General features: G+C 42.8%; 3 protein-coding genes across 9 annotated transcripts; 1 reads left to right on the top strand and 2 right to left on the bottom strand.

The window, feature by feature from the left end:
• Positions 1 to 4,657: 4,657 nt before the first annotated feature.
• On the bottom strand, positions 4,658 to 8,112 carry UBE2T (ubiquitin conjugating enzyme E2 T; the record flags this gene model as incomplete). The annotated part of the gene is made up of 6 exons (XM_084245694.1): positions 4,658 to 4,783; positions 5,505 to 5,588; positions 5,720 to 5,818; positions 5,935 to 6,040; positions 7,389 to 7,458; positions 8,004 to 8,112. The coding sequence occupies 6 exons, from the start codon at positions 8,110 to 8,112 to the stop codon at positions 4,658 to 4,660; spliced, it is 594 nt and encodes a 197-aa protein (XP_084101820.1).
• Positions 8,113 to 22,401: 14,289 nt separating this feature from the next.
• Positions 22,402 to 195,597, top strand: PPP1R12B (protein phosphatase 1 regulatory subunit 12B; the record flags this gene model as incomplete). 7 transcript variants are annotated; one of them, XM_084246409.1, is made up of 25 exons in its annotated part: positions 22,402 to 22,692; positions 62,919 to 63,049; positions 68,061 to 68,179; positions 77,592 to 77,751; positions 79,070 to 79,214; positions 81,865 to 81,939; positions 83,468 to 83,547; positions 84,200 to 84,339; positions 89,111 to 89,223; positions 89,385 to 89,585; positions 90,605 to 90,687; positions 92,053 to 92,178; positions 94,878 to 95,060; positions 98,496 to 98,678; positions 121,251 to 121,341; positions 125,564 to 125,761; positions 127,584 to 127,773; positions 127,877 to 127,980; positions 129,006 to 129,047; positions 175,973 to 175,989; positions 179,157 to 179,301; positions 180,250 to 180,354; positions 183,764 to 183,817; positions 185,059 to 185,109; positions 195,511 to 195,597. In XM_084246409.1, 25 exons carry the CDS (start codon positions 22,402 to 22,404, stop codon positions 195,595 to 195,597), a joined length of 3,114 nt encoding a protein of 1,037 aa, XP_084102535.1. The 7 variants fall into 7 exon arrangements, with proteins under 7 accessions (XP_084102535.1, XP_084102534.1, XP_084102539.1 ...); XM_084246408.1 differs by lacking the exon at positions 195,511 to 195,597 and adding an exon at positions 189,962 to 190,096; XM_084246413.1 differs by lacking the exon at positions 94,878 to 95,060.
• Positions 195,598 to 210,009: 14,412 nt separating this feature from the next.
• SYT2 (synaptotagmin 2) lies at positions 210,010 to 218,746 on the bottom strand. Its single transcript, XM_084245035.1, has 8 exons — positions 218,454 to 218,746; positions 217,103 to 217,269; positions 215,723 to 215,842; positions 215,084 to 215,251; positions 214,545 to 214,712; positions 213,148 to 213,265; positions 212,167 to 212,300; positions 210,010 to 210,300 (listed from the first exon to the last, which is right to left on the bottom strand). Exons 1-8 carry the CDS (start codon positions 218,629 to 218,631, stop codon positions 210,094 to 210,096), a joined length of 1,260 nt encoding a protein of 419 aa, XP_084101161.1. The 5' UTR covers positions 218,632 to 218,746; the 3' UTR covers positions 210,010 to 210,093.
• Positions 218,747 to 245,482: the final 26,736 nt, after the last annotated feature.

The raw sequence follows: 245,482 nt of genomic DNA, 5'->3' as shown, positions 1-245,482 counted from the left end.
GTGCTCTGCTCCCGCTGAAGACGGGACCGCAAACCCAGCCCCCTCCTGGCCAAGCGCAGGAAAGGCCTGTAGCTGCTCGTGCTAGATAAGTCCATGTTTCTTAGAGGATGTGTGTGAAGCAACAAGGAGGCAGAATCTCAGCAAGTCCATGACCAGAAAGAGGAGGGAGGCTGGGTCTCATGGAGTCTGAAACTCGGTGGGGGCTGATCTGGATTTGAAGCCGCTGGGGTTCTAGCCAATGGGAGTCTGTGATTAGTCTCCTGGAGTCCTGTTGTAGGCTCAGTTGCGCCTGAAGGAAGCTCTGCTCCCTACCTGATTCTCAACTACATGCAAGTGCTGCCTCCTGATCCCTTGCATTTAAAAAGACTTGTATAAATTTAATTTTTTTTCTGGGGGCTAATAATATTTTTTAATGAATCCTTTTTTACAAATACACTTAAGAATCATGCAATGCCACCTGCATTGGATGCAATCCTGGGCCATACATCTATATGTTCTTTTGCAACTGATCCAGTGATGGCCGGACCTTCCCTCTCACCTGTATTGTTCACTATGACCCCACCACATCTTCAAAGTAAAGACATGCACCGGGCCTCCCTGGTCGGCCTAGGGGTTGTCTCAGTGCTATCACTGCTACTGCCTGACTTCAATCCCCGGCCAGGGAGCTGATCCACATGGCACAGCAGACTCACCTGCTGCTCCCCTCAGTAGTGGATTTCAGTGGATCTGTCTGTTCTGATCCCCACTGTCTCTCGTGAATCCTCTCATGCCCCCACGCCCCACCCCCCCTACATCTCTGGCCCACACTCCAGTTCTTCTGCATCAAAATAAATAAATAAAATCTTAAAAAAAAAAAGACAAGACATATACCATCTTTTCTGTGATACAGTTTTTATTGTCAAACCACCACTGGGATGTCCCTCTTCTCTGAGCTCTGGTTTGCCCTTCTTGACTGTGGCCATCACCAGGCCATCCACACCAGTGGCGGGGAGTCAGTCATCCCTTTATCCCCTTCACAGCTACTTGACTCTTGTGCTGTCAGCCTAGACAATCACGGCTTCTACAGGAGCCAAGGAAATCCGGAGCTTCCCACCAGAGGACCCACCACGCCCTCTCTTCGACATCTTGAACACTGGAAAAGGGCCAGATAAATTTAATTTTTGAATAAGTAATACAATCACATGGTTCAAATAACAGATGTTTTAAATAGTATCTTCTCCCTGTCCCTATTTGCCCACTTCCCAAACTCTCACTGGCTACTGCTGCTGACTTCTTATGTATGTCCAACTTGGTTTCTGCTTTCTTTTGAATATTCTCTCTAGCCAACCCGAGCCAAGCACACAGAGAACTAAATATCCTTGAATAGTTTCTCTTTGCCTATAAAAACAAAATGCATGTATATTCCTATCTTTCCTTTCTACCCAAAAGAGACACACCACAATTCTGCTTTGACTTTTTCACCTACTTGATAGGCTTTATCATGTAAATTGCTTAGCCTAGAGCCTGGCACATAGTAAGTGCTTGAGAAATGTTAGCTGCAATTATTATTACAAACTCAATACAAGGAAATGAAGGAGCTGATTAGGGGTTGTTAATTGTCTTACTGCTTAGCTTTGAGAACACTGACAAGGAAAAGGAAGGGCACTCAGTGGGGCAACTCCTAAGAGGGGGCTGGAAACCTGGGGCATGAAGGCTGCCTAACAGGCTGTGGCTCACAGAGGAATCTGCCGGTGCTGGACCGAGGATGCCCAGTCCATGAGGGAGGGGCCTCCCTGGTCACTTTCAGGGGTCAGAGTTGAGCCCTGAATTTGTCCATGTTGTTCCTCAAACATAACTCCCAGGTCTAGAGAAAACAGAGACAAAAACGCATCCTCCAGAAAGTTACCTCTGATGAGGTTTGCTGGAAAGATCCCTCAAGGCCAGCTTTTGAAGCACAGAGTTGCAAGGTCCTGCTTAATGGTGCAGGCAACAGAAGGAAGGCGACACACATGGTCTAGCGGGATGAAGGGTCGGGGGAGAGGCAAAGCAGGGGGCATGCTTGTGAAGAGACGAAGCCCTGGAGCAGGGGTGGGGTGGAGTGGGGGTGGGGTGCAAGGAGACGCTGGATTGCCTACCATCCCTGGTAGACACAGAGATTTGGAGACAGGGATGGGCACACTCTGGGGGCCATGGCAGGAGCCAGGGGCAACTTGCCAAGCAAGGAGAAAGAGGAATGTGCTGTTTCTGTGCAGAGCACGAGTGTCCACCGCCCAGCCTCTCCCAGACTCCGCTGTGTAGGACTCCAGGCTGCCCCGCAGTCGTCCACCCTGAGCGGCAGGTTCTGAGACCCAGCCCCGCACCCCCTCTCAGTCCCTTCCTCCCTCAGGCTGCCCCAACCTAAACAAGACAACCTGGGCAGGGGGGCCACACGCCGATGGAAAAATACACACTTGGCTGGAAAAGGAGCTTTATTTGTATGTGTTGAATTCCCGCAGCAGCCAAAGGATAAATAGCTAGTCCCCAGCTTTAGCTCAGAGGCTGCCCACAAGGTGGGTGGTAAAATCTGTTCTTATTTAGATAGCTTTTGGGGAGAGGTGGGGAGAGGGATTGGGGGCAGCAGGAGAGGGGAGCTTGGAATCTGCAATGTTTATATGATCAGTCATGGATGTCATCTCTCCTCTTTAATTAGGGGTTTGGAGTTGAGAAATTTGCTCAGCTTGCTTGCCCGAGGAACAGAGCAGACTGGCGAGTAGGCCTGGGCCAGAGCAGCTCCTTGGGGCCCACCTGTGGTTGGACTGCTCCCATCCTGAGTCTCCTGCTAAGCACCAAAAAAATGTCAGTAACACACCGGGCCCCGCACCAGGTATCATGTCTTTTAGCTCTCACAATAGTTGGGCGCTGTTGTTATGTAACAGAGACTGAACGGTGGCCTAAGGACACACAGTTGGTAAGCAGCACTACCTGGACTGGGGCAGGCTCTCCTTGAGCTAAGTCTGTTTTTAACCTTTTCCTATTCTTCCTTGGGCTGGGAATGGGCAACCTAATTCTAATTCTCAGGCACATCACTTCTGTTCTCTCACCCAAGTCCTTGCTCTTGCTATGTCAGACACGGAGAGATGACTTCTAATAATTTGGGGTTCTGTTGTTTTTTGCAACTAGACAACATGCACACAAATGAACTCGTCTTCAGGTAGGCACACTGTGATGAACAAAATAGTCAGGGTAACGGGCTACGGGCCAGAGTGGGAAGCGTTTCAAGAAGTCTGCAGGAGTTGGAAATTTATGAATTTGGGATACAAAGGAAATTTGTATGTTGCCATCATCTGTCATTACTAGATCACATAACTTCATGCTTCTTGTCTCCTTTGCCACGAGTCCAACAGCACGCATGCGCGGTAGGCTGCTGCTGAGGGACGTGCGCAGGGTGATTCCTAGAGAGCGGAGTGGGAAGTACCCATTTGTGTGCAGGGTGCCCCGCCTGGGCGTAAGTCATTGCTACATGGCACATGAACAGGGACGTCATTGGCTTTGTTCTTTGCCTAGGCAGTTCTAGTATCTACAAAGTATTTCACTCAGCAAAGCCTTTCACTTTAACTGATTTCTGTTCAAAGAATGAAAAAGTGTATTAAAAATCATGAGTATGGGCCTCCCCTGGTGGTGCAGGTGGTTGAGCCCAGCGCTGTGAAGCTGTCCACAGCCTCTGAAGCGCCGGTTTGATCCCGTCTGGCCAGCAAGGGTCCCACATGGCGCGGCAGACCTCTCCTGTCTCGCCCGCTGCTCCCCTCAGCAGTGTATTTTGTCAGTCTGCCTGTTCTGCTCCCTGCTCTGTCTCTGGTGAATCCTCTCACTCTCCCGCGTATCTGCCCTGTACCCCGGTTCTTGTATAAATAAATAAATAAATCTTTAAAATAAATTAATTAAATAAAATAAAAATCACAAGTAGAGGATTCAAATCATGAGTAGAGCTTCAAATGGAGCTATGGACAGAAAGGGATTATAAAAATTCCTATTAACATATGTATGATTAATCCCATGTCTGATTTTTCTCACCATTATATTCTAAAATACTAAGTACAAAACTTGGCACATAGTAGGTGTTCGATATTTACTGACCAAGTGAAAGTTATACCATAGTAATTCTGACCAGCTATCTAAATCACATAAAATGAACTTGCAAAAAATTAACAAAGGGTCTATTATTTTATGCCCGTCATACCGAATTCAAACTTCTGAAAACCTTGAGTCACTGAAAGCCTTCTGGTAACTGAACTGTTTCTAACAGTTACTTTGTATCTCTGTCAAATATCCAGTGTCCCTAGTGATGTTGATAAGTTGGCAAAATTAAGGACAACAATTCCAAATATTTTTACATTCTTATTATATAGCTCTCTGGCCAGTTTGTTCCCAGACACACATTCAGGATAAACACATACTCAACATTAAATGATTATTTATTTTTCAGGTTTAAAAGGTTTCAAAATACGTATGTACAAGTTAAATAAAACAAACTATACTCAGAGAATCAATGTAGAGCAGATTATATAAATATACAAGATCTGTTTTATAGGACATAAAAATTATAATGTCATCAAATGCAAAGAAAAACATTCAAGAAAGGTAGGCAAATTAGACCATCTTGGCAAAGAATATATTAACTAAGATGAGCCAGAACAAACCCCTAAACATCAGGGCAAAATTTCTTTTCTATGCCTCCGAGCTGCCTGGCTTTCCTCTTCAGTGCCGCGCCGTGTACTTCTGAGTCACTGGCCTCTGGCAGGTCACCAGGCATCTCCTCCTCATCAGTCTGAGCAGGGGCAAGAGGGTAAAAGGTGAAATACAAAAAGAGGCACACAAATGCCAGGATGGAGACACTGAGGTGCTGCAACGATGTTTCCAAGTACTTGTCACCTCTTAGGATATTTCATTCAAAAGCATAAGCATCTTCCTCACTTTTTTTTTTCTTCTTTTCACAGGTGACATGTAGCTGCTACTTAACTCAGTCTGAAGGCTTCTGGTTCAGTAAGAACCAGAAGATGCTAATCTCCACGTTCCTGTAATTTGTATTTCATTAAATGAGAAAAATTCTATCAACTTAAACCGGGCAGGTTTCCCCCATAGGAAGTGTCAAATTTTACCATCCCTGCTGTGCCTCTCTACCCTTTACAGATTCCTGTAAACAGTCTCTGTAATATTGTTCCTTAACAAACTTAGAAAAAAGAATCCGAGTCATCTCTCATCTCTCCAAGCTACTCCCAAGAATATAACAAAAATCAACTAGCTGCAGCCTGCCCTCTAGTGTTTTCAACAGATGACAACAGCTCAGAAAACCTATTGCCTGAGCTACTAGGGTTTTTTTTTACTGTAAAATTATTCACAAGGTTGCAATAGAGAGAAAAAAATCAACTAGTCATTGCAGGGTACAGTACAAATTTGGCAATTCTAATAAACATGTGTACACACACAGATATAGACACATTGAGTAGGATAACAACAGTAGCAAAATCAGAGCTGTATAAACATCATACCTTCTGTTTCTGTCTTGCATATTTCTCTGTCCACTGCCTGGCATTCTTGAGGAAGGTTGGCTTATTATATTTAAATTCTGAGGACTGAGATGAAATAAAAAAGTCAATGGAAAGAAAAATGATTTGCAAAGGTAAGCTCCAGTTTACTCTCATAAATGAAGAGTCAGAGGTATAGAGAAAGAGGACTACGTGTACAGAGGAGTGAAGACACTTACTATGTCAGCCATGAGTGGGTCGTCGGGGTTAGGTTCTGACATGAGCAGCTGAACAGAGGTCAACACAGTTGCAATGTTGAGAGATGGTCTCCAGGCTCCCTGCATACACACAGACAGGAGGGTGCTTTCATATTACTAAGAATGTGACATGCTAATTCCAGTTTTAGAAATGAGAGTCACAGAACGCAGTATTTACTCCTTAACCCACCACTCACTTTTGGCGGCAATTTTAGGACATCTAGACAAATCCTTCCAGCAGAGTCAATGTTTGGATGATAAATTGGAGTCAGAAATCGGATCTGAGGAGGTTCAAATGGGTACCTTTGAAAGTACAGGACAACAGAGAATTTTCATTATAACATTGCTGCTTGATATAAGCAATTTCCTAGTGACTAATCCAGAAGACAGCCTTTGGGAGGCAAACTTTTTATTGTCCCGAAGTTTTATTATGAAAATTTCAAACAACAGGTAAAAACAGTCACATATATGCATTTACCTATCACCTGGAGGGTGAAGCCACCTTACCTCCTAAGAATGCATGTATCTCCTCAGAATAAGGTCATTCTCCACTAACTACAATACTACCAGTATACCAATATTATCTACTATTTTGATTTTATCAATCGCCCCACCCCTAATTTTTTTATAGCTTTTTCAAAACTGGATCTCATTAAGATTTATACATTGCATTTGATTATGTCTCTTTAGTGAGACACAAACCTTGGAGAATTCCCAGTCTATTTTCAGAATTGATGTAACACATGATCATTAAGCTACTTCTCTCAGGAATTTAACAAGTTTGGTCAGGAGCCAACCTGGGGAAGAGATGTCTACATATCAATGGTTAGATATTCATTCCCCACCTACCCCGCCCCACCTTCCTATTCTGCACAAAACTACAAAAACTGTAATTCACTTGATGAGAGCCTTAAAGGAAATGTGAATTACAAGGGACATTAATGTAGAGATAGAAAGGAGAATGGTGGTTTCTAGGTCCCAGGGGGAGGGAGGACTGTGGAGTTATTGTTTAATGGGTATGGAGTTTCAGCTTGAGAAGATGAAAATACTCTGCAGGTGGATAACTGTGATGACTCACAGAAACGTGAATGTATTTAATGCCAATGAACCATACACTTAAAAACGTTCAATTCTGTTATATATATTTTGCCACAGACGAAAACAGGAGGAGCCTTAGTTGTGATCTAGCCCATGTTTTAGAGAAGGAAATTAAACTCCAGAGAGATAAAATAACTTGCCCAAGTAACACTAAGTCATGATAAGACTAGGATTTAAATGATGGCTCATTAACTGCTATTTTTAATACTCTACTACTTTGCTCTTCCAACAACTGCTTTCCCTTGTTAAGTTTAAAATTGATTTCAGGGCCTCCATTGGTGGTGCAGGCAGTTGAGCGCAGCACTGTGAAGCTGTCTGCAGTCTCTGCAGTGTGGGTTCGATCCCAGCCAGCCGGTGAGATACCCACATGGTGCGGCAGACCTGTCTCCTGTCTCACCTACTGCTCCCCTCAGCAGTGTATTTCAGTCAGTCTGCCTGTTCTGTTCCCGCTCTGTCTCTGGTAAATCCTCTTACCCTCCGGCACATCTGGCCTGTACCCCGGTTCTTGTAAGCATGAATAAATAAATTAAAAAAAAATTGACTTCATACTAACCTCTCAGGAATGATAACTTCTAGCTTGAAAACACCTTTTTCATAAGGTGTGTTGGCGCCACCCAATATTTCTTAAAAGAAAAGTTAAAAAGAAACTGGATTATTTGAATTGCTATACCATACTATGGTTCCAATGAAATCTATGGCCCTAACAGAAGCTGGGTCTAGGACAATAAATCTATCTCAGAGCTTTAAGAAGTCCTCATGCAATGTACCCTTAAAAGTTAACAGTGTTAAAAGGACAACTGAAGTTGGAAAATGCTGGCCACAAACCAAATGCAATTTGCAGATCGTTTTGTCTGGACCCCGGTATTCTAATCATTTATGTTTCCTGTCTGCCCAACAGATATTTGAGATGGTGATCTTTGGTCTAAAGACTGCTTAAGAGCTGATGTCAAAATCTTGACTATTCAAGTCAGCAAAAGGTGTAATAAAAGACCAAAGAAGAAATGTCAAGCAAATCTTTTATAAATGTAAACGAATCAGGGTAGAAAGAAGGTAGGGCACATTGACCTTCAAACTGCTCCCTACTTTAGAAGAATATACAAATGTTTGAATTTCAGCACAATCTTTAATAATAGGGCCACGACTCTCATCTTAGGTATGTGATACCCACGGGCTCGCAGATCATCCATCTGGTCCTCATGCTGCCAGCACGTGATGCCCGGGGGAGGCTCTGTGGCTAACAGGCTCAGCTCCCTCTTCAGACGCGAAGCTCTCTGCATGATGCACCAGCGAAAGGAATCAAGCAGTTTAGGACACCACAGTAAGAGCTGCTGGGGCTCACTAGGGAGGAAAGGGACAAGCATAAAATAACCAACAATATGACTACAGAGTTTTAGCACACGGTTTCAATTTAGTAAAGGACAAATGGATTACTTATATTAATCCCCAGTTTAAGTCTGAAGTTTTTCTACTTCCTTCTTATTATCTATTCAAGCAAATACATTTTAAAAATAGTGTAGAAGTGCAAAAAAATTCTACAAACAACAAAAACACTGCATGTTTTAAATTAATGTCTGTTTCCACTAATAAATTATAAACTCATGAGGCAGCGTCTGTGTCTAATTTTGCTCACACTACATCTTCAGCATGCCTGGCACAGAAAAAGGGGCTTGACAAATATTAGCTATGGAAGGAAGTCTACATGTGCTTTGTGAGGAGAGCAAAAAGAAAGACACAGAAATAGTCAACACTCTTGAGATATTTATAAGCTAATGCTTAAATGTCTGAGATTTTCTTCATGTATTTTAGATTCCATATGCTCGCAAATCTTCAGAGATCCCACTCCATCAATTATTCCATCTTTCTCTAGTATTTCCAATTTTTTCTTCTTCCCATCAACATTAAAATATACTTAAATTCTCTCTCATTTCAAACACCCACACACATATCCACTCACAACCCTCCTCACCTCTAGCTCTCCCTCTAGCTATTACTCAAAGTATACCAACCTTTTGGTATATGAGCTACAAATACCATCTCCAGTGTATGGCTTTTCTTTCCTCTTGATTCATAGTGTCTTTGGATGAACACACACTCTTAATTTTAATAAAATCAATTTAAAAAATTGTTTCCTTTACATTCATATTTTTTTTTAAAGATTTGTTTATTTATTCATTTATTTATGCAAGCACTGGGTACAGTCAGAAGCGCGGGAGGGTGAGAGAATTCACCAGAGCCAGAGCGGGGAGCAGAGCAGGCAGAAGGACCGAAGCACACTGCTGAGGGGAGCAGCGGGCGGCAGGAGAGGTCTGCGCGCCATGTGGGACCCTCCTCCAGTGGCCGGGGAGCAGCCGGGGATCGAACCGGCGCCGCAGAGGCCGCGGGCAGCTTCGCAACCCAGCGCTCAACCGCTGCGCCACCGGGGAGGCCCTACATTCATATTTTTGTGAATTAAATTTTTCTTTACCTTTTCTGGTTGCTTAGCAAAAATGAAAAATAATGTAAAAATATATAAAATTAAAAAATGAAAAAATTTTTTTCTTTACACTCAAACTTAAGATATTTATTAACATATGCTTTTCACATTTATTATTTTAATCCACTAGGAGCTGATTTTTTATATATAGGGTGAAAAAGGGGTCCAATTTTTTATTTTTTCCCACCATATGAACAACCAATTGTCCTAGAACCTTTTGTTGAAAAGTCCATCCTTTCCCTGCTATCATCATAAATTAAATTTTTGTGTGTGTAGATCTGTTTTGAGATGATCAAATCTGTCCCACTGGCCAGCTGAATTATTGTGAAGTCAATACTCCAGTGTCTTAAATGTTAAGTTCTTTCACTCTGTCCTTTTTCTTCAATAATGTCTCATTAAAGTCCACAGGTATATACATGTAATCTCATTGACTCTACAGATTTGGGAAGAATTCACATCTTTATGATACTGGCTTCTATGATCAATAAACCAATGTTTAGGTCTTTTTTGATGCTTTTCAATAGTTTTAAAGTTTTCTCTACAAAGATCTTACCTGACTTTGGTTGGGTTTATTCCTAATCAAAGTATATTTTTGTTATTTTAATAACTCCTTTTAATCCATCTCTTACTGGCACATGTAGTATAATTTATTTCTAACCAAAACCTTAATAATGCTAATGATGTAAACCATTCACAAATAATCAGTTTCATTCTTTCCTTCTAATCCCTTTTCTGTCTTCTGTTCTGGCTATAATTTCAAGTACACTGTTGAATAGTGCTATTCTTGCACTATTTCTAACCTTAAAGGGAAAACTTTCAACACTATGCATATGGGTAATATCAGCCTATAACTCTTCTTTTAAATTTTGTCCTTATCAGGTATCAAGGTTATGCTAACTCCTAAAATGAACTAGGAAAAGTCTTTTTAACATATTATGGAATAGTCTAGAAGATTGTTCTTTGGATTTTTGGCAGAACTCCATATGGTGCTGGTGTTTTCAAAGTGAGAAGATTTATAACTACAAACCCAAGTTCTTTAAATATTAGAAAATTATTCAAGTTTTTTTATTTTCCTTGAGTCAATTTTGGCAAGTTAAATTTTTCAAAAATTTATCTATTTCATCCAGTTTTTCATTTATTTGTTATCTTTTTAATCCCTGTAGTATTTATACTTCTACTTTCATTTTCATTTCTGACATTGCTTAATTGTATCAGCTTTCTTTTTTTTCATCAATCTTGCCAAACGTGTATCCATTTTAATAGTCTATGCAAAGAACATTTTATGATTCCCTCTGTTGGAAATTTGTTCTCTATCTAAATTATTTTTATGACTTTTTAATTCTTTCCTTTCTTTTACTTTCTCAGCAAACTTATACAACTTCATACTTAGGTTGTATGCTTACATAATTCTTTATTTTTCTTCTTTTTTTTTGAAGATTTATTTATTTTATACAAAAACTGGGGTACAAGCCAGATGCACGGGGGGGGGGGGAGGTGAGAAGATTCCCCAAAGACAGAGCGGGGAACAGAACAGGCAGACTGATGAAATACACTGCTAAGGGGAGCAGCAGGCGAGACAGGAGAGGTCTGCCATGCCATGTGGGACCCTCGCTGGCCGGCTGGGATCGAACCTGCGCTGCAGAGGCTGCGGACAGCTTTACAGCACAGTGCTCAACTGCCTGTACCACCAAGGGAGGCCCCATTTTTCTTCTTTACAATTGTGAACACATCTTCTCAATATCGCTATATACCAAGAATTTGATATGTAGAATATCTCAATATTTTCTAATTTCCATTGTGATTTCTTCTTTGATTTATTTAGAAACAGGCTTCCTATTTTCAAACATGTGGGAGTTCCCTAATTATATGTTACTGATTTCTGTAGATTTTGACATCCTTTGAAATTGGTAGTTTTGCTTTATTGAAAAATATGTAGCCCATTTTCATAATTGTCCCATATGCACTTAAGAGACTATGTCTAACCCAAGGCTACCAGGGGCAGTGTTCTAGATATGCCCACCGCAGAATTTGCTAATTGTGCTGTTCAAATCTTCTAAATCTTCACTGATTTTTTTCCTCCTTTTTAAATCAATTATTTAGAGTGATGTTTAACTGACAGGGTTCATATTGATACTAAATCTCTAATTTGCCCTTTAGTATTGTCAGTTTGCCTAATATCTTTTAGAACTTCTATCCTGTAACTTTCTTTTTTTTTTTTTAATAGAGGCATGTTTTATTTATTTATGTATTTGTTTGTTTGTTTATACATGCACTGGGTACAGTCAGAAGCACGGGAGGGTGAGAGAATTCACCACGCCAGAGCGGGCAGCAGAGCAGGCAGAAGGAGAGGTCTGCGCGCCATGTGGGACCCTCCTCCGGTGGCCGGGGAGCAGCCAGGGATCGAACCGGCGCCGCAGAGGCCGCGGGCAGCTTCGCAACCCAGCGCTCAACCGCTGCGCCACCGGAGAGGCCCTATCCTGTAACTTTCAAGTTCTCTGTTTCTTTAGACTTTAGAAATGCCTATTAAGTGCCTATTAAATAAGTTTGGATTTTTAAAACCCAGTCTTCAAATCTTTATCTTTTGACTGGTACACTTCATACGTCTAAATGTATCAATATGTCAGCTGCCTTTGCTTTAATACCACTCAAAACGTAGTGAACAAAAAACTGTTTTAATTGCTCATAATTCTGTAGGTCAGCAACTTCAGCTGAGTTGAGTTAAATAGTACTTCTTGACTGAGATTATTTATGTGGCTTCTCCACTAGAGCATTTGGAACCTTTATTTGAAGTTTATTTGGAAGCCGTACTGGCAGCAGATCAGACAAGGATGTCTAAGCTCTTCTACCTTTGATGGGAGAACTGGTAAAATCATATGCAAAGAGGTCAGAGGAAGCAGTTGGGAGGGATTACAGCCATCTTTGCAAACAATCTATCATAATCATAATTACTGACATATTTAGACTTGTTCCTACATTCCATTTTATATTTTTCATTTTCCCCTTTCCCCCCTCATAATTTATTTATTATTGTAATTGAGGTAACATTAGGATCCTCCCTATTAGGTATGGCCACTGTAGCACACCCACCACCAAGTCACTTTCCACAGTCCACACCACTGTCCATCAGACTTCCTTCCCTCTTTGCTCTTACTCCTGCATCCTCTCCCCACTCCCCAAAATATTTAAGCTCTATAGTCAGCTTTCAAGGTTTCTAAGTTTGTCTTTATCTGATCCTTAAATTTGGTTTCTCTATATTCCATTAGTGACACCATCTGTTTACTCTCTTTTTTGAAGTTTTTTTCTTTTGTACTGATTTATTTCTCATTGCATTTCCCCTCTCTACTAGCTTGAAAAGTATAAACCATGCTTGTATTACTTTAAGAAATTACCAAATAGGTTTTAAGATCATGTTTAATCTATCAATGTTTAAATTTACCAGTACCTTTACCCTCCTCCCAAATAATACAAGGATAGAATGATTTAACTCTGACTATTACCTCCATATTTGACTTACACTGTTTTATATTTTAATACTATCATTTTTAAAACCTAATGAAGCAGGGCCTCCCCAGTGGCACAGCAGTTGAGCGCTGGGCTGTGAAGCTGCCCGCGGCCTCTGCAGCACCAGTTCGATCCCCGGCCACCGGTGAGTGTCCCACATGGCGCACAGATCTCTCCTGCCACGCCCGCTACTCCCCTCAGCAGTGTACATCATCAGTCTGCCTGTTCTGCTCCCGGCTCTGGCTCTGGTGAATTCTCTCACCCTCCTGTGCTTCTGACTGTACCCAGTGCTTGTATAAATAAATAAATAACTCTTTAAAAAAAAAAAAAACCTAATGAAGCATTTTTATTATTTTATATAGTTAAATTTTAAGAAACATTGGGTGAAATTTTTCCAAATACAATTTTAAAAATAGCAACCTATACTGAAGACCAGCAATATCCAAACAGCACATAAAGAAAACCACACCTAAGTATGTCATAGTTAAACTTTTTAGAAACCAAAGATAAAGAAGAAAATCTTAAAACAGTCAGAGGGAAAAAGACTTACACATATAAGTGAACAATGATGAAGAATGACAAGGATGTTAAAACAGCTATGTAAATTTTTTCTGTATACTTCAAGAAGTAGAGCATGAGCACGTTAAGAAGAAACATGAATAAAAAAATTAAACTTCTAGGGCCTCCCCAGTGGCGCAGTGGTTGAGTGCTGGGTTGCGAAGTTGCCCGCAGTCTCTGCAGCGCCGGTTTGATCCCCGGCCTCCAGGCGAGGGTCCCACATGGCACGCAGACCTCCCCTGCCACCCGCTGCTCCCCTCAGCAGTGTAACATCAGTCTGCCTATTCTGTTCCCCTCTCTGGTGAATTCTCTCACTCTCCCATGCTTCTGACTGTACCCAGTGCTTGTATAAATAAATAAATAAATCTTAAAAAAAAAAAAAAAAAAAACAAACCTCTAGGGCCTCCCTGGTAGAGCAAGGGTTAACCGCACCATGAAGCAATCCACAGCCTCTGCAGCACAAACGACTTCAATCCCCTGCCAGCCCTTCAATCCCCTGCCAGCCCGGGAGTAACCCACATGGCAAGGCAGATCTCTCCTGTCTCGCCCACTGCTCTCCTCAGCAGTGTATTTCAGTCAATATGCCTGTTCTGCTCCCCACTCTGTCTCTGGTGAAGCCTCTCACCCACTGCCTCTCAGGCCTGTACACCAGCTCTTGTATGCATAAATCAATCTTAAAAATAAAAAATTAAACTTTTAGATATGAAAAACAACATGGCTGAGTTTAAAAGTATATTGGATAGAATAACAGCAGATCAGCCACTAAAAGAAACTAATGAACTTTAAGACACAGAAATAGACACACCTCAAAATGAAATAGGAAAAAAAAAAACTGTCAAAAAATGAAGACCCTCATCAAAGGTGGGGACATGGAAATCTCTGGCTTCAGAGTATTTAAGCTAAGATAGTCCAGCAATCACCAAGGAGCTTCAGTGTTCTAGCAGGGTCTAAGGACAACATTCAGTTGTAGCTCAGGAGAACTGCAGGCAACAGGGATAGGTCAAGAGGGTGTTCCAGAGGCTGAGTCTCAAAGAGAATATTCCTCATCTCTTTGGCCATCCTGGGCAAGGCGAAAGGGATTTAAAATAACCAAAATTTAATTATATGGATATGGGGGAGTCTGCTAGTTCCTTCTACAGTCATTGACTAAAACTATTTAACTTTTGTTATAGATCTATACGATGTGTGGTAAGAAAACAAGTCTGGTTGAACAGGGCAACAGGCATTCTAAGTATTTCACATAAGAGAAATCAGATAAAATTGTCTATTTATAAAATTCTTAATCAAGGGTGTTCACGGCAGTGATAGACATCACAGCACAAAACATACATCAAAGAGTATGTTTTATCCACCAGATATATTTAGGGCTGACACAACTTTAGATATCACCTAGTTCAACTTTATTTATATTCACATAATTTAAAAAGACTCAAAAAAGTGAGACAGTTTGATTTTTCTATTTAAAATTAGTGGTTAATCTGGATGTTTGACTATGAATCACTGTACTTTTAAAAGAATGATCAGTCCATAGTGCAAAGAGTGAGATTTTTATAGAAAAAAAATCATATCCCCTCTTCCCTTAAAAACAGTTTCCAGATCTCCTATACTTGTTTGCAGTCTGTGCCCGATTTCCAGCTACTAATCTTCAGTTCCCCTCAAGATTTCTTAACTACCAAGCACAATCCCAATCTCTCGCAAACCAATTTTCTTTTTAAACCAATTTTCTAAGACCAACCGTAAGGGCTGTAGCATAGCAATTCAAAGGTGTAACATTAGTTCATCCTTGCTAATTGTATAGTTCCCTAATTCTGATAATTAAATCTATCTTGATAACTTGTCTAATAGTACAACGCCTATAAGTATGAGAGCCATACTGCTCTTATACATTCTGTGTCCCAACAGAGACTAGACAAGAGTCGTAAAATATAGGACACACAGTTAAATTTGAACTTCATATAGATAATAAATGTTCATAATTCTGTAGGTCAGCCTTCCCCAAAAAGGGAAAAAACAAACATCAGTGAGCTTTGGGGCATCATACATTATTCATGAAACTGGAGTCTCAGAACAGGGAGGGGCAGAGAAACAATTTGAAGAAATAAAAGCTAAGAAGTCTTCAAATGTGGTGAGAGCTACAAACTCAGAGTGCAGAACACCAGTAATAAACAGAAAAGTTAAAAAACAGCTAAAGGAAAAACACCTTTACATACATACACAGGAACATGAAAATGAAAAGAGAAAACTTCACTTAGAATTCTTTATCTGGCAAAAATTAAGGCAGTAAAACAAACAATGGGGAAACATAAAAGGAAATCTTTGTGACTTTGGGCTTACATATGTCACCAAGAGCACAAAAGACAAAAGCAAAAATAAATTAGTCTTTATCAAAATTAAAAGTTTCTGTGCTCCAAAGGATATCACGAAGAAGTGGTAATAAACAAAAGGGGAGAACATATTCACAAATTTACAAACATATCATATACCTGATAAGGGACTTGTCTGTATCCAGGATATAGAAATTATTCAATAATAAAAGATGAATAACTCAATTAAGGACCTGAATTTCTCCAAAGAAGTTATACAAATGACCAACAAGCACATGAAAAGATGCTCAACATCACTAGTCACTACGGCAATGTAACTCAAAACCACACTGAACACTTCACGAACACTAGGAGAGCTACAAGCTCTAGGACAGTATCTAAGTGTTGGTGAGGAGGTGGAGAAACTAGAACCTCACATGTTGCTGGTAGGAAAGCAAAATGGTGCAACTGCTTCGGAAAATAGTCTGGCAGATCCTTAAAATGCTTGAAATCAGAGTTACCTTATGACCACCCTGAAATTCTTTCCCTAGGTATAGACACAAGCACATTGAGAACATAAACCCACCAAAAATCTGCACACAAATGCTCACATTAGCATTATTCCTAATAGTCCCCAAATGAAAAGAACCCAAACACCTATCAACACAATGGACTATCGTACAGTAATAAGAAGAAATGAGTACTGATGCATGCTAATACTACTACATGGATGAACCCTAAGTGAAAGAAGTCAGGCACAACAGGCCATAGATTGCACGATTCCATTTATACACACTGTCTAGAAAAGGCATATCTGTAGACAGAAAACAGGAGATTAGTGATTGTCAAGGGCTACAAGCAAATGAGATGGGGAAAAGCTGCTAATGGTTATGGTGTTTCTTTTGGGGGTTATGAAAATGGATTGTAGTCTGAATAGGGTAAAACCCACTGACCTGTCCTTTAAATAAATGAATTGCATGGTATGTGAATTATATCTCAATATAGTTGATATTAATAATAACAGTAGTAAAACTGGAGAGAGGCTTACTAAATACCTTTGAATAAATGGTGACATCATAGGGGATGTTATGAAAAAAGGTGAGGTAAGAAACATGGCCTTACTTACACAGATGCATAGTCACCATATATATGTAGGACCAGGTTCTCAGTTTTGTAGTCTAAAAACCCAATTTGGCAGGAAACCTAGATTCACCAGGGCTTAGATACAAGAATTCATGCCACGCTCACTCACAAAGGTTTAAATGTTAACTTATTAATTTGTAAAACGACAACGAAAATTTTAATTTCACATATTCTGGTATTCCTACTTGGGAGATGAATTATAACCAGATTACAGATGAGCACAGATTGTAGTTAATTAGTAGGATGATTATAATTTATGCTTAAGTGTCCCACTTAGATTAACCATGGGGATGTGTTCAAAAAAAGCTACATTTGTGTATTGATTGGGTGACAGTCTACTGAATTCCGTTGCAAAAGCTAACTTTGGTCCTTTGGTTTTACCTTTTCTAATCTCCAGGCATGGAGCGCCTCCACAACACACTTTCAGAAATATTTAAGCAGAATAATACTATAGATGAATTAATATATTAAACAGAATTAATTACACTACAGCAGTCTTTCATATATATTATTCTTTAAACTACTTCCAAATTTCCTTAGCCACACCTTTAAGACCATAATCTCTTAGAGTAAATTACTTCACTAGATAATTAACTTCACCTTTTATATACAGATCCTTACTAGTTTCTCAGTAAGCAGATACTGGGAATCAATGACAATAAAACAAGTATCCACAAGTAATAAACTGTACCTTTATATAAAATGAGAACACAGAGGAAAGGTATGGTAAAGGGATTAGAATAATAAAGTGAAAACCAGCAAGACAACTTCTGTACCCAGCCTCACTATATTAACACACATTGGTATACATACTTGGCTCAAAGCCACCACATTACTGTCTATTTTCTAGCTACAAAGGTTCTTTACAAACTAGCCCCAATTCATGTTTCCAGCCTCATATCCAGAAAAGACACCCACATATTTAGGCTTCAGCTACATTTCTGTGGCCCAGGAAAGTCTCACTCTTTCACACCTGCAGACAGGAACACATTAAAAGACGTCTTCCCCTTTTCTCGGGATGCATCCCAACCCTTCACACCCTGTCTGTGCGTCCACACCAGGATAAATCGTGGGTTTTGAGTCATCTCTGGCTTTTCCTCATTAGGGCGAAGTTAGAGGCAAGTCCTTTGTTACGTTTTTTAAAACTGTAATCAACAATATGCAGCCGCATAGTCTGGATAATTCATGAACGAAATGTGGGTTCGGGACCAGGTGAAGGGGAAAGCCTGGGCGCACCGCCGCGGCGCGCACAGGGCGTTGAGTCTTTACCCGGCGGCAAATTTCTCCCAGCGGTGGCAGGAGTCCGGCTCGGGGGAGGACGGCTGGGGAAGGACGCTGGGGGGGGGGGGGGGGACGGCTGGGGAAGGGCGCTCGGGGGAGGACGGCAGGGGGAAGGTGGCTCGGGGGAGGACGGCTGGGGAGGACGGCTGTGGGGGGGGGGAGGACGGCTGGGGAAGGGCGCTCGGGGGAGGACGGCTGGGGGAGACCGACCTCCAAACCACCTCGCAGATACCTCAAGCTCTCCGCTCAACAGCTGCCTTCCTAGAAAATCCTTCCCGGGGAGGAAACCCCCAGATTAGGCCGAGACAGGTCCCCTTCGCCTCCCCAAGACCCAGAATGACTTCCGCCAGGACCGGCCTCTCCGGTGGGGCAACCGAAAACTCCCTTCACCTCAGCGAACTCACCTCCCGACACCGCGGCGCCCGAGCCCGCGGGTTCCCGCGCCGGCGCTTCCGGGCGTTGGCGTCGCCCCGCCCCCCGGCCCGCGAGGATTTCGATTGGCTCGCAGCAGAGCCCCGGAGAGGAAGGCAGCGCCTATTGGCCAGCGCCCTGCCCCGGCTTCCGCTCGCGCCGCTTTCAAATCGGAGCGTGCGCCGGGTGCGCCCCGCCTCTTGCGGCTGGTGTCTGGGCGCGGTACAGGGGCTGCCTGGACCCGACCGCCCCGCGCGGGGGCCGGTGCCTCTCCGAAGAGCTCATGCACCAGAGTATGTTGTGTTTATGCGGCGGGTGGCAGAACCCATTAAGAGCAGGCAGGTTTGGGGGTCCCGGGATGCCCCTCACTCTGCCCCGTAACAGTTACAGGAATAAACCAACTAATTTATGAAATACAAACATGAGGAGTCCTACTGTTTAGTCTACTTTCCAGTTAACTGCCTTTTATTGTTAGCATTTAAAGTGTTTTCTGTTATAATTTTGTATTTGCCTGCTTGCTGGATTACTGGTATTTTCTGTTTTAATCCCTTTTGTATCGCCTCATTTTTTTCCTACCGCAAATATAATTGCCTCTCAATTACAGATCTCTCTCCAGAACTGGAACTGATTTCTTACTTCCTGGGGTGGTTCTTTGAGAAATGAGTCACAACTCTTAGAAAATGCAGGAATTGTACTGACTCTAGAAACGAGAGACGATATAATAAAACAAGCAAATAATAACGTTTTGGCAATCCAAGTGAAAGGATTAGATAAAAGAAAAAGAAAAAAAGAACCACTTGTGATAAATGTGCAATTTCCATTTGTCCACTAGAGGGAGGTATGTTCACTGATGGGAATAGATGCCTGGCTGATTTTCCTTAAATGTACAGGTGTCATTGGTTTAAAAAAATGGAATCTTCTAATATTGTAATTTTTTAATGTGGAAGATTAATATTTAATAATTTTAATTTAAAACTATTATTTAATTTGAATATGGTTTCTTCAGTTTATACCAGAACACATCATAGCTGGCTCACTTAGCATATTTACATATACAAAAATTGTATCTTATTTATACAAAGAATTATTTGTCAGTATTCACGTATATAAAAATATTTTCTTTAGCATGGGGTATTGATTTAGGAATGCTAAACTATCATAGTTACTTCTTGAGTTGATTGTTAAATTTTACTTAGAGCTCTGGCAGGGGGAAGATGTTTCATATCGTAAGCTTAATGATTTTAATTTTGAAAAATTTTTCAAGTCATTGTACATAGATCAATTTGATTTATTTTTTGTGGCATACGTTTTTTTTTTTTTGCTGTGCCAGTTAAATCTATTACATTATAATAATTTTAACTGCTTTCCATATCACATAGCTGGAAGACACATTCCTTTTTTTTTTCAGGTAGGTATACACTTAAGTTATCCAAGGAACTTATGTAATTTTCCTTTAAAAACTCTAAAAAGGATATTATACTCTTACTACCTCAAGGTGGGGGAAGCAAATAAAATAGACATAAGGAAATACTTTCTGGAACTTCCTAGAATTGAGACTGAATTCTTCCTATTGATATTTAAGTTCATACTTCCTGGGAAAGTGAGGATTTGATTCTGCCAATTTTATCTTATTTATACAACTGATAGTTCTTTTTTCCTGATTCCGAATGGGGAAAGAATATAATTAAAAGAAATGTAACATTACTGATCCCTGAAAATTTTACAATTAAAAAATCCTTATTAGAAAACCACTATATTAATAAAATAAATACTTCAATTATACATACATTTTCTATAGCATTATCATGTATCAGAACGTAATATTAAAGTGGTACATATGGGGCCTCCCTGGTGGTACAGGGGTTAAAAACATAGCACTATCAAGCTATCACCACTGCAATTTATGTTCGATCCCTGGCCAAGGAGATAACCCACATGATGCTGCAGACCTCTCCTGTCTCACCCACTGCTCCCCTCAGCAGTGTATTTCAGTAGATCCACCTGTTCTGCTCCCCAGTCTGTCTCTGGAGAATCCTCTCACCCCCCCCCCCACCTCTGACCTACACTCCAGTTCTTGTATGCATAAATAAATAAATCTTTTAAAAAAGTTAACTAAAGTGGTATATGTGGATTGCTGTCAGAGATGTGTTTCCTAAGATTCCATAAATTGTGTTATGCCAGACCTTGCCCCTTCCTTGGCTTCTTGACAGATGGGCAGAGTTTAGCTAATAGCTACTTCTTGAAGAGAGTTAGACTTCTAGTTGGTTATGTTTTCCTATCTGATTTAATATCAGTGTTTCTTTTATAGGGTTAGTTGTTTAAGAGTTTGTGGGCAATTTTAAATATCAGCAAGAGGCTGAGTTCCATGTTGACAAAATGCAAAGTAAATCTCAAAGAGTTTTTGACTATAACATACGATGAATGTGGCAAGATTTATGGTGACTCTAATTGAATACATACAGTGAGGAAAATGAGGCTATGTGAAGAACATGTGATTATACCCTCATTATTTTAATGCACATTGTTATTCACAGTTCACAAAGATTCTGTAAGACTGAATTAGTATTTACAAGGTATTTAGGGGATACACCATTAAAGTCTATTATGAATATATTGTTACGCATGATGATAGTGTGGAATAATAATAAAGTTCTGTTTTACAATGCCCTAGTCAGTTTTGCAATATTTTTAAATGAAAAATTTCAAACATACAGAGAAATTAAAGGACCTAGTAATTGCATATATTCTCTTTCACTGTGTTATCACACATTATATTTTGTCCAGGGCAAAGGCATCAGGGGGTATAGTTATTAAATCAGACAGCTTTTAAATATGAAAATATCCTACTTACCTACTTACTGTGTTCCATAGTATCTTTCTATAACTGGGAGGGAAGGGGGGCACGGAAGACAAGACATCCATTTTTTTCTCCTAAGAATTTAAAATCCATGAAAAGGGTAGAGGAGGGAGAAAGGAGAGAAATTAATGTTTATTGTGAACTGATAGCCACCAGGAGAGTACTAGGCATCCTTGCATACATTATCTTATTTAATCCACACGACTACCCTTTGAGGTATTATTCCATTATACACGTAAGGAAACAGGCTCTGCGAAGTCAAATACTTTGTCTAAGGATGTGAATTCAAAGCTTATGCTTTTTACACTATACTTGGATACATCCTTTCCAGGATATTTTCAAGACGTAGAGTAAAAGTCATGATGACAGTGTTTGTGTATAACACGTAACTTTATGTGTGTGCGTGCTCCCCTCCCCTTAGACGTTTAGGTTCACTTGATGAATACGTTAATATATTATGTTATAATATTAACAAACTTTAGATGTAGAACCAGGACATGTACTTGAGTTTTTGGGGTACTTTATTAGACATCATAGAAAAAAGGGATAATTACTGCCTCTTTTCCACTTCAAAGGACTGATCTGATGACCAGGCAGCCAAGACTAGTTGGTAGTCATAACAAGAATAAACTACGACTCCCAACATACCCAAAGAAGCTGACCCCAGTCCGGGAAACAGTTCCAGCTTTAGGGCAAAGGTGACCCCGCCGAGTCCTGCGGCGAAGTCGGGGAGCAGCCTGTCCACGCCTCGTTTCTGATGCATCCAGGGATTTGTAGTTCCCTGAAGGCCAGGGTTTGGCCTCAGGGCAGGCTAGTTACTACAAGTCCCGTGATGACCCGAGGCGCGGGCAGCGCCTGCGCGTGGAAGCCGGGTGAGCGTGCGGGCGGTGCTAGTGGCGGGAGGAATAAAGATGGCGGTGCGGGGGTCTCCGCCTTCTGCTCCCGGGTGAACCGCTCTGAGGGAGGCGGCAGTGGCAACCCGAGCAGCAACGGCAATCTAGTGGTGGTAGTTTCAGCGGCGACTACTGAGGCCGGAGCAATGGCGGAACTGGAGCACTTGGGCGGGAAGCGCGCGGAGTCGGCGCGAATGCGGCGGGCTGAGCAGCTTCGGCGCTGGCGGGGCTCGCTGACAGAACAGGAGCCCGCGGAGCGACGAGGCGCGGGGCGGCAATCGCAGACGCGTCGCGGGAGCCCTAGGGTCCGCTTTGAAGACGGGGCTGTCTTCTTGGCCGCTTGCTCTAGCGGGGACACTGACGAGGTGAAAAAGCTTCTGTCAAGAGGTGCCGACATCGACACGGTCAACGTGGACGGATTGACAGCCCTGCACCAGGTAACTCCTTTCTCTGTCTTAGGCGTCCAGTTTCTATAGATCAGCCTGTGACCCTTGCGAACCGCCCCACGGAGAGTGTTAGTGTCAGTGCCAACCCTCCTGCATGGAGCCGGGTTCCTTGGGGCTAGTCGGTTTCACTCTCGGCCAGCTTCCTCGGCTCATCAAGTGTTTTTCCAACCCCAGGGTCTCTACCTGAAGCAATAGTGTCACCCCGCTGCCTGGTCAGTGTTTGTATTTCCCTCCACCTACTTGGGTTGTCATGGTTACCAGTGATTTGGTCCCTGATGTTGTTTCTATAGATTAGTCATCTTCACTTCTGTCTGGTTGGTGTGCCTATACATCGTGTCACTCATAAGCATAGTCAATGTCATTTGTCTGATCCCTTTCAGAAAATTCAGTTTTCTATTTGTATGACCCTGTTAGAGAATGTCTTAGATCTCTGAAAGAATATATCCCTATGTTGGGTTAGGTCAAGCAAATCTTCTGAAACCACACCTCTTGCTTTGCTGATTTGTAATGATTCCAAAAGAGTTTGTGTCTCCAACAGACTATAGCTCCTAGAACACCCCTGACCTCATTGCTATGGGTGTCTTACATACTTCTCAGCAGTATTACCTCCTTAAGTGCTTCCTATGGAGACCCAACCTACTGAATTACTTATGCTTGTTTGATACTTATGGAATAGCTTTTCTCCCCACTGTTGCCTAAAGCCCTCTTATAGAAACCACATGTCCTATATATAGTATATTACCCAGCTCGTGAATAACCTGCAGTTCTGTGCTCTGTAATAACGCTTTTACTTCTCTCACCTTATGCAACCATATTCTGAATATACCGACTGTCATAGCTATCTGCATCCTCCCTCCCCAAATGGAACTTCATCAGTTATTTTGGTAAGCCAAGAACTGGACACCCACTCTTAATTTTTCTGATTTTTCTTCTTCTGCCGTCTGTGCAAAGTGAGTGTGTTGGCATGAGAATCCATTTCTAAATAATAATTGAATTTTATGTCAAACCACTTTCCAGAATATATTAGCCAGTAGCTTAAAATGATTCCTCACCATGATTGCAACCCTTCTCTTTAAGATGGAAGAAATTTCTCCTTTTCATTTTGTTTGTATCCATTTTTTTTTCTGTTTATAACACTGTCCCTCGTAAGGTAGCAGTCTACATTTTTAAAGTGCTTTGCAGTTTAAAATTTATATTTTTAACTGATGTGTTTTAACCTTGTGTGAATCTCAGCAGAGATCTTCTGAAGTAGTTGTGGCAGGTAGTAGGATATTGTTGTTTCCATTTTACAGGTGAGGAATCTGAAGCTCAGAAAATTACTTGTTCAATATTAAAAAGGAGAGAAGTTGCCCTAGGCCTGGCCTTTTCATATTTCGATTCCAGAGCTTTATATCCCACCTAATAAGGCATTGAATATAAAAACAAGATAGTGCTAAGAGGATCACTCATTCATTCTTTTTATTATTTCATTTTTTTTCATTCATTATTTTAAATTTTTGAACTCTTTCAGAAGTCGAGTTCTTATTTTAAACAAATGTATTTGGGCTGGGAAGGAGATTGGGGCAGATCGTAGAAGAAACCATTCATGGGTCATAGAGGCTAGAGACATAGAATCCAGCTTTCTTGGCCATGTGTTCTTTATTGAATCTTTATTCTATTAAATGAGAGTTTTCTTAGTGTAACTCAATAGTCCTGTTTCTTTTCAAGTGACTCTGCTGGCTGAGTGTGGTCTTGACAATATGAATTTTAATAGTAGCTTGAGAATAAATTTACTTTGAGGTTACTCATGGTACACATCTCCTTCCCAAACCTGCTAATAACCACTTTTCTGATCTCTTCTCCTGAGATTGACCTCCCTGGTACTTTTTCGTCTCTCTTTACCACCACCCCAAATTATAAAGTGCAGCTTCCCTCAGTTAATATGCTCAGTAATTTCTTGAAATAGCAGAGGAAGGAAATGACAACTATGGATTTAAAAAAAAAAAAAAACAAACATGCAAATGCAATGTAGGTATTCCTCCCTATTCACAGGGCTAACAATGAGTTGGATTGAATAGGTGTACTCAGTCTTGGACAAATTCAGCTAAAGATTAAGCTGCTTAAAGGTATGAAGTCAAAACAGCCTTCTGTTGAGAAACCATCTCTTTGTTTGAATCAAGACAAGAGGCCTTTATTGGCTCAGGAACTCTTTTACAAGTCATCTAACTTTTGCAGAGTTAACAGTATGTTTCTCCAGGGTCTGAAGAACTCTTAAGGTACATAGAATATTATTTTTGAAATGTGGAACTGAGTAGCCAGTCTACTTTATGACTGATTCTTTTTCTGTGAAATGGAGACTGGTACAAATATCTGTGTTATTTAGTTCAACTGTCCATCTGTTATACAAGCATCTTATGAATTGTCAGGATCATTGTCCTTTCTTTTGTTTTGGCCATTGCCTCATGGCCAACTAAAGATATCATTTCGGCATGTTGGAAGAAACCCCCAGATGATATGGGGGACAATTCTTCTCTTCCCACAAGGTCATAGATGATTTGCACTTCAGGTTGTGGTGCCTTGATGCCACTTTTGACTTAGAGACCTTTCTTTCTTGGCAGCCTTTGCTTAGACCACGAGGTGCTTGAGTCAAAGATAACAAACTCAGGGGGCCTATTAATAATTCTTGAAATAGACTGGGATAAGAAGGATCTCAAAGGTTAGACCCGCACTGATAAAAGCCTTGGAGACTGATGCACACTAAATTTGAGTGAATAAGATTTGTTGTGTATGCCCTTAATATTCTAGAATCTTCAGTAAAAAGATGTTAATCTGATTATGTAACCCCTGAAATCACTTGTTTGCTCACAAAGTATCTCCCATTTCATTTATGTACACACTGTATGGCATGCTGGGTAGGTTAATAATTCTGTATGGTTTGGTACTTTACATTTCTTTATTTACTTGTTTTGCAAGTTTGATTATTAGTACCTATCTTGGTATTCTTACATTTTGATCATGAGTGCTTTAGGTCTAAATGTAGGCTCTTAAAACTGAACTGAACTTTTCTAAGAGGCAAGAGCTTGCATTGGGAAAGGAAATTTTCTGGGACTCAGTGTGACTGTCCACTTATTCCTTCAAAATATATTGTATCTGTGCTGGGTGTGGTGGAGGACTATCAGTCTGCATAGATCTTGTCTCTCATGAAGTCTAATAAGTCCTCATTTGGACAATTCATAGGAGCCTAGAGTGATTCTCTACTACTTGACTGAAGCCCATGCTAGTTTTGTAATAGTCTCAGTATTCGAGTTTTGACTGTCACAGTTATTCCCAGACCGGAATTCAACTCAGTATATCCTCTGTCATTCTAGATATGCTTCAATCTATAGCCTCAGGGAGATTAAGACTATTTCCCTGGAAGAAAGGTAGAAATAGGAAGTCATGAGGGAAAGTGGAAAGGTGGAGCAATTTATATTTAGGGTGGACAGACGACTAAGACAATAATATGTTCATTTCAAAGATGTACTTAGAAGTCCTTGTAAGTGGAGGGACAAAAGAAGGCAGTCGAGGATGGCAGAGCACTGTGGGCAGAGAAATTGGAATGAGTGTGATGTGTAGGCAGAGACACTGGGGAGTCCTAGCAGATATGTTTGGAGGATTAGGAATGGGGATGACATCCTAGAGGGCTTTGAATATCAAACGTCAGACCAAGAAGACTTGATGATGTCCTTCGGTAGAGGACCTTTGTGGGTTTGGGCAGGGGAATTAACCCAACCAAAACAGTATTTTAGAATACTTCTTTTGAATACTGAATTTGAATTTGGAATGCAGAATTTGATTGGATTTTAGAATGAATGGAAGGACAGAGAGGAAAGAACTAGCCTAGAAACTGGAAATAAGGGGAGGGGTGGAAGGATACTATGTTTCATGCCTGTGAGTCTGAAAGATTTGTGTTACTCAGATAGAAGTAGGATTCAGTCCAATATTAGGCTGAGGTGCTCTGAAGCTATCCCAGTAGCAATATCCTCTAGGCTTCTATGTGATTTAGGGTTAGTCACCTCCCTTTCTAGGCTCCAGTTTTCTCATTTAAAATGAGAGACTTCAACACTAGTACAAAGATGAGAGTTGAAGCAATGAGTGTGGAAGAGGAGGGGGGAAATATAAAAGAGAAGAGGAAAAAACACAGTTTGGTGGTAGGCAGAGAATGCAGAAATTCAAGTTAGAATATGGGAGTATACGGGCCTCCCCGGTGGCGCAGCGGTAGAGCGCTGGGTTGCGAAGCTGCCCGCGGCCTCTGTGGCGCCGGTTCGATCCCCGGCTGCTCCCCCGCCACCAGAGGAGGGTCCCACATGGCGCGCAGACCTCTCCTGCCGCCCGCTGCTCCCCTCAGCAGTGTACTTCAGTCCTTCTGCCTTCTCTGCTCCCTACTCTGGCTCTGGTGAATTCTTTCACCCTCCCGCGCTTCTGACTGTACCCAGTGCATGTATAAACAAAACAAACAAATAAATAAATAATAAAACATGCCTCTATTAAAAAAAAAAAAAGAATATGGGAGTATGTGGTAGCCTGAATGCCCCCTCACAGATGTATGTCCACTTCCTATCAATAATTTCCAGAACCTGTGAATATGTTACCTTACATGGTAAAAGGGACCTTGCAGGTGTGATTAATATAGGATTTTGAGGTGGAAAAAGTAATCCCACATTGTATGAGGAAGGCAGTAGATGTGATGACAGAAGCAAGAGATTGGGGTGCTCCTAGGAAGAGGCCAGACCCAAGGAATATCAGCAACCCTAGAAGCTGAAAAAGTCTCCTTTCAGACCCTTTAGAAGGAACCAGCCCTGCTGACAACTTGATTTTAGCTCAGTGAGACTGATTTCATACTTCTGACCTCCAGATTTGGGAGATAATAAATGTATTATTTTCAGTCATTGAGTTTGTGGGCATTTATTACAGCAGCAATAAGAAACTAAATATAGAGGAGAACCAAGAAACACAATGTAAAGAGTTTCAAGGAATATTTGATCAATAGTGCAAAATAAAATTGAGGACAAGGCTTTAAAATAACTGTTGGATTTGGTCAACCTTGGAAAAAGATATTTCGGAGAGAGCTATTTTTTGTTTGTTTTTAAAGATTTATTTATCCAAGAGCTGGGGTACAGGCCAGAGGCGCTGAGGGTGAGAGGATTCACCAGAGACAGAGCAGGGAACAGAACAGGCAGATGGACCAAAGCACCGCTGAGGGAAGCAGCAGACGAGACAGGAGAGATCTGCTGTGCCATGTGGGTATCTCCCTGGCTGGCCCGGAATCGAACAGGAGCTACAGGCTGCAGACAGCTTCACAGCACTGCACTCAACCTGCTGAGCCAACACGGAGGCCCAGTAGAGAGCTGTTTTTAAGGAATTTTGTGGAAACTACATAAAATTTGTTTGCCATTAAGGAGAACAAGTTAGTCTTTATGTTAACTTCTGGGAAAAAATAGATCTATATCAATATGATTATAACTATAAATTAGGGCCCAAAATATCATGAAGACTCCTAAAGTTCTGGTTTCTGGCCAGCTCAAATGGTTTCATTATTTATGAGTTAAGATATTAAAATCCTGACACTGGGCCTCCCTGGTGGCACGAGGGGTTAAGAGGCAACCTATGAAGCTATCCGCAGCCACTCCGGCACTAGTTTGAGCCCCAGCCAGCCAGGGAGCTACCCACGTGGCACAGCAGACCTCTCCTGTCTTGCCCACTGCTCCCCTTAGCAGTGTATTTCAGTCAATCTGCCTGTTCTGTTCCCCACTCTGTCTCTGGTGAATCCTCTTGCCCCCCGCCCCCACATCTCTGGCCTGTACCCCAGTTCTTGTATGCATAAATAAATAAATCTTTAAAAAAAAAATCCTGATACTAAGGACAGAATGCCATATGCTTATTATTGAAAGGCTAGTTAACAAGTTTAGATTATTTTATTTCTCAGTCTGTTTTGGCCCATTTCACAAACTTAGCACTATCATTGGAAGGCGGCTTTGGGAGAACACTGACAGTTTCCTCTGCCTTTTACTCTTTCACTTCATTTATTGACATTACTCTCTAGTTGAGTTTGTGCTGCTTGTGACTTGTTAGTTAGCAATTGATACATTTTAGAAACTAAATAGAACTTGAGAATGCTCTAGAATAGCTGCTTCCTGTTACCATTTATAATAGGAAACTGGCTACATAGTGATTTTCTGTTCTAGCTTCAGGCTCTTGGAGGTTAGACAGGATGGAGGGAGTATTGTATTAATCAGTAATTGTGACTTTCATCTATATTTATGGAGGGAAATGATCATATTTATACCTTTCTACCTACAGATGGTGAAAGATGGAAGTTTGGGACCTTTAATAAATCATAGTAATGATAAATCCAGATTAAAGATCTTGATGGGGAATTTTATATAGAGCAAGGGATTGAAAGCTCAGTTGGTTTGCTAATTGAAACTTGTTCAATTTGTAGGAATTTTCGCCCCTTTATTTGGCCTTGAATGTTTGAGGGTTGATTTTTTTTTTCTTTCTGTGTTTGTAGTATAATTTTAAAAATTACTTCTTAAATCTTAAAGTTTAGATTGCAAGCAATTTGAGTAAATTTGGGAGGCTTGAAGTTTTATCAGGCATAGAGAGTTTATATTTGTTCATGACGCAATTTCATTGAAAAACTTGTTAGAGGGAAAGGATGTCCTGAGCAATGGGTTGCCCTGTAACAAACTGAAGTCTTAATTCTCAATATTAAAAGTTGATCTGGGGGGCCTCCCCTGGTGGTGCAGCGGTTGAGCACTGGGCTGCAAGGCTACCCGCAGCCTCTGCAGCGCCGGTTTGTTCCCCGGCTGCTGGTGAGGGTCCCACCAAAAAAAAAAAAAAAATTGATCTGGGGCCTCCCCTGATGTGCAAAGGGTTGAGCACAGCTCTGTGAAGCTGTCCGCAGCCTCTGCAGTGCCAGTTCGGTTCCCAGCTGGCCAGAGAGAAACCCATATGGAGCAGCAGACCTCTCCTGCCTCACCCACTGCCTCGCCTGCTGCTCCCCTCAGCAGTGTGTTTCGTTAGTCTGTCTGTTCTGTTCCCCACTCTGTCTCTGGTGAATTCTCTTACCCTCTCGTGCCTCTGGCCTGTACCCCAGTTCTTGTATAAATAAATAAATCTTTTTTAAAAAGTTCATCTGTTGTTTCTAATGAATTAACTACATTGTAGTGATGGAATGGATTTATGTAAGAATTTAGAAATGGGGCCTCCCCGGTGGCGCAGCAGTTGAGCACTTGGTTGCGAAGCTGCCCGCAGCCTCTACAGCGCCGGTTCGATCCCCGGCCTCCAGGCGAGGGTCTCACATGGTGTGCAGACCTCTCCTGCCGCCCGCTGTTCCCCTCAGCAGTGTGCTTCAGTCCTTCTGCCTGCTCTGCTCCCCGCTCTTGCTCTGGTGAATTCTCTCACCCTCCCGCGCTTCTGACTGTACCCAATGCTTGTATAAATAAATAAAAAATAAATCTTTAAAAAAAAAAGAATTTAGAAATGATTCCATACTTAGTAACCTAACTATTATAATATTGTGACAATCTTTTGTAATCATATTCTAATATAATTTTTGGGAAATATTTTACACTGCCGTGCTCTGAATGCCCTTGATATATTTATCATAAAACCTGACTTTTGCATATAAATTAACATGCATTTCTAAAAGATAAGACTTAAAAATAATCACAATTTGAAAAATCACATCTAAAACTTGACTACTCATTCATAAAATATTCAACAGTGTTTAAATTTTCCTGATAGTTCATGGATTTTTTACACTTTTTTCAAAATTAGGGTTCAAATAAGCATGCATTGATTCACATGTATTTTAAGACACTATTGATATGTAGTTTCCTTCTCATTTTTTTCTGCTTCCTGTTGAAAAATTGAAATATTTATACTATAGAGTTTCCCACAATCAGGAGTTTGCCAACTGCATGCTTATAGTGTTAATATGTTCCTTTCTGTCCTGTATTTATTATAAACTAGAAATCAGATCTAGATTTTTGATCTGATTCAGATTTGAATTTTTTGGCAAGTGTACATCATAGATAGTTATGTACATTTCCATCAGGAGGCTCATAATATCTAATTTTCTCTCTCATTGTGGTTTAGTGGCCATTGATGATGGCCTATTGGAGTTTTGAAGTTTCAAGCTACTCTTGACTAATTTATTCTATTAGTAAGTTAACTCTTCTCATTGGGATGCCAGTGATCAGTTCTAAAAATGTAAATTGTGAACATTATGAATAAAATGGTTTAAATAAAGGTGTAGTATATTGACTACTGTAGGGCATGGTGCCCAGCACATTTAAATTAGAACCCAAGTGTGTAAGTATTTGTCAGTGATGATGACAATGGAGAAAACTTTCTTAATGAACTTTTCATCTTTCCCATTAACTGAAGCCTTAACTGAAGTTCCTTTATTGTGAAATATCATTCAAAGTTCCAGTTCAGTAATGTGATTCCAAGCCCTCCTCAAGACTACCGCTGGTCTTTGAGCTTCATTATAAAAGAGGGAGATACTCACACGGCTCAACAGACCTCTCCTGCCATGCCTGCTGCTCCCCTCAGCAGTGTATTTCGTCAGTCTGCCTGTTCTGTTCCCCACTCTGGCTCTGGTGAATTCTCTCACCCTCCTGCGCTTCTGACTGTACCCAGTGCTTATATAAATAAATAAATAAATCTTTAAAAAAATAAATAAAGTGCCCAGGCAGATTCTGTTTGGGTTCTTCAGCTGCAGCTTCAGTGCTTTATAATCCTGCCTCTTGTATTGATTTTCCTCTCCATGTTTAGATGTTCCCCTTTGACAGTAAATAGCATGAAAATTGAGGTCAGAAGAATGACTCATCTCATTATAAATCACTAGGGGTAATAGAAAATGGTTTTGAAACATGACCAAGCTGCACTTTATGGGTTCAGAATCATTTCACCTGTTGGCGAGCTCTCCCAGCACAAGGACCTACCCATTCATACCTCACCAACTGCCATACTGGAGGAGGAGAATTTGACCTCTAGAGCTCTAAGTGCTTAGGAGATATTTAAAACCAGCAGCATATTCATGATTGGTATCAGTTTTCAGGTGAGAGTGGAGGCTGCTTGGCTTTAGCTCTTTATGCCCTATAGCCAGTCCATGACAGGATCACCAAGGCTCAAGGGTTTTTAAGGGAAATAACTTTGAAATAAAATGAGTTTTATCCTTATATATAAATTATTGTTAAGAAGGCTATTCCATTTTTTTCTAGAATCTTCATTTTTTTTTTAATATCAAGAGAATATAAATTTCCTGTTCTATCCATATATACTTTTATGGCTTGAATTTTTATAAATTAGAATGATCCTTTATTAATTTCTTTTGGCCTTATATTTATGAGTACTTCCTAGATGCCAGATTGTGTAGTAGATGCTGATATACAGTGATGTCACAGTCCCTGCCCTTAGGAATTCTGCAGCTATTGGGAAACTCATAGTTTTAAAGCTATAATCTGGTCCATATTGCTCCATTTAATGTTGTACACATTTCCTATTATTTTATTCATAGTAGAAGTGGAAGAGGGACATTGATCATTATCTGCAGTTTGACCTCTGTATATTTTTAAGTAATGAAGTCTTTGTCATTAGCCTTCTTAATCCAGCCCTTAGCTGCCTTTAATCTAATAAGCATGCCCTCCCTTTAATTTCATTTAAAATCAATTTCCAAATCATCAATCATTTTGCTTTCTCTCCTGTGGATTTCTAAGCTCTCCAGCTCTCATTGGGCTCATTGGTGTAGTGATAAGAGTCAGTACATCTTCAGCTCTAGGGACTACCACCCTAGTAAAAGACTATTTCAGGGTGGCTTAAAAATAGAGCTGCAAGGCTGGTCATATATATTCAAGTTGTTATAGGATTATCAAGTTCCAGGAAGTTACAGCAAAAAGAATCTTGGGTGAGAACATCTGATCTACCTCTGTCATTTTGCAATTGAGAAATCTGAGATGTAGAGAGAAATTGAAAGCATACCATAGACATGAAACAGACATGAAATATTTAATTATTAAAAAAAGATCAAATTTCTGATTGATATTGTTTCCTATCTATGAAATGTGGTAATTTGCAAAATAACTGATAAAAGCAAAATATTTTGTGAATTCTTTTGAAGAAATTTTAAGTAACAATGTTACCTTGTTGCCATATTTCTCTTTCAAAAACTTCAATATAATAGAAACATCATGGGATAATTACTCACATTCCAAGAAAATTAAGAGTTCTTTCAAATTTTGGTTTTCATGTTTCATGTATTCAGTTCTATATTTACTGCAAAATAGCAAAATAACATTAAAGCAAATTTATATAAAAGAAAAAATAATGCATTCATACAAATATCATCCATTTTGACACATCACCCAAAATCACCCATCAGCTATTTTTATTTTTCTTTGTTCCTCCCCAGGTCATGTTAATTTTTTTTTTTTTTTTTTTTGTGGGACCCTTGTCTGCGGCTGGGGTATGAACCGGTGCTGCAGAGGCTGCGGGCAGCCTCGCAGCCCAGCGCTCAACCACTGCGCCACCAGGGGAGGCCCTACCATCTTAATTTTTTATGTTAATTTTCAAAAGTACTTTAACACAGTAGATATCACCATGTGCCATAATTATAATTAGTGCTGCTTGCTGAGTGCTACTATGTACCAAGTATTGTATTATGCCTTTTGTTTTTTTGAAATTATCTTTACAACTCCACCAAGTAGGTGATATTATTCCATTTAATAATGAGGAAGTAGAAATAGAGATGGCAATTTTCCATAACCTAGATTTCAGAGGTCATTCTGGTATTTGAACCCAAGTCTGTCTGACTCTAGCTTTCTGTCTCGGTTTTCTACCAAGGTTATGCTGCTTTTTTGAAATCCTTTCTCTCCTCTACATGTAGACCTGCAATTGACTTTTTTTTTTAAACATTTATTTATTTATACAAGAACCGGGGTACAGGCCAGATGTGCGGGAGGGTGAAAGGATTCACCAGAGACAGAGCAGGGAACAGAACAGGCAGACTGACAATATACACTGCTGAGGGGAGCAGCGGGCCAGACAGGAGAGGTCTGCTGCACCATGTGGGTTTCTCCCTGGCCAGTCAGGATCAAACCCGGCACTGTAGAGGCTGCGGACAGCTTCACAGAGCTGCGTTCAACCGCCTGTGCTACCAGGGAGGCCCCTGCAATAGACTTTTAAAAGAACTTTAGATACATACAGCTTTGTAGGGGAGGCTTATTATTTCTCTGATTTTTATATCATTTTGTGTCTAAGAGTTTTCTTAAGTTTTGGTTTCATATTTGATTTATTCCTCTCTATATTTACTGTGAACAGCATACTGTGTCTACTCAGTGTGGAATAATGCTGAGAGCATTGTTTTCCTCTCTCTTTCATATCATGGCATCTACAGAAAATGACATTATAGTCATGTGTCACTTAATGACATTTCCATCAACCAGGGATCACATATCCGACAGTGTTCCCCATGGGCCAGTGACATACAAACCAGGTGTGTAGGTAGGCTGTACTATCTAAGTTTGTGTGGCACAGTGACCAGATCACCTTAATGATGCATTTCTCAGAATGTATCTCCATCAGGTGACACACACCTATATTTGTATATATATAGCACTCTTGGTAAACTGAAGATTTGGGAGTTTGGTATAAAAATTCATAAAATTTTTGTAACATATCATAATAAGAAAATCTAGTAAAATCAGATTTGACTGTTACCTTTAAAATCTATTACTAAATAGACCAAGAAGTAACAATCAAGAAATTTGCAAAATATGTTTTTATTTAGGAAAGTCTAATAATGCCAGAGGTATCGATGATGATGATGTTGGTGACCATGACAGACTCACACGTCTTCTAGTTAGAAGTATTATGGGAAAATTAGAGCAAACTAGATGGAAACCCAATGTGTCTTATGTGTGTGTAAAACATAGAACTGATGTTAAGCAATGTAGATAGACTGAAATGAAATTGTAGATTAAAATAATTCATTAGAAAGATCAGAGAAAGAGCTGTCCTGTGGAGGCACTATAGCATGCTCTATAGCGTGGTGTTCTGTGTTCCAAAATTATAATACTAAATTTAGGAAATTAATAGACACAGCCACACTAATTAACCATGACTTTACTAGTTCTAAACTTCTGATGGGTTGGTAAACATTTTAATAGCAATATAAAATTTCATTTAAAAGATCTTAACCCATTTGTGACACAATCTATGATTGGGAAAGATCATAAAATACTTTAGTTCAAACATATTAATATTAAGTACTCAGTAAATACTGGCTATTGTTATGTTGAGGAGTTTACCAAATGTATAAGATCTTTAGCTATGAAATCAGACAAATCTGGGTTCTAATCCTGGCTTTGTTGCTTACATAGGATTTATGTAACCTACCTGAGTACAGTTCCTGATTCATAGTAGGCACTTAGGTGATTATCTGTTAGTCCTAAAATGAAGACCAAAGTCTTTAATGAGGCCTTATTGTGACTCACCAGGCATTGTATTATCTGACCCCTTCACTATAATCTTATTCCCCCTCTTACCTCTCTGAATTTGTTGTTCCTTGTTCTTTCCACTCTAGCCACATTGCCTTCCTCCTTTTTTCTCAAAAACTTCCATTAATTATGGAAAGCAGGGCCTCCCTGGTGGTGCAGGGGATTAAGACGCAGCACTGTGAAGCTGTCTGCAGCCACTGTAGCTTGAGTTCGATCTCCGGCCAGGGAGGTGACCCACATGATGCAGCAGACATCTCCTATCTCGCCCACTGTTCCCCTCAGCAGTGTATTTTGGTCAGTCTGCCTGTTGTGTTCCCCACCCTTGTCTCTGGTGAGTCCTCTCACCCCCGACACTTCTGGCCTGTACCCCACTTCTTTTATGCATAAATAAATAAATCTTTATAAAAATATGGAATGCAATCCAGATTTACCCTAAGAAATTAAAAATGGAAAAACAGTGTGACCCCTCAATCCCACTTTTAGGCATCTATCCAAAGAATATGAAACCATCAACTTATAAAGAAATGTTAATGGTGTGAGCAGCATTATTACAGTCACTAGGCCATGGAAGCAGCCTAAATGTCCATCAGCAGACAAGTGAATGGAGATGTGGTATGTGTACACTATGGTATAGTCTTCAGCCCTAAGGAAAGGTGAAGTGCAGCCAATTTGTAACAAATTGCAGAGAATTACATCCAGTAAAGCAAGTCAGAGTGATAAAAACAACTATTTCACATTTAAATAGCAGAGGATCCTATAAGGTAAAATACTTATTAGTGGAAATGAATAACTACCCTTAGGGCTCTGAGGTAAAGAGGCAGGGAATATAAAGGATGGTGTTGGGGAAAAAAAATAAAATTCCTTTTCCAAAGATATCTTAGCAATCTAAATAAAACTTGAATGATTATGGGGAAATTTTAAAAATAAATTTAGTATTTAATTTTTTTAATTAACTTATTTTCTTACATTATTATTTTTGTACAGTATTTGATTTTTCCACTCATTTATAGTCCCCATAAATCTCCCACCACCACATCCCCTATGAACTGCCACCATAGTCCCTTGTACCCTTCCCTCCCCTATTTTGACCCATCTCCCTTCTCCTCCCCTGCTGTGTGCATCAGATCTCTAGTTTGCCTGCAAAAACTCAATGTTTCGCTCTCATTTTTTTGACCCAAAAGATATAAAAACATTAATTCATGTGGGAAAATTAAAAAAAAATAAATTCATGGAGAGCAAGAAAGAAATCAGAAGGGGTAGTGTTAGAAACACTTTTGCTTCTCGTCATATGAAAGTGGAGAAAGTCTATAGATTTTTTCTAATTTGTTACTATAGAAATAAAAGCTTAAGAATGAGTTTTTAGAATGTAAGGCTAGTTTCAAAAAAAACATAAACATCTAAAATGTAATAGTAGGTCAAAGCTCTGTAATGATTATTTTGAAATAGACATATCACTATGAACCCAGGATTTTTATTTTAACATGTTCCCTGCCTTTTTCCATGGAATGGGCATAGAAGCAAACATACTCCTATAGCAAAGAGACAAACCTTCAGTTGTTCCTGCTGAAGAGCCTTGCCTAGAACGCTGTTCCATCTGATAGCCACATGGCTCACATTTTCACTTTCTACAGGTCTTTACTCAAAGGCACCATGCAGTGAAGCTCTCCCTGGCCATCATATCTAAAAATTTCAAAGGAACTTTCCTTACTTTCTCATTTTTACTTTGTTTTCAGTGACTTCTGTTGATTAATTTAAGGAATTTCTGTCTAGTTTGCTAAGGTTAAAAAAAAAAATCCTATTGCAAAATACAGAGAAAAGTGCATAAAACATAAATGTACAAATTAATGGCTTTTTATAAAGCAAAGACTTGAGTCAAGAAATAAAAAGATTATTTGCTAACAGTTTTAAGATCAGAATGGATAGTCACTTTGTTATATTTTTTATGTTAAAATCATCAATTTTAACATTAATTTAACATTATTAGTTAATAACCCTGGGAATTTTAAAAGCATTCTTGGAGTGACATCACACATATCATGCTTTAACAGTGCCAGTTATCAAATTATAGTCTTAACTGAGGTACTGAGAATGTTGTTTTTAACATGTCCAGGAAGATACGTTTTTCTGCTGAGTTTTAAAACTGAAAATTCATCTGCATTTTCTTTATCTGCCCTTGGATGACTCACAGGTACCTTACTCTCAACATATTTCATACAAACTGCTTTATTTCTTGTGTTTCCCATCTCAGTAAATGACACCTCCCTCTATCTAGTTATGCCAGAAACGTAGGTAACATCTGTGACTCCTTATTTTTCTTGATTCACTTATTCAACAGCATTTGTCTAGCCTTTATTAGCACTGAGGGAGCAAAACATGCATGAGACTCTCATGAGCTATTGTTACTGAATCCTGTGGGTTCCATCTCCTCAGTGTTTCTCAGATCTGTCTACTTTCGTATGTTCTCTCTGCTACCACTTTAGTCCAAGTCATTGTCGTTCACTTGGTTCACAGAAGTTGTCTGCTGAATGTTTTCCTTGCTCTGTTCTTGCCTCCTCCAGCCATTTTCTATACATCAGACAAGGAGATCTAGACATTTTATGCTTTCCATAAAATCCTCTGATAGTTGTCAATGCCTGTTCTCCTATCTCACCATTCCCAACTTTGAATCCTTTACTTCATTGAGTTTCTTTCATTTCTTCAATCATATGTTCTCTTGCCTCCAGGTTAGTACATTTCCTTCCCTGTCATCCCCAACTCTTATTGTTTATTTTCTTTGCCAACCCATCTTCCAGGTCTCATCCTGTAAGGAACCTCCCATTCTATGTTTTTTCCTTGTTAGATGCTTCTCCTGTTTTCTCTTGGTCTTTCATATTGTAGCTGTACATGGTACGTAGTCTTACAGTTTCTCATTTAAGTCTTTACTTTAACATTTAAGCCTTCTATCTAGACTTTAACCTCTGGGAGGGTAAGGATTGTGCCTAATTTATTCACCATTATGTTAACTACATTTACCACAATGTCTATTACATTTTAGACACTGGGAATATTTGTTCAATGAATGCACTAGTTAGTGGAAAGGGGTTCTGGCAAGGGAGTAGCACTGAGTTATCCCTGCCAATAATTCAGTGAGAATACTTAGAACTGTAATTTGGGTTCATATTTCAAACCTATTAATTTCTTTGTTTCAAAGTATATGATTTTTTCTTGTAATTCATTCTCATTTTATTTTATTTTTTTAATGATTTATTTATTTATACAAGGACTGGGGTACAGGTCAGAGGTGTGGGAGGGTGAGAGAATTCACCAGAGACAGAGCAGGGAGCAGAACAGGCAGACGGACCAAAGACACTGCTGAGGGGAGCAGTGGGCGAGGCAGGAGAGGTCTGGGCCATGTGGGTTTCTCCCTAGCCGGCCAGGAATCAAACCCGCACTGCAGAGGCTGCGGACAGCTTCACAGCACAGCGCTCAACCCACTGTACCAACCAATCAGACTTTGGTTGGTAAGAACTTACGGGGAATTGGGGTTGAACATTATGTTCTATGTGCTTTAAAGAGAACAAGAGAACAAGGAGAGCATAAACCAAGATTTTGGATGCTAAAAATATTGTAGAATTTAAAGCCTTGATGTTCAAACAGTGTGTTAATGTGAGGAGTGCAAGTGTTAGGATATATACCTATAATGTAGAGAGTTTTTGCAAAGTTCGGCAATTTGCCGTATCATAGGACCAGACCAGAGTACATCAGGGCTGTTTTCTTCAACCTGGTACTTTTTCTGCTTTTGAATGCTGGGAGACTGGGGTTCAGCAACAGTGAAGTGGTACTTTGTATGTGCACTGCACTGTGGTTACAATCTCTGTAGGATTAAAAATAAATGTAAACGATGCAGTCTTTTCCCTCAAGAACGTAAACACTATTTGGTAAGACCAGACATAGTACATGAAAAAAAAAAAAAGCTTGGTCTTTAAGGCAGGGTAATTTAATTGTGGAATGAATAGACTGAATAGTTGGTGTGGCTGTCTAGGAAGGTCACTACATATGGTTTCCAAGGTAACAAACTGTGCACCTGAAACCTATATAGTGTTGGAAACCAAAACTCAAAAGTAAAAAGTCACCATTCTCCCTAAGTGCCATGCCTTGTTGTTCTACTTGATTGTTTTCCTTTTGGACAATTTCAGAATATTTTGTGTACTTGATCTCTTTTATAATTAAAACTCGTGTCCCTTGGGCTTTGAAGTATTGCTTTTTTCCCAGATCCTCCTCTTACCTCCTGATTTCCTCTTCTGGACTTTCTTCACTTTCCCTATTGTACTGCCCACTTTCCTCCAGACTTCGAACCTTAGCTTTCTCTTCTCTATCATTTCCTTGCCCACTGCTGTGGCCTCACCTGTTGCTTATGTACCACTGATGTCCTGATCTGTCCACTGCTGACCTCTGCAGACTTGATCCTTTTTTCATCTTAGTCATAAATCTGTTGCTCTTCCTCCTGTCTTTTTTTTCTTGGAGAAAATCATCATTAGCTACTCAGTCATCTAAAACACTGGTTCCCAGTGTCACTCCATCTTGCCCAGCTTGATGAAAATGATCACTGAGCACATAATATAGAGACTGCTGAATCTCTGCTCCAAAGAACCTGATTCAGTAGCTGTGGGACAGGGCCTAGGAACCACTTACGCTGACGTTCACCTGTATTTGGGAATCACTGATGAAAACAGATTTGTTCCCTTCCTCCCTACAGTCTACTGACACTTCTTTTTCAAGTCTCTGGACTCTGTCTTCTTGTTTCTATCCATATTGTTAGGATCCTTGTTCAAACTGTCATCTTTCATGTGAACTATTAGGCACATATTTTTTAATGCTTGTTGGATAAATGAATGCATCATTGCCATAGTCTTCTGTAAGTCTTTCTTTTTCTAATTTTGCAGATTTACAGTTCATTTTTAATAGTCCCTTAAGAATTATTTTTAATGTCTCTGGTTTATAATTGTTTGTTTTTGTTTTGTTTTGTTGCATTTTGTATTGTTATTATTTTTTTCCCCTGATGTCTTATTTGGTTCCCCTATATTCCTTCTCTAAGTGAAACCATCTGATATTTTCCTTTTTCCTTCTGACTTATTTCATCGAGCATAATTCCTTCTAGCTCCATCCATGTTGCTGCAAATGGCATGAGTTTATCTTTTTTGATTATTGAATAGTATTCCATTGTGTATATATACCACATCTTCTTGATCCAGTCATCTATTTTATGTTAGAGAATTTTTTATTGTAAATATTTCTGGTTGTAAATATGATATAAAATAAAACCATCATTTTTAACAAAAAAAGAATTATTTTTAATATACCAATCTAATGTAATTTTTCTTAAAAAAATAACCTATCAATGGTTGCCAAATCTATTACACATCAGAATATTCATTAAAATATAGATGCTTGGACCCTACTTCTGAAAATTCCAACTTAGTACTGCTGGAGTAAAGTCCAGGAATCTCTGTTTTTACCATGAATGGGTTATTCTGATGCAGTTTTACATTTTGGAAGCTTTGACATACAGAGTGAGAGTGCTAATGCCTTACATGGTATCTAAAATGCTTTCAAACCACTCCTCAACTACATTTGTGTTCCTTGCGTTTCCTGAGTACTCTTCATGAGCTTTTGCTGTGCTCTTCTCTTCACCTGAACTGTCCCTTCAGCCCTTCTGTACGTGGTAAAATTGTCCTAAGCCCTCAAGGCTCAGTTCAGATGTCACTTCCTCTGTGAAGTCTACCCTGTCAGAATGCATTCATCCTTCCTTCTTGTTTTTCATAACATCTTGTTCTTGCTGCTAGTTTAACAGCTGTATGTGGTAGTGTCTTTACAAATTTATCTTTGACTATCTCATGCTGATGGCAGGAAGCATGAATCCACCATCGTTTTCTTCTTTGTGTTCAGCACAGTGCTTGAATGAATGAATCAATGTTCAGTAAAGGTCTAAAGAAAATAAACTCTGTGTGTCAGGAAAAGCAGAAGACCAAGGCCTGACCCTTGGGGAGTTTACATATATAGGTATGGGAATAGGAAGAGCGATCACAAGGGGAAAAACTAGTTAGTATATCATGGAAGCTAAGGAAGAAGAAACTTTGTTTAATTGTTCATGCATCCATATATCTACCTTAAAGAGTGTATGTTTGTTGAGCTTTTACTATGTATCAGGCATTGTTCTAGGTAACTGGGAATATCATGTTGCAGAGAACTTGGAAGTGTCTAAAATGGAAAAACAGAAAAATCATACTCTTAAAAGAGTTGATTTTATCTCTGATGAGGTTTAGAACTGAGGTTTTAGCCTACTCTGTACTAGTTAGTTATCTCCATCTCTTAGAGGAAAGAAGGCCCATACTTAACTGTCACCAACCTGTGAATATCTGGTTACTATAGGGACTCAGGTCTATTATTTTTCATCGTTCCTAAGAATGTGAAGTCCGGTTAGCTATAGGTTAGATTAAGTTAGACTCCAGTTTTCCAAACTGCATTTTTCAAAAAGAACATGATGAGTCGGACCTTCTCAACTATTTGGGATTACAATTTAACAATTATCTATTAACAACTTAATAGATTGCTGAGAAATTACATGAAGTCAGAGGGATAACTGCCAGGAAGCTTTAATCTGAGAAGTCGTATTTCTTTTTTCTAATTGGATAATTAGGAAAGAAAGGGAATCATGTAAGAAAAGTAAAACAGGCCTGAGATTAACATCGCATCTCAGTTCTCTGAATGCATTTGCCAGAAACTGTCCATTACCTCTCTGTGGGGCCTAACTTGTAAGAGCAACTTGATGAGATACCTTCTTCATTCCCAGAACCAGTAGTCATATGCTTTGAGAACTCTGACTACAGCGTGATTGGAAATGTTGACTGGCTGTTACACTTTCATGATTCATTGTTGGACAAAGGTGACAAGTTCTATGTTTGCCCTATGATGTCTGCTTGTGCTGGTAATACCTCCAGAAAATTCCTATTTTACATCTGTTTAGTCTCATCTTAAGACAATTTATCCCTGAAAGTGCCAGAAGTGATTTATCCCCTACATTATGGCTTTCTCAGATCTTATTTATTACTAATAAAATAAAAGATGTTACATTTTAAATACTGGTGGGGTGTAGTGGAGCAATTTATTCCTGGACTCCAAGTCAGCCTCCAAATGCACATTTTTAATTATTCTAAATTTGTTCAATTACCAAACATTCAAGATTTGCAAACCTTTCAAGGTTTGCAGAACTTTGCTCCACAGGCTTTCAATTCTTTTAATTTTTAAAATAAGATTTATTTATGCATACAGGCCAGAGGTGTGTGGGGGTGGATGTGAGAGGATTCACCAGAGATAGAGTGGAGAGCAGAACAGGTGGATTGACTGATATACACTGCTGAGGGGAGCAGCAGGCGAGACAGGAGATGCCTACTGCGCCACGTGGGTCAGCTCCCTGGCCAGGGATCGAACTCCTGCTCTGAAGCCCATAGCTTCATAGTGCTGAGACTTAACACCTTGCACCACCAGGGAGGCCCTCAATTCTTTTTAATCAAGTCATGCTGGAGCAGGTAGAAAACTTGGGAGATGAAGTCATGTCATTATTTACCTAGTGTTTTCAGTTGTCCCAGTGGAGAAACTTATCAAATGGTCTTGATAGAACTTGTGCATAAAGAAGAAAATGTGTTTCATATAATTCCTATGAGCATGATTTGAACTTTGCATTATTATGTTGTTTCTATGTTCTTGGGTGAGTGGATATTCAAGCCCTAAACCCACCTTCTCCCCTGACAGCTGAGTGCTGAAGCTTTATGCCCTCAACCTTTGCTATTCTTTGGTTCTGTCCTTTCTGGGCCTCTCTTCACAGTGTCAGTAGAGGCCCTGCCTCCCCTTTGGTCCCTGATTAATTCCAAGGCTTTCCCTGATTAATTCCAAACTTTTGCTTTGAAGTTAAGTGAATACCTTTGAAGACCTCTTCTCCAAAGAAATAATTATGATTTCAAGCTATACTACAAAGTTATGTTAGTCAAAACAGTATAGTATTGGTATAAAAACAGAAATATAGAAATAGCACAGAATAAAATCTTGTCATTTGTCACAACATGAATGTTCCTTGAGGGCATTATGCTAAGTGAAATAAATCATTTAGTCAGACAAAGACAAACACTATATTATTTCACTGGTAAGTGGAATCTAAAAAAATAAATAAGCAAGTAAAACAAAACCAAGCTCACAGATACTGAGAACATATTGGTGGTTACCAGAGTGGAACTTGGGGGTGTAGGGGAATAGATGAAATAGGTGAAGGTGATCAAAATTCCAGTTATAAATAAGTCATGGGGCTATTGTATATAGCATAGGGTTCAGATACAGTAATTTTGTATTACAAATTTGAAAAACTGTTAAGGCTGGATGAAAGTAGACCTTGTATTTCATAAACAAATGTGAAATCATTGATTTGTATAACTGAAACTAATATAATGTTATGTATCAGTTATACTTCAGTTAAAAAGGAAGACTATTAGCAATACATTTAAATATGTCTTTATAATTTTACTTCATATGAATATATCCCTAAATAATTTATAATGTTGTTTTTACATGTTTTTTAAAGTTAAATAATGACATCATCATCTACATACCTTTTTGCTATATGCTTCTTAAATTTTAATACTGTATTTGTAAGATCTACCTATGTTGATGCACGTAACACTGGTTCATTCTCACATTGATACATGTAATATTAATTTATTCATCTTCACATTGTCATGTGGTAGTCCAGTATATTTTATTGTAAAATTTATCTTTTCTTGTTGATGGGCAGTATAAATTGTTTTCAGATTGATGTTTGTTTTGTTATTAAAACATAATGTTGAAATGCAAGTCAAAACCACAGAGATGTTATTTCACATCCATTAGGAAGGCTTTAATAAAAGTGATGGACAATAACAAGTATTGATGAGGATATAGAGAACTTGGAGCCCTATAAATTGCTGGTGGGAATGTAAAATGTACAACCACTTTGGGAAATAGTCTGTTAGTTCCTTTATAGCAGTAGGATGACTAGAATAAAAAAGTCAGGTAATGACAAGTACTGGTGAGGTTATGGGGTTAATCCCTCAAACAATTAAGCATAGAATTACCATATGACCCAGGTACTTACTGGGTATATACTACTCCAAAATAAATGAAAATATATGTTCACATTAAAACTTGAACATGAATATTTATAGCAGCATTATTTCTAATGACCAAAAGGTGGAAACAACTAAAATGTCCATCACCTTATGAATAGGATATTATTTGACATTAAAAAGAAATGAAGTACTGATACTTGATATAACTTGGATGAACCTTGAAAACATCTGAGGTGAAAGAAGTCAGTTACAAAGTCACATAATATGTAATTCCATTCATATGAAAATCCAGAATAGAGACATCTACAGAGACAGAAAGTAGATTAGTAGTTATTTAGGGCTGGGGAGAGGGAAGGTAAGGAGGTAGGGGTGATAGCTAAAAGCCAGGTAATTTCTTTCTGAGGTGATGAAAATCTTCTAAAATTTTGGTGACAGTTTCACTTACCTGCGACTGTACAAACACACACACACGCATGCACACATACACACAGAAAAATAAGAGTAACATTGAATTATATACTTTAAATAGGTGAATTATAGGGGCCTCCCTGGTGGTGCAGGTGGTTGAACACAGTGCTGTGAAGCTGTCTGCAGCCTCTGCAGTGTGGGTTTGATCCCGACTGGCCAGGGAGCAACCCACATGGCGCGGCCGACCTCGCCTGTCTTGCCCACTGCTCCCCTTAGCAGTGTATTTCGTCAGTCTGCCTGCTCTGTTCCCCACTCTGTCTCTGGTGAATCCTCTCACCCTCCCGCACATCTGGCCTGTGTCTTGTGTAAATAAAATAAATCTTTAATCCAGTCATCTATTTTTGGGCATTTGGGCTGTTTCCAAAACTTAGCTATTATAAATAGTGCTGCTATAAACATAGGGGTGCAGGTGTTCTTTGGAATTGATGTTTCTGTGTCCTTTGGGTAAATACCTAGGAGTGGAATTGCTGGATCATATGGAAGCTCTATGTTTAGTAGGTCCAGAAATCTCCACACAGCTCTCCATAGTGGTTGGACCAGTTTGCACTCCCACCAACAGTGCAGAAGAGTTCCTTGTTCTCCACACCCTCGCCAACATTTGTTGTTGCTAGTTTTTTTAATATGTGCCATTCTCACTGGTGTAAGATGGTATCTCATGGTAGTTTTGATTTGCATTTCCCTGATTACAAGTGATGTTGAACATTTTTTCATATGCCTGTTGGCCATTTGCATTTCCTCTTCAGAGAAGTTTCTTTTTAGCTCTTCTGCCCATTTTTTGACTGGATTATTTTCTTTGTTGTTGTTGAGTCTCATCAGCTCTTTGCAGATTTTTGTGATCAGTCCTTTATCATTAGTGTTGTGTGCAAAAATGTTCTCCCAGTTGGTGGGGTTTCTCTTTGTTTTTGTTATTGTCTCTTTTGCTGTGCAGAAGCTCTTTAATTTGATGTAGTCCCAGCTGTTTATCTTTGCCTTCACTACCACTGCTTTGGGTGATGTGTCTGTAAAGATGTTTTTGATGTGAATGTCACGTAGTGTTTCCCCTATATTTCCTTCTATGTATTTTATGGTTTCAGGTCTTATGTCTAGTTCTTTAATCCATTTTGAGTTGATTTTTGTGTATGGTGTGAGGTAGTGGTCAAGCTTCATTCTTTTGCATGTAGCGACCCAGTTTTCCCAGCACCATTTATTGAACAAACTTTCTTTGCTCCAATGCATAGTCTTTGCTCCTTTGTCATAGATTAGTTGACCATAAAGATGTGATACATATATACCATGGAATATTACTCAGCATTCAAAAAAGATAAACACATGCAATTTGCAGCAACATGGATGGCGCTGGAAGGGATCATGCTCAGTGAAATAAGCCAGAAAGAAAAAGAAAAATACCGGATGGTCTCACTCATAGCAGGAATCTAGAAAACTTAAATAAGGGACCAGGAAAATGAATAACTATAAGAAAGTGAAAATCAAAATCAACAAAAAACTATGGACCAGAGACACTTTTTGGGGGGTGGAAGGTGGGAGGGTAGGGATTGGGGTCAGAATGGGGGGGTTGCAATTGTATGGGGAATATAAAAATAAAATTTATTATTTAAAAAAAATAAAATAAAATAAAAATACTGAAAAAAAAATAAAGTAATTCTGGGCATTTTTCATATATCTATTGTTCTTCTGGATATCATTTTTGGCAAATTGTTGATAATTTCTATCCATTTATTAATTAAGTTGCTTATTTTTCTAGTGTTGAATTGTGCACCCTTTTTTAAATATATTGGGTATCACCCTTTGTCAGTTGTATATTTTGTGACTATTTTCTCCCATTCAGTATGACATCTTTTTAATCTTTTGACTTTGTGTAAATAAATTGTATATTTTTGCATATAAATTGTATATTTATTTCTCTTGCCACAGAATTCCAGTCTTCAAATTAAATCTATGGTTAATGTTAAAAAAAACAAAAAATAAAAAATAAAATGAAAAAAAATCTTTAAAATAAATAAATAAGTGAATTATATTGTGTGTGAATTATATCTCAATAAAGCTATTTAAAATTTAAAATTATGGGCCTCCCCGGTGGCGCAGCGGTTGAGTGCTGGGTTGCGAAGCTGCACGCGGCCTCTGCGGCGCCGGTTCGATCCCCAGCCACCGGAGGAGGGTCCCACATGGCGCGCAGACCTCTCCTGCCGCCCGCTGCTCCCCTCAGCAGTGTACCTCGGTCCTTCTGCCTGCTCTGCTCCCCGCTCTGGCTCTGGTGAATTCTCTCACCCTCCCTCGCTTCTGACTGTACCCAGTGCATGTATAAACAAACAAACAAACAAACAAATAAATAAATAAAAAATAAAAAAAAAAACATGCCTCTATTAAAAAAAAATTTAAAAAAAATTAAAATTTAAAATTATATATTGAAGAAACTGCTCAGTTTCATTATTAATCAACAATATGCAAATTGAAACATACTCACAAACCTTCCCTCTTAGAGGACTTCTGGGAAGACACATGGGGATATATTTAAAGACTGAGTATACTGGAGGAAAGTATCACACATAATTTACTTATATTTTACTATTCCATGGAAATTATTCTGAAATGAATCTAAAATTTAGCAAAACCCAACCTATTGATCAAATTTATATCATTAGAATAACAAAAGTTATTGACATGTGTCTAGAATTACTACGCTATGAAGCAGCTGTCATGAAAGTCTCCAAATTCTGCAGTGTTCAAATACTACCCATGAAGTCCTTTTCAGGCACTGAAGAAAAGAATGATGATAGTAGTAACAATAATAAAAAGAATATAGAGTAGTCCTAACAAATGTGTTCTATTCCTTAAATTTGGCAGATTTTTATAGTGTATGAGCTCATGGCCTAAATGTGGGAAATCTATCTGGAGAAACTGCTAATTCTCAGTAAGTGTATTACACACTCAAACAAACTCACCAAAAAAAAAAGTGGGGGGGACAAAAAGAACCCAAGGACAAACTAATTATGATGTCATTTCCACAGCAACCGGCTGGGGTTTTACAAACATGTCATTAATATAGAAAATGGAATGTTCCTGCTTCACATTATGTCACATCAGTGTCACCTGGCAGACTGTGACCTGAATCTGAATTTTCAATGGCCTCTTTTCATAGCCTTTATAACATTTGACAGATTTTGATGATATTAAGTTGCCTTTTTTGAAATGCTCACTCCTTTGTTACTTTGAAGCCCCTTTCTCCTCTAACCTGTTCTTCCAAAACAGCCTTGAAATTTTTTTAGAGACTATGCCCATGCTGGTTAGCTCAGTATTATGGGACACAAGGAGCCTTCTGTCAGAGTGAATGTTGTGTCTTGGCACAGCATCAGTTGGGCCTGATATCGTAGTTTGCCTGGCAGAGGTCTAAACAGAGGGGCAGAACACCCCTGGCAGACTGAGAGTGGCAAGGGTGGTGCCTTGGGTTGCCCAAGTAACTCTTCTAGTTAAGATCCTAACTAGCTGACAAAACATACCTCTCAGTGACCTTAGTGAAACCTTTTGATCAATCATTATTTCCTTAAGAGTTTAAGAGCAGTCCAGCTTTCCCAACATCATTTATAGAAGAGGCTTTCCTGCCCCAGTGTCTATTCTTTGCTCCTCTGTTGTACAATAGCCAAGATATGGACACAACTCAAATGCCTCAAAATAGATGACTGGATCAAGAAGTTGTGGTATATCCACACAATGGAATATTATTCAGTGATCAAAAAATATAAACTCATGCCATTTGCGGCAACATAGATGGAGCTGGAAGGGATTATGCTAGCCGAAATAAGTCAGAAGGAAAAAGATCCAGTGGTCTCACTTATATGCGGAATATAAAAAAACCAAAACAAAGGTCAAAAAAAGGCAAAACTGGGCCTCCCCGGTGGCGCAGTGGTTGAGCGCTGGGCTGCGAAGCTGCAAGCGGCCTCTGCAGCACCGGTTCGATCCCCGGCTGCTCCCCAGCCACCGGGGGAGGGTCCCACATGGCGCGCAGACCTCTCCTGCCGCCCGCTGCTCCCCTCAGCAGTGTACTTCCGTCCTTCTGCTTGCTCTGCTGCCGGCTCTGGCTCTGGCGAATTCTCTCACCCTCCCGCGCTTCTGACTGTACCCAGTGCTTGTATAAATAAAAAAAAAAAAAAAAAAAGACAAAACTAGCAGCTGACCATAGACCTGAGGCAGGCAGAAGGGGTAGAGAGGGAGGTCAAAACACGGCAGGGAAGGACACAGAAAACATGGTGATAGTTCACCAGTGGTGTGGTGGTGGGAGAACTATGGGGCCTGAGGAGAGAAACCAGTTACTGTACAAAGATGAACAATGATGTAAGAAAATTAAAAAATAAATAGTTTAAGAGCAGGATCATAATATGTTCCTTGCAGCACTCTTCCCAATAGCCAAGATATGGGAACAGACCAGGCGTCCAATAGCAAGAGAGGATAAAGATGTGGGATATATACACACTGGAATGCTACCAGCCAGAAAGAAGATGAAATCTTGCCGCTAGTGACAATATGAATGGACCTTGAGGGGATTATGCTAAGTGAAATAAATCAGAAGGAGAAAGACAAATAATATATGATTTCACTCATTTGTGGAATATAAAAACAAAAGCCTTTAGACTGACAACAGAATGGTAGTTGCCAGAAGGAAACAAGGGGGAAGAAAATGTTCTCAACAGTGTTGAGAAAATGTAATCTTGGGACCTGTACAGAGCTGTAAACTAATGTTACCTCAACAGCAATGAAAAAAGCAAAAGAAACTTTTATGGAATTAAAATTTCAGGGGCCATGAAATTTCACTGGAACACAACTACACTCATTGGTTTAATTGTCTGTGACTGCTTTCAACTAAAGTGGCAGAGTTGAGTTTTTGTGAGAGAACTGAAAAACCTAAAATACTGTATTTGACCCTTTACAGGGAAAGTTTCTCAGCCCTTGCTCTAATTCAGTGCACTAAACTATCTCATAATATATTTTGTTTTATAAAATAACCCAAAGATGATCCCATGTTAATAGCAATACTTAATGTACTACTTACCTTTAAAAAAATCTGTTTTCATATTTGTTATCTCATATGTCCTCATATTAAGCCATATAAATAAAAGGAACGTTCAGTTTGATGTTTTCTATCTTACAACTGGGAAACTTGTAGAAAGATTAAGATGGGAAGTCATACTAGAGTTAGACTGTGCTGCTTGTACAGTATCTTGTAATGCTGTCCATTCTGTTCTAAAATTTGCCCTCTACCTCTGTCCTAGATATACAGTTGCTGAGAACTTGGGCTCCAGGCCACTCCATAAATGAGATAGTTGAAACAGACCGAAAGAAACACACACTCTTTCCTTAACCTTCAGCACCTCTGCAATAGTGTCTGAAATTTTCTTCTTGGCAGGGTTCACCTAATTCTGAGCATACTGCCAGCAAAGTGCTCCAGGAGGCTTGGATTTGATTGCAAATAAGGAAGCCCTTACAATCAAAGGAGACATGGGGCATTTCTCATTATCAGAAAGGGATGCCATTGTACTGTCAGGCCATGAGGAAAGTCTTTGACTTAACAGTACATTTTTCATCCTTTTTTCAGGTTTTTACTTGTTTGTTATTCTATCTTTTGAACATGAAATTTCTAGCTTTTGGCTATTCCTGACCTTTTTCCGGGCCCAGGGGTGCCTTCCCCTAACAAGTAAATCACAGAAGCTTTATTTTCCTGTCTGCAGTACCCCTAAGCTGTTTAGGGAATGTGGAATCTAACTCTTCTATATGTGACCTCAAGGGATGTTTGTATTATTTACTGCTTTATACTATTCATTCTACTTTCCTACCACTATGACATAGCAGTCTGAGAGTGGAACTATAGACCAGGTTTCCTATATTGTTAAGCCTGTTTTTTTTTTTTTTTTTTTTTTTTTTAGGGGAAAAACACCGTTTTTTTGATTTCTTGGCCTTAACCACTAGTGTCTTCTATTTCAGTCCCAGCGCTGATTTTATATTATTAGGTGGACGATTTTTCTCTACTCAGATTTGGTCTGTTAAGGTTTAGCAGAAATAAAATGCTACCTTAAGAGAGGTCAACTACCTTTCTTCTCAGAGTCAGCATTTCCTTGGCCACTGACATTGCTGATGTCAGAGCAGCATAGGAAAACATTTCTGTGTCCTAGGGGTCAGATGCCTGGGGGATGGAACTCAAATGCCTACAGTGACAGGTAACACAAGTGCATACACTTGTCCAAACTCAATGAATGTATACTTAATATTCAAGCTTTTCATTGAATACAAATTTTACTTCAAAAGAAAAAGAATATTGAAAACAAGTATTGGGCCTCCCTGGTGGCACAGGGGTTAGTCTCAGCACTATCATGCTATTGCCAGTCACTGTGGCATAAGTTTGATCCCTAGTCAGGTTGCTAACCCACATGGCCAGGAGACCTCTTCTGTCTCTTCCGCTGCTTCCCTCAGCAGTGTATTTCAGTAGATCTGCCTGCGCTGCTCCCCATTCTGTCTCTGGTAAAGCCTCATACCCCTGCACCTCTGGCTTATACCTCAGTTCTTGTATGCATAAATAAATAAGTAAGTAAATAAATAAATAAATAAATTAAAAAAAATAAAAACAAGTATTAAGTTGATGATAAACGTGAAGATTGGGTGGAAATTATTGTTTACATCTGAGCTGGGATGAACAGATGAAGAGATGGTTATGTCCTAAAGCAACTATTGTGTAATGCTTGCGGTAGACTACGGCCTTATGGCTGTATTGGTATTCACTGTGAAATTCTTCCAACTTTTCTGTTTGTTTGAACATTTCATAATGAAATACTTGGGGAAGTTCTAGGGGAGATGGGTGGGTAGGTAATGTAAATTAATAAAGCAGTCTGGGCATAACACAGTGGAGAGTGGTTGGGGCGTGAGAGCTGGGTACTCATGCTCTCTCTGAAGAGGCAACTTGAAGGTCAACACTAACCAATTGTTATTTTGAGGGAATCTTGCCCCAGTGTTAAAAAAGTCTTAAATATGGACTTCTTTTTTAAAAAAGATTTATTTATTTATGCATACAAGAACGGGGGTACAGGCCAGAGGTGCAGGGAGTGACAAGATTCACCAGAGACAGAGTGGGGAGCTGAACAGGTGGATTGACTGAAATGCGCTGCTGAGGGGAGCAGTGGGCAAGACAGGAGATGTCTGCTGGGTGGGTAGCTCCCAGGCCCTCTGGGGATCGAACTAGTGCTTTAGTGGCTCTGGATAGCTTCCCAGTGCTATGCTTAACCCGTTGCACCACCAGGGAGGCCCGATATGGACTTCTTAATGTGAAAATCTTTATTTTTAAAATACCACATGGGCCAAACAAAATACTTTTAATTTACCAACTATTTTTCTAGGCCCCAAATTTCAATTTTAGAAGAAAAGTTGGAGGTATCCTCTTGAGTTGTAAAGTCACTGTTATCACTAGGATAACTTTAAAGAGATTTTAGCTGTAGCTGAGACCTCGTACAGTCACCTCAGTTCCCCTTTTCTGTGGGCTGCTGCACAATACTGCCTTGCCAGGGCCATGCCACAGTATTCATGACACTGACCCAACCAGGGCTTTGCTTTGGGGACAGGGAACAGTTGTGAGGTTGGGCTGGTTGGCACTGATTTCTCTTGGCTCACATTAGGATTATTTAATATGGAAAGGGCAGCAGTACACGCTAGGTTACTATTCAGATGCAGTTCCTGCATGTAAGTCACTTTGGCTTTAAGAGAAATTAGCACTAGCTGGGAATCAGAAACAGAAAAGACTTATAAGACTTCCTTATAGGCCCTGTTTTGGCTAAGTGGTGTCAATTCATCCAAGGTCTAAGCTCTTAAAAATCCTTTTTCACTAAGGCATTCTGATCAGCCACCCTGTTCCATCTACCTCAGGAGCACTTCTCAAATCCATCTTCTCCTCGATGTTTCCATTACTAGTACCTTACTTCAAGACCTCATCCTCTCTAGCCTCAGCTATAATTTCCTAAGTGGTTTTTCCACCGTAAGTTTTCATACCAGCAGTGCAATCTTCAAATTGTCATTGCGGCTATCATTCAAAGGTAACAGTTCTGATAGTATTGCTCCCTGGTTTAAAAGCCTTGCTACTTCCCCGTTGCCTTTGGATAAAGGATAAACTCTTGATCATAGGATACAGAAACCTTCAGTGCTACCAACCTACCCTACCAGATTCTCTCCTTTTTATTTCCCATTAACCTGTAAGATAAAGTTCAAATTCTTTAGTATGGCAAATGAAACCCTGTTGAGATTTTCAGGTACCCCCACATCCACACCTGAGTGCAAGAATACAAAACTTCTCACCATTCTGTATCACTCCTCCCACCTTTTATTTCTCTCCTCCAGACCTTCGTATATGTATTCTCTTTTTCCCTGATTCTCTTCATGCCTGCTTTTTTCAAGTGGCTCTCTGCCATTTTTATAACTCAGATGAATAATATCCAATTTGGAAAGTGTTCCCTGTTTATACTAGTGACATTTACATGTTTCTTTCCATTACAAAATGGTAAAGTCACACTCATTTTTGATTCCTACGTCTCCCCCTAAGAACTATGTCTGAGTATAGGTTTCAGTAAATGGTTGTCACATGAATAAATGGAAACACATTTTATGGTTAAAGAACACATTACAAAGATAAATTCTTTTTTTTTAAGTGGGAGACAAAGTTTTATTTTTTTTATTTTTATTTTTTTAAAGATTTATCTTTATTTATTTAATTTATTTATACAAACACTGGGTATGGTCAGAAGCACGGGAGAGTGAGAGAATTCACCAGAGCCAGAGCGGGAAGCAGAGCAGGCAGAAGGACCGAAGTACACTGCTGAGGGGAGCAGCGGGCGGCAGGAGAGGTCTGCGCGCCATGTGGGACCCTCACCCGGTGACCGGGGAGCAGCTGGGGATCCAACCGGCACTGCAGAGGCTGCGGGCAGCTTCGCAACCCAGCGCTCAACTGCTGCGCCAGTGGGGAGGCCCTACAAAGATAAATTCTTAACCTGTGCTTTGGTAATGTGATTCATTGTCAGATCCGGAATTTAAATCTGTCTTCTCTGATTTTCTGCTTGACCTAACAATAGACTTGATGCACCCCTCTGTAGCTGGGGACTCTGTTAGGGTGAAACCCTTTATACCCTGACCTTCCTTTACTAGCTATAGGAGTCATTCTTCCATTTCTGGTTCTTGGTCTTCCCTTTTCTCTAATCCGACTTTCAATTTAATTCCTTGTCTTAGCCATAGAACTTGGCATCTATTGGAATTTACATAGAGTTTATACTATATTTATGTTTGAACATATAATTTTTGCCCTTTCTTGTGTGCAAAGGAAAGTTTCTGCTAACACTTAAAGACTAAACAAGGGTAATAATATTGGTAACAATAATAATAAAATTTAAAAAAAAATTTAAGATTTATTTATTTATACAAGAATGGGGGTACAGGCCAGAGACGCAGGAAGGTGAGAGAATTCACCAGAGACAGAATTCACTAGAGGCAGACAGGCCGAGAACACTGCTGAGGGGAGCAGCAGGCGAGACAGGAGAGGTCTGCCGCAACATGTAGATATCTCCTTGGCCAGCTGGGAATCGAACCTGCACTGCAGAGGCTGTGGACAGCTTCACAGCACTGCGCTCAACCCGCTGCGCCACTGGGGAGGCCCAATAATAAAATTTGATAGCAGCTAAATTAGCTATCTGCTAGTTACTGTTTTTATGTATATTAGCTCATTTAATCCTTATTGTCACTCCATGAAATAGATTCTGTGATTGGCATGATAATTTTACAGATGAGGAAACTGAAGCATACAAAGATAACTTATTTCAAAAACACAAAACTACTAATTTAGTAGACCTGGAATTTGAACCCAGGAAGTTTTATTCCATAGGCTGCACTTTTAACCAGTATACTGTACTGGGATTATATAACTGCTTTTTCTAATATCTTCTACCATATAGGACTCGACGTGTGGGAATACATGCCAGTAAGTGATATGTAATAATATATTTCTAGCTTTGTTTGTGCAAAAAACTCTTGATGAAAATATGCTGGAAAAATAATCACCTCTTATTTAATATCTCCTTTTAGGGATAAAATATTTACTGATTTATACTTTCTCAGAAGTTGATCTTCCTGTAATTTCTTTACGGCTTTTACTCCTTGCCTAACAGGTCGCAGAAGTGCCTGTCATCTTTTCATGAGGCTGACTTGATAGTTGTGGAGTATTGCCCAGGCCATGGCTTTCAGACCACACTCTTGTGGCTTATGAAACACTTGTTTATGGGCACAGAGTGATCTGCAGTTAAATAGAAAATCCCTCTCCATGGGACAGCAATTTATTTGACATGCCAAGTTGGCAACAGAATAGACCTTGGAGGGGGCCTGTGCTTAAGACAGGTAGCCAAGATATGAGGGAGGTTTCTAATCCAGGTTCATGCTAATAAACAGAGTGGTAACCAAAGCACTTTAATGGGATCTTTGTTTTGCATTTAGTCTAATCGGGAGTGATCAACTCAAATCAACTGGCCACATTCCTCATGTGAAGTTATTGGAGAGCTGGACTAATATTAGTGTACCCTATATATGCTAAAGCAGTTATATTTAGAAAGATAGTATCAGGTATTAAAAATATTCCATGAGCCAAGTGATATCTTGAGCCTGGTCTATGAACTCTATTTTGGATATCTCTAAATCAGTAGGTAGAAAACATTGAAGTGGCTCTTTAACTGAATATGTTACCTTAAATAAGTCATTTAACTTTTCTGATCCTAATTTCCTACATTTTACAAATGAAAAGTCCTGATGCTTATTGCTAAATCTATGGAATTCTTTGCTTTTTTCACAGCTTTTTTATAATGTACTTTTCCCAAGGAAGCTCTTTTGATCAGGTCTGTAAAAGTGAATTATTCTACTATTTAGTGTGCCTCAGTTCTTAGGTGCAGAATTTATAAGAAGATACCTTTAACAGAGGCTTTCCTATTTCTATTCAAGTGTTGCAGTGACTCAGCTATGTATACTCTTTTGACCTGAGAGAAACTCTAACTTGTGATTTTTACTAGGCTTCATATATTGTTTCTCAAAATTAGGATTATTAACAAGCAAGAGTAGAGGTTTATAGATCTGAACTGTAAAACGTCTGTTTGAAGAATAGCCATGGGCTTTGAGAAGATGCAGCTTCCATTTTGTGGCCCATTCTTCATCTTCTTTCTTCTTCTTGACATTGAAGAACCTGCCTTGATAACAAGTGTTAGATAAGTGTCCTCAGATGAGTATAACCTTGCATTGTGCAAAACCTGTGGTGCTGTACCTGTACCACGGCTGATGGACTTTTCTTCATCTAGATGATAAATGCATGGGGAAGGGAGAAGGTTGAGGGAAACATTATATGAAGGGTAGTTAGAGGAATTCTTATTACAATCCAGAAAGAATATATTTTTAAAATCTAAATATTGTCCACCCTTACTCTATATGATTCTTGCTCTTAACTCAAGAAAGATGTTCTCTGGTTCCAAATGGTAAGCATTTATAGTCTAAGGAGTAGTATGCCAGTTTACTGAGAGCAAAAATCTTTGTCAGTGAGGCTCTTCATGGAAAATTCTTTACTTCTGCCGTCTCTCTTGGCTATCTCTCCTGAAGGATCTATGTCCAGAGCCTGCCTGACCACTGAGTACATAATCAGATATAGTTGTCACCATCTGGGAGCCAAACTGTCTGTGCCAGTGGGGTTGAGTCTCTCACACAGGGCTGACAGTTGCTGGAGTCACCTGTCATGCTGGCGCAAACTGCTATTAGATTCTCACTTGAGTAGTAGTTAGACTATATCATGATTGGAATGGAGACAGGTAATTGACTCAAGATTTGGATCAGTAGATCTTAACTTCTCATATGTTAAGGCCTTTTCATAGTGATGATCTGCTGAGGGTTCAGATTTCCAAATTCACTGGCTCCTTTTCCACCAATAATTTATTTGTATAAATTCTTTTTTTCTTGTTATAACACTCCATCTTTTTAAAAATTTTTGTATTTTTCTACATTCTTGTTGATTTTTGGACAGTATTTGATTTCTCCCCTCAGGTGTAGTCCCTGTTGTTCTTCTACCACCATAGCACCCGTGATCCACCACTACAGTCCCGTGTGCTCTTCTGTCCCTTGTTTTTAACTCCTCTCCTTCCCACTCCCCTGCTATATGCTTCAGATCTATGGTGAGCTTGCAAGTTTTGTCTTTATCCTTTGGTTTCTAAATTCTTGTCATATGTGCCTACCTTTGTTGGTGCAAGGGGCCTTTGAACTTAGAACTGTTGGGTTTCATAACAAATGCATGAATTCAGTACTGCTACCCCAGTTTCTCTTTCAGTCCTTAGTCAGAATATTCTTAGCAAAATCTCTAATGTGAGAACCATGGTCAAGTTTTTCAGGGCATTTGCTCTTTGGGCACAAGATTAATAAAAGCTTTCTATCAAATGTAGCCGCCTTTTAAAAAGTGATTAATTACTTACCACTTTTCATTTGGCAAAGAGCAGACAAATCATTGTAGTGATTTTCAGTTAATACCAAGGAGAAAGGATATGGCAATCCCTCTAGGTTCTGACTTTCTATTCTATGCCAATTTGGGCAGCTTGGAAAGAAGTCTTTGGGTGATTCTAGATAGAAAATCAATTAACTGTATAGAACGAAAAAATTCATTTTTTTTTTACTCAGCAAATATTTATTGATGACCTATTATGTGCCAGGAGCTATTCTAGGTATTTGGGATTTATCTGTGAACAAATAGCCTAGGGTCTCTGCCCTGTGGAATTTATATTCTGTCTTTTCTAACAATGACTCGAGAAATTCATATAGTTGATTTAGGGAATTAGTATCCGGCTAATAAATATTGTGCAAAAGAAAACATGCTCTTTTCTGTTGTCTTCAGGTTTTGAAGGTTTTAGAATAAAGTTGAAAATCCATAACTTTGAGGATTATATGCATTGTAAATTGTATGTATTTTGAGTTATAGAGGTCATATTATAAATTGTTACATCAATTTTGTTGTATCAATTAAAGGACAGACTAGTAAAAAGTATACAGCAGGGATATATTACAAACCTCTTCATCTCCCAGTACTTTGGCCTGCATGATTTGTTGAAGTCCAGACAAGTGTGGACTAAACCATCCAAATGAGTGGGCATTGTGTTGCACGATGCCCAGCTTCCAGTGTGCCATCTACCTTGGCATCTAGAAGTGCATTTGTGGGAAAGAGAATTGTTCTGAGGCCAGTGCAGGTAGTTTGAACAGTTCTGAGACCAGCAGTAAGGTCAGCATTTGGAGCCAGCAGCACTTGGTGGCGGTGACAGTTGCAGACTATTTTGGGAGTGGAGGAGGCTTTGTTTTGTAAGGCCTTCTCTGTGCTCCCAGGGTTAACTCTGGTACTGCTCAACCATCAGCCACTTTTGCCTTTGATATAGAGAACAATGTTAGGTACAGTAGAGTGATCACAGTGCTCTTTTCCCATTTATTGATAAAATCAAGTAGTTTTCCTTGGAGATACCTTGTCACTGCCAGGAAAATGTGACGTGCTGATGTTAGGAAGCTTTAAATTATTACCTGCAATTTTTCTAAATAGCTCTTTGGACTAACAATTAAATAATATATCCTTTTCTTAAGGAGCTGAGAATAAGTTTTACCTTGGTAATATTCTATGTGTTGCAGGAATGCAAAAACAGAGGGAAATGGGCATAAGCCACAGCAGAAGGAATTTGGGTTAAATATAAGGAAGAATTTCCCACTGATATCATGGGTAACACCAGAAATTTGTTTAACAGCTTTGCCTGTTCAAGGAAAGGAAAGATGCATTTATCTGGAAGGTTCTATATAGCTCTGTGTAAAGGCATAGTGTTGGAGCCCATGGCCCTGGACAGGTTTATAAATGGGTGAATCTGCTCATCGACCATGCTTCAGTTGTGAATGAGTCAGCAGCACAGCTGCAGATGGAGTGGGCAGAAGGGCATCTAAATTTAGTCGCTATTACTTGAGAAGGTTTTCAGGGACTGTTCGTCTCTCCCCCATGACTTTAGTCCTATTCCTTCTGGAAGAAAAACAAGAAAAAAAGAAGGAAGAATTGTCACTCCAGGATATTTTTTGAGAGTGAGTGTCCTACAACTCTGTTGACTGTTTTCCCCAAGTCTGATTCTCATTCAGCTTCACTGTGTAAATACTGCTTTATTCTCATAGCTCCTGACCTTGGAAACCCACAGGATCATGGACATCAGAATTCAGACTTACTACACAAACTCCAAAATCTTGCTAGTTTAAAGACATTTTAACCAAACTGCCTTCCTCCTATCATTCTGCAGTTGGGGGCGGACAGTGATGGGTGAGGAGTAAGTACAGTTTGTGCTTTTTCTTGGGGAAGTTGCTATTTGTTAAATTATTGACTTAAAAACAACAATATCAGGCACTATTCCACTGGTTTATCTCCTTCCATCCTCACAAAACTGTACAGGATAGTTGGTATTCCCATGCTACAGACCATACACCAATACTAGATTAGAGACTTCTCTATAAATTACATGCATTGGCAGGTATGCAAGCCCAAGTCTGTCTGACTCCAAAACAGGTGCTTTTTAACAATACACTGTCCTTCACCTGGTAGAAAATGGGAAATAATTTAACTGTTGACCTATTTTATTTTCTCTGAGATGATTCTTTGGAGACTGAAGATCTGCCAAATTATATTGTACATTAGGCCAGCTTTTGTTGTTATTCTTACAATGTCATTCTCAGGGATATAAGTTGGGATAGGGTGAAGGACATTAAGAAAAGAAGGGGAGAGAAAGAACAGAGGAGGAAAGAGAAAAGATATTTTCTCCCATTTGATACCTGGACTAGCTGGACTTATTTTAGGCCCTCTGGAATTTGGCTGCTATCATCTTCAAAGGGCAAAGAATGATCTTGAAAACTTTGGCTTCCAAAAGTCTGCCTCATGGTGGTGTAGCTGTTGGAGCAAAGTTTTTAGACTCTTCTTTTAGAGCCAAAGAAATTTTGCAATAATGTAAGAAGTAGTTGACCAAGCTGTTCTGGTCAGCACAGTTAAGATGGCACATTTGACCTTCTTGATACAGTAGTTTAGTATTTATTATTAGTTAGTCAAAGGGTGTACCTAACCTCTAAAACACTTTCTTCTCCTTGGACTTGAGTACCATTTTGAAAAGTACCCCTTCCATCTTTCACTTAGAAGTTTTTATTAATACTTTTTAATAAGGTGTTAAGTTGACTAAACCTTGTCCTGTGGGATTGCAGACTGGTATATGATATCTGACAGATTTTGTGATAAACATAATTATGAATTATTTTAAAATATTATGAATATTACTGACATGCTTTATGGAGTGAAGAGTATATGGAGAATGCTTGTAGAAATTCACGAACCTAAGAAAACGTCATAGACCGTAATTTTAGGAACTGCTTGTTGAAGAAGAGACCAGTATGAATGCTAATGAATCTCAAGTCATCTGACTTGGAAAGGTCAGCTTGAAGGAATACATTATATGGCATCAAGTCAAATCTAGGCTGGTATGTTTAATCTTAGTAACTGTAAAAAGATTATGGGTGAGAAATGGATGAGGAAAAATTAGCAAAGATGCTTTTTGCAACCATGGATACCTAATTAAATTTTTATTTAAAATGGGTTAACATTTTTCCATCCATCCTCAGCTTCTAGGCAGGATTGGCATGAGGTTATCTTTGGAGGAAATTCCCATAATTTCTCTTGGTAAAATATGTACTAGTTAGGATCCAAAGTTCCTACTTGAAGTCTTTCCCCAAGAATCCTTTGCTGTTTAAATAGTTGCCCATTATGGCCATAAAATATTCCTTGGTATGTTTGATTGAAAATAGCAGTTCTCAGACTGTGATTTCATAATTCCCTTATGCTTTAAAAATTTATTCAGTTCTGCAAAGAGCTTTTATTCATATGGACTATTATAGTTGAGAACTTTTAAAAATGTGTTTATTAATTCATTTAGAGTAGCAAAGTCCATTTATATGTTAATATAAATCACATTTTAACAAAAAACAAAAAATAATGAGACGAGTGACTTTGTTTTATATTTTTACAAATCTCTTTTAATGTCTGTGTTTAATCTGTTGTGATATTGTTTCAGTAAATACATATAGGAAAATATGGTCTCAAATAGATAATGTACTTGGAAAAATGAGTATTTTAATTATCTGTTCAATTATGAATATTCTTGGCTACGATACTAAAACTCTAACACATAGTTTCTTAAATGTTAATTGCAATGGAGAATCTGAAAACATGTTAATGGACTGTTCATACTTTGTGAAATAAAATTCAAGGGTTTAACTTGTGCTTTGAATGAATTTTTTAGCCATATAGGATTTTCTGACACCACGCATTTCACTGTTTGGGAAATATATGTGTTCATTGAGTTATGCAGATCTTCCAAATGTTAACATGTTTCATTATACAATATCAACAAATCACATTTATTGATAGTCCACAGATCTATCTCCTCAGAAGAGTGAGTGTTGGGCCACTGTCAAGCAGTTGGTATGGTAGCATATGGTAGTGGACCTGTTCCCCAAAATTTTGATTAAACTTGAATGGTTAAGTTTTATTATTGGCTATAAATACTAGTTGGTTTGTCTGAATAGGCTTACTTTGTTTATTTTCAAGTCTTACTAATCATAACTTGTCAGTTCTTTTACATAAAAACAGCATTCCACAAGAAAAGCAGCTAGTTCATCTCAAAACTCAAACAGGTACAAGTGCTTTTCTTTTCTTTTCTCTTTATTTTTCGTGCTTTTTTTCCCCTTAGAGACAGCCTCATCCTTTGCTGTGCAACAGAAGTTAAGTGCTTTATGCATCCTTCCATTTTGTTGCACATAATATTAAAAACACTTGTAATTAAGAGTTGATATTTAATACAATTGATCATTTTTACTGCTTCATCAAACAATTCACTTCACAGTGAAACTGGCTTTTTGCTTGTTATTTAACTGCAAATGCATGGTTGGGACAAAACATTGAGCCCTAGAAGCTTTGATGCCATTCCCTTGATTCATGCTAAGGCACCAGCAGTTCTACCCATCACACATTTTGGATCATTAGTACAAATGTCACCACAGTGGAAAAGGCAAATAATCTTTTTAATATTGTTACAGAAATCATCTTGATCTGGCTAATTGTTTCTCAGCTTAAGTTTAACTTTTTATTGAAAAGGAGAGAATTAGAAAAGAAGTTTAAAAAGGAGAAGTCTCATTTGTTCCTGAGCCCTGAATTATCCTAACTATTTTGGAACCATCTGAGCCTTGATCATGATTACCTTTATTAACATGGGTTTTTTACCTTCTTCTTATCCAGTAAATATATTAAGACAGTCTTTGCAGATCTCATTGCTGTAGTGACTGTTTCTTTTAGGATTATGGTAGGCCTAAAGCCTTTCAAAAAGTTCATCTGTTTTCTCCTATTTATTGTTGTGATAGGGGCAGTTAAGGACCCCTAGCCACCCATTACTACAAACATTCTCTGCCATATTGTTTTAAGTTATTCAAAAACTCCATAAAAAAAATACATTTCTTTTTTTAGAAATGATCTCATCTTTTCTCACCAAAGCAGGGATTATTTAGCAACCCCAGAATTTTAAAATACAACCACATCCCACTGAAAAAATTAAATTTGACCCTATGTGACAATTTTCTTTTAAAATTCATGAGCCAAAAAAAAAAAATCACATGCAAATCAATGGTTTCTAACATGTCTCCTTTTTAATAATATGACAGTGAAACAGTTCACCCATTGTAGTACCTTACAAATCAGTTTCACAATTCTATGGTACTATAGATAAGATTAAGTATCATTATTCTGTTTTACAGTTGAGATATTGATGCATGGAGACATTCAGGGGCTTGCATAAGATCACAAAGCTTAGAATTCATACTTCAGACACTTTTATCAGTATGCAAAAATAGAAATTAATATATCATTAGAACTACTCTATTGTCAGTGTCCAGAGCGGTGTCTGGAACAGAGTGAAACTCAGTAAGTGCTTATTGAATGAATGAACGAATGGACTTTTCATTTCAGGCCTGTATTGATGAAAATTTGGACATGGTCAAGTTTCTGGTGGAGAACAAAGCCAATGTAAACCAGCAGGATAACGAGGGCTGGACACCCCTTCACGCAGCAGCTTCTTGTGGCTATCTCAACATAGCAGAGTAAGTCTCTGTGGCTTTGGCTTGTTTGTAGAAATAGCCATGTTTTTGCTTCTGCTCTTAAGAATTTGAATTCATAAATTAAAATCTCTCTTACAATTTATAGAGGTATGAGGTTGAATTAGTTTTAAGGAAAAATTTATACTATGTTTTACATATCTGCTAGAACCACAGTTATTTAGATGAAGCTTTTTGTTTGTTACTACTTTCAGGTCATTTGTTGTGATATGCAGAGGTGTCTTCTGTGTGTTGTACTGTCCTGGTTCACTTTTTGAGCAACCATCACTAGGCACATATGTGGGTGGGCCTGGAGATTTTTTTTACAGACTTCTTTATAAACTTGTTTTATTGTTTTTAAAATATCATGCTCAGGGGCCTCCCCTGGTGGCATGGGTGGTTGAGCGCAGTGCTGTGAAGCTGTCCGCAGCCTCTGCAGCGCTGTTTCGATCCCAGCCGGCCGGCAAGGATCCCACATGGTGAGGCAGACCTCTCCTGTCTCGCCCACTGCTCCCCCCAGCAGTGTATTTCGTCAGCCTGCCTGTTCTGTTCCCCACTCTGTCTCTGGTGAATCTTCTCACCCTCCCGCGAATCTGGCCTATACCCCGGTTCTTGTATAAATCAATCAATCAATCAATCTTTAAAAAAAAATAAATAAAATATCGTGCTTAGCACAGATAAAGTTGGAGAATGCCTGGTATTCTAACCATAATACTTACTAGTTAATAGAAGAATGAGCCAAACATATATGAAACAAAGGAAAGGTAGGAATTGGCATATGTTCTAGCAATTAGTTGACTCAGTGGCCACTAACTTCCATGACAACTACTTGTCCCTTCCTTGGACAGAGGAATCCTGACCACATGGTGCCCGGGATGTAGGAGGTACTAAATAAATGCCTATTGAATGAAGGAATCACCAGGGAGGTTATTTTTAAATAGGAAAGAGACTTTGACAGTTGAAATATCTTTAAGACAAAACAATTGAATGTGTTCTAATTAAGGTAAATTTAGATTGGAAAGGTAAATTCCCTAAATAAAATTATGATAGTCTGTGGTCTTTTGGAAATCAGATTGCTTGTTTTAAGATCTTTTTCAATATGGTTAGGGCTCTGTTATATTTCATTTATTTGAGCAAACAGCAGGGAGAATAATGTTGGCACTCCATAGAGGCCTGGGAATGGCTTCCCGCAGAAACTAATTTGTCCAAGTTTCCTGTGGGAGAGCCTGTGTCTCTGGCTTGGTGTTGAGGCAGGGATGTTCAGTGGAGAAGTTAAACAAAGGGACAGTCAGCGCCAGAGAAACATTAGACAGCAGCACTGGTGTTTGACTGGGCTGCTTGTTCTAGAAAGGGGATGGCTGGATTGGCCCCAAAGCCAACAGAAATGGAACAGTGTAGTTTTCTTCACTCTTGGTTCTTTACTCTGTTTTAATTTAGTAAAAGTCAGTCACTTCTTCATCTCCTAGACTGCCCCCTTTTCAGAGTCTCATAGGACAGCTGACTCCCAGCCATCCCCACACATGCCAACATTCTGATGCTCAAAGAGTTAAGATAACTTTCTTAGAGATTTTGATTTTTACTTTAAAAATTTATCTAAGAGACATTTCTAAGAGACATAGCCCCTCATTAAATTGATATTTAATTATTTGTGCAGGTGGCTTGTTTGTAACTTTTGAGCTGCCAAATCTTGCTACATTCAAGGATTTCACTTTTTCCTTTGGAAGGTAACAAGCCGAGCTCATGCTTAGAATTAGGATCACTTCTGTTGGCATTATCCACGAAGTCTCTTTTTTCTCCTTTTGTGAAGCTGGTACAGAGAATGATTGTAAATGTATTTTTATAGTGGTTTCTTTAATTCATCTTTATGGCAAATGCAGTTTCTTTGGAAATAAGTTCAAAATTTAGCAATTTCTTGACCAAATAATTATTCCTTGACTGAAATGAATCTGTGAGAGTTACTATTTCCTCATGCGAATTATAACTAATTTGACCTATGACAGTCAGACCAGGAGAGCCATGATGAGGCCAGAATTTATTGCACGGATGGGGTGGTAAGAGGGCTGGTCTTCGTCAATTCATTTTCATTATGCATATCGTTATTAGACAGACTTTTACTTTGCTGTTGTTTATTTGCAATGTGCAGTGTTGTTTTCTACACAAGGAAAAAGAGCTTATATTGTGTGTTTTGGTTGCTTTACCGTGGGGCCTATGAACTGTGTGTTAGATGATTTGCTCTTGATCATCTTGTCATTTTTCTCTTTATATCATAAAAGTCTTGAACTTTACAGTCTTATTCCCAGTATCATTAGGAACGCTAAATTTCAAGGACGTTGAAATGAGCAAAAGGCAAATTGACTTTCTAGGAAAAAGCCAAGTGTATTCTATTGTGTGTTCTATAATGACTTCTTTGTCTCACACTGGAACTCAGTATGACATATTTTTTAAAAGAGGTTTAGAGAGTATTTTCCCCTTATTTTAACTTGATTCAGGTTTAATCCTAGTTAGCTGAATGGTTTACAATTTTATTACCAATGAATGTTTACCTTTGAAGCAGCCAAAGGGCAGAGCATTTCATTTGGTCTGATAGTTTATTGGGATGCTAATTTATTCTGAGTTTTGGCACACATTTCATTTTCTTTCTTCCTCCCTTAGAACAGTAGCAAAAGACCTCATATCTATGGGTTAGGAAGGGTAGAAAGGCTTTATTTCTAAAGGGCATATTTATTGAGCTAATGAGTATTTCTGAACCTCTGGGCAACTAAAAAGATTCTCAGGAGTAAAGTAGATGTAATATCATAGGTTGACATGTATTCTTTTTCAGATAAAATTGTAAAACTAAAGTTTATGCTTTTTTCCTAAAATTGGTTTAGGTAGGTAGTTTTACTTAGCAATAATCTCTTTCTGATTCATGGCAAGCCAGATTACTTTCTAGAAATGAGTAGTCTTGATCATGAGCCTAAGAACATGTCAGAAAAAGGAAATGCAGGGACCTGTGTACCCAAGTGACATTGTACCTGATCCGTAAGGAATGGGATAGATGTCAGAGCAGAATGATTAAGATGTTTAAGTTATTTCAAGCAATATTTATGGAGTGCCAAGAGAAAAGAGAGTGTCAGATATCATCATAGATGTGATGGCAGTGACAATGGTGAGGAAGACTCAGCTGTCCTCAAGTAGCTCTCAGCTTGGTCAGGAGGTTGCATTATGATACAGTGTATGTCATGACAGAGATCCAGGATTGGAGCTGGGGAGGTGAGAAGGAGAAGGTGGAGTTTAAGGAAGGAGAGGGAAATTCAATTGATGAGAATTAGCAAAGTCTTCATGAGGGCAAAAACATTTTAAGTGAGGCTTAAAAGATATGAAAAGTTTTTAGAAGGGAATGGAGAAGGGAGGGTGTTTCATCCAGTTGGAGCTGCGGACGAGAGCTGGGTGAGAATGGGCTGTTTTGGTGAATAGTAAGTGTTCTTTGTTTGATTAGTGTACAGAGTATAGTTCAAGCCTACAAACTTTCATTGAGTGCTTATGATATATATTATTTGCATTTTGATTTTTCAGGGTGGGAGTGGTGTAGTTGAATGTTCCTTTGGCCTAAAGAAGAGGAAGCAGAAGAGAGGAGCTATTGAATATGTGGAAATGAAGGGGTAATTGATGGAAAACTGGTACTTGATAGAATTAATCAGATAAGTGGAGTTAGCCTTGAATTGAGAAAGTCTGTTTTCCTCTGAAACTATGAGGGAAGGAAGGAGACTACTGAAGATTAGATGAATTATGAATGCTTTTGCATTTTGTATCTGTGGAATTGATCTATAAATTAAAAACATTTATTGAGGCCTTATTATCCCAGGTACTGGCACTAAGAAAGCAAAAAATATGCTATTAATCTAATTTTTTGTTGATTCTATTCTACCAGTTTTTTTAATACAGTGCTCATATGTTGGTTATTTTTTAAAATCTCCTACAGTGTTTGAAATATGGTACCTTAAAAATAAGGGGACCAGCAAATGTTTACTGAATTGAGTGGTTGAAGTTTAATTTGAAGTTTTTCTTTCCCCTTTAAATACTTCTGAGTATTTTGTAGTGCTCCTAGCATTATTGGGATTCTCACTAGCCCAAAAGTAACTTGATCTAGTGAAATGATGAACTAGACTTGAAGTCAAAAGACTGGGGCCAGAACTTCTGCAGTTTGCCACCTGTATGATTTTAAGAAAATGACTCAACATTATGAGCCTCAATTTCTTAAAGTCGGGGTTAACTACTCATATTACCTACTACATAAAATTATCTAAGACCCATTATGTAAATTTATGTGAAAGCACCCTGAAAATAAAAAAAAAAAAAATCATGTAAGTTATTACAATTATCAGACCTTTCTTCTTCAGGACCAAATATTGTATGTGGATATAGAATTAATTTAGAATTTAACTGTTTCTTTAGTGATTTTGTTTTCTCCTAGTGTGTAGATTTCATGTATATGGCTAGTTGAAAAGAGAGTTTTGTGAAGACATAATTTAGGCAGATTTGTATAAATTTTAACTCAAGCTTTATTCTTTTGTTTTCATGTGCCAACACTACTTAAACTCTGATGTGGCACTGGGAAAAATTTCATGAAAATGACTTTTTACACATCTTTTAGGGATCCTCAATCTCAATATTATATGTATAATAAGTTCTTTTGGGAGGCTGTGTTTGAGCTCAGGGATGGTAGGTAAGTTTTAGGACTGAATGCATTCCTTATGGTTTTTAGAAAGTCTCTTGCTATCCCTGGGAGTGAAAGGGTGGCAATTTGAAATATGAGTATGAAAAACACCTTTGTTAGCATTGCTCTTGTCAGGAAATAGAGAAGCTTCCAGTCCTAATTACTAAAGGCTAATAGAGTTAGAAATTCATACACTTTATCTGGGACTATGTTTAAAACTCCCCAAAAGATGCCTTGCTCTACATTGAACCCTGGATGCATGAGTGTAAGTTGATATTAGGCTGGCAGAGATAATGTTGACCCTGGCTTTTGTCTTTACAGGTATTTCATTAACAACGGAGCCAGTGTGGGTATTGTGAATAGTGAAGGTGAAGTTCCTTCTGACCTTGCAGAAGAGCCTGCCATGAAGGACCTTCTTCTGGAGCAAGTGAAAAAGCAAGGTAAACTAAGGGATCGGAGGGGGCAACTCAACATTGCCACTTATGGAAAATAACCCATTGCTGTATAGAACTTTTCATTGCCATATGATAGAAAAGGGTTAGATCTGTGTGCATAGCATTAGCCATCAATTACCAGCTCATGAATCCTCTTGAAAATTCACACAAGAATAGACTAAATGCCAAAAAGAGAACCAGTTCTTTCTTGTATTTGCCGTTCTGAGGTTATATACCCATTGTATGGTTAGGATGTCCTGATTTTGTTTTTGGTGATACAAGTTAGACTGATGAGGAACATGAACATTTCTTACTGTGTGTACATAGTATTGGTTTTGGCTATACATCATAAAATTCGAAGAAGAGATACAGTGTATCTCATGTACACTCACAAATTTGAGTACTGGCCATATTTTGTTTATGATTTTGCATCTTTTCTTTTGATAAGAGCTGAAAGCAGTGCTGGTAAATATATTTATTGCTGGTGAATATATTTATTGTAACTTCTGAAATGATCTTCACCCATATAAACCATGAACATTATTCTGGTAATTTGTTAAGGTAAGAAAGCTAACTTAGAAAAATGAAATTTAAAAATATTTATTTTATATTTTTATTTTTTTATTTTTTAAAGATTTATTTATTTATACAAGAACCGGGGTACAGGCCAGATGTGTTGGAGGGTGAGAGGAGTCACCAGAGACAGAGCGGGGAACAGAACAGGCAGACTGATGAAATACACTGCTGAGGGGAGCAGCAGGTGAGACAGGAGAGATCTGCCTCGTCATGTGGGATTCTCTCTGGCCGACCGGGATCAAACCCATGCTGCAGAGGCTGCAGACTGCTTCACAGTGCGGTGCTCAACCGCCTGTACAATCAAGGAGGCCCTCTTTTGTATTTTTAAAAGAATCCATTTTTGAGAATAGGGCAAGAGTTTCCTCTTGGAGGTCTCTGTGTTCTTTTAATTAAAAAATGCAGATAACTGGATAGATGGTAAAGCTGGTCTTAGGAAATATGCTAGGATCATCACAAAATTTCATATACCTGATCTGTAGTGATTTTTAGTCTTTCTACTAAACTGTGTTGCTCATAATCTGTAGTATTCTAAAGGATTTAGCTCTGGTGGCCTTTCCTGATATGATACTTTAGAACAGTTGGGGCCACCTCTGGTCATGTACATTTGTTTACACATTATCCAAAGCTGTGTTTGTACTTCAATAGCAGAGTTGAGTTGTTGTGACAGATTGAGAGGCCCACAGAGCTGAAAATGTTTACTATCTGGTCTTTTAAAGAAGGTCTGCTCACCCCTACCATATACCTCAAGGAGCTGGAATCAAAAGCAGGGAGGGAAACTAAGTCTAAAGTTAGTGAAAGAAAGGAAACAGCAAAGATTAGAGCAGAAATAAATGAAACAGAGTCTAGAAAAACAATGGAAAATTCTTTTGAAACTAGGAGCTGTTTTTGAAAGATAAATAAAATTAACAAACCTCTAGTTAGACTAAGAAGACTCAAATAAATAAAATCAGTAATGAAGGAGAGATTACAGCTGATACCACAAAAATGCAAAGGGTCAATAGAAACTACTATGAATATTATATGTCAACAAATTGGCTAACATAGAAGAATGGATATGTTCCTGCAAACATATAACCTTTCAAGGCTGAATCAGGAAGAAATAGAAAATCTGAACAGATTAATAACAAGCAAGAAGATTAAATCAGTAAAACAATAAGAAAAATCCAGGATCACATTGTTTCATTGGTGAATTATACCAAATATTCAAAGAATAATTAACAACAATCCTTCTGAAACACTTCCGGAAAATTAAAGAGGAGGGAACATTCCTAAACACTTTGTGCAAGGTTAGAATTACCTGATAAGGACACTAAAAGGACAGATAAGGACACTACAAGAATTACCTTATAGAGCCAATTACTTTTATGAACATAAATAGAAATTTTAGCAAATTTCTATAGATAGAAATATTAGCAAACCCACCCAACAGTAAATTAAAAGGATCATTCACTATGATCAAATGGGATTTATTCTTGAGAAACGAGGGCTTAATATGTATAAATGTGTCATTGTGACACATCACGTTAGTAGAATAAAAGACATCATAGAATCATCTCAGTAAGTGAAGAAAAAGCATTTGACAAAACATAATATCCTCTCATGATAAAGATCCTCAACATATTCAATATAGAATTAATATCCCTCAACCTAATAAAGACTATATATGACAAACACATAGTTAATGTCATACTCGATGGAGGAAACTGAAAGCTTTCCTCTAAGATCAGAAGCAAGAGCAGGTTGCCCATCTCACTACTTTTCCTTCAACATATTAATGAAAGTCCAGCCAGAGCAGTCAGGCAAGAAAAATAAAAGCCATCAAATTTTGAAAGAAGTACAATTCATCTGTTCATAGATGATATGATCTTATATACAGAAAATCCTAAAGATTCTACCAAAAAACTTTTAGAACTAATCAATAGCTTCAATAAAATTGCAGGTGAACAAAAATCAGTACAGGAAGTACTTTGCTTTATTGCTCTTTACAGATGCTGTATTTTTTCTTCTTACAAATTGAAGGTTTGTGGCAACCCTGTGTTGAGCAAGTCTGTCAGTGCCATTTTTCCAACAGCATGTTGGAAACATCACTTTGTGTCTCGATGTCACAGTTTGGTAATTTTCATAGTATTTCATTACTTTTTCATTATTGTATCTATATGGTTTTCAGTAATCAGTGATCAATATAGTGTGTATTCTGACTGATCCACTCACTGGCCATTCCCTGGTCTCTCTCCCTTTCCTCAGGCCTCTCTGAGACACAATATTGAAATCAGGCCAATTAATAACCCTACAGTTGCCTCTAAGTATTCAAGTGAGAGGAAGAGTTGCATGACTCTCAGTTTAAATCAAAAGCTAGAAATGATTAAGCTTGTGAAGAAAGTATATCAAAAGTCAAGGCAGGCCCAAAATTAGGCCTCTTTTGTAGGCCAAGTTATGCAAAGGAAAAGTTATTGATGGAAATTAAGTGTTAATTCCTGTGAATATTTGAATGATAAGAAAGTGAAACAACCTTATTACTGACATGGAGAAAGTTTAAGTGGTCTAGATAGTAGATTAAACCAACCACAACATTCTCTTAAGCCAAAGTCTAATCCAGAAGAAGACCCTAACTCTTAAATTATCTTAAAGGCCGAGAGAGGTGAGGAAACTGCAAAAGAAAAAGTTTGAAACTGGCAGAGGTTGGTTTATAGGGTTTAAGGAAAAAGATCATCTTCATAACATCAAAGTGCAAGGTGAAGCATCAAATTTTAATGTAGAAGCTACAGTAAGTTATTCAGAAGATCTAGCTAACATAATGGGTGAAAGTGGCTACACCAAACAACAGATTTCAATGCAGATAAAACAACTTTATATTGGAAGAAAATGCCATATAGGACTTTCATAGCTAGAGAGGAGAAGTCAATGTCTGTCTTCTAAACTTCAAAGAACAGGCTGACTCTCTTATTAGGAATTAATGCAGCTGGTGACTTGAAGTGAAAGTCAATGCTTACTTACCATTCCTAATGTCCTAGGACCTTAAGAATAATGTTAAATCTACCCTTCCTATGCTCAACAAATGCAAATTACAAAACCTGCATGACAGCAGATCATTTACAACTTGGTTTACTTAACATTTTAACCCCACTCTGTATACTTACTGCTCAGGAAAAAAAGATTCCTTTTAAAATGTTGCTGCTAATTGACAGTGCACCCAGGCACCCAAGAGTTCTGATGGAACTGTACAAGGAGATTAATGTTCATACTTGCTAATCTAGTCTACAGTTCATGGATCAAGAAATCATTTCAACTTTCAATTCTTTAAGCAATACATTTAGTAAGACTACAGATGCATAGATAGTAATTCCTCTGATGGATCTGGGCAGAGTAAATAGAAAACCTTCTAAAAAGCACTCACCATTCTAGATGACATTAAGAAAACTTGTAACATTCACAAGAGTTTGGAGGAAAGTTTATTTCAACCCTCATGGATAACTTTGAGGGGTTCAAGTATCAGTGGAAGAAGTAACTGTAGATGTGGTGGAAATAGCAAGAAATGTAGAAGTAGAGCTAAAAGATGTGACTGAATTGCTGCAATCTCATGATAAAACCTCAGCAGGAATTGCTTTTTAATGGATTAGCAAAGAATGTGGTTTCTTGAGATGTACTCTACTCCTGGTGAAGATGCTATGAACACTGCAAAGGATTATAAAGGATTTAGAATGTCATATAAACTTAGTGGACAAAGCAATGGCAGGCTTTGGGAGGACTGATTCCATTTTTGAAAGAAATACTACTGTGGGTAAAATGCTATCAAACAGCATCACAAGCTACAGAGAAATCTTTTGTGAAAGGAAGAGTCAATCAATGCAGCAAACTTAATTGTTGTCTTATTTAAGAAATTGCCGCAAGCACTACAGCCTTCAGCAAATATCACCCTGATGAGTCAGCACCTATCAACATCGAAGCAAGACCCTTCACCAGCAAAAAGATTATGACTCACTGAAGGCTCAGGTAGTGGTTATGATTTTTTTTAGCAATAAAGCATTTGTAAATTAAGATATGTATGTTGTTTTTTAGACATAATACTACTGCATCTTCCTACTTAATAGACTACAGCTTGATGTAAAAATAATTTTTATATACACTGGGAAACCAAAAATTTCATGTAACTTGCCTTATTTCAATGTCACTTTATAGTGTTGATCTGGAACCAAAACTAGCAATATCTCCAAAGCCGTGCCTATATATGGATGTTTCTGTACACAACAAACTGTCTGAAAAAGAACACAATCTCATTCGTAATATCAAAAATAATAAAATACTTAGGAATAAAATTAACTAAGGAGGTAAAAAATCTACACAACAATAGCCATAACCATAATATTTTGATGAAATGAATTGAAAAAGACACAAATATGTGGAAAGATATCCCATGTTCATGCATCAGAATAATTAATATTGTTAAAATGTCTACATTACCCAGCAATCTATTGTCTCAATGTAATTCTATCAAAATTCTGATGACATTTTTCACAGAAATAGAAAACCAATGCTAAAATTTGTATTTAGGAACCACAAAAGACCACAAATAATCAAAGCAATCCTGAGAAAGAACAAAACCAGTGATATCACCCTTCTGATTATAAACTATACTATGAAATTATTGTAATTAAAACAGTATGGTACTAGCCTAAAAGTAGACACATAGGCCAACAAAAGAACAGAGTCCAGAAATAAACCTTCACATACACTGTCAACTAATATTTGAATAAGGAGACCACAAGTACTCAGTGGGGAAAGGTAGAGGAAACTGGATAAAAGCTTACAGTAAAGTGGAATTGGATCTCTATTTTATATCATTCATAAAAGTTCACTTGATAACGGAGTTAAGACTTAAACATAAAACCTAAAACTATAAAACTCCTAGGAGAAAATGTTGTAGAGCAACCCTGATACAAAACGGGGTGCCTGACTGTGGGTCCTCACGCACGCGCTTAAAAGGACTTATCAATGCTCTACTGCAGGCACACGTGAAAGGTTAATAAAAGGTTTATTTACAAGGGAAGGGGAAATGAGGAAATGTACAGCTCTGGGAGAAAAGTGGGAGACAAAGTTTTAAATGAGTCCTACCCAATCCGCTGATCAGGAATCCCAAAATGGCGCTCTCAGAGCTGGCCGCCAGCCAGGAGCGGTGAAGCCAGGAGGTGAGCGATCGCGAGCCAGAGAGAGCCCAAGGCCCACGTGTTTGGTTTTTATATCCAACCTGGCTACCCAACTCCACCCTCAGGTCCCAGCCACCCTCCCTTGGTGGTGATGGGATTTGTCTTTCCCAATATCTTGATGGCTTTAGTCTGGAGTGGGGGTGGGGTCCACAAAGCCTGTATGGGATTAACTCAGGACATCATTTCCCCCTAACAAAAACACTAGGGAAAAAAAGCTCCTTAACATTTTTCTTGATAATGATTTTCTTGGTAAGACACCAGAAGTACAAGCAACAAAAGCAAAACTAAATAAGTGGACTATATTAAATTTTAAAACTGCATGACAAGAGAAATAATAAACAAAATGAAAAGGCAATCTCCTAAATGGGAGAAAATATTTGCACATCATATATCTAATAAGGTGCCAATATTCAAAAAATATAAGAAACTCATATCTCAATAGTTAAGTAAGCAAGACAGTACCAAAAAATGGGCAAAGAAACTGAATATACATTTTACCAAAGAACGCATACAAATGACCAAGAGATACAGGAAAAGATGCTCAATATCACTGTCATCAGGGACATACAAATTAAAACACTATGAGCTATCACCTCATTTCTGTCAGAATAGCTATCATCACAAAGACAAGAAATAAAATGTATTGGTGAGGATGTGGAGAAAAGGAAATCTTTCTGTACTATTGGTGGGATTGCAAACTGGTACAGCCTCTATGAAAGACAGTATGGAGGTTCTTCAAAAAATTAAAATAGAACTATTATATGATCCAGTAACCCCACATCTGAGTATATATATCCAAAGGAAATGAAGTTAGGATTGCAGACTGCACTCCCTTTTTCAATGCAGCATTATTCACAAAAAACAAAATATAGAAACAACTTCAATGTCAGTCTGTGGATGAATGGATAAAGAAGGTACTTTTGTGTGTGTGTAATTTTATTATATGATCAGTTTATACAGAATATGTATAATGAAATATTGTTCAGCCATGAGAAAGAAGGAAATTGTGTTATATGCAGCAACATGGATGGACCTTGAGGGCATCTTCCTAAGTGAAATAAGGCAAACTGAGAAAGACACATGCTATGTGATCTTGTCTCGATGTGGAACCTACAAGAAGAACAAAAATAAAAAAACACACTAGGAGCCTCCCTAGTGATGCAGGGGTTTAAGTGCTATCAAGCTATTGCCAGCCACTGCAGCCTGAGTTCCATCCAGGCCAGGGAAGTGACCCAAATGGCACAGCAGACCTCTCCTGTCTCACCCGCTGCTCCCCTTAGCAGTGTATTTCAGTCAATCCGCCTGTTCTGCTCCCCACTCTGTTTCTGGTGAATCCTCTCACCCTCTGCCCCACCACTTCTGGCCTATACCCCAGTTCTTGTATGCATATATAAACAAAAATAAATCTTTAAAAAAAACACACCTGAAAACCAAGCTCATAGATACAAAAAACAGATTGATGGTTACTAGACAGATTTCAGGGGTGGACAAAATGAGTGAAGGAGGTCAAAGTCTCAAATTTCTACATAAAATAAGTCATGAGGATGTAATGTACAGCACAGTGACTATAGTTAATAATAGTATATTGCATATTTGAATGTTGCTAAGAGAGTAGATCATGATGATCGTTTTGCAGTGTATACAAATATCAATATGTTCTACTCCTATGTCAATTACACCTCAAAAAATGCTAATTATGTGAGGTGGTGGAGGTGTTAACTAAACCTGCTGTGGTAATCATTATATAAATGTATTTTTATAAAAGCATTATATAAATGTGTGAAATATAATTGTATACCTTTTGCATACACAATACTCTGTCAGTTATATCTCAATAAAACTGTGGGGGAAGGGCCTCCCCGGTGGCGCAGCAGTTGAGCACTGGGTTGCAAAGCTGTCCGCAGCCTCTGCAGTGCCGATTCGATCCCTGGCCGCCGGGAGAGGGTCCAATGGCGCGCAGACCTCTCCTGCTGGCCGCTGCTCCCCTCAGCAGTGTACTTCGTCACTCTGCCTGTCCTGCTCTCTGCTCTGGCTCTGGTGAATTCTCTCACCCTCCTGCGCCTCTGACTGTATCCAGTGCTTGTATAAATAAATAAATAAATCTTAAAAAAAAAATGTGGGGGAAAAGAAATGAAATGAATTGTTGACCTCTTTACCTTATCCATCTCCCCACATCAGACATAACCCTGGTAGTTCACCGGTTCTCATTTTTAACAACCTGGAAGGCAGCAGACAAGCTCTGATAAAGCCTGCTAATGAGTATAAAATTCTTTGATTGGGGGCCTCCTCGGTGATGCAGCGGTTGAGCGCTGGGTTGCAAAGCTGCCCGCAGCCTCCTCAGTGCCGATTCGATCCCTGGCCCCTGGGAGAGGGTCCCACATGGTGCGCAGACCTCCCCTGCCGCCCGCTGCTCCCCTCAGCAGTGTATTTCGTCAGTCTGCCTGTTCTGTTTCCTGCTCTGGCTCTGGTGAATTCTCTCACCCTCCCATACTTCTGACTGTACCCAGTGTTTGTATAAATAAATAAATAAATCTTTAAAAAAAAAAAAGACAACTCTTTGAATGGGTATGTTTATATTGGGGGTGCTTCATTATTTTCTATAATGGGGAATGCGCCACCCCAACTCCTTCTCATTTGCCCACATGCAGGAGTATTGTTGACACCTTGGACTTCCTCCACAGTTTTTTTGGTTTTTTTGGGGGGTTTTTTTTGTTGTTTTTTTGGAATTGGAATTTCAATTTTTTTAGTTATGTATTTTTTATTTTATACATTTTTTACATCATTTTTCATTTTTGCACAGTGTATGCGTTTTCATCTTGGTTGTAGTCCCCATACAATTCCCACCCCCCAAACCTAATTATAATAAAGTAAAATCAAAATCAACAAGCTACTATAAACCAGAGACACACAGGGTGGGGATCTGGGAGAGGGAGTAGGACTTTGTCCATACTGGTTTAAAGGGAAACAAAATCTGCATTCCCTTGGCAGTTTTAACTGCACATCATCCGCTCCTCTGCACTAGATTATATAGCTACAGGTCAGTGTATTTTCCTGCAAAATGAAGTGAACTTTAGAGGTAGTTAATTTTTTAAAGTATATCATGCCTGAAACCAAGTTTTTTGTTACTTACATTATGGTGTAGTGAGAGGAATAGAATGGTAGACAGGGACTGAGGATATCTGAGTGCTGGTGACACTTCTAGTGTGTTTTCTGGCCTTGAGCAAGTTACCTACTCTTTCTGTGTTTGTTTTCTTATCTGTTAAATGAAGATAAGAATGTTTATGGTATTTACCTCAAAAGGTTGTTGGGAAATTAAAATGTTACAACATATAAAGTACTTTGCAAATATATCAAAAGAATGCTCCTTTGGTTTTTCTCTTCTATTGAAAACAGTTTTATGCGGTTACCATAATGGGCCTGCATCATAGACATTTTACTTGGTAATTTAATGCTGATAAGAATGTTAATATGTGGAGAAATGCCACTGCTCTTCTAAATGAAGTCTGAATTTGATGACTACCCAGCTTGATGACTAAACTTTTTTGTGCTTATATTTCTGTTATGTTTTCAATCTCAGGAAAATATGTCAGATTTAAGTGGACCTTTATTAATGTTGGTTATCTTGAAACTGTTTTTTATAGGAGTGGACCTAGAGCAGTCAAGAAAAGAAGAAGAACAACAGATGTTGCAGGATGCTCGCCAGTGGCTCAACAGTGGGAAAATAGAAGATGTGAGGCAGGCCCGCTCTGGGGCCACGGCCCTCCATGTGGCTGCTGCCAAGGGCTACTCTGAGGTGCTCAGGTATTGTCCATTTTCCTTACCCAGGGGTTTGGCTGACCAGAGGAAGATGAGTTGGGTATTGGAAGCAGAGGGTGAAAGATTTTCAACTATGCTGTGCTTCTTTTTTTGCTTGTTTTCTCTCTGATCATTTAGTCTTCTCTCACATTTTGGTTTATTTGGGTATGTATGGGTCCTCTCCCTCCTACCATCATCTAGCTTCTTACTGACATGAATAATATGAAAAGGTCTGAGGCACACTGGTGTGCAAGGTGACCTCACGTACTGTCTTCCAGATCTATGATTCATCATTAATATCCCTGCAGTCTCCTCATCTTATGACATGTGATACTGGACAGACTTGGGATTATTTTGGTCTTCTTTAGGCACAATTTCCTCAGACTCATTAGATTAATTATAAAGACCTTCAATGTGCGACACTACTCTTTAGGTAGGATAATCACACTTGTGTGAGGGATGTGTATTCTGCTACTCTACCTGTTTCATTTTTTCCTCATTTTTTCCTTACATCTGTACATGCTTTATGTAGCTCTTGGTGCTTAAAGCTGACAGGCTTTCCCAAATACATGGATTGTTAAAAGCATTGTGCATGTAGTTGTTGCCAGGTTTTTTCAATGATTTATATTCCACCTAATTCGGGGTTTCTAGTCGGTGTAGCAGTATGTTGGCACCCCATTTCTGCCCGAGAGTGGCATTTATACTCTTGGAAGGTGTCTGGAGGTTCACGATAAAGGTAACCTCAATCAGCCCAGTGCAGTTGGGGCCCACCAGTCCTACCTTCCTCCTCCATGTACACATATTATAGCTTTATAGTGAGCCCCTAAAGATACTTTTAAAAGCTGGAGATATGAGAATCTACAATAAGCATGTGATGTCCTAGAAATACCATATAGAAAGCTAGTAAAGTACTCTAAAAATAATTGAGCTCTGCTTTACTTTCTCCCTGCATTGAAAAATGGAAAACCCACCTGGTGATATACTCCTATAATTTGGCTAATTGAATGCGGCTTTGGTTAATCTCAGGTACATGTCTTTCCATACACCCCTCTTGTGCAGTGTAACATTGATGTGCCTTAGAAATACCAAACAGTCTTCCTCAATACCAAATGGTTGATAAATGTTATCTGTGAATGGTTCTCTGTGTAATAACTGTGACACCTGAGCTGTGCATTAGAGGGCAGAAGCCATCAGTGGTCCCCTTTGGTTCAGGGCCAAAATCAATTAGGTGATATTAGGTGAATTATTAATTAGATGATAGTTTATTTGGCAGAAAATTGTTATATAGAGGAGATAAATATCTTGTTTGGGGTTTTCTTCTTAGGCTTTTAATTCAGGCTGGCTATGAGCTCAATGTGCAGGATCATGATGGCTGGACTCCCCTCCATGCTGCGGCACACTGGGGGGTAAAAGAGGCGTGCTCCATCCTTGCAGAAGCACTCTGTGACATGGACATCAGAAACAAGCTGGTTAGTAAGCTCGACTCTCTGGAAGGGCAGTAAGATCTGCTATGGGGTCTCTAGTGCAATAGGCTTAAAGTCTGTTGAATGGCCAGGTTTATTGTCCAGGGAAATATGCATCGCTGGTCACTGTGGTTCTTCTCACCCACCCCCATCATCAGCATCAAGATATTTGCTCTGTAACATAAAACTTTTACTCATCTAGCTTTTTGACTCAATTTATGTTGACGCCCCTAAAAAAAGGAAAAAGAGATATTTGCCCTTTTGAAATTGGGGAAGCCTAACGCCACTCTCTATGGTAAGATATGAAAGATTTTATTTTATTTTAATTTGAAAGTATATAGCCTGGTTCTAGCCACACCTAGTCATTTAGTTGAAAATAGTATTATTCATTCTTATTTCAAGCAACTTAACAGCCCTGGAATGCCTATCCCTACATTTATTTACTGATTTTCTAGGAATCCACAGGTACAGATTTTTAATTAGTAGATGTTCTTACCTGCTTCACATATCTCCTGAACTCAGGTTTCATTCTTAAATTGTGGGTTAGGTCCTGAGCTGTGCTGATGTTTCCTAAAAGAGATAACCCTTCTCGCTTAAAGAGAGATTTCCTGTAATTGAATCTTTAGTGCACATGTGCCCTGACCCTCCCGAAGCTTCTAAGAAACCCTAATTGAATTTATTATGCCAATTAAGATCATTTTAGCACAGGTACAAGTAGAGATTTCAATTGATTATTTGCTATGAGGCAATAGGCTTTAGAAATGATGTGATTTCAGGGTCTCCCTGGTGGCACAAGGGGTTAAGACACAACCTATGAAGCTGTCCGCAGCCTCTGTAGCACGAGTTCATGTACAAGTTCAATCCCCAGCCTGCCAAGGAGCAACCCACAAGGCGCAGCAGACCTCTCCTGACACGCCCACTGATCCCCTCAGCAGTGCACCCTGGTTAATCTGCCTGTTCTGTTCCCCACTCTGTCTCTGGTGAATACTCTCACCAACCATGCCTCTGGCCTGTACCCCAGCTCTTGTATGCATAAATAAATAAATCTTTAAAAAAATGATGTGATTTCATATGTGACCAACTAATCTATGACAAAAGGAATGAAGAATATACTCTGAAACAAGGATAGCCTCTTCAATAAATGATGCTGGGAAAATTTGAACACCATATGCAGAAGAATGAAACTAGACTACTATCTCACACTATACACTAAAATCAACTCAAAATGAATAAATGACTTGAATATAAGACCTGAAACCACAAAGTATATAGACGAAATATCAGCAAAACTCTCCATGACATAAACCTCAGAAACAATAGTCTGAAAGTCTGTTAAATGGACAGGTTTATTGTCTCATCTTTGAGGACAAATAATCAGAAGCAAGGAGAAGGAACTTATCTCTTTGAGAACTCATCTCCAGAAGCAAGTAAAGGGAAGGAGAAGAAAACAGCTAGGACTACATCAAACTAAAAGGCTTCTGTACAGCAAAAGAGATAGTAACCAAAATGAAGAGACATCCTAATGAATGGGAGAAAGTATTTGCACACCATGCAACTGATAAGGTACTGGTATCAAAGATCTACAAAGAGTTCACACAACTCAACAAAAACAAAACAAAAAACCCAGGCAAAAAGTGGGGAGAAGAGATAAAAAGACACTTCAAAGATAAAACTCAATGGCCAACAGGCATATGAAAAAATGTGCAACATCACTAATTATCACGGAAATGTAAGTCAAAATCACGATGAGATACCTCCTCATACCTGTGAGAATGGCCCATATTTAAAAAACGCAACAGCTAATGCTGGCGAAGATGTTGAGCAAAAGGAACCCTCTTACACTGCTGGTGAGATGCAAACTGGTCCAGCCACTATGGAAAATTGTGTGGAGTTTCCTCAAAACACTAAAAATGGATCTGCCAAGTGAACCTGTGATTCCATTCCTAGAAATCTACCCAAAGAAAACACTAATTTGAAAAGAAGCCTGCTCTCCTGTGTTTTTTGCAGCACTATTTACAATAGCCAAGATATAGAAGCAACCTAAAAACTGAAAACCGATGAGTGGATCAAGAAGGTGTGGTATATACACAGTTGAATACTATTCACAATCAAAAAAGATAAACTCATTGCCATTTACAGCAACATGGATGGAGCTGGAAGAGGATTATGCTAAGTGACATAAGTCAGAGGGAAAATACAAAACTAGCAAGCTGCCCATAGAACTGAAGCATACAATAGGGAAAGGGGAGGGATAGGAGACAAAACAGGAGGGAAGGGCACAAGGGACTATGGTGATGGTTTACCAGTGCTATGGTGGTGGGAGAACTACGGGCACTACACCTGAGGAAAGAAAGCAAATACTATATCAAAGTGAATAATGATATAAGAAAATAAATAAATAAATTTAATTATAAAAGAAAAAAAAGAAAATATGATTTCCTGATAATATTTAACAAAATATAAAACTATATTTAAAGGATGTTCTGTTTCTTATTATGTTTCCTCTATGATAGAAGAAGGCATTATCAAAATATAGATTCATTAGGGGAAGCAGCTATCATAGGAATCAATACATAAAATGAATATTGAATAAATATCAATTACATGAGCAGCACTTTTGCTTTCTGTTGATTGTGGTACAACTTGTCTTTGCCAGGGACAGACACCATTTGATGTGGCTGATGAGGGTCTTGTGGAGCACTTGGAGATGCTCCAGAAGAAGCAGAATGTGGTGAGTATCTAGTTGATGCTTTTAAAGCTTTTGTAAGAGTTTGCAATCCACAGCAGGTATCTTAATCCCTCATTTCAGTTATGTCTGCTGATAGCTGAAATAGACATATCTGCATTCCAGAGATGGTAATTGTTCCTTTCAGGGATTATCTACAGTCTGTTAGAAGAAAATACCCCAGAAACCACTGTTGTTAAAGTTTACTCATTCTAAGCTAGACTTCCTACATCTGAAACTCTTTAAAAACAGTAACAAACTAACAATTATACTTGAGTTCTAGAAAATGAATGTCATATGTTCAAATCAGAGTGTTTTGTTTTGTTTTTTTTTTTTTTCAGACATAGAGAGTACCAGGGTACTATCTATAAGGGGCCTAAGTAATTTGGCAATAAAGAATAAAGATCAGTCATATCAGGAGCTTGAGAATTTGAACAGGTGTGACAGAAAAAAATTACTAGTTTTCCTTTGTTTTTTCCTTTGTATGGACTGTGGCTGAGCTCATATGAATTTAAGTTTAGGGCAAATGTGAGTAACAGCCAAATAAAAGAACTGTATAGCTCAGGGATGGGAACAAAGCAACCATATCTACATCTACCCTTCTGCATGTTCTGCATCTTGTCTGGACTGGCAACATGAAGAGCCTCCTTACTCCAGACTCAGTGGGAAAGTCATACTGGTGAAGTTCAGACACCACTTTTAGTTGATTTTGTTTTCTTTGATGAGCATTGGAATCACTAAATGCTAGGACTCCAAGTACAATGTCAGTGCTGTTATTTAGCAGGGAGAGGCCTTCCTAATATGAGACATATGCTTTGCATTGGTGAGCTTTTGTGTTGTTTTTTTTTTCAGAGTTTACATTTTAAAATAATTTATAAACTCACATAAAGTTACAAGATAATATAGAGTTCTGTGTATCTTTTATGCAGCCTAGTCCTGTTTTTTTTCCCAACATAAACAATATTTTCACTAAATAACATTGCTCCACTACTGGAAATGGTGCTTCTCTTTGTTCCCTGAATAACTTCAGGATCCAGGGATATAAATATATTTTGTCTAGAACATGTATTCAAATACCAAGTAATATTTTCTTAGGTCTTATTTCTCATTTGGTAGTTTTTTTTCCTTCTTTCGAACTCTTTCCAACTTGATTCAATGTGTAGATCACAAAGTATTCTTTGAAAGTTCCTTCTGCTTTTTGTCTTTCACAGGTGAGGCTTTTTTGGAAGATTGGGTTTGGATATTTGATATAGGGGCAATTTTACTGAAGCTCTAACACCATGGTTTTTCTCTTCTACCTTGGGGGAGGATATTTTTCTGTCAATATCTTTGAAGGAGACCCCACTTATATGTCTCTTTTTTTTTTTCTCAGTCCTCATCTTCCCTTTTCTGTTGGTGCTGTCTTTTTCTTAATGACAGTATCATTTTTAATTCTCTCATTGCTGCTGGTTTTTTTTTCCAACAAATTCTTCCCTGTTTTTTTGTTTGTTTGTTTTTTTACCAACAAATTCTTCTCTGTTTCCTCAATTTCCAGCTTCGAAGTGAAAAAGAGACACGGAATAAACTCATTGAGTCAGACCTGAACAACAAGTTGCAGAGTGGCCTCTTTAAGAAGTAAGATACTTGGGGCTGGAGGACTGTGATAAGCTGTGCCACGTCTGGGTGTGCGATGTGTGACATATTTAGCTTGAGAATTTACATAGTAAAGAAACAATGTTTGATTTTAGCCAAATGATCTTTAAATATGTGGGAATGTTTGAGGGGAAAGCGGGTGGCATTGATATGTGGGAGAGACACTGAAGATGAGTGAACATGTTTTAAACTTAGAAATTTCTTAGTTAGGAGTACGCATGCCCAGATGCTTCCCTTCCTGTAAGTTCTGTGAGCTCAGGGACCATGTCTGTTTTGTTTACCACCATGCTAGTGCCTAGTGTGAGTCCTATTGTGTAATAAGCACTCAGCAAATATTTATTAAATGATTTTTATCATTTAATCATTTATTTAATGATTTTTTAAATCATTTATTTAGTGCTCCACCATTACAAGACTCATAAACCTTCCTTTTTGCTGTGTGTTGAATACGTTAGATTTTCTTAAATCACACTCTAAAGTCAGATATTGAAGCTAATCTTCAAAAACTGTGGACACAATGAAGAATACAATGTAAAGGTGGATTTGAATACATTTCTATTATTGCTACTACTGTCAATGAACTTATGAAATTGTCATTTCTGAAAAATTCTCAAATTTGTCACCTCTAATTTAGCAAAGAGAAGATGCTCTATGAAGAGGAGACACCGAAATCCCAAGAAATGGAGGAAGAAAACAAAGAATCCAGCAGCTCCAGCTCAGAGGAGGAGGAAGGTGAAGATGAAGCTTCTGAGTCAGAAACTGAGAAGGAGGCAGGTAATGTGAAGGTGTTGATAGCAGAGATCCTCTATTTCCGTAGTGTGAGGAGACCACTGCTCTCTGGAGAGCTAAGTAGGGCTCAGAGCACCCTACAAAAAGCTTTAAGTTTAGTTTTTAAAGAAAAGATATCAGCTTGCTCATGACAACCTGACTGTAAGAGCTGTGAGGAAGCCAGTTGTTCTGACCTTGGGTTGGTAGATGGTGTAGAAATCAGATTCCAAAAATTCAGTGTATCATGAGGGAAAGGAGCTGAGATCTTGCAGAGGCACTTTTGGCAAAGCAGCTAGTTAACCAACTAGTGAAAATTTGCATTTTGTTCTCAGGTTTATCTGAGTCCCCAAACAGAAGCCCCAAATCTTTTTTATTCCTTTTCATTATGTAAAGCTGCTATAATTCCTAAGTCAGAGATTGAAGAATGAACAAAATCATGTTAGCTTTTATGATTCATGTTGATAATATGCACATCCACGGAGCTTCTTAAATGTATTATATGGCAAGTGAGGAACCCCACCAGTGAGAGCAAGGTGCTTAACATTGATCAGGCCCATAAACCACAAAACTACCAGAGGTCTTGGTGTTTAATCAGGCAAACACTGAGAAGAGACAATGGGTTTTACTGAATAGAAGTTCAATTGCAACTAAATAGTTCTCATTGATAATTTGAAGTTAATGATAAATGAAGATTTTATGGTACATATGACCCATGTTCTCTGGCATATTGTAATCCAGATTTTAGTCCATTAGAGAATGAAATGTTTCCATCTAGAAAACCAAGTTAGAGGGGTAAGGGGAACACATGAAATTTATAAAGGAGTCTATGTTTTCTTCTAACAGTCTGCGATGGCTGGCTACCCATAATGAAGACATTTAGCTCATTCTGTTAATGCGGGCCCCAGCTCCCAATGAGGTTTTACTTTACTGACCTGGTTTTTCTTAGTTATGGGAGAATACTGCCTTTCTTCATTTCCCAGTCGCTGAGGCTTATGGAATGTACCAAAGGAAGTTAAGAGACTAGAATTCTGCAGAGAAGACAGGCACCAGCTAAGTTTGTAGTATAGGAGATGATCTTTTATTCATTAGGACTTGGATTTCTAATACTAAGCAGGTACAACTTGCTCTGGAAATGCTAGTGTAGTATATATCAAAAGTTATGTGTCCATCTTTTTAAAATTTTTATTGTTATTCAATACTTGCATGTCCTAGACTTCAAGTATTGTATGGAATTAATATCTGGGCTTGCTCTATGCTGGATCATTTTGCTAGCTACCAAGGCTTTAGAAGATTGGGAGGGAACTACCTGAACTACCATAATTGCTTCCTGCTATGTCCCATGGGCTTCCAGTCCTTTGTTCCCTCCAACCCATCTCCACATTACTGTTGGAGTAAAGTACTCACTGCTCCCTTTTTTGATCAGGCTATACCTCTTTTCAGAAACCTTTGATGACCAACTTCCCCATTCCATCTCTACCTGCAGAGTTAACTCCAAACCCTGTAGCCTGTCCTTCCAGACCTATTGTAATCTAGCTCCAGCTGACCTTTCCGGTGCACATATAGGTGAGGACATACACTTGCATGCCCTCAAACATGCCCTGAGCTTTCCTACCCCTGAATATGTATTTGTGCCTTAGAATTCATTTCTGGCCACCAAATACTTATTGAGAGGTTTCTACTAGCAGCTATAGAATCTACCAGACTGAAGAAGTCTTTCCTTAAGTTTTCCTATACAAGAGGCTAAAAAGTAGTGGACCACTTCACTGTTTTCCATCTCATGATAGTTCTTCCCCTATTTGTATCTCTCTGGTACTGCACAGTTGCCTCTGTTTTAGCACTCATCATTTTGTGGGGCACTCTAGGTTTATCATTATGCACCCAGGTCTCAGCACAGCGCTCAGCACCTGCAGGTGTACACGTTCAGTACATGTTTTTGATGAATGCATGTAGGGAACACAGGGGACTAGATAATCCACTAATAAAACACACGTTACATAAGCTATAAATGCAATCTTCCTCTAGGAAGAAAGTTTGGGGATTATAATTGCACTTTCCAATTACTTAGTGCTTTTTTCTTTGCTACACACTTAAACATTGTAATTAAATCCCTATAACTGCATTCTAAGGTATATATTATTACCACCACTTTTTCAAACAAGAAATTGGCACAGTGGGAAGTTAGGCAAATTAGGTTTCATATTATTGGCAAGTGGCGTGTCTGAGATCCTGACTTTGATCTGGGGCTCCTCAAAGTAGCAAGGGAAGAGCAAAATGTGAAAATTGCCTGCCTCTGAAGTAAAAGCTGTGGGTTAGAATAGCATTTCCTGAGGGAGAGATTATAGAGAAAAGAGGTATGAGAAAAGCAGGTTGTGGCAGCTGTGTTTAGGAAGTTAAGTGGAATCGGTGGAGGAGGCAAAGAAGGTATGGTCAGAAGGGTTGAGGAAAATCAGGACATGTGTTTTGGCATCAGAGACGCCAGTGCAGGAGTGAGAAGGGAGAGATTATAGAGGGTGTGTGAATTAGGCAACCACTGGTAATGTCAGAGAGCAGTTCCGGTGTCCTGATGCAGGCAGAAGCCAGATGGTTCCCTGCCAGTTGAAATTTTATTCATGTCCCAAAGCCCAGTTCCAATCAACTTCCTTTATGAAAGCTTATCATCAGAGATAAAAGTTTTGCTTCCCTTTTATTTGTTTGAACCTCTTTTATAGTATCTAACCTGCTTAGTATTAACATTTTTTTCCTTTTTTTCCCTCACATCTCCTCTCCTCTTCCCCCACCCATATGTTTTCAAGGCACTTTTACTGTATTACATGTCATGTTTCTCTCTGCCTTCCACACTGTCTAGCACATGGCCTGCTACATGCCGGTGCTCAGTACATATATATTGGTAGTATGTGGGGAAATGGATTATGTCTAAACTTTTGCAGTGATGCCTGACATACACATATGTACTGTTAAATGCATTTATCCTGTTTTTAAAGATCCATAGATATAACCTTATAAAATGGAAGCTATCATGTATCTTACATATAATATGTTGTGGTAAAGCATACCAATTATATTTGAAGGTGAATGTTATCATTTTGATTTTGAGTTCTGTTTTTTCCCTTTTATTTATTTGACTTAAACATTTGGTGTATTAGTTATATATTGCTGCATACAAGTCTCCCAAAACAGCTATTTATATGCACCCAATTGTATAGATTGGCAATCTTGGGAAGAGCTCAACCTAGAAGATATTTCTTTTACTCGTACTGTAATGTGCGTATGGTAACACTCATGTATTTGTGATCTGTTAGTAAGTCAGCTGGGAAATGACTGTTCCTGGGGGCCTTACTCACCCTTCTGCTGCTCGACCAGGATGTTTGGGTCAAGTGCTATGTGTCTTTTACCGTCACATGGCAACTAGATTACAAAAGTAAAGCTCAATGCACAAGTACTTTCCTTGCCTCTTCTTATGTCACTTTTGCTGATGTCCCAGTGGCCATAAAAGTCACATTGCCAAGTCCAGAGCCAATAGGAGAGGGTGCTACACAGGATATGGATTCCTTGGGAGTTACTGCTATCACATTTCACCACATTTGGATAGTGAGGTAGATTTCTTGGGGATAGAAAGATTCAGATAGTGTTTAAGAATGTCTTGAATATTCCCAATAACCACAAAATAAGAATATGAATAATAATAAAACACTTACTAGAGACTTACTGTGGCCAGTGAACTATAATTAAAAATAGTGACACAGTTTAAAAATATTACCTCTGATATTTATAGTAACTCATAAGGCAAGAATTAAAATCCCTGACTAGTCAATGAGAAAATAGAAGTTCAAATATATTAAGTAACTTGCCAGGGTCATACAGCTAGGATGTAGCTTAAAATTGGCACATAACTCATGGATGGGTTACTCTGGGGCTCTGTGCCCGAAGTATGTAGACCAGATGCCCTCTGCACCCACTGGTGTCTGTCTCATTCTCTGCTAGTTATCTGATATACACAGTGAATGAGCAGACAGGGTTTCTGCTTGGTGGCCCCATAAGATGGACCACTTCTATTTATGTTGTGAGGGTTCAAGTACTAAAATGCTATAGCTTAACTTGCAATATCCTCTGTAATCCTTTCCACCCCTATTTCTTATTGTGATCCCCAGAATACCCATCATTTAAGTTAGGTTTGCCTCTGCACTGAGCAGTAAATGTCTGTATTTTGGTCTCTGAGCCATTACTCATATCCTTTCTTCCTCCTGCCAACTGGCATTTGTCTTCCAACTTCCTCTATGGCATCTTTCCTTATCATTCCCTTCTCAGAGGATTTGCCTCTTCTCTGAACTCCTAAAGCACTTGCTCTGAATGAGCCAATTTAGCAACCTCATTACATATGAGCTTGGGTAGGCGCTTTTCTTAGTTGTAATTAACCTGGAAAGTCAGGGCGTATCTTACACTTTTTCTAATTTTGCCTGCCCAATCCCTCAAAACAGAATAGATTGTTAATATGCAGTTACTGCTGCACTTTACATGTGATATGTAATGTGAAGATAGTTTTCAGTTTTGTGTCTAGGAACTGGAGTTAGAGGGTGCTATGATAGGAATACCATGGATTTTATTTTCTTATGGCAGTGTTTGCTAGAGATTTCATCATAGTTTGAGTCCAAGCATCCCATGGTCCCAATAATCTGTTTTGATAATGGGTAAAGGTTTTTTATTAGTAGAAAAGTATATAAACACACAGATACAAACTTTCCCTACTTGTACCTGTTGCTTCTTTTGTCTCAAATAACAGATAAAAAGCCAGAGGCCATTGTCAACTACTCCAACTCTGAAAGCAAAAGTAGTGCCACAGAGCAGACACCAACACCAGCGCAAAATACCTTCTCTGCCTCTTCTGCTAGGAGAGTGAGTACTGTGAAATTAATTTGGATATTCTATTTCCCCATAGTGCAGTCAGTAACACACCTGGGAGCCACAAGAGGTTACTTAGTTGAGGTGAAAAAGACAAATAGGCAGAAAAGAATCATCAGGACCTTTTTTTTTTCTTTTCTTTACTTCCCTCATAGTTTTCCTCCAGTCTTTTTAACAAGCCAGACGAGCCTAAGGATGAATCTCCCTCCTCCTGGAGACTGGGACTCAGGAAAACTGGCAGCCACAACATGCTGAGTGAAGTGGCCAATTCCAGGGACACCCTAAGAGACCGAGGCTCCTCCATCTACCGCTCTTCATCAAGCCCCCGGATTTCTGCTCTGGACAATAAAGATAAGGTGCAGTTTGGATAGGGGAGAAGAGAGTCCCAAGGCACATTTCTCAGGAACAAAAGAAAGTATTTTCTAGTCCTTGATTTGATTCTGGTCCTTAAAGGGGCCAGGCACTTGATGGTTTCGTCAAGTAGTTCTTGGCTAAAAAAAGAGTAAAGGCCTTCCCTTTTGGCACACCTTACGTTCATTCTTCCTGACTCTCCTTACCTAGGGCATAAAAGTGAGCCAGAAACATGAAAATTTGGCTATGGCCTGAAAGATCCCTCTGCAAACAATACCAATAATTTTTTCTTTTGATGTTTAAAAGTTAAGTTTATTAGCTGGACTTTGACTCCTTATAGAAGCTCAGGCAAATTAGCACTTAGAAAAAAAATTCTTTAGCTGTCTCAATTTTTCATTAGATGTATGACCAGGCTCACTTCACAAACAGCTCATCTCTGTAGTCATCCAAGATGAGGATATTTTTATTTCTTTACTTTTGCTTCCAAATTTTATCGGGCTCCTTGGTGCCCATCTCTGGGGTCAGGTCTTCCTGGTTTTTACAGTCCCCTTGCTCTATCCTGCATTTCTGGTGACCGCTCAAGAAGAGGAGGCATGCCGCCTGGATTACCTCTGCAGCATTTGCTATTGTGCTCTTGAGACTCATTTCAAAGGAAAAGTGGGCTGTGGAAGAAATAGGCTTATTTCATCAAACGCTTAGGGTGGAGTTTGTGTTGGTAGCTTTTCAACGCCGCCTCCTTTCTAGGCAGAGCTGCTGCTTTGTGTAGTGCTGTTTTTTCCCTTATTTGATCATCCTGACTTTTTCTCTTGAGAATTATTTCCCTACACATTGGTCTTTAATGAAGGAACGTTAGGAATAAGCCTTTGAAAACTAACTTTTTGTAATGCCACTTAAGCTGGAATGGGTATTGGATTTAGAAATAAGAGTATCTGCATCTACTAAGTTATGCTTTTTTCAGCCCAAAATGTTTTACACTGTGTCATTATTGTACCTTCCCTGTGTTTTACTTGTTTTGATTTTACAGGAGAGAGAAAACAAAAGCTATTTTAGTTCACTAGCATCCCGGAGGCTCAACAACACAAGTGATATTGAAGAAAAGGAGAACAGGTAATCCTAACACTGGCCAGTTGATGGTCCTCTCTAACTGTGCTGGTTGTAGTGATCTCCTAGAGATTTCTCTGCTGTCTTTCTTCAGGTGTACTTAGTACATTATGTTGTTTATTCCTTGTGTTCTTAGGACTCCTCCCTGCCATTTCTCCCTTGCCTTGCCACTCTTTGCCCTTTGGGTTCTAACTCCAGCTTAGATAGTGCTGTCTTTAGGAAGTCTTCTCTGACCCTTCAAGAGTGGATTTGTTTTAGTCCACCAGCAGGCTCTGTATAGTAGGGTCTGTGTCTGTCTGGTTTGTCAAGAACCCCTAGTATTCAGCACAATGCCTAGCCCATGGTAAACACTGAAAGTGTTGTTGTTTGATTGAATTAATCAAGTTCTAATTTGTCAGCAGATAAAATTTCAAGAATTCCTCATCAGTTAAAATGAAGTATTGCATCTCAAAGCAGTACATGACCTAGAACCTTGCTTCTGGAAGCAAGTTAGAAAAACAGACCCTTAAGCACCACCCCCAACTTGCTTAATTAGAATCTTAGATTCACATGCACAATAAAGTTCAGGAAAGACTGCCTAGATGGGGCCTCCCTGGTGGCACAGGGGGTTAAGATGCAACCTATGAAGCAATCTGCAGCCACTGCAACATGAGTTCGATCCCCGGCCAGGGAGTACCCACATGGCACAGCAGACCTCTCCTGGCTCGCCTGCTGCTCCCCTCAGCAGTGTATTTCAGTCAGTCTGCCTGCTCTGTTCCCCTCTCTGTCTCTGGTGAATCCTCTCACCCCTTGAACCTTTGGCCTGTACCCCAGCTCTTGTATGCATAAATAAATAAATCTTTTTTTTGTTTGTTTTTAAAAAAAGACTGCTTAGAGAACTTTGTGAAACATGGAGACCCATGGCTTTTGTAACAAAGACCCTGAGTTCACAGTTGTGGATCAGAAATCCTACTGCAATCCTTTCCTGGGTGCCTTTTTCACTTATAATGCTAAAGAGGCTTCCAGAAACCCCCATCTCTGCTTATTTATGAGCAATCTACTTCTGGGACTGATCTGCAAAACATTTTGAAGAAGGACAATAGTGACTTTTCATTACAAAAGGGTTAGAGACAAGATTTGGAATTTATGTTGAAGGTAGTTGTCTTCGAAGTTAATAAAAGAAAGCAACAGTAATACTTTTCCTCCTTCTATACAGAAAATAGGTATAATAAACAGAGAATCAATTGAATTGAATCAATTGAAATCAATCTGTTTCATTAGCCATATTACAGTTTGCCTATTTGGCTCTTCTCTCTGTTTGCTTTGGAGTGTGGACAAACACTGGTGATAAGAATCAGTGTTTTGTTTTGGTTTTCTTTCATGCCTGTACAGAGAATCAGCTGTTCATCTGGTGAGGAGTGGCTCTTACAACAGGCAGCTGTGGCGGGATGAAGCAAAGGGAAATGAAACTCCACAGACAATTGCTCCTTCCACTTACGTTTCAACCTACTTGAAAAGGTACCAGGGTCAAAGGCATGGGAGATGATTTTCCTTTACTCTGGCCATGGGCATATGGGTAATAGCTGCATGCCTTTTTATATCCAATTAGTACTGCAGAAATGAATCCAAAAATGAATTTTCAATTTCTTGGGATTAACATCTTGACTAATGAAAATTAATGTATTTTCTTAGCTAAATTAAAGTAAGCTGATTCCAAATTCTCACCACAGATCTGAATTTGTCCTCTGTTCTCTCAGTCCTACTAAAATCTTCATCCAGAAGTGACTTCTAGTAATCTCTGAGTAGGACTGAATTTGTGTCACCCATGACAAGCTAGCTCTCCTTTTCCTAAAACTAGTGTACTTATCTCAAATTACTTTGTGGGGGTTGAGGGAGGAAAGGAGGAGCCCTATAGGGTGGTGAAGGGGGTGGTATATGGGGACAGTTTTATATTGTATTAAAGAAGTTTCATATTGAAGCCTGCTAATTTAGGGATTTGAGTTGTTTTTTTTTTTTATGACTTTAATGGCCCTCAGATCCATCAAGATGTGAAACTCGCAAGTTTGGTGCAGAGAAGGTACATGGGTTTTCTTTCCCTTTTCTCATCTTTATCTTGTTTTCTGCAATTATTTTCTTTGCCATGTACCATCCAGCAAGCAAAGCACCTTTGCCAGAGCCATTAAGATACAAGATATACTTAATTGGTATTTTAATTTGTTCTTTGCTGCTGATGTGAAAGAATTGATTCTCATTGCTCACTTTGAATTCTTCACTTCTACTTAACCCCTCCAGCTGCCTTTTTATTTCATAGCTTTTATCAGGTTTTTTAGATTACTGATGACTCCACTAGAAATAGGCTTTGACCATAGACTATATGTTTGGGATCAAAACTTATTTCCACTTGATAGGAAGAATCTTATCAACTAGTTAATGTCAGAACATGGGAAGGAGTAACTTATAAAATAGCTACTTTTGCCTTCAGTGTCCTTCAGTTCTGCAGACATCCTGTAAGAAAGGACTCACCTTTTTTTTTTTTAAGATTTATTTATTTATTTATACAAGCACTGGGTACAGTCAGAAGCGCGGGAGGGTGAGAGAATTCACCAGAGCCAGAGCAGGGAACAGAACAGGCAGAAGGACAAAGGTACAGTGCTGAGGGGAGCAGCAGGCAGCAGGAGAGGTCTGCACACCATGTGGAACCCTCGCTGGCAGACGGGGATCGAACCGGCACTGCAGAGGCTGCGGGCAGCTTCGCAGCCCAGCTCTCAAATGCTACGCCACCAGGGGAGGCCCGAAAGGACTCACCTTTGAGACTATATAATTCAGTGATTCCACTGAAGCTTTATTATACAAACTTGCTTATGTTGGCTTAATGAGATTCTCATCTATTTGTCTTCAAGGCTAAGACCCTTAGTCTATTAGGTGTATTATTATTCCTTATCATTGGATGCAAGACCAGGACAGCTTTTCTTTAAAGTTAATGTTCTAGGTCTAGGAAAGAAAGAAAACTGCCATTTAATTTTCAGGCATGTTGTTATTTGGAGGGAGGGAGTGGGGTGGGGTGTTCATTTTCCTGATCCACATCATCAGTAAATAGGCTGAGTGAGTAGTATTTGGTTTGATAGATCTAGTTTGGCATAATTATAGTGAATAGAGGAGAAAGGACCTGCCTCTCATTAGGATGGAAAGCATGCATAATTATGTGGACACTTTTTGAGAAAAGATCAACAACTTGCATCATGCTTTGGATTTCCAAAGCTGCTATTCTAGAACCCTAAGGCATTTTTTGATTTCACAAAATCTTATGATCTTTTCAGAAGGAAAGAGTCATATGCCATCACTATTTAGAAATGAAAAGTGTGAGTAGATGTTTATCATTCTTGGCTATGCCAACCTAAGCATATATTCTAGCTCATCTCTTGTCATTTTTTTAGGCAGAAATTCCTTCATATGCTCCAGTAAAATGCCTCTTTTCCGATGAAGATGTCAGAGCTTATATTGATCATCCACTCAAATGTCTCATTACTATCATAATCAAGAAGTTGTGGTTTTGTTGTTTTTTTTTTTTTTACTTTAACACATTTTTTCCCTGCAATTGACATGGTTTTACCTGTTTTCAATTAAATCAAAATTGTTTTCTATTGCTCATCAGTATTACTTTCTAGACATAAAACTTTAAGTCCTCCAAAAGACATTTTTGCTTTAGGCGAAATAACTGCAGTTCTCAAAGTATCTTTTTTAACAGAGCTTCCTTACTCATTCTACTCTTTAACTTTAAATCTCTACTCTAGAACCTCTCCAAAATTCTTGGTCTCACTTTAACTTTAGTAGTGCTACTTCTGTATCAGGTAGATGTTTGGGATTGCATGATTTTTTTGCCTCTGGGTTTGTTGGGAATGATTTTTCTGATAAAATTATTCTATGTCCTATTATTTTCTTGGCCTCTCTCCATATATTCTACTCTTCTTTCTACTTTCTCTTGTTGCATTTTTATCTCTCCTCTTTCACATTCCTTCACTCTTTTGGATGTTTGACAGATGGCTGCTTGCTGCCAGTGACCCAGCTCCAACCAGAGCTGATCACTCCACTTCCCAGTTGTCATACCCTCTCTTTGGCCTACATACCTTTTAAGTGCACAATCTTCATGGGAAGGTGGTGCTGGGAAATGGTGGGTGAGCAGCATGTCCTGAAGAAAGTGACCATGTACTGTTTTGCAGTGCTTCATTTGGTAGAAGTAGTGACCCCACAAGTCCCTACATTTCAGCCAATCGCAATTCATCTCCTGCTACCTCACCCATTACCATTGGTTCATCTACCTCTCGGGGCAGCCCGTGGCAACCTGCCTCCTCTTGTCCTGCACCAATCAGTGCAAACCCTACTGCACCTGTGCACCGTGGCAGGTAAGGCTTCTTGGAGCCATTCTGAGTTACAGTCACCGAAATTATTGCCTCTGGATACACATAGAAGATTTGAACCAAAGAGACTTTGTCACTGTAGAAGCAAGTCTGAATTCCTGTGAAAATATCTAATTTCATTAAAATGCTTTTGCTTTTACTTGTATTAGCTAGTCCATAATTATTTCTTGAATAGTCATTGGATGTATATTCCTCTGTACCTATTGATAAAGTATCAACTTAATATGACTGCTTTCATCTCTGAAAAACCTTACCAGTTGTGATTACAGTTTAAGGGCCATACTGTTATGATAAATTGCATATTTAAAATATATCTTTCACTTATGTTAACTTTCTAGTTAACTAGTTTCTAGTTATAGAAATCCTGTTAACTAGTTTCTAGTTGTAGAAATCTCTTCTATTAGTCTTTTGGAAGGTGGCACATAAACCCAAATCAGAAAGACAGGTAGCTCTTGTTCCAAAAGACCCCACTAGCATTCAGAAAACACAACAATGAGAAACACTGTGGGGAGGAAGAAATTAATGTATGTGTAAACTTTGTCCCTGGGGACAGTATCCTGCTGGTTTCTAGTCCACTGAAGGGCAGCATGGTCAGAGTGTCCAGTGCAAGTGCAGCGGTATGGCAGCTGTGGTTGTTACTGTGGTTTTTAATCCTTCATGTGTGGCGAGAGAACTTTTTGCTTTTGGGTAGGACAAAGGGACTTCTTTTTTTATCTTATTTCTGTAACTGATCCAAAGAAAATGAAAATTGTTAATGATAATAGTGTTGCTGCAAGTACACCGGCGATAGTAGTGCTTGATTGATATTTGTCGGTTTACTAGATTTCTTTACCTAAAATAAATGATCATTTATTTGGCCAAGAGGGATGGCTTATGATGGATTCTTTATAATAATACTGTATAATTATGTAGAAATTTATTAGATCCTCATAATAATTCAGTTACTTATGAGGAAAGACAGGCTTATAGTAGATTATTAATAATATATTGTATCAGTATATACAGTATATTATTGATTACATGGAGACATATATTAGGTCCTCATAATAATCCAGTTGATAGACATAGCAAGTATTATTATAGATGAAAAAACTATAAGAGGTCATGATTAACTATTAAGAGCTGGAACTGAGGGAAACTAATAACAGGTACTATTTGCTGAACCCTATTATGCACCAAACATTGGGTTAGGTGCTGTATAAAAATTACACTGGGATTTAGTTTATTCACACGTAACAGTAAGTCTAAGTAATAGTGGCTTAAATATGATAAAGGTTTCTTTTTTCTCTTCACTTAAGAAAGACCAGAAAGCAGTGAAGATGGCACACAGCTTCCCAAAGTCATTAAAGGATCCAGGCTCCATCTTTCTACTTCATAATCCTTGTGTGTGGCTTCCATTCCATGGGAGGCCTTAGATCCAAAATAACTGCTAGAGTACTAGCCATTATGGCTGTATTCCAGGAAGGAAGAAGGAGAAAAGGGAGGAGTATACAAAAATTTAATTATTTCATTCTTGTATTTGCATTGCATTGAGAATTTTCTCAAAAGTGCTAATCTTCTGCCTATATCTTACTGGCTACCTCTAGTAGCCAGGAGACTTTGGATATTTAACTAGGTATGTTGTTGCCCTCAATAATGCCTGTGTTCTGTTGCTAAAGAAGAAAAGTAAAATGAATATGACTTAGGCAACTAGCTATCCCAGGCATACATTTATTATTTATAGTCTCATAGAGAGCCTCATTGTATGAAATAATTGTTCCCATTTATAGATGAAGAGCCAGGCCCCAAATTTAATCATATGCCAAGGTCACCCAACTCATAAGGAACTAAGGTAGAATTGGAATCTAGTTTTGTCCATTTCAAAGCTCTTGCTTATTTCATTATTTTGTTTCCACTGCATTTATATTTTATTCTGGGCACTGTACTTAGTGTTCTACATATATTATTTTATTTAATCATCACAATATCCCTGCTTTTTAAGATAACATTATCCTCATTTTACAAATGAAGAAATCATAGAGGTTAAGTTGACTGAACTATAAATGACCCAAAGCTTCTGATCCCTGATTTGAAGCCCTTTCTCTTCCACTACTAACAATCTACTTATAAAATCATACCACATTTCAAAATGATAGTAAAAAGCACAATAGTAATTTAATAAAATCCTTGGCATTTCTACAGCATAAGAAATTGCAGAGAGACCAGAATATGTTATTAACCTGAACAGAATTTTAGGTAAATTATTGATAGATATAATTTTTATAGCTTAGTGTCTGGCTAATTTTATTAGTACTTCCTATTGTCATATATTTTGTAAGTCTGAGGAATGATTTGTCTTCATTTTTAAAAATAAAAAGTAAATATAAAATTTCACCTTTTTTTCAGAGTAAACTGTTTCTGGAGAAGTGGTTTGAATTTTTTAGATACAACTTCAAGCTGTTCTTTTTTTTTTTTTAATTGCATCTAGGTACCATATTTAGATGTTTATGACCTGATTATTTCTTTCAAGCTTATTCTAATAATATTATTTGAAAGCAAGCTCTTTGTAAACATTTCTGGTAATGATTGGGAGTAGGTGAAAACAACAGAATTTTAGCTGTCATTACTTGCATTGCTTTTCCCATCTCTGTGTCAATTTTGGATCTCTGTTACCCCAGCAACAAGCTGTGACATCACAAATGATAGCTTTTTGGGTGGAGAGCCAATGGTTGCTCTCAACTCTTTGTTAAGAAACAAAGATCTTGTTTTCATGTAAATGAATTTAATTATACAGCTTGCTGTTGAAAAGTCTGTAGTTAAGGTTACATATAGAATTCTGTTAGTTTTTCCTTCTGTTTCTTATTTATGCAATTATGAATCTAGACAATGGAGCATTTGTTTAAATGGAAAGAGAGCAGTTGCTGAGCTAGGTGGTATAGTTTTTAGCAATTAATCCTGGATAATCCAAGAAGATGGTCATCCAGTCTAGGTTGAGGACCACAAAGACTCTCATTGCCAAGAATTAAGGGGCAGGTGGAGACTAATATCGTAAGTGGCTGTAGTGTCCTTTTCACGTGCGTGGAGCGCCTGCCCCTGTGTGCATGTGTGGAGACTGAGTGGTGCTTGGGAGTCACGTAAAGAACTCTTGCATATGTCACTATCTTGCCTTGTGCCACAGCTAGTTTTGTTTTTTGCTTACTATCAGGTTTTTAAAAAAACTCATAATAATAACTCCTCAGGCAGAGGATGTCAGACTGAATGTGTGATCATCCTGTTCTAAGATTTAAGAGCTCAGAATTCAAAACACAAGCCAGCTAACAAATTCTAAGGAAGAAAATTATCCAGTTAAACTTATCTCAAGCCATCTGTCTCTGTGCCAGTGCTTTGTTGTGTAGCTTGTTTGATTATTCTCTTTCTGCTTGTGTCTTTTTTTGATTTCAGGACTCCGTACAAATCCCAGGCTGACTCAACAGCAGATAAAACAGGAGACAATGTCTCTTCTAGCACCCCGCTCTGTGTGATCACCAATCGCCCTCCACCTAGCACTGCCAATGGGGTTACATCTGCCACTGTGCTCTCCACTCCTGGAACAGACTCCTCGGTGGAAGCCAGGGAGAGGAGGAGGTATGATATGTGCTCATTTCATTCGTCGTATTTTGCTCTGAGGTAGGAAATAAAGGAGTGGGTCTGAAGTCTCCCCCCAATTTCAGATGAACTGAAGAAAATAATCTTTATGTTACAGATAGGGTTTTATATTTTGCCTCTGAGAGATTTTTTGGTGGAGATCTCAGTTATTTGTGATTATTTAACAGAGATCCTTTTTCTTTTATGGATAGAGGCATATCTTTCTTCTGTTTGTCTTAGAGACCAGTCTGAGGTATATTTCTCATGTTGTGGTGGGGAACCTGAAGTGCAGAAAAGACCCTTTTGTCTTGTTCTGGGTAGTCTGACTGCTTAGCTGGCAGTGAAGAAAAGCAATAATTTGATAAAAGACTTGGAGAAATAGAGCTAAATTTAAAGTTTTAATTAATTTGAAAATACCAGAAAAGGAAATTAATAGTATATGATGAAATGGTAGAAGAAAGTGACTGGCTATTCTGCAGTTTCTTTAGAGAGAAATTATGAGAGAGCAATCATGAATCGATATAAACAAGATTTCATGTAAGGTTGACTCTAAGGACTTTTTGTTTGTCATAATTAAGAGAACTTGGAAGATGTGACCAAGGAGAATGGACCGTTTTCTCTCCCTTGAAGTGTAAAAAATAGAATACACTCCATTTGGGAGTTTCAGATCTTCTTAAAGACTGAGGCCATAATTATCCTTTCTTTTAAGACTGAAAAAGAAAAGAAATCTTATCAAATTGTATTTATTTATTTCATTTTATTTTGAATATTCAAAAGAAGAAGTTTTTGTGTTTGTGTGTATAGCTGTGTAATAAGGCAAGAAATTGTATAAAACACAGTAAGTTAAACATTTTATTTGCTTATTATTTGAAGACTGCTCCAAAAATACATTTTGTGAAGAAATGGGAAGGAAATGTTGAGTTAAAAAATAGCATTTTTCTTTTTCCTTTTTCTTCCTTTCCTCCCTCCCTTCTTTTTATAATTTCTTTACATAAATAATTGAAGAAAACCAATTCTGGGAGCTAAGAGGTTGTAGAACCAACAGTTGTCATCTTTTAATTAGCTTTTAACCAAAAAATTTTAATAAATCAATGTTAAATATTTAAAGCTTACATACTTTACATAAGAATGGTTTTATCTAGAAAGTAAATGCAAAAGTAATCTTTTCATTAGTTGAAAAAGGCCCACTTTAAGAAAATCCTCTAAACTTGTCATTAAAATCATGATCTCTGAAAGGATGGATAACTCAGACTCTTTTCCAAACTGTGTTATTACATACTTAGTTACTTGAATCATTATTTAAAGAAATCTAGAAAGATAGTTACTGTCTTCTGGGAATTTTATCCTACAATCAATAAGATGACACCTGCTACAGACTTTCATTTGTTTTAGAAGTTTTATTTAATCCACAAATATTTTTTGAGTAACTGCTATATGCCACATATTATAACTAGGAGATTTTCTCCATAAACAACAAATATAAGAATAAAAGAATTAAGTAAATATCGTAATGAATTGTGAGTGTGTAAATATCAGAAAAAGTGCATTTTAGGGATGCATGAGATAGCGCATTACAGAGATGCTAAACATTAGAACAAAGGATTTATTAAATAATAAAATAAACAGGGAGATGGCTCAGATAAATAGGGACATATTAGATCAAGAGCTGTTGGCTCAATCAAATGATATGTGTTAACATTCATTCTTTTCAAAATGTTTATTGAGTACCAGCTGTTTCCAAATACTGTGATCAGCCCAGATGATACAGCAGTGAACTAGAACTTGGGAAACATATGCTAAGAAGAAAGACAAACATTAAATAAGTACTTATACTTGTGATATATATACTATGAAAATGTATTGTGAATTATGACAATGCTTTACAGAAGACTCCCCTTCTCCTGGGACTCACAGAAGGTTATCCTAAGAGTTTGATAGCCAAATTGATATCTCTAGGAGAAATAATAGCAACGTGAAGATAAGGGGATGAGTGTTGCAGGCAGAAAATAATTCACTTGAAAAGATTAAAGTGGGGCAATGTACAATCATTTGGAGAAACAGAAAGACAGCATTGTGACTGACATGGAGAGAGTTAGGTGCACTAAGAGGAGACTTGAGGAACAAGTGGGGCTCTCCAATGCAGGGCCTTTCAACCAATGATAAAGATTTTTGATATATTTGCTAAGAACCATAATGAGTCACTGGAAGATTTTTTTTTATAATATTTGGTTGTCGGAAAAGTCATGCTGTTATTTTTTCTGTGTTTTTCAAGCAAAAAATGTGTCATGATTTTTCCAACAACCCAATAGTTTTAGAGAAACAGCATTCATATGCCATATAATTTATCCATTTAAGTAGTTTTTAGTATATTCACAGATAAGTGTGACTATCACTTTTAGATAATTTCATCACCTTAAAAAGAAATTCTGTTCCCTTTAGCTGTTGTCTCCCCATTACCACTAGGCCTAAGTAACCACTGATCTACTTTCTCTCTCAAAAGAGTTACCTATTCTGGACATTTCATGTAAGTGGAATCAATATGTGGTCTGTTGTAACTGGTTTCTTTCACTTAGCATAATGTTTTCAAGGTTTCAAATGTTCATCACACTGTAGCATATATTAGTACTTTATTCTTTTTATAGCCAGATGCTTTTAGATTGTGTGAATATATTTCATTTTGTTTGTCATTCTTAAATTGGTAGATATTTTAGTTATTTCCATCTTTTAGCTATTATTTATAATGTTACTATAAACATTCATGTGTAAGTTTTGTGTAGACAAATGTTTTTCTTCTCTTAGGTATATACTTAGAGGTAGGTCGAATGCCACTAGAAGATTATAAGCACAAAGTTTTATGATCTGATTTACATTTTTTATAATTCTGGCTTTTAAGCTTTGATTGCAGTATTGCATGTGACTTGAACAAGGGCAGAATGGACAAGAATGGATGTGAGATGACCAGTGAGGAGGCCATTGTAAAAGAAAACTGCATGAGAGAGAGCAGAGGCTTGCACTGAGGTAGTGGTAGAGGAGATAGAGAAAAGTGAATGGGGCTCAAAATCTGTTTAGAATGACTCCAGAAGTGTGGTAGGTGGCATTACAAAGATCTCTTTCTCATTATAAACATAGAAAAATATAATTGAGTTCACAACAATGAAAGGGAATTTCCAGGTGACAAAAATGAAGAGACCCCAAAAGCCAAAGTGTTTTGAGTGGCCCAGGATTAACATAAGACCAGTTAGGCTGGAGGCTCAGATTTTAGTGCCATGTGTGGTTCTAGAAAGCATGGTTGTCAACCTGAGCAGGCTGGGAGCTGTAATCAAGAATTATATAGAGCATTTGTTTTGTTCATTTTTTTGTTTATACATGCACTGGGTACAGTCAGAAGAGCGGGAGGGTGAGAGAATTCACCAGAGCCAGAGCAGGGAGCAGAGCAGGCAGAAGGACCGAAGTACACTGCTGAGGGGAGCAGCGGGCGGCAGGAGAGGTCTGCGCGCCATGTGGGACCCTCCTCCAGTGGCCGGGGAGCAGCCGGGGATCGAACCGGCACCGCAGAGGCTGCGGGCAGCTTCGCAACCCAGCGCTCAACAGCTGCGCCACCGGGGAGGCCCTCTTTCTTTTTTTTTTTTTTTTTTAAAGATTTATTTATTCGTTTATACAAGCACTGGGTATAGTCAGAAGCGCGGGAGGGTGAGAGAATTCACCAGAGCCAGAGCAGGGAACAGAACAGACAGACCGACGAAACACGCTGCTGAGGGGAGCAGCGGGCGCTGCAGGAGAGGTCTGCGCACCACGTGGGAACCCGAATTCTTAAAGGGCTGCCCAGTTCATGAAAAGGGTACTTTGCCCATGGCCAGAAAAAGTGTCAAGTGATGATGACTCACATAGAAACAGAAGCAATAAAGGAAATGAATCAAATGAGAAAGAGTTAACAGGTGTAGGGCCTCCCCAGTGGCGCAGCGGTTGAGCGCTGGGTTGCGAAGCTGCCCGCAGCATCTACAGCGCCGGTTCAATCCCCGGCTGCTCCCCGGCCACCGAGGAAGGTCCCACATGGCGCGCAGACCTCTCCTGCCGCCCGCTGCTCCCCTCAGCAGTGTACTTCAGTCCTTCTGCCTGCTCTGCTCCCCGCCCTGGCTCTGGTGAATTCTCTCACCCTCCTGCTCTTCTGACTGTACCCAGTGCTTGTATAAATAAATAAACAAACCTTAAAAAAAAAAAACTTATAAAAAAAAAAGAGTTAACAGGTGTAGGTTCTAAGATACTTCCTAGATGCAGACCAACATGTAATAGAATTTATAAATGCAGAACGGAAACCCCAAGCTATTATTTAGTTGGTAATGACAGAAGAGATCAGCTGTACTGAAGATAGGCACATGTTTAGGAACAGTTAGGTAAATGAATCAGGAGTGGGTCTTGAAAGGTAAGATTTTGCAAGAATAGTATTGTATCTTTATAAGATTCTGCTCTAATGGGAACATAGAGTAATCACTTATTGAGATAGCCACGTGTCAAGCACAAAGGTATTAAGCATAAAGGTCAAAGAAAAACATCTTTCCCACCCTTGAGGAGCTTAAATTTATCGATTGTGGAAGGGTAAACCAGCAAATGAAATATTACAGCACTGCTATAATAAATATACATATACCTTACTAGGGGGCACAGAGGAGAGGAATCTGTACATTTAAATGAGGCTGAGTAAGGTGACAGAGAAGGTGGACCGGAGGAGGTGACTGGAGTTTAATTATGAAAGGTAACTAGAGGTTAACTCTAAGTATTACTAAACAGAAGGATGGCATTTTTAGTGGGAACACAAAAGTTGAAGAAACAGGGAGAACATAAGGGCAGTGTAGCAATTTCTGAAAGGGTCTTGTATGCAACAGATTTAAATGAAGGGAAATAAGCCTTCTGTGATCAAATGAATTTGTGAAACAAAGGGTTAAACAGATTACTCGAAAGCCTTTTTGGTTCATTTCTCTCCAGAGGGTGGAAAGTGGGGCTTGAGGATGGTCAGAATTTGCAGCATTTTCCAAATTTCTGTGTCCATCGAATAGTTTTGTTTTGTTTTGTTTTGTTTTTTTCACAGAAACGCAAGACTGGTATTCCACTGGGTATACTTTGGAAATTGTGGAGCTAGAGAGGTAGGCAGGAACCAAATCATGTAGATATTTGTCTGTGCTATGCTAAGACATTTGAACTTCTGTTCTCAAAGCCCTGGAATACTGCTGAAGTATTTTCAGCTGGAGAATGACTTGATCAAATAAAACATATCATTTAAGCCTTACAGAATTAACGCCATTTAGTTTCTCGTGCTAGACAAATATAAGCTGTAAGAAAAAAAAATCACATGTTTTGAAAACAGCTAAATTTTCCTTCTGAAAGATCAATGCTGGGTGCTAATTCTTCTCTTGAAGCTGCAGCTTTCTCTGTAATCAGCTCATTGTGGAAGCTTTTTATCTCCTGCTGGTAAACCATGATGGAGGCTTGAAGCCCCTGTTCACAGGTCCAATTTGGAACAATTAGTGAGCATTGGGATAAATGGGACTTTAAAACTGGCCAGGATCACCTCTCAGAAAGACTCCATTTGCAGCAGGGGGAGTGGAGCCTGCACAGCTGGCCCTGCCTCTGTGGGTGTTCTGTTCTAAGAGGGGATAAGTGGTACATACCAAGGGGCCAGCCAGTTCTTCACTTAGCTTGTTAACTACAGATACATTAAGTGAACAGCCCTAAATACAAAAGGATACCTTATAGTAGCGAATAATAAACATGAAATGCTATTTAGATTGTAATAAAGTATTATCATTATAACTCGCTGGTGAGGGGGTAGCAGGGAAATTTAGTGAAAAAATATCTAGGGACAACAGTCTTATGAGTCTGTGAAGATAGGTGTTCATAATCATTGAAGAGTTGAAGAGCACAGTAATCAGATTGAAGTTTGCAGGATTCTTGGTAATTAATGTTTTGCTACATATGGTCTGGCCAAGACTGGAAATAACTTAGTACTTTAAAGAAGGGCATCATCTTGGATTTACAAACTTCCTTTTTTTTTTTTTTCCTGAAAAGCTCAGTTGTGCTTGAGTGTCCTCTTATTTGATGGGAAGGAATAGGAGTTATGCCCCCTCTTTTACAAATGGAAATGCTTAGGCCCCCCAAACATGGAGTCAGTTGCTTAATATCAAACCTTGAGTCAGAGGCAGAGTGGAGGACCATCACCCAAGCTTCTTTTTCCTTCTCATTGAATTCACAAACCATTTCTTCTTTCGGGTTTAAGATGAAAATTTTTGATTCAGGGGCCAGTCCCTCTTCATCTACAGCCTAGAATGCAGCCGTGTCCACTCTCATCACTGCCACCCAGCCTTCACATCCCTCCCTAGGCCCACAGAAACCAGCAGGGCCATCTGATTGTAGAGGGATTGATTTGACTGGCAGACAGCAGGATAGAAATGGCAAGTGGCAGGCAGTTGGCAGACAGCTCTGCAGGGATTGCAGGGCCAAGCTGCAGCTGTCACAATGGTGTAGTGGTTGGGTTCATTTTCCAAAGCTCCAAGTTTTCCTTAGCAACAAAATGTAAACAATTCCCTTGGCTAATATTAGAGTCTGATAGTGTCTGCCTTTGATCCTCCTGCTCTGTTTCTCCTCTCACTTTTTCCCTCTCCCCAACCCCAACCCCAATGAATTTTACATTTTTTATGGGTGCCCTTCCTTTCCTTTATAGAAACATAAAATGCTTTTTCTCCACAGTAAGTTAAAATTGTCTTTCCCAAATAACCCGCCTGCAGTTTGCTTTGGTTGGTCGGGATATAACCAGTAACTGGCTGAGTCATATACACCATACATACCAACCTTCTTAAATCCTGGGGGTGTATAAACTAAGTAGTTATTCTTGCTAATTTGAAGTTGTCAGCAAATTAATTAGCATCATCTTTGGAATGTGAGAAATTTAAACCTAGTAATTAAACTCTGAGTCATGGTTTTAAAGCTCATTTGACTAATCTCGGTCTCTAAGCTAAGGACAGGCAACTCAACCCAAAAAGGTGCTCTAGGAAGGAAATTCCACAAATTCCTTTAGTCTCTCTTAATTTTTGTTCATAACCAAGAATTTTCTTTCCCTATCTAAAAGACAGCAGCGATGCTAAACTTACAAGGCTTTTATCTGTTATATGAATAGTTCCTTCTCTTCCTATGACTATTGAGCAATGTATGTAGCAGTAGATATCTTCTCCACTATATGGCCATTCTGGAAGTCTCTGGGTTGCATATATGATTAGTTATATTAGCTTACTACCTCATATAGCTTAGGTTTATATGATTCCTTTCCTGCCTAAGTCAGGAGGTCAGTTTCTCTTGTTTTGTAACCAAGCATACTACAGACATTATGGCATCAAACATTGTGATTCCAAGGTGAGCACTGTTCATATTTTATTATAGTGTCTCTGACATCAGGGTGTCTTACATGACTAGTTATCATTCCCATGCATGTGTGAATTTGGTCACAGGGGTTCATGTTGTTACTCCCACTGAGTTATGTGCATTGTTGGTACTAAATATACCTTTAAAAGCCTAAAAGATCCCTTTCAATAACTTAAGTGATAAGAAGGTGATAAATAGGCATGCCTGAATGACACAGCTTTTTCTTTCTTAGTGGTAAATGAAGTGGCAGCATCTTGCAGTTGATGGTGTTTTAGATTTGATGCAGTGTTGTTGATGTATATTTAAAAACATGAAGTGGAAAGCGACAGCTAATGCATATGAGGTTTCTTTTGGGGATGATGAAAATGTTTTAAAATTGATTATGGTGATGACTGCGTAAATCTGTGAATGTGCTAGAAACCATTGAATGATATACTTAAGTGGCTATGTGAATTAGATTTCAATAAAGCTGTTTAAAAATAACACTAAACAGTTCTGGGAAGGAAGATCTGGGTGAAGCCTGCTCAATTACTACAATAAGATTTAAGAGCCTTGAATTAAAAAGTCTATTACCTTTCTCCTATATTTCCATTGCTAAACATGGTTGTTGTGACACAAATCCACTTCATTTTCAGCGACAAGGGCATTTGTCACACAATTCTTCAACCTACCACTTAACAGCTGAGGAATAAGAGCTTAAAAGTTTCCTCCTTCTCTTTGGGACACATACAGCCCAAAGAAAGAACAGGAATCCACTCCCCAATGCAGCAGGGCCTCTGGTAGTTCTGCACTAACTCCCCAACCACTTCAGAATCAAGCCATCATCACCTCACACCTGCTACTCAGGGCCCATATCAACCATGTTTTTACAGTTAATCTCCTTCTGATAAAGTGGTTCTTTTTTCAGAACTGAGTATTGGTGACATGTGGGCGGGACCAAGATTTTATGCCCTCACCCCCCTCTCCTTTCTACCAGTTGATTTTCCCATGTGAGAAAAAGAAGGTTGCTTGTACCAGTCTCATAAAACGAGCTCTGGTATTTACTAAGGCAGAACAACCAAAGGAGTGGCCACCTGTTTGTTGAAAATTGGGCTTCTGGGAAAGCTGCTGCGTGTATGTAACAAGGTGTGCCTGAGATAGTTTGACCTGCTCTCACCTGGAATGATTTGGTCTTACAGTGGAGTTCCTTGCCGTTCCTGGTTTTTATGGAAATCTGAGGCACAGGAAGTTGAGCTTTGTGTTCTGGGGAAGTGAGTCAAGCCTCTGCCATAGCTTACTAGAGCCGGTGTGTCTGGGGGCTGAGTGGAGTGCAGGTCGAAAGTCAGCATGTACTGGGCCTACGATAGCAGAAGCAGCAGGTAAAACTTCTTTGCCACAGCTTTGCTATCTTAGATAGTTTTTCTACTCTTAGTCCTTTTTTTTTTTTTCCTAATGGTTCTTTTAGAAACTGGCTTGCTTGCATACATTGTTTCAGTGCTCTTGTGGTTGGGGGAGGGAGAGAAAGTGGCTGGTAAGAATATGAGATCTGATGTTCAGAATAACCAGTTTGGAAGTTCTCTTCATATTCCTTATGAATTTTAAACATGTTCACTGACTGAATAATCTGACCCAAGAGGTCAAGGTAGCAGAGGACAATTGAAGTCAACATACGCCTTCTCTTTAGAAGAAGAAATTGGTATCTTGTAATGTTATTCTTAAGTTGGATGGTGATATGCAGACAGTGATTGTATTTTCTCTTTTATTTTTATATTGATATTACCTAGGATACATATTCAGTAAATAAAACAGAAAAATTATTGACTGTTCAGGGTAATTACAGAGAGATACTGGTTTAGGGTTTTAGGTAGATGAAGGGCGTAGCTTTTGCTTCTTGAGTTGACCTTTGCATGGGAAATTATAAAATGAAGAGAGCAGTTCATTGAAGTCTGGGTAAAGCTGTTTACTCACTGGAACTGTAACAGGGTGGTCCCCAGGAAAGGAGGAGGTTCCAGGTTCCCTGCCCCACCCAAGGGAGGGTGGAGCTGAGCAGAAAGAGGAGAAGCTGCAGAAGAGACTGAGGAAGGAAGCAGGATGGAGCCAGGAGACCTGGAGGAGGCGCATGGAGCCTAGAGACACGTGAAGAAACTGCGCTTGTCTTTTGGTGACACAGATGTGGGTGAAACCCGTGGGGAGGTGACAATGGCAGTTTTTATCTTGATGTTGATTTTGCTCTTTTCCTTCCGGGCTTGTCTGGTTATTTCTGACCCTTTGCTGTGGGTCCCCACTGGAAGATGCTTTAGACTTGTGGCAGGCTTTGGGGCTTTGCTCTGGGCCAATCCCATTTGGATGGACTTTTACCCACGAGGGGACGGGTAACTTTGGGTGCTTCATTTAGAAATTAGACTCTTTGCCTTACCTGTATTGTTTCCTAGTTTTATTAAAGTTCCTTCCCATTAAAGTCTTATATGTTTTGTGCTGATGCGGCGGATGGCAGAACCCATTTAGAATAGGCAGGTTTGCAGGGTTTGGGCTGACCCTCTCCCTGTCCTATAACAGAACTGTATAATCAGATTGAATCTTAAAGGAAGTCAATGTTTTCTCATCTATGCAAGTTGAGAGGTTTCCTAATTGATCTTATATGCATAGAGGACCAGTTTCTAGACAAAATTCAAAATCATGCGGTCAGGCGTTTTTGAAATCAGCTGATAACTCAGAACCGTACTCTTCTCTCTATTCTTCTTATCCCTTCCTCTCTACTCTATAGCTTTGGTAATTTCATCACTTTTTGTACCCAGGTAGAAAACCTAGACACTTCCTGAACATGTTTTACTTGCCTGCTCCTTCAGTTCCAGGTGAAAACAATATTCTCTCTTCGGTGTTCTTCTGTAGCGCTGCTCTTAGGACTGCTTTAATTAAATCATGTGTTGGATCTCTTTATTACTACAGTGTGCTTTTATTTATTTTATTGGTTTTTACATTGTAGGTGTTGATCAAATGTTTATTGAATAAAATTGTTTCTCAAGTGAAAGTAACTCCCAGCATAGCAAGCCTATGCCCACTAGATGGCAGGAGAGGAATGTCCGGTGATCTGTGGGGTGTCATGCCTCCAAAGACCCTCTTCTGTGTTTGGATCAGTCTGCAGATAAGTATATCTGCACTATTTCATGTTAAGTGTTTTGACATGGGGAGTTCAAATGTTTCCTAGCATGTGGAGGCCCTTTGTGGACTTCCGCTTTCGTGTACCTCCCCGTGGAACAGCACACGCAAAGTGTAAAGCTCCATGCGCTTCCAGGCAAGACACCTAATTTACCCTCCAGCCGAGCACAAAATTGATGCATTCTCAGGCAAGCCACTCGTTTAGTTTCAGTTTCTCATTGTTTAATCAGTGGGATTAAGAGTTCTGTAAGTAATACTGGATTCTAAGTCTTTGATGACTGGTGTATTGTTTATGTGCTTAGTATTCTGCTAAGAACCATGGGTGTAATAAGAAAGAGATATGCTGGGTTATGCCCTCAACATGGAGTACACCAAATATACACATAATAAGTCACGAGTATATATTAAGGAGCAATAGAGCCGTGAGTGTAAATTTCTGGTACATTAGGAGGTCAGAGAAGGTGAATGAGGATGAGGTTAGGAAGGAATGTAGAAGCCACAGGAGGTATGAAAGGTTTTATTGCGGTAAGAGAATGAAAATTTTTGAAAGCTTAATCTATGCTTGTACCTCCTAAATGTATTAATCCTCATAATTTGGTGAAGTAGGTAATATTATTTTCTTAACACATGTAAGAAAATGAAGACACAGATGGATTATAGAAACTGCCACCATCACAGAGCTAGTAAATGGCAAAGCTCAGATTCAGAAGCAGATCCTTGGGTCTTGAGAGCCAGGCTTGCTCATCTGCACCGCTGAGTGGCTAAGTCCAAGGGAGCAGTCTCAGGTGGGCTATTCTTTCCTCTAAGCAAATAACAGGAACTCAGTGCTTAGAATCTCTTGGTACTTCTTTGAGGGGAAGATAGAACTTCTAGGAAATGAGTACTTACCTTGGGAGATACCACCTTGGAGAATGAAGCAAGTCAAAAACTTCCTATCCTCTCTGAAATCTAAATGGGAAATAAGGATATTTGAAAACCAAATGAAAAGTTGTCTTATAGATCAACTAGCTTGTCCAGTGTTTTGTGGGGATGCCGGGTATAATAGTTTACCTTTGGGAGAATTCCAGAGCCTGGGCAGGTGTATTTATAGTGTAAGAAGTATTTTAAAAGTGGAATTAGCTGATGGCAGTTACCTCAATGAATCATTATTTCTGATTCTTCTTTAAACAATGATTTTCTGCCCCCACCCCCCTCCATTTCCCAGAGCCTCTTAGATAATACTGAGTAGTAGACTGACCCAGCTCTTTACTTATTTCCTCTGAGGAAATCTTCATTTTCTAACCTGAAAGGGGGAAATAGAATGTGATTCGCAGTTCCTGTACATTTGTGCTGAAAACAGTTCGGTGACATATAAGTAAATATAGTACTAGCTCAAGGGTCCTTCAAGAACAAAATTCCTTTATAATGAAACTTACAGTGTCTAAAAGAACACTTGGCATGCAAAATTCTTAAATAGTGGGAATCAGAGCTGCTAGCTTAGCTATATCTATGACAAAAATACACCTGCACAAAGATTTTAACTTGTCCTTGGCAGGTGTTGGTCTTTCCCATCTTAATAGAACTTACCTTTGGTTCTGCAATGCCCTCAAAGGTTTCCACCTCTCTTCCTTCCTTAGTTCCCTTGAAAAAGTCCTGCAATGTCACTTTACCCACTTCAGAGCCTCCTATTCACTCTTCACCTATTAAAATAGAAATCCACCCCCACTTGCCTGTCCAGAACTTGCTCTGGCAAAGGACCCTGCAGTGTTCCTAACAGATTCTTTAGCACTTCATCTTTTACCTTGAACTCTGGGTGGCACTTTGTATGCTGACTACTGCCTTCTCAAATCTCTACTCTACCATGTCCCCTGGCATTCTTTCCTGCTTCACTTCTCTCTTTTCTGATTATTCCTTTTTGCCCTTTTTTTCTGCAAATAACCTTAAATATTGTTCCTTGGGCTTCCTTCTTTCCTCTTCTCAAAATTCTCCCTTAGCTCATCTCATCCACTCCAGTCTCTTCAATTGTCAGCCCAGACTTCTCTGCTGAGCTTCATGAAGCTACATGCATGTAAAGTGCTTACTTAGGTCAGGGGCTGAGGGCTAGAGTAGCCTTCAAGGTTATGGCCATTTTAATCTTTACTGTGTTTTCCCCCTCATTTCTTCATCTGTTTAAATTGTCATTACAGGGATGTTTTTCTTTAAGAGTTCTCCAAATCCCCTTAGAAAGAGTATAAGCAAACCAAACCATTCCCTCCCCTCTGACTCAAAAAGATATAGGAGCGGGGGAGCAGAGAAAGAGAGATCTTTTCTCATTTATTATTTACACTCTTTAATACTGGTCCTACATGTCACCCAATTTAAAAACTTGGAAATAGAACTACAAGCCTTCTTTACTCCTCACCAAGAAGTTACTTACTCATCCCCAAGTCCTGTCTTTCTCTCCTTCAGTTCCATCCTGTCCTCTCCATCCATACTGTCATCTGTTAACTCAGGGCCTCCTAACTCCCTAACTCGACTCTCTACCTCCCTTTCCCCTGTCCCACTTGACCAAGCTATCTTCTGCAGTGTGGCCTTGGTGATCTTTCTAAGCTACAAGTCTGAGCAACTCACCCTCCTGCTTAAAGATCGGAGAATGATTCATCAATCACTGCTGACCACCCCACTCCTTGTTTCTAGGAGAACTCTTCTCATTCTCTTTAGAATCTGTTTGATCTACCCCATGAGGTTTTATTCCTTACCCCCTTAGGCAATACAGGTTTCTTATCAAGAGCATAGCTCTTTATGGAATTTTTAATTTTAATTATCACTACAGTATATGCACAACTTCTCCACATGATCCTGCTGGAAATCAGGCCTTCTTCATTTTGATATGCAATATCTGGGACAGGCAAAAAAAAAAAATTGGAATATTGAAAATGATTGGGTGAATGCAATGGGAAATATGAGTGAGTCAATCAAACACACTATTGACCTAACTTTAAAAACAGTAAATCAATAGGTGATTAGGGCTAACCCTAAGACAAACTATAATCACTTAGATTCTGAATTTTATCCATAACCTTCATTCATTTACCATTTTGGAGCACTGAATATAGGCAAGGCACAATGCTCATGTGAATTATGTAATGACAAATAAATAGGCCTACTTTCCTGAAACACAGAGAATGGGATGTGGTGATGCATGAAATAGGAGGGATTTTGATTTCACTAGATCTTTACCTCATTTTTGTTATAATATATAGTGTTGTAGCTAAAACTTCATTTGGTATGGGCATTGTTGGTTTACATGTTTTTATTTATTTATTTTTTTAAGAGGCACGTATTTTTATTTATTTGTTTGTTTGTTTGTTTATACATGCACTGGGTACAGTCAGAAGCAAGGGAGGGTGAGAGAATTCACCAGAGCCAGAGCGGGGAGCAGAGCAGGCAGAAGGACCGAAGTACACTGCTGAGGGGAGCAGCGGGCGGCAGGAGAGGTCTGCACGCCATGCGGGACCCTCCTCCGGTGGCCGGGGATCGAACCGGCGCCGCAGAGGCCGCGGGGAGCTTCGCAACCCAGCGCTCAACCGCTGCGCCACCGGGGAGGCCCTTTACATGTTTTTAGATGGATGTAAAAGTCAATACTTTCCTTCAACAGTATGTATTTTTTGTAATTAGAAAATGTTCCCCTAATTTCTATAATAACCAGTTTCCCTTAGGTCAGGGTTAGGGGAATGAGAGAATTTGGGGGGTGATGGCGCTATGTCTTGATTGTGCACTTTTGCCAAAGCTCATAGGCCAGTGTGCTGGATGGAAAGACACATTTTACTTGTAAGTGAAAGGTCCATGCTGGAGGCTGGAATGCCCACCTGGGGGGCAGGAATGCGGATACCTGCCTGGAGGACTCAGACAATGAGCCTCCCCCCTCCCCCTACGAGTCTCTTCTCAGACAAAGAACCTCTACCTGCCCCACGAACCTTTTCTCGCCCGACAAACTTTTCCCGCCATACAAACCCAACTTCCCACCTGACCCCTCCTTACCCTATAAAACTGCTTCCCCCTAACAACGCGGCTTCACTGACCCCCACCTTGGGTGTGTGAGGTCCGCCTCGGGCGCAATAAACTTTCCCTCCCTTTGAGAAATTTAGCCTGGCTCTCCTTTTCTTTACCGCGCCCAACCTTTCAGTAAGTAAGTTACGCCTCTGGAACCTGACTTTTAAAAAGTGTCCCTGAGTCTTAATTAAAGGAATTTCAGTCATCTGAAAAGTGGGGTGAATGGATAAGGAATGGATAATAAAATAGATCTTTTTTATAGTCCTTCTGTGAAGGTAAATTTCATTCAGGTCCTTTAAGGAGTTCTTTCTTCCTAGACTCTTCTCTTCTTAACCTGAGCTTTAGGAAGTTCAGAAATCCCTAAAATTGTTAGCAAAATCTTGTTATACATAATTGTTTTTTTTCTGGGAAGAGATTATAGTTTTCACCTGATTGTGAAAAGTAGGTTAGTGTTCAATAAAGGTCACATTAGGGAGCTAATGTGGCCCTAAAAATGCACACATTAGGGAGCTCTTCCTACTCCCCACATGCCCTTTTCTCCTAAGGGACACCTGCTTGTGACCATAGTAGTGGAGCCCAATTTCTAGAGTCAGTGAGAGCAGTGGGGCCTGTGAATCCTCCAGTCTTAGTGCTTAGAGCCACCTGGTGCCAGCACTGGTCTGTCCCATTGCCCTGCTCTCCTAGGTTAGAGCCGCACACCTGCCATGGACCCCAGGCTGACTCTGCACTCTCACACGCTCTCAGTCTTGAAGCTGACCGAAGGGCTTTTTTCTGGCATGTTTAACTATCCTGGAAAGTACCTATGTTTTGTCCGTCACCACCAACTAGGGTAATAAAGTGTTCTTTTTAAGTGTGGGAAGCAAGCTTTTTTTGTATGGCTTATTTTAAAACTTTCTTTTGAATTTAATGATAATTTTTTAAGCTAAAATTTTTTAACTCTAAAAATGTCAAAGATCTTGAAGTTTACAAAGCTTTCCACAATAAGCATATTTTGAGTAGAAAATATGTTATCCACAATCTAACCATATATATATATATATATTCTCTTTATTTTGAGATCATGCTGTATGTAGTTTTTCTTTTAAAGTTAATTATAGGGCCTCCCCGGTGGCGCAGCGGTTGAACCCTGGGTTGCGAAGCTGCCTGCTGCAGCCTCTGCAGCGCCGGTTCAATCCCCGGCTGCTCCCTGGCCACCAAAGGAGGGTCCCTCATGGCGCGCAGACCTCTCCTGCCGCCTGCTGCTCCCCTCGGCAGTGTACCTCGGTCCTTCTGCCTGCTCTGCTCCCCGCTCTGGCTCTGGTGAATTCTCTCACCCTCCCGCGCTTCTGACTGTACCCAGTGCTTGTATGTATGTATGTATCAATCAATCAATAAATCTTTCTAAAAAATAAATAAATAATAAAGTTAATTATAAACTATTACAAACAGCCAATATATCAGTTTTCCAGCTTGATCAAAGTCTGGCATTTTGCCATATTTGCCTTCATTTTTTAAGTGCCTTAATTTTTTATTAGAAATGTAGTTGAAGCCCTGCTTATGTCTCCTCAGCGTCATCCTTTGACTGTCTCCCTAGAGGGAGTCATGATCCTGAATTTAGTATTTATCATTCTCAAAGTTTTATGAGATATTATTTCACATATGTACACACTTCTTTTACATGCTTTCATTCTTTTTGTAAACTGTGACATTATGCACATTTCCTGAAACCTGCTGTTTTCACTCAGCATTATTTGTTCATTTTAAATGCTCAGGAGGGCCTCCCTGTTGGCACAAGGGGTTAAGCACCGCACTATGAAAGCAATCTGCAGCCTCTGCAGCACGAGTTAGATCCCTGGCTAGCCAGGGTGCAACCTACATGGCGAAGCAGACCTCTCCTGTCTCGCCTGCTGCTCCCCTCAGCAGTGTATTTCAGTCTGTCTATCTGTTCTGTTCCCCACTCTGTCTCTGGTGAATCCTCTCACTACCACCCCTGCATCTCTGGCCTGTACCCCAGCTCTTGTATGCATAAATAAATAAAATCTTTTAAAAAAATAAATGCTCAGGAAATGTTCATTTTAGTACATTGTGTGCATAGATTACAGTTCTTATTTGCTAATGGACATTTGCTTTTATTTTAGTTAGTACTATGATGCTGATGAGCACACTATTGTTCTTGTTCCATATACAAATATGCAAGAGTTTCTCAAGAGTAGTTATTTCCTAGTGAATTTCTGGATCTAAAGAGCAAGCCCCTCTTTACTTGAGAATGCCAGGTTCTCTCCTATTTATACTTTGACAAGCAATGTATGAGTTACTAGTCTTTGCAACTAAAGTTCCATTTGTTAATGTCAATTGTTATTTGTTTTTACAAATTTAAAGAAGATCAAGTGGGTTCACCTTATTTTAATTTGCATTTTCTTGATTACTCATGAAACTGAACATTTTCTTCTAATGTATGTAAGCTTTTCAGATCTTCTGTTTTGTAAATTCCCTGGTTATATGCTTTGCTGATCTTTTTTTTTCTGCTAGGGTTTACTCCCTTTTAAGAGCTGTTATGAGTTCTTTACATATTCTGGTTATATTTTACAAGTTGTATATCTAGAGCCGTTTTTACTTTGTCTTGTAATGTCTACATAGTAGTCTATCATATGAGTGTCCCAAAACCATTCCCCCAGTTATTTGAGAATTGGATCATTTCTGCTAATATTTTGTGTTGACTTTCTTGTTTAAGAAAAAAAATTAGTGATGAATTTGACCTGGTCTATTTTGTGGTCAGTAATATTTGTGACAGTTGGCCAGATCCAGTTGGTATAGCCTATGGGCATGAAATAAAGCAGCACTCGCTGACCTTTTCAATGCTTGAATCTGCCATTCTTGGCATCCGGAACACCTGCTCCAACGAGTGAACTCACTGTAGAGTGACCTACATAAGTAAAACACTGTCGTTGTGAAAGTGGCTTTGGCACTTGAACTGGAATATTTTTAACAGAACAAATGCTCTGAACTACAAGAATTCAGGATGATACAGTATTTGACTAAGGCAGGTCACAGAAACATCAGCATCTATAAAACAAAAAAAGTTCTTTAAGCTGTAGTTTGCTATATAATTTAGAGTCTAGAGCAGAGGCAGTAAGCTTTTTCTTTAAAGGACCAGACAGCAAATATTTTAGACTTTGTGGGCCACATGGTTTCTACTGCAGCAGTTCAGTTCTGCCTCTAGGCAAGTACTAGGCACACAGCCTGGCTGTTCATCTATACATCGTCTGTCATTGCTTTGGCACTAAAAAAAAAAAAATTGTTGGAGAGCCCCACATAGCCTAAAAGATTTACTATTTGGGCTTTATAGAAAAGTTTGCAAATTCCATTAACATTTTGGGCTAGGTAATTCTTACTTTGCCTCCAGGAGGAGGGCAGTGTCTTTTATTGAGAACTGCTGGTCTTAAGAGTTCAGGAAATACTTAGTTCAGCTAAGGGACTTGCCTCCAAACCCACCGAGCCCCCTTTTTTTGATCATTCTGATTAGTGGAGTTGTAACTTTTGTTCCTTGCTTAAGCTTAAGCTCTGATTTTCAGTGTAGAACTAGAAAGCCCAGTCAGAAACATGAGCATTTGAATGCATTCCTCCCTACACTTGAAGTCAGATCACATCCTGATGTATGACACACATTAGATGCAGAAACCTGCCTCATCTGTAGTTAGCTTGTCAATTTTTTTTTTAATACAAGAACCGGGGTATAGGCCAGATACGCAGGAGGATGAGAGAATTCACCAGAGACAGAGCGGGGAACAGAGCAGGCAGAATGACCAAAATACACTGCTGAGGGGAGCAGCGGGCAAGACAGAAGAGGTCTGCTCTGCCATATGGGTTGCTTCGCGGCCAGAGCTTGTCAATTTGAACCGAACTTACTATCTCCCTCTATTTAGCTTTAACCCATTTATACCAGATCTGAAATTTGTCCCTGCATTTGTCTGTCATACGTTTCTTTTTATCTGTCTCTTTACCACCTTTGACTTAGCCAGTTGGCTAGGCCTGAGCCTCTAGTGAGGCAGTATTTACCGCTCATTCAGATGGGTGCAGCAACTAGGATAGCCCGAGGACAGGTGAAATAATATCCAGAAGGAGAATGCTGCTCTCTTGCTCTATCTTCTTCCACATGAAGAATTCCTCCCACCTCCCACTCCCTGTTTATGAAATGAGAAGTAGTATTGATTGGTTTGGTACAGTGTATAAAATATGCATCTAATGGAATGGTATTTTGGGAACTATTAGCAGCCTTGGCTCTACTGAGCCCCAAGGTTTTGCCTTCATCCCCTTTTCTCCTCCCCTTCTTCCTCCTCCTCCTCCTTAGTAGCAGCTTCTTAGCAAATTACAGGCTTCGCCTCTGGCTTGCTGGATAGCAGTGGCAGTGCAAGCCTTTTCTAGTTTCCAAGGGAGACCGGGTGCTGAGACTGCAGTCTTTCCCAGCAGCCACTTACCTTTCTTGCCATTCGTCTCCACTCATCTCTTGACCTTCATTCTGCTATGCAGGCCTACACGAGGAGGTAACAGTATGTTTTCTTGGAGCTCTCTTTGTCCAAGGGGGCAGAGGGAAAGTCAGATGGTGCTGGGTAAGGCATATGGGGACAGCAGGGTATAAATGCTGTGATTAGGGAAAAAGTAGCTGTGAAGCTGTCGTATCTGTGAGCTTGTTCCTGTGTGCTGTATCTAGAAATGCTATAAAGGCGAGGGCCCCAGTGCTACCTCATCAACTTAAAAGTGCCACATATAAAAATGCAAAATTATTGTAAGAATGCCTCTGAGAAATGTAGAAGAAAAATGAATATCTTTGCGAAGAAAATAAAATCAATTTGCTTTAAACTTAGCTGGCTAGCTGCGTTCTTGGCAATATTCTGTTAGGTTTGCTACAGGAACTGGGTCTGGTTTTCAGGTTTAGGGAGAAGACTTGATAGTAATGTTTCTTAATTGGATTTTCAGGACTCATGGAACTGTGTTGTCCAATGTGATAGCCAATAACCAGGTGTGGCTCTTTAGATTTAAATTAAATATTCAGTTCTTCCATCATACTAGCCACGTTTTAAATGTTCAGTAGCCACATGTGACCAGTGACCACCATATTGGACTGTGAAGGTGCACAACTTTTCCATTACTATACAAAGTTCCATGGACCGTGCTGAAGAAAGTGATCTATGGAACAGAGGATGTTTAGTAAACCAATGATTGGCATTTTATTGAGAAGACTTAGAGGCTACTTTTCCAGAATCAGTATAAATATGGATTCACTATGGTTTAAAGCTAGATGGGACTTTAAAAGCTATAGACTTAGTCCCTTATTATAAATGAAACCATGAAGATTCCAGGAAATCGGTTCTCTTAAGGTCAAACAAATTCATGGCAGAGCTGAAACCAGAAGCCCAGTACTTGTTCCTTCTCCTTTGCTCCAGTGGTAGCTTCACACTCCCAATTAGAAGTAGAAGCTATTTCCTATTAGACACAGGAAAATGTAACTAAAACCTGCCTCCTAGGGCAACTGGAGAACTGCATCCCCTACTAGAGAAGTTAGCAACTGAGATTACCTGTCACGGACAGTTTGTTCACAGCAGTCTTATAGCGTGTTCATGGCAACCTCTGTGAGTGTAAAAATCCTCCTTTCCCAAGACACAGTATTGATTATGGCAAACTTTGGAAACATCAGGAGATGCTTGAAGAAGTGTGATCATTTAGGCTTTTCCACTAATTCCTGTCACTGCTAGATTTGGAAAAGAAATGTCTTGCTCTGTAAATCCACAGCATGGGTCCAAGATACTGGATGGAAGAAAGCTTTTTTTATTGTGGTGTTGTGTGTGAAAAACTGTACTGGGAGCAGGAAGTTCAAAGGGCTATCTGAATAAAATAAAGTAGAAGAATGAAAGAAAAATAACCGTGATTTCCAAAGAGAGAACAAAGTTGTTTTCCCTAAAATGAGGAGAGAATAAAATTTTCTTCTGGAATGTACCTTTAGGAAGTTGGTTTTTAAAATAGCTTTAAGGGATCCTACATTTAAAATATGTACTGAAGAGAGAAGAATACTTAACTGATTAGCTTCAAACAGGAAAAGACCCAAGTTGAGTATGAGCAACATCCCTGCGGGCATGGTATGGAAACATATTTGAAGAGGTGTGAACCACTACCTAAAATATATGGTGTAGTTCTCTTTATTAAATTTATTTCTTTTTTTATATCACTGTTCATTTCTGTACAGCATTTAATTTCTCCCCTCAGGTGTAGTTCCCATAGTTCTGCTGCCACCACAGCACCCGTGACCATAGTCTCTTGTGCTCCCCAGTTTTGAGTTCTCCCCCTCCCCTGCTGTGTACCTCAGATCTATGGTCAGCTTGTAAGTTTTATCTTTTTCCTGACCCTTTGATCTGTTTCCCTATATTCCACCTATAAGTGAGACCATCCAATATTTTCCTTTTCCCTTCTGACTTACTTCACTTAGCATAATCCCTTCCAATGCCATCAATATTGCCCCAAATGGCATGAGTTTATCTTTCTTGATCGCTGAGTAGTGTTCCATTGTGTAGATATACCACATGTTCTTGATCCACTCACCTGCTTTGGGGCATTTAGATTGTTTCCATTATCTTGGCTATTGTAAATAGTGCTGCAATAATTTCGAGTTAATGTTTTATGTCCTTTGGGTAGATTCCTAGGGGTGGAATCACAGGTCACATGACAGTTCCATTTTTAGTGTTTTGAGGAACCTCCTCACAGCTTCCACAGTGGCTGGACCCGTTTGTATCCTGCCAGCAGTGTAAAAGAGTTCCTTTTTTTCCACATCCTCACCAGCGTTTGTTGTTGTCAGGTGTGAGGTAGTATCTTCTTGTGGTTTTGATTTGCCTTTCCTTGATAATTAGTGATATTGAATATTTTTTTCATATACCTGTTGGCCATTGCATTTCTTCTATGGAGAAGTGTCTTTTTTAGCTTTTTTGGCTGGGTTGTTTGCATTGTTTTTGTTGAGGTGTGTGAGCTCTTTGTAGATCTTTGATATCAATTCCTGATCAGTTGTATGGTGTGCACATATTTTCTCCCATTCAGTAGGGTGTCTCTTCATTTTGGTTACTGTCTCTTGCTGTACAGAAGCCTTTTAGCTTGGTTATTCCTGGTTGTTTTCTTCTCTTTTGTTTTCCTTGCTTCTGGAGAAGAGACTGCAAAGATGTTTCAGAGGTTTATATCTTGGAGTGTTTTGCCTGTGTTTTCTTTTATGTATTTCATGGTTTCAGGTCTTACATTCAAGTCTTTTATCCATTTTGAGTTGGTTTTTGTGTATAGTGTGAGATGGTGGTCTAGTTTCATTCTTTTGCATGTGGTGGTCCAGTTTTCCCAACACCATTTATTGGAGAGGCTATCCTTGTTCCAGAGTATATTCTTTGCTCCTTTGTCATAGATTTATTGACCATATATGTGTGGTTTGATTTCTGGACTTTCAATTCAAGACATATAGTGTTGTAAACCAATGTCAGGTCAATAGTTTAAAAGTTAAATTAATAAATAAAAGCCAAAAACAAAAAAAAAGAGTATATGTCTTTGTAGTATTCAGAATGCTGTGGTCATCAGTTACAGAATACTTAATAGTCTTATAAAACAGCTTGTCATTCCTAGCACTAAGTCTTGTGTATAAAGATACATATGCAAAGGTTATTTCAGACAGGCCAAAAAGAACTGTGATATCAGCCTAGAAACATAGCTATAGGGGAAAGGGAAAACTTAGAAAAAGAACAGAATCAAAGATTGATGACTTCAAGAAGTCATTTGATCTCATTCCAGATAGAGATGATAAAATTATTTGTATTTTTCATATGAGTCAATCAAGGCCTAAGGAGATATTAAAACACTCACCCAAGGTAACATTGTTATTCAGTAATAGACCTAAAATGATTACAATTGTGGTCGCCTAAGTTCATTCTTAGAGTGTAGACTTCAATATGTGAAAGCACCTTGTCAATACTCATGTACATGCAGCAGAGATCTTTTATCTGCTATTTTATTTCTCTACAGGTCATATCTGACTCCTGTACGGGATGAAGAAGCAGAGTCTTTACGGAAAGCACGCTCCAGACAAGCTCGGCAGACTCGAAGGTCTACTCAAGTACGCATGAACTCTTGCCTTTAGGTCCTTTTGTGCTCTACTTTTCCTTTGGGATACAATTGAAGAGTAGTATGATGAGCTTCCTCAGTATTCAGTATCAAAGCTTTCACCTGTGTTCAGTCCTATACCCCACAGAATCGGATGAACTTATGGCTACATCTACCTGGTCCCACTTCTCTCCTCCAGGCTCAGACATGGTTTATCTCCTTTCCTTCCTAAGATTAACCATTCCACTTACATGGAAAGGACCACATCTTAATCCCCCAAAGAGAACCATTTGACAGCTCCTCAAAATGTTAAACCTAGAGTTACCACATGATCTAGCAATTCTACTGATAGGTATATATGAAATGAAAATGTATGTCCACATAAAAACTTGTATGCAAGTGTTTATAATAGCAAGACTCAAAATTCAGTGTTATTTCTGGCCAGAGTTTATTTACTGTAGAGACCATATTTATGTACAGAGTTTGCAAACTTGCTGTAGAGTTGAGCCCTGGCCTCCCAGCTACAGAAAGTATTTAGCATGTGTGGCTGGTTGTACCTCAGGGGTCCTCAGCAATTGTGGGAGTGGTAGATCCAAGCTGAGCCATTGAACAGAGTTAACTGAAACATACACATCCCAGGTTTCCAAATTGTTACATAAACAAATGCTGTATATCCACACAATGGAATAATATTTGGTAATAAAAAGAAATCACTGCTAGTGCATGCTAATGAGACAATGTGGATGAACTGTATGAAAGTATTGTGCAAAGTGAAAGAAACCAGATATGACTGCATTATATGAAAATGCCCAGAATAAACAGATCAGAGGTTGCCATGGGCTAGAGAGAGTGAGGAGTGGGAAGTGACTCCTGATGGATGTGGAGTTCCCTTATGGGGTGATGATAATGTTCTGAAATTCATGGTGACGGTTACCCTACTCTGTGTGTAGTTTTAGCTCAATAAAAACATTATAAAGAGAGTAAAAAAGAATCCCTAAAGGAGCCGTTAAAGTAAGAAAAAGTTTGGGGGCCTCCCTGGTGGCGCAAGGGGTTAAGACGCAACACCATGAAGCTAGCCACAGCCTCTGCAGCACAGTCAAGTTCCATCCCCGGCCAGGGAGCTGACCCACATGGTGCAGCAGACCTCTCCTATCTTGACCACTACTCCGCTCAGCAGTGTATTTCAGTCAGTCTGCCTGTTCTGCTCCCCACTCTCTCTCTGGTGAATCCTCTCACCACCCACACTTCTGGCCTTTACCCCTGTTCTTGTATGCATAAATAAATAAATCTTTTTTTAAAAAAGTAAGGAAGAGTTTGATAGACTCTACATTGTATTTTTGTAAAAATCACTGTGCAGAGAATTGATGGGGTTGCTGGGCAAAAGTATGTTCATCAAATCTGGAAGCAGGGAGTCCTGTTAGAAACTGTTACTGTTGTCCACTCTGGAAATAATAGAACCACAAGCTTAGGTTGTAATGGCAATGAGATAGAGACAAAGCTATAAATAAGTGTTATTTAAGGAGGCAGAGGATGTGAATAGGCCAATGAAGCAGAATGAAAAGGAATATAGCCAGAGGAGGAAGGTAAATCAGGAAATAGTGGTGACAGAGAAGTGAATGAATAGTCAGTTTCTAGTGAAAGGGGAAAGTTCAACAGTTTTTTTTTTTTTTTAAAGATTTATTTTTATTTTTTATTTTATTTATACAAGCACTGGGTACAGTCAGAAGCGTGGGAGGGCGAGAGAATTCACCAGAGCCAGAGCGGGGAGCAGAGCAGGCAGAAGGACCGAAGTACACTGCTGAGGGGAGCAGCGGGCGGCAGGGAGAGGTCTGCGCGCCATGTGGGACCCTCCTCCGGTGGCCGGGGAGCAGCCGGGGATCGAAGCGGCGCTGCAGAGGCTGCGGGCAGCTTCGCAACCCAGCGCTCAACCGCTGCGCCACCGGGGAGGCCCCGAAAGTTCAACAGTTTTAAATGTTATAGATGTCATGTAAAAAAGTTCAGGACTGAAAAAGGAACATTATATATAACAGCGAAACTTTCCTTGCTATCTTCCCTGACCCTCCCACAGTAGATCGTGTCCTTCCTTTATAGTTTAGTACATCAATTACTTGGTTTTCTTCAATGAATTTTTGCCTGTTTCCCCTAATAGAATGTAACCTCCAAGAGGACCAAGATTGACTATACTTTTGTTTTATTGTGGTCATATACACATAACCTCTTTTAAGTGTGCAGTTCAATGGCATTAAGTACATTCACCTTATTTTGTAACTAGCCCATCATCCATCTCCTGAACACTTTTCACCTTCCCAAACTTAGAACCTTTACCCATTAAACAATAACACCCCTCCCAGCATTCTACCTTTTGTCTCCATGAACTTGACTATGTACCTCTTATGAGTGGAATCAGAATATTTGTCATCTTGGGACTGACTTTTTCACTTGGTGTAATGTCTTCAAGTTTCATCCATGTTGTAGCAGGTGTAATAATTTTCTTCCTTTTTAAAAGTAACATTTTTTTAATGTATAGACAGTCATGTGTTGCTTGACTATGTTTTGGTCAACAGTTGACTGTAGACACCACAGTTGTTGCCACATGCCACAACATATCACCTCGCTTGATAGCCACCAATTACCCTCTATAACGTCACAAAATGACGAATTTGCCTAACGATGCATTTCTGAGGAGATAAGCCCCTGATTCAATGACGCATGACTATACTCACATTTTGCTTATGCATTCATCAGTTGATAGGCACTTGGATTGCTTCCACCTTTTGGCTGTTGTGAATAATGAGATTATCTTGACATTTTAGTTGACAGTTAAATACCCTATTTAACTGGCTTCAGTCTATTTCTCCCACCTCTGCAAAAAATAAAAAATAAAAAGGAGGCGGGAGAAGCCCCAGCGGAAGTGAAGCTGCTTCAGTGTATACAAATGATCTCCTCGGCACCCCACTTTCAGTTCTTTTGGGTACATACCCAGAAGTAGAATTTGCGGGATCAGATGTTTTGTCTTATACTTATATTCCATTATACTCATCTATTTTCTTATCTTTTCCGCTAGACTGAAAGGTTTTTGAGTAAGGAATCAATTGATTTGTCTTTGTAGACACAGTGCTTAATAAGACACTTAACTCCTCATGAAGAGGATGAGGGAATAAATTAATGAACAATTTTTTTTAAGATTTATTTTATTTATACAAGAACCGGGGTACAAGCCAGATGCGCTGGAGGGTGAGAGGATCCACCAGAGACAGAGCAAGGGACAGAACAGGCAGAACAACTGAAATATACTGCTGAGGGGAGTAGAGGGCAAGACAGGAGAGGTCTGCCCTGCCAAGTGGATTGCTTCGCAGCCGGTGGGGATCGAAGCGGCACCGCAGAGGCTGCAGACATCCTCACAGCGCTGCGCTCAACCGCCTGCGCCACCAGGGAGGCCCCCTAAATTAATGAACAGTTTTTTAAAAAATCAAGTTATGGATATAACACTTGCTTAACTGCATTCCAGCTTTGGAACTTCCCTCTTCTGAGGACTTAGCACATAACTGCTTGAATTAGAATCACCTCGCTCCCTTCCTCACCTGTCCCCTTCTCCTAGACATGTCTCTTCATTATTTGCTTTGCTTATGTCCTGCTGCCCCTGTGAGCCTGGGGAAAACATTTATTGCTGGAATATCTCTGTGTGATTCCCTCGTTACTTGGGAAATGATGATACAGAAAAGCCAGTTTAGAGATTTTTGGGGGAGGTGGGATGAGAAGGAGTGGTGCTTTTATTCTAGCCTGGTTCTGAATCTTCACCTTTTTGAGTCTAGCTAGTCTTTCTTTTAAGTCTGATTTTCTTGAGTAAAATCAAGTTTTCCTGGTATCTGCTATTTAGAGACTCCCTGTTGGTAAACACTTGCCCTCAGGAAGGATAGGGAACATTAAAATGAAGGTGTTGAGAACTACTGGCAGGAGGACGTGCATCTAGCCAGGCAAGCTTCCCCGTTGACCTATTTTCTGGAACTCAAATTGGAAAAACAAATACTATGTTTGAAACATACCTCATTCAGATCTGGGTTCTCTGCACACTGGAATGTTCACTCATATTTTGTTTGAAATGGCCTCATGCATTTTGGAAGCTTCATTTGAAATTTGATACTGTTGAATCTTTTAGGGAGTTTCCCTACTCTCATTCATCAAGAGTTACTCCATGATTAGAGTGAAACTTCCCTGACCTTGTAATATGTTCCCAGGGTGTAACCCTAACGGACCTTCAGGAAGCAGAAAGGACTTTCAGCCGATCGAGGGCAGAGCGGCAAGCTCAGGATCAGCCCAGCCCAAAGCCCAGAGGCACTGAGGGACTTGAGGGGAGCACTGAGAAACATGAGTCCTCAGCAGCAGCATCAAAGGAAGCTGGGGAGGACCGACAGGGCGGGAGTCTGGATGAAGAGGTGAGCTGCTTTTGTTGGCATTTACTGTACTAAAAGCTGGGTAATTCATGTGGGAAATTCTTCCTCACTGATAATTCAAGTGCTTTGCTACTTTGAAGTGGACAGATTACAGAAAAATCTATTTATGTCTGTCTTTAGTTGGCAAACCTGTGTGACTGAAAGAATTCAGAGGATGTCAGCCTTAAATAGTCATTTTCTTCCTCCGAGAATTAACTAATGCTTGACCCCCAGTTTTAATGAGACGTAAATATTGACATAAACCATTGTATTATATACAGACACACAGCCTGATGAACTGATTGCCACATTAACTAAATTTTTAAATTACGTAAATGTAATCTTCAAAGAATTTAAGTTAATTTCATCTTTAATAGAATCTCTTCTATTCTAAAAAGACTAGTCACAGTATAATAAAATACAAATAGAAATTAAGCATTTACTCATTGCTTGCACCAGGCACTATTTATACTATGTCATATGTATTCATTTGTTTAACCTTCAAAACAGCCCCCAGGTAGATGTTTTTATTCCTATTTTAAATATGAGGAAATTGAGTCACAGAGAGGTTAAGTAAGTTTCCCCACATTTCAGATAGCTAAGAAGTGACTAAGCAAGAATTCAAACAAAGGCAGCCTGGGTCCACAGGCATTAATTATTGTCTTAATCTCCAAATGCCAGCAAACTTGAGTTTACAAAGCACCTTCGTCCCCGACCACAAGATGTCACTGTCGGGATGGACACTTTGCCTTGCTTGCTACTTCTCAAGAGGGATTGGTAGTCAAAGGTATAGTATTATATTCAGGGTGAATATAACTCCTGGTTTACTAAGATGTTCCAGCTACCTATGTTACGTTACGTGATTATCAATAGCCCTCCTTTCACTCTCAGAGTGTCACAGTTGTGATAAATTTTACAATCACCATAGTTATAAGAAAAAGGAATTTCTTTCTTGTCCAAACTCTGAATGGTTAGGCTGCATAAACTGAACTTCTGTTATTTGTTGTATCAGCTACTATTTATTGAGTACTTATTAGCAGGTGCTATTTTAAGCTTCTAGCACATTATCTCATTTAATCCTCACAACTCTCTCTGAGGAAGATATTATCCCTATTTTATATAGAAGGAAGTTGAGGCCCAGCAAAGTTAAGTCATTATTTAAGGTTACATAGCTAGTAAGTGCTGAAGCTAGATTTTTAACAAGTTCTATCTGACTCCAAAGCTTACTGCATTTTATTAGTTATTCTGTATTTTATAAACATGTATATAATCTCTATGTTAATAAGAATTTCTCTATCTCTGCATCTTCAATAAACCAAGTTAAGGCCTGTTGTCAGGTTCTATCCTCTCAGAAAAACAATTCCAAGCAGAAAAATGGGATTTTTAAAGTTTCAATAAACCTGGCCCTAGAGTTTTCAGAAATTAGTAGAATGCTCAGAGAAGAGACCAAATAGCTCCTACATATTCCTGAACTTTTAATTTTCCAATGTCAACATGACCTCTCAGCTCTTTATCCTAAAACACCATCATACTTCCTATTTTTACTCCAAGATCAGAGGAATTTTTATCAACAAGGTTAGTGCTATTTTGTCCCCTTTAGTCTATTTAGGAACAGTTTTCTTGGGCTTCTATCAACATGATGATGCTACCGCCATAGGAGCCAGAAGTTGTTTCCTTTCTTGCTGATTTACTGGCATTATAGCTTTTTATTGAACAGCTACTACTACTAAGTCTCTTGCTACAGAGAAAAAGCCATTTTTAGTAAATCTGCTATCCTTATCCTCTGGTTATACTTGACCTCTCACATCCGACGGATAATTTCCAGCCTGTCTATCGTCGCCTGAGGTGTCCCGGTCAGCCAGACAAACCCACATCACCAGTGTCTCCTTCTGCATCAAGATCCTCTCTCTACACCAGTTCCCATCTGCTTCGGACAAATAGATCTTCAGACCCTGATTCGGAGAGCTCAGAGACTGCCACAAACGCTGCATCTGCAAAGGAAATGGACAAAAATGGTAGGTAGAGTTCCAGGAAATGCAAGCCTCCCCTCCCCCCACCCCACCCCCAGTGCATATGCCCCAGATTTCTAAAATTCATACTTTATTTACCTCTGTCCAGAGAGTGAAGAAGCAGACATAGATGATCAGTCCTCTAACAGGCTCCGTGACAGGAGGCGCAAGGAGAGACGGAGAGGCACGGGCATCAACTTCTGGACAAGAGATGTGAGTAGACATGTGCTGAGGTAGCTCATGTGCCCTTGGCTGCCGAGGGGAGTTCAAAAGAAAAAGAGTCCCACATGGTGCATGAACTTGCAGACTGTTAAGAAGTATTACTGAGGAAAAGGAAAGAAGACCAACTAGTATGTGTATGTTCCTATTGGATGCTAAGCAGCTAGCACAGTGCCAAGCACATAGTAGGCACTCAGAAACCATTGGTGAAGAATGAAAAAACTGGAAATTTACAACAACCACATAAACAAATATAAAAAGTAAATGAACTTGTCAAATTTTAGCAGTCCTCCCTAGATTTCTGGAAGGATTGCTAAAAGTCCCGTAGTCAGTAATATCTTAGTACCCCATGTAAGCAGAATTTCTGATTAAATATTTTAGTAGAACAACAGGAATTTCAAATAACTTGAAATCTGTAAGTAATACAAGTACATCTAACTTGATTTTATTCTGGAGGAAAAAAGGAGCAAATAATGCAAAAGAGATTGACTTTAAAGTAAGAACAGGTACACCCATGCCTGCTGACTAGAAATACACATTTAGCACTGTAAGTCACCTTCTTGTTCTATATCCTCACTCAGCCTTGTTATTGGCATTTTAAAAAATCAGGTGGCCAATAATGAAGAGATCAGTAGTTAAGTGACTCATTTGAGTGAGACAGGAAATAAAACATCAATAGTCATCTATTAGAAACTGTTCTTTAGATAAAAATATGTCATTGTTTTAGGACCAGATAGACTAATACCTGTTGACAAAGATGAAATAAAGCCCATATTTTCTTAAAGATACCCCTTTTCCAATTGTGGACCACGTGATGTGTTTGACTACAGGTGATGTTCCTAGACTCCCTGCCTCTGGCAGCTGTTAAAAGCAGCACTAACAGATCATTCATTACTTGGCAGTCAATTCTCACTGCCTGTTTGAACTGCCAAATGCATAATTGATGAGAGCAGACCTTGTTGTTTTCAAGGATGTCTATGACCATGATCCTCTTGTTTTTCTTCTTCCTTGCTTTTCAGGATGATGAAACTGATGTCTCTGAAGAAGTAAAAGAGAAGTGGGTAAGTGACAAGCCAGTGAGGCATGTTCCTTTATGACTCAGCCCTGCTCCTGTGCATGTGATTTAATAGAGGAAAAAGCAGACCTGTGCAGATTCGAATAGAAGAGAGAGATTGGAGATAGACATTCCTCTGAGAAAGGCAGAGAATGCTTGGTTGATGCTTCTTTTCTATGGTATAACAATCCCCATGCTCTTGAACAACTTTCCTACATTTTTCTATGCCTGTTGCTGACCTCCCTAGCAGTTACAGAATCCATCTTTTTCTCTCATAAGTGTTATTGGATTATGTAAAGTACCTTGAAATCTTTGGAAGAAAAGTAAAGAGTGATACTGTTTCTCTTATGGATTACACTAATAAAGAGGAACATAAATGTGAAGACATCAAAGAGTCCAAAAGTCATTTATATTTTACTTTGAAATAAGGCTCAGTGTCTGATCTTTTACAACTCAGACCCTTTAAGGTCTGGCATCCAACTTTTCTCCGCAGTTATGACAAGGACCCAGCTTTCTTACTAATCCAAGTTCATGTAGGCCACACAAATATGATAAAAAGTTAGTGGCTTTCTTTATAAAGCTATTGTTCAGGAAGGACAGGATTTGGCTTTGACTAAATGAATGTTCGTTTCTATTAGAAATTATGTGAAAACATGGCCATTTTGTACCCTACTTGAAAATATGTTTTGAAAATATATTTAGTAACACATATTGACAATCTACAACTAACTCATCTTTAGCAGTCATTGACCTGTCTATGTATTCCTCAATGTCCACAACAGTTAACGATGGCTTTGCAATTGCCTGCCCTTGAATGAATAAAGCCAAGGCTCCTTCCCAAGGATGAGCAACATAGAGGTTAGCTTTGGGGCCAATATGTGTGTGCATGTGCACAGCAGCTCTTCAATTTGAGTTCTTGAAAAGGCTTCAAGAGGCTTTTGGAGACACAGAGATGAGTGTAGGAAAGTTGCTTTGGTAATCACATGATGCCCAAGAAGAGACTCTTGAGTAATAGAGACAGAGCACTCAAAGGAACTATGATCTCTCCAGAGTTGTTGACGTCATTGAAATCTGTGGAGGGAATTACAATAAGGAAGGCTTTGTTGTCACAGAATGTCTTTTGTCAGTGAAAATCTTTGTGTCTACTTTTCTAAACTTCTTTTCTAAATTACTTGAAATGAAAATCCTAGCTTCGGGTAAGAGTAAGGAAAACTAAGATGTTCTTGATGCAGGGCTTCTCAGAGAATTTCATTTTAGAACTATTGACTTGAAGTATAGAAAAGATTTCCTGACCAGTGAGGAAAAGCAGAGACTGTTGTGGTTTGCCATAAAAGTTTTTTGTCTGACTGAAAAATATTCCATTCATCCAATTGCTTGAGGCATCTACTAGTGTTTTCCATGTGTCAAGCAGACTCCAGTGTGCATCTGAGAAAAGAATAAACAGCCTGTTCTCTCTGGATTGGTTACTTTGAGTGTGTGTGGGTGAGCCAGAGTTGCCATAAGCATATTCCAGGTGCCACTGTCCTATCCCGCCAACAATGCAGAAGACAAGACTGATCAGCACAGGCATTTTTTTCCTTTTTGTAAAAACCTTATAGTTTCCTGCTTCATTACTCCAGTGCATTTCAATAAAATTTACCTGCTTTCCTCTGAAGTATGCTCATCTAACACTAACAGAGTAGCATGCCTAGTTAGGGCATAGTATAAATTGCTACATTTTATTTCAAGACGATAATATATGATGATGTTCTTTCTCCCCCACTCATGTCCTCTCATTAGATGGCAGAGTTCGCTGTAGCATGGCACTGTTAGCTAAGCAGCTTGTTTACTGCTGGAAAACCAGGGTAGTTCTTTCTTTCTTTTCTTTTCTTTTTTTTTTTTTTTGGGGGGGGGTGGTAATTGGTTCACTACTGAGGTCACGACAACTCACTTCTCTGTCTTTGTCTGCTCCTGTAGAGTGGTAGAAACTTTTATTTTTAAAGTTAACTCTTCCCCAGTCTCAGTGTGAGGGAGCTTATTCCAATCATAGCTGAAAATGCTTTTATATTCAGGAGTATGTTTTCTTTACCAGTGGCAACTGCACAGAGTTTTTACTGTGGTTGAAAGCACAACCGTGGGCCCACTGCAGAAGGGATGGCCGTTGGCAATCTTTCTGTCCCTGATCTTTGGCCAGCCTTCCTTTGCTTGGACCTACTACATTCTTGTGCTTTTATTTGTTTTATTCCTGTGAAGCAGACTATTTTCCAAGCCAATTTTGTTGTATAATTGAGTTTATCACTAGAGGGCACAAGTGGTCAAGAGAAAAGAGATCAAAGACAGGGAGCTTTTGTTTTGAAGGAATTGTTGAAAAACCCAGTTCAATGTAGTCAAGTTCCTTGCCTCCCAACTTTTGGTATCTTAGAATTAGAAGGGATATAGAAAGAACCTGGTTTGGGAACTTCATTTTACCATTAAGAAAACTAAGGTCAAAAGTAGTTAAGAAGTTTTTAGGGACTTAAGCCCTGGTAGGTAAGCACCGAGGCCACTGCAACAGGGAATCTTGTTATTTGACTGAAATTCGGGCTCTCCCAGGAGAGCCCTGGGCCATGCCAAAGCTCAAAGGGGAAGAACCAGCAAAGGAAAATGATGAATCCTAGCACTTGGCTCTGAGAATATGACTTCAGTGTCCCACATTTTCCAAAGCAAAATCAAACAAAACCAAAACACACACAGAAGAGTAGATGGTTCTGTTATTGTTATTTTATCATCCCCCGCCCCTTCATTGTATCTAGGGAGGTTACCCATGAAATCTGCTGGGTCTGTTGTGGCAGCAGTGGAGGAGAGCTGGGTGTCCAGAGCACTCTCTGACATCTCTTGAAATAGAAATTGCTGCTTCTCTGTAAACCTTGTCTATAGTGTTTGAAATGCAGGAATGCCGTAAAATTCTTTCTTTTTTCCTTTGCATCAGAGAGATTGTGTTGATTAATCCTATCTGCAAATAATCTTTTAAATTGATTCAGCTTTTGGTTTTCTTTGCTTTCCCTAATTTTCCTGAGTTTTATCTTTGAATGATTCACATTTCCAATTCACTTACAAAGAGACTTTCTTTGTAAAACTTATTTCTAGGTGATATTATATACTAAATTCTGATTTATTCAATAGTTGTATGATGGCTAGAATGGCAATTACTATAGACTAAATTTTAGCACTGAAAAGGACTTTAAAGACATTCTAGTGTAATTATCATTTTAAAAATAACAACTGAGGCCCAGAGAGAGTAAGCAACTTGCTGGGATCATGTAGTTCCTACTTAACTACTTTAGATAAGTTGTTTAAGTCACTGTGCTTCAGTTTCCTCATCTGTAAAGCAGGGGTAATGAAATTATCCACATCATAAAATTGTGAAATGAAAATGAGTTAGTACCTCTAAATAATTAGAAGTGATTGAGGTCCATTTCAATTATTTTCCAAATCTATAGGTCCCAAAGTCTAGATGAGAATAAGACTTTTTGGATTACTTTCATTGACCTTAAAATCATATGATTGTGAAGTTATTAATTTATCCATAAAGAATAGATTGTTTGGCAATCAGAGAGGTAGCCCATCCTCCTCAATAATGCCAACAATTATCTGTGTTCTGAAAATGTACCTGAGGAATTTTGAGAAGTAAAATTTAAAATGGATTGCCCAAGTAAGGGGAAAGAAATGAGTAAAAGTGGAAGGGATGAAAACTAAATATTACATATTTTGTTTAGAATCCAGCAGAGTTTGAGCAGCTGATGAAGTCCTTGTGAATTTTTCTGTCAGCCAAGCAAGCTTCCATTTTTATGCCTAAATTGTGTCTCATGTTTCTCTGCCAGTGTTTCTAATAGTTCTAGTTTCATAGATCTTTATCACCCACCCCCCACTCTCTTCGGGTAACTAATAGCCCTTTTTCCTATTCTTATTTTTCACAACTTAACTTTTGGCTATTTCCTGGATCTTTCTCCCTCTCTCAAAGCAGTGCTTTTTAATCTTATCATTAATCTTTGTGAAGCCCCTTCATCTGCTGGAGGGCATCCAGCAATTTTCCGTTCACTCTCCACGCAGGGCAATAGCTTTGTCTCCCTCCTATTAGGTAAAATTTAGGCCTGTTTTACTCTGCCTTCTCTCTGGGGCCTCACTGCCTAATATGGTAAGGTATGCCCCAGACAAGACTGCACTGTTGAGATAGAACAACAGCTTGACTGAGTTTAAAGACATGGTAGGTGAGCTATCAGATAGAGATAGGTGTTTATGTAGTAAAGTAATATTTTTCACAGTATGCCATATAATAACCACAATCTTTCATTTTATGCATGTCTCTCTTCCTTTTAATAGAGTAAGAGGATAATAAAATATAGATTTTTCTCCCTCCCTAAAAATCTTTAGCCAGATAAGAAAAAAAAAAAGTAGTTCCCAGAATGAGAGGGTTTTAAGAAGTCTGAGAAATTAAAAGTGTATGTTCATATGGATATAACAAATTAGGACAGATTTAACAAGCAATGACATGCAAATAATCCTGTTGTAGCTAGTTTCTGGGAGTTGGCAGGCACTGCACATGGAGAAAAGCAAGCTGTCCCGAATTCTTACAGTTGATGACAATGGACAGTCCCAAGAAGGAGATGGAGAGAGAAACGGCAGCCAACCACCTCTGTGTGTGGGAAGCTGCCTTTTATCCTATGTGTGCCGAGGAGCTGCTCTAGATTTCTCTCCTGGTTAACTCCACTTATCCTGGAATAAGCTTTCCTTTCATTGTACATTTGCACTTACTTTGCAACTATAGTTTCTTAAAATACTGCAGATGCTGTGATTTTCTATATATGGATCATACTTGTGCCTTGCTCAAGCCTAAGCTGTATAAACCATCTTTAGAACAAAGTTTCTTTTGGCATCTTCCTTTTAAGGAGGCCCTGTAATTTTTAGATCCACTGTCCTATTACATCAGGGATTTCTGCTTTAATTAGAAATCTTCAAGACACAATAAATTGATCTTCTAGGTATCTGTCTTCACTCATATGCCTTTATCCAAAGATGTGGGAGGCTTATCAACTACTTAGAGTAATATAGTAATCTCTTGACCTTCGCTTCTCTTCCAGTTTCTTCTTTCTGCCTCCAACTGCCTTCAAGGTATTAGTTCGTGTTAGTAATCTGTAACTTTGTCTCTTTGTTGGAAGGACACTGATGAGCTTGAAACTTTACTGAATTTCTTTTTCTTTTCTTTTAGATTATAAAGGTAATGTATTTCATTAAAGAAAATACAAAAAGTATAGAAACAAAGTGGTCCTCAAAAGCAGCAGGGACATTTCTAGAGGAACATTCTTAGGGGTAGTTTTAGGAGTCCCAATGATGGGGTGGTTGTGGTTTACATGTGTTTAGTGGCCAAGGGCCAGAGATGCTAGATATCCCAGTATGTCCATTTACAACAGGCAGTTGTCCTGCAGCATGCCTGGCTTTTGATTCTCTTCTTAAGCAGATACAGATGACAACTTCTCCGTTATGTGAGTTCAAAACTGAACTTGATTTTTTGTATAAGCTCATGTTCTTGAGCAGAGGGAAGTTCTAAAAGTTCAACCACATGTAAAATGAGGAAAAATGTGCTTAGTTTTACTCACCCCGACAAGTGTCACTTGTCTCATGACGTCACTACGCAATGCCCTCTCTAGGTCTGCACTTGACTGGTTCTTCTCCCTTCATGATGACTCAGTGGTGGGGCCAAGCCTCTGATTACTCCATTCTGCCTTTAATTAACTCCAGAATTTACACATCAAATACATGTTTTGTTATGAGTTATTTTCCTCTTGTTTCTTCGTATTTTATTGGTTTTTATTATTTTAGCTAATTTTATATCTATGAATTTCATTTCAGGATAGTGAAGGTTGGTATGGGGATAGTGTTAGAAAATATTTTTTATAAAAGGGGATTCTTTCTTCTATAAACAACAACAGTAACAAAAAAAGTTGTCCAAAGTCATATCACTCGGAGGATATTTCTGTTTCACATTATGGTGAATTTCCTGCTGTTATTTTCCCTAAGTTATTTTTCTAAACATAATCAAGACCAGCTAATGACATTCTTAAGAAAAGGATCATTTTCTACCTGAGTGTTCCTGGTACCTCGTCATTACCATGATGACAATTTTACAAGGTTGTCCTCAGAGCACTTGGGTTCAACTCTTGTATCAAAGTCCTCTGATGGTTTTGATCATAGAGTGCCCAGGAATAATTGTCCCCTTTCAGCTGCGTCTGAGGGTTGCCTTAGTTACAAAAGTATTAATTTGTTCTGATGATAACATGGCTAGTGAGCTTTAACCATCGTTTAAGCTTAGCTAATGTCAGAGCTCTAGCCTCATGATTGAGGTTAAAAGCTTAGTATGGGATTTGCAGCTCTTTTTCAGCAAATGGAGTGTTTATGGATTTGCCCCAGCAAGAATGTTGAGCTTGAGGCACTAACAGATGTTACTTGGGAAATAGTTATTTTGGTAGGACCTGAAAGGTAGGACAGCTGAGGTGAAAATGTAAATGAATGGTTACAATCTACCAGTCTTAATTTTCTCCATACCATCTCAGTTTTCAATTAAGGAAATGTAAGCATTACATAGCAGCCATTTAATCACAATAATTTTTTCCTAGAGAAAAATCCATAGATTTAGATCCAAATGTGATCCTTTCAGGTACAAAGTGTTCACACAGGTGTACCTCAATAGAGTATGTACTTTTAAAAATGCTTGGCTTTTTTATGCTTTAAAATTAGTTTGTTTTCTTACAGCCTATACCATTACAACTGAAGCTATGTCAATGTTGAAAAGAAAGGAGGGACATCTGAAAAACCCCCTTGGCAAATTAAAAGTTTGAAGTAAAATACTTAGTATTCTTGGCGCTTATAGCTTTGGATATGTTTTCAAAACTGTTTTCAAATGATAGAAGCATTTGAAGAGGAAAATAGTAACATGGACATTATATAACCAAATAAAACATTTATACTTTAAAATGTGTTTTACTGGGGCATTAGGGGACTTTCTAAAGTGACATACCAAATTGGTAAGTAATGAGAATGTCCATGGAGACTGGATGCTGAATTTTTCATTTTCTCAAATGTCTAATGTAACTATTTGCTGGCTGCTGCGGAGTGTCCACAATGCCCTCCTGACACCCGTGGAGGGCAGATGTTTATGCCTCTTCTGCTGCAGTGAGCTGGGAGATGAAGGACGGTGGCCACAAGGTCAGCCTAGTCTTCATCTTTTTCTCCATCAGAACTCAGCAAACATTTTCTCTAAAAAGCCTGGTAGTAAATATTTTCTGCTTCATGGGCCATATAGTCTGTTGCAGCTACTCTATTTTGCTGTTAAAGCAGGAAGCAGCCATAGACACTGTCATTAAATGGAAGTGATTATGCTCCAATAAAGCTTTATTTGCAAAGGCAGGCTGGTTTGGCCTACAGGCCAGGCTGTGGTTTGCCAGCCTCTGCTCTAGCTACTGATCCAGAAACTGTTTGCTGATGTCAACGTGATTCCAAATGTCGATTTTCTCTTTATTAAGCACTTTCCTGATAATTCAGCATTTTTTCAGTTCCTGTAATTCTTTAGTGTCATCTGCACTTTGAGAGACCAGGGAACTTGTCTTTTTGGAGGGATACATGTTGCTTTGTCCTCTCTCGGAAAAGCACTGATGCATTTTGGTTGTGCTGCAGGAAAAAAAGCTGTGAAGCTTCCTAATGAAAGGCATAGAGGACGGAGAGTTTCTTCCTTGTAATTTTAAATGTAAATGGTTTGTTTCGGTTCATTATCTTTTTAGGAGAATGTCTGAAGTGGTTGGTTCTTCCAGTGTGTCCCTATCTGTTTTTCTCGTCTGATCCTATCCCTTCTTACTTCCCAAAGGCCTGTAGTTAAAATTACAGTTTATGGGTATATAATCTCTTGACACTTGAGAAATTCCTCTTTTTGTAGACTATGAGTTTGCCTGTAAGGCTCACAGATTCTTGGAAGGATATCTTCAGAGATCATTAATTGCTGTCATTTACTTTAATTGCTGGTTGTCAATTGAATTCCTTAGTCAGGAGCAGATTATGGAACTTATTAGTCTTTTTGCCTTATTAACTTTCAGTCTGCAAAATAAATGCAAGAAGAATTAGGGAGGGGTTACAGAAGGGGTAACAGAAATCTTCAAAGCTTTGACCCTGGGCTTATTTGAAATGATAGTTAAGAGGAGTGGATTTTTTGAAAGAGAAGCTAAAATTCTGATCCTTCAACAACTTTAAGAAAAAAGGTGATGAAAACTGACAATAATGTCACAATAAAAATTCTTATCAGATGTGGGAATTTGTCATGGGCTGGCATAGTTAATTTTGTGCCAAGTAAACAGAACCAAATCATTTCTTGAGAATAAAAATGTCTACCTTTTGTATGACATGTTGTCTGAGAGTCTCTTAAGTCATTGGTGACCTCTGGTCATTTGGAAAACTTAGGACCATCTGGACAACTTATAAATCATTTCTGGAATGCTTGACTTAGAGCTCAGGGCAAGTTTAGATACTGATACACAGCAAGCTGAGCATTTTCAGTGATAATTACCTAACAAGTATAACTTCTATAGTCCTCTTCCACAGACTTGTCAGCAAGAATCTTTGGGGTCATGTGGTTATGGATCATGTGGTTAGTGATTTTTAGGCTATTCCCCTCAGGATTTTGAAGTGGCGGGGTTTGTGGTGGAGATGGGTAGAAAACCTGGAGATTTGTGTTGTAGAAGTCTCCCATGTGATTCTTAACAGGCAAGCGTGACAATACTCTTCCTAGAAGTATAGTGTTTATGGATTGCTAGTATCCCAGGTAGGTCATCATTAAAGAGTAGAATTAACTGTGGCACACGAAGGAGACTCAGAGTCCCCCACAACTCCTTCTTCTCCTCCAGAAATGCACATTTAGTCCATGGGTTACCTGATTTTCAAAGGCTCTCTACAGCAGTTCAGTCCCATTCAGGAAGTCTGTTCACATAGCACATGTATTTGTTCAGTTAACAAGTATGTGTTGATAACCTACTGTGTGTCAAGCATTATGCATCAGGAACACAACCATGTATAATCTGGACAATGTTCCTGTCCTCCTGAGACACACAGTTTAATAGAGCAGAAGATCTCTGTATTAGCCATACAAGTTGAGAAAGCAAATAGACATCTTTGAGCTTTCACACATATAATTCCCATTCCCTGGGATGGTCTTTCTTTCTTTTTACTACTTTTTACTGCTTCTCCCCATTTTCTTTTATAACACATGCTCATGTTTTATGTTAGGCCTCACCTCCTCCAAGAAGCCTTCCTTTGACCCTCCTCAGATCAATCTAGGTTCTTCTCAGTATCTTCAATTTTTCTTAAATACACAGTGATAACCATTGCTGTTATGTTTACCAATCAACTTAAATTCCTTAAAGGTAAGGTCTATTTCTTATTCGTTTTTTTACCCCCAGGACCTATGTTTTCTATGAGAAATGTAGAGCAAGTTCATTGATGACACTCTTGTTTGTGATTTTGATGACTGCATGGGTATTGTGCCATTGATGAGATTGGGAATTCAGGATGAAGGGCATATTTAGAGGTGAAGATAATGATTTTGCTTTTGGACATCTGAATTGGTGGTTTCTACCAGACATCCCCATTAGTAGGGAGTTCTGAGGCTAGAGAAAAAGATTTGCCTGCTGTTGATAGTCGTAAACTGTACAAGGAATGATACTTCACAAGGATAGCTTGTGGAATGCTCGACTGTCAACTCTCCCCTCCTCCTATCCCCAGTATTGCAAGGGATTTGATGCACTCCTATGAGTAACTATGGTTTGATATCACAATGATCCTGAAGCAGGGGTGGGCTGTTAAGGAGGACTTAAAGAGGAGACAGTTTAGAACAGGCTGGAGTACACATATGTTCAAGAGCTAGACAGAAGAATGATGCCCATGGACCTCTCCAGTGGTGCAGCGGGTTGAGCGCTGTGAAGCTGTCCGCAGCCTCTGCAGCGCGGGTTTGATTCCAGGCCAGCCAGGGAGAAACCCATGTGGCACAACAGACCTCTCCTGTCTCACCCGCTGCTCCCCTCAGCAGTGTTTTCAGTCCATCTGCCTGTTCTGCTCCCCACTCTGTCTCTGGTGAATTCTCTCACCCTCCCACACCTCTGGCCTGTACCCCAGTACTTGTATAAATAAAATATATCTTTAAAAAAATTAATGATATCCATGAAAAAGATCAGTAAGAAATGATCAAAGAAGAAAAAGAGCCAGGAAAGAATAATATCCCACTAAACACGGGAGTGGAAAATTTCAAGGGCTCTAGGTGACAGACATTTAACTTCACATAGCTCAAGCAAAAAGATAAGTGACTGGAAAATCTGCATATTGATCCTGGCCTGGTACCAGGAGAAGCTAAATCTAGGAGGCTGAAACTGTCATCAGAGCTCTGCCTCCTTTGTGTAGCCCCAGAGAAAGAAAAATCTTCTCTATCCTTGTGTCCTTACAGCCAGTTGACCTTGGTAGGTCAGGTAACCACCCTGCACCAATTTCTGTAGCCGGAGGTTAGGAGAGACAGAGAGGTGGTGAAGCATGTGGTCCAGAGCCTGAACTCTGGAACCAGTTATTTGAGTTCAGATCCCTGCTTTGCTATTTACTGTGTAACCTTGAGCAAAACGCACACAGCTGCCGGGCCTCAGCACCTCAGTTCTCAGGTGGGAGTAGTAATACTTACCATATAGGGCATTCCTTTAAATGTGATAATCCATATAAAGCTGACAGAATGTGGCATGGAGTCAGTGCTCAGTAAGTGTTAGCCACCACGGTGATGATAATGACAAACAAAGAGCATTTAGACCGTGGTGGTGATAATTTTGCTGCAGCAGCTACATTTGGTGTAGGGTTGGGAGCCAGTTAGCTACATGAGTTAGGGTCCCCACAGGAAGTAAAGGTTCTGTTACCAGATGTGCTGGAGAGATAAACTGTAGTTACCACAGTCCCCTATAATTCCTTCCAGGTTGAGTCTGTGACCCACACAGAGTTTGTGAACCCTGATGTGTTCAGCAATTGGCCATAAGGAGGTGTTGCTGACTTGTGAGGGCAGTTTGGTGGGGTGGGCTGGGGAACACTGAAGCAATGCTTCTTCTTTTTATGATAATCTGCATGTAATGATTTTGATGAGTTTTCTGAACGTTAATAGCATCTGATTAGTAGCTCTTCGCTTTGTGGGCAAAATACCCGGACAGTCTGCTGTTAAAAAAATCTTCTTAAAGCCTTGAAGTGTTGAAACAGATCTAATCATCATGCTATTTGAGCGGGTATTGACTCTCTGATCCAGGCTTTACTCTGATTACTTCCCCCTGACAATCCTTAGTCCACTTTTCTGCTTTCTCTCCTTGTCAAGAACAGATGGTAGATCAACACTCTTGCCTGCCCCTGCAGGACCATTTTGAAGGAATAAAAAGCAGATATACCTCGACCTCAGAGGAACATTTTCCACATGTTATGCTAACACTTACAAAAGGGGTAAGTCATTGGGTTAGCTAGGGAGGCTGTGAGTGTCAGTTGTCATCAGGTTCTCGTTACTCATAATATTGTCCAGCCTACTTTGTTTTCTCTGACCCAATTTCTCCCCATTTTTGTGTTTACCTTACTTGTTTCATAGAGGAAGCCTAATTCAAGAATGACAAAGTTCTGCTAACCCACCACAAGGTTATATTAGCTAACAAAATTTCTATAGAGTACAGTTGTGGAAAATAGCCCTTGGAGGTTCTGGATTAACCTATAATGGCTACCTGAAAGAAAAATTTAGAAAAATAACACGGGGACCTTTTTCTCGCATCTTCTCCCTTCTTTAGTTACATCATCAGCCAGAAAAACATTACAAATAAAACGAAGGTGCATAGTCAAGCCACAATGAGGTGTCAACCCATATCCATAAGAATGGCACAAATTAAAAAGACCCCCCCAGCAAGAAGTGCTGGAAAGGACGCAGAAAAATAGGAATTCTGTTACATTGTTGGTGGGAATGTAAACTGGTACCCCATTTTGGAAAATGATCTGGATTTATCTTAAAAAGCAAAAAATGGAAATACCATATGATCCAATAATCCCATTTCTGGCCCTCTATCCAAAGAACACGAAACTATCACCTCCAAAAATTATATGTTCTGTAATGTTTATTGCAGGGTTATGTACAATAGCAAGGACATAAATACAACCTAAGTGCCCACACAGAGGCTTATATAAAGAAAATGTGGTCTATTCAATAATGGAATAAGATTCAGTCATAAGAAAAGATGAAAACTTACCATTTACATTAAAATGGAAGGAGTTGGGGGAAATGCATGTAGTAAAGCAAGCCAGAATGGCAAATATTGGACATTTATATAGTAGACAATTTGACAAAGCAAACTACAAGAGATAACAGATACTACTAAAGGAAGTGAGATTTCTAAAGTTGGGGGGCGGGTAGGAGAGAGGGTCAAAGGGTTGGATAAGGGGGAAAATACAAAGCTATAGAACAGATATCAGAAAAAAGTCAGGGATGGAGAGTCTTGATTCTCAACTTTACCATGAACAAAAGTCCATTGCACTGTGACAAATTGTTCTATGAATAAGCTGTTCTCAGCTACACATTTAGGTTAGTCCCAGTAAATTCTTCCTGAAAGCATTGTTTGTTTTTTTTTTTTTTTGTTAATGCAACCTGCAAATGAATTTGATTTAGATAGTAGTTATTTCAAAACAGATTGCTAGTTAACAGATATAGGAGAAGTATGTAACTTCACAGGTACTCAAAACTATAAATTAGAATTATTATGAAGTGGATTTTTTTTTCTAACAACCGAAATAGACAAAGATTTTGAAAAGATGATGCCCAGGTTGGATGAGAATACACTAAGATCTCCTAGTGTGCAGTTGGGACTAGAAATCAATACTTCCATTTTAGAACGCAAATTGCCAAACTATGAAAAGTCTTCAGTTGACCTAGAATTCTCATTTAATGGAAATCCATCTCTAGGAAACAGTCCTAAATATGAAAAAGAAAAAAAAAAGTTGCACATGCCAAGATTTTCATCACAGTGTATATTATATATATAGATCTATAAACATTTATTTTTTCAATAAATACTTACAGAAGGCTATTTGTTATGTACTGCTGAACAAAATAGACTGAGTCCATTTAGCTGTTTATAATAATGGAAAAGTTGGAAACAACCTAAATGTCCAGGATTCTGGCCATAGTTAAGTAAACTATGATTCATCCAAGCAGTGGATACTGTGAATCATAGCTTCCTTTACCATTCCCTCACGATTAGCCATTTAGGGGTGTTTTCTTGGAATAGATTGGAGTATGAGGCAGCCATTTAAACATGCGTTACAAAGCTTTTGTAATAACCTGGATAAATGCTTATGATCGCATGTAACTAAAAGACCCAGATCCGCAGTTCACATGTGTGCTAGGAATGTGGCTGATCCTCGGCCGGCCGAAAAGACCAGGGGGAAGACAACAAGTGTCAACAGTGATTGTCTTTCCATGGAGACACTCATAGGACTGGCTTTGTTCTACTTTTCTTTATTTTCTGAATTTTCTTTAATGAGCCCATTGTTTGTAAATATATTTTTTCTTAAATGTTTTGGTGCCGCAAACTTACAAAAAAGTGGAGGATTACATGAAAATGAAGACCGTTCTGTGGCCTTGACATGACCCAATTAGGAATTTTGTCTGAGAACGTCCCGGTCTCCTGTGGTGCATGTGTCGATGGCGGCCGGAGCCTGCTGAGCGTCCCCCAGTGTAGGCTGTGTCCCTCTGGCGGCTGCAGCTCCCTGTGCTCGTGTAGCGCTGCGCAGGCGACAGAGCATTTTGGTGATAGTTTTTTAGAGAACTTTGCATATTGCCTGAAGAAGCTTGGGAGTGTGGCTAGTTATGGGCTCACTCTCCTTCCTTCACACCAATGAAGCCGGAATCTGCTGGGTTTTTACTGCAGTGTGGCGACATTAAGCTGTTCACCTAAGTTCACGTGAGGACCCATAGTCCAAGCTGTGAAATTTATTCTTGAGTTTTCCTTGACACCTTAAGTCAATATTTAAATTCTTAATCCACTCTTCCTTCTTTTCAGTAGAGCTCCAGCTTTACTCTTTGTCATTCTTTGCCCACTTTTCTAGCTGTGTAGACTGACTGTGTGCCAGGCCCTGTTGTGTAGACTGGCTGTGTGCCGGGCCCTGCTCTGTGGACTGGCTGTGCGCCACGCCCTGTTGCTCACCCCTGTAGCTTTGCTGCCTGCTGCTTAGTTGTGTCCTGGCTGTGCTTTGCAGTTTGCAGCTTCCTCTTGTCCTCTCAACTGCCAGTGATAGACGCGTGCTAGATATCTTTTCCTTTGTTGTGTCTGAGCCTCTGTGTAGGGTCTTAGTCTTGGCCTGGGTAGATTTGCTTTTTTCTGTTTAAAACTTAAATTGTGTCTGCACCCACCCAGAGCTGTCTAGCTCCCAGGCACCAGTGGCTGTTCCTTGCAGTGGTGACCAAACAAAACATGCTCTGGGTGTGCTGATATGAAGACTGACTTCAGAAATGCATGCTTTTCCTCCCATACCTGGCAAGCTATTTACTCAGCAAACCGAAGACTAGAGGATTCAGCCTACTTATAAAGTACCAGACTGTTGAGGTCACATAGGAATTATTTCTGGAATTCACTTTAGAAGCCTTTCTAGCCCAACTCCCTTAAGTTACAGATGAAAAACCTGGGGCCGAAAAAGGGGGCATGGCTAACCTAGGCTATCCAGTGACTTACTGAACTAGAGAAGGAACTAGAACAGCTCTGAATTCCCAGGCTAGCATTCTTTCCACTGTGCTGGTGGCGTCCTCCAGGCGCAGGGGTGCAGGTTGGTGCTTGGGATGGGGCTCTGTTGGCAGCACTGGCTCTTTCTCGTGCTGTGGCAGTGCCCTCTTCATTTGCTCTGATTCCATTTATGGAAATAGTGCTTCCTCCACACTCAAGATTTACAATTAAGTCTGCTGCCGCCCCAGGCTTCTTACCTTTTTAAAGTCATCTTCCCTCTGTTTCTGATTTTCCAATATATGTTATTTATTTCAAATCCAAACAACTTCAAAACAATGGGATATTCTTCCTCTACACTTGATTTCAAATTTGAACCTTGCATGTAGTTGCTGATGTTTGCAGGCTGATGACTTTAGGAATCAAACAGGAGTAAAAGCCACTCTAGGACTTTCAGGTCAGGGTGACAGGGGAGGACACTCAATCTGTCCCTCCTGCTCTAAACTTAAGAAATTACAGGTACATATTTTTTAAAGATTTTTTTAAGTACATAGTCCTATTTAAAAACAAGAAGGAAAGTCTCTTTGGGCCAACAATAGGGAGGAAAAGCACTGTGCTTCAGGAGCTGTAAACAGACACAGGCACTTGGGGTCAGGCTTTTTTGTAAGGATCCTGTCTACTTAGAGCATGAATTCGACAACCAGGAGCACCTGTGGCTCTCTGCTATTGGGGGCTGGGTTAGTTCAGCTCATCCCGGTAGTGCCACAGAAATAAGCAGTTTACTCCTCATCAGAAATAAGGAAAAGCAGGCAGAAGCCAGCAGGGACCCATACAAGATGGAACTCAGAGCCAAACCACTTTGGGGCTACCTAGAAGGAAGAGAACCTAGAACTATCATCTTAGGATCTGACTCAAGGCTAACATTTTAGCAGTCTAAGCTGAGGTACCTTGAAACTGCTCTAATGAAACACATTTTAAAACTCTCATAGAAATTGAATCCTCAAAAACACTCCAAAGAAGCCATAAAATCAAAGACCATGGACCTAACAAGCGAGAGGCTCTATACCTGACAAATGTCATCTTCATTTTCCTTCTTTCTTGACTAAAATGATCTTGTCATTTTAGTGTGGTCATCACCCAAGCCCTGGGCTTATTGGGGGTATTTTAAAGGAGTTCCTTAAGTATATTTAAAATAAGCTTCCGTTATATTATTATGCTTTTTAATCCACATGTTACTTGGTACACAGTATTTTTCACATTAAGAGGTAAAAATATGTAATTATAGTTTGATTCATCTTTCAACTTTCCAATAATGAAAAGAAATGACCAACTTGAGGGATCCCTAAAATTATTTATGCATTTCAATTTTGAGGAGTATACTTGAGAAATAGTTCTCTGTCACCATTACACTCTGAACACTCCAGAGGTTTCACTGAAAGTCATTTTGAAAAAAAAATCATTTTGATAATAAAAATAAGACTGATTTTTAAAAAGGCATAAGATATTATTTTAAACATTATGCCAAAAAGCATGAAAACTTTAAGTGGACACATTTCTTGGAAAATATAAAATATCAAAATGACTCTAGAAGAAATAAGAAAACAGAAAAGTATAATAACTATTAAAGAAAGTTTAATATTATTTTAATGACTACCATCCCAACCTCTGACCACAGCACAGGCCTACACTAACTTGAGGAGAAATTTTATAAAACCTTCAAGGAAAAGGTATAAAAATACATGTCTTTTACAGAACATTTCAGAGAAGAAAAAGAAGGAGACCAGAATCCACACTAACTTGTCTTGCTTCCAAGTTGTTTAGGAAAAACAAAAGGAAACTGGGGTGGGAAAAACAAATGCAAAATCTGAATTTTTCCCACAAGCAGGGCTACAGCAATCAAAATATTTGGCTAATGATACCTAGGGTGCTACAAGTTTTATAGGCAGGAGCATCAGACTTTGTGATCACCCTTCCATGTGGTTAAAAACAGATATTTTTAGTGCTTACAGTACTGATTCCGGTTTTAATGGTGGATTTTGGATAACATCACTCAATCTGAATTAATAACATGCTTTTAGTAGATAGCTCGGTCACAAGTATTCTGTGGCATGGAAAAGATATCATTGTTTTTTGGCTTATTTGTTTAATTGTGCATTGACTAAACATACAGAGATGGACTCTGAGCTTTTCTATAATAACAAATTGTTATCCCCACTCCTAGTGACCAGCAATATTACACACGGCATCATGCAAGCCACTTGGACCAGTGCCTGGAGCACTCCACTGTTAGGTCTCAGGTGCTGTGGTGCTCAAAGAAAATAACATGTGGGTTTTATGCTGCCATTCACTCAGTTATCATGGAGCTCAGTTCTTTTCCTGTATTGTATGCTAAGTAACAGACAGACTCGGGAATCTAATTCATTTGATTCCCACATTGGTCCCATTTGCTGCTAACATTGCTATGCCTCATGAAGCTCACAAATTGTGTTTCTTAGCAAAGTGCATATGTAGCTCCTACACTCTGCAGCAAGCAGTGTTTACCTCAGCGTAATTACCTTGGCATTGCATTGTGGGAATGACTACGTAGACAGGACCGTTACTTATGTACCCAGGGAATTGTTTCATTTCCCTTCCCCACCCTCCATGGCTGGCCTAGGAGCTTTGTTTCTGCATTATATTATATTGATATGCGTTTCTTTTTACACAGGCACAGACTGTTCTTTACCTACCATGAGCAAAATAATCTGGATAAACAATTGTACTCACCCTATGAATCTTTTTTTCTTTCAAACTTTTGGTCTAATGATTTTTTTGTTTGTTTTAGTATCTCCTGTATTTTGGGTACAGGGAGAAACTTTCATGTCATCTTCAGAGTTCAAGCTGTATTTTCTTAGCCAGAATCAAAGCTTAAACCTCCCCTAGAAGAACCCTCATGAAACAGGCAAATTGATGTCTAGTGGAAATGAGATAGGCAGAAAAAGGGAAAGTTGGACCTTTAAGGATTCTCTTCACACAGAAGAAAATAATTTGAACAGATAAGTATAGGGTGTTTATTTAAACCAGCCACTCAATTTTATTGGGTTTAAGGTGGGAAAATGGCTACTTTCAAGCTAATCAAAAAGATTTCCTTTGCTTGCATTACTTCTGATCAGGTCAAGCATTTTTTCTTATCAGACACTATGAGCATTTTGGCAGAATAATTCTCTATGAGTTGGTTCTGTCTGAGCACAGTGGGGGAGTCAGCGTCCTTGGCCCTGTGCTACTAAATGCTGGCTACAGCCTCAGTCACTGTGAGAACCAGAGCCTTCACAGATTCAAATGCCTCTGCAGGAAGCATGGCTCCCACCCCCTTCTCCACCCCTGAAAACCTCTGCTTGGTTTCTGAGCTGCCCCTGCTAACTTTACTGCCCTTTCTTTCTATCCCTGGTGGCCCAAAGAGAAAGTATGTATGGGGTAAGCTGCATACATTATTCATATAAAAAGGAGGTGGCTTTCCACTTCAGTTTGCCTTTTTTAGTTGTTGCTAAATTTAAATTTAATTACAAAACACTAAACCTATAACCTATTTTGGGACAGGTTTGCAGAATGATTTTCTTAAAGAACCTATATAATCCTATACCCTAAATGAGTTTCTGAGATTTAAACTTTTATAATACTGAGACATGATTATTTAAGTAAATGAAAGCAAGATTAGGAACCTTTTGTAGACTAGTAAAAATCAGTGAGCTTGGGCCTCCCCGGTGGCGCAGCGGTTGAGCGCTGGGTTGCGAAGCTGCCCGCAGCCTCTGCAGTGCCGGTTTGATCCCCGGCCACTGGGTGAGGGTCCCACATAGCACGCAGATCTCTCCTGCCACCCGCTGCTCCCCTCAGCAGTGTATCATCAGTCTGCCTGTTCTGTTCCCCGCTCTGGCTCTGGTGAATTCTCTCACCCTCCCGCGCTTCTGACTATACCCAGTGTTTGTATAAATAAATAAATAAATCTTTATTAAAAAAAAAAAAATCATGAGCTCCATGCTAGGCAATTTGTAGATCTTGTCTTACTTTGCCTCTCTGTCACTTCTTTGTGCTTTGAAAAGGTGCTGTATCCTCCCTTCACCCCATCAACCCACCAGCTATCCTCTGCCTCTTAGTGGCTATATTTTGCTAGTCTGATTTTAGTGCTTTCATAAAGAATGCCTGTCAAAAGCCTTTATTAAGTAGAAAGAACTGCATGACTTTGCTCTGCATTTCCTTAAATGTGGAATGAAGACCAATTCTTCATTCTGGAATGATTCACTTCAAAGGGGAAGTTGAGGGTATGAGATTCATTTTGTGGTAGAATTCCTGGTACAGTCTACCTTACTCAGGAGCACCTGTGCAGTAGTCATCACTTAGCCCAAGCTGCCATCCCAGATCTTCCCCTCCTCAAGAAAGGGGGAGGGTTTCATATCACACAGATTTTAAAAATTTATTCATGCATACAAAAACTGGGGTATAGGCCAGGTGCAGGGGGATGAGCGGATTCACCAGAGACAGAGTGGGGAGCAGAACAGCTGTGTATTTCAGCAGATCTACTGAAATACAGCTAAGGGGAGCAGCGAGTGAGACAGGAGAGGTCTGCTGCACCATGTGGGTAGCTCCCTGGTCACAGTGCTATGCTTAACCCTTTGCGCCACCAGAGAGGCACCAAGAACTTCCTATTTCTTTCAAGGTTCTCACATCCCTCCTCTTCCTCAGGCAATGTTGCAGCCCCTCTCTTTGCTGGCTAATAAAAACAACAGTATGAATACACAGAATAGTAAACTAAGCTTTTACTATCTCTCACTATTCTTCTGATTTCACTGTGTACTACTGGTGGTCTCCTTTAAAATCAGCATTTTTGTTTTGTGAGATTAGAAGTTACTTATATAAGAACACATAGGAGAAGAGGACTTGATTATTTGTGTTAACACTGTGAAGCCCTCATTTTGCACTTATAGAAAACTTGAGACTTCCTATCATCTCTTTGAAGACAATAAACTTATTTAGCACCTTGCATGCCGTAAGTTCTTAATACCTGTTAGATGTATTGGTAGAAGAAAAGTATCAGTTGATGATAAAAATAAAAATATTTTCTTTGACTTTGGTAGTCATAAGTAAGCCTGAAATAATTGCTCTGTTTCACACTCGTAGTAAGTAAGTAAGTAAGTAAATAAATAAATAAATAAAAGCTGTTTTTCAGGAAGCAGCAACAGAACTTTTGAAAGGCTAGGTAACACCTGCCAAGCTGTTGACAGTCTCCTTTGGACCTTAAAGTCATTGTGGTTTGGAAACCATGCTCACTTCCAGAAGGATCTTTCACACTTTTGCTATACTTGATGAAATAGGTGATATAAAGGGCTCTTTGGGCACCAAGCCAAAAATAGAATCTTAGAGATTGCAGTTCCAGTTGATTAAGTTTCAGGTTTGGGGCCCCTTCAAAAAAGTCTAGGCCTAAAGTTTCTGGCTAAAATCACACAACATGTATTAACTTCAATATTTTATATTGATTAAATCTTCTTAGGACAACTGTATCTTTAGAAGTTAATTCCTTCTTCCTGAACTGGATGCTTTGCTTTTACTGGATGTAATAGTTCTGAAGATGTGAAAAACAATTTTTATGTAATATAACTAAAACATATGAAAGATGTAGAAGAGTAATGAAACAACTGTAAACTCAAAATACAGCTTAAGAAGTAAAACATTCAAAGTTGAAAAAAATTATATTTCATAGCTGGGGCTCAGTTCTGACCTTCACAAGAGCTCATGAGGCTTTGCTGACCCCTTAGCCAGAATGTTCCTCTGAGTCTGCATAGCTCTCATTAAGTAATCTCAATTTTAAAAGGATCCTATTTCAAGAGGTTAGAGTTGGCATAACTTGTAGCATGATTAAAGAAGGCCTTTTTTAAGTTTTACAATCTACTAGAACTAAGGGTTGTTTATAACAGCTTTTTTCGGTAGTTAATATACAGTTTTGCAGGTGTAACTACTTCCTTATGCACACAGGTTTGTATGTGTATACTCTGCCCTCAGGAATTAAAAAGATTAGTTTGGCTCTGAACCAGAGAGCAGATGTCTATTGTTTCATCTGTGCTTTCACATTCTCTTCTCCCTTATATAACTCTTCAGGCCATGCCATTACTAGATGAAGTTTTGTTGTTGTTTTTAAAATATTTTTTAGTCACTCTGGTCTGCCTTGGGTAAATTTCAGGACCCCTTCTGTAGGTTAGTAATCTCTGCTGAATGACAAATACAGCCTGTGGAATCACTGATCTTTTTTTTTTTTCACCTGTTAGCTTAATTACTTTGTGTTTTTTTTTTTTTTTAAAGATTTATTTATTTATTTGTACAAGCACTGGGTACAGTCAGAAGTGTGGGAGGGTGAGAGAATTCACCAGAGCCAGAGCGGGGAGCAGAGCAGGCAGAAGGATCGAAGTACACTGCTATGGGGAGCAGTGGGCAGCAGGAGAGGTCTGCGCGCCATGTGGCACCCTCGCCCGGTGGCCGGGGAGCAGCCGGGGATCGAACCGGCGCTACAGAGGTGGCAAGCAGCTTCGCAGCCCAGCACTCAACCGCTGCGCCACCGGGAGGCCCTACTTTGTGTTTTAATAACCAAGGTGATATACTTACAAATTCTAAAGACAGAGGCAACTATAGTCCATCTTTCTCATGGTCACAAGCACTGTTCATTTTGAATTGTCAGTTTATCAGGAAAAAAGGGGAAACTTGTTCTTCATTTAGGAGAAAATGAGTTAGCATTCCAAGCATTTCTTCCTGAGACGATAGGAAGGGACTGTCCTGGTTCCCCTAAAGCCCTTGGTGACATTTGAAACATCTCCATTCATGCCACAGGCCACATGAAGGATTTGCAGGGTGCCTTCAGGTGCCCTAAACATCTGTATGTTAAAATCGACAGTAGTTTCTCGAAATTGTGTCGACTATAGCAAAATATCATTCTCTCCTTTTTTGTGGTGTTTGTTGACCAAGTCCCGAATTTGTTGAATAAGTTATGACTTTTTGTAGCATTTGCAGATTTTACTGATGAAGCAGTATAATATTGGGTCAAATTTAGTTCAAAGCCCATATAACCCAGTTTGATAACCCAAGAACAAGGAGACTATCTTTCTATCAAACCAGAGAACAAACCACTTCTGCTCTTCTTGCCAACAAAAGATTTCTGCAGACTGTTCTTGGCTTTCAAACATTTTTTTAAAGATTTATTTATTTATGCATACACGAGCTGGGGTACAGGCCAGATGTGTGGGGGGTGAGAGGACACATCAGAGACAGAGTGGGAAACAGAACAAGTGGATTGACCAAAGTACACTGCTGAGGGGAGCCGGGGGCGAGTCAGGAGAGGTCTGCTGCACCGTGTGGGCTGCTCCCTGGCCGGCCAGGGATCGAACTCGTGCTGTGGACAGCCTCATAGGCTGCGTCCTAACCCCTTGCACCACCAGGGAGTCCCCCAAACATTTTTGATGGTCATCCATGGTAAGAAGTGCATTTTACACTGTGGCCCAGCGTGCAAATAAATGTCTTAATGGATAACTGAATAACAGTCTCGTGGAAGATAGCATTATTTACTATGTATAATGCATTGACATTTGCTTACTATGTATAATGCATTGACATTTGCTATCTTGTTTCACTTTTTATTCATCTGATTCTGAGCCACTAAATGGATTCATGACCTAACAAGTCTCAGGTTGCAGTCACTATTCCCTCAGCCCAGTGACTGCCCTCCACTAACAAACTCAGCTCTTAGGTGAACATGTAATCTTTTTTTTTCAAACTTTTTTTTTAAGATTTATTTATTTTTATTTTTATTTATACAAGCACTGAGTACAGTCAGAAGCGCAGGAGGGTGAGAGAATTCACCAGAGCCGGAACGGGAAACAGAACAGGCAGACTGACGATACACTGCTGAGGGGAGCAGCGGGCGCCAGGAGAGATCTGCGTGACATGTGGGACCCTCGCCTGGTGGCTGGGGATCAAACTGGCGCTGCAGAGGCTGCGGGCAGCTTCACAACCCAGCGCTCAACCGCTGCGCCACCAGGGAGGCCCTGAACATGTAATCTTAACTGTATCTGTGCCGAAAGGCTCACACTAGGCTTTCCTCTTTAGTCTTTCCTCTGAAATCTTTCCTTGACTTCACAAGCATTTTGTCTTTTAACAAACCTGTTGTGTTTGTCCCGCAATATGGGCCCATTGTTTCCTCATAACCTGACTCAGTTTATGCATTTGTACTACAGTGTCACAGAAGCCACACTGTCTTCTCTGTGTGCCCCAACCATTTGTCCCACTGCCAGTAGATTGACTTTTGATCTCTTGAATACAAGGTTTCTGCCAGGTTTCGCCACAGTGGTTCCCTTTTTCTCCTTTGTGATTAATAAATAGTTCTCGAGGTGGTACTTTGAGATTACTTAAAACCAGTCCACCATGATATTTTACCCGCTAGTTTTGGCAACCAGTAATGATCCTTTCTTGGAGTGATTTTACAATGATGGCTAGCAAACTGATTTTTAAAATTTCATTATTCTTTTTACATTTTTTTTAGTAGGCATTTTACTGTAAGGAAAAGCTTTCATTTATTTATATGGATTCTTATTTTATTTAGTGGATTATATACTTGCTTATTGTTTTTCAAAGAAAGTATTGTAATCAAGTTCCCCATACCAACTTGATAAATTACATTGGGTATGAGTTCAAGAAAAAGGCCAAGTTAAAGTACAGAAACAAAGTTTTCATTTGGTAGAACCTGAAATCAGTATCCACCTTCTTATCAAAGATCTGTCCTATGTGACATTTCTCCAGTTTTAAGAGTCTACCAAAACAAAGCCTTAGCTGCCCTCATTGCACTGGCTTTGCTTTCCCCTTCCTTGCATTGCCTTCAAGCTTTTTCTTTGCCTCTGGTTCAATCATATGAGGTACAGCCCATGCTGGTCTAGGACACTTTCTCTCTTTTTTTTTTTTTTTTATAGAGGCATGTTTATTTATTTGTTTGTTTGTTTATACATGCACTGGGTACAGTCAGAAGCGCGGGAGGGCGAGAGAATTCACCAGAGCCAGAGCAGGGAGCAGAGCAGGCAGAAGGACCGAAGTACACTGCTGAGGGGAGCAGCGGGTGGCAGGAGAGGTCTGCGCGCCCTGTGGGACCCTCCTCCGGTGGCCGGGAGCAGCCGGGGATCGAACTGGTGCCACAGAGGCCGCGGGCAGCTTCGCAACCCAGCGCTCAACCGCTGCTCCACCAGGGAGGCCCTAGGACACTTTCTCTTAATGTCAGTTCCCATTTTCATGTCATCTTTCCACCTTTTACCTCACACTGGGTTGTCTCTTGGCACTGTCTCTTGAACATCTTTCATTAAAACATCAGTATCTACTTTAAGAACACTTTCAATCTGCTGAGCTCCTCTGGGTGTTCTGTTTTCTCTTTTCAACACACATCTTCCTTTTCCACTTACTCCATAAACCTTATTTTACCTGAGAAAACTCACAAACATGCTGCCCTTGTTGACCAGAAATCCCTGTCCATTGTTTATTTTGATGGTCAAATTGTCCCAGGTTTGACTTTTTAATGCAAGTCTGTGTCCTTCTGTCATGTCCTCATCATTGTTTTAAGTGTTTCCTTACTTTCTGACACAACAGACAGCCTCATTTGCTTTACTTGCCCTAGCTCTTGAGTTAGCCATTTCTCCAGAGTACCCTTTTCTTTTGGTGGGTAGTGGCATTGAGAAGCAATGATGTTGGCTCTAAGTGTGCTAAATGCTCCTGGGGGCCTCCCTGGTGACGCAATGGGTTAAGCACCCCACTATGAAGCAATCTGCAGCCTCTGAAGCATAAGTTCAATCCCCGGCCAGCCAGGGAGAGACCCACGTGGCGAGGCAGACCTCTGCTGTCTCGCCCTCTGCTCCCCTCAGCAGTGTATTTCAGTCAGTCTGCCTTTTCTGTTCCCTACTCTGTCTCTGGTGAATTCTCTCACCCCCTCGTCTCTGGCCTGTACCCCAGCTCTTGTATGCAAAAATAAATAAATCTTTAAAAAATAATAATAAATGTTCCTGGGATATTGCTTCTCCTTGGCCTTCTCAGTAGACACACCTGGGAAATGCATATAAAGGTGCATTTGCTCACACACTTGCATCTTTAGTTATTTATATATATGTATGTTGGAAATCATATGTTCACACCAATCCTTTCAATCCCTGCATACCACCATCAGTTTAATTCTAGCTTTCCCCTTTTACTTGTACCTGCCGTCAACAGTGATAAACCTCACTCCCATTATCCTTGATATATTTGCTTGTTTAATCCCCCAGTCTAAAGTCAGTTTCCTACTACATCAGGCCACTGACTCACTAATGTACCCTTCCCTTATATTAGGGGACTGCCTTTCAGGAAAGAAAATGGGAGGTAGGAAAGGAGTAGATAGATAGAAATATAGGGTTTTTCCTAAAATATTTGAAAAGGAGATGCTGCCATCTCCTTCAGTGGCCTTTGACATAACCACAAAGAAATTGAGTGCAGGCAGATCTCAGCTCTTTGCTCTGAATTTTCATTTAGACCCTTATGCATGATTTCGGTGTGCACATGCATGTCGATCAAGTACTTTTGTGACAAAACCTGATCCTAACCATGTGCTAGATGCTGTGCTGGACGATATCTGTGTCTTAGACTTACACTGAGTAACAACTCTACAAGGTAGGCAGTATGGTCACAGTATTGTAGGCAGTGTTTTTTAAGTGAGCCAGGTAAGATTCTGTGCAATTAAGGCACTTCATCATTTCAGACAGCTAAGCAGACCTTGAATTTCAACCCAGAATAACTGACCTTGAAGACCACATCCTTCCCAAACCACATGTACAGCATGATGTGGTATATTGGTTGCTTTGGAAATCACTGGGAGGGTGGGGGAGGGTTGTTATTCCAGCAGACATCACTCTTGACCCATACATTTAATTTTCTTGATTTAGAAAAATAAAGAAAAGTTGGAAGTTACTCAACTGGTTTATTAATTTTTTTACTCTTATTGGAAAGATTCTACTAGAACATTACTTTGTGTGAGTTGAGTCAAGAAAGTTGATAATGAGGATTTACATCATATGAAATTTTACTGACTTGCTCACATATTTGATGTGTGCCATGGCCAAGATAAACATATGTGGACACTTTATCTGATAGTTCTTATATTTGTTGGAGACTCTGAGCTGACTACCTGAGAGTGTTAATTCAGTTTTAACAAATAACATCTTAAAGTTTGTGAACATTTTTTTCTCCATCTTATCTGGAACAAATAAAACAGATGAACTTAACATTCTCTTCTGCCTATCTGAAATAAATTGCTTTCTAAGCAAGTGGCTATTAACAGACTTGTTGCTTTACCAGGCTCTTTGGTTACTAAACCTTGATTAGAGAAAGAATAGACTGGATTCTCAATTGCAGAAGGTGATTCTTACTCTCCAATATTCCTTCATGTTGGTTGTTTTGAAGAGAAAACAGGCTTTCTGAGTTGCAGTATATATGCCCTAGGTGAGAATGTTATACTTTATATTAGGAAATATGGAGGGGAATAGAATGTTTTCATCTCTGGATTCCTAGCTTGGGAATGGCTCTAGAATGTGGTGTACTGCCTACAAATTAGATCACCTATGTAACTGAAGGGCACAAGACTGTGTCCAAGAATACTTCCTTTTAGTTTTTATTTTCACTGGGATGTGAAGGATATTTTCATTTCACAGGGGAGTTAATGTCTTATGAGTAAGAAAGGAAACAAATGCTTGTTGGTTAGGTTGAAGAAAAAGCTAACTAAATATGTAAAAGAACAAGTGAATAAAAGAAAGAGATTTGATTTAACTTTTTGGAGAACTTATCCTTATTCCATCCCTATATTCCTGATGTGTTCTTGTGAGTTTCTCCCATGCCCAGTCTTTTTGAAGAAGGATTTGAATTGGTGGATCTTTTCAAATCCTTAAAGATACCTAATCAATCAAAGCTTACTCCTCAGGCAGCTGTCTTTTGCTGCACTCTTACTGGCTGTGTGTCTTTGCAAAGTCATTTAGCCTTTCAGAAATTGTTTCCCCATTTCTAAGATAAGAGTAATGTACTTTTCAGCATTGTCCAAAGGATCAGGTAAGATAATGTTAAGACACTCCGTGAAATATGATTTTACCATTGTTAGTACTGCCTAGAAGTCAACGTAGGTAGAAGTGAAAAGGGGCAAAGAGGAGAAACTTTTGAGAGTAATGGGCTTTTACCTTGCCTCTTCAGCTGCCAATGAGTAATGAAATCACTTTGTAAACCTTGTAGAAAGAGGCCAGGAAACTGTGGCTGGTCAGAATTGTTCTTGCAGTCTCTTTAAGGAATAATGTAAACTGGTGACTTTGATTCTAGATATTTAAAAAGTTTGCCATCCTAATCCTTCCCCAGCCAATCATATTTGCTATGAGAGTGTTACCGTTTAGGCTTATGTCAACATTTCTTTTCTAAGTGAAGAGGTCTAATAGAGAAAAACGAGCTATTAATCAGATGGGATTAGCAATATAAGCAGGATCTAAATTGTAAAATTCATAGCTCTGAATGCCCAAGATAATTGGCCTTTTAGACACAGTATAATTCTGGTTTGTGCAAGAATTGATCTGTCTTGTTAAGAAGTGTTTAAGCTTGGGAATGTAGCAGATCATTTCCTTTTATTTAATTTCACAAAATTGCTCATAAAAATAAGATAACAAGACAAATGAGGAAAAAAGGTGACAGGCTGGGAAAATTTGAAGGAAAAAGTATAAATTTCATGCAAGAAAAGGGAAGGTGGTGTAGAATTTCCAAGAACCCACGAGAAGTGAGTTGCTGCTTTAGGGATAAGCCCATTGGCTTAGAAAGCATTTGACCTAGAAATTTTGGATGGGATAGCGATGACAACAGAGTACAAAAGATTAAGTTTGAGATGTTTCAAGTTAAAATCCAAAATCCTTCACCACCAAGCAAATGCATTCCTTTCTTTTTAACCCAGTTTTCTCTCTGGGCTACTCAATCCCGTAGTCTTGTGGTTCTCCAGTCTGTTTTCTTTCTTCAATACTGGACCTGCCTTTCTTTCCCCTCACCTGTACTCCCTTTCCCATCCTGATCTTCCCTTATTATGGTGACATTTTAGAAAGCTTTGGTAATCTGTATAATTAGAGACACAGCCTAACGTGATAGAGCTTCCTCTGCGGTGGGCCAGAGTTTCAACTTGCTGGGCGTCCTCATGGTGCAGCAGGAATGACCTCTCTTTAAAATGGAACCCAAAAGGCCTGAAGGTGCTTTGACCGATGTGCCTGTCTCCGGGCTTTGCTACTTAAGAGTTGAAAAATCCCCACCCTCACGTTTAGAGAAGTGTTCAGAGAAGTCAGAGGCCCCGCACCGCCGCCTGCTCTGAGGCAGGGGATGCCGGAGCTTGGTGAGTTCTGCCCCGAGCTTGCGCCTAGAGAGCCTCCCTTTATTCCTAGAAGCTGGCAGGGTTTCTTTTCCTCCTACAAGTGGCAACTCGAATTCTGAGTTGAAAGTGAATCTTTGCCCTTGGCTCCTCTCCAGCATTCCCCGCTGAGCGAATAAGGATTTGGAATGTCAGAAAATAGCAGAGGGGAGGGGAAAAGATGTGTGTATGACTGTGAGTGTTTATGTGTAAAAGCAGATTCGTCTGGAGGACTTTAGGGAAACTTAACTTCCTCAGACTTAACTTCCTCAGACTGCTTGGTTCCTTATTTATATCTAATTTTTGGTTTTTCAAGTTGTTTAACCTGCATTTATCACGGCAGTTTCAAACTTCTTCCAGCACAGTGGAGTGCAGTGAAGGGAAGAAGCATGCTTTCTAGAGGATTTCTATTTCTTCCCTCTGGATAAAGTGACGGTAGTTGTTCCCAGGCTCATCTCCAGCGGGATCCAAGATCGTCTTTCTTCTGGGATTTAATCTGGTGTCATCGGGAACCCAGACACAGGTTTTAAGGGGAGCAAGTCTCAATAAGTGTCCTATGGGAGAATCAGGACTCAATCTAGGCGTAAGAGGTGTGGTTCGGCACGGTAAGCTCCCATCCTGAGCACTTGTGGTTAGAGCTGAGTTGAAAATATTGATGGAATACGCCTCTCAGACTGTTTAACTGTGGACTGGCTCAGAGCTCAAGACTATAATTTACAGGGTGGCGGTTATCCTTTATTTAGTTCTATCCAAAGTCGTCTTACATCAACTTGAAAGGAGAGATTCTGTGAGGGTAACCTACAGGGCAATTTCCCAGCTTTGTGTGAAGAATCAAGTGTTCAGTGTTTGTCTACATCCTGAGAAGCCATGTCCTCTCTATATACCCGAAGTAAAGAATTCACTCGGAATAGAAAATCTCAGTCTGATTCTCCCCCTGCATCTCCTTCCCCGACTGCCAAGACGCTCCGAGTAAGCAACATTTTTTATTTACATATGTTCATAGTTGTGTCAAAGGTTGGGGGGAAATATATATATATATATATATATATATACACACACACACACACATATACACACACATACAGACATATATATTGTATTACTTGGGGAGTCAGCATTTAGAGCAAAGGCATTTCAGAGCATATGGGAATTAGTAAGGGAAAAAAGAGAAAATTTGCCAGTAAAGACCCTGTTAGTTTCTCTGCAAGAGGTTATGGTCATAATACTTAATATAGTCTTAAGTAAAAGCAGACTTAAATATGTCAGATTCCAATTTCTGTCTTTTAGTGCTTAACTGTCACTTGTAAAGGGCTTGACAGTAAGATTTTAGAGTCCTTGTCACTATCTTACAAGACTTCATTTCTCTGACTATATTTAGTTGCTCCCTTTCCTGTGTTTTATAGGTCAGTATTGTGTTGCAAGAGAAAAAGCTCCCAAGTGGCTATGAAACTACATATATTAGACCTCAGTTGTGTGCAGTTTCTATAAGCAAATTTATATGCGTCTATGAGAGAGTATGCTTTTGCCTATTTTGTATGTCTGGGTGATAAAGAAAGAGAAAGAAAACATAATAAGCAAGGCGTTATGGACACTCAGTCACCATTAGGAAATTTTGTGCTTAAAATGCCAAAGAAATAACTCCTGTGTGAGGTGTGTGTAATGTCTTGGCAGGTCCATTTAAGACCCTTCTCCATTTTTCCAGCGAATGTCCCTGTTGAAGTGGGTTGTTTATGGGCATTTGCATCTGATCTGCTGTCTTCCTCTGTAGGAAGCAGACAAGAGCAAGAACTGCTACCAATCGCAAACCATGAGAAGCCCCGATGGGCATATTAGGTAGTGGGCAAGACAGCAGTTCCTTCTTAGGGAACAAGGTTGTGCTGTATTGTACATACAGGGCAGGAAGAGGGACGCTCAGAGCTTCCTTATTTGGGGAGCCATGGGGGAAAAATCTGCCAAAAAAAAAATCCATTTCCATGTCTTTCTCACAGTATGATTTGCCATGAAGTAGAATTAAATAAATGGTGTCTTGGTGTAGGACATGGATGTTCAGTTATCAGAATAACAAAAGATTTTGTCATAAAACTCTCATCATATGTGTTTCTGGTGAGGGAGAAGACCAAGGGAGACCCCACTGTGTGTGGCATCTCACCGTCTCAGTACATAGGTTGCTGCCTCTTTCCTGAGGAGCTAGCGTGCTCTGCCCCACAGCTGCCATGTGGCTTTGATGTCTACCAGATGAGGGACACTAACGGAGCATCTCAGTGTTTCCCTCTTATCAGACTCTGGTGCCTTTCCATGCAGAGTCCTTCATTAGCATCTGTTTACTCCGTGCTCACAATTCTAAGAGCAGCATGTGCTACCTGGTGAGCATTCAACAAAGTGTGTGTAGTGACACGCACTCTCCCCCTTTTCTGATTGAGCTCATTTCATCCTTAGAGTTAGATCCCACCTTTCTTCTGGTCTCAGTTCTAACAGCTGCCATCCAGCCTTCCCACCCTCATTCCATTATCTCCCCAGTGCCAACTTTTTAGACAGAGGTCACAGTGGGAGAGGATTTGAAAATTTGGATTACAGGAAACCAAAACATGGATGGCTTTAATAAGAGACTGTTTCCACGTCTAGTGGTCAGTGGCTACGGTTCCCACAGTAGCGTCAGCTTACTGTGGCCAGCTGCCAGTGTCCCAGGGGTGTGAGACTGTAGCGCTGGGTGTGGATCTTCATATGTCTCATGTTCCATTGTGTTTCCCGTGTCTTCAATGTCTGAGAGAGTAAAAGATACGCAAGGGCCTCCCTGGTGGTGCAAGGAGTTAAGACGCAACCTATGAAGCTGTCTGCAGCCGCTGCCGCATGAGTTCAATCCCCAACCAGCCAGGGAGCAACCCACATGACGCAGCAGACCTCTCCTGTCTCGCCCACTACTCCCCTCAGCAGTATACTTCAGTCATTCCACCTGTTCTGTTCCCTACTCTGTCTCTGGTGAGTCCTCTCACCCCCTACACCTCTGGCCTGTACCCCAGTTCTTGTATGCATAAATAAATAAATCTTTTTTTTAAAGATATGCAAGACTAGTTTAGAGGCTATTAGTAGTATAAAACTGAGATTTACCAGGTAAGATTTATCTCATAGTTTCCTCCCATGTCCTGGCTAATTACAGTGCTCTAAAAACTGGTCTGGGGGCTCTTTAACAACTAGTGTGGTGGTGGTTGATGTGTTTTCCAGTGCCTCCTGGCCATTGGCTGCTGTAATATAGTTGCCACTGGGGAACAGGGCGAAGAGTGGTATTTCTAAAGTGCTCTAATGCTAATGAAAACATGAGAATTGTTTCTTTAATACCTGGCATGTGCCCGTCACTTCCAGTATTTTCACTTTCATTACTTCATTTAATTCTCAGCACCCTGAGAGGAGGGCATTGCTGCCCCCATTTTACATAGGAGGAAACAGATACATAGACATGGATGACTCCTCTTATTTGCTCAGCTAGTTAGCAACAGAATCAGGTCTCTCTGCCTCAATACCCATATTCTTCAGCAACACCGAAGTTCGTATCAAATATATTTGAAGGTTAAAGGCATGCTAGGGTCAAAATGACAGTTAAAAACTTGGGTAGCGTCAAAATCCAGATGTGATAGAGATAGAATTTCAGGAAACAGAAATTGCAGGAAGGAGAGAGGCTGTTTCTACAAACACAGGCCTAGTGTTGACAGCCCTAATGACTCTCTCGCACCTGATTCTCAAATCCTGGTCAAAGGGTATGGGTCTATGAATCCCACAGAGCCCAAGGCCCCATCGGCTACAGGGTCTCCAGATTTCTCCTAAGGGGGACCTCTTAGAATAGGGATGGCCCTGTGCACGACAGAGTCAAGATCAGAACAGTTCTTACTCTCCTCCTCCAAACTTCTATGACTTGTGTAGATGTGATTTTCCAGAGGTTGCACAAAGTAAAAGAGGTGTAACCCTGGAGCCAACATTCCTCAAAACAAAGGATTGAAATTTTGAGCCAACATATAAAAGTTTGTGATTTTTTTTTTTTTAGTGATGTTAAAGGGGCTGAATATTAAATCTACTTCCATATAAGGAAAATGTCCTCAAAGGGAATTTTAAAATGAAAGCTATTCCTATGGGGCGAATGTTTTGGACACCTTCTTGGCTGGTGAGGACATGAAGTGATTTCTCATTAAGGAGGATGTTGGTCACACAGTCTTCTACAGACAAGGGAGGCAATCAACAGGCCTTCTTCTTCATCACATGTTCAAAAAGCAATATGGGCAAACTATGAGCTGTGACTCAAACAGGTGTAATTTTTAACTTAAGAAAACAAATAGTAGGATGGTTTTTTAGCAACCAGAAGCTATCTTATACCTTAACCTTTAAAATACCAATAGCACCTGATACTTTTAGTATTATTAATTCAATACTCAGCAAACCTATAACCCTTTTAATAACTTAACAGACTGATGCTTGCCTAGAGATTGTGTGACTAATATCCTTCCTAATGAAAAATCTCTTCATGTCCTCACCAGCCAAGATTTTTGTTTACCTTCTCCAGTTTATATTTTAAAAATACTTTCCAGTTTCTGAACACAAAAATTATACTATTAAACATGGCTCTTAAAAACCTACCCTTCTTTCTTCACAAGGAAAAGCCCTCCATATCACCACTAAAATGACTGTTCCGAGCAGTATGCTCTAATATTGCTGTTTTGGTCTCGGTTGACCCTAAATAATGAAATTAATTTTTGACTACTTCCTTTGGTTTTCACAATAGGTTTACACTAATTCAACATCTTTTTTGTCTCTAAGAATTTGGGAGTTCCCAGAGTAATAGACCTGCTCATTGTTGATTTCTTACTTAGGGAAGGCTAAACAACTACCAGATTCACTCTCCTTTCTAATGGGAACCACACCAGTAGTTATTTATGAGAATTTGAAGACTTTGACTGTGTTCTCACATTCTCGAGCAACTATAACATGAGGTGCTGAGTTCACAGTTAGTGGCAATACTTCCTTTTGAAGTAATTTGCCAACACTTAGAAAAATGCACTACAAATACATCAGATTCCTTGGGTTCTTGCTTGTGTATAGCATTGGGTCTCAAGTTTAGAAACTAGCCCATTTACAACATGGTTGGTTCTTGAGTAAATTGTGCTAAGTGAAGTAAATCAGAAAGTGAAAGACAATTACCAGATGGTTTCACTCATGTGGGAAATAAATAGCCAAAGTAAACAAACTGGCAAAACATGATCAAAATAGCTCTTAGACTCTGAAAAATATGGTGGTTATCACAGGGAAGGGTTAGAGTGTGCAAACAAGGGGCCCAGGGGATGAGTTTGATAGTAGGAAGGGTCGTGGGTGAGAAAATACGTACCCATAGCAAGGTGTGAAGCTGACCTCCCCAAATTATATAGTTTTGTAAATGAATAGTAAATCAATGAAATCTGATTTAAAAAAGAAAGAAAATGTAGGCTTTATTACTGAAGAAAGAAAAGAAACTAGTCAATTTAAATAATTTAGCATTTTTTAATTATCTTGAAAGCAAGAACCGGTAGTCATTGGTCAGCATTCTCAAAGTATTACTTGCTCATTTAACAAAATGAGCAACACAGGTCATATCCAAAGATGACAAATACTAAAGAATGTCCAAATTGTACTAGCAAGTTGATCTTTACATTGAATAGTCTTGAAGTAAATGGGTCATCAGCTGAACTCTGGGCATCTTTTAATCATACAAAATCTTCATTGAATTGGGTAGTATTTGACCTTCATCTCAACCAAGATCAGTAGGATTTTTCCATTTACTCTGGATTGCTACTCTTTCAGAACTAACGTCTCAAGAAAAGATGGAAAGATTTTACATAGTTTTCAGTCCTTAATGTAAATAAATGAAATACCCAACTTATCTATAAGCTAATCAGTCCATTTGATAAACAATTGGGGAGAAAGGGTTACTGTTTTCATGAGAGCTCAACTATGTGGCAACTCTGGTTAACAGCATTCTGCCTCTCAACCTTCCATACCCTCATTCTTCACATCAGTTCTTTGGTGTATTCTCTTATCCTTTGTAGTATCTTCTGATATGACATCTGGAATGCTACCAACCTGGAATCCACTTTATAATCCATTGTCATGAATGAGAAAAATTTGTCTAAGTCAACAATGCTAATTAAGGGTGCAATCTGTTAACCATTTCTTGTCTCTAAAACCACTATGGCTTTTAAAAAAAATTTCTTTCAAGAAAAGTCAATAAGCAGTAATTCTTTAGCTCAAGGAATCATCCTAACCAAGAATAGCAGAACCTATAGGAAGAAAGGTCGTTTCCCCATTCAGGGCCATTTCATGAACCCTAGAAGGATATTGGTTGACCCAAATACCACGGTGAGCTGGATGAGATGACATCTGAAGTCTTGATTTGTTGACTAGAGAGACTGGGAATTTTAATGGAATCAGTTCCTTTCCTGGAGTTTTCTGGTGATAACACACAAATGCAAACCCTCACCTATTCCTGACCCTATAATTTTTTGTTTCTATTATAAAGGGTATCCAAGCCAGCTGCCCTATTTTGAGTCCTCTCTCAATTAACATTCCATGGCCATCTACTTCAGTAGTTCTGTTCCAGACACTAAAATTCAGAAATGACACAGACCCTCTCCTCAAGGAAATGACAATATAATTGGGAAGAAAAAAGGAGAAAATTAAAAATTATAACAAAAGGGAGGTGAATTTTCTAATAAAAGATATGTAAGTAGAAGGTACTTTAAGACTGATGTTTCAAAAACAGGAGTTAAGGGCACAGAGAAGAAGGAAAACAGCATATTACCAAGGTGAAAAAAAATATGAGGAATATAGTATTTTGAGTATTATTAGGGCTGAAATAGGAAATGAAGCCAGAGACACAGCAGGGGCCAGGTCATAAGGAGCTTACTATGTCATTTTAAGGGTTTGGGGAGCTGTCATGTGGATGAAGAATTGAAAAATTTGAAGTGAAGTTGTTGTGATCAGAATTGCTTGTTAGAGAATATCTTTGACAGCTATGAAGGCTGGGTTGTCTGGGGATAGTCAGGTCAATTGGCTCTGATTTCTTACTCCAGTTGAGAAGTGATAAGGGCCTGAACATGTCCTGGGCAGTGCAGAGAAGCACTCAGCTATTCAGAGGGAAGGCAGAACTGACAAGACTTAGAGACTGATAGGATGGGAGCAGGGGTGAGGCTGTGAGAGGGCAGAGTCCAGGAAGACTCTGGGTCTCGGGTCTAGGTGACTTGGTGGAGAATAGCATGGTGAAAACTAGTGGGCAGCTGCCAGGGGGAAAGGGGTGCTGAGTGGGGAAGTGGTTTCACTTTTGGATATATTGAGTTCCAGGCATTTTAGAACATACCGATGGTGATGTTCAGAAAGTAGTCTGAAACTCAGGGAAAAGTTATGGGCTGAAAATATTGATTTCTTTTATTGAAGTGAGTGGTCAGCCTGATTCAGTGGTAAATGTAGCATTGGAAGAACTTAGAAGAAAACCTTGGGGGAGTGACAGCAAAAGATCAAGGCACACTGCTGCTTGCCAGGGATTTTCCAGTTACCCTTGGAACCATGTATTTTTGTTTGTCCATGGGTATTATAGTCAACTTTATGTTACAGTAAAAATCTTTAGTTCTCAAAGAACCCAGAAATTTAGGTCAGTTTAGAGTCAACTAAGTTAAGAGTTTAGGGTTCCAGTTTTGTTTTCAGTGCATTACCAGCTGTGCAACTAGGGCTTATTTTTTTTCAAATTTGGAAATGTTTCCAGATTATTCAGCATAGTTTTTCACCTCTTTTTCCCAATCTCATAGTGTTTGGGTGAGCTGATATTAATTACAGTCAGAAGAACAAAGGGAAATAACCAGAGCTGGCTTCATCAGCCTTTTATTCTTTTTCAGCCCCGTTGCATAATTAATGCAATAGCTGGTGGTTATCTATAACAGGGGTGTTAGTTAGCACAGCCCAAAGCTCAGCGGTCTTCTTTATTTTAAGAGTTTCTTTTTTTTTTTAACTTATTTTTGTGTAGAACTCGGGTGTAGGCCAGAGATGCAGGGAAGGGGGTGAGAGGATTCACCAGAAACAGAGTGGGGAGAACAGGCAGATCTACTGAAATACACTGCTAAGGGGTGCAGTGGGCAAGACAGAAGAGGTCTGTTGCACCATGTGTGGGTTAGCTCCCTGGTCGGGGATTGAACTCAGACCTCAGCGGTGATAGGGTGCTGAGATCCAACCCCTCAGCCACCAGAGAGGCCTTCAGCAGCCTTCTTTGGTACAGGCAATGCAGGGAGTTCTACCCATTTGATTAGATAAAAGTGCTAAATGTGTATCTGGATTTCAGCCTGTTTATGGCTCGTTATGAAAGCAACATTTTCATGTGAGTTGTTATATCTTTGTGTTGGTTTCCAAAATGAATTTTACATGTTTGGTTATCTGCAAGAAAATATAGCTATCCAGATAGTAAAATGACTTTAAACATCTGTAGCTTAGAAAGGGTAAGTAGAAATTGGCCTGGATAAGCAAAATCTACATTTTTTTTTTATTTAGGGGGGGAAAAAAAACCCAAATATTTACTTTAGTGCCAAAGAATTTGTTTGGGCTTATTCCTCTTGCAGCCAATAAGCATTGGCAGAGCCAAAGAATCAAAGAGGGGGCAAAAGAGAGAGAATGTAAAATCTAAGAAAATAGTAATAAAACCAATAGCTATTTATAAAACATATACTATGTGTCAGGTGCTCTGCCAAACACTTGCATTTATTTTCTTATTTTATGTTTGTTTTTTTTTAAAGATTTGTTTGTGCATACAAGAACTGGGGTATAGACCAGAGGTGTGGGCTTGGAGGGTTGGTGAGAGGATTCACCAGAGACAGAGTGGGGAGCAGAACAGGCAGACTGACTGAAATACACTGCTGAGGGGAGCAGTGGGTGATGTGGATTAGTTCCTGGCCAGGGATCAAATGCATGCTGCAGTGCCTGGCAATAGCTTGATAGCGCTGTGTCTTTAACCCCTGCGCCACCAGGGAGGCCCTATTTTATGTTTTTGAAAACTGGATACATCTACCTTTCTGCCATTTTACTGATGAAGACATTGAGGCAGAGAGAAGTATTTACCTGAGATGACATAACAAGTAAATGCTGGAACCAGCATACTGGCTGCAGCTTAACCCATAAGCTTTATAGCCATTCCTGTGAAACTACTATGTCTCCATCAAACTACCATCCCTGACTACTGAATCTTTTTTTTTTTTCAAAGATTTATTTATTTATTTATACAAGCACTGGGTACAGTCAGAGTGTGGGAGGATGAGAGGATTCACCAGAGCCAAAGCGGGGAACAGAACAGGCAGACTGATGAAGCACACTGCTGAGGGGAGCAGCGGGTGGCAGGAGAGGTCTGCGCACCATGTGGGACCCACGCTGGTGGACGGGGATCAAAGCGGCGCTGCAGAGGCTGCGGGCAGCTTCGCAGCCCAGTGCTCAACCGCTGCGCCACCAGGGAGGCCCATGACTACTGAATCTTATTGGAAAAAAGATAGTAATAATAAAACCTATTTTAAAGGAGGGATAACTTTACAGAATGGTTTAAGAAGAGACAAATCTAAATTAGTAAAAAGTCAACTGTACATAATTTTTAAGTAGGTATGGCTTTATTAATTCATGTTTCTATGATAAAATTTTTGGCTAATAACTTCACTAGGGAGAAAAGATCAACTACCCCCTTGAAGGTCATTATCTGGAATTATTTTTTAGTGAATGCATGTGGTGTAAATGGTTACTCTACAGCCATTTACAAGGGCTCAAAACAGATCCTTTAAGTAAGTAAGGCCATGTCCTTTACTTTGTTTATGCTATTATTTAGCTTTGTAAAATAAATTTTAAAATGAAAGTACAAAGGTATGTTTCAACTCAGGATCTTACATTTTAACAAATTCTGAATTAGAAGAGCCTGAATTATAGAGATTTTTCTTACCTGAGGGACCCTTCTGACATTTAACAATTTTAACAATTTTTCTCTGGGAGCAAAATTTAGCTTCCTAAATCCAAAGAACCTTGTACATCTGAAGACTCAAGTTCCATTTGGGGGAATAGAAGGCCAATTTAGAGGGGGAAAATCTTCAGTTCTTTATATCTCAGAGTTGCCAGAGCTCTTTGGGATAACTGAGACCCTAACACAGCTGCAGCTTATATTAAGGTCATACACGGTGGTGTGCTCTTCACGATCACCCAGTTTTAAACTCCAGGCTGATGCATCCAGGAGGGCTGTTGCTTCCATGAAGCCTTACCAAAACTTTCCAGTCAGTATTGGTCCCTCCCTTTTCTGGCTGCCCTTTTTATTTACTGTTTGTACCAGATAATCCAGCGTTTGATTCTTTTTGAGACTAGAGAACCATGTTTAGATTCTGTAAATAATTCATTTTATTCCTCTAAGTATCATTCACAGAGCTCGGCACACACAGATACTTAATGTAAATACTCTGAGGGAATAAATGCTGCCTGGGAGTCAGAGACCACACCCTAGAAAATCCAATTTTTGAAATGAAGGGGAACCACAGCTTTTCCCGAGGCCATTCAGATTCCTGTTTATTGCAGTTGGCTGGTATATCTGTAACTCTAAAATATGTGATATCCTGTTTTCTGTGGGGACAGAAAGGGAACAAAGGAAGTGCCTGACCTTGTGTGGAACATACTTAGAAATAAAGAACTTATGTAGGTCCCAGTTATTTAGTCACTCTTCAGAACTGGAATTTGGAGAGCCTTATTAGCCGCAGAGCAAGGACAGTCCACGGAAGGCTGTCGCATTCAATCTAGTCCAAATAAAATGACTCCTGCCCCTTGACGCTACACCATGATGTTTACAGTGTGAAAAGCCCCTCTCCCGAGGTTTCGGGCTTGGGTAGCTTGATGCCTAAAGAGACTTGTTGAAGAGACTTTACAGAGCAATGGGATGAGACCTGGGAACCAACTTGGAGAAAAGGAGTGGAATTCAAACAGTGACTTCTTAATAGTATCTGGGGAATGCTCAGGATTCTTTTTGTGGGTGTCACTAAGACTGTTGTTTAGTTATCTGAGTGTATTACAAGGGCTACTATAGTTGCAAGTAGCTGTGCACACCAGTATAGGCTAAAATTATGAGCTGTGGAGAAAGTAAATTGTTAAGTGAGTAACGTGACCCGTGTGCTAGAGCTGTAGAACTCTCACTCCCCCTGGCCATTTCCATCATACCTGGTGTGTGAAGGACAGATTATGCAGGAGCCTGCTAATGTCTGTGTGGATCATGAATTATCTTTAAATATAAAATGACTTGCCTTGGCTGTTTCAGAGAGGCTTTAGTAAATTCATGGATTTCCTTCTACAATTAAGTACATTCTTTGATTTAAAAAAAAAATCTAGAAACTCTTCCAAAGCTAGGAAAATCCAAAAGAAAAGGAATATGGGCCTCCCTGGTGACGCAAGGGGTTAAGCACCGCACTATGAAGCAATCTGCAGCCTATGCAGCACGAGTTCAATCCCCGGCCGGCCAGGGAGCAACCCACATGGTGCAGCAGACCTCTCCTGACTCACCCACTGCTCCCCTCAGCAGTGTATTTCAGCCAGTCTGCCTGTTCTGTTCCCCACTCTGTCTCTGGTGGATCCTCTCACTCCCCGCATCTGGCCTGTACCCCAGCTCTTGTATGCATAAATTAATAAATCTTTAAAAAAAAAAAAAAGAAAAGGAACAGACCTGATTAGCAAATGAGATCGTGAAGATTCCAATAATAGTTAGGTAGCCTGACCTACAGATATACAAAAGATGAGTCTTTTTCTATCACTTAATAAACTTCATGATTTTTCTTTTAAATATAATGAGGTACGCTAGCATACGGGAGGTGACATAAACAATCTTATTTTGGCATGCAATATTAAATGGATAGGGTAATTGCAATCTGATGATGTGATTTTCCAGAACTACCTATAATATAAATAAATATAAGTACTATACTTCTTGACTTAACTGTTTGTTAAGAATATATTATGAAATTTAATATATTATGAAATATATTATGAAATTTAATCAAAGAATATATTATGAAATTTAAGATATACTTTTGAAAGTCAATTTTGGCTTCAGAGCATCCTCTCACACACATCCGCTTGCTCGAGTGGGTATGCCATCGCAGCGCCGGTCAGTGCTTTCAGCGTTCTTCACATTCTGAATGTATGTGATCGCCCACAGTGACTGGCTGGATACCATGGATGTCTCTCACTTTGAGGATATGATAGGTAAAGCTATACCATATTTTCTTTAAAGGGGGAGTCCCTATGGTAGTCAAAATTTCTAAAATGTCTCTCCAGAAATGCCTCAGCCTGCTCTCCAGAGCCCATAGTTAGGATGAGATCACTCTCCCAGAATTATGTCATGTGACACAATGACCTTAAATTAGGAAGATTTTCCTGGATGGGCCTGATCTAATCACCTGAGCCCTAAAAGTAGAGAACTTTCTTAGCTGATGCAGAGGGAGACCAGAGAAATTTGAAATGTGGAAAGGACTCATTGTGCCTTTGCTGGTTTGAACATGGAGGGGCCACATGAGAAGGGATGTGAGAGCCTGCAGAAGCAATGAGCTGACAGCCAGCAAGGAAGCAGGCCTGAGACAGCCACAGGGAGCTGGATTCTCCCAGCAAAATGAGTGAATATGAAAGTAGATTCTTCCCCAAAACCTTCTGTTCAGAGCCCAGCCAGCAGGCCCCTGGATTTCTTCTATGCCATACTTACCAGTATTTGGGAAACTTGAGAGTCTATTGGTCTCCAGCTTTGAAATGGATATTTCTGAGTGTATATTGTTCCAATAATATATTAGGAGATCCCGCACAAATTGGAAATATATGCTGGGGAGGAATTAAAACTTAATTCAAGCTCTCAGGTAAGACCTGAGCAGGGGGCCAGTAGAGCAGTGCTGGGTTTCTGCCCTACACAACTGTGAGATAATAAGTGGATGTTTTGAGCCACTAAGTTTTATGGCAGTCTGTTACCAGGGCAATAGAAAACTTACACAACTGATGAATAGTTGATGATATTAAGGAAATATTAATTTTTTAAATATGGAGAAAAAGACCAATATCCTCACATCACTGTCCCCTACTGTTACATCTTTGCATAAATCTTAAGTTTCATTTCACCCCCAGCATGTATTTCCAATTTGTTCTGGATCTCCAAATGTATAACTACAGCAATATAGTCACAGAAAGATCCATTTCAAAGCTGGAGACCAATAGACTCTCAAATTTCCCCAGAGCCCCATCTGTTTGAGTTATGAAGGGTACTCTTCCTTATGGTTGAAGGGGAGAAAAACCTTCTCTTAGACAGATATAGGAAACCAGAATGGTTCTTAAACTCAAAAAGTTATAAAAGTACATCATTTTGGATTAACTGAGAAAACAACTAGGTTTGCAGTGGCCCTGAAAATCTGAAAGGGCCTCCCTGCAGCCATGCTCACATCATTGGCTTGTTCATCATCAGTCATTATCTGAGAACACCGAGGGGAAAAGCTGGTTCTCTGCAGGCCATCCCAGAATAGCTCAGATTGTTTCCCCTGGCTCAGTTAGTGCACAGGAACATGATATAAAATGTTCTTTCTGCTAGTCCTTCTTCAGGGAAAATGTAAATAGGAGTTTTTTCCCACCACTGTAGGGTCAGGTCTAACCCAAAAGGAACATAATTTAAACCCATTTCAGTCTTGGCAGTGGACATGTGACTTGGTCTCATTCCTTTCCCTTGGGCCCAATTTTCCAGAGCCACAATTTTATTTTAAACTTGGTCAAAGAAGTTTGGTTTTAATTATGTGCCTTCCTGAACTCCTGATAACTTTCAAGTTAAAAGCTTTTGTGAGGCTTTTTCTAAGTCAGTCTCTGGTGTTTTGAGAGCCCTACACATTTCACAAATCAAAACCAGCTTGATTCCTGTCCCTTTCCAGGATTGCCATCTGAATTAGTGATGATCTTCGCTCTGTTCTTTTATTAGAAACAGGACTCAACCAATGAGATTATGATGGGAGAATTTCAAGAAGTATGAAAGAAAGGAGCCTGCTTCTTGGTTTGGGGGCTTTAAAAAAAAAAAAAAACAACTCTGGCCTTTCTTAGCTAATCATTCTTTTTACTTCTACTTTCTGTATTCATATTGGTTTCTGAACAAATTTTCGTCATATCTGCTGAAGGGTCCCATTCACAGTATCATCCTCACTTGGGCCACAAAAGCTGTGAAAATAATTCCTTCTTTGAGCAGTTTTTATGCATTTCAGACACACCAGAGAGTCTCATCTTAATGGCCATCATTCATTTGTCTTCAACAGAAAATAGAGCAACAATCAATCTTTAACAAAAAAAAAAAAAAAAAACCTTTATGGAAGTTTCTCCTAAAACTCCCTAACGAGAGCATATGACATATAGCATTTGTGTTTTAACCTGCATATTAGATAGAAGACTTATGTGTCATGTCAGAGTGAAGAATTCAGGAGTATTCTGTTTTTGAGACAGAGAGAGCCTTTCCTAGAGCATAGGTGAGAGAAACCCACATTCCTTACCATCAAAAGACCATAGATTTAACTGGCATCCTCAAGCCCCTCTATTCTAGGACTTCCCTTTTTTCCTTCCCACAAGGCTGGCCTCTTAGAATCTTCCCTGGTTGAGTTTTATGTTCATTTCCCTATCCTATGTTTTACTTCCCTCTTATGATGTCACTTCTTGGTTTCTGTTGGAGAACCACCACTATCTTACCCCCTCCCACTCCACTTCTCCCCCCCTCCACCCGCCCCCAACTCCAGATTTACTCGGTAGTCTCCCTGCAGGGATGGCAGTCAGCTTTTTGAATGAGAAGCAGTGTCTGCATAACAGTAAAGTGTGTTTGATTGACCTTAGTTTGAGTGATTGAAGGATAAGAGGAAAAATTAAAGTCAGGTCTCCTCTACCAATTCAGCAACTCTGCTCCTTTTACCCAAGAAATCCAAACTTTTCTCTTTCTAAATCTAAGCAGTGGTTTGTTGTCGGGGTTTTTTTTGTTTGTTTATTTTTTGTTTGTTTGGTCAGATCCCAGATTGTCTCGGATATCAAGAAACCAAGCAAAACAATAGTTTCTAAAAAATCAGCACGTGTGATGGAAAAACCTAAGCCATTTTATTAGAAACTGAACCCTAATTCCTGTGTACTTTAAAGCTAACTTGCCCACCAGCCTTTAAGAATGCTCTCCTTAGGCTGAAAGACTTAAAGGAAAATTAGAGTGAGAATACCATCTCCTTTAGAAACCCCAGTTAGAAACCCTAGTTAGAAACCCCAGAACTTTTATAAAAATTAACCCCAAAAGAAATTGATAACACAATCCTTAGCATGCCTTTAAAAATGATAAATGACAGACGGTGATATATGCTTTTAATTGCTCCTGGCAGAAGTAAGAGTGTCGTTCACCAGCTTCTTAGGTGGCTATCTCTAGGAAACCTCCCCTGCAGTACGCCTGTAGGGTCAAGAGCTGGTGTGGCAAGTCTAAGTCTGAGTACCATTAACATTCCCTCCCTCCACTTGCTGTCTCATTTGTGGAAAAATTAATTTAGGCCTCTTGAAAACCCTGTGGAATCTACTTTTTCATATCCAGGAGCCCTGATGTCTTGGTAGTGCTAACCTATTTTTTTGTAGTTTTCAAGCATTCATATTTACAGCAGCAAACTCTCAGTGGAGGCCATATGCTAGAGACAGCCATATTATACAACCACCTATCTGTCTGAGAATTTCTTGGGTATGATGAATGACAGGGCATAAATTACTTCATGGTGCTTCTAGAACATTCTAAATATAAAAAGTTAATTATACAGCATTCTTATGGGAGTAAGTCAATGAAGATGATTTGTGTCTATGTGTATGTGTATGTGTGTGTAATGGTAAGACTAACACCCAGTAGATTCCTAATTTCTCTATTTTAGTGGAAATAAAGCCTGATTCTTCACTGTAGAACCAACTACCATAGTCCACACAGCAGAATTTAAAGATAAAGGTGTAACTAAAATCTTACCCAACAGATTAGATATTTGCAAAGAGGAAAAGCAAATTTAAGGGACATCTCACATTTTAGGAGTAACAAACTCAGTAAATAGATTTGATGATCAGTAAATTAATCAGTCCTCGGTCTATGCACATGTGCAGAAATGAGCTTATATTTGAGTAAGAAGAACAAAAGAGGCTCAAAGCAGACACTTGATTATAAGTGGGTCATTTTTCCATGTCTAACATTTCCAAGTGGAACATTCATCTTTGGAGAGATTGTCAAATCGTTCTCCCACGTGGATGGTAGAGTTTGAAAAAGGCTATTCCGCCTTTAGGGAGCAAAAGAAAGTAAATGATGTCCTAATTTATTGTTTCATATGGTTATGTCTCAGTTCCCTGCACCAAGGCTTGAACTTGCTACCATCAATAGCCAGTGTAGTATTTGTATGACTGAAAAATAGAAGAGGAGAAAAGGGGATAGGAAATGTAAAGAGTGAACTTCCTCCAATTATCCCATTTAATTTTTACCACAAAAGTAAGTGGTACCTTGCCCAAGGTCACATGGCTGGATGATGTCAACAGAAATTAGAACTCAGGTACAGCCAAGGCCATGACATTCCTTCCTGGAAGCATTAACAGTTCGGTTCAATAAGTGTTTGAGCACCTGCCATGTTCTAGCAGCCCGGACACTGAGGCTGTCCCTGGGAATGTATTAGAGTGACTGGGTCACAGATAAGGACCCTAACTATGTTGTTGTTCTTTTTTAAGTAAATGTATAAGTGTATATGTTTATATTTCTCTAGTATCATCTTCTCAGAGCACTTTTTTTCCAGGAAGTTTCTTCTCTGGAGCCCTCTGATGACCCTTGTCATCTCCATGGCTCTTGCTTCCACGCTTTTCCTGCTTCAGATGAGCGTGTTAACGTGTTCACAGAGCTTTCCTGGCTCTGTCATGCAGCGTATTGTTGTTCAGCTTATTCTTCTCGGCACCCTCCTGGCAGGGCTCTGCACTCATGGGCTCTTATACTCAATAGCCCTGGTGTGGAGTTCATGCTCAGTATTTGTAAATCCTTGGCCTGTCTCCATTCACAGTTTTCCTAAAGTATGAATTTTAACTAGCTCAGATGCCATAAAGCTGGATCTTAACAAAACTAGTGAGTTTCACCAACAATCTAATTATCTTGGTTGTGCTTGAGTAACTTGAATCATTTTTATATAAGAAGTGTTTCTTGAGAAGTGATTAAAATTTAGTTTCCATTTTAAAACGGCTTTAAGTAGGAAGGGGAAAGAACCTATTTGATGTTGAAAAAGCAGTAATTGATAATGTGGGCTACGTATGACTCTCACCGGCGATCAGTTATAAATGTGAGGAAGGAAAATTCCTGAATTCCAGATTGCAGATTTTAGGATACTCAGCTCCAAGTGGCTGAGAATGTTAAAAATACACTGTATGCTTTTCTTCCTGACACCCCCATCTCAAATGGGGTATGTTTTCATGTCCAAAAGGCTTTGTTGTACAAAAACCTTTGTACAACAGAATCACCTGGGCACTTTAAAAAATGTGTTGGAGGCCCTACTCTAGATCTATTGAAGAGAATCCTCGCCCTCAGGATTGAGGTGAGGCATGTATACATTTTGAAAAGCATATGAGAGAATTTTGATGAATGTTACCCCTGGTTTAAAGAGAAAATTCCATGGAGAAAAGTCAGCTTTTCCCACGTTTACCTGCTCAGCCCCTCTTCAGTCAGAGGCGCCGGCTGCCGTACTTCCGCTAGACTGTTGAGAGTGTGGTTCGTCAGGCTGTGGTGCTGGAATAAAACATGGCTTCCAGGGACTGCGTCATGCTTCATGTGAGCAGCGTCGTTGAGCAATTCCTCGGTAGTTCAAGGATTCACTATCCGCTTTGTGGGTTATTGGCCCTTGTTTTTCTTATTCCTTCTTTTCTCTGCCTTGAGGAGTTTGTTGTCTTTTAACACTTCAAGAGCAAACATAAGTACATTCCAATACTTGTTTTTATTTGCCTTACTTTTAATTTTAAAAAATGAAGAGGGTATAGGTCATTTATAATTAAAAAATAAATGTAGTGCACAGACGTAATCATTTCTTATTGTTCAGTGTGTTTACAGTGGCCATAGATCACCAAGTTTACAGTTTGTATCTATAAAACTTCTTTCTTCAGAAAACTCAGTACTTTCTTACTCTTTACATTTTACCAGCATCCCAGGGACTATGCTGGTACTTCCCTCACCTTCCCCTTCTTCCCTCCTTTACCTTCACTAGAGATCTGAAAGAAAACCAGGAGCTCTGAGTTTTAATATTTGTAAATTGCATTGTTCACAAAGGATGGAGTTGGTGATTTGTAAGCTGAAAAAAATTAATAGAACGAAGACTGAGAGCCAGAGAGGCTGAAAGTCACAAGAATGTCACTCACTTCTAGGGCACCAGGAAAAGAGGGAGCAGGGGGCACAGCAGTTTTTATCATTTACATTTTGCTGACTTCCAGTTTAAAAAGATGCTCTCCCCAATGCAGCTAATCTGGTGAGTCATGGAATGCAGAGACGTATGAGCTAGAGCTAAGCAGCCTTAGTCCAGGTGAAATGCTTTTCTTAAATTGCACTCCTCTCATAGTGAATGTGAGACATCTTATTTTTACAAAGTATTTATAAATGCAAATAGTAAAAATCAGTCCCTTACTAATGCTGTTTTTTTTGTTTTTTTCTCCTCCTTTCTCTAGCATGAAAGACTTTCTAGGTAAGAACTTTTCCCTGTGTTATATGCATGCTTGGTACGTGTGAGTAAATGCAGGTCTAATTAAACTTTATATGGTTTAGTAGTATTTTTCACGCCCTTTTCTCCCTTTTCATTTCCACAGCCCCCACAATAATTCAGACTTAATATCTCCTGCCTAAAGTGATACTGTAGCTTTTCAGCTTCACTTCCTGCTTCTAGATTTTCCTCTTTCCAACTCTGCCACTACATTAATTTTCTAGAGCACTAGTGTACCAGGCACTGTGCATGATGCAGAGGAAGCAACATGAATAAGGCTCTTAGCGTACAACCAATGAGATAAATAACTTGAATAAGATATAATAATAAGTGCCAAGATAGAAATGTGGGCAGGTCATCTGAGCAGAGACAAGAGGCGAGCAACCTGATCTGATGGTTCAGGGAGACTGCAGTGCAGAGCAGATGCCTGACCTGAGACAGGGTTTAGATACTGACAGTTAATAAAAGGATCAAACACAATCCCTTATACCTAGAATAGTGCTCATTAATAAAACATTAAATGAACTAAAGACCTATTTTGCAATTGCTGGAAAAAATGCAAGCCGTATTATCAGAGTCTGGGGGATGATCCTCTGTAATTTTTCACCTAGAACCTAAGGCTACAAAACTAGTTGATCTTCCTGAGAAACAAAATGAAAATAGGAGACACTGTGGAGTCAAAATTTCTCCTCTCTCCTTTCCAGCTCTTCCTCTGATGGAGAAGTTAAGAGGAGATTGGGGAAAGATGTAGTTCTGGGATGGCATAGGACAAATGAGTCTCGTAGTTTGTGTGGTAATTGAAATGGTTCTTTGTTAATATATTTTACAGTTTACAAGCTTGCATGTATCTTCCTGTGCTCACCATCTCACCAAGCACCAGTTGAGGATAAGTAATTTAGTACTAGCCTAGCAGAAAATTAGTTTTGCAAAAATGATAGAATGGTATTTTTGCTATAGTTGACTTTTTGTGAAGTCAATTTGTGAAAGAAGACTTTCCCTACAGGCTTCAGAATATGCTATAAAACTGCAGTTATTAAAACTGTGGGGTACTAATTCAAGATAAATCAAAAGATTGATGAGACACTATAGATAAGTCCCCAAATGTCTAGTATGTAAGGTGACCTTTCTAGAGCCCTTCTGCTCTTCAATAAGTGCTCATTGGGGCAATTATCTACTTGGGAAAACAGAGCCTTCTCTAAGCCATACCAGAAAGCAAAACAACAAAAAATACATTTGGGGTAGACAGTTTTTTATATATTTTTTTATTTTATATATTTTAAGAGAAAAATATTTTATGACAAAAGTAGTAGAATACTTATAATCTTTATATAAGAAAGATCTTCCCAAGAATGATACCATGAAGGTAAAAATTGTCTGATTGTAGAAATCTCTGCTAATAAAAGATGCCATAAACAGAGCCAAGAAATGGGGGGTGAAATTTGTAACCTGTGTTAGTTTTTGAAGCCCCACTATATGGGAGCCTTCTCTGAGATAACAAGAAAGATCAACAAATGCTCTGTATAGGCAATTCAGAAACATAGCTAAATAACCAAAGATATGAAACTACCTACCTAATTTTAAAACATTAAAATTAATGACAGGGAAATATTACATTTCTCCTATTGGATTAAAAAGGATTAACCTTCCTGGAGGAAGATTTTTACTCCTTGACTAAACAGCTTTTCTTCTAAGGTTTTGTCCTAAGACAATAATTGGACAAGTGCACTAAGATTTATAGACATCCTTTCATTGTCGCATTATTTATAGAAGCTAGAAAATTCAAAGCAATGTGTCTGTCAAACAGAAGATTGTTATAATAGCAGTACAGTGCAAGAGAATACAGTCATTTTAAAAAAAATGAGAGAAATCCATTTTTATTTACCTGGTAAGATGCCCACAATCATAGTGTTGAAGTGCAGGAGTTAGACAACAGTATGTATGATTTTCTTTACAGAAATATTTTTCACATATTTATGTGTTTAACATGCTGCCAGGATATAACTAAACAGTTATTTTGAGGGCAGGATCCTAGGGTGAATTTCATTGTTTATTTTAGACACTTTGGTATTATTTAAATTATTCTACAAATATGTATTGCTTTTGTAATCAGAAAAGCCAATAAAGAAACTTCTATTTATAATTCTTTTAAAAGAATGTTAAGGACTTGGCATATAAGAAAAAAGTGTCCATTAATGTCAACGAGAGCTTTGTCTATCCTCTCTCTGAGTCACCCTATTGCTCCATTACCTCTCCTAATACTGAAGTCCCCCAGCCCCAACCTCGTCCACAGTCACCACAGGGCAGAGGCATCATCTGGAAGTTCCACAGCTGGGACTCTTCAAACCATCTCAGTTTGGGGACATCACGCTCTGCGGGGCTGGTTTGTACAGAGCAGTTTCATGTGCCACGTTTTAGCTTGGAAAGAGCAAAGTCAAAAGTTTAAACCAATATTAAGTTTCAGAATGACATTTGTACTCTTCAGCAAGTCGTTAGGTGAGAGACAATTCCCACTGGAAATAAGACCACCATCAGCTTTAAGAACTCACTTGCTAAAAAGATGTAGAAACTTAATCGTAGGCATAATAGTCTTGATGTATTGAATAGAATATAGATAAAAGGGTAGGAAACTAAGTGTTTTGGCACTGTGGTGGTACCCCTGAGATGTCTGCATTTCCCCAGGTGCACCTGAAGAGCAAATACGCCTTGTCCTTGTGGCCCCCCCATATCCCCCCATTCATTCTCTGGCTCAGACCTCCAAGTCCACATGTTTCTGATTCATTGGCAGTTCATTGGAATCATTTTCCAAGAGCCATTGAGAGCCAAGAAATGTTTGATTTAAAAAGCATGCTCTTAAGAGAAGTTGTTAAACCCTAAACTAATTTGAAAAGCTCTAAGATTGAAGTCAGCACATGGGTCCAAATCACCAACTTTACACATCATCTTCATTCTTGGCAAATAACAAGCCCTTCTCAAGGTTGTTGCAGCCCAACTCTGTGCCCAGGATGCTGCTGAGGGAGGTCCAGGAATGTTGTGTAGTCTCTGACCAGAGCTCTCAAATGCTGCATAGGAATGGAGCAGACCACCTTTAAGCTCAACTTCCCATCATTTCTTTGTTCTCAAAACCAATTTTTGTCTTTAATTTATGTCCACAGGTTGGAATCAGGAAGTAGTAACCCTACAACCAGCGATTCCTACAGTGAGCGGGCCTCGGCCAGAGCGCGCCGGGAGGCCCGGGAGGCCCGTCTCGCCAGCCTATCCAGCCGGGTAGAAGAGGACAGCAACAGGGATTATAAAAAAGTAGGGTCTCTTTTCAGTTTCCTGTTCTTGGGTTACAGCACATAAACCTCTGAGCCTTTTCCCTAGGGTAGAAAAATAAGTGTACTTCCAATGAAGCAGAAGAAAAGGCAGTTACATGATAAATGGTGGCAACTAATTCCTTTCAGCTTTCTTGGCTTGCTCTACCTTTCTACCATCTAAATGAAGACTCATTCATATGTTGCTTTTTGTACAGTACATATACCTAGAGTCAGCTATTTAGAGGTATAGATGAAAGTGTTCAGAATTATAAAAAGGGAAATTAAAACAATGCTGTCTGAGCCCAGAGAATCATTGGGAAAACTGATATTTTTAACAGACTCATGGTTTTAATGAACTCCATGAATATCAACTACATACTTCTTGGTGACAGCAAATAATAATTTGGGTTTGGAGGAGATTTAAATCACTCGTAAAGTCCGTTGCCTTCAGTTCTTACAGAAGAGTGCCTAGCTCCAGGGGCAGACTTGAAAACCGTCCCTTTCAAGTGCTTGAGATGCCAGGAAAAAACATTTTTGTTAAGAAAATGTTTGTTCTGTTAATGTTTGGTTAAGTAGAACTTGACTAAAATCAATTATAGGCTAGGCTGACTCTAAAGAGAGAATTCTCTTTTGTGTGGGGAACCATGTTTTTAAGCTTTGCAAATGCCCCGTAGGAGAAAATGGAACAACTGTCTTACCTCAGAGATTGACATTATTGAGATGGAGCATCATTCTCTTTGGGTTCAGCACCTGGGATTTCATTGATTTAAAGTACAAGGGACCAATATTGGCTGAACGTCCTCTGTTTTTGAGACTCCATCTTCTCCATATACCCTTCAGTGAGGGCTTAGGGAAGCGCCCTGGGCATCCTCACATGATGAAATTGTGTGGGTTCTAATTCTGGGAGCCCTGCCTAGTAGGTGACCTAATTCTCTTTCCCCCACCCCAGCTCTACGAGAGTGCCCTGACCGAAAACCAAAAGCTGAAAACCAAACTTCAGGAGGCCCAGCTAGAGCTAGCAGATGTAAAATCCAAGCTTGAAAAGATGGCCCAGGTAAGGAGGAAGAAGAAAAAAAGATGGGGCGTGGGAGGATACGAGGAAACAAACTAAACTAGGGATCCAAGGGACGGGAAGTAAAAATCAAGATTGGCCCTTCTCAGAAACAGGGTGCTAAGAAGTCTGATAGATTCTAATTTGATTTTAGGGTTCAGTCAGCATTTAGCTTAAATTTGAAAATTAATAGTTCGGTGAACAATTCCTGATGACCTGAGTTCTAGAGCATGGATTACCTACTTTTTGTGTTAGTAGAAAAGTATAAACTAGGGGTACAAGATTTTTCCTATACAATGTTTCTTGTCTTACTCATCATCTCTCAGTTCAGTTTATCTACATATCACCCCTAGCAAGGGATAAGAAAACCTTCTCAAACCTAGTGCAGAGAGGTAGCAAATTAGACCTACAGAAATCAGTAGTGTGCTTAGGTCATATAATAAATCGAGGACAAGGTTTGAACACAGGATTGCGTCCCAAAACTAAGATTCTTCTGTTGCATATGTGACCTCCCCAAGCCTCCAGTGTTTTTCAGCCTAGGAATGAGGAACATCAGCAACAGAAAGACCAGATAAAGCATTTCCTCTTCCTGCCAGGCCTTATTTAATTAGGTGACACTTTAGCAGGAGCTGGAGGTAATAGCCTCACCCCAGTGCAACAAACTCTGCAGCTGAAAGCTAAAGCAAGTGCTGTCTAAGGTTATTGCTGAGCTAACAGGAAGCCTATTGAGTTATTGCTCTCCCGGAGTGCCTGGGGAATAAGAATTTTAAAAGCTGAGCCGAGGTAAAAATGATTCTTTACTGGGAGGACATAAATGAAAACCAGAGGTGGCTGGCAGTTCCACCCAGACATGTGATAGAATCCCAGAGCACGGACTGAAATGCTAAGATTGAACATCACTGAGGTGTGGGGGCTGGGGGGGCTAAGTACCCTCTTAACATCTTGTTGCAACTTCTCTGGCCTGAAATGAGCAAGGGGTTCCCAACACTGGGAAAACAGCAGGGAAGACCTGGGCAGGATCCCAGCAGGACCGCCGGAACACCCAGACTTTCCAGAAAAGGGCTTGATCTGGCACAAAGTGGATGGCCTGTCATGTGAACTTCCTGTCAGTGTGGAAGAAGCACCCCTCCTGCTCTGTTGGAAGAGATGAACACGGCTCCTGTACTGGCGGTTTCTAAGACCTGTTACAACCGAGATGACAACTGGGCGGCTTAAAGTGATTTAATGAAGCAAGAAGAGTGGGCCTCTTAATCGAAAAGAAAAAAAAAAAAAATGCAAAGTATAACCCGGCCCTAAGAAGGGGGATGAGCTAAATAACCTCTTTAACCCCTGAACACTGAGCCAGACAAAAGGTCTTGGTCACAGTAGACCCTCAAAAGCTATCTGAGGCTAATATTTGTTCTGAGTAGTGCCATGAGTTGGCAGTGGTTAACAAATACAGATCTTATGCTGCCTTTCATTGGGTATTGTTAGGGCTATTTTACAGAAAAGTTGGGAGCAGTGATGTGAGGAACCCAGAGGATCCAGGTTCACCTGTTCCCCACTCTCTCCTCAGCAGAATCTTTTAATAGCATATCTCTTGACCATTGAGGGTTCTCAGCTTTTCCATCAGCCCATGCTTTTCTCCCAAACTGCTGGCATTGATGTGTTCAAAAGGGCATTGAAAACAAAATCAGCCTTTCCCCTCACTGGGGAAGAGCATTTGATTCCTAACTGACTGCTTTGCTGGGTGTGTCGGAATATACTTAGTTTTGCCAAATACGAGTTATTAAAATTCAGAAGAAAGAGTGGTCTCTGATATTTACCAAAAATGGAGTTGTTTGGGAGAACAGTGGAGGGAGGAGGGCCTGTTGGCCTCACATTTATATGGAGACATTTACCACATGGACACACAGAATACATAATGTTTTTATATGAGCTCCACCCCGCCTTCAAGGGGCTAAGCTTTTCCTCTTTCACTAGTTCTTTGCAGGTGTGATCTTCTGAAGTCCACTTTGTATAAGTGAAACTAGGGAAGTCATCGCAGTGGTCACATCTCTCAGGCTTACGAAAGACTTAAAATGAAATAGACAAACTACAGGACCTACTTTGCCTTTTTCCATTTGCTTCATAGGAGATGCACTATAAAGGCAGATGGCATGGCCGTGACCTTCAGATCGGGATGTCAAATCCCAGGATTGGAGCCAGAAAGAATAGTTTTTCTGTTTCTTCTGGCTATTCCTTAATTGGGGAAGGGTGGAGAACCTCTACAAGAAGACCAGCATCACTTCTGTAGTCACTGAATGTTGAACATGGTACTAAGCAAAACAGAAGTAATTGCCTTTCTATTAAAGTAAGAAACTCTGCCTGGTTCTGTAATGCTAGAGGGTTTGTTTCTAAGTCCCTGTTAAGAGTCATTATCTGAGGTTATTCTACTTTTCAGCTGTGATGGCTAAAATTCTTAGCCCCTGTGCAAAATTTATATTGAAAGTCAAAGATGAGGGCCTCCCCGGTGGCGCAGCGGTTGAGCGCTGGGTTGCAAAGCTGCCTGCGGCCTCTGCGGCGCTGGTTCGATCCCCGGCTGCTCCCCGGCCACAGGAGGAGGGTCCCACATGGCGTGCAGACCTCTCCTGCCGCCCGCTGCTCCCCTCAGCAGTGTACTTCGGTCCTTCTGCCTGCTCTGCTCCCTGCTCTGGCTCTGGTGAATTCTCTCATCCTCCCGCGCTTCTGACTGTACCCAGTGCATGTATAAAACAAAACAAGCAAACAAATAAATAAATAAATAAAACATGCCTCTAAAAAAAAAAAAAAAAAAAAAAAAAAAAAGAAAGTCAAAGATGATCTAAAATAAAGTTCTATTCAAATGAAATCTCACCTAGAAGCCCAATATATTAAACAGGTAAATGTGGAACTGTTGTGTTACTCTCAGGGCCGCTCCTGTGAATGGGCTCCTGAGAACCCCTGTAGGCCAAGCAGCTCGATCCCTAACATGAAAGAGTGGAAAGAGGGGTTTCTCATGAGTTCCTAGCCTTCTAAAGAAGAAAGCCACACTTCACGCCCTCTAGGCTGTGAGATTGCTCACCAAAAAAAAAAAAAAAAAAGCGTTCAACACAAGGCATCAGTTAGCAGGCTCCGAGACCTGACAGTGTTGGCGTGTGCATTCTAAGTGATGTTGTGGTATTTGTGACTGTTTCTAATTCCAGGGAACACTACCACTGCTTTCCCCTCCCCAGTGGGAATCCTATAAATTCAAAGAGGTGATAATATTAGGCTTAGAAATCTACCAGAATCTGCAGTTAAGGGCGCGTGCTGCAGTGACAGTCCAAAGCCCTCACATCTATTTCTGGACACCCGCTGTCGAGTTGAACGAGACTGGACTCTGCTGGTCCAGTGGTGACTTAAGTAACAACTGTTTTCCTTTCATTTGCACAAGCAGAAGCAAGAGAAGACCTCTGACCGCTCATCAGCGCTGGAAATGGAGAAGCGGGTAGGCGTGCGTCTCTTTCCCTCCGTTCAGCTTTTCTTTCTGAGCTTCTCTAACTTTGTTGTTCGTGCCAACGGAAAAAGTTCATCTTAGGAAGGCGGGAGCTCTGCCACATTCCACTCCCAGCTTGACGAGAAATTCTTTTGGCCTGACTCTGAGCAGCATTTTGATTGCCAGTCCTTTTGGCTTCCTCGGGTGGTCAGTACTTTTCAGCATTCAGTCTCAGGGTGGGAGGGCCCTTGAAAGGCCATCCCCCACGTTGTTCTGCTGCAGGCAGAACTGCACATACACACACACACACAGACACACACACACAGACGCACACACACATTGTGTTTTGGTGTACTGTAAATCATCACACACACAAACCCAGATCCAAGGTCTCTTTCCCCTTCCCATGGCTTTGGGCAGAAAGGATGCTTTCAGCAGCAGGACCCTCTGCCACTGACTGAGATCTTATGAAATCTGAGCTGGCAGCAAATCACTCACTCAGACTAAGGGTAGGATTTCTGGTTCAATTGCTGGCCTCTTCCCGACTGCATTCAGAATATTTTTCTGGGATTTGACATTCTTGGATTGGGAGCATTCACGTGAACCCTAGCTTTGATTTGACCCTAAGGATATGTTCCCATTTCTCCTGCTATTATCTATCTAGTTTGGAAAGCAGCTACATTTTATATTTTATTCCCCTTAACCTATCACAAAACCTCCTTCATATCTCACTTAATCAAGGAATCTTTACTGGGTTCAGGCCAAATCAGGAGTTGTTGTTTGTTGGGAGTAAAAAATGGATGCGGGGGGCGGGGGCAGTGATGTCTGCTTCCCCTACCAACCACCTACTCCCAGCATGAGAGAAGCGACACCTAGGAATCTGGGGGGACTGTGACTGAAGCTAATGATGCCCTTTGTAGTAATAGAGAGCCACTGTCCTGGTCACTTGCAATCATTTGAAATTCCATGAAATCTTCAACTTCACAGAGTAGCTCAGAGTGCCCTGGTCTTTCTTTGTTTGCCCATTGGCAAGTTGCTTCCTCAATATCTTCTAATTGTCTGATAGGAGATTTAGATCACATGATTTTTCAGTGCAGGTGCTCTAACCCTGGCAGCATCAGATCAGAGAGCCCAAGTCTCCTGGGAAGGGTTTGTCTGAGTTGGGAAGCTGATGGTCTCCTGGCAGCTGGGTGGCAGCACTGACTCCCTGCTAAATCCACGGGGTGTTCAGCAGTCTCCTTGTTCTTAAACAGGAGCGGCGAGCTCTGGAACGGAAAATGTCAGAGATGGAGGAAGAGATGAAGGTATGGAAAGATTTCCTTTCTCTGTGTGTACCTGTCCTCCAAATGCCTGCCAGGACTGGCTGATGAGCACAGGTCTGCCTCTTCCAAATCTCACTGCACCCGCAGTGTCCTCAAGAAGAGCTGATATGTGATGAGGAGTGAATGCTCTTCTCAGCCATCTCAGAGGCGCCCCCAGTTCATAGAACACCGACCTAAAGCCCTTTGTGTTTAAGAGCACAACTCTGAGTTGAAGCTGAAGTTGAAGTTCTATGGTTTTCTAAACAATTGCTTCATCCTCGAGGGAATGGATGAAAAGGCTAAAATGTCTTCCAGCTCATGGCCTCACAGCTGGGGCCCAGGGGAAATAACATGGCCACAGGCTTTCTTGCCTGGTGTCTCTCCCTGTCCCAGTCCTTTGCTGATAGGAACACAGTTTAAGTCATTTTTCAGAATAAAGATTTGTTCACATACTGATTTCCTGCCCCAGTCTAGTTCCCCTGAATACTCAGTGATGCGTGGCAGGCTCTCCCTCTAGTCCAGCCTTGTGCCCTGTTTGCACTTCATCACTCCCTCACTATGACTGCCTATGTCCGTCACTTCCTCTAGCACGTGAATGGACAGAGGCCATCGTAGGCATTTTCAAGTGCTAAGAACTGACTGATACATAGATAGTCAGTTTCCAGGTGTGGAGAGTACGTGGGGCTTGCTCAGGGAGCCGCCTAGATATGGCTGCAGAGCATCCAACCCCGCGGGGCATGATGCCACAGGCCCACACTCATGCTTAGCACTCTCTTAGCTTTTCTCCCTCCTAAGGATCTTATTTTACTAGATGTATGGTACAGGGCACTCATTGGTGCTCATTAATCTGGGAACCAGAACCCCTGGGAAGTGTGAGGCAGAACCCCAGATCTCTCTCTGTGAGCCCCACTCATATGCAGTTGGAACACTTTGGGAGACATGTTTAACATTCCAGTTACCTAAAATGGTTGGTTATTTACTGGGGGAAAAAAAAGCTCCAGGATCTGAGAGGGTCAAAGTTTATATAAGTATATAAGATCCAGCACCCATGACCCTATTATATCATTCCAGAATGAAGGAGAAATGCCAAGTGCCGCCTATTCATTCCCCACTCCCCATCCCAAGACTGTATCTGATCCTATAGAATTTTAAGTAATAACTACATATGTCTCAAACATTATCTATTTCAAGTTGATTCAGAACAGCAAGACGTAGAGATTACAAATGGTTGATTCTCCTGATAGAAACAGTCTGACCTAACACCATTAGTTTCTCCATCAAACCACCCTCACCAGCTACCACCAGTTTTCTCTCCCATTTAGAGCAGTGTGTTAGTAGAGCTAAAGAGTTCTTGATGAATGACTAGGCATGGCTCGTGGTTGCATGGGGGGCTCCTTCATTTAGGAAACCCCTTGAGTTATACCATCTGTACTCTGCTGTTAGGCAGCTGTCAGAGATGCTTGTTAAGAAATGGCCTGAAGGCTAACAGGAGCATGTAAATGAGGCCAGAGCTGGTCTTCTAATGACACTGGAGTTGGTCCTGCTAATGAGGACCCAGGAGCCCATGCCACCCCAGTCATGGAATCTGTGTCATGTGCACAAAGGCACACAGGCAAAGACACAGAAAGTGCCCAAAAGTGGAACCTTGAGAGCCTTCCTTATTTCTATTACAGTTCTAATCTGGCTGGTGTGGGGGCTCCTGCAGTGGGAGCCTACCTATCTCTCTGTTTTCTTGCCCTACCAGACTCTGATTTCCTGGACCTAAACTAAGCCCAGAGTTCTTCTCTTTCCTCTGTGGAGACTATGATACATGAAAGTGTTTGCTCTCCCCAGTCCTAAGTCACTTGCCAAGCAACTTCAAATTCAGTCATTTAAATTAGCAGGTGGTTAGGCCCCAAACAGAGAGGTACAATGATTTGAAATGGATTTTTGTTGTTATTGAAAATTCTGTCCATTCAGTCAGTTGCTATTACTTGACATTGTCAAACACAGCCAAATGGAGAAGAAATACCTGTAAACTCTAAAGCCCCTGAACACCTTTTGCTCAAATCAAAGCCTAGGTTTGCCAACACTAGGCTTGCAAATCTTCTATCTCCCCCTAGAGGACTAAGAGGGAGGAACATCAGGACCTCCACAGTCAACGCCAACGTTACGGTGGAGGCAAAAACGTCAGCCATAGACTTGGTGTGACTGGCCCAAAAGGAGTCTGAGAAAATACTTGGGTAGCTCTCAAGTTCTTCATCCAGACTGCAGTTTATGGTGACCAGCATCTTGATAGTGATCAGTGTCTGAGATCTCTGTGCTCTGGGTAACCAGCCAGTGACACAGGTAACTGACTATCCTGTCTAACCTGGGACCCAGGAGAGCCGAGGGCCAGTTGGATCCCATGTTTATTACATAGTCTTGTATAAATGCACAAATATTTTTGGAGGGATCAGTGGGGGAGCAGATAGGGGTTTACCTAGCAAACCCTGAATATACCATAGGCGCTCAGCAATAGGAAGTGACTTCAGTGCCTGTTTTTCTGACTCTGGAAAAAAAAGTGCAAAGACCATGTGAAATAGAAACCAAGAGATGGGCTTAGACACGTGGGGCTGTGTGGTTGTGACATAGTTTGTGTCTTTCTTACCCTTCGGAAAGGTAAGTATTTATAAATTCTCCCAGGAGAAGCCCCACTTACTGCTGGCTTAGAGTAAGACTACATGACAGCCTCTTACAGGGGTGCATGGCAGCGTGAGCTGTGCCAGGCCTGCACTTGGTCTTGGGATGTGCTTCCGCCAGACCTGATGATGTTTCTACTGCATCTTCCACCCAGCATCAGCCCCTTTCCAGACCTTCTCCCCTTCCTGTCCCGGGTCCTTGCATGAAGAGGGGCCCAGGAGCCAATCCCCTTTTAGATTGGTCTCAGACTCTTTATTTTCCTTACTCTGGAAATGTCACTAGCTGATCCTACCCCTTAGCCCAGCCCTCGTGCACCCTGCTCTATGCCCTGCTCTCCTCTCCATCTCCTCACCATGCCTTGTTTTCAGTGCTGCTTCCTCTAGAACATTCCACCAGATTGTTTTATGCCTCTCTCCCTCATGCAGATAACTTCCAAATTCTCCCACCTCGATCTGCTAATACATGTTAGACTGAGGCATTTTTAAAGTTGATGTTTTTAAGATTCTTCCCTAGGAAGCAAGACCACTTCATGTAATGACAGATTGTGCTGAAAGCTTTGGCCCAATATCAACACCAAGGAAGGATGAGAGCCAGGGACTTTCTTTCAGTTCTTCAATTTGGTCCCCTCCTGTCTCTTTAAATATCTCCTTATACTGCCCCAGGACCCCCCTCCTCTGTCTTCTCGTGGCCAAGCTGCGAGCTGCCGCAGTGCTGAAGAGGCCTGCCTGGGCCTCCCCTCAGGGGCTGTGTGGAGCTTTTGGCCGCCCTGACTTTTTTCCAAGGTGGTCGTCCTCCGTCTTTGGGACAAGAGATATTCAGCAGTTTGTCTCTGCTTGTTTTTCCTTTTCACTGTCTCCCCCCGTCATGCTACCTTTCATTTTCTTGCTGCCATACACCCAAACAACTATAACTCCACTAACCTTTCATTTCTATCCTCACTCCATGTGGGTATGAGAGACTTTTCTCTGGCACCTGGAGGCCTTTTTTGTAGTTACTGTTACCCATAGGATTTTCCAGCTTCACCTCTGAAGCACCAATTCCATGACGAAATCATTCCCTTCCTCAAAAGAGCTGATGTGTTCTCAGTTTCGGGGACAGTGCCCACAACCGCTTAGGAAACATGAGTCACAGAGTAAGCAGACTATGATAGAATGCCATTTTTTGAAGTCTTTAGATCCTGAGGTTTTAGAAGGGTTATCTGTGGCCTGTTATTCTATTCTGTGGACGATACTAACAAACAGTAAGAACTGGACTGGTGGATTGGGCCAACCAATTCCCTTATTATTGGTCATTCATGATTTCCCCAGCTTGTGCACAGTTATAACTTCCAGAGCACGAGTCTGTATATGAGCACTTTAAAGTGGCACCCAACCAATTCACTAACTGGGACAGAGAACACAGTTAGCTGTGAATTTAGTGCCGCTGATCACATGGTAATCACACGGCAGGCCAAGGCAGGCTAGCGGTTCTTGGGCCCTGGGACCAGCTCTAGAGGCAGAGGAAAGCTGACTGGGTTAAGAAGCTTTGCACAAAGTAGGGTAGAAGACCAGATTGCTGCCAGCTTCTTATTTTGGTACATGTGATTTCACCATTCTGAACAGTACATGCCTTATACAGAAGATACTTAAACAACAGGCCTCCCCTTTCATTTTCCTAAAAATAAAAAATAAATGAGGTAAGAGAAGGACCCAGATAGAAAACTAGCAGGAGTAGCCGGCCAAGTATGGGGGTGGGGAGGGACAGTCAGGGGAGGAGAGAGAAAGGGACTGCAGCTGGATTCAGGAATATACCAAATCCTCAGGACAGCCCCAGTGATGAGGAAGAGCCCCTGCGGCGGTGGCCCAGCCATGGTGATCAGCTCAGAAGGCCCAAAGCCGCAAGTTTGGCTGTCATTCTCAAAAACAATCCAGATGTGCTTTCTGGGAGCCTGGTAGTTCTGTGCATGTGGCTGACCTTCAGCGTAGTTAGGCTCTTGCCCAGCATCATAGACACAGCTCTCCCGCCCCATGCTTTTCTCCATCTCCTCCCGACCCCGCCCCCATCACTCCTGCCTTTCTCATTTCCTTTCTTGCATGTGAACTAAAAACAAAAACAAAAAGTCACGTGATTTCTTTGTCCTACTTTTATCTCCTCTGGTCTGTCTTGTCTCTCTCTGTCTTGTCTGTCTGTCCCCTCCATGTTTCACTCTCTGCAGAATCTCCACCAGCTAAAACAGATTCAAACCTTGAAGCAGATGAACGAGCAGCTGCAGGCTGAGAACAGGGCCCTGACCCGAGTTGTGGCCAGACTCTCGGAGTCCATCGAGTCCTCGGACACCCAGGAGCTCTAGTTCTTGCCCCTCTTCTCCACCTCACTTCCCTCCTCTTCCACTCCAGGCAGGTTCACGCTTCTTGTTGATCCCTGCAGCTTTGTGCGCATTCCCCCTCCGCAGAGCCTCCACGGCAGGTGCCTATACTGTGGCAGGTGGGTCATCTGGAGACAGAGGGATCTGGGACTGAGACTGTAGAGCTGGACCTGACAGCCTAGGTCAAGGGAGGATGTAGGGGAGCCCGGGCCGCCAGGCTCTTTGGTGAGATCATCACATTGCCTCCCCCCGCCCCCAGACGGAATGTGGCTTTGCTCATTGGGCCTCATGTAGGTACACACATGTACGTGCCCACTAGGGCATGCACACATTACACATTTCTTTGGTGGGGTCATTGCAAAACTGAGATAGAGCTCTCCCAGTTCACAGCAACCCAGGTGCAACCTGGGAAAAACTGAGGTTGGTCCTAGACCCCAAGTTGTAGTTGGACCCGGGGTCACCAAGGGGTGGGGCCACACAGCTATTGCTGTGTGTTAGAAAAAAAAGTAGCTGGGAATTTTTCACATGTGTACCCCCAAATAATTGATGGTGTGGGTTGACCCAGGCAGCAATACTTTTTTCACAGCTCCCTGTTGATTATTTTGTGAAACCAGAGCCCTTTGGGTACCAGACAGACCTGACTCCCCACATCTGATAACCTACTGGATGGGGAGCAGCAGAACTGAAGACTGAGCTGCTCAGACCCAGCTCCACCGCCAGCAAAACGATTCTCCATCCCACCATTTGAGTAGCATTGGATAATTATTCCTTGCTTCCTCTCCACAGAAGTCTTAGCTTTCTTCTCCCTCCTTGAGAGACATTGCTCTCATCCCTGTCACAAATCTCTGGGCCCGAGAGATTGTCTCCTGCCCCCACCCCCACCAGTGTGTGGGCTGTGAGACAGCAGTGGGCCTATATAAACAAGACCCGCATACAGGCAGGCCCTCCCTAAGGGGGCCAGCTCTTCAAAGGAGATGACAGGCAGTGGAGCAGAGAGCAGGGATTTATTTTCAACCGAGAATCAAAAAATGTGTTTGGTAAACTGGATCCCTCCCCTGGATGTGGGTCTGAAAGACAAACTCACAGATAACTTGTCTTCCCATCCCAAGATTATGTGATGGGGTGACCACTGTGAGCAGTTTCACACTCTGAAATGAGGTTTTAATTTTCAGCAACAATCTAATTAGTCATGACCACAGCCTGTTCTTTTTTCTGCCTGTTTGCGTATGCCTTCAGGGTCAGTAGCTGGCTACAAATACCCACTAGATCTGAAGCACCCAAATTACCATAAGGGCTGAGCTAATATCCTGCTGTAGATGCTATCACAGGCAGAAAGAAAGCTGAAGAGAGGCACTGGCAGGGCCTGGCACCAAGCCCTGCTTATTGAGAGCTGCTGTTAGGTCGAAACTCTGTGCTTTAAAATCAACCTTGGCCTCAAGATTCATAGAAAATTTGAATTGGGGTGAAGCAGGAACCCCCCCAAAAGATGGCCCAGGTATTTTTAGCTTCCTTCTTTGTGCAGGACAGTGTGGCACAGGATATAGGGTGGAACTAGATGGCTTGCTTGCATAGTTAATAACCAGGGTAACAGTTGTCATTTATTAAGTCGGTATGTTTTACACACTTTATTTCATTTATTCACCTAAACAATCAGTATGAAAATAACTGAGTTACCGATTAAGACATTTGTCCAAGGTCACTTAGAGAGCAGTAAGTGGTAGAAAAAAAATTCAAATCAAAATGTCAGGATCCAGAGCTCACACCCTTAACCACTGTGCTGTAAGCTGTCTGCGTACTGGGCATGGAGTTTTAGCCATTTGTGCCACAGTGGCCGGAATTTGCAGCCGAGGCAGCGAAGGCCAGCAGCGTTCTGCTTTGTTGGGACTCTGACTTCCCCAGTGAAGGTTAACTTCTAAAGCAGCATTTACCTGTAAAGCCATTGCTTCACACATGATCCACAAGCCAGGGTGACCCACCAGCTGTGACCTGTGAGCCGTGGAAATAGTTGGGAAAAGGGATCTAAATAATAATAGTATTTTATGACATGAAAATTAGATGGAAGCAAAGTGCAGAGACCAAAAATGAAGTTTTATTGGAACTGAGCCATACTCATTTATTTACATATTATCGTTACATCCCCGGCACTTTGATGCCACAACAGCAGACTTGCAGCAGACACTGTGTGTGGCTTACAAGACACTGCTTTCTGGCTCTTTATAGGAAAAACTTGCCTGTCCCTACCAGAAAGAAAGATGGGGTAATTTAGCCAAGCCAACAGTGTGGGCCAAAGGGTTTACCCTGCCTTTTTGGTTTTGTTTTTCAGTAATTCCCTAGAGAAACTGTATTGTGTCATGCAGGCCACTTACTAACAAAGTGTAAGCAGGGACTCCTTCCTGCCTCCCAAGTGGTGAGAGGTAAGGCAGCTCAGGCGAGGCCCGTGCTGGGCCCCAACTAGCCTGGCCGGGCTCTGCGAGCTCAGAGCTCTGGGTACACATTCCTCATCAGAGGTCAGAAGCAACACTCAAGGAAAGATGTACTTAAGTTTATGTAGCCAAGGTGCCTCAGACTGTGCTAAACTGAAAATCCAGGAATTAAGAAAGCTGAGGTCCAGAGAATTGAAATGGTAAAGCTTTGTTAGATCTCCAGACTTACCCAGAGCATTCACATGTTCTTATTTATGTTATTCTCTAACGCCAAGTGAATATCAGATAACACTGTTCATTTCCTCCTCTCTTATGAGAGTCAAGTTTATGAGGCTTTCCCCTCCTTGATTTCTACATTCCACTTCTTGTACTTTTGACACTCCCTTAAGATGTTGATTGTAGCATGTTGCAGCTGGGAAATTGCCTTGTCCAATTTTTTTTTCCCAAAGAATTGAGTTCTTAATGTGGAAATAAATCATCAAGGCTCAATGAGTTGTTTGTACTTTTTTTGAAAGGGCAGTTCAGTTGATTTCATGAGCTGCTAGCAGTGAAATGCAATTCATTGCCTTCTATAGCTTTTTCCCACCTGGGGATGCCTGTTGTGGAAATACAGCTTTCAGAGTCTCTGGTGCCTAGGCCACAGGCCCCAGGTTGGGGTATTGGGGAGCAAGTGGAAAGGTGGTGGCAGCATTGTGGTGCCATGGAGGTGGATTTTTCTGAAAATCTACCTGAAATGATTGCTAAGCACTTGGTTCTCAAGGCTGCAGGGACTGAAGCAGGAAGGGGCAGCCAGAACCGCAGTGACTGGGTTGGAGGTGGGAGAGGCAGTGTCAAAGAACTGAAACTTTATTTTGGTATTTTATGGATTAAAATCTTCTTAATAAGCATGTAGATTATCCTAGAATTATTTTAAAAACAAGTAGGCACTCAGTGGGAGCAGGAGTACTTGGCATCACAAAGCCCATGATGGGTGTCAATACCTGTCACCTCCTGTGGGCCCCAGAGACCCTGCTGAATGAGACCTAGAAAGGATTCTTCTTCCTTGGGTATAAAAATGTAAAGCGAAGTAGTTTGCCTACAGCAATACAGATTGCTCATGACCGTGACAGTGCTGGAACTCCAGCTTCTGGACTCCTAGGGTCTTGTTTCATCCCCAGCCACCTCGATAATGAAAGAGTGAGCTTTGGAGTCAGGCATGTAGCTTTTCCATTTAATTTCTGGGCACCCCAAACTGCCTACAGAGTTCTTTCCTTATTTCTGGACAGAAGGATGACTGTGTCTCCGACTCATGAGGTGTGAGTGAGGCCAAGGGAGGGCGAGCCTTCAGTGCGGCATCTCCACAGTACAGGTGTTCCATGAGGTTTTCTTTTGTTCCTTTGGTACACATTTTTACACATCTGTGATTACACATATCTACGTATGTATTTGTAAAATTTAACCTACATCTTCCTTGAGATGGATGAAACAAAAATTTTATATTTTTCAAGGTACAATTAGATCCCCTCAATGGTTAAGAGCAGAGCCGGAACTTGACCTGAATAGGCCTCACTTACACCTGAACCCGGTGTCCCCTTTACTGAGGGGTATCACCCCCACAGGGGTCCTGTGAGTTTGAATAATTAATCAAAGGACATCTAGATGCACGGAATAGATGTGGGTGTAGACTTTTAAGCCTTTACGGTGAAGATGTATCTACCCCCTGGCCTATGTCTCTCTTGCTCCCGGCAGGGCCCACATGTAAACTGTACCCTATTTGGGGCCCCACCAGGATTTTCCATGCCTGTCAGCATACCTGGTCACACTGAGACTCAGAAGCCCTTGCCAGGTGTGGGGCTAATCTTTCCCTTTGTTTTGCAAGTTGGGCAACACTGCGCAGTGTTCCAAGATGACAGAACTGATAGAAATGAATCTCCCCCCTGCGAAGTACCTACTTACCACCATCCCCTAAAGCTGCCGATAAGGTCTCCTGGTATCCCGCAGAAACTATCAATGGGGAGCTTGGAGGGAGAATGGAATCTATCCCCGTGGTTCACTGTGCCTCACAGCTCTGTGGTGCTGAATCCACAAGCTCCGGGCTTAGTGGTGGAGCTGAGACATGGAGCCCAACTGTCAAGCATGTTGGCCAATTCTGTCACAGGCCCCAGGAGAAGGAATTTAAATCTTCTTGTGTGTTGGGGCCTCCCCGGTGGCGCAGCGGTTGAGCGCTGGGTTGCGAAGCTGCCCGTGGCCTCTGCGGCGCCGGTTCGATCCCCGGCTGCTCCCCAGCCACCGGAGGAGGGTCCCACATGGCGCGCAGACCTCTCCTGCTGCCCGCTGCTCCCCTCAGCAGTGTACTTCCGTCCTTCTGCCTGCTCTGCTCCCCGCTCTGGCTCTGGTGAATTCTTTCACCCTCCCGCGCTTCTGACTGTACCCAGTGCATGTATAAAAACCAAAACAAACAAACAAATAATAAATAAATAAATAAGACATGCCTCTAGAAAATTAAAAAAAAAAAAAAGAAAAAGAAAAGAAATCTTCTTGTGTGAAACTGAGTTCTGCCCCACCCCTGAGCTATAACTCTCCCTTTAACTCTTAGTGATCACCCCGCCCCCACCAAATCGCTCTGAATTTCTTCTCTGTGTCCTCACTCGTCCACTTTGACATTCTTCCCAATTTCTCTAGACTAGAGGTGAGTTCAAGGGTAGTTACCTATTCAGCAGAATGGAAGCATCTACCGTGCGGAACCTGCAGCCTGCATAGAGACGTTGCGTTATTGCTAACGATGCTACATCAAAAGTTGGAGGAGCGATGCTTTTCCTAAATAATAATGTCACTAACATAGGAAATAGGAAGATTCAGGGGCTTCTATCTCAGGGAGAGGGGGGTAGCAGTGGCTCGCGTCCACATGCTGTCTCGGGAACCCCGCTCACTGCTGCCTCGGGCGGGAGGGCAGAATTGGCGATGGTGCTCTCACACACCCTCTCTCTGTCCCCACAGGTGTTAACAGAACTGAAATCCGACAACCAGAGGCTGAAAGATGAAAATGGTGCCCTCATCCGAGTCATCAGCAAACTCTCCAAGTAGACTAGGCCCCGGATTTAGGAGGGGAAGGACGGCCCTTGCTGGCCCCACCCCACTTTTCCAGCCATTGCCTTCCAACCAAAAGAAGTGAATATTTTGGTGGAAGGGCTCTTCTCTCTGCCCCTCCTCCAGTCCATCTGCACTGTACATTTCCTCTGCCCTCTCAATGCCCTGTTCCTCCCGCCCCCTGAGTTTTATGACAGTTTTAATTGAAGCATGATTGTGATAATTTGAGCCATTTTGAGCCATCTGGAGAAGGCCTCCGGGAGTACACCAGGGTCAGCTGTGGCCCCCCAACTTCCTGCTGGTCAGCTACTTGTCTACATTGGATTTGGTCCAAACATGTGAGGCCTCGACCCAAACCCGTACCCCACAGCCTTTCCCTGACCCAGTGTCCTCTGACACAGATGAGTCTTATGGTGGCCACTCCAGGATCCTGTCTGGAATGCTAGGAGAAGCAGGAGTGTTGGAATAATCATCGACAGCCTCTGGGGCTGTTTCTGTTTGATTCCAAGGTGACAGCGACTCTGCGTTGAGGGTCTCTGCCTGTCTTCCCCTCTCAGGAGCTGACTTTTCTGTAACTTCTGGTGGTGACGTTTGTTCTAGCAACAACCAGTGACATCCCCCACTAGTCTTACCCCCTGTTCCTCATGCCTCGCCCTCTCTCTCATTTGTTCCTTTCCTTTCTATCCTTTTCCTTTCCTCCACCCATTTCACCCCATGCTTCAAGGACTAGAACAGGGCACCTGACTTCATTGTCTTTGGCTGTTGTGGTAACTCTCTCTCCCTGGGGCCTCTGGAGACTAGAACATCGTCTTGTGGCAGCACCACTGCCTGCCCCCTGGAAGCAAGGCTGTGACAGCGCAGTTGCCATCTTTCTCATGTTGCCCCCCCAGCTCACTTTCCTTATTGAGAAGTCGCGGCTTTAAACAGCCCGTCTGTGGCACCTCCTTTGGCCTCATTTTCCTCTCTCCTCTCTGGCACCTGCTCCTCATGAGAAGCAGAGTCCACACAGGGAGGCAGGTGAGGTGGGCGGGTAGGTGATGGGATATGGACAGGGAGTGGGCGCGGGTGAGAAACATGGTGTAAGCAGGACAGCCGAGTGCACCCCCCACCCATGTGGCAAAGGCAAAGTCCACTGGACTGTGAGAACATGCTGGATTTAATTATTTCTGGTGGTTAGAGTCAGGGGAGAGACTTGCTTTTAGAAGCCATCGGGAGAAATGACTTCTTAATAGAGGACTTAAGGGGATGAGATACTTCAACCCATTGATGAGAGTCACAGCATCTGAGAGTGACGAGGTAAATTGCCGTTTTCCTGCCGTGTGTCACAGGGACACCCACCCACTCCAACCTCCCTCCTGGCTTTGGTCTGTGATCAGGTACTGCGGGGGCCTGCGCAGCTCAGAGGCTAAGAGAACCTGAAAGATTTTCCTGCTAAGAGCTGGGTTTGCCTGTGATTCTCCCACGGTCCAGTTGTGCCCTTTCCTGTGACGGCCTCAGATACATGAGTCAGTGATGGCCCTAGTCTGGCTGCTGGCTCACGTCAGCTAGTCCTCCAAGCTGCCTCTCCTGCGGGACACTTCCTGCCATCACAGCTTAGAGACAAAAAAACCTTAAAATACATGCCTAGGCCTGGACACATTGCTCCATTAGTCCTGTGCAAAATTAAACCATTAATTAGTTCTTGATGATTATCCAATATTAATACTAAAGGTTTCTTCTTTTTATAGAAGTCGTATTCCTTGGTTGGCTTATTACAAGTGTGTCGGTCACTTAAATCTTCATTTTTTTAGGGTTCCCAATGACATTCAGTGTTTGGTGCTGTCCATTCTCTTAACATAAACTACCTCTGTCCATTTTTTTCTTTGCAGAAAATGACAGTGTAGTTCTTTCTACAAGGCCTTCTGAAACATCACATGCTCTTTAAATCAGAAACTATAATTCAAGATCCCAACTCCAGAGTGGGAAATGTCTCCTCTGGCAAAAATCCCATTTTTAGAATGTACAAAGTTCTCTATTTCCAGCCATTTTTGATAGAGAAGCTACTGGAGAATCATTATTTCGGGTTTTGGATCGCCGTGGGAACATATGAGTGTAGTAAGATGTTTCATCTCCCTCTCCCCACAAGCATCCCTTCATTCTTGGGAGAGGTAAGAGCATCACAAGATGCTGGCTCTCCTGGCGCATCCTGGGTATTGGTGACTGGGGTGGGGAGATGCTACCTCTTTCTCAGAGAAAGGAATTTGGATTATTAGGAAAAAATCTTGACCTTCTCCCATTAGACTAAGTAAAGGGTTTCCAGAGAGTTCTCTCAGCTCTGTGTGTACCTTTCACAAGGGTGGGACGGGGTCTCAGAGCTCTTGGACTGATGTTATACCCACGCTGCCTCTCACAGCCCTTTCATGGTAATTATGCCTTTTCTTGCCAAAAAGTTTTCCTTGTGATGAGACATTTACAAGCTTTTCAATCTCAGGAATACTGGGTCCCATGGCCAAGAACTCATGAAAGTATAAGCCATCCGAGGTAATTTCATGCACTCCCTCTTCTGCAATTAATCTTATCAGACAGATCAACTCTGAATTCTGGTCTCTTTCCAGATAAAATACTCTTTCTTCTCAGCCGTCCTGATGAGTCCAGGAGGCGGTGGTTGCAGGGCCTGACAGCCGCCGTGACGCTGGCGCTGAGCTGGGCAGGTCTCTCCTGGCTGCTGCCTGCTGCTGGGCTCTTCAGGGACCACAGCCCTCAGTCCTCACCCCCACCCCCAGCCCAGCCGATGAATCGCTGCAGGGCTGGCCAGTGATATTGGGCTCGGGTGTATCACTTCACAGTCTTCACATGAAATACCAGAAAGGGAAAGTGGGGGTTCTCGGTTCAACTTTACACCCTCTGTTCTCATTAGTTTGATATTTTCCAAAACCAAGCCACACCTTTGGGACTAATGATCTGGCCATTTCAGAGATTCTCTGGCTGAAGTTTTGCTTCTTTGCCTATTTGTCTTTCAAGGGCATCCTTTTCCAGATTGCTCTGGGCATGAGAATCTGTCACCCCCACCCCGTCACCAGTGCCGCAGGGCTGAGCGAATCTCAGGTCCTTAGAGAACCCACCGAACAGAATTGCCTGGGTGTGCTTGGGACACGGAACTCTCTAGTGGACAGTCTCATCTGGTATTTCTAGAACTACCTGTCTTTTCTCCAACTGCAGGATGAGTTCCGGGCTTTCCCTGTTTTCTCCATCTCCCACCCTGTGTTCGAGACCCAGATGGATTTACTGCTCTCCGAGGCTACTGGTACAGTGACTGCAGATCTCTGTTTTGGATCACTTCACCCACTTCCCTCAGCCTAAGCAAAACATGCTTATTAGCAATTCTACTCAGGCTGCAGGGAGGCTGAAATCCCACTAGTTAGCTACATGTGAATCCCACAAAATCTGTGTGAACTGTTGTTTCTCTAGCGGGCTTTTAATTGAGCCAGAGATGAAAACAGATGAAGCCCTCAAAGCCGTGCACTTGGTCAGTGTCTGGTTCTCTAGCCCAGTGTGGGCTACTGACTTGGGAGAAGGCCCCACCAGCATCGGCATTCCTGGGGAGGAGGCCAGACAGAGTAGGAAAAGCACAATGAGAGGACGAAAGCTCGGGCAGCTATTCAGCTGCCTGGCTGCATTGTACCCCAAAAAGGAAAGCCTAAAGGATTCAGTACCTACACCAATAAGAAGGGGGGATTCTTAATCCCACCCCCTAGGTGAGCCTCTGGTTCTGTCCAAAATTAACAACGAGGTAACAACACGTGGGCCCTGGGGGCCTTCCCTCGGCCATTACCAGGCCCATTGTCTATGTCCGCACTGTACCCAGCTCAGTCATGGAGGTCCCTGCCCAGACCCAGGTCCAATTATAACTGTAGACGTTGGTCCCCCTATTGATTTTTAAGGCAGATTTTGACCCCTCAGAGGACATGTATTCCCTCTGACCCAGTAAACAAGATAGCTTTCATGGCAGAATAAGGCAGCTTGAGAGGATAAGGCCCTCGAAGTTAGAACATCTAGGTCCCAGGACTGTCTCTTATCCTTATTAGCTCTGTGACCTTGGGAAAGTCACCTGCCCTGTCTGTGAAGTGAGGTGGGACTGGATAATTCTTACAAATCCCTTTTGGCTTAAAGTGATTTAGATCTGCAATTCCTAGGAAGATCAGGACATTTCTTAAACTCTGAATTTTTGCTCTAACTTCAAATATTCTGTTTTCTTCTGGATTCAAACTGTTTAACATCAGCGTGTCAAGGTTGACTTCTCATCCTTACTGGAGAGTGAATTCAATATTGAGGGTAATTGAATGGTGTTGCAATTGCTTTCTCTCCTAATGGCTTGGTAAGAATATTAAAACCTGCAGAGGTGGAAATTGGAGCTCGTAGGGAAATGGATAGAAAGCAATTTGTTGCAGGCAGCCTTTGGACAAATTGTTCTAATAGGAAATAGAGCTGCAGCTTCATAGGTTTCTTCAACTGCCTTTCCTCAGCCTTCTCAAATGTGGTCTGTGTGGCTCTTGCCATCCACACAGCAGACTAATTGCATTTCTGCTTAGTACCAGCCGGCTCATAGTCTAAAAGCAGCAAGAGAAGGTTCCTCAAGTAAAACCTCAACCTTTAGTTCCACTGAGCTCTTCCTCTGGATTCTGGACTATCAGAATAGTAGGTTCCAGTGCTGTTCAGGATGGTCTTTCCTATAAAGCAGGCCTGCAGAGGACTTACCCATGCAGACTTAGAAACCCCAAGTCCATGGCAGTGCCGCATAGAACAGCACTGGGCTCTCGCGAGACTCCTGCAGGTCAGGTGTGCGTGGAATGAAAGGGCTGTGGCCCTGGAAGTAGAGGGAGCCTGTGTGCTGTGGAGAAGAAGGCAGGTCAGGGCTCTGGATGGAGCAGAATGGAGGCGGGCACTGGGAGGGAGAGTCCCACTGCACAGGGAGGAAGTGTAGGCTGTCTCGCCCGCCTCTGCCTCCAGCAGAGCGGAGATTTAATCAGCTTCCCTAATGGGTATTGACACTACTGGGGAGCCATAGACCTTATCAAGGGCTGCTATTGATCGCTGGTGTTCTGATTAGATTGGAAAATAGATCAACTTCATTGCTGCCAGGAACTGTCACTGTCCCGGCTACCGGGGAGCGAGGTGGTCTCTGGGGGCTGAGAAAAACCACAGAGAGGCCCTTGACCAGCCGGCAGCTGTAGGTAAAGATGTGTTCACATCTCTGAGGGTTGTGGTTGAGGGTCAAAATTGAACCCAGAAATGACTTACACTCCCGTGTCCCAGAAGCCCTCAGGCTGCACGGTAAATAAGTGGGCATGTTTAAGGATGCACCGTTAATGAATGTTCTGACCGTACCTAAAAGGCTTAGCCACTGGGGATGACTCTTCTAACCTGCCTGACCCCCAAGCACACTTGCTCACACGGAGCTCTCAAAATGAAGTCTGGCATATTCTTGATTAACCAATTTTACCCGAGTGTTCTCTCCTGTTCCTCCCTATCCTTTGCTTTCCTCACTCCCTTCCAGTCCCCCAAAGGGCTCCTCTCTGAGCCATTCTCCAATTCATCTGTTTATCATTTCAGACTGTGAGTTTGCCAGAGTGATACTTTCTCTTACTTCTCCAGATTCTTCTCTACTGCTGCCAGCAAACTTTTTCTTGGGTGGCCCTTGAAGGTGACATCAGGATGTTCTGATGTCCTTCCAGAACAAACATACTGTTGCCCATTCCTCTCTTTTCATTTCCCTCCACATTCTTTATTCCTCCCTTTTCTCACTTGGAGGGGATGGTGCCTTAGAGAGGAGGTTTTCCATGTATCGGCTGAGACTCCTGGAGGACTTCACATGCCAGCCTCCCAGGCCCCCCACCCCACCCTGTCAGTTGCCGTGCTCTCTGCTGGGCGAATGGGCTCCCAGAGGCGAGTGGCTGGTGGGCCTGCCCGCTCTCCACAGCACTGCCAGGGAGGCCGCGGGTGGCCATGTCTGTTTACTCAGTCTGCGTCATGAGAACTTTGCCCGCTTCAGCCTGAGACACAGTGTGTCTCAGGAAAAGCCTGCTCGGTGAGGCCATGCGGCCCGGCCCGGGATGGCACTCTGCCCTTTGCTGTCTTGCTGGAGAGGAGGACTGAGGAGGGAGGGAGCCGCTAGTGTCCTCACAACCAGACCCGAGGGACTGAGTGCTGCTCCTCATGTCTCTGACCTGCTGATGATGCACATTCTCCTGTGAAGAGGCAGGTAAGGAGAGGGCAGAGGACAGGCCTCAGCACAGAAGAGCCGGAGGCAGGCTGCAGGGTTGGGAGAGCTCTGGGAGACTGCAGCAATCGAAAAGGCCCCCTTTTCTAGTCAGTGTCCCTTCAACTTTTAAAAGGATGGGCCCACCACCCGGCTGGCACCCCAAGTCGGTCCCTCATCTCCCTAAAGAAGAAAGGAGGCTGTTTTCCCCTTGGATTCCTCTCTGAGGGAAGACTGATTCAGACTCAGGCTTTGGCTTTCTGGCTCTCCTCCATTCCCTCCTCCTTGACCTTGAACAGAAGGACTGAGAAGAGCTTGTAAGAACCACCTTGGTGGAGGGGAGAGCACAAGGGACTGTGGTGATGGATGCCTGGTGCTGTGGTGGTGGAAGAACTGTGGGGACTACATCTGAGGGGAGAGATCAAATGCTGTCCAGAAATTAACAACGATGTGAGAAAATGAATAAAAATACTAAAAAAATTTTTTTCCCAAAAAACCAACCACCCTGGTGTCTCCAGGCCTCTCCCAGGTTAGGGATGGCGCTTCATGTCTCCTCACCCGCCACCCTCACTCTGTGACCTCCACACCGGAGCACACCAGATGCAACTGCTTTCCAGCAGGGTTGTGTGGATTAACTCGGTCCTTTGTACATACACCTGGGGTGGGATGGGGTTTAGGATGGGGAAGCCAGACTTGCTTTGTGAACTGAATGTATTTTTATGCAATTTTGAGTGGCCTTTCAACCCTGAGATGAATGGTTTTGTTTTCCCAGTTGTTATTATGTAGTATTGTTAAGTATCCTGTGTTTGAAAGTTTGGGGATAATAATATTCACATCTATATGATGCCTGTAAACACAACAGTATTTATAAATGAGTAAATAAAACTGTGTTTTAAATTTGTGACTGTGTCTCCACAGTTTAGGAGACGACGGCTGTAGATCCCATGAGTCTTAGACCATCATCTTTGCCACTAGGGCCTCCTCCTGCCTCTTCCCCGGGACTGCCACAGAGAGTCACCATCACCTAGAGCAGGGCCTCCAGAATCGGGTCAAGGAGAAGCCCACATCAGAGGCTTAGGAGAGGCCTAGATCAGGTGGCCCGGATCAGGTGGTTCCTTTGAAGACCGAGAGCAGGTCAATACAAGGTCTGGCCCGCTTCAGGGGTGCTACCGGGCTGCTGCAGGCCACTGGGGTGCTAGAGGCACTCACGGGGCCCCTGCTACCTACATCAGCCCCCACTGTTCATTCAGGGGAACCCAAGCACCTCTGCAGCTGCAAACTAAACAGGCTGAGAGGATGTCTGAGATGAGGGGCTCCCAGACTGCAAGCATCAGGTCTGGACCCCCACTGGCCATGGAGAGGCCGACAGTGCAACCTGGTGGCCAACAGATCCAGCACCCAGGAGCAGTGCCAGGAGGAAAATCACTCAACGAGGGAGGGTCTGGTTTCTCCTCCAGCAAGTCCTGCCTCTGGCTTTGCTCAGTCCTGGGTCTCACCAAGAGGAAGTCCCCTCACTGACTCCGCCTGGGTCCAGGGAGGGAAGATTCTTTTTCCCTGCTCTCACCAGCTGCCTGCAGCTCAGCAGCAGCAGCAGCAGCAGAACAAACACACATGATGTCATGTTTGAAGAGTTCAGACCTGTCCTGGCGCCCAAAACAGGCTGAGAGGATGCCTGAGATGAGGGGCTCCCAGACTGCAAGTGTCAGGTCTGGAACCCCACTGGCCACAGAGAGGCCTGCAGGGGGGGACAGTACAACCCGGCGGCCAACAGATCCAGCGCCCAGAGAGCTTGCTGCACTGTTGGGAGCTCCTCAGCCAAGAAGGCCCTGGACCTTGCACTGTGCAGGCTCCTGCCCTGGCCTTGGGCAGCACCTGGCTGGCCCTGCTCCAGCCAGAGCTGTAGACCACATAGATGTCCTGGTTCTGCCTGATTCTCCCCGCCCTGTTTGGCCTGAGCTCTGAGGCTTCCACCTACCTGACCCCATAGAAGGGCTGACCTCAAACATGGCTGGAAGCTCCCAGCCTGCCAGGGGCCAGGCCACTTGGTGTCAACTCACAAAATGGTGGTGCCTTGCCTGTTCACCAGGAAGAGGCAGGTCGACAGATCAAGTGGGAACTGAATAAGTTTAATCCTTCCTAAGCTTGGGGGGCAAGAAGCCCTGCTTTCTTGCCTTAAAAAGGATGTCCTGGCCTAGGTCCCTGACATCTTTGCCTCAGGAGGCAGACGTGACGTTCTTGGCCATGGGGCCATGGAGGACTTGGTAGAAATCTCACTCCCACTCCCAAGCTGAGCCTCCCCATCACTGGGCTCAGGCTGCCCATCCACGCCCAGCTCCATGGGAAGGGAATCCAGGCCCGACAGCCAGCCCCCCAGATCATGTTCCCCACACCACTGCCTCCCAGGATGGGTGCCCAGCCTCCACCCCACACACAGGGCCCCAGTCTAGCTTCCCCAGAAGGGTGTGTGGCTCAGGCCCCAGTTGCCATCTGCCTTAGGAAGAGCCTGGCCTGGAGGCCAGGGCCTCAGACCCTCTCCCCACCTCACCCACCATGCTGACCTTCATGGGAGACCCTGCCTGCCCCTCCCCTAGACCAGCAAAAACAACTAAGACACCCCCCACCCCCAGGTTTCTTTCAGCTCATTTCTTTAATAAGGAGACGCAGCTCATTACAAAATAACAGTTTGACGAGATCAGACAAGAACAACAGAGTCCACATGAGGGGGGTGGAGCATTGCCAAGCAGGGAGGGGGCAGGGCTCTATGCGTGTCCTTCCTGTGAAGACCAAGACCAGGGTTCCTGGTGCGGCCGCTGCAGGGGTGACCTGGGGCAGGGTTGGCCCGGCCCCGGTTTCGAAGGGTTCAGATTCAGGGATTTCAGAAAGCAGTAAATCAAGTCCTTAGATGGGGGAAGCCAGGGCACAACAGTCAGGATTCTCTGAAAAGGGACCTCCTGGGCCCCGCTGGCCACAAGGGCTGGCTGCAGTTGCTCCACCTCACACACAGCCCCTCCCAGCTCTCTCCCCTCCGTTTCTGTCTGCCGTGGGTGTGGTGAGTGGGCTGGCCCCACGAGAGCTAAGAATTGAGATGCGCCTTTCCTCTGTTTTCCCCACCCTCTTCGTGTTCCTGGCGCAAAGATTGCCAGATATTTATGTGCTCACAAGCGCATTTGTAAAGGGCAGGCCCACCTTGCCTCCCTGGCCAGGTCTAACCCACCCTGCCTGATCCTCCTCATGCCGCGTCTCCTTCCTCACGCTCACGGCTTGTCGCCATGCCGAAGGCCAGGGTTACCCCATGTGCTGTCTGCCTTCATCAGGCCAGGGCCACGGCCTGGGAGCTACTCGTCTCTCTGGCTCAGCATGCTGCCCGGGCCCCTCTATCCACCTGTCTGCCCCTTGGGCACCCTGGGCTGGGGCCGCTCTGGGGAGCCAACAGGAGGGCCTGTGGGGAGTGTCCCTTCACTGAGCGAGTCCTCACAGCCAGGCCTAACCAGCCTTCTCCCAGGACCCTGGCAGCCCTCGGCCGCCTCTCGCTTGGGCTGCTCTCTGCAGGACTGCAGGGGGAACAGGGAAGCCCCCAGAGGCCCTCCTCATTGCCATCCAGCGAGCCCGACCCCTCAGTGTTAAATGGGCAGGGCTAGGTCTCTCACCCCAGGTGACAGACACTCATTCACCACCCCAGGCAGTAACAGAACCTGTTGACAGATTGAGCTGCTGACTGGCTGCTTCCAGGTCCCCAGGAAGAGTGTTCGCCATGACAGAGTCCACACTCAGGGGTGGAGACAGAGCTGGACTGTCAAGCTGGGCAGAGGGCGCCAGCGTGGACAGGGCCAGCCGGGGACGTCGTCTGAGACCCCACAGAAGCCCTGGCTACCACCCACCCTCATGACACAGGACTGAGGGGGCAGGAGGGGTGACACGTGAGCCCTTCACAAGTGTTCTGTGGGGAGCCAGTCAGAGGGACATGGGGGACTCCTGGGAGGAGCGGAGGGCAGTCTCCGGCAGGAGGCCCCCTTTATGGCTTTTCAGTTAATTCAAACAGTGGGAAGAAGGGGCACATCACACACACACAGGACACAGAAGTTACCGGAACACCAGACGCCAGGCGGACCCGGGGCGCGGCGCCCCGAGGGGTGGCTCTGCAGACGGAAGTGAGCAGGCAGGCAGGCCTCGGGCGCCGGAGTCCCGGGTCCTCCAGCATTTCCAGGTGCCAGAGCCAGACACTGACCCCCACCAGGACGGCCGATGGGGTGAGGCAAGGGTGGGGCTGGGGGACAAAGACTTTACAAGACATAAAATTGAAGGAGCAGCCTCAATAAGTTGTGTAAAATGGGGGGCTGGGGGCTCTCAGCATTGCCATGCGGCTATTTACAGAAAGTTATAGACATGCATCTTGATTAAACAAGATTCGGTTCATATGTGTATAGATAACTACCATCTTTTATATATAACTAAACGCACATGGAGGGCAGATGAGGCTCAAATGGCTTCAGAAGATTCTTGTTGTCGCTTAAAAAATAAAATATATTCATGTGTCTTCAAGTCACAGTGTCCCCTTCGTAATATTGCATCTCAAAAGACAGGTTAAGTAAAATCCTTGGTGACCCGTCCCTGGCCCCCTGGGACTGAGGGGAGAGGAGACAAGTGGTCACCGGGAGCCCTGCCAGACAGAAGGCGGCCCCCAGTTAAACTTGAATTTCGGATAAACACGAGATCGCTTCTCGTATGTCCCGCTGCTGCTCGGCCCCGCTTGAAATTTATTTGTCGTCTATCTGAAATTCAAATTTAACCGCGTCCAGGGTTTCTATTTGCCAAATCCAGCAAGCGTGTCACAGGGCCCTGGACCACCAGACTCTTGGGACCCCTCCCGTCTGGCTACTCGGGGCTCTGAGACAGGGTCCCCACCAGCCTGGGGTGGGAAGGAGCAGGGAGAGACAGGGCAGGGCAGGAGGGCAGTTCCTGGCTCACCCTCTTCCTGCCTTTGGGGGAGAGACACACTCAGGGACCAGCTCGCTCTACAAAAGGTTGGGTGAGACCAAGAATTAACCTAGGACTTTAGGGGAACATGGAGTCCCTCAGTCCCCGGCCCCAGGGGGGCAGTGACAAGGAGCAGGTTTACCCAGAGGACTGCAGCAGCACGGCTCCTCTCGCTGGAGCCCTAGGCCAGCAAAACCACCCCAAACTGCTTCTGCAGGACCCCACACAATGTTAGGTGTCCTGGGGAGAAACAAGATCAGGCTCTGAGGCTGGGCCCAGCCCCCAGCAGGGGATCGCAGGCCCCTCTCGCAGCACCAGCACTGCTCACTGCTGTCCGGGGCTGCCCCAGGCTCAGCCTCCACTTCCAAAGTCTAAACATTTGCCCATGGCTCTGGCAGTGTTCGTTTCCCTTCGGGGGCGATTATTCAAGGAGAAAGGAGAAGACAGCTTTCTGGACTGATCCCCATTTGGGGTGGGATCGGGTTCGGGTTTCCATCGTTTCGGTCCCTCTATCAGAAAACCAGCTCTGTCCTACTTTTCTCTCTGGATTAGACTCTGGGAGTGAAGGCCCAGAGGCTTCAGAATCCTTCACCAGTCAGACACCCTAACTTTCTACTCAGGGCCTGCACCCCAGCACTCTAACAGCCCCAGAAATAAAGCCACATGGCAGTGAGGGTTTGGAATGATGCTCTGTGGTTTGGGTAACAGCCAGTTTCAGGCGTGGAAGACATGCAAGCGCACATGTGCGCCCCCGCCTCGTCTGTGGACCCCGGTGAACACCCTCTGCTTATCTGAGAGTCCCAGGACCAGCCGGGGCCTGGGGAGGGAGCGCAGGCCTCTTCTTGGCTCCACGTTGATGCTGAGAGACAACAGCCTCAGCAGCCTGGCCTCAACCCCAGGGCTGCTCGCTGGAGGTGGGCCAAGAGCAGGAAAATCCAGCCCCGTCTCCAGACCCCTGGACACCCAAATACCAAAGGTGCTTGCCTTTCCCTTCCCTTCCTATCAGGGGAGTGCAAACTGGGACTCGGGGAGGGGTGACTGAGGTTTATGGGCAGAAAAGAATACGGGATGGGGAAGGGCGAGAGTGCAGGATATGCAATGAGATTGACGGGGGAGCTCCCATGACGTGGTGAGGAGAATGCGTGTGGGGAGAGACCCTGAGAAAGCACCAAATTCCACAGCTCTGGGGATGGGAGAGGAGCCCAGCAGCTTCTGATGTCCACACCAAGGTATCCTACTCTGCAGTCGCCCAGATCCTGAAGGCCCCCTACTGTCCTGCGGCCATCTCCCATGATGACTCGGGCCCCAAGGACCAAAGCCCACAATCCTTGCCCAAGCCCTACATTCTCATCATCAAGGACACACACGGACACACACGGACACACACACACACACACACTGTCCAGTAAAAAAAATAACTTCCCATGCACCAAGAGCCACTAGCAGGAAGGAGAGGGTCTCCGTGAGCCAGGCAGGGCTGAGCCCCGCCTCCCAGGCTGTTGCTCCAACCAAAAAAAAATGCCAAGATAAGAACAAAAAAGTCTCTCCTTTCTTTTAATAAAATAAAAAGACACTCTGCGCTGATTCTCCCCAAACCGTTCATGTGTCTCAGGTGCCAACAGGATGCTGAGATGGCCCAGTGGGGCAGGGCAGGAAGTGCTGCCATTTTGCTGAGAGAGAGAGAGAGATCCTAGCCTTCTGGGCAAGCCATGAGTACTTGTGAGTATTCTGAAGAAAGGCAAGGGCCTGAGGGCTCCACAGATGAAGAGAGAGGCTGGAAGATGGGCGAGAGGGGCCAAAGTGCGGGGTTCTGGCCTCTGGCCGTGTGGGGGTTTGCTCTTGTTCAGGCCAAGGTTTGGAAGGGGACTCAGTGCAAACTTGACCAACATTTATATGGCTTTTTATCAGTGCTGGAGACAAAAGGTGAATAGGGAATTTCTGGGCGAGGGTTAGAAACCCTGGCAGTATTTCCTCCATCACCCATGTGGAATGGATACCCTGCTTCTTGGAATTCATAGAGAGAAGCCTCCCTAATGAATGGTAGGATGGGGTCTCCCCGGGCCATGCCAGCTACCCCTAAACCACCCAGCATACAGAGCAGAGGAGTGGGAGCTGGGGGGATCACCATGCTCCCATCTAGCTCACCCTGGGAAATCTCTGCTGTCGCCGTCCCTCCCCCACACGCCCTTCTTCCCTGGAACTCATGGGAACTAAGAACATTTGAACCTTCCCCTTGAAGTTCTCTGGCTCTATACAGATAGGACGTCTTCAGACAGTGTTGCGTCACTTAAAGGAGAACACAGAAGCGAAAGCACGAGGAGCGGCAGCTGTGACAGGCCGCACCACTCTGCGTACATTCTGGAAAGGGAGAAAGCAACTGTGCTTTGGAAGGAGGCCATGATCCAGGGGGGTTGATTTTGGTTTTTCTGGGTAATAGAACTTTTATTTTTTCATCATTGGATATTAATTGTCAATGAGGTCCTGGAACTGACAATCCCTGTCAGAGTCTGACCGGATCTAAGCAAATAGTTCATTGCCACAAATGTCCTAGAAATCACATTTGTGGAGAAACCAAACAGGAGGAAGTCTATGATAGCATCAGGGATTTGGTCCTAGTTCTGGAAAAGTCCATTCTCAGCATCTTGCCTTTCAGATAGCCACCCACAAGGAATACATGAGCTTCTGGTCCCTGACCAGGATTCTGTGCTCTCCACAAGCTGACAGAAGATCTCCACCTAGCCAGTGGGCTTCTAGGGTCCCCAAAGAACCTTCTCTTCCCTTACAACTTCCATGGCTCATCCCAGGAATACAGAGAGATGTACACACACACACACACACACACACACACACACACACTCACTCACTCACACACCAGTGGCCACTGTGTTGCCTTCCCTGTCAGGAAATAGGAAGTGCTGCCATTTTGTTGGTCCAGAACACTCAAAAACAGGAAGTGCTGAGAATTTCTGCCAAAGGAGGGCCTCACTCAGGGTGAGGCTAAGTGAAGCTTTGAGAAGTGAGCGGGAAAACGTGACAGGGCATGCAGTAAGGCCAGCTCCCGGGCGATGAATAGAGCCAGGCTTCTCTCTAACTTTTAGGGGACTCTCCTCACACAGCCATCAGAGGGACATTGGTCTTTAAAAAGAGAAAAGGAAGGAAAAACAAGGACACGACCACAAACGAATGGAAAAGAAAACCTCTAAGGTTGCATAACTGAGGTATTGATAGCTCTGGATCTCATCAGTGTCCGTGAGGGTGCGGGTCCCAGCCGCCGCTGCCGCCGCCTACTTGTTCTTGCCGAGCAGCGCGTCCACCTCCTCCTCGGGCTTGAGCGAGTGCCACTGCGCGATGGGCCTCCGGGGGTTGGCCAGCATGTCAGACCAGTGCCGCAGCTCCGTGCCTGTGGCGTTGCTGCCCACAAAGATCTTGCCGATGGCCTCGTTCTTGCCCAGCTTGTCATAGTCCAGCACGGTGACCACCACCTGGACTTTCTGTGGGGGGACAAGGAGGGAGGGAGGCGGCAAGTGAAGATGGGGGGCCCCGTGATCGAACTTCTTCCCAAGATGAAGGTCAAACTCTACTTCCAAAGACGAGGAAGGAAAGGTCCCCTGGGGTTCCTTGCTTTCTCTGACTCCAACTAAGACGGAACGTGGAGGCAGAGGCCACACCTGCTGGAAGGAATCGTTTCTACCCATTGGCATTGGCTGAGGGGGCACTAGGCTCCAGCACAGGCTGAGTGCTGGGGTTGGTGAGGGAGAGCGAGTAGGTGGGTTGTCCCTCTACCAAGAGTGGCAAACACATGCTGAGAAACTGACACAGAGTGACAGAGGTTATGCTAGAGAGGGAAGCGCAAGGTGCAGTGGGAACCCAGAGATCACAGCCCTGCTCAGTCAATCAGGAAAGGCTTCACAGAGGAGGTGGCACAGCCACTGAAGGGGAAAGCTAAGGATTTCTTCAGATGGAGAAAAGAGAGAAGAGGATTCTGGGAGAGAAGATTAGCCAGAGTAGAGGCCCGGAGAGCACACCTAGGTGTGTGCCACAGAAGCTCAGAGTGTTAAGGTAAAGTGTGAAGAGATGAGGCAGGATATGGGGTCAGCCGAGGTAGGCTGGGGGCAGCTGAGGAGTTTGTACCTTACTGTTCAGGCACACAGCAGGGGGCCCTGTGGGGGGTATTTGGGAAAAACAACCTGGCAGGAAGGTGCGAGATCACTGGAGGAGACCAGGCCAGAAGGGAGAACCCAGCTGGAGGCCCTGTGGCCTGGGAGGGTGGATGCTGGACACCTGAACCCAGGCGGCTGTGGTGGCAGGGGAGGCGGGGCCGGACTTGGGAGGAGCTCGGGAGAGAGAATCGGGACAATCCGCGCCTCACCTGCCCTAGTCCCAGCCATGCAAGCTCAACCAGCCTCCCCACCACCACCCCCGGATCCTGTACTGCCCCCTCCCGACTGTGATTCCTTGACAGCAAAGACCAGCTGCTGCACATTTGTTTCTCTAGCACCTAGCAAGTGCCTGCCACTTGGGAAACGCTCAGCAAAGACTGTTTGAGAACGGAAAGGGCCGGGCATCTGCCTTGGCGGCTGGTGGGGACATTTGTTGAAAACAGAATCTAAACAAGCCAGTTGGGCTGGGGGAGGTCTGTCAAGCTGGAGAAGCCCAGGCCGGGATGCTTCATGTCTGTGTAAGTTCTCAGCACCTCACCTGTCGCCTGCTGGTCCCTGGAGACCATCACGATGACAGCGCCACCTCTGAGGCCTCTCTCCACACTCCTGTCCCCCACCCTCCTGGGGGACAGTGAGGACAAGGGACGGAGAAATGAAGATGCAAGAGAAGCCACCGCTCCGCAAGGCCAGAGGCCCAGGGAGGTGTCCTGTCTGCTTTGTTCAGATCCCGCTCGTGCCCAGTGTGGTGGCACCTCCAGCACTTAATCAATGGTAGGGGAGGTGGTAGGGGAGGAGGAGGGAGTAGAGAAGGGAAGGATGGAGGGAAAAGAGGAGAAAGGAGGGGGCCCCAGGGGTGGGTGGGAGCAGATCTAGGGGCAGCAGAAGGGGGAACGAGGATGGTCAAGATGCAGGAGGGAGAGGCCTCTCCACCTCCTCAGCAGGTCCAACCTCCCAGGCGCGTGCGCACAACACCTATCTCAAAATAGAATTCTCTGCATAGTTCATGCTCATCTCCTCAGAAAAGGGGAAAGCTCTGGAAGAAGCCCCCAGGAAGGTGGTCCCAGGGAAACACAGCTAGAGTCAGAGCTCCCCAACCCTCAGGGGTTTCTGTGACCTTTGTGGAACACCTCTCCTTAGGCCCCACTTATGTTTGCCTCCCCCCATCCCCCTCTGCCAGAGCCCCCAAGGGCCGAGCACCTGAATCTGCTCGAAGGGGATCTCAAAGCTGAAGGACTCATTAAAGTACGGGTTCAGGGTCTTCTTCTTCACCGTCGTCTTCTTCTTCTTGAGCCGCTTGCCGTTCTGCATCAGGTGGATCTTCACGTAGGGGTCTGAGCGAGAGAACCCCAACCGAGAGCCCCCCTTAGCTTCTGCCATCCCCCCACCAGAGCACTGCCGAGCCCAGGCCCTTAGCAAGCCTGACCTCAGACATCAGAGTGAGCATCTTGATCGGGCGGGAGGGTAGAGGGGGCAAAAGCTTCCACCTACCCCCCAGGACCACCTCTGGCGGATCGGTTGTGACTGCCTGGAAAATTACATCAGGTCATTCTGAAGCCCTAGTGAGGCCTCGGTGAGAGGTCGAGCTGCTTGGATGCAGTAGGACAATGCTAGAGGCTCAGTACACATCAGCTACCCCAAACCATCCCAGCCCTCCTGACCCTGCAGATGAGAAAGTGAGGCCCAGAGGATGGAAACAACCTGTCCAAGGTCACACAGCAGCTGAGTGACAGAGCTGGGGCTCTGGGTAGGCAGAGGCAGGATGCCGCCTGCCCACCAGCACCCTGGACTGTGGGCCAGTCCAACCCCAAGCACCCCAGCCTCTCCCGGAGAGGTGTCCTGGCTTCTGGCCATGCACAGAACAGGCTCTGGGCCAAGTCCTGCCCACTCTCAGAAGTATCAAAATCCTGAGGCACCAACTCATCCAGGGGTTGGGACTTCTCTGATCCTGTCTTCCATGGCCCACGGGGCACGGCAGGAGAGCACAGGGAAGGCAGCTCGGAGCCGGTGCAGGGGCCCCTGGAGAAAGCATGGGTGGGGGCTGGAAAGCCAGACCCACAGCAACTCAGAGGCTCCCAAGTGCTCCTGGCCAGAACAGTGGCCAGGACGTTGCACTGAGGGCTTTGGGCTCTGACTGGCTCGCTGGTGCCACCCACTGGCAGCCAGAAGCCCTGCACATACCTGAAAGGCCGCCCACGTCCATCTTCTTGAGGTTCTTGGCCTCCAGGATGCACACGGTGAGCTTCCCGGCCGTGGGCACATAGCGCAGTGACGTGCAGATGTCGCCCAGCTTCTCTGGCTGTCAGGGGGAGGTGGGGGTTGGGGTCATCTCTGTGGTCCCGCTGCCTCTAGCAAGTCTGACCCTCCCTTGTTGAGACCAGCAAGGCAGTGGCATGTCCCCACCTCCCTCCGTCCCCAGTCCCCACTCTGTGATGGATGAGGTTGTCTGGCACTTGACTTGGGCCTCCTGGTGCAGTGCACCAAAGCCCCTGACGGCGACTGGCTGGCACCGAGGAGCTGTGACCTTAGGAGGCTGGTCGGTGAGGGGCACAGAGGACAGGCTCGGGTGGGAGGTGGGTGATCCTGGGAGGATCTGGCAGCTGTGGGAAGGCTCCGACCCAGGTGGAGGGGCAGGGAGGGGGAAGGAGAGTGGGAGAGTGGGCATTGGGCCGCGGGGTCATTTCTAAGGGCCCTGGAGACAGATTCGGGGGAGCCCTCCCCGGCCTAGGCAGCCCCCAGCTCACTCCATCATCCACCCAGGGGCAAGCGATTTGTGTTTGCAAAGTGCTCTGTGTGCCTTTTCTTATGTCACTGTCACTGCAACTCTTCCATGAAGACAGGGCAAGACTCTTTGTGACCAATGAGATACTCAGGTTCAAGACACTTTAGCAGTGCGGGCCACAGGGTGAAAACCAGAGTTCCTGACTCCAAAGTTCTCTCGCCAGACCTGAGTGAGGCTTCCCGGGGCCAGACTGCTTTGGCCAAGGCGGCCACCTTCCCAGGCCCCGGCCAGCCTGAGTCCCGAGGAGGGCAGGGTGTCTGAAGCATCTTCTCTCGTCCCTCGGGCCCAACCCGGCACCCACACCACAGGGCCTTGGCTGAGACGTGACTGATGCTTGGGAGACACAGGGGCTAAAATGGGCCTATCGGTACAAGGCCAGTGCCCTGTAAGCATCTGGTCCGTGAGTAAATGCTGTGGCAGGTGCTGGGAGGACAAGTCCACGTGCTGAGACTCCTTTAGAGCAAATATGTGCTTCCCTTGTGGGTAAACTGAGGCAGAGTCATAAATCACTGGCCCTGACTTGGGAGTAGGCTGAGGAATAACAACTCCAATCGCATTCTCCTTCATTTGAGCATCTGCCAGATGCCAGACACCCCCCAGACGCCACATACTACACATGCATGGCTAATCCTCACTGTAGAGGGACGAACAAGAACTCAGGCAGAAAGATGAAAGTCGCCGTGTGCCCAGTGTCACGCAGCCAGAAGTGGGGAGCAGGGATCTGCCCCAGCCACCCCCTCCTAGGGGCCGGAAGACCACAGCCCGAGAGCAGCTGGCAGCCTGGTCTCCACCTCACCTCTTCCTTCTCCCCGCCCTGCAGGTCTCGCCACTCCTCGATGGGCTGCCCGAGGTCCACGGTGTTCATGGGCACCTTCACCTCTCCGATGATGTCATGTTTGGAGAAGCGATCAAAGTCATAGATGGCCATCACCAGGGTCTTGCCCCCCAGCTCCTGGTATGGCACCTGCAGGACAGCGGCAGGGTCAGAGAGTGTCCGATCAGAGAGGGGATGCTGTGGGCAGGGCCCTGGGCTGCAGGACCCACCCAGGAGGAGTCTCTGGGGGCAGAGAGAGGGCAGAGCATGGGGAGGCTGGGAGGGTCTGACCCTAGGTCCCGCCTGGTGCTGTTCCAGACTGAGCTGGTTCCGGGCAAGGGTTTTCTCCCAGCCACTCCCAGAACAGCTGTGGGGAGGGGAAGCACACAGGGCTTCTGTAAACTCAGAAGGAGAAACTTGGGTGTATGGGGGACATATCCAAGCTGACCAGGCCTGGGGAGGTCTGCAGGGTGCAGGTGGGCTGGGCTGGGGTCAGGCAGCATCCTTCCAGCGCGCCTCACCTTGAAGGTAAACGTTTCATTGAAAGCGGGGTTCAGTGTCTTCCGATGGACTTTGGTCTCATATTTCTTCTTCTTGTCTGGAAGGAGGAAGACTTTGACATAAGGGTCTGAGGTGCCGCCCATGTCCAGGGCAGGCAGTTCCGCGGCCTGCAGAACGCCCACGGTGAGCTGTGGAGAGAACAAGGCAGGGATCTGAGTTTTGGGGCTGTGCCAATCCCAGACCCCAGACCCAGCACCCCCCTGGAGGGCAGCTGGGAGGTGGGGGGCAGGTTGGTGCTACAGAGGGAGGTTGGTCTCCACCTCCACGAAACGGAATGACACGGGGAAATGGAAGTTAGGGGGGCAGTTGGTCTGCCCAAGGTTGGTGGGCAGGTCCATGGCAGAACCAGCCAGGCTCAGGGAGCCTCACTAGAGCAGGCTGGCGGCCAGGCCAGAGTCGACGCGCAGAGCACATGTCCTGGGCTTTCTGACCTGCTCACGCTGTAGGAGGGAGCAATGCCCACAGGTGTCTGGCTGGGGGGTGGGGGGTGGGGGTGGGGGTTTCTGGGGGTTTCTATCCTTTCCATCTCTCAGCTATTTCCACCCACTCCCAGCCCTCCCCCTGTTCTCCATTGGGCCCCACAGCCCAGCCCCACACACCTGGTTGGCCTGAAAGTCGTAATCCAGGGAAAACTGCAGTTTGCCCAGGTTCTCGGGCTCTTTCTCCTCCTCACCTTCACCTTCCCCCTCCGTCAGGCCTGTCTCTGCGTCGTCATCATCCTGTGGGAGCCTGGGAAATGAGGAACTAGTTAAAAGGGGCCACAAGAGAAGCCCCTGGCTTGGTGCAGGGCAACAGGTAGCGGGGTGGGGCCTGGGGCAGGGGCTGTGGCACTGACTAGGGTACAGCCTGTGAGAGCCCCAGACGGCACCCCCAGATCCTCAGTCCTGCGTGAGGAAGAGACGGTTCCTCTTTCCAGGTTGTATCACTCTGCGGTCAGCACCAGCTACCTGCCCGCAGCTTCCTGAGGCTGGGGGTGGGGTGCTTCCCTTGTTAGCCCCTCCCCAGTACTTCCACACCCACCCTGGGCAAGACGTACCAGGGGTGCAGTCCAGGTATTCAGGAGCAGGTGAGTCCACAGAGGTGGGAAGAGAAGGAAGAAAATTATGTAAGAGAGTCCTGCCACTCAAACCAGCCCTGAATTCCAACCCTTGTGTGAGACCAAGATGGGCTCTACCCAATGGGCTCTACTCAGGATGGGCTCTACTCAGGATGGGCTGTACTCAGATGGGCTCTACCCCTGCCCTCCCACACACACACTAGGGCTCCTCTGGAACCACATACATGCGCACACATGCACACACTCTCAAAGGCCACTTTCAGCCCTGGCTAACTTAAGACCAGGCCCTTCCTTCCATCCATATTGATTCCTTGAGCAAGAGATTTTCCCGGTTGCTCCCAGAACAAATGTGGGGAAAGGCGGAGCACAAGGGCTTCGGCAAACTTAAAAGGAGCAAGTTGGGTGTATGGGGCCCTTATCCAGACTGACCAACCCCAAGGACAAGGGTAGATAAAGTATTATGTAACCAGAGATGAACTCCTCTTGGCCCCGGTGCTTCAGGAACATTCTTTCTCATTTGATTCCCCACCCCACCCCCAGTTAGATGCAGCCGATGAAAAATAGTTCTTCAGTCCTTCTGGCAGAAAAACCCAAGGCCACTCAAATGATGTCTTTCTAGTGGATGGGAGTCTCTGTTCCCAGCACTTTGTCCCAGCAGCCTCTATGGAAGTTGATAGATTCTTTCCCCCTGTCTTTTCAAGAGTGAATCCTTGCTCACACATGGGTAAGCCCCACTTCCCCATAGCTGGTGGGGAGATGCTACTAGGCTAGAGATGTGGCCAACATGGAGGGCCATGTGGAGTTTTAAGGAGGGAAGCCAATCTGGCCATAGAACAGAAGCCTTTGCCTCACCTTTCTCCTTTCAGCCCAGGAAGGCCCGGGTGCACCCCTCTCAGCTCCTCCCACCCCCGTGCTGTCCTACCTGACCCCCTTTCATGTCCTTCATGTTCATGGCATTCTTCATGCCTTTGCCCTTCTCCTTCTTGTTCTTCTTCTTCTTGCAACAGCACTTCTTGCAGATGCAGAAGCAGCAGGTCAGGATCAGGAGGCCAGCGACCACAGCGATGGCGATCAGCGCCCAGGGTGGCACTGCCCACACAGAGAAGACCCCTGGAGTCAGCAGTGCTGAGCCCTGCAGCACCTGACCCCACAACTTGAGCAAAAAAAGGGCCATGACTATGACTCCCTTCATGTCCACGTCCCACAATTTTTTAACCATATACCCATGAGTGGTTTGCATGCATAATGCTTTTTCATGAATACTTGTGCTTTTCGTGGCCTATTGCCTCGTGGATACAGCCTGCTAAGTGAGAGATAGCAGCCAGGTGTATATAAAGGCAAACATCAGTTTTACTCTATTAAAACTGACAAGTTTGGGGCCTCCCTGGTGGCACAAGGGGTTAAGTTTCAACACTATGGAGCTATCTGCAGCCACTGTGGCATGAATTCAATCTCTGGCCAGGGAGGTGACCCACAGGGCACAGCAGACCTCTCCTGTCTCACCTGCTGCTCCCCTCAGCAGTGTATTTCAGTTGATCCGCCTGTTCTGCTCCCCACTCTGTCTCTGGTGAATATTCTCACCCCCCACACCTCTGGCCTACAACCCAGCTCTTGTATGCATAAAAAAAAATAACAACCAGTTTGATCTATGGAGAACCACTGTGGAGAGGATGGGACGGATCTTATCAGATCCAGCTGTGCAGGAAGAGCCCTGTGACCACGCTCCTTGCCGAGTCTTGACAGGGCTGACCCAGAGCCAGGAAGGCCAAGCTCCTCAAGGCTTTAGAAGTCTGGACGTGGCATAAAGCAAGGGTTTGGTGATGGGCCTGGATGCTCTCCGTGGTCCTGAATAACCACCACTTGCTGAGGATCCCCCCTTAGACTGGGCGTCTTCACCAGGGATTCAGAAAGCAGTGGGAGATTTTATTGCCTATCTTCCAAAATAAGTTCGGTCAAAGTGTGAGTGGAAAACATGATGTTGGATTCTGCTTCATAATTTTTCATCATCTTTTGACAGTTTTCCAAGTTTTCCAACTTTCCCCTGGAAATCAAGGCATGTAACTCCCCCGTTCCCTTCATTAGTGCTGGACCACATTCCCCTGCCCATTCCTGAAAAGGGTCCCCAAACAATCCATCCTGAAATCCAGGCATTAGGAAAGCTCTGGGGCGCACCTCCCAGGGGTGCCATTCCTTTCCTCTCACCTGCTCTGCCACCCCAGGCCCTTCTCTGACTCTGACCACACCCCACCCTCCCGGCCACCAGGGACACTCACAGGGGATCTTGTTGATCTCATTGAAGAATTTCTCCTTCAGTTGAGCAAACATGTCCTCCTTGCTCTCCCCACCACCCCCACTCTCCGTGGAGTTGTCTACGGGCCCGACGGGCATGGTGGCAGTGGTGCTGGCAGGAGCCATAATGGGCTCCTGGTTCCTCTTGAAGATGTTCCTCATGGTGGCAGAGGGCTTGGCTGCAGATGAGAGAAAGGGGTGAACACCTCGGAAGTCCAAGTGCAGAAAACTCTGCCCAAATAGCAGAGGAAAAAAGCTAAAGACTATTTATAGTAACCCATTTATTATTAAAATATTAACATAACATTAACAACTGTGGTTAAAGGAAAACAGTAACAGCCATCATTACGTTAGTACACATGGTCAGGCACTGTGCAAAGTATTCTTCGTGACTGATCTCATTATTTCCAATGAAATATTAGTTCCAATAACTGATCTCATTTATTCCAAGCAATAGCCTCATGTATGATTATTATTCCATTGTTACAAATGCAGAAGCAGGTTTAGAGGTTTGCCCAGGTCACTTTGCAAATCAGTTTTGAACCTGTTGGCCTGACTCCAGAGCCTATAAACTCAATTTCTTTCATGCATCTCATTTAAATTCAACTGACCACACAACTCTAGGTTTTCCCAGTTAGGACACTTTCTCAAGTCTCTCTGCTCCTTAACTTCCAGAACACTGCTCTGCCTACATTCTCTGCCTGCCCCTTACTACTCCAGCCTGCTCTCTTCTCACTGCCTCCAGCTCCTCCCCTGGCTCCTTAAGGCGTCTCCTATACCTTCTTCTCTTTCTTTACCAGCCCTCCTCCCCAAGTCAGGGTTTGTTTCGATCTTTCCTCTAGGAAGAGGCGCCCCAGGTCTACAGCCGAGTCCCTTTTCCCCCAGTCCTCAGTGTAGAATTTCTGCCCTTATGCTGGGGTCACCCCCAGCCCAGCGCCCTCAATACGCCACACATCAGCTCTCCTAAATCAAACAACTTGTATCCATTAATAACAAAAGCAATCCAAGGTTATTGTAGAAAATTTGGGGGTGGGAAGAGAGATTGCGAGAGAAATTCCCCATCGTTCTACCATCCAGAGATAACTCAGGCCAGTGTTGGGGGCACCTTATGACAATATTTTTTTCTGAGCCCATACAATCCACCTTTTGGTGTTCTGTTTTTTTAAACATGAAATTATACCATAAACTTTTTTTGTTTAACATTAAAAAAATCCCTTTATTATTAGATAGCTAAATAATACCCCACTAATGGCAGTAATATATTTAACTATCCCATTATTAGACATTTAGATGGTTTCAATTTTTTGCTAGCAAAAACATCACTGTGCTAAGTCTTCACTTAAAGCAATGTTCTCAAACTCTGCTCCCCCAACCCTTTCCTCTCCACAGAGGCATTTCTGCTTCTCAAAGTGGGGGTACATGACCCCTCCAAGAGTCCCATAGGACAGACCTGGGTTGGCATCGGTCTCCCCCGTCCCCCAGTGCCAAGCACACAGTGGGCACCAGGCGGTATTTGTTCATAACAATAGTGAGCGCTGCCAGCCCATCGCCAGAGCATCAGCTTTTCTTAAGGACAATTTCTGTTTGTTTTATTAACAAGAGGAAATAACATAGAGAAGGATACAAGCAGCTCAAGAATTTTCAAGGTAAATTTTCAAGGACACACGTCCCTATTGTGTGTCCGGGATGAGTTAACTCTTTGCTACTCTCAGGGCCCTGTGCAGAAAAAATTTTAGGGGCTCTGAAGTTCCACCTCTTCCTTTTAGGACCTGAGTCTTCACCCCTCCATCCGCCCACATGAGATTGTTCTAGTCCCCAAGGGTGGCTGGAGACCATCACATGGATGCAGGTGCACATTCACTTGCTCACTCAAACTCCCCATGCATTTAAGCTCTTATTACACACCAGGTTACAACAGCCTTGATCCTAAAACTTGTCCTGAAATGAAAAATGAAGATTTGGGGCTCCCTGGTGGTGCAAGGGGTTGAAACACAGCACCTCACAGCTATTCACAGCCACTGCAGCAGTTCAATCCCCTGCCAGGGAGGTGACCCACATGGTGCAGCAGACCTCTCCTGTCTCACCCGCTGCTCCTCTGAGCAGTGTATTTCAGTCAGGCTGCCTGTTCTGCTCCCCACTCTGCCACTGGTGAGTCCTCTCACCCTGCCCCCCACACCTCTGGTCTGTATCCCAGTTCTTGTATGCATAAATAAATATGTCTTTAAAAAATAATTGAAGATTCCCTGGAAGTTCCCTCTGGGTGCCGACAGTTACCCTGGCTTGATGAGAACTACAAGCAACCACTTCGGGAGACAAGGATGTCCAGGCCCCTCTAACACCACCATCTCCCCTTACTCCCACCACACAGTCCAGGGTCCCTGTGGCCTTTCTTTAAAATAGTTTTATTGAGATATAATTCACATGCCATAAAATCCAGCCATGTTGAGCACAGTTCAGTGGGTTTTTTAGTATGTTTACAAAGTTGTACAACCATTACCACAATCTAATTTTAAAATATTTTCACCTCCCCAAAAGAAACTCCTTGCCCTTTATAATTCTCCATTCCCATTCTCCTCCTAGCCATAAGCAACCACTAATCTACTTGATGTCTCTACAGAGTTCCTGATTCTGGGCCTTTAATACAAATGTGTCTACGTTCTTTCACTCAGCACAATGTTTTCAAGATTGATCCATGTTATGGCATATGTCAGCACTGCCTTTTATTGCCCAATAATGTTCCATTATAGAACTAGCACATTTTATTTATCCATCTATCCAACTTATGGACATTTGGGTTATTCCACTTTTTGAATAATGCTGCTATGTACCTCCATGTGTCTAGGCCTCTGTTTTCATTTCTCTTGGGTGAATTCCTAGGAGAGGAATTGCTGGGTCATATGGTAACTGTGTTTGACATTTTAAGGAGCTACCAAACTAATATCTTCCAAACCAGCTGCACCAATTTATGTTCCCACTCACAATATATAAGAGGGTTCCAAATTCTCCATGTCCTGGACAATATTTGTTGCTATGTCTTTTTGTTTGTAGCTATCCCAGTGATGGTGAAGTGGCATCTCCTTATGGTTGTCACTGTCCTTTCCCTCATAACTAAAGAGGTTGAGCAACATCCCATGTGTTTATTAGTGGTTTGCCTAGATTCTTTAGAGAAATGCCTATTCAAATCTGTTGCCTATTTTTATTTTTTTAATAATAAATTTTATTTTTATATTCCCCATACAATTGCAACCCCCCCATTCTGACCCCAATCCCTCCCCTCCCGCCCCCCACCCCCCAAAAAGTGTCTCTGGTTCATAGTTTTTTGTTGATTTTGATTTTCACTTTCTTATAGTTATTCATTTTCCTGGTCCCTTATTTAAGTTTTCTCTGTTGCCTATTTTAAAATTAGTTATCTGTTTTCATTGAGTTCTAAGAACTCTTTATATATTCTGGATCCCAGTCCTTTTTAGATATATGCTTTGCAACATTCTACGTCTTCATTTTTTGGATGATGTCCTTTGAAGCACAAAAGTATTCAATTTTGAGGATATTCAATTTGTCTTTTATTGCTTGTGCTTTGGTGTTGTGCTAAGAAGCTTGCTCATAACCCAAGAGCACAAATATTTACTGCTATGCTTTCTGACAGATGTTTTATAATTTTAGCTCTACATTCAGGTCTATAGCTCACTTTGAATAATTTTTGTGTATGGTATAAAGGAGGGATTCAAATTCATTTTTATGTGAATGTGTGGAGATCCATTTGACCATTCTTTCTCCACTGATTTGTTGTAGTAAAATATTGACTACCTACAAATCTGAAGGTTTAAATCTTGATTCTCTATAACATTGATCTGCAAGTCTAGCCTAATGCCACTACTACACTGTTTTGATTACTGTAGCTTTTTAGGTAGTTTTGAAATCAAACAATGTTAGCTATTTTAATAAGATAATTAATGATGATTTTATTAATTGAATTAATGTTATTAAAATTGGTTTGGTTATTCTAGGTCATTTGTATTTCCACATGAATTTTAACTTCAGCTTATTTGTTCCTCAAAAAAAGTCAGCTGGGATTTTGATAGGGATTGCACTGAACCTGTAAATCAATTTCAACAATATTAAGTCCTCCACTGTCTCCCCATTTATTTAGATCTTTAATTTCTTTCAACATTGTTTTGCAGTTCTCAGCATACAGTCTTATACTTCTGTTAAATTTATTCCTAAGTATTTTATTCTTTTAGATGCTGTTGTAAACGGAATTGCCTTCTTAATTTCACTTTCAGATTGTTTATTGCTAGTGTAAACAAATACAAGAGATGTGTATGTCTTTATCTTTCATCCTCCACATTGCTGAACTTGTTTTTTAGCTCTAATGGGGTGCGTGGCTCCTTCGGATTTTCTCTATTATGGGGTCATGGAAATGGAGACCATCTCACGCCTTTCTCTCCATGCCGAATGTGCCTTTCCTTCTTTTTCTTCTTTAATTGCCCTGGCAAAGGCCTCCAATACATTACCAAGTAGAAGCAGTGAAGGTGGCAATTCTTATCTTTTTCTGGATCTTGGGGAAACTCTTTCAGTCTTTCTCCATTAAGTACAATATTAGCTGTGTGCTTTTTATAGATGCCATTATCAGATGCAGCCCTGTGATCGTCCCTTCCAACCATGGCCCTGGCTTGGCAGTCCTGCCCCCAACTCTGCACGCAGCTCCCACCACCTCCCAATTCCACGTTTGGCTCCTGCAGTGCCCCGCCCCCACCCTCCCTGCAGTGGGGGAGGCAGCACAGCCTGGGGAGAGGCTGACTGTGGCTCCCAGGCAAGCCACCGCTTTCCAGAGGACTCCAAACAGATCTCTTTCTGAAACTTGATTTCCTCATATAAAAACTGTAGAAAATCATACCTACTTTTCAAAACCATCGTGAAAATTAAAAGAATAAATTCAATTGTGTCTGGCACACAGATGACATTCAATTATGTGGGTCAGATCTGAATGTGAGAGGGGTTTATTAAGCCCCTTCTAAGAGGCCTGGAAGTGGCATAAGCACAGTAGAGGGGCCCAAGAGCCCTGCTAAAGGGGGACCTTCTCTTAAGAGCTGAGGACCCAAAGACCGCAGGGTGAGTGACCAACCAGGAGGGACAGTGCTGTGTGCTCCCGAGGCGGAGGGAACCTTAAGAGCAGGGTAGCAAGGGAGAGCAGAGGCCTTGAAGGCCTTAGGAGGCCTTGAAGTCCAAGAAAAAGGAGCAGGACCTACTTCTGTGCCCAACAAGAACCACCAAGGATTTCTAAGCAGGGACATGGCCTGCTGGGTGTAAGTGGGGCTTTGGGAAGATAGCGCCACTGGAGTGGAGGGATGAGGCTCGGGGCCAGAGACAGTGGGGGGTTAGTTCAACAGACCAGCCAGAGATGATATAGACCCAAACCAGGGTAGGAAAGTAGGGATGGAGTAGCGAGGACAGACGTGAGAGACACTGCTTCATCCATTCAACAAATATCGATCGAGATCACAGCAAGCATCCCAGATAAAAGATATTAAATAATCACACATAAATGAATGTGAAAGTGTAATTGAGAGGAAGGCCACAAAGAGCTGCTTAGAGGCAGGAGAGTTTATAATGGGCCATGAGTGACCTAATATGGGAGAGCACCTGAAGATGAGCTGGGAAGTAGCCAGACAAAGAGCAGGGGGAGCAGCCTCGTGGAGTGCAGCAGTGCAGAAGCCCAGCATGGGGGCCACGTGCAGAGCGCGCTGGGTCTGAAGGAAAACCGTGAGGTGCGTGGGGTGCGCAAGGGCGAGCCTGGTGGGTGGGCAGGGCTGGAAGAACTTTGTGGGCCCCAGCAAGGAATTCTGCCCTTACTCCCAGTAACGGGGAGTGCTGGAGGGTGTTAAGGTTGGGGCCGATGTGGACAGGTTCACAGTCTGAAATTTTCACTTGGGCTGTAGTGAGAAGGAGCTAGGCCGGAGCATGAGTCCAAAGGGAAGCAGGGAGAGAGTGGAAAACAGTTAATAAAGCATGTTTTATCCTCCCTGCAGTCATGAATAACAAGACACTGTTCCTGGGGAATCGCCAGAGGGAACATCATACAGCTGCTGGGAGGGAACGCAGAGCTGGTAATAAAGCAGTGACTTCTGGGCCTGCAGCCTGGATCACCTTTCAAATCCCACTAAAACACAGTGCCAGTGTCATGCAGAGAATAAGGGAAACATAAAGATGCTTGAGAAGGTGGCTCAAGATCAGAGGCAGGCTCATGGGCAAGGGCCCAGAGACCAAGGGGGTGGATTCGGGCCGTGTGCAAGGATCACAACCTTTCGTGGCACAGGGTTCTCAGACCAAAGGCCTGGGTCATCCTGGACTCCTGTCCTGCTCTCACCCACCATGTGCCAGGTGTCTGCAAACTCCTCAAGCCCCCTCACAATGTTTTCCAAGTTCAGCCACTTCCCACCCCAGCCCCACCCCCACTGGAGACTGGTTATAGCTTCCTATCTGGAACCTTCCACGTGCTCCCTTGAGCTTAATTTTTTTTAAGTTTTTTTTTTTTTTCATTTTATTTATGCATACAAGAGCTGGGGTACAGGCCAGAGATGCAGGGGGCCAGAGGATCCACCAGAGGCAGAGTGGGGAACAGAATAGGCAGCCCTACTAAAATACACTGCTGAGGGGAGCAGCGGGCGAGACAGGAGAGGTCTGCTGTGCCATGTAAGTAGCTTCCTGGCCAGCTGGGGATCGAACCTGTGCTGCAGAGGCTGCAGACAGCTTCATAGTACGATGCTTAACCCCTTGCACCACCAGGGAGGCCCTCCCTTGAGCTTAATCTCCACACTTCAGCCAGACCCATTTACTTAAAACCCTGCAGGGGGTGCTCATCCCACTTAGAACAAAGCCCTTAGCCAGCTCCCAAACACACTTTCTGTCACCTCTGCTCTCAGTCGCTCCCTCCGGGTCATGGCAGCCTCCTTGCTTCTGGTCACAAACTCACCAAACAAACCACTATGCACACTGTTGCCCTGACTTTTCCTCTGGGGAGAGACTGCTCCCCAGGAGTGTCCCTGACCTTCCTGGGCCACCCTGAGCCTGTTCTGTCTTCATCCTCCGTGAAGGCCCATCTTATCAATAACTTCCCCCCAATTCAAAACATCAGCCCTGGGGAGACCCCCTATAAACGGCATGTTTATGTCCCCAAGTTCAATGCTGAAATCTAAGGTTCACATGCTGGGTCGAAGTGGGGCCTTCAGGAGGTGGCACTTCATGAACGGGAGCAGCGCCTCTGTAAGAGGCCTGGGACCCGGCCGACCTCTCCTCCCTTGCAGACAAGACACATGTCTAGAACCATAACCGACCTTGTGTTGGCACCCTGACCTCAAACACCCCGCCCCCAGAACGGTGAAAAAAGTGCTTTGTTGTGATCAGCCGCCTGGTTTACAGTGTCTGCAGCCGAGCTGGCAGGGGCCCTTGTTGGCCATCTCTTCATGGTGCCCAGGCCCATAGGCAGTTGAGTGGGCAGAGGTAGGAGGCAGCAGGAAGCAGCAGGCCTCACTGAACCCCCAATGCCTGACCTTTGGGATGGAGAACCTTCACTGCCCCTGTTATTTCTTCTGCTCAGCCTTTCCCCTGCCCTCTGTGGGCTCTTTCCCATTTTAAATATCACCAACCAACCAATGAGGCCTTGCCCACGCCTCCTCCCCCAGATGCCTCGCCTCCCCTTCCCTTGGGGCCAACCACCTCGTGGTCATCCTCTCAGCCCCTCCACTGCAGCTCTGCCCCAACACTCCTCAGAAGTGGCTCTTTGGAAAGTCGCAAATGACTTGGGGGGGGGGGTCACTAAACCCAGGGGACATTTTTATTCTGGCCATACTTGACCTCCCCCTTACCGCTGCTCCCTCTTTCCCCTTGAGTAGCACTCCTTGGTTTTCATCCTAACTCTGACTACTCCTTCAGCTGCCCCAAGGCCTGCTGGAAAGCCTTCCCTTCTCGGCCCTGGGGACCCTAGGTGGCCATTCAGGCTCAGCCTCAGCCTCGCTGACAATGTCGCAGCCCGACTCGCTCTGAGTTCCAGGCCCAGAGGGCCAGCCAGCCCCTTGACACGGCCGTGCTGTCCCCCGTCCCTACCTAGCTCACCTCCAGTCAGCTGTGCCATGTCAGCAGTGATCTTCATTTAATGTAAGTCTGATCGAGTCACTTTGGTCAACTACCCCAGGTTCACGAGCTGAAACCCCGAACGTGATTTACAGGCTTATGATCTTTACCCACCAGCAGCTCATCTCTCGCTCCCAGGGCTCCTAACATCAACCACCTGTGCCGCTTATATTTCTTCTAATCACCATGTTACACTTCCCCAGCCCCAATTCTGGACATTGGCACAGGTTGTGCCCCCCCGCCACCCTTCCCCTGTCACCCCCGCCAACTACCTGCGTATTTTCCTCAGTTCAAATGGCCTCTCCTCAAGGAAGCCTTCCTGAGCGCCCCAAAGCCAGACCAACACCCCAGCCACTGGCTCGCGCAGCTCGGTCCTCATCTTCCCAGCCGGTACGTGTGGGGGCTACTCAGGCAGAGCCCACTGGGCGCCAGGCCAGGGGGTGGTCAACATGGCTCAGGGGCCAGACCCAGCCTCCATTTAGTTGTTTTTAATAAAGTTCTGTTGTTTACAATTTCTCTCTGGCTGCTATTGTGCTATAACAGCAGTTGAGCACTTGCCGCAGAGATGAAATGACCTGCGAAGCCTGGAATATTTACTACCTGTCCTTTGGAGGACTGCCGACCCTTCCCCGGCAGAGACCAGGCTGCCTGGCACATAACCAGCACCCAGTAAACACGCACTGTGTGAGTGAGTAAGCAAAAGAGCAGGGATCATTTAAATCACAGCATGCAGGACGTCATTTCAGATGAGGCCTGAGGGAGTGTCCTTGCGGGTCACTCAGGGCAAACCAGGGAACTTTCCACAGGCCTAAATCAATTGCTCCAGGGTGGCTGGGCCTGGGCTCAGGGGTACCTCACAAGGACAGGTTGGGAGGTCTGGGTACCTGCTCATGTGATGAGACTCCAAAGGGAAGTAGGGTGCATGAGCAGCTCAGAGGATGGCCCCCTTATTTCACCTGGCCTCGGCCTATGGGGCCAGGCCTGCCCCTCATGAGCCCTGGGGTGGTTTCTTTCACCTCCATGATTCTGACCTGTCAGAATGGAGCTGAGGCTCCTAATGCCTTGAGCAGAGGCTGTGATTCAAGGAGATGATGTGGGGGAGACGCGTACCCTTCCTGCAGTGGAGACCCTGCCAGCACTGCAGATGCTGCGTGCCTGCCTTCCCAAGGCTGCGTCCAGGATTGCTTGGCCAACTCTCCTGACATGACTCTGTAACCCCTAGTCACCTGCTCCGCTGTCTTCTAACATCAGAGTTTTTAAATGTACCCAGAGCGAACTCAGCCCAGCCCTTTCTGCCCCAACAGGGTAGGAGACAAGAACAGCAGAAGGAAAAGCCAGATCCTCGAGGATTTATAAGCCTCTCTCGTGGCTCAGCTTCAGACATGAGGAAGGCAGCTAGCTAGAAGGGTTGAGGATGACAAATGATTTGGGGTTCCAGGGCTCCCAAGACACAGTGAGCTCCTCTGTCTGGTCAACATGGCCCCAGCAGGAACACGTGAAATGGCACCATGAGGCAGAGGTGGGTACAAGGCACTGTGACCGCAGGGTGGGGTGAGGGTGGGGGTGGGGGACACACTCCTGCCTTTAGGGCCAGGAGCAAGGTCTGAAGAGGGAGGGGCCTGGGAGGCAGAGAGTCAGGGAAAGGGAGAAGGAAGGGTCTCTCTGGGGCATCCAGACCCCCGCCAGGGCACCCTGTCCCCAAAGCCTAACCCCGTGGGTAGAGGAGTGGCCCAGGAGCCGCAGGGAAGAAGCTCCCTGGTGCACTCCGATGCAGGGGTCGGCAGCCACAGTGTGGAAAAGCAGTGACTCGCCAGCGGTGAAAGTTCAAGACCAGTTGATGGACGTAAAACCAGCCTCCAAAGGCTTTGCTGGGCCAAAGCAGGCCCCCACCTGCTTCCATGCGGCTGCCATGCACCAGCAAGGGGAAACAGCAGCAGCGCGGCGTGACCACTACAGCTATGACGCCCCCCACCCCAGAGGCTTGTCCTCTTAGCCCGCTTCAGAGAGAAGGCAGAGTCCACTTGCTGACCTGCCCCACAGGTCACATAGCGCTTCAGGCCTAAACCTGCCTGAGTCCAAGCCTGCTCTTCCCACATCTCTATCTCCCCAGAGACAGGTGGGGGGGTCCCCAGGCCTCAGAGAGAGCTCAGGAGGGGGGTCTCGGTAGTGAGAAAGGATGCCGGAGGGGCTGGGATGACAGAGGGAGGGCAAAGAAGCAGGAGGAGAATGTGCTCGGGCCTCCTTTCTTCCCAGGCCTACTGGCCGCTGTCCGTCTGTCTGCCTGTTCAGAAGGCCTCTTGGCTCTTCCTCTCTCTTCCAAGGAAGTGGGTCCCACCTCTGGGCTGCACTCAAACAGCCCTGACCCCCTGCCATGACCCTCGCCAGACAGTCCCCAGGTTGCCTGCACTCTACCTTTGGAAAGCAAAGAAGTGGTCATTTTAACCAAGCTCTGCTATTCACCAGCTGCTCCAGGCTGGGAGCTGCAGGTTCAGAAAGGGTTAGGGTGGGCCGGCCAGTGGTGGTGGGTGTGGGCCTAGAGCATGTGGGTGCAGAAGTTAGCAGCCTGTGGCTCCTCTGCCAGGTGCACAGCCACACTTGCCTGGGATCACCGGGGTGCTAGGGTGCTGGTGACAACCTGGTTGATTTATCTATTTCTTCTTTCTGTCCTGTTGGACCAAACCAAAGGGAGAGGTCTGAACAGGGCAGGAAGCAGGACAGGGGGGCATTAAGAAGGAGGAGTTAATGGGGCACTCTCAGTAAGCAGAACCATCCATCTTCCTTTAACTCCAAACGCCCACAGGGGCTCAGAGCTAAGCTGCAATTCTTGGATCCACACGGAAGGGAGAACCATTGACAGTAAGTGTTGAGTAGAATACAGGGAATTCAGAGGTGGAGGCAGCAGGAGATGGCTTCACACACACAAGCCCAGAAGTTCTAGGCTGTTCTGCCTTTAGGGCCTTTGCTGTGCACATGGTCAGCCCACGAGGACCAACTCGGAGGCCATGCACTCCAGCACTTCTCTCTGTACAGATGGGATGATCCTGAAAGTGTCAGTGAAAAAATCAGTGTGCACAGGAGTAAGTATAGTATCTGGGGAGAGGGTAAGCAGATGTGCCTGTGTGCTTACAGATTCTAGAAAGCTCTGGCAAGATGCAAAAGGAGGGGCCTCCCTTGTGGTGCAAGGGGCTAAGTCGCAGCACTATGAAGCTATCTGCAGCCACTGCAGTACAAGTTCAATCCCCAGCCAGGGAGCTGACCCACATGGTGCAGCAGACCTCTCCTGTCTTGCCAGCTGCTCCCCTCAGCAGTGTATTTCAGTCAATCTGCCTGTTCTGCTCCCCACTCTGTCTCTGGTGAAACCTCTCACCACCCCCCGCACCTCTGGCCTGTACCCCAGTTCTTGTATGCATGAATAAAATAAATCTTTTCTTTTTTTTTTTTTAAAAGATGGGCCTCCCTGATGGTGCAGTAGGTTGAGCACCACACTGTGGAGCTGTTTATAGCCTCTGCAGTGCCGGTTTGATCCCCACTGGCTGTTGAGAATCCCACATGGTGTGGCAGACCTCTCCTGTTGCGCCTGCTGCTCCCCTCAGCAGTGGATTTCTGTTGTCTGCCTGTTCTGCTCCCTGCTCTGTCTCTAGTGAATCCTCTCAACCTCCCATGCCTCTGGTCTGTACCCCAGCTCTTGCATAAAAATAAATTTTTAAAAAATCTTTAAAAAAAAAAAAGATGCAAAAGGCATTGGTGGCATTAGTTGTTGGTTCTGGGGAGTCAGGAAAGCAATGGTTGGCAAACCTTTCCGTATCTTTTGGGTTTTGAGTCCCATAAATATACCTACCTGTCTTTCCCTCCCCCACCCCACCTCAGAGTACCTCTGAATGGGAACTTGCAAAAGAGGAGATGGGCACAGCTGACTAGGAATCACCCCGCCGGCACCCAGCTGCAGGACAAAGGCCCCAGAACCTTCTGTCCTCACCCAATTCCCTCACCTTACTGCTCCCCTAGCCTGAAATGCCCAGAAGTTCTAGCCTCTCCTCCTGCAGGCTTCTGGGCTCCTCCATGTCCCCCTGACCCCACATCAGAGATGAAGTTCAAGCCTCATCCCTGGCTGGAGCACGTGTGCCCAAGGAACATGGCAGGGAACCATGTGTTTCTGTGGATTATACCACACAGGCCTGGCCTCGATTAATGCCGATAATGGAGAGCTAACTAGACACAATTTCTTTAATCCTCCCCCGCATTTTGTTTGCAGAAGCCAAAGTAATGAGAGGGAAAGAGGTTAACCAGAAAGATCCCTCTCGCTGCAGCTGGCGGGCTGAAGGAGAGCAAATACTTAAGGGTACGTTTCTGTCCTTATTTTTTTGCACTACTCCATCCCAACATTTGTTTCTGGGAGGCAGAAGACAGTTTTAATGGATTCGTGTTCCATATAACTTTGAGAATAAAACACCCATTTCTGTGAGTTCCTTGAGTGTCAAACTTCTGGTGTTCACCTGTCTCTACCTGGGGCAAGGTCGCTGCTCCCCCCCTCCCCTGCCCCCGTAGAAGCAGAGCCTCTTCTTGACCAGTGGCTCTGGAGAAGTAGCCTTCCAGAGTTCCTGAGGGCTGCAAAGTCCTCCCTGTGTCTAATCTCAATCTCTCCTGCTGCAGTAGCACTCATTGACCTCCTTGTGCACCTAAGCTGAGATAGCCACCTGCGAGGAGACCTGGGACAGAGGCCATGGCCCTGAGGCTCAGAATCTGGCCTGGGATCGAGCCTGTCTCCACCGCAGATGTGTGGCTGCTCCTTGAGCCTCCGCTCCCCTCGGCAGGTGAGCCTGCCATGTCTGCCACTCCACGGGCCTGCGAGGATCCAGAGAGGTGCCTATGAAGGTCCCGCCGCCCCGCGGCACCACACACCTGCCAGGAGCAGGTCTCGCTGAGTCAGGGATATTCCTAAATACCCACAGACAAATAACACCCTGACTTGTGAGAGCCGAAGGAATCCTGCTGACAACACAGTGCAAAGCCCTTGTTTGAAAAATGAAGAAACTGAGGCCTCCAAGGGAATGAGTACCCAGCACCTCACCACATAGCCGAGCACCCTGGTCTCAGCTGCCCCTCACTCCATCCCTGCAACCTCCACTGGGTCCTTTTACATCCGTGGCTAAGGGCTCAGGAGTGCAGTGATGAGGGGGCAGAGAGCCCCCAGTCAGACCAGGTCCTTGGGCCCCCTGACCTCCACCACCCCAGTCAGGACTCAACTTGAACCAGGATGAGTAGCCCCCGTACCCCAGAGGAGAGGAGCTGGGGTCCAGACCTCCTGGAGAGAGTGAGTGCCCAACACTCCTAGGGAAACCTGCCCAGCCAACAGGCCACCCCCAAGCAGCCTGCTGAGGGTACCCGCTGCTGCCTGCCCAGGGGCCCCCGTCTGGCCCCACACCTGCTGGAATCCTCCTCCCCCCCAAGACTCAGGACCCTGGGCCTTCATCCAGGGTTCCCTATTGCCTGGCACTCACGATGTCTAAGGCAGCTCTTGGGATGTGGGGGATAAGGTCTTCACGTGCTGGGCATCGGGATGCACAGGGGAAATCTGGGGGACCCCAAATGGGTGGCCAACACATGTGAACCACAGACCTTGGGCAGCCCGGTGTGGCCACTGTGGGCAATGGATGGACACAGAGCTCTGCCTTCAGAGCAGCAGGCCTCGTGGGGGCCAGTGTGTGAGCCGGGGTATGAGGGCGGGCCCAGGGCAGGCAGGGGCTCTGCCCTGTCACGTCGGGGAGCATGCCCAGACCCAGGCAACTGGCAGAAGAGGTGCCCTGTGCAGCCACGTCAGTGGCCCTTAGCCCATCATGCGGTGAGCACAGCCCCTCCCAACACGGCCCTGTTATCCTTCACGCCACATGCACATCTTCATTTTGAGCTGAAACCATTAAAAATTGATGCATCTTCCCCCAACTAAATGTTACAAGCTTTGAACATGCAGCTTGGCTAAGCATGGGCCCACCAAGGGGCCGTGAGCGTGTGAGTGTGTGAGCATGTATGAGTGTGTGAGCGTGAGCATACATGTGTGTGACTGTGGTGTTGTGTGGGGTGAGTGCATGTGTGTGAATGTGTGTGTGGAGTAAACATGTGTGCTGTGTGTATAGGATTGTGCAAATGGGCATGTAAGTGTGGGTGTGATGTATGCATGGAAAGTGTGAGAATGTGTGCCGTGTGTGAGGGAGGTGAGTGTGTACGGTGTCTGAGATGACAGCGTGTGTGTAAAGTGTATGAACACGAGTGTGTGAATGTGTCTCTGAGTGTGTGAGTGTAGGGGCGTGTGGTGTGTGTTTTGGGGTGGTTGGGGAGAGGGAGCTGAGGCTGGCGCCGGCTGCCTTAGGCCCCTCTAGGAAGGAAAGTCAGAGACGCCGGCGCCTCCTCCCAGCTCCACTGCTTCTGGGGCCCAGCTCTGAGGGCGGTGCCCCCACTGTCCGACCGGGAGCCCGCAGCCCCCAGCCCCATCTCCTCACCAGCGGGGTGAGGGCCCCCAGCCTGGCCGGCTGACTCTCCAGGCCCGAGTCAATGCTCACACCCTGGAAAGGGAGACGGCACCGGCAGGAGTCTGAGCAGGGGGAGGCTCCATTAGCCAAGTGATGGAGCAGAACATCAGCTCCAGTGCTTTGCCGGCCGCCGGCACGGAGAGAGGGGACTGCGCCGCGTTGTTCAGGCCCAGGGAGAGGCTGGAGCGGCAGCAATGGGCCGGGGCGGCAGGACCAGTAGGGCTGCGTGCCTGTGTGTGGGGGCCGCATGCTTGAGCACTGTGCGCCGCGGCGGCACAGGCACCCTGGACAGGAGTGTGTACAGGCGTGCGCATCGGGCAGGCCAGGTGAAGGCATAGGGAAGGGAGAACTGGGGATCTGGGGCCACAGCACCTGTCCAGGAACCTGGGGTGATGCCTAAGACCCTGCAATTGGATAGTGAGGGGCATGAACTCCAGCATGGGTCACCTTACAAATCCCAGATCCTGGGAGCTGGGGAGACCACCCCTATGATCTCCTGCCAGCCTCTGAGGTGAGGGTCTCTTCTGCCCCCCAAAGGTGCTATGAGGTCAGGAGGCCTGGCTCCTCCTCCCTTCGTCTGGCCCTTTGGAGAGTGGTGTCCCCCTGCCGGTGGGCCCCCAGCTTCTAAAACCTGGGGCTTCTCACCTCAGGCCCAGACTGTGAGCAGCACAGGGGGGAGGGGTAGAGAACCTAGCCAGGTTTGACAATAGCAGGCTTGGGTTTGGAGCTGATGTTTACCTGGGCAACCTGGGTAGAGGGATTCACATCTTGGGTATCATTTTTTCAGCAACAAACAGAAGGCAAGGAACCTGGCCCACAGGGGTGCTGGGCTGGAGCAAAGCGGGCCCAAACACATGTGTTTTCCCTTGCCTTCGTCTCTTCTCAGCAGACTGGCTTAATCACGTTGACCACGTGCATAAGGTCAGACCCTGTTGCTCAGAAGGAGGCCTATCGTGCCAGCCAAGCCAGGGACTCTGCCCACCAGAGCCTGCTCTGTTCCGGGAGGGCATGGGGAGCTGCCCAGGATATGCAGCGAGATACTCTGAGGCCCCGAGGCCTGGGGGCTCCTTCCCATGCCTGTCAGCTGAGCCTGCAGCAGGTATCTGAGCTGGGGTTACCCATGTGAACCCTCCAGCTCTGCTCTCTGACAACCACATTCCACCAGGCTCCCAGATCTCCCAAGGAGAAAAGAGACCCCAAAGATGAAAGCATGCTTGTCAAAGCCAGCCCCCCGCCCAGGGCCGAGCCATCATCCATCTGGGGTGGGCGGGCCTGCTGTCTTGGGCTGCTCAACAAGAGGGTGATAAATGGGCAGCCTCTCAGCAGACTTCCCCTCGGGAAGGAGTCCAGGGCAGCCCCTCCAGAGATCATGGGCTGCAGAAGGGGGAGGAGACCACTTCCCTAATTAATGAGGGGAGGGGTAGAAGGTGTCCACCTTATCCAACCTTGAAAATGACCCCTGACATATATAACTGTTTAAAAACCCTCTCTTTCATCTGCACCTCGCGTTCACAGACTCCCCCAAGTCCTGCGCCAGTCTCCGTGCTAGAGCCGAGAATAAATACGAGATGAATAAATAAGACTCAACCCCATCCCCGCAGCTCACAGGGGAGACGGCAGACTCCAGCCTTTGTGGAAACGGAGCAGATGGGATTGTCCCCGCCCACGGAGACAGTGACGCTGGGGACCAACTTGCCCAGGGCCTCGCTGTGAACAGAGCCCTGACTCCTGCTCTGGACTCCCCCTCCCAATGCACAGCCCCGCTAGCCAGGGGAATGGAGGAGAGGCATCAGGAAGGCACTGGGCCCTGAGGAACCGTGGGTGCCAGAAGAAGGGACAGAAACCCTCACTGAGACCCTACTCAGTGCCAACACCGCACTTCATTTCATGTGAGGTAGGCGCTGTTGTTCCCATTTTATAGATGAGGAAACTGAGGCTGCGAGGGTACAATAGAGGTTATGCACTCATGTCACGTGCAAGTCCCCTTTCCCCATGGACAGAAATGCCTCACCCTCACGTAGCTGGGAGCTAGGGGGTCAGGAGAAGCCTGGGGAGCCAGCACCTGAGAAGGGGGTGCGCTGAGGAAGAGAGTCTGTTCCCCCCACATCTGTGAGTGCCTGCTTCCCCCAGATGCTGGACAGGCCCTGGGGGAAAAGATGTGCCATCACTTTTCAGGAGATGCCCATTACCACCACCACCTTTGACAGCTCGTGGTCTTTGGAACTAAACTGGGTCATGCAAGTCCCAGGGGCATAATCATATTCCCCAAAGAAGCCAACTTTCTCTTGCCTGACCTGAACAGACATGGGAAATAGTGGGTGGGAGTGGCAAGCCACATCCTCAACCCATTCACAGGCTGGAGGAGGGCAGAGATGTGGGCGAGCTTCAAATAGGAAAGTCCCAATTTGGAATTTCACTTGCAAAGCGAGCAGGCAGCAGTGCCCAGGGAAAGGAGCCAGGTAAAGCCACCAGAGCAGGGCCAGTGGGGGCCGGACAGGCCTGGCTGCCGGCCTCGGTGCTGCTGCTGATCACAGGACTCCGGCAGGTGCTTAACCTCTGCGCTTGCTTCTCTAAGGGTGACATGACAGTGAGAATGGCATCTGCCTGGTCGGGCTGGAGGCTCGGGGACAATGCATGTAGAGCACGCCATGATGTCCACAATGGTCCCTGGGGGTGCTGGGAGTGAGCCCACGGGAACATGCAGGGGGCCTCCAGTGGGTGAGGCGGGGAGTCCCTCCTGGGCCCTGAAGTGGCCCAGGTCACACTCTATTTCTGAGCTTCCTGGGAGACAGCAGCTGCTCTTCAACCTCTTCTCCTGCCCACGCCCTCATCTCCAGCCCCGCTGGCCTAAGGCCCGACCCAGGGCCAAGTCTTCTCCCTGGGCCACCGCAGTTGCTCCTCCCTGCCCGTGTCCAGGCACTGCAGCCAGCCCCCCTGTTGCTCATGTTGTCCCCCGCTCAGGCTGGGCTGTCCTGGACTGGGGCTGCCGGGGTTCTATTGTGTTTGCTTGAGCATTCAAGTTAGGTGTGGCGCTCAGACCCTGGGCCCCCCAACCCCGAAGTCAGCAGGTTCTGGCCACTCTTCCTCTGGCCACCACCCTCATTCTGCAGATGACAGAACTGGGAAGTGGTGAGGCCAGGACACCCAGACAAGTCAAGCACATCCCAGCTGGACCCCAGCAAAGCCAGCAGGCCATCCAAGAGACTGCCAGCGTCCAGCAGGCAGCTGGGTGGGCTGCTGGGCTGCTCAGGAGTGGGGGCGCTGGGAGTTACCAGCGCTGGTGGGGGGCGGTGCTGGGAGTACAGTCACCTGGCAAGAGTGCGACTGGGGAGAAAAGGGCCAGAGATGGCTTCCGGAACACCAACATTTGCAGGATTCCTGGACAAAGCGGAAATGCAAGGGGGGTGAGGAATGGCAGGGATTGGCCAGCCAGGAAGAGAAGGAGACTGGAGACTGGTGAGCAGTTCTGGGAGGGACCCAGGGAGATGCGGGGTGGGGGGGGTGTCTTTGGCCTTGGCACAGGAGCATATACTGACAAGCTGCCCACTTTGATAATCTAAGTTACATCTCAATCAAAAAGAACTTGCAGAGATAAAAAGCTGCGAGCTGGCCACAGTCAGTGCTGGTAAGAGCTGGGCCGGAGGCACCACTGTAGGGAGACACATGGCCCTGCCAGCCTGCTGGGCACTGAACTGCCAACTGCTGTCTTGCATGTGCAGGTGCTCCTGCTGAGACCTGGGGGCAAAGGCCCAGAGAGCCTGGGAGCACCACCCTGGGAGGCTTCCTGGAAGTGGCACTAATCCAAGTCGTTAGGGGAGACTCGAGTGGGCTTGGAAGAGGCAGCCAGCACCGGGCAACAGACAGAGGTGGCAGAGATGGCACAGACAAGTGGCTGGCAGCTTCCAAACAAGGTGGGACCCATGACTGCCAGCAGCCTAGAAGGTGCAGGGCTGACAGCTGATGCAGGCAGTTGCCCCTGGCTCGAGAGAAGCCACCTCTGGGCCCTGCTGCACAGAGCCTGACCTGGCAGCTGGCCTCCTTGGACCAGGAGGCAGAGGTCCCAGGTTACCTCGGGAGCTGAAGCATCTACACTGCCCGAACATTCGAGATGCCCACCCTCCCACCCCTGGCTAGGAGTGAACTCACACAACCCTTGCCTCCCTGGCCCGGGCCAGAGGAGGAGGCAAAGGATCACCTCCTTCTCATGATTACTGCGCCCTGCAGACCGGACCCAGAAAAAAACACCCAGGCTGCATCCTGTGCCTGCGGAGCCCGGCACCCTGTCTGAAGGTCCGCAGAGTAAGCCTCATGGCTGCTGAGAGCCAGAGGGGAGCAGCAGCTGCCCAGCTGCCGGGAACTCAGAGGTAGTAGGAAGGAACCTGGCTCCAAATCGGCAAACCCTCAGGCTTGGAGAGTTCCCCTAAGTAGGTGAGTGTCTTCAGCTCCCTGGAGTCTCAAGGCCTCCAGGCACCCTCGGGGATGGCCCGGAACTGGAATTCCTCACGTGGCTCTTATCAGACCCACATCCCAGTACCTGGCCATGGCGTGGGGGGACCAACACAGGGCCACTTCCATAGACAGAACTGGTCTATTCCAGAATTTCCAATGTTCTGTTAGTGTTCGAGCTCCTCACACATTTGAAGCAGGAAGGACTTCAGGCCTCTTCCTCCCTTTTTTCTAACAGCCATTTCAGCTCCTCTTGGTGGCCCCACTCCCCCTTGCAGCCTCAAAGGCAAGGACCACACCTCGGCTTTGGTTCAGACGCACCGCCCCCGGCCCAGAGGTGCTGTGGGTCCTCATGAGGGTTCCCGTTTTCCCTCTGACTCGCAGCCATGTCCAGCAGAAGACCACATCTTCAGGCTCAAAATATGGGTGAGTTTTTGCATCATCAGCACTTTGTAAAAAATCCTGAATAAAATCAGGTATGAGCTGCCTGTCACTGGGGGCATTCAAGCTGAGGTCAGACTACTAGACCACTACTAGACCACTGCCACGGACAGGACCCAGGTGGGGGACAGAGCATGAGCCCAGAGGGACATCAAGTCCCTTCCCCTGGGCATCTCGGCCTGACATCTCCCTCCCTTGCCATGAACGGCCCAAGTCTGAGAAGTTCACTCTTCAGAAGAAACTGCCCCCCCATTATGTGGGGGTTCTTTTTATCACATCACTACTCCCGGGAATGGCTTGGGATGTTAAAGTTAAATATAACATAGAGACCAGATTGAGAATTCCCTGAGCAGACAAAACCAACTAAGCCACCCTAGGCAAAACTGGGTCTCCCTTATTTCATGAACATAAGCAAAAATTAGATTATTTCTTGTAAATGCCTCTGATAATCATAAAAGAAACTTAGGTCATCTTCCTAAGCCTGGAAGACTCGCGGTAAGAGCAGCCGGTGTGCAGGTGAAGGACTTTCTCCTCCCTCACAAGCCACCCTGTCACCTCGCGCCTGTAAGCTCCGCTCAGTCTGAACACGAAAGCTCCGGGTTTGCAAACTGTTCTAATACACACAGCACGCTCTTTCTAAACACTCTGGTTTCATTTTGGTTTTTTGGGGTTTCGACAGGGTCAGGTGGGGTGGGGGGAGCAAGAACAAGGGCAGCGTGGGGAGAAGGGGGTCAGTCCCCGAAGGCCTGGAGTCCACTGTTGCCACCACCCCAGATGGGGACTAGCCCAGCCCTGGCTTCCTGACTGGGGGCAAGAGGGGGCTGTCAAGTGAAAAGACAGCCCAGCTCAGCTTTTGGGGTTTATTAGAGGAAAAGGTGAATGTAGAAGACGAGTCACGGCAGGCAGCTCATTAAGCCCACGGAGCTTAAAAATAGAGACACCTGGTGGGGGAGGGGAGCTGGGGACAGAGATTCTAGCTCATCCTACCAGAGGCAGGAGCAGCAAACCCTGCAGAGGCTGACTCCATCCCCAGTGGAAGGAAGACTGCTTGGCCACCACGCAATCTCTCTGGGGGTGCTCACATGAGAAGACAGGTCTGGAGGAGAGGTTCAGGGGTACCCAGTTCAGTGCAGGGGTACAAAGAGAAAAGATACAGTGACCAACAGCTGCCCTAGAGGAATTCGGAGCCTACCTGCCCAGAGAGGGTCCACTTGGCTTCTCTGGCTCTGGAAGGCCCATCCTCTCCCCAGCGTCCTTCACGCCACCTCTCCTGCCAGTCTGGTCCTTGGCATCGGGGCTAGACAGGCTCCACTTGAATCCTCCCACTGCCACCTGCCAGTGTGGTGACCTTGGAGAAGTCACTTCCCCATCCTGGCCGCGTTTCCTCTTCCATGAAATAGGGACACTACAGCTCCCTGCCACTGGGGGCGAAGCACACCCTCCTCCTGTGACGTCCTTGCACAGTAGTGATGCGGGATCGCTAGGGGTTCTAATCGGCAGATTAGGGGAGCAGGGGATACCAAGCAGAGAGAGGGTCCGGGAGAAGGATATAGAAGGTGACCTGCAGGAAGGATGGGGCAGAACGGCTGTGACTGCCTGGCAGGTGTTGCCAGATTAGGTATGGAGAGTGCAGTTGATGCGCTCACTGCAAGAGGACAGGGAGACGTGAACCAGGGGCACCACTGGTTCAAGTACTGAGCCAGACACAGATCAGCTAACACTTACTAGGCGCCTACTGTATGCTCAGTGCATTCCATTAAGTGGTCCCAGGGCACGAACTAGGGCCAGGCTCCAGAGCCAGCTGGAGCACAAGGGCTGAAGGACTCCAGGGAGCAGGACTCCAGGGGTGCTGCAGGGAAACCAAGGAAGAGTGGAGGTATGTAGATAAAATGGCTCTTTGCTGGCTTGCATCAGAGGAGAAGGTCCCCAGGCCAGGGCAAGGCTCTATGATGGAAGAGAGAGCTACAGAGGGTGCTCCCCCAAGCCATCACCCACCCAGCCCCATCCTGCTCCGTGAACACACTGGCGGGAGAAGAGGCATTCACCTAAGGCTCTAGGAGCTCCTGGGGGGCTCAGGCTGCTGGGAGACTCACATAGACTGCACAGAACTCACATAGGAGGTAGGAGCTCTGAGGAACCTGAGAATCAACCCTCCAGCCCCTCGCTGAACAATGGGAAAACGAGGGCCAGAGAAGGGAAATCCCTTTCCAAGTCAGCAAGACTCAGAGGCGAATCCAGGACGCTTTCCTCTGCACTGCACCCCTCCCCCGCCAAGTCAGCGTCAGCTTGCCTCTTCAAGCTACACTGGGAACTGAACTAAGGCTCAAAAGGACACAAGACGTTCCGAAAGTCACACAGCATGATAGAGAGAAATGCAGGGTGTCTGGTCATATTTCCCAGGATGCACCTTTGTTTACAGAACAGCTGCTAAAGGCCAACAGTGGGCTGAGACACTCTCAACCTTCATCTCATTTATTTTTATTTATTTATTTGTTTGTTTGTTTGTTTGTTTTGTTTATACAAGCACTGGGTACAGTCAGAAGCGCGGGAGGGTGAGAGAATTCACCAGAGCCAGAGCGGGGAGCAGAGCAGGCAGAGGGACCGAAGTACACTGCTGAGGGGAGCAGCGGGCGGCAGGAGAGGGCTGCGCGCCATGTGGGACTCTCCTCTGGTGGCCGTGAAGCAGCCGGGGATCGAACCAGCGCTGCAGAGGCTGCGGGCAGCTTCGCAACCCAGCGCTCAACCGCTGCGCCACCGGGGAGGCCCCTCATCTCATTTAAACCTTACTCTTGGCAGCAGGGTGTATAAGACTGTCAAGTTCAAGTCCTAACTCTGTTAGCTGAATGTCCTTGAGCAAGTTATTTAGTGTCCTCAATTCTGTAAAATGGGAATCACAGTAGTACCTAGCTCATAGAGTATGTGCTAATTAAAGGCAATCATCTGTGTAACTTAGAGTAGGGCTCTTTAAATGCTAGCTTTAAAAATCAGTATCTCATTTGACCCAGCAATCCCACTCCGAAGTATGTACCCATGAGAAATGAAAACATATGTTTGCTCAAAAACCTTCACATGAGGGCCTCCCTGGTGGCGCAGCAGGTTGAGTGCAGCGCTGTGAAGCTGTCCGTGGCCTCTGCAGCGCGGGTTCGATTCTGGGCCGGCCAGGGAGATACCCAGATGGTGCGGTAGACCTCTCCTGTCTCGTCTGCTGCTCCCCTCAGCAGTGCTTTCAGTCCGTCTGCCTTTCCTCTCCCCACTCTGTCTCTGGTGAGTCCTCTCACCCTCCCGGACCTTTGGCCTGTACCCCAGCTCTTGTATAAATAAAATAAATCTTTAAAAAAAAACTTCAAATGAATGTTTAGCAGCATTATTCATAATAGGCTAACACTGACCCAAATGTCTACCAACTGATGAAGGGCTAGATAAACTATGGTATATCCAGACAGTGGAATATTATTTAATCATAAAAAAGAAAAGTGCAGAGGCCTGCTACAACATGGACAAGCCTAGAACTCATGCCAGTGAGTGAAACTAGGCACAACAGCCACATATTGTAGGACCCTATTTACAAGAAACATCTACAAGAGACAAATACAAAGCCAGAAATTAAAGTATCCATCAGTTAGAGCTTGGGGGAAGGAAGACTAGGGAATGACTTGGGAGTGAATAAAAATCAGATGGGGGGGGGTGGCTGTACCACTCTGTGGACATACAAACCACTGAATTGACTTTGAGTCAATTGTTAGTTGTGAATTGAGACTCAATAAATCTTACTTTAAGTAAAAAATATTATACCCAATTATGCCCAATGAAGGAAGGCGTATCCATCACAATTTAGAGATGAGGGTGATAAGGGCGATAAGGTTAGAGGACACCCAGCAGTTGGTGGATGTCAGCAGTGGCTTTGTTTTATTGAACCCGAGCCCAGGGTTGTTTCCCTAAGACCTAGCCCAGCCTGGACTCAGTGGAGGCAGCTCTGTTCTTTAAGAGCTGGGGAAAGCTTCCATACCCTCTCACAATGAGACCACTCAGGAAGTTGTTCCAACTTCCCCAGGGATGATGTTCAGGAGAATCTGAGGCCAAGGTCAAGATCTAGATGGGCACCAGACTGGGATATTTCTTCTCTAGTTTCTTCATTGGCTAGAGAAGCACTTTCTTTAGAAAGCCCAGGGAACAGAGCAGATGAAACATGGTGGACTCTAGAGCATGAGTTCATGGCTAACTTTGGGGATCACCTCGGCAAAGCAACTTCATCTTTGGGGCTCTCAGTAAAATGATATTTGGCTCTGATGAAGGCCCCAGAGGTGACATTTCCAAAACCCTGTATAACTGTGAAATCAAGTGGCCTCCCCACCCCATGCCTGCTGCTTACCCAGACTACCAGCCTGGTGGGTTATGGCATCACTCAGCTGCTGGCTTGAGCAATTGTAACCCAGTCATCCCTGAGATCCTTAGCAGAAGACCTTGGTGACAATGAGACCCTTGGCCTGCTATCACCCCAATACTGCCAGCAGGTCAGATTGGCGCCACCTCCCCAGGGAGGAGGCGAGCCAGGGAGAGGACAAGAGGCTATCAATTTAACCTTCACTGACCCGGCAGGAAAGGTGCTGAATGTGACATTGAGTCAATGTCCTGCTTCTGGGCAGCCCTTCTCTGCACCTCTCTGCAGGGCAGATCGTCTGGCTGAGGGTGGAAGGAGGGAAGGGGCTCCCGCGTTGCCATCCCAGGGAAGGCACCACCTCAGTCTGTCCCAGGCTCCCGGCCGGGGTGTGCCAGCTTGGAGATGCCCCCCTCCTGTTCTCTGCTTGTCCAACATTGGCCCGTGTCCAAGAATGTTCCTGCCCACCCCTGCTAAGGAGCAAAACCCATTACAGCCAAACGAGGAGGAGCAGGCATGGAAGAGACTAGATTCAGCCCAGAGGTGCCCAGGACCCAAACGGCCTCGCTGGGATCAGTGGCACCTGCAGGGAGCTCATTAGGCCAGGGCCTCAACCCGGAAGCTGGCACAAGTCGCAGGGAGCTGGGAGGAGGCACGTGCATCCCCCAGGCCCATGGCGTTTCCAGACCATCATTCACTTTACTTGATCACCAGGTCATCTTGGGAGAGGTGAGGGACACTGTCACCATCCCCTGCCCCCATCAGCTGGGGACGACAAGGTCCAGAGAGAGGAAGAAACAGCCTGCCTGGGGCCCTGGACAGTAACTTAAGGACAGTATCATGTCCCTGCCTCACCCCCACTCCCAGCTTGGGTGCTATGTGTGCTTATCTTCAATAAGCCCCTGTTTTAAGCAACAGCGTAATGATAGTAGGACACCTCCACAGCACCACGTGCACCTGGCGCACTCAGGGCTTATATAAATGTGAATCCATTCACTCCTCATGCTAGCCCTATGGCATGTTTTATTTCCCTCTTAAAGATGAGGAAACTGAGCTACCAGGCATTTAACAAGTCAAAGTCCCACAGGAGTTGGGGTTGAACCTGGGCAACCTGGCCCTAGTATCCGAGCTCTGAATCACGCTGCAATTGTGCCAAGCACCTCTGGTCCTACTCCAGATCCCAGGAAAAGTGGGTGAGGGACCTGGGGTAGGGGACTCTGCAGCACGGCACTCTTCCCCAGGGGCCATGTGGTGGGGGAAACGCTGCAATCTGCCTCTAGTCCCCAGCCCAGCAGGCTGGAGCAGGCTGAAGGCAGGCTGGGGGCCAGCAGCCTGGGTCTGCCCTTGAGGTGGCAGCAGCTCTAGGTGGCGCTTCTGCCCTAGCAGGCTAGTCATGCTGCAGCCTCTCTCTGAGGCGAGTGGGGTGCAAGTTGGCTGAATGGAGGCAGGCCAGGGTCCTCCTCCTCTTCTCCCTCCCCCCAGGACCTCTCAGTCACTCAGCCAGAGATGCCCCAAGCTCACATGGAGTAAAGCTCACCCCCTATGCTGGGAGGTCACCCTGGCTCTCTGGTCTCCAGGAACTACCAGCTTACAACCCATCTGGGGGGTGTGGGACCAAGTTTAATTTCGGTGACAGCCCTGACCTCCAGGAATGTCACGGATACCTCTCCAGGGGCCCACTCCCGAGAGAAGAGATCCTTCTCACCGCTTCCCACCTAGTGGATTGGCCAAGAGCTGGCGATTCCCACCATAGGAAGTCCTTCCCGGAACCTCACCCGAGCCCAGCCCCAGCGCTGGCACCGCTGGCACCTCTGGCACCGGGCAGGCTTCTGCTTCCAAACGCACCCTTTGTTAAGCTGCTAAGACAATTCCATGAGCAGCAGCGCAGCCATCGCAAAGCCATTAAAGCAGTGGCAGCTGTCAGGGTTCAAGAATTTCATCTCAGTCGAGGAAAGACTGTGGACTCTAGCCCTCCTCCCGCTCCCACAGCTCCTCCCCAACATCGGGACAAAGAAGCAGGATGCAGAGAAGAAAAAATGGAAAGATAACAAAACAAAGGCACAGGGAGAAATCACTAGCAGGCCCTCCTGACCTGCCAAGGACTCTCCGCACACCTCTCCCTTGGCTCCGGCCCAGACGAGGAAGCGTGGGCTCGGAGGTCCTGCCCAGCCCCGCCTGAACTGGCTCCGTGGGCCATCTGCTCCAAGGCCTCTCTGCAAAAGCTTCAGAAGTCCCATTTCCCCAGGGAGCTGGAGGCTGGGTGTGTCAGCGCCAAACAATAAGGGAAATCTATTAGGGACGGGCCACGGCAGCCCAACCAGCAGGCGAGGGAGGCCGAGCTACAAAGGGTTATTCAATGCAGTGAATCCAAATTGGCCTTAGAAGTCAAGTGCTGACACGGAGGCCCCGCATTCTGCAAGCTTCCTTTTCAGAATCACTCCCACCCCCTTGTCCCAAGTCAGACTTATTTCCCCTCCTTTGCCACTGGGCAAATATTGACTTTCTTTCACTCAGCGTTGCCATCAGAACAGAGACCAGCAGGGCCTGCGGACTAGCGACTGTCTCCCCCACAAGCAGGGTAAGGCAGGCTGTCAACCCAGTAGTTCCAAGCAGGGGGGGCTGACAGTAGCACCCCAGGGAAGAAAGTCATGGTCTCGGGAGTCATATTTCTGCATTTCTGTCTTCTGTTTTGTTCTTCTGTCCTTGTCCCCTTTTGCAAGCCCCATAGGGCTCATTTTTTCAGTTTGGCCATCCTGGGCCCTGTGGCACGTCTGACCCAAAAGAAGCAGCATGGAGTGGCTGGTGGAGCCGCAGGCACTCTGGCCTGGGGGTTCAAGTCTGGCATGGCAATATCAAGCTGGTCCTTTCATTTTCTTGGCCCCCAGTGGTATAATCTACAAAATGGGGATGTTGGCTTTGACCTTGGCATCTAGGTCAGGAAGCTCTATCAGCGATTCGTGTCTTTTTGGTTGCAATCATGGCATTCTGCCTTGTGCTCAGATTTCAGAAGACCAGGCAATGGCTGCTGCTCAGTGGAGAGCTTAGGAGGAGCCCTGGACCGAGGGACCACAGTGCAGGTGCAGCCACGACTCCAGGGTTA

Source organism: Talpa europaea, assembly GCF_964194135.1.
Source record: "Talpa europaea genome assembly, chromosome: 10".
NCBI classification, from domain to species: domain Eukaryota; kingdom Metazoa; phylum Chordata; class Mammalia; order Eulipotyphla; family Talpidae; genus Talpa; species Talpa europaea.
Note: the sequence above shows the minus strand (reverse complement) of the source record. Positions and strands in the feature narration are given on the sequence as shown.

Coding starts and splice junctions, on each gene's coding strand:
- SYT2 (XM_084245035.1), bottom strand. CDS start 218,631: ATGAGGAACATCTTCAAGAGGAACCAGGAGCCCATTATGGCTCCTGCC. Junction 217,270..218,453: donor TGAGATCAACAAGATCCCCT/GTGAGTGTCCCT, acceptor CTGTGTGGGCAG/TGCCACCCTGGGCGCTGATC. Junction 212,301..213,147: donor GGACGTGGGCGGCCTTTCAG/GTATGTGCAGGG, acceptor TCTCTCGCTCAG/ACCCCTACGTGAAGATCCAC.